The following is a 288,358-nucleotide window of genomic DNA, read 5'->3' as shown; positions in this document are numbered from 1 at the left end:
CACAGGGTTTTTCTGCCTTTAGAGACCATCTACATGTACTACAACCCACAAAAAAACCCACGACAGGAAAGGGAAATCACCCAAAAAGCACAATAGAGCCCCTTTAACATTTTGCTTTGTCGCTTGTTTCCTACAGCAGTTTATTCTTAAGGACTCCAGTTATCAATCTTTGGATGTTAACTATCTCAGTTAGGTGAGTATTAAGGTCCTCAACATGTCTTTGTTTTATTCGGGCTTGAGTGGAAACCTCTTACTTACTAAAATGAGTTTCCCTTGTTTACCAAATCATCTTTAGATATAACAGTTACTATAGTCACGTGGTGGCTTGTGCTTGTGAACGTGTAATGATGGGCTAACTCTTACTTCTGAGCGAAACCTTTAAAAAAAACTCTTGATTTCTCTGTCTTTCACCTTTTGTCTAACCTTTGTTCTAAACCGTTTCTTTTATTGCTTTCACCCCGTGACATGATCACTTAGTTAGAACATTAAAAAATTCATTGCGTTCCATTTGAAAATTGACAGAGGCGGTGTAGTCATAAAGGCTCAGTCACATTGCCTTTATTAGAAGGACGGTGCTAAAAACAAATCTGAGAATCTTCACAAATATCAATTTCTCTTAATGTTGAGAAATGCATTCTGGCTCTCGACCAATAGCATACTGACTTGGGAGGGTCTACATGACAAATGCCTCCCATTGATAAAGTGCCAGCCTGTTGTAAAGCTGCTCTCCTTCAGCCTCTACATTGTGAGCCTTTTGCAAAGGTGAAAAATATATGGTTTGATTTTAAAATCCATGGATCCGCCGAGCTCAGACAAACACAAATGTGTTTCTGAATGTTTCATCTGCTCACTGGCATTAGTGAAGAGCCCAGTGAAAAACATCCAGGCAGCAGCTTCTCTTCAATTTAACCGAGACTTTGACTGACCGTCGCTAAATGTCACCGGCGGCGGCGGGTCATATCAGCTGCTGCTAATTAACGTCAAGTCGGCGACTGAGTGCCAAAATTAAACCTAGCTGTTGTCTGGTGTGTTGCACTTTGCAAACTGGTGTCACAGTGAGGGAAGAAAATTCACTTAAAAGCAACCCGAGTTCAATCGTCTCCAAGACAATGGAGCTCATCTCTCCGGCAGAGTCAATTTCATTCAAATCTTAGTAGTATTGTATATGAACGATAACATTGCACCTGGTCCACTTTGCTGTCCCCTTTATTTGAAGTAAAGCAACATAGAGGATTTAACATAAAACACATGAATAAATAAGAGCGTTAATCAAGATAGTTTGGTTATTGTGAGGAGCAGCCATAGTTCCCGAGGAAAAACAAACAGAAGGGAAAATGAATAAAGGATCCACTTAATTAATTAGTTAATTTATACAGAGGGAAGGAGACGCTTTCTAGTTAGCTTTACCTCCGATGTTGCTCCAAGGTTTTGCTTGATGTTACCCTCAGCTGTAAACCAAGGGGCTAATGTCAGACTTTCCTTGTCAACATAATGTAGGAATTGTTCAAATACAGAAACAGTGTGTTAGTGTAGCTAGCTAGCTCACAGACTGTCACTTCCTGTCATTTGAGACGACACTGAACAGTCAAAACACACGTAATGCATCCTATTTTCATGTATCTGTGGTCCTCTCTTATTCTGTTGCTGCTTTAACACCTGGAATTTCCTACAGGGACCAAATAAATAAACAGAAAAAACTGAAACGTTGACTTTAATTGTCACAAAACTGTATAAGGTTAGCGTTTAAATACAGACAACGCTTCAGTGTTTTCCATGCATCTTATCTTACAACATTGTACTAAGGAGGGTATCCAAACTGGAACACAGCACAGGCCTTCCTCCTCCCCATCATGCAGTCTTTAAAGTGGAGGAAGAGGCTGTAAGTAGCTGAGTTGATTACCGGTACAGTGAAACACTATAAGCGACATCCTGCTGCAGCACACACTGCGTGACTGTAAGAATCATCCTGACAACACCGATACTGGGAACCGTACTCTCACAAACCTGTAAGTACAATCTTCTGTGTGTGTGTGTGTGTGTGTGTGTGTGTGTGTGTGTGTGTGTGCGCGTGCATGGGCTTGCTCCATCCATTAGGAGGGAACATTATTACACCCACGCCACTGACAGCAGAAGTGGACAGTGTGACCAGTTTGGAGCTGGTCACACCGCTGGTTGTCAGGGTGAATTGTTACAACACATGCTGAAGTTCCTCCAAACTGGGTCAGCAAACCAGTGAATCATCGAGCTGCATCTGCCGCCCCCCCCCCACCCCCGACCACCTCCACCACCACCCACATGCTGTTGTTCTAACTCACTGAAGAAATAGCCTCTCTCCTCTGCTCTGTGTCTTTATATATTCATAGATCGTTTGTGGGAAGGCTGTCAGGCTTCTTGTAATATTCGTAATGTGGATGTTCGAGCTAATTCAACGAAGGTTACACCTTACAGTCTAAACACCGACTCATGTGTCTAAACTAAGACTTTGAAGGGGACCTAGGATCCATTCTGTAGTGTGTTATAGAGGTTTGTGTGCATGTCAATGGTCTGCAAAGGCTAACATCCCAAAGTTCTCCTATTATGTTTGATGGAGAGCAGCAAGGAGAAGGAAGTCTTATTTTACCCCTTATTCAAAAAGAAGTTGGACTGTCACCTCTGCCAACACAACATACTTTCACAGTTACACTTCAAACTGTGTAAGTCTTCCTTTTAACTCGTTTTCTCCAACCTGAAGACGTTCAAAGCTATTTCATATTGCTTCTAGCATCCTCTGAATTTAAGACAAATAATGGTTGTATATTTTCTGGTAATATTGTGGGTTTTTCTTTGTACACAGCAAATGAACACTCCATTGGACTCCTTTGTTTACTTCCAGATCATAGTGACATCACTCTGTTACACTTCCATTGGCTAGGATTCAACACAAGCCCGACTGAAACAAAGACATGTTGAGGACCTTAACACTCACCTAACCGAGATAGTTAACTTACAAAGATTAATAACTGGAGTCCCTAAGAATAAACTACTGAAGGAAACAAGCGACAAAGCTCTTTGGGGTTTCGTTCCTGTTATATTGTTTTTGGTGCATGTAAATGGTCTACAAAGGCTAAAATTCCTGTGTTCCCTACAGAGGGGGTTTCTCTCTCACACACTCCCCTCCCAACCTGCCTGAAGCGCCTCCATTTGACTCCTTCCCGAAGATAGTGACATCTCTGTGTAACACTCATGCTTCTATTGTCTAGCGCTCCAACACATTGCAGGTGATAGCCTAACAGGCGGGACATCTCTAAGCGGTTGACCAATCACAACAGAGCTGGCCAGATAACCAATCAGAGCAGACTGGGCTCTGGTTTCAGACGGAGGGTGAAAGAGGAGCTGCAGCACAGGCAGTATGAGAAAAATAAAGAGCTTTCTGAACATTAGAGCGTGGAACAGGAGAGGAGCATATAACGTCCTCTAAACACTTCCTCCCTGAGTGTTTGTGACTCGTGTGTGTGTGTGTGTCAGTCAAATGCATGCTGCCTGTGGGGGGGGGCTCTGCAACAGGTGTGTAATCTAAATAACCCAATCACTGCATAATCACAGCAATTACATGCACACTAAATTATGGTCTGTGTTTAAAATCCTCTGAGCTTGTCGCTTGTTTAGGTATCACTCGTCTCCGTGAAAACACTTAAACTGAAGTCCCTATTTTTACATTTCAGTCAGCATCCCTGCAGTAGAATACGCCGACGGATCCTCAACACATGATGACATTTTAACATTTGGTTGTGGCATGCATGAACAATATGCCCAGTACAGACAGGCTTTTAAGGCAGCAGTATTTAGAAAGTTACCAGGATCCAGAGCAACATAAATGACACATAATCCTAAAGAACCAAACTTTCTGATGTTTCTTTCCTTTCTAAAAGCCTTAGAAACAAATCAAGGCAGCTTATGATAATTAAAATGTGAAAGCCAAAATGTTTATGGAGTGTGAACTGAGATTTTATTCAATATAGCAAAATGTGATTTGTTTTTTAATTCGTCCAAGGATTCATTTTGCCGATTAGACACCTTGAGCTTCGTTATATATTTCCATAATAATAAGCTCCATAATTCTGCTTAATTTAAATGTTCATTTAATTTTAACAACCCATCTTTTACATTTTCATTTTATTAAGCAAGGTACATGTGTTCATGCTGAATGATAACACCTTAAAGGTCTGTAGCTCCTGGAGAACTGTGTGGTTTAAACCGAAGAAAAACCTTCATATTGACTGTTTTATGAACACCTCATAGTTCCAGGGAATACAACACCAGGGTTTTGTCTGAACCGGGTAACAGATTTCCCCCTGTGAAATGTTAAAGTGATGCCAGAAAACAACATTTCTGTTCTTCAAAAACTGTATAAAGACTCCAGAAATATGAAGATGGTGTCAAATAGAGCGTCGGACGGCAGCGACAGCTTTTGTTTGACGGAGCTCCAACGTCACGCTCCCTCATAACACACTGCCTGGCCAAAAAAAAAGGTCACACTCTAATATCCTTTGGACCGCCTTCAGCTTTGATCACGGCACGCATTCGCTGTGGCATCGTTTCCACGAGCTTCTGCAACGTCACTACATTTATTTCTGTCTTGCATTCATTTGTCTCCAAGATCTCGTATCGATGACGGGAGATTCAGACCACTGCGCAAAGCCTTCTCCAGCACATCCCAAAGATTCTCTATCAGGTTCAGGTCTGGACTCTGCGGGGGCCAATCCATGTGTGAAAATGATGTGTCATGCTCCCTGAACCACTCTCTCACAATCTGACCCCGATGGATCCTGGCATTGTCCTCTTGGAACATGCCCGTGCCATCAGGGGAGAAGAAATCCACTGATGGAATAACCTGGTCCTTCAGTTTATTCAGGGAGTCAGCTGACCTCTTTCTTTGGGCACATTGCTGAACCTAGAGCAGACCAACTGCAGCAAACCCCAGATCATAGCACTGCCCCCCACAGGCCTGTGACCTTTTTTATTCCCAGTGTATATTGTCCTAGAAAAACCCCTGCAATACATTACCATTAACAGCCAAATGAGGAGCAGACTTATGGACCCTTAAATTAAAGCAGGGTGCAGATCTACTATACTATTTATTACTGTATTTTAAACCACATTTCCCAAAGCTTGATTTAGTATTTGGTAGACAAATGATTGTTAAAGTTGCGATCAAGTAACATACCCAAGATTTGTACAAGTTTTAGAGTTACTGACGGAGCCTAATGCTCTCCCAGCTGAACCTGACATCCCCATTGGTCATAAAATCATCAGAATTTAACCCTAAATATGTATAATCACATAGGATTTTTGGTATATAACTTGCTTTAATTCATTACATTAATTGCTTCTGCACTGATGGGTTGTTTAAGTCTTTCTCATTTACTTTGTATTTGTTGTTTATAGGTTGTTGTCTCTGTTACTGAGATGTCTTTGTCTTTAGGTTTCTGTGTTCTGTGTTTGAGAACAACTGCCTGAGTCTATGCCGGGTGATTTTTCTTCCCAAACCTATTAAAGTCAGATCAATAACCACATCTCTGCGCTTGGGTTACATGTCTCTTCATTACAGCAAACATGGGCACTGCAGTTCATCTTGAATCCTACACATACCGTCATGGTGCAAACGATACTCACGGGACATCAATGTGTATTCATCCGCAGCTGAAAATAGACCCTAAAAATACACAATATTATCATGTCTGAGGCGTCCAGGCTGGACCTCTGTAACGTCCTTTAGGCTGATTAAATCAATCTAATCTAAATATACAAAGATCCTTAAAAGCTAAAAAAACTGAAACAAATAAAACGTGCCAATATTTTTGAAACTGCAGTGAATTGCATTTTAAAGTTGAGGCTGTGCAGACACGTGTGCACAATGCAGTCAGAGCTGAGCCTGAACACGGCTCATAGTATTCAGAAAAATGACAACATGTTGTTCACATGGTGTGCATTCATGTAATGCATCATGCTTGTGGGGGTGGGGGGATAAAGGGTTTTGTTGATGAGGCCGGTAGCAGAGGGGAAGAGACTGTTCAGGTCCAATACATTTCAACACATCAGCCATATCCTTGCATCCGCACACTGGCTAACAGATCTCTCCATGCTACCTTAAAGTCCACTTTTTATTCTCTGGTGTTTTAATTATATTTCAACTAAATATTATTTCCAAAGCATGCAAATAAAAGTAGGTCTATTTGTTGGAAGATTGTGGTCCTTAAAGAGTCATAGAAATGAAACTAACCTGAACTTGAAATGAAATACAATCTCAAAAAACAACCTGCAATTCTGGAAATAATTACCAAACATTATTTAGCATTGTATTTGAGATTCCCGATGTGTGCGCAATGTACGTATAACTTAGCACGCTTAAAAAAGATCCGCACAATGGCATAGACACCACCTTCTGTTAACAATCCCACAATGCATCTGTCACGTTTCTGCAGTCGCGGGACACTTCAACTGTCAGCCATGTCACCAAATGATAACGAACGCTCACTATTCAGTAAATGGCTGAGAGGCTATCGCACAGGGAGTGAGTCAGTGAAGGAAAGCAGATGGGGAATAATAAGAATGGTGCCAGTTTTATGCATTAACAGAGTTTTGAAGGAGTGAATCTTTGGCAGGTGAAACAGGAAGTGAGTCAGGTAGAGGGATAAAAAGGTTTGTTAATTACACCCGCTCTAAACAGCAGGTCCGTGGGTTAGAGAGCCGCTCCAGTCTGGAGTCCGGTGGCCGGTGACAGATGAACCAGTTAAGGCTAAGTGTGGACCATTGAAGAAAACTCATCTGCAGGGCGGTACATCGCTGACCCTTCTCTTGTTTGAACAGATGAATTTGCTTGCAGGGACTCGAACATTTGTCGCCATTAGTTGTTGTATTTGGCTATACGATCACCAAATGTAAAAGCTGTTCTTAATTATCATTAACAAGCAGGCGATCAATCAGATGAACACTGATGAGTGATTGGTTGTTATGAATTAATGCTCAGGCATCATCAGCAGCCTCCAATCAGCCAGATTAAAGCAGTTCTTTCTCAGGTCTGTTCTACAATCAGATGCTATCCACACGACAATAATATTTGATTGGAAATCCTTCCACAACAATGTCTCAAATGAGGTTTTTCCAATTTGTCAATGCCATTTGGAGGGGTTTGATTTATGCACCTCAATTATTTGGTGAGAGGTGAGTAGCAAGATTCGGATCTGAAAGGTGAAGCCCCTGCGGAAATATATCAACCAGCCTTCATTTTAATATCCAGCAGGAAGCTCCTCTACTGCTTGCAAAACAAATGTCAAATTGTATAGAAGTCTAGGGAAAAAAATACTGTTAATTTATCACCTTAAAAACTGTTTTAGCTTATGGGAACCGACTGTAGCCTCAACGGTATTTCTAATGTCCAGAACAGCTGCTTGCTAAAACATGTCTGATTGTATAGAAGTCTATGAGAAAAATGACCCCTACTTTGAAGTTGATTTATTACCTAAAGAAAAGCTAATGGGAACCGACTGTAGCCTCAATGGTATTTCTAATGTCCAGAAGGGGCGACACCTGCTTGCTAAAACATGTCCGATTGTATAGAAGTCTATGAGAAAATGATACTCCTTCTCAGTGGATTTATTACAGTCGTGCCATCTTCAGCTTGTTGGGACAATTGGTTGGATTAAGTCACTAAAAGGTTTAGTTTAGGAAAGTGAGCCAACGATGACGTACATTAAACCTGCAGTCTCTCTAGTATCCTACTCTACTGCTTGCAAAAATATGTCTGATTATGTAGAAGTCTATGAGAAAAATACCCGTTTTCTCAATAGTTGAGTTTATTCAGTAAACATTGCAGGAACAGACAAAAGCCTCAAATATTTGTCACCATGATTTGTCTTTTTTGGCTATGATGCTGCCAATTTAAAAACTGTCATCCATTTCCATTGAAGAGCATAATAACTGCTGATCAATCACATGAAGCCTCATGTTTATCATTATTAATGCTTAATCATCAGCAGCAGCTTCCAGCAGCCAGATGGTTCTTAAAGCAGCATCTTTTTTGAGATTGTTGAATGTGAAAGCGCCCCTAAACGTGCATTCTCTCTTATATCCAGCAGGGGGCTACTCTGCTGGTTGCAAAACTATGTCTGATTGTGTAGAGGTCTATGACCCTTTATTTTTAGTGGTGTGATTACCCCAGTAAACACTGCAGGAACTGACTGTCTACTCAAACATTTGCCGCCATTAGTTATTGCTTTTTGGCTTTGATCACGCCAATTATCAACCTGTTCTCAATTATCATTGACAAGCATAATACCGGCGATCAATCAAATGAACACTTATGGGTAATCTGTTATCATAATTTAATGCTTAGTCATCATCAGCAGCCTCCAATCAGCCAGATGGTTCTTCAAGCAGCAACCTTTCTTTATTGGGTGTGAAAGGACGAGACTGTGTTTCCTTTTGTTTCCAGCTTCAAGCCATCTGTGTTAATCTGTAAGTACGGGCACAGTTCTACATGGATGGATATTACACTGTCACTGTAAAGGGCACAGGCTTATTTCATTGAATAAATTGCAGGGAGGTGAGGAAGACACCAAACAGATGGTAGCTACAGAGCCCACTGGCCCCCAGAAACACCTGTAGCTGGTTACAGATAGCTATGATTGATCTGGAAAAGAAACAAGTTATTTCTGTGAATCAATAAATCTTCCAACATGGGCTGAATGTGTTGGTGTCTCCGCTGTAAAGTGTGCATTTGGAGGTGTTTGACATGACAATATGTAGATCATAATGTTGTATCACAGCAGCGTGCTTTGTTGTGCAGATGGGAGTCTTTTATCATGTTAATGCTCTTCGTATTGGTGATAGGGGTGGCAGGGTACTCAAGCACTGGGAGAGACCGACATCCGTCACTGCAGCCTCGTTCTTTATCAGATTTTGTGGGCTGAATTAGATTTCAGGACACTTAACCCAAATATCTCAAACTGCTTCTTGTGAGACGTGACTGTAAGCACCTTCCCGTGGTAAACTATGGAAATGTATTTCATATTCAGAATATGTTTTACAGGCTTTACATGCAGGACTTCTTCTCCAGTCACCACTGTCATTAGCTTACATGTCATGTGATTGTAAATAGGCTAGTTATATCACACTCGTGCTCTCGAAAGCATAGATGGGAAGTCTTTAAAAAAATGGGCGCTCTGGTGAGACGTTTGATAAAGCTCTTCATTTTAACCCGGAGGTATAAAAGTGAATGAATGCAACATCTAATCCCTCAGCTTAATCCCAGCCTGAAGAGAGCATCAATATGCTGACAAACTAATGCTGGGCAGAGAGAATTGCTTACGAGAAATATGCATTTGCTTAAATCAGTCTTAACTGTGATGTGAGGTGGCTGCCAGCAGAGATAGACACATGGACGGACAGAGTGACCTGCTTGGGTTAGAAAAAAAAACCTCAAAGTTGCAATAATGGGATTAGAACTGATTCATTCATCAGATTTGTCACATGTTGTATTGGGTTTAGTTCTTCCATTAACCAAAACATGAATTGTGTCCAAACATTAACCATTTCTTTTTGTTAATGCATCACAAATAACGTGTTACTGACCCTCTTAAACAACCACCAGGATAATCACATGTAATTGAAAGGCCTGCCAACACTTTTATCTACACACTGCATGGGCTTTGTTGAATTTGGACCCTTAAACAACATCAAGGTCAGAGGTAAGCAATACCTCTCAGTCTAAGAAGGAAACATGAACTGGCTTCACAATGCATTTTTTCAAATTTCCAGCGGAGCATGATTGCACTGGTAGCAAGAAGAAGTCAAATTGTATAGAAGTCTATGAAAAAATGACCCTACTTCTCCCAATTCTACTTAAAGAGGCCCAATTATGCCTGGGGTTTTCCCTTTCATGTAGGGTGTTATGTAGGTTTGTGTGCATGTAAATGGTCTGCAAATGCTAAGGTTACTCATGATCATGGCTCATGCTGCATCTAAAACACACATACATTCCTGCTTTGAAGACATACTGGGCACTGATGCTGTAAAATAAAACATCTCACTAGACTTAGACTATAAATCTTCAATAACGAGCCGTTTAATGAACATGCTGAATGATTATATTTAAATAGAGTTTCAAATAAAAGGTTAAATAAGAAGCGAGGGAGCGTTTAGTCAGTAGTAAACACATCATTAACCCTTCCACCTCCTCACATGATTCATATATTTGTATATACTGTAAGAAATTAATCAGTTCCTTTAGTTGTAAGAACATCAACAAATGAGAAAGCTATAATTATACAAATCATCCTTCATCTGAGTTCCCCATTGGGTGGTTCAACGGCAAACTGCTTCCACTGTTCCTCATCAGACAGGCAGTAAAGTTTTGAAGTAGAAGTGATTGTTACGTGGCTCCTTGAAGATTAGTAAATTGACTGTTTTTCACAGAAACTGTCATGAATGGGAGCAGTCTGGGGGAAAAAACGCTAAATCAGAGAAACTAGAACCTGTCTGTTCCTAAGAGGGGCCCTGTAGAGACTCGGTGCAAATTAAAAACAGTCTGCCAATTATAAGGGAGTATGCAGAGAAAATATGAAAGAAAACCGTCTGAATCTGGAGAGTGTCGATTTAAAATGAAAATAATGGATCAAGAGGCTTTATGGCTGTTTTCTAAAGGGTCATCTATTGGTTTTCTATTCTGCGCAGGTCCTTCTCCGTTTAAAAAACCCCAAATGAAAGCACAGGGAGTGAAAAACAGGAACGTCATTAACGGCTGAATGTGCTATGTTTACTGCCAGGAGTAATTAACGGTGGCTACATCTGAAAGTTAAAATATTCTGAAACATGCTGGGACTCTTTGATGCCTCCTATGAAGACTGAGCCACACTGACAGAGAGGACCTATAATTCTCTATTCACCGCTCGGCTCCATCAAACAAGACGGAAATTAACCACTTTATTTTGACATTCAAAGCTGCCACTGCTTTACTAAATACTGCTTTGCTGCTAACTTCTGCATTCCTGATTTCCTTTCAAAGCCATTCTTAAAAACACACCGAAACAAAAACAAAACTTCCACCAAATATAGAGATCACATATCCCCGCTGTAGAGGCCTGCAATATTAGGAGCGCGGCACTGTGCACTATAACATAAGGTTTAGGGTGCATCCTCTTGGAATACGGAGACACTTTTTCAACGAAATGTGAAGAAAAAGCAACTCAACCATTTCATTATTTTCCAGAAGCAAAGGTCCTTGGTTTAGCTTCTAAAAAGTCCTTTTATTTGAACAGAAATTGGAGGATGAAACCCTCTTCACATGCTCACAGCACACACAGTGAGATTTCACTTCTGCATTTAACCCATTCTTATACAAGGAGCAGTGAGAGGAGATATTGTACATTACCCGGGAAGCAACTTGGTTGAGGGTGGCTTAGAAGGTGAACTGGAACCTCTTCAAGTACCAGTCCACACTCCATATTTTAGCTCTGTTCGGGGACTTGAACCGGTGACCCTGTGATTCCAATCCCCTACTGACTGAGCCACTGTCAGGAAGCCTGAACATTACACGGCTCCTTGATTCTGATTGGTCAATTTGGACATTCCAGAGGTTGTTGAGTTCAGCCAGAAGCCCGTTGCTAAGGACAACAGACTGTTGCTAATGACAACAGACTGTTGCTAAGGACAACAGACTGGCGCAAAGGAGGATCAAAGGGACTATGTGCAGAGAGAAATCATGGCGCCCGAATCAGATGCATAGCACTTCGCTCATATAAGTGATCGCTTTTGTTTTGAATAAATCTGAATTATTGGTGCAAAGAGACTTTTTAATAAATGAAATTGAGTAAAAAAGGTTTGCTTATGAATTGTTCTGAAGTAGAAGTATAAACTAGACACAAATGTATACACTCAAGTAGAAGTACCTCAAACCTTTAGGTAGTTAAAGTACTCGAGTTGATGTAGTTTCTAACGCTGCTCAGTTATCATTCTCTGACTGAAGCTCAGTTTAAGTGCCCCAAATATCCCACTGTGATCCTTTTGAGTAACAAAGCACTGCTGTTACTGTCATGCTGACGGCCTCTCTGTCAGACTTTTTAATTCTTGTGTTGTTACTTTAATTCCTGTGTTCTTTTCTTTTATCGCTTAATCACTTCTTGCCGTTCCGTCTTTGGCTCTCGAGCTGCTGTTATAATTGAATTTCCCTGGTGACGGATCAATAACGGTTTTATCTTATCTTGTCTATCTTCCCAATTCATCTTCTTTTTCAGAAACTACATTGATCTTGCCGTTTACGACAGGATAACTGCACCACTCCCAGTGAACAGTAACTAAATAACCTGCCTATGATTGTCCCTCTGCAGTAATCTGATAGAGATGAGAAACCTGGTTTCCTGCCACCCACACAGGTAGCGTTCATTATGCTGCTCCGTTACCGTGTGGGTGTGCTCGGACCTAAACCTGTCTAACACATTAGCTTTCTGGAAGAGATACACCTTCATCATGATGTAGTTTATTGACCTCAGATGATTACAGAAGTGCTTCACCTGACTTCAACCTGAGTCCAATCAGCTGAAAACACCTGAGAGAAACAATTATCACAACTCCTTTTCTGCTGGAGAAACCGTCCTACCGTCCTCAAACAACTTCTCCTTAAGCTCAGTGAGAAACGTCTTAGGGTGAAGGAAGATGTGAAGAGACAGCACTGATGTTACTGAGCCTGCTGTGGGGAAACTACCATTTCTCCTAGATTGACCATTAAGAGCACACTGTATTATCATGGTGTTGTTTCATGCTTTATTCATGTGAACAACACATTCCTCATTCCCAAGGTTTGAATAAACAGAGAAAGTGAAGCCCAATGGTTGCTCAACTTCCTGTCCACACACTTGGTATGATTGTATGATGATAGTTTGCTGAATGGAATCAAATGTTATGTAATGCATGACGTGTTAGCTCTACACATCTTTCACTGTGTATAACTGCGTTTCAAACATACATTTAGTAAGTTAGGCTAAAGACTATATGTTTAATGAGCACCATAACTGTCCTGATCTGCGTTGGTTTAGCAGTAAGAGATTTTGGGAAAGCATCATCTCCTCTCCTTTGGTAAAGCTTGTTCCAGTGTTTCCTAAAGGAGTGAACAGAAGAAGCATTAGAGCTCTTTTCCTATCTTTTAGAGAATTCAAACAGCTCTTATCATGGCTGACAGCGGTACTCCTGGGTCATTTAGACACCTTCCCAAGCAGAATGAGAAGCGTTACATTGTTAAATATCTCAGTCACATACAGTACGAGCCTGAGCTCCTCCAGCATTGATAATCCACATCATGATAATATCATTTCATAACCACACACTTTTGTTCAGCTGTGGTGACAGACTTTCTCCACCTCCTTGTTTTCTGAGTGTAATCCAATTGAGAATAAAGACCCAGCTCCAAATAAATAAAGTCAAAGATGCATTTGAATGATTGACTTTCTTATGACTGGCTTCTAAAGAAGTGTACACCGTAATCCTGTAGTAAAAATAACAGCCCTAGTTTTACATATTAAAAGTAATTCCACAGTCCGACTCAAACGGAAATGAAAAAATCCAAATGAGTCAGAGTCTACGGCTGAACAGTAGTGCATTTGTAAGATCTACACACACTGTAAGAAACAACACGTCTCACACCAGACAGCCTGTCCTCTCTCTGCACCGTCTCTCCAAATGTGCCGACACGAGGCTGCAGACTCATAGCACTCACTCAAATGTAGCCAGCTTTATTCACAGATGCAGATTTTGCTTCTCAATGCATGCAAACAAAACATTTAGAAATGTCTGACTAAATTCATCTTGCCTCTAAGCATTCATTGTCCCCCTTCCCCTTATTATTACTGCTCTTATTGTTAGGATTTCATTCATCTGGTTCATATATCAATTAAGCTCAACTGCACCTGTGCAACAAGTCCTGATGTGATATCCGAACAGCATCAGGACATAAAGCATAAATAATCAGAGTTCTGTTCACTGGTCACAGATGGAGGCTTTGCCGAAATGTAATAACTTTATTAACTTCACTTTCTACGAGTGGACTAGTCTGTCGCTCTCAGTGTGACAGAGCGGCGCAGACCGACTGCCAGGCTGCCATATAAACAATGACAAACAGGCGGGAACTGTTGCTGCGCCCACTCCATATCAAGTGAGTTATATGTGACTGCATGTGAACAATACAACTACTGCTTTAAAATACTGCGGCAGTTTACTGCAAATCATCTTGTTATATAGTTTACTGCTGCTGAGAAAATACGGAACAATATCTCCACAGAGGTCGGGTGCTGCGGTGTGAGGAACACTTTGAGTACAAAATAAATCCAGAAACTGCGTCAGAGAAAAGGAATTCAAAGAAATGGGAAACTGTCCGACTGCATGAGCACGTTTGTCTTTTGAACGTCTAACTCAACACATAGTTCACGGGGCCTGTTCTGCTTTTTGTTGTTTTCACTGATACAGGATTTTAGTGCAGGTAAATGGTCAGCAAAGGCTTGAATTCCCTCCCACACGCTCCCCCCACTCTGCCTGAAACGCCTGCATTGAACTCCTTTGTTTACGTCCTGAACATAATGACATTACTGTCTAACACTCGCGCTTCTTTTGGAAAGTGCGCCAACACATTGTATGAGATAGGCTTAAGGGCGGGACATCCCTTAGCGGTTGACCAATCACAACAAAGTCGGCCATTCAGAGCAGACTGGGCTCTGGTTTCAGACAGAGGGTGAAAAGAGGTGCTGCAGCACAGGCAGTATGAGAAAAATAAAGAGACACTACATACTGATATACACCTGAACATCAGCAGGAGAGGACTCTTTAAAGTAGAGACACTACATACTGATATACACCTGAACATCAGCAGGAGAGGACTCTTTAAAGTAGAGACACTACATACTGATATACACCTGAACATCAGCAGGAGAGGACTCTTTAAAGTAGAGACACTACATACTGATATACACCTGAACATCAGCAGGAGAGGACTCTTTAAAGTAGAGACTCTACATACTGATATACACCTGAACATCAGCAGGAGAGGACTCTTTAAAGTAGAGACACTACATACTGATATACACCTGAACATCAGCAGGAGAGGACTCTTTAAAGTAGAGACACTACATACTGATATACACCTGAACATCAGCAGGAGAGGACTCTTTAAAGTAGAGACACTACATACTGATATACACCTGAACATCAGCAGGAGAGGACTCTTTAAAGTAGAGACACTACATACTGATATACACCTGAACATCAGCAGGAGAGGACTCTTTAAAATAGAGACTCTACATACTGATATACACCTGAACATCAGCAGGAGAGGACTCTTTAAAGTAGAGACACTACATACTGATATACACCTGAACATCAGCAGGAGAGGACTCTTTAAAGTAGAGACTCTACATACTGATATACACCTGAACATCAGCAGGAGAGGACTCTTTAAAGTAGAGACTCTACATACTGATATACACCTGAACATCAGCAGGAGAGGACTCTTTAAAGTAGAGACACTACTGATATACACCTGATGATGAGTAGAACAGGGACTCTTTAGGAGTGCTTTTTGCTGCGTCGGCCATTACAAAGTACTGTTTCCCAAAAGCTTCTTATAAAACAACTACTCGCCGTATGGACGGTAAATTATCCGACCGCAAAATGTCTGCATAGGCGCTAACTTGATCCGATTATCTCATTAATATTGAACTGTACCAGCACCTCCAGGCCCAAACATCTCCTCATACGACTCAACTGTGTTTTAGCTTCACAAATGACTTTGTGATTGGACAGAACATGCTGATGTGCATTTTTTCGGAGGATGCTGAATACCATTAGTGGTTTGGTATAGCCAGAGGGGGAAGTGGGGGGGGACTGGTTATTTGCAATAATTACATTAAGAAAGTGATACTGGCTGACTTAAAATGGAATAAACATGAGTGCTTAATGTACCCCGGCATTAGGCTCCCCATCCCCCACTTGCATTGTTCTAAAGAAATTGGGCTTCTGAGAATTCATAATTACTTGTTTTATTCCTGGCCTAGCTTATGAAAGATTTAAATTACGTTTAAGGCATGGTTGTTGCAGAAGTGCTTTTGTACGCCAGCATCTGAGGTACAGAAACGGGTATCTAATGAATGTGCCTTAAAGGGTAACGGATTACAGGATAATCAGGCTACAAAAGAAAGTAACTGTAGTCCCTTTGGATTATCTCTCCTCTGTCAGCTGTTCTGTTCAGTTGGCTAATACTCTAAGTGTGCATCTATACGCCTACTGCCTGAATCTGCTTCGTGGTTTTCACTTTCTTTAGTTAATTTGTTCTCCTTTTAATTCAGCAGGTGAACCTACAGTATGTGTTCATACAATAGTGTGTGTGAGCTTGACTCCAGCGGTGGTACATTTACGTAAGTACGGTACTTAAGCTCAATGTTGTGATACTTTGTGTTTTTACTCCTCTACATGTATGTAATCCCTTTAGTTGCTAGGCAGATTAGGATTAATGATGGTAAATATAATCAGCCCTTAAATCAGACTTTAGTTCACCTGCAGTAAATCCAGCAGCTACCCTGCAGTATACAAAGCCATTCAAACTAGCTGCACCTTTACCAGCTCTGAGAACACTTTAATGATCAATCATTATAAAACATATCAGAGATATTATTCTGAAATGGACCAATCAGACAATGACTACTTTTACTGTCGCTACTTTAAGTACATTTAGAGGAGAGTACTTTCTACTTTCACTGGAGGAACATTTAGAATACTTTCACTGTGACAGAGTATTCCTACACTCTGGTACTTCTACTTTACTCAAGTACAAGACCTGAGTACTTCTACTTTACTCAAGTACAAGATCTGAGTACTTCTACTTTACTCAAGTACAAGACCTGAGTACTTCTACTTTACTCAAGTACAAGATCTGAGTACTTCTACTTTACTCAAGTACAAGACCTGAGTACTTCTACTTTACTCAAGTACAAGATCTGAGTACTTCTACTTTACTCAAGTACAAGACCTGAGTACTTCTACTTTACTCAAGTACAAGATCTGAGTACTTCTACTTTACTCAAGTACAAGATCTGAGTACTTCTACTTTACTCAAGTACAAGACCTGAGTACTTCTACTTTACTCAAGTACAAGACCTGAGTACTTCTACTTTACTCAAGTACAAGATCTGAGTACTTCTACTTTACTCAAGTACAAGACCTGAGTACTTCTACTTTACTCAAGTACAAGATCTGAGTACTTCTACTTTACTCAAGTACAAGATCTGAGTACTTCTACTTTACTCAAGTACAAGACCTGAGTACTTCTACTTTACTCAAGTACAAGATCTGAGTACTTCTACTTTACTCAAGTACAAGATCTGAGTACTTCTACTTTACTCAAGTACAAGATCTGAGTACTTCTACTTTACTCAAGTACAAGACCTGAGTACTTCTACTTTACTCAAGTACAAGACCTGAGTACTTCTACTTTACTCAAGTACAATATCTGAGTACTTCTACTTTACTCAAGAACAAGACCTGAGTACTTCTACTTTACTCAAGAACAAGATCTGAGTACTTCTACTTTACTCAAGAACAAGATCTGAGTACTTCTACTTTTACTCAAGTACAAGACCTGAGTACTTCTACTTTACTCAAGTACAATATCTGAGTACTTCTACTTTTACTCAAGTACAAGATCTGAGTACTTCTACTCAAGTACAAGACCTGAGTACTTCTACTTTACTCCAGTACAAGATCTGAGTACTTCAACTTTTACTCAAGTACAAGATCTGAGTACTTCTACTTTACTCAAGTACAAGACCTGAGTACTTTTACTTTACTCAAGTACAAGATCTGAGTACTTCTACTTTTACTCAAGTACAAGATCTGAGTACTTATACTTTACTCAAGTACAAGATCTGAGTACTTATACTTTTACTCAAGTACAAGATCTGAGTACTTCTACTTTTACTCAAGTACAAGACCTGAGTACTTCTACTTTACTCAAGTACAAGACCTGAGTACTTCTACTTTTACTCAAGTACAAGATCTGAGTACTTCTACTTTTACTTCAGTACAAGATCTGAGTATTTTCCTTCAGCTCAGATTTGATTTCTGCTTCTTTGAAACTTTTTCTTGATCCTAAATATCTTTTCTACGGTCCCTTTGTTCTGTTGTCTCACATAATACAAGATAAAGACATATATTTATTTTCTCTTGTATTTATTGGCATTACATTTTATGTTGAGGTATCAGAGAATACTGGTAACTATTTTCCTACAGGTAGTGATTAAAGAAGAAAACATTTTGAACGTAACCCCCCCCGAGCCCTGTGTCTGAGGTACTTATCACAGAAACTGGTATCTAATGATTGGGGTTGATGGAGACCCGCGGCCACACTGCCAGATTAGTCAGCGTCAAATCTAACATCTAAACTCTGAGCAGACGAGCCGGGCCAGCGAAGCCCTGAGGAGCCCTCTAAAGAGGAGATCGAAGCAACCAAACGACAGAAAATAAATGGCGTGGAAAAAGAAGGGGGCTTATGATACATCTGCAGAGCAGCGGGTCTGCTGGCCCTATGCCTTTTAATATCAGTTTCAATTAGAATGATATTATTGATTTTTCGCGAGAGGCCCTGACAATGCGCCTGCAGTCGGCCCTCAGAGACCGAGGAAGGCGAAGGGACAGAGTGACGCTGGGAGGGAGATAAAGAGGAAGACGGATAGATGGAGAGAATAGGCTGATAGAGCAGGAAGGGGGGGTTGGATAAACGAAAGAGCAGGAGGCAGAAGCATGAGTGAGGGTCTGCTTGCAGAAGTAGAACGGCTCCCCAATCAATTGTGCGTCGGTGGCCCTGCCGTGCGACTGCAGGGGATCCCTCAGCAGGAGCACATAAAGCAGGGGTCGTAATAGGCCAATACATTAGATAAATGGCATTTACTGCTATGGAAACGACTCCGACCTGGCTGGAGGTTGCCCACCGGGCTGGCAGCAGGTTTGTATTTATTATCCTCCCCCTGCTCTTCGCTGTGCAATTTCTCTGGCACCCAACCACCACCACCACCAAGACTTCTCCATCCTTCTTCACCTCCCTTTGTCTCGGTGATCCAATCCAATATCTGTTATCCCGCTGCCTCTTCTTTCCTACAGCCAATTCACGGCGTTGGCGACCGAGCACTTCCTGTCAGTGGGGAAAAAATGGCTGCCTGCAGAGAGCATCAAAGAGGAGGAGCAGTCACGAGGGACGATACTCAATATGTGGTATGGCAATGGCTGACCTAATAATTGTGCCTTTTAGTCATTTGTTTATCTGTCTGTCGGCACAATTGTGAAGAACCTAAGGCTTTTTATTTACCTTTGTGGAAGGGGGGTACTGTAGCTCACTTGAACTGGTGGCCCATATACTGGTGCTTGGACCCTGGTCTGTATCCAGCCCTTAACCGCCATCCCTTCGGTCTCCACATTTCAACCCATCTGTCACTTCAACAAAAGGCACTGATGGCCTGAAAAACATCTTTAGAAAATATGAACTTGGCTTTATATACCCACCAAATCCCCAAAATGTACCCCAAAATCCCAACAACAAACCACTCATTTAAACATTTGAATCCATAATACTCAAAGTTTCCTTTTTGTTCCATCAAGTAGAAGTTTGAATGCATTCACCAATTGTTTAATAAACAGAAAGCAAGGCGGAAAGTGAATCCAAACTCATTTAATACACGCGATACGACTGAAAGGAAACAAACAAATCATCAAATTAAAAACATGCGTCGTAATCGCTGAAAAAAGTTAATTAAAGATATGAAAGGAAATTGTTGTTTCTGATTACGTTTGAAACTACAGTTATGTCACATCCTGCTTTGGGAAACAAAGAGGGGGAAATCTTTCCTCCTCCGTCACTCCTCAATTATTAGCCTTCCACCCCGTACGACAGGCATTTTAATTGGTTCTTGATAAGTTAAGTGCATTTTAAATTAAAGTGCGATGATTGAGGATTCAAGTTGTGAGTCAAGCCTCTCCGAAGCATTGACCTCACTCGGGCGGGGGGGGGGGGTGACGTGTTTTAATAACATATTTAGAGAGATAGATGGTTTTACAGTGAGACCTCTGGAGATGTGACTCTGTGGTGCTTTAGATAAACAGAAGTTTCTCGTCTTTGGGGAAATAAATCATCTGGTAAACAGCCAACAGGTGACTGATCGGATGCTGATTATTGTTACAGATTGGGGGAAATGATGGGCATGAATGCTTACACTCGGCGTTTTTAATATCCGTCGCTGGCTTTGATGTTCCCGGAGTCAGGAACAAGTTGAGAATAAAAAGACGCTCATCTGTGTGTTTCCACTGTGATCCTGACGTCTTAATTTCAGCTTTTACTGAAAAAGATTTCTATTGTGTACCAGAAAACACCTCCTCCTCTCTGCTCAGCGCCCTTTATTTCCCACCGGCGGATGAATAATTAAACCCTTGTTCAAAGGAAAAGGGCGATGGAGACACACAATATTGTCTGTGAATAAGTGCTCACAGACCATTGTCACGTTTCCATCTCCCAGGGGAGCCATTGCAACACAATTAACTGAGCATGAACATCACACCGTCAGAACCGGAGCCCCCCCAACACGACAACTCTGATGCAATAGGGGTGGGGGGGAAAAGACATCGGGGAAGGCTTCGCTTTCAGGTAATAGCTCTTAGCGACGCCTATTCATTAAACAGAGTGTCTGAACAATAGAGCTCTACGTAATGCGTCTGCTTTACACATCCTGCATTATTTATGAACAGCTATATTCAGAATGGGTTAAAATCTTGGAGCTTGTTTTCATACTCGGAGCGTTCAGTGCAGCTCTAAAGAGATGCTGATTAAAAGCTACAATAGCCAACTCCTTCATAGTGAAGTAAAAACGAATAAATAAAACCTATTGTCTTATTGTGATGACTCTGTACCTGTCCGTCACCCAGTGTGTGTGTGTGTGTGTGTGTGTGTGTGTGTGTGTGTGTGTGTGTGTGTACGCAACGGCCCTGCATCGTCCTTTCAGCGTAAAGGTGTCAGTGGGCTGGAAACGAGACACTTAAGTGTTTTAAAGCGGTTCTAAACAACCACAGGGGGACACGGTAATTGTTCAAATGGGGATAACAGCACACACTTTAGGACCATCTTTCCCCTGAGAAATTCATAGAGTTGCATTTAGTTGTTTACAAGAAAGGAGAATGAAGTAGTTGGGTCAAATGTTCACAAATAGCCAAAGCTGGGTGAAGTGGGCCGGCTTTCCTGCTTCTCTATTTCGAAAGTTACTGATATTTTCGGATGCATGATTTCAGACAAATCAAATCTTAACAAACCAACAAGCATTTGGTTGAAGCCAACCAACACCTTTAGCCTCTCTGAGGTCTGAGCCCTTTTCATGTTTGGCTCGCCTGGGTTTTTTGTTGTAGAAATGCTTTTAAAACATGGACCCTGTGCTGCAGAATCAAGTAACATACATGTTTGTTTCATTAGAAGTTAATCTGGGATATCACATGGATGTACAAATAGTTATGAGACCATAAGTGCAAAAGAAGAAGAAGAGGCATGTTTCCAGCTTGCTATCCCATGACGTTATGGTGTCCTAATCCTATGTAGCAGCGGTCTTATCAGCCTTATAAAACTGAGTTTCAGTTCCCCTGCATAAAGGGCTGAACTGGATATATGTCTGCAAGGAAATACAATTTAAAAAATGCAACTTTGAAAATTAAACTGACTTTCAAAGGCACGGAAAAAGCCTCCCTGCCTCTTTGCACATGTAACCTTGCTCTTTGTACACAACAACACGTTCTTACACAATGCCATAAGTCGTAATGTACCCTGAAAGTGAATACAGGAATACATTAACCAGTTTGGTTACCATGGAGAGGAATCACCCGTCGACAGCTGTCCAACTGCCGGCTTGTTGTGCAACTGTGGCTGTGAGGGAGTGCGGTCGTCTTTCCACCAGAAGGTTGTTCGTTCGATCCCAACCCCTGCAGTCAACACGTGGATGTTTCCTTGGGCGAGATACTGAACCTGAGTTGCTCCCGATGGCCAACAGTGTGTGTGTGTGTGTGTGTGTGTGTGTGTGAGTGTTAGCTTCCCTAGAGCAAGTGGTGCTGCTCTGCATGAATGACTCGTAGTATGTGAAGTGCTTTGAGGGGTCGAGAAGGTGTAAAGAAGCATTATTACCCAGAAAAGCTATCCTCACAACTCAGTAACTTGCTGAATCATTGACATCTTTGCAGGCTTGAAAATGATGTGTTGTGTTGACAAATATTGCAGATATTAACAGTTAATTAAGCATTTTGACACATTGACACCATGTTCACTGACTGTAGACATGCTAACATCGTTGCCGCAGGGATAGCCACGTTGATGGGCTGATTGCTCCCCCACATTCAGAGTCAAATATCTCACTTACTATTTATTGGTGCCATTGTGGTATTGGCATTTGTGTGAAATGTGTTCACGTATTACTGGAGTATTGTCTACTCACTGGTTTATTGATCTGCTTCTTGTACATTCTTCCGAATAAAATACATAAACGTTGTGTTCTGTTTTCTTGTTCTTCTCCTTTAGTTGAATGGAGATATATCATATACGCCTCTGATGTAGTTCCTCTCCTGTCACGTTATTTGTTGTATTTGTCTTGAAATGAAATGCAATAAAAACCCCAAATAAAACCTCACAAAGACACTAGCAATGCAGTAGACCCTGTAGGTGTCCTGCTCCAGTAGATCTTCTTTTGATCCATATTTCATTGCCAACACCTGCTCATCTTGAACAGGACAGCAAAGACGTTACATCGAGACTTTAGCACCTTGGCTGCTCTTTGAATTCATGTCTTAAGTTAGCACCCTGTGACTAGCATGACATGTTAGCAGCTCTCTTTGATTTATCCTGATCTCACCTTTTTGCTCAGCAATGCATCCCTCTTTTTATCTCCCTGTGCCGTCTCTATGGACATGGAAACCTTAGAAGGAAAAGCACGTCAGCCCCGAGGCCTCCGCATGTTCTGGAGCTTCAGCGACACCCTGACGCACGTATAGAAATCCGGTCCAACACACACGTTTACTTTCACATATGCAGATTTCCCACACGCACACACACGCACACACACACACACACACACACACACACACACACACACACACACACACACACACACACACACACACACACACACACACACACACACACACACACACACACACACACACACACACACACACACACACACACACACACACACACACACACACAGAGCTGGCATCTATTTCCGTGTTCTCACTGCAGACGGGGATGTGGGAGTGATTACATGAGGTGTGTGTGTATGTGTTGCAGGGGTGATGGTGAGGGTAATCGTCAGCCTGCTGGTAAATCCTGTCCTTTATAACCTCTCACTTCAACCTTTATCATCACCTCTCAGGCTCCTGCTGAGTGTGTGCATGTATGTGTTTTACAGTGTTAATAAAATGTCACACACACTCAGACTTATTGTATTTTCAGAGATAGCAGAAGAAATGACAAAGAGGGAGATAATGTAGACACACACTGGATGTATTCAAGCTTGCACAGCGTTGGAATTGACATTTGAATTACATATATATTATATATATGTAAGCACAAATGCCCTTTATGTTTGAGTGTTGCAGCCTCCTTTAACGTGTATGGTCTGTGAGAGTTAATCACAGACCATACAGAAGTAGTACAAACAAACAATAATGCATGCAAACAGGATCATTGTTTTTGAGCTTGATTCATAAATTGCTGACAGTTTCCAGACAAAATGATTAAACGACATTAACTTTATTGGTGAATACATTCATGAAAAACAAACAGCCAAACCCCGATGATTGGAAGGAGATTGTTTAATGTTGTAAAAGCAAATAACCATAACTCTCAAAGAAGCAGTCTGAAGAAATATAGGTGGTATTTGAAATCAAATAAAACGCCCCGTGACAAATTTACCGTCCATCTCCGGCCCCCTGTATCCTCTTTATACTCATGGACCTTCCTGGGACCGTTTTATTTGTTTCCTTTTACGAGCCAGAGCTGTGTGTGAAGCCCAGGTTGTATTTCAGCACACACACACAACAGATCATGAGGAGATATTTGGCTGATTCTAAAAAAAATTGATTGGAAACACGGACTCCAACATATCCAAACCAGCCCAGTGTTGTGTACCGTTGGAGAGAGTAGCTAGCAGCACTGATTGGTAGCCTGTCTCTCCAAAGCCACTCCCATACAAAATAATCAATACAAACATCAACAACAAACACCACTGTTGTTAGTACTCAGCTTTCGAGCAACAGCTTGTGAAAGACTGGTGACACACTATGTCCGGCTCAGTCAGTACGGGGTTGGACTGGGAATTGTAGGGTCCCCGGTTCAAGACCCCGAACAGACCCAAAAGATGGAGTGTGTACTGATACTTGGAGAGGTCCCATTTCACCTACTGGGCCCTGCCGGTGTGCCCTTGAGCAAGGCACTAGACACAAAAGTAGACAGGCAGGTTGACTTAAAACAGTCCAACGACAGCCGGGATACCAGATTTCTTTCTTGTATTTTCATCAGAGAATTTGCTTTATCAATGTCTGTCAATTTTAGAGAATTTGAACAAATATAACAAAGAAGGTTTTCCCAAAGCACCCCTGCTGCTCTGCCCTCCCCGCAAGTGACGATCACCGCTGTTCGCTAGCTAGCTATCAGTGTTATCGTTTGTGGAAGCAAATCATTACAGGCGTGTATCCAACAGAGAAAAACTACTGTAAACCATGCTGGCCCCGCAACTTCTGTTTCTGCATCCATGTCTGTTGACTTGCGGCATTATGAGTGACACTAATATCAGAATAAGCCTTGTCAATATAGAAGGACGCAACATAAGACACAGCATTACTCTCAGCGACTTTCAGGGCCATCGAGGCGACTGAGCTCCATCTCAGGTTTGATTCCTTCATCAGGTCCCACTTTCCCTGATCCAGAGGAGGTGCTTCAGCTCCTTCTTGATCAATTCTGCCTTTACATTAAACAGTAGATGGCTGATCTGCAGCTGGTGACCCCTTCCACTTGTGTTTGCAGAAACAGCCTTCGACTCTGTATAGTCATGTTTTCCTTGGGTAGCAAAAGTGGTGTGGGTACAATTACATTACACGACAATAAATCCACCTTGAATACAAAACATTTGTTTGTTTTTTATTCACAAAATAAAAATGTCAGACCTTCGGTACACAGCTGCCGCTCACAGCCGGCACAAACACTTAGTGTTCAGGGTCCCAGATTGAGCGGTGGTCTGAAAGCAACATCCCTCTACGGACCTCTGGACTAAATGCACTGATTGAATTGATAAGCAACCGTATTCCCAACTGCAGCGTCAGTAACGAGGCGTTATTAGCATTGCTTGTCTTGTAGAAAAAACACTGTAAACTCACCTCAAGTGTCTCTGCGGTGAAGAAACTGAAAACAACTCAAACCGACGAACAGCCACAAGCAATCAATTCTGAATTAAAGAGTGCAGAGTTCAGAGGGAAAAATCAACAGAGGTAAACTGTATGTCGATATCCAAGTTTCTTAAATAACTTATCCTGTTAGAGACTACAAGGTAGGCTTTAAAACATTGATGTTATGCATGATGATCTACAGAGAAGCTATTACAGGAGGGCAGAAACCCCTTTCAGACACACTTGTTGGTTTCATATCTAAAATAATTACTCTTGCTGACCTAGTTACGTCTGCACTGAATGCCAAACATTAGCATAACGGAGCAGAAGTTTTTGAGTATTGAGAATGTATTGAAGGATAGTCCCTTGAGGTGTAGCATGTCATTATCAAAGGGGGCCTTAAACACATTCAGACAGCTCGCCCCACCCCAGGTGACAGTTCACCTCGACAGAAAAACAATGGTGAGATAATTCAATTTGAATGAAAGGAGGTACGCTCAAACCAAAAGCATATGTGAGATGTGAATATAATCCTGAAGCAGAGGGAAGAGGTGATGGTTTCCAATCAAAAGGAGCTTTGTATTGAAAGGACCTGCGTGCCACAAAGAGAAAGGGATGTTGCATACAGTATGTCTCAGTGGATGTGAAGCTCTAAATGGAACCGAAAGCTTGTTCAGAATAAAAGGGACGACTAATGTGAACACATGTAAAGACAAACCATATCCAATGAAATGGTCTTCTGGATTGAGGCTGCGGCCAATACAGTGATGAGTTCTGTTGGACACCTCAGAACAAATCTAATAGAGTAATGCATAAAGATTGAATCCACAACTCCTTTGAATTAATAAGAGCATCCATTACGTCAGGGGCGTTCAAACTCAAAGAGAGCCAGATTTGAGCTAGCAGCTAATGTCCGTCTGCAGCCTTTAGGAAGGTACACAACAATCAACAAACACTAAACACATTGTCTCATCTCTATCACACAAACAGTTATAAAGAAAGATTAAAGTGGAGGTCAATACAGCAGTACACAGGTCAAATATAATATTACAGTACAATTCAGATTGAAGAACTCAGATTACAGTGTAATTACTGTTGGCAGGACTTCAGCCAGAGCTGAAAGAAGCTCCTCTGGTGGTGTTTCATATTAAATAATGTGTGTTTTCTGAGCAGGGAACATGATAATTACGAGCGCATTAGAGACCTCCTGATTATTTGCTGATTATTATGTCATCAAAATGCAAGCAATTAAGTGTTTAATGCGAAATGACGTGCAACACACTCCAAAAAGATGCACATGCCTTTGATAATGTTTAGTTCTTAAGTACACTTATATAAATGTCCCTTCAAAATGTGGTGCAAAGTTCCTGTCACTCATTATCATTCTAGAAATTGCCTCAGATACATTTGAGCTTCTCTGATCAGTGAAAAGTAGAAGCAATGGCAGAACCACAATAACCATCAGACCACGGCTGTGTTCTGTCAGACAATGAAGATTATGAAATTGATCAGAGAACTTGAAAGGAGATTCAGCAGAAGAACGCCGATCATAAAAGCCTCCATTAGAAATCCTCCGTGATTCACCTTGTGAGAGAAATCATTTCTGCTCTCTCTCCCGTCAGATGCCAAATATTATGATAGCCTTGCAGCTCCGTCTGTAAAGGCCCTGTCATGTGTGAATAAAGTGGTTACCTCACATGTCTGAGTGACAAAAAGCAAACAGATATATAGAAATGTGATGAATTCCATATCTAAAAAGGGGCTTCACAAATAAATAATGAACGCTATGACAGATGCACGGTGCCGTATGTTTCTGACACATCTATATATAATGGAAAATGTGTGACAAAGCCCAGGGTACAAAACTGTCTCAATCATCCATGACACTTTGGATCATCAGATATTCATGATGTATTTATAAAACTCCGTCTCACTTAAAATGATCGACTCCAATGGAAATATATGACTTACTATCCAAATAATTTAGAGGTCAGAGTCAACAACAACTCACAAAGCTGACCGTTAAGAGGGAACACGTTCATTAAGCTTCATAAGAAGACTTAAGGGACTATGATTTTGTATATACTGACTGTTTTGCCTTTATTTATGACTCTTAAGGTGTGCTGATTTTTGTTTGTGTATATATATTTGTATTTTGTATTCCTCAGGATTGTGTTGTCAATAAAGTTGACTTTGACTAGATATAGTTTGTCAATGGAAAGGTAATTATTTCACGGCTCAGTTGAATACTTGATTCTGATTGTTACATTTTCACATTTCAAAGTGTTGTTATTTCCCGCTAACACACCGTTACTAAGGAGAACAGACCGTTGCTAAGGAGAACAGACCATTGCTAAGGAGAACAGACTGTTGCTAAGGAGGATCAAGGTGCTCTCTGCAGTGTTATCCATCAATGATCACCCTGTCTGTGTTCTTCGTCTCATTAATGACCACCTCGCGGAGCATTCTCCCTCTCCTATGTATCTTGTCTTTAGTGGGTTAGTCATTTTAAAAGTCCCCTGTTATGCTTTTGGGGGTTTCCCTTTCCTGTAGTGTGTTATTGATGTGTGTGTGTAATAGGTCTGCAAAAGCTAAAATCCCAAAGTTCAAGCCAGAGGGAGATTCTCTCCCATATCCCTCCCCCTGCCTGACAGCCTCGATTGGATTCCTTTCTTTACTTCCTGGTTCAGTTCCGTATCACACTGACCTCACCGTGACACGGAACTGAATTCTAGCCAATAGCAGTGCGAGCCGCACCGTACAGCCGACCCGAGCATAGGAGCCATGGCGAGGAGAAGCTGCCACTTTCACTGCGAACCAAACCTTTCTTTGTTTTCCATACTTAAGGAAGAAGATGTGGAGAACAAGTGGATGCATTTATTTTTACCACTATTCCCCGGAGCAAAAACCCAAATGATGGATGTGTTCTCGACATTTCACTGAATTGTGGATGTGTTGTGGGAGTTGAGCAGCAAGCACACTGCTTGCCTCGTCAAAGTTGCAAGCAAACGCTATCAACTCTACGCTCCCGAGCTTTCAGGCTGTATGCACACTGACTTCACCTGAACTGTGCAGAAATACGGAGCTGGTTTTTCATCACAACACGGTAACCTCTGAAGCCCAGACACAGCAACTTGTAAGAAACAGCGTCTCAGGGCATGTTAACATTTAACACCCTATTAATGTGGCATACCCACCGAACGGGAAGAGACTCAGCTACCAGACCATACTAACCATTTTTACCAAACTGAAACATAACTCCAACACCAAGCGTCTAAATCAGCACTGAACGGAAACGAGCTGAGGCTACATAGCACCGAGTGAGCAAATTTTCTACTTCATGCTATCTGCACAAACACATCATATGAAACCTGAGATTCCACAGATTCCATCGGTATAAGTCTCATCACTGTATGAACAAAACTCACTGAACTAGCAGCCGAGAAAGAGCAAGAAACCCGCTTCCCTTCACAGAGCCAAAGCTATAAGCAGTCTTTGCTGTTTGAGATCAAAAGTTGTGTTCAACTCCGTGTCACTGAGATGATGACTGATAATCCATCATTATTTATTTGTAATAAACAGGTATGGCACAACAAGCGATGCGATTTTTTCACAGTTTTTTTCAGGGGCGGGACATATTGACAAATCTCAAAGCGGTTAACCAGTCACAGCAGAGTGATTGGTCAACTTTTGCAAAGGTGGGGGCATGGGCAACATCGAAGCATGTAAACGTGTCATAGTGGAGCAACAAAATACATATATGGACCTGAAAAGTAGCATAGAATAGAATCGGAGGATGAAACCCTCTGTATTGTCACATACATGCACACAGCAGAGCACACACAGTGAAATTGGTCCTCTGCACTTAACCCATCCTAGTACTAGGAGCAGTGGGCAGCTATTGTGCAGCGCCCGGGGAGCAATGGGGAGGGGGGATTGGAGGTGTCCGGTGCCTTGCTCAAGGGCACCACAGCAGGGCCTAGGAGGTGAACTGGGACCTCTCCAAGTAGCAGTCCACTTTCCATATTTCAAGTCTGTTCGGGGACCCTACGATTCCCAGTCGAAGCCCCTACTGACTGAGCCACTGCTGGACCTTTAAAAGATAATCATCACTTCTTGTTTTAATTACAGCGTATCAACGATGCTGAGAGTATCATTTGAAGTTTACGTTACGTAATATAGGCCTATGTTGAAATGTTACATGACAACATCCCGAAGTTGCTCTAAAAAACAACTCGGTAGTCTGTCTCCTGGGTGACCTGTGCTTGTTTAACCCCCCCCCCCCCCCCCCCCAGACAATCATTATTTTAAAGGTATAACTTTCCGTAACCGGTGCTTATTCTGCTACGTCACTTACCGAAACACTGAATGGTTTTTCAGAAAACGTACGGCAACATTTTATTTTGCAAAGTCGGCCGCTAAGCTAACGGCGTCTAAAGTTGGGCGTGATGACGTTTGGCACTTGTTAGCTACTGCTGTTTTTGAATTCACCAGTGCGGTATTTACTGACATATTTTTTGTCGTGAAATACAAATCTCTTCAGCCTGTGTTCTTATTTAGCCAAAAAAACATAAAGGCAAAATAAAACAAGGGAACAGGAAGTGCTAAAATGCTGACTCATATCAGGGTTTTAGGACTCATTCCTGAACCACTCTTCTAGACTGTACTTTAACATGTGTAGATGCACTTCTACTGTGCAGTACTGATGATCGTGTACTCAGTGCCTGGCAGTGATGAGTCACTAACTGGACTGAGGGAAAACATTTTTACACGTGCAACAGGTTTAACAACATAGAATCTGTTCCAAAACGAGAGAGGTTGAATGCTAATGGCGGCTGATGTACGTCCGGCCTCCGTTTGCAACATGCTGTAGGCCGATGAATAATTGAAAGCGTGGATGTACAGCCGCACAGTGAAGCACCGGGCTGGCTGTGATGGAGCCTGGCTGAACAAACGCTGAACAGCAGGAGCGTTTTGGCGAGCTGGCAGCTGCTCTGTGATGCCACCTCTCGTCTGGCGGGGACAGATCGCGGTGGAACGAGCCTCATTAGAACAAAACTGCATCCACGCTTCAAAGGCTTCCCCTTTCTTCTTCATACCAGGAGTGGGAGCACCATCTTTGGGATATTTCAGCACCTACTCCATCCCTGACCGACACGTCTCCCGCTCCGATAGCAGGAGGTAAAGTTTTGGGTCATTTTTAGATCTCTGCTGCCGAGGAGCGGAGGCGTGCGCTGATTAATACAGAATTATGATAATGATCTGGAGGATGAGGAAAGGGCAGACGAGGCGTCTTATTATCCGCCCCCCCCATCGCTCAGGTGATGATGGATCCGGGGCGCTGCTGCTCTCTGACTTTGGGAAAGGGACACTGAGAGGCTCTCTCATTTTTGTCAAGTCAGCTGGTCTCAAATCAGAGAGGAATGTTTTTGGTTTCAGTGTTGTTGTTTTTGTTTGGGGGGGGGGGCGATGCCAAAGTCCTATATTTTGCTCAGGGCTGTAAATATCTCAGGGAGGAGACTGTAACCTCATTTTCACCTGACTTCCCCAAAAACACACACACACACACACACACACACACACACACACACACACACACACACACACACACACACACACACACACACACACACACACACACACACACACACACACACACACACACACACACACACTTACGCTTTAATTGAATTCAATTGTTTATCAAACTAGCTGTTTGTTTCACATGATTTTGTAGAGGTCTGTATTAAACTGTAGTGTGTCTTCTTATAGCCTGTGCACTCACAAAGTTGAACCAGAGGGATTTGCTTTCTCTTCACAACAACAGGATTCCCCCCCGTCATGAATTTCCAGGGAAAGCTTTAAAATCTGAAAAATAATTCTGTTTTGGATTTTGTTTAAAATATCGGTACAAAAATGAAGCAACAAAAAGCTTTTCAGTTGAAATTCAACGAGAGGGAACTGCTTTCTTCGCACCATACCAGGATTCCCACGGTTATTAATTCCAGGGAATTTTATACAATTCCCCAAACCAGGAACTAAATCATTTCATCAGAAAAACGTTTGTATTTAAGGTTATGTGGCTACTGTTTAACATCCCACATGTCTAACGTGATGCAAATTACATTTATTGTGTCACTCATTTTAAATGCTATGTGACTGTGAAATCATCACTAGTATCGGGTGACACAAATTGCCGCCAATTATCCAACAGGCAAGCAAAGTTAGCAAGCGCTGGCATTTTGCTAATATGCAAGTGCTTGGGAAGAGAGTGTTTGAGTATGGATGGCTTTTCAACCATAAATTAAATAGATGGTTCAAGCCAAAGGCAAACCATAGACCCAAGGTGGATGTAAAAAAGATAACGTTTGATGTTGGCAGAATTATGAGAAGAGGCTTTGATCAGCCGTGGTAAAAAACTTCAAGACATCCAGCACACCAACTATGCAGATATCGTTACCGCTTCTGACATCACGGTTTAGCTCAGAGACAACTTCGACTGACACTAAACCATCCATTGCTGCATCAAATTATCCCGGTTGAAGAGATGTGGCCATTAAAGACGACCATTATTCTCGTTCACTCACACAGATAAGCTAGGTTTCCCATAGGCCTGACCTGTACCAAACTGTACGTCTAGACTTAGGGTTGGGGCAAGCCCACGGGAAGCCATCTGGACTTTAAAGCAAATGTTCAAAGTGGCCAAACGATGGTACTACAACTTCTGTGTCAGTCCGTTACATCGTTTTGGCCCAGAAATACTTGTCCCCATTGACTTATATTGGGAATGAGACGTCTGTAAAGCCGGTATATATTATTTTTACATAAATCATATCTAAATCAACTACCCAGTACAAACACCCCTTTTTAAAAAGTTGTAAAATGTGCTAAAAGCCATTATTCGTTTGACTGAGGCAAGAATGGAGGATCGGAGGCGGGGCTTAAGCAAAACCAGTGCTCATACTCCCACTGTTAAATTTGCTCTTGAGTCAGGCCATTTCATGCACCACTGAGCAACTTTCATAGGAACTGAAGGGGTCCCGCCTCCAACCCTGTAACCACTTCTCTTTATACATCCACGGTTTGGGATTGGTATGTAGGCATTGGAGTTTAAAGGGAGCACCACTGCCAAGGACATGGTAAAGTAGATGTGGAAATGTTAACGTGATGGAAAAGTTCAGAAAAATCAATGTCAAATATATCCAGCATTCAGTCATTTATATATAACTGTTAATATAAACGTCCTCAACACAGCAGCTTCATACTCCCACTCCTTTCACAGCAGAGAAACACTATAGAACATACTATAGAACATATTATCTCCAGCATTATTCACAGGAAACAAATTGATACTTCCCCCACCATTAAAATCGTTTATGGTACCTTCAAGGATTTTCTATTATAAGCAATTGCAATGTGTTGACGCACTCCTCATTTCCAGATGGAAAGCTGAGGAAAGAAGGGTCAGAAGTCTCCTCTCATGCAACACATTAACAGCAATTTGTCAGATAATTGTTTCCCGCCTTGAGTCCAACCTCTCATGCATTGGGCAGCAGTGGTGAGCAGGAGACATTCAGACCTATCGGCCCAAAGGTTGTTAGTCTCTCTGCACACCCTTGCTTCTCCAAGATTTCCATCATACACCAGCATCCCATCAGCTCGAGCACTAGCTGTGTTTCCCAGAGCAGGGGGCTTACAAATTGGTAAAACATGGGGTTTAAATGTAGTAGTTGTTCAGCAGACGTCTCACTGCTTCGTTTCTTAAAGGCAAACTGGTTATACGGTCAGTTTTTAGAACAGAACAACCTTTACATTTTGGGTGTGTTTTATTACAAATATGAACTGTAAAAATGTTTCACGGCTTTGAAAATATCCTGTATGTGCGAATCAGTCGCATGTCTTAAAGAGAAACATTTGGATTTATGTTAAAACTTTAGTCATTTTAGTGTTTAGTTGATTTTTAACAAACAAATGTGTCTTGGTTTTAAGAATATAAAGCATTCATTCTATTCTTGTATATCATATTCTATCTACGTGTATAGTCTTTTTCTTGCACTTTTATCATTTTTATCTTATTTTGAAAGTGTTTTATTATTTTATGTGTTGTATTGTTGGAGGAGCTCAGGACTTCAGATTTTTATTACCATTTCCACACTGCAGCTAATGTGCATGACCTGGCATTTTTCCGTTACAGCTGCCTGTAAAACAAGACATAGCACATCATTAGAAATAAAAGAGAGTAGAAAACAAACAATAAGGAAATATAAACAACTCAGAAAATAGAAAAAACTGACATCACAAAGTAAAACATTTACAAGTTGACCAGCCATCTGTGTGGCGGGCCAAATTACAGCTAACACAATATAAAAGTAGATGACACATGCAGCAATGGTGAAAACGGAAATGGAAACGGAGCACTTAACGGAAGAGGCAGGCAGTTTATGCTGTGTGTGTTTCCTCGAAAAATACACACAGCACAGACACTCACTAACTTTCTTATGCCCGCCCCTTTCCAGGAAATTACACATCTTTGTTCTCGATGCTACTAGCTTATAATAAATGAACCAAATCACTACGATAGATGGGTCTCTGTCATCTGTCTGCTGACTGTTGAACATTAGGAGAGGAACAGCCTGCTAATCCAGAGATGGTCCTACGGTGGTGGCAAGCATTTGGATAATTTTTGGACAATAAAAACAATATAACTGGACAGTTTGGAATCTCCTCTTTCCAACGTTATAACTCCACATGTGTCTCTGGGTCAATGTGACTGACAGTGAGAAAGCAGGTCACATGCATGTAAGAACGAACATGACTGGAATATTCTCCAAACCAGAATGACCTTTCTCCGTCCCACTCTTTCCACTGTGCACCTTGCTCTTTTCTACATCAAAGTAGTAGCTGTGCTCATCCCAGTGCTGTTTAATGAACATATTTCCAGTCCACCCACCTGCTTATTCAGAGCCGCCCACATCAAAGAACCAGAGGAAGAACCTTGACTTTGCGCTGTGATGAAGGCGAGGCCTCCCGCTCCGTTATTCTGCTCTGCCTCGGGCTTCAGTTCCAGCGTTCGGGAGTTCCTCCGCCTAATGTCCTCCTTCCTCTCAGAAGAGAAGTCCAGAGCCAGACTAACACCGTGTGCTCGGATGTTCACAGGCGTAGTTAATAAAAAAAAAAGTAAAAATCAAAAGTGAGGTTGCATCTGATGCTTCATTAAAACATGTTCTGTTGAGGCATAAGCTTTGCATTTGATTCTTGGAACCTTAAGAACCACAAACAAAAAATACACCCACTCATGTGTTTCTTAAGATTTTCATTTTCTATTACACTCAGAAGCTTAATCTTCATAAACGGAGACTAGTTAACACGGAAAGTGGAGGAAATGCATGGCTTTATAATGGAAAGAGCACCAGGAGGTCTATCTTTATCAACAGAAGTAATTAATTAATCGGGCATGCTAAAACAGAAAGTGAAAGTGCTTTTCCAAGATGGAAAGTAGGTTTACTTCACACAAAAAATAAAAAGAACCAAGGGAAGCGGCAGATGTGTCTGTGCCCCAAGACAGTCTGATGAGAGTTGGAGACATTAACTGAAAAGTGGCTCTGCTGGTCACAAGCTGACTTCACATGCAAATGCATCCGTTAAAAGGGCTCCTTCTGCCCCTAATATCCCATCACGCAGAGATGTGGAAATGACGGATGTCAGAAATGTCATCGGCAGAGTTGAGGCTTTAATAAGTGAAGAGGTGGTGGGAAACTCGTACGTTCCTGCGAAATCTGTCACGCCTAACGCTGACTTCAAAAATAGCAATAGTATTCTGTCTGACTAAAGCGCCATGGGGGCAGATGGTATTTTTCATGAATCACCTTTCCAACATGTTTGCCACCAGCTGGTCCCATGGCACAGACAAAAACACCACAGACACGGTAAGACTAAAAGAAGTACGACTCTTATGAATTACAGAACTTCACAGGACAACTTGTCTGTGATAATCTTTACCAAAGCACAGTGTCATTGCAATACTCCCACTGCCACTGACTCCCCCTCCATGAACTCTTGCATCACATTAATGCAAATATTGCAAGAAACATCGTGTCAATTTAATGCTGTGAAGCCTGCACACCCCTCTGAATATTTTTGCACATTATGTTCAACACTTCCTCTTTTAAATCTGCACAGCTGTCCATTTAAAATGTACAAACAGTCGCTGCAAGAAGCTCAAAATACAATGGAGACCAGGGGGCACTAAAAGGTGATGCACACAGCTGGGATCAGAAGCTCGTTGATGTTCAGGATCATAAAGCCTCTGTGGGCAGAGTGAGTCTGTCTCATAACTGGAAGTGTTTGTCAGTTTATCTGAAGGTTAGCTACGTTAGCTAGTGTAAGAAATAATATCAATATTAGGTGTAACTACCACACTGTCTTATTCTGAAAACGGTTTTACTTTGAAACTATTTATTTTGTAACCGGATGTTGGTTTTAGCCTCAGATAGCATGTAGCTAATATCGAATTGTATATATGGGTAGAGGGAAAAGGAAGCGTGGAGTTACATACCAAACACACCGCCTCTACCTCTCACTCGTTGATGCTGTAAAGATACTATTGCGTGTTTAATAACCGGATAAACCTCAGAAGGATGCATAATAGAATATTGTAGGTCAGAGCTTCATGACTACGCTAACAAGATGGCGATGGTGACGTCATAGGACACGCCCCCGATGACGTCAGCCAATAGAAGAGTCCGGAAAACCCCCATGTGACGACAAGCGGCCAACAGGATCCAGACCCCGCTACCAACCAATGAGAGGACGAGAACGGAGCTCGTCTGGGATGGTTCTATAAAACATGGTATTGTGGAATCCATCTCTGTTTAGTTCCGGACCGCCAGACAGTAACTATTGCTGAGCTCCACTCAGTCAGCGGCCTGTGGACGCGTGTACCGGGCTATTGAGCCACAGCTGTGAAACTTTTGTAAAACCTACTGCTGCATCCTTTTATTAAACACTCCTTTTTAAAACTTATAGGAGGAGCTTCACTTCGTTTTCTTTTAAATCGACTCCTGGACTTCGAGTGAAAGAACATTTCCTACACTAGCTAGCTTACAGCAGATCTGCAGTGACATCAGGAGTCATGTGATCACATTGTTAACAATAAGACAAGAAAACGTTTCAGGTGAGTTTCCAACAACACAGACAGCTGTCCAGCTTTATCATCCTGAGGTTACCGAGCCGAGTCCCAGCTGGGTGCGTCACTTTTTAGTGTCCCCTGATTCCTGTTTGTTTGGAGTTTCTGCGCACGTTTCGTCAAATTGATGGAGGTGTTTCTTAATTTGGCACAATAGTGTTTTTATATTTGCATCGCTTCTGAAACTGTGGCGCATTTATCCTGGGTTAGGGTTAGGGCTGTGGCCGTTGTAGCACGTTTGCACATGTCGGCCACCATACTTTCCATTCTTAATTGGACATATTTCTTACACATAACCAAATGAATTAGTGCAGCTTAAGAAAACAATATCTAGGTTATAATTGTATTATCCTACTGTAACTATAGTAATAACACCCCTGTTCCTATTTTCTTTTCCTGCAGAGACAATAACTTAGCCAAGGACAGGTTGTTCCTATATAAGCAGTCATGCTCTGGTCTGCTAGTAATGCACGAGGAATTCTGGCAAGTGCCTCAGCATAGAGAACATGTGCAGAGAGGAACTGGCAGGGTTACAGATGTGTTAGTTTCTCCCAGGAGCTTCCTCAGTCCGATCACAATGAGAGTAAGTGAAGACCTTCTGTGGCAGAAGGGATGTGCTCCCTCCCACCACTGACAGGAGAAGATGACTCCACACCACCCACTGGATTACACTGTAATGCCCTCTTGGCCATGTTTGTTTATTCACAGTTAGATTATTCTATTTCGGCTGTTTCTCCCGTTGTATTCCTTCTACTTAAAGCTTGGAGAGACTGCTGGGTCTGCAGTGAATTCAATGAAATTACAAACTGCTTAACCTGCTTCCCGCTGCATCTGAACGAAAACCAGAAAGAAATTCTCGTCTTCTGCTAATGATAAATGACTCTATTGCTTATTGTTTTGCCAATGAAAATAAAATAACTGCATATTTATTAAGTGGAAAAAGACACAGGGTTGTTGCTGTTATCATGGATCATGTCTGAAGCGTGTTTTTTTCTGCCGCAGGCAAATGATTTATCCCCTCGGAGCACCCCGAGGGTTATGGGATGTAAGTGAGGGTGGCCGTTTTACATAAAGCCCTCATTTCTTGAGAACCATAAGGTGAGATCAATCTTCCTCCTCACATCACGGGAGTTCTCCTCCAAAGTTGTAGCGATTGAACCCTTCCCCATTAATGGTTTCATGGCAAAGACGTGTAGAGAAAGTATCACTGCATGCAAATTAAATATTGCCTTCGTTTAATGAGAAGATAATAACTCTGATATTTCATCGCCATTCTTCTTGTCTAACCGCCCAAATTGATCCGATGAGCATTCAGTGACAGTCCTCTTTTAATTTGTGTAGGAGCCTCTTAATGTTTGGATTATTCCTCCCACATTACATCTCAGAGGAACTGCATAATCAAGCAAGTCACCGCACACAGTGCAGGCACAACTGCAGCTCCGTTATCACCTCTGAAAACTTGAAACCTGACTCTGGCTTGACACAAATCAGTAGCAAAAAGGTAACTCAGGCCTATTTAATGTCGTATTAACAGCCAGAATGTTTTCCTTGTACAAAACAAAAGCCTGTGTATCCTGTGGTGCCTTGTTAATGAATATGTAGAGACACTACTTTGATTATGGGTTAGATTCTCTGTGCAGCAGGATGAGAAGAGTCACATAGTAAGTGGGAGAGTTATGGACTGCTTCTGGTTCTCTAGTGCTTTTACTACATGCAGTATACATCTGAATGCTCTATAACATTTCCTGCATGGGCTCTTGTGTGAGCGGGGATTGATATCTGTTCTGTCACCTCAAGAAGTCCTAACACCTCGGAGCAAATGTCGGTTCGGCTGTGTTGTAAACGGAAGTGCGTAAAAGGTTAAAAGGCTTTATCATGAAGCAAGTGAACCACTCACAGGACTCGGCTGATGACTCGGTTACTGCTGGGCATTTATGCAAATGTTTTCACAAATGATTTGACTTGTCTTGCATTTAAGTATGGCTTGGACTTGCACTGACGTCAACACAAGGTTCTACGGCGGCTAACGAAGGTGCGTCTCCGGGAGCTGCAGTCCGATCTCCCCTTAGTGAAGCAGGATCCTGGGGAGGGGAAGTTTGCTTATTCTTTGTGGTCTGATAATCACAGATTGATTAAATTCAGCGACCAATGTGGTTTTTATTCCCAAGCTATAGAGCAGACTTGATATTACACTGGAAAACACGCTGCAATAAGAAATGAAGTTGAGTTGTTTTCCGCTTGGAATAAGTAAAGAATGATCTGCCAATAGAACAAGAGAACATTTGCTTGGTACGATGTCTTGAAATAAGATGGGATGTAAATAGCTGGGTAAACTTATTGTTAATTATATTTCATTAGGAAATGTTGTGTTAATGTACAAACAAAGCCAGACATGCTTATTTTGTACTTAGTTGGAGATTTTCCAGTAGAAATGTCAACACTAAAATGTGTTTCATCTGAGACTCAAAATAAGATGTCTTGACTTTTGAAGATACATTGTCTGAAAACAAGACCCTATATCTCACAGCACTGTGTCTTCTTGAGTTATGTCTTATATGCATATTGGTACTTGAGCATTGTCTTCATACATCGATAGCGCGTGCTTAAATCTAAACTGGGTTGGAAAGACGATGGCTATGGCCTTGCCCCATCTTCGTCTGTTGAGTTAGCGTCCATATGTGTTGCATTACGGCCGGTACACACGGTTCCGTTCCGATGAATGGGGTGACGTGAAGCGTTGCCGAACTGCATTGTGGTTCCGTTGCGTCGGAAGTTCAACTTTTCACTGAAGCGCCAGCCAATCAATTCGCGTGTGTGTAAAAATGTCGGGAGAGCCATAGCTCGACTCATTTGCCAAGAAATGGAGGGAAAAATGATAATAACTGTCGGTAGTCACCCTCTTTTGTACGACCACAAACAGGAGGAACCAGGCGTGGAGGAAGGTGGCAGAGACAGTGGGTGAAACTGGAATGCATTCGCCTGTTTGGGGAGTTTATATCCAGTGTACTTCGTTTTAACATCGAATGGCTCCATCCTCATGTCATGTCTAAAAACTGCCAGACAGAAATGCTCCTGAATGTCCTGCATGTGTGAGTAGTGAAAATACCTGAAAGGTTATCTAAGTTATTAGCCAGGAACTTTGTGTGAAAGAGACACGTGTGGCGTTTGTGTACACTCAAACTTTGTAGTCTTTCATCTTAAGTAAATAAAAAGACGGGTATAGCATGAGGTAGGGCTGGTGATCAAAGCTTTGTGCCCTTTAGAGCGTCTCTGTAAAGCAAATGTTTGGCAACCTGAAAGTGTTGCTTGGTTTGAAGTGATATGAGGTTCAAATAACCTCACCGGGGGATGAATTCTCTTTCTGACAAAGCTGCAGCTGACAGGAACTCTGGGGGAAGAGAATCATCGATGTTTCTGTTCCCATTGCAATCAGAGCGTCTAAACGTACCCAGCTGGATTTATACTGGTCAGTCCTCTCCATACAGCTTTGACTTTACACCTAAAAATGATGACGGTTTTTCTAAATTACTACTTGTGTTCTACTAAATGTCACACTATCTTCTCATTATTCCAACTCCTTGCTGAAAGCTCTGACTTTTTTTTCATATTTCTGGACATTTTTCTAAATGTCGACATGCCCGATTATTTTTTCAAAGTGTTCAAAATGTTCCAAGAAATCAGACTTTTTTTTCTAAATGTCGACTTTTAAAAATGTCCCATTATTTTCTCCTTATTCTAACTCCTTCTGCATCTGTCCCTAATCATCGTCTTTTAAACATTCACACCTTTTGTCTCCCAGTCTTAAGTCTCCAAATGTAACCTAGCTTGGTTAGGTTAGATTTGACCATATTTTCCACTTCCTATTGATCTCCTCATTAACATTTACATCTGATGTCTCCACGCTCTGAACAACGTCTAACTATAGTCGCCTTTAGACAGGTGGTGTACGAAAGCACTGGGGCTGGATATTAGCAGCCGGGCTGATAACATCCATCGAGACAGTCACAGTGACCCAGTAAGGACATTGAAGAAAGTCCTCTCTCCACACCCATCAGACGTGCATTAAAGTAGTCTCCAAGTACTTTTCAATAATGGTTGCAAACTGTAGTTGTGAGGTCTCGGTGTGTGAGTCGGCAGTGCAGCCCGAGCCTCACTGAGTCGGCTGCCATACAATCCCCTCCTAATATAATAGAAACCAATTAACTGAGTGGGTGGCTTTACCCAAATCTTGATTTAAAAATGGAGCTTTATTAAAAAGAGTTACAATGTGGCAGCGTGCTTAACCTGACTGGTGGCAGGATATGATAAGGAATGTAATCCCAGAGGCGAGAGCTGATTAGCTTATCCAGTCAGAGTCGGTGCGCAATATAAAAATGGCTGCCGTCTGGGAAAGAAAGATTTCAAGTCAAAAATAATGTATTTTTTGTTTCTGGGGAAAGAAAGACAGACAGATTGCTGCTGAGTCATTATTATTTACTATATGTTACCTTGTTTCTTTTCTAAAAGGAGTGAAAATATGGCTTTCTTTATACTGTATATTCATCACCTGTTTTATGGTTCATGTGTATTTCACTTAAAGTGACTGAGAGGCTAAAGTTTAATGAGGTATCAAGGAGATCAGTTTAAGGATCTATCCATCCATCCATCCATCCATCCATCCATCCATCTATCTATCTGCATGCTTTACTGCGTGGTAGTGAGTCATGTTTAATGTATTATAATCCATAATTCATTCTCTTAGTTGCTATGAAACACGCCCTTGCTGTTTGCGAGTGTTTTATCCTTGCCAGAGCGCCTGGATGTCAATCAAACAGTGCATGTAAAATGTAATGTAAATAGAGCTGTGGTGGCGACCTCCAGCTGGCTTGTTTGACTTGGCTGTGTATTGCAGGTACAGATGTCTTTTACTCCAGCATGCTTCCTGTTTGCCCGCTCCTTGTCAGTGTTTATCTTTGGATTACACCTTGTCTGCATGTCACACTCCAATTGCTGCTACGTCTTCTTGCTGAACAAGCATCTCTCTTGGACGACCACTGCGGTGCAAATGAGGGAAACAGCATCTTTTCATACACAACAGGATTTGTGGGAAAGGTGTTACGGATTTAGGCCCCACTTCTTTTCCCTGGAAATGTAATTGTGTTCCCACAAATTGGCAGTAATACATTAAACCTCTTGCTGCAAATTGAAACGAGTACAATGGAAAAGTATGTTTCGGTTCCTTCAGCAGATTTCTGTTTGGGAAGTGTGCTGGCTTTTACTCGGAGTGGCTGGGCTCTAACCGCCCAGCTCAGTCTCTGTAGGGATTGTTGTTTTCATTTAATTATTCTCCCCTCAAAGTTTGCCTTGTTATTAACCATAAATCCATATTAAGTGCATAAGACCAAAAGGAATGTAGAAAATGAAGTGCAGTTGAAACTTCTGATTCCAAATTTTGACTTTTTGAATGAACTACTATTTGTTAAAAATGTTCCCTAATCATTTTCTTTTAAAAATTCACACTTTTTGTCTCCCGAATTTTTTCCCTTGCTATTTTAAACTTAAGATTTATTTTCAAAATTTCGACCTTTTGGATTTTCTGACTATTTCTTACAAATTATCATTTTTTTCCTGAAAATTCTGCATTTTTTTCAACTTTCTGACTTTTTTTCTAAAGTTCGTTAAAAATGTCCCACTATTTTCTCATCATTCTAACTTGTTTTTCAAAATGTTCACTTTTTAGATAACATTCAAAATTCTGAGTGGATCAGACCTTACCCTTCTCTGCTGCACTGCTCTGCAGGCTAATACTTGAAGGTACAAGCGCCCGCACAGCTGATTCGGGCCTGAGGCAGATTTGTTTGACCCGGCAACACATTCTGACTGGAATATGATTGGATAAAAACTCCTGCATTAACAACCTTACTGGACACAGCGCAACCAAGACACAGAGAAAAGTGTCCCTCCTGCAGCATGGTGGTATCTATCACTGTTGGTTAAGTACTTTCTGAACACACTGTGACATCGAGCCTCTATTGGACTCTAATTTATTAACAAGAAGTCAGGTCACCTCTGAATGACTAAAGTAATGACTTTTTCATTTCCCAGCTGTAATTTCTATGGATTTCCTTCGATCTATTTGGTTCTGGTCAGGGTCATTTTGTTCACATTACCTCACACATAGCCCGCCTGCATTGGATAGTTAATCAGTAACTGATAAAGGCCAAGGTAATGATGGACTCTGACATGAATCAGGGTAATTTCTGCCCCTTCTCGATACTTTCTGATAGAAAATGTCCTAGGATTGTCTGGATAGAGGAGGTGAGACAGAAGAAAACACAACCAAAGATAAAAACGAATTCAAAATTGCACTGGGACCAATAACGGTTCACTTTTTCAGACTGACAGGCCATTACTTGATGAAAAATCCACTTGAAAGAGACTGTAGATGCACATCGATGCACGGGGGGCTAATTGCGGGGAACCATGGTGGAACATTGTTTGACGCCACCTGCTGAGATGTAAGTATAGAGAAGCGTCACACTCCCATCTGCCGAGAGAGAATCAGGTCAACAATTTATTCTGCAACCTGCTAAATTTACCTCCAAGACAGCCCTCCATTCTGAGACATGCCGTGACAGTTCTTTGATCTGGAAGCAAAGGGAACCAATTAAGGTTTGAATGTGGACATTAGTGAAATGATCTCTATTACAAGACACCAATGTTTGCAACAATTAAAGAAGAATATGCTTCACTCTGATAATTAGCACTAAGGGAAAACTCACAGCATGAGGCATGAGGGGTCACTGGCATAATCTAGAAACCTTCAGTTAGATGCAATTTTTCTAAGAAGAAGAAATGAAGCGAGGAGGTTAGACATTTGTTCGTGCTGTTGATGAGTCAATAAAATAACCTCACGTACAGTATGAACTTCATTCCACCCTCAAGCAATACACTGGCAACATGAAGTAAATTAGTGGTGGAGTGGTAGCCAAGGGGGTTAGCGAAGCGATGCTATAAATGCTGAAATCCTCTGATGGAGATGCACATACCTGTAGGCGAAAAGCTCTTTACAAATACTCAACACAATTGCGCTGTTGCCTCAAGCTCATTTGAAGATTCCGGGTATGTTTGGTTGTTAAAAGAATAGATGACATTATAAGTCAATAAAGACTTCAACTTTAATTTACTTGTGTGCACAGGAGGCGATTCAGTGGTGCTTTGTTGTCGAATTGTGTGTTGGACAAAACAGATCATTTCCATTTGAATCACTACAGCTGTGAACACAAACACATTTTAAATGCAGTGATTGTATAACGCTGCCCAAACACTGGTGACTTACATGCAATAGTTGTGCCTAAAATACATCCTGATGGAGGACTGGAGCTGCTGTTTTCACTTTGCAGCTTGTTTAGACAAGGCTGGTCCAAATTGAATGTCCCCTCTATGAAAAAATAACCCCTTATGACAGAATGGGCATGAAGCATTACCATTGGTGGTGAGGAGACTGCAGAGACAACAGAGTTATGGTATTTTTATGCAAAGAGCCCGTATTAAATCTTGTTGGTGCTGAACTACACCTAAACATCCTACACATAACCTGAGGGGATGCATTTTGTTTCTAAGGATCTCCATTAGCTGATGCAGATGCATCTGCTCCTCTTCCTGGGGTCTACCCACAAACATAGCAGAAGAACAGGAAGACATTAACACATTAAAGTAGAACTACATAAATGACATACATTCAAATGTATATATTACCATATCTTGCTGAGTGATGAACTGTGACAAAAGAACAAACATCTTTATGTTTTATAATAAGCACTAAGGGTTGCTCCAGGCCATTTGTGACACATTAGGATCTAATGCGAACAATCGGGAAGTGTTGCTTGTTGGTCTTTTTTCTGAAAAATGATCTGAAAGGCAGTTCTATTCAACAATAGCTCTATTGCTCTGCAAGTTGTTTTAGATGTGCTTAATCTCCCCTCCAAAGATATGTTTATTCCACAGGCGAGTTCATTTGTCGTGACCATCACATTTTGCTATCTGAAGTTACAACAAAGAAACCTTTCTCTACTCGTACAGCCGCAACATTTTTGACTACTTGATTCAAAGGAAGTCTAGAGATTTGTTCTGAAATGGATTTGTAGTAAAAAAATGTTGCTGTAACTCTCTTTATAATTGGTGTAGACACATAGAGTGAAATCATCTGCATACGTAGACTCACTTCTTTCGTTAACATCATGTAAAAGGAACATTTCTACAGATGGGAGAGGAGGGGGCCAAGCAAGGAACCCTGTGGAATCCCAAAGTCAATATGTTATGTCGCACATTCCCAAAATATTTGAGATAATAATAATAATAAATCACATTTATAAAGAGCTTTTCATGGTACTCAAAGACGCTTTACATAGTGCCCTATCAGAACTATGCAAACAGATCATTTATTCATTGATAGTAGGGGTCAACAACACAGGGGTCAAAACAACAACAGAAGAAGGTGGGAGTTAGGTGGTGAAGGCTAGTGTAAAAAGGTGTGTTTTCAGTGCAGATTTGAAAGAAGAGAGGGTTGGGGAGACTTTGAGGCGGGAGGGAAGCGAATTCCATAAGGAGGGGGCAGCAACTGCGAAGGCCCGATCACCCCAGGTCCGGCGCTTTGTCCGGGGGACTTGCAGTAGGTTGGCAAAGACGGACCTGAGGGATCGGGAAGGGGCATGGTGATGGAGAAGGTCAGCAAGGTAGGGGGGGGCGCTAAGTTGTTGAGGGCCTTGTAGGTGGTGAGTAGGATTTTGAAGTTGATTCTGGTGTTTTATTGGAAGCCAATGAAGTTCACGGAGGACAGGTGTGATGTGTTCTCTGGAGCGGGTAGCGGTGAGGAGGCGTGCAGCAGAGTTCTGGACATATTGGAGTTTATTGAGGACGTTGGTGGTGGTGCCGTAGAGAAGACTGTTGCAATAGTCGAGCCTGGATGTAATGAATGAAGAGGTCGATCTGGGTTCGATTAGTTGGGATGAGTTCAGGATGTCAGAGTTTTGGGCAGATTTATAAAGGAGTAGAAATGTAACAATGATTCAGATTAAACGGTTTTATGAGGGATGTACTGACCCGTCTTTAACAGTCCAAACTGTGAGAAGTCAATTCAAACATGTTTCATATTTAGGATTTGGATTATCAGTACTTTCCGAGGGGGGAGCCGCTGACGCCAACGTTGGCTAGCATGCTAGTGTTGACGGATATCAAAATCCCCCTTTGAGTTATTCCTGAAGTATAACAACCCTTATCTCCCCATATGGAACATACAGTAAGACTAGCAATGGAGTAACATTATCAGCAGTTTTCTGTCAAGGTTACCTACGTGGTTTCTCGTTATTGATGGACACAGCCTCACTGACTCACTTTGTGTCTCGTAGGAACAATCCATCCATTGGATCTTTTTATTTTCTAACCTGGAAACAGATATCTTTTCAATATGTCTCCCCTTAGTGTCCTCAAGGGCTTTTATTGTTTGTGCTGCAAAGATCACCAGACCACTTTTCATTTTCCTCAGAGCCTAACCCTAACAACACAAGACACTGCAATTTATTTATTTTGTGCTCCACAGCCAGCCATTGTGGAGGCAGGTTAAAATATGTTGCAGTGTTGCTTCATGGACTTCATTTGTAATCGAGACCTTCTCTCTAAAACGTTTGACTAAATATGTTAACGTGATACTTTTTTTCAGGACACAATAGGACACATTCCTTTCTTACATGCATATTACATTGTGATATCGTTCTCCACTCCAGGTAGAAAGCACATGTCTTTTAAAATAAGGGTGAAAATCTGAAGGAAGCCAGACATCCAAAGTCATTCTTTGAGAGTAGGTATCATATTTGCAAAATGAGTGACATCTCATTTTGCAAAGAGCCTTGAAATTGCTAAGCTGCCCGCACTCACCTGTTTCTCCCGCCGCTCGCTGTGTGTTGAAGTGTAGTGAATGTGACGGAAACCAAATTCCTCCCTCTAGACTTGTCTCCCTAACAGCTCTGAAGTTGCTATCTCACACTGTCTCTGTCTTTGGTGTGACTCTGGTTGTTCTGCCCGCCTTTAGTTCCCAGGAGTGTGTGCACATAATCATAAGTGTATAAGTGCCACTTTTTGCTCTGGCTGGATTGCTCCATCCAAGAAAATACAAATGTAGCTGCTTTTACCAAGCAGGATTTCACAAGAAAAAGCTACTCCATGGTGAGACACATTAGGAAGTAAAACAATAAAGTGCAAATATCTTTTATATTTGTGAAGGAAATGAGAGAAACTGAATATAACAAGACGTCCACACATGCAAAAACATCCCAAACACACTCGTAAATCCTCCTGAAAAGAAAGAGGCCTTTTTTGGTCTTTATAATGCTTCCTCTCATTTCTCCACAGTGCTGTTTGTCCTCTCAGCTGCTTCCCTGGCATCCAGCCTCTGCTCCTCCTGGCCAAGCTAAGCCACAACTGTCCCACATGCCATGTCTGCTGGATGTGTGAACAAAGCTCGGAGGGAGCGAGGCGAAAACGGACCTCTTAAGTGAGTCGGACGCAGTCAGGCGGGACGGCTGAAAATGTCTTCGCCTTTGATTCCCCGGGGGAACAGAGACGGATAACAAATGGAGTCTGACTCCCTTATTTTCTCAAGGTCCTGCGAGTGACCTGCCGTCGCTGCAGTACACGGGCTGCGGCGCCGCTGAGGTTCCCCGCCGAGCTGTCTAGGGGTCTGTCAGCCCCATAGAATTGAAAGGGGCCCCCGCAACCCTCCCTCCTTCCTCATCCACATTCAGCCCAGAGCTCACAGCTCAGCCCACTCAATGGCAGTGCTGACAACTCAGTCGGCCTGCTCACACGGCGATGACCCGGTGAGTAATTGGTCGATAGAAGTCGGCTGGCATCGACTTGTGTGGCGTAGATGAGTCATTGTTTGTTGGGCTTCACTGGCGATACTGCACGCCTTCTACGAGAAGACAATCCTTTGGGATAAAACGGATATTAACAGAGGAGCAAAAATAGCCAATGAATAATTAATGCCACAATAACGGCATACATGCACTCACATTTATCTAATCACCCCGCAGTGGGAATGTGTAGAATATTATCTGTCTGCTGTGCGGCTGCCAACAGGCTCGGCCCATTTGGCTGGGAACTGACGGGGGAGTATGGCTAACGGTTATCGCACCGCTGCATCTAAGCAACTGGATAGCTGAGTCTGGCAGATGAAAACAGGAGATCTGTCTGAGCACAGCAGAGCGGGAGGTCTGGACTCAGCATTGTGTTAATGATCCACGTCCTAAGAGAGACAGGTAGAGGTTCAAACTCATGCAAACATTTACATGATGTATATGCTTATGCAGAAACACACACCCTCCCTGCAGCGTGGTGCAACACACACATCCTGCTCCTTACCTCCACACTGTTTAATGCAAACCAGGTGAGACAGTATGAAAACATCGATGTCAAAACACAACATGGTGTAACATCAGTGTCGTTCTCAAAGACTTGTTGTTGGGAAACCTGGCTGATCATTTGCACAAACTGGATCATGAGGTTTTGGAGATTACGGGAAGAAGAGTTTTTTGTTCTGGTTTCTGTGCTGCCTTACTAGTATACAACAGCAAGGACATTTTTGAAGGATTTCCCCTCTCCTGTAGTGTGGTATATAGGTTTTAGTGCATGTAAACGGTCTGCAAAGGCTACAATCCCTTTGTTCCCTCAAGGTGGAGTATCCCCCTGGACTGAAATGCCTCCATTGGACTCCTTTGTTTACTTCTGGAACATAGTGACATCACTATGGAACATGCCTGCTTCTATTGGCTAGCGCTCCAACACATTGTACGTGACAGGCTAAGGGGCGGGACATCTCTAAGCGGTTGAGCAATCACAACAGAGCCGGCCGAATAACCATCAGAGCAGACTGGGCTCTGGTTTCAGACAGAGGGTGGAAAGAGGAGCCGCAGCACAGGCAGTATGAGAAAAATAAAGAGCTTTCTGAACATTAAAGCAGGAAGACATGAAGCAGTAGAGACACCAAATACTAATGTGAACCTGAGTATGAGCAGAATATGACCCCTTTAAAAGGCTCCCTTAATATAATGAGCATTGACAGCTGAGATTGGGTAAACAACAAGACTTACTCAAACATTTAAATATCATGCACACTGTAGATCTCTCAACTAGCTAAGAAGTGAGTTGGTTTTATTTTGGGCACTTAAAGCATTTAGTTAATGCTGAACTTAAATATGTTCTATTCCAGAGCAAATGGCCAAGGTAAATGCATTGCTAATATTGAACCCACAGAGAAAGGTTACACAGCTCTGCAGTTTTTCTTACTTCTACAGTGTGTTAGCTTCTGTTGGCTCACTTAGTGCTCTCATCAGCACCATTTTCAGAAGCTGTTTTAAGAATAAGAGATGGAAAATCTTCCTGGACAGCACAATACACTATATTGTTCACATTTCGAAGCTTAAAAGCTAGACTTTCACTTCTACCTCCAAGGGTTATTGAGGAGGACGAAAACATGAGTGAAAATTTGACTAAAATTCACCATGGCCAGAAAAATGAGTCCAAATGAATGTTAATGACGGTCAGCAAGCCCCTGGTTTACTAACACAGTTGCCATATCAACGTGAAAGTGAATAAATGCAAGTGTTCTGTTTACAGTTTGAAAAGATTCAAGGTTATGGAATAAAGCAGGTCTTATTAAAATACTGAACAAAAATTAATGCTCGGTTCAAGCACACACCTTTTAAATATTTAAGCAAAAACAATGAAACTCCATCTTCAGAAAAGCATTTCTGTCATTTCACACCTGAATCTGTGTGACATCACTCGTTCCGTTTGTGAGCTCCCACTCTCCGTGCTAGCGGAGTCATTTAGGTGTTAAATAAAACGTCTAATTGCGTCTCGACAGGAAACGGTAGAACGATGCGGGCCTTTTCTTTCATTTTCAAGCCCAAATGATCCAAGCAGGAGACAGAAATGAATACACGGCCTTACGTTCACAAATCCACACCTTGAAAGTGTTTCAGCGGGCTCTTCAGTACAATCACACAGCCAGCGAGCTAATTTTGAGCCATTGAGAAATCACTTTTGATTTGTGTTTTGCTCCACAGTTTCCTCCAGGCAGCAGCGTCGATCCTGCAGAGACAGGAAGAAGAGGGGGGAAATGTTGATTGTGGTTGTCAGTGACACTCAGAGCTCCAGTATATTGGTCCAGTACAAGGAGAGTTGGTCAGATAGATATCAACCCACTCCTCTAAAATAATATTGGGAAGGATTTAACTTGTGTTGCACGCTTGCTGCATTACTGCGACATGTTTCTTCTGCAGTTATTTGTATTATGCATGAGCTATTGTATGGAAAACTGATTCAGTGCATCTCCTTCTGCAGGAATATATGTGAGTCCAATGAAACTGTTTATTCCTCTCTTTGTTCGTTCCAATAACCATTCACCCAGACTATTGAGTATGCAAGATTTAGGATGTCCCAGTACAAAGTAAGTCAAACGCTGTATGCCCAAAAACCCAAGGATGCCCTGCTGCATCTGGATGCATTTTGCAGTGTGCAAGCCAGCGTGCTTTCCCACAATCCTTTGCACACGGAGAATGGGTGAAAATTGAAGATGTTAAGACAAAGAATAACCTCCCAATTGTATGCTTATTTATGCAAATGTGTACACTTTGTAAGGGTAGCAAAGAAAATACTGTAGATTGTTGGGGTGATTGTGTATGCAGCTTATTGGTGGTCAAAACAAAGGATATTTTTAAGGTTGCAGACAAATTGTATTCCAATGGGAACCTTTTGTTTGGACTGTTGATGTTTTGGAATAATGGGCCATCCCCTTTTCAATCCCTTATAATGGAAATAGCCGATGTGCCATTATATTCTGATCGTGGCACGGGGCTAGCCACAACAGCTAGCGTTAGCACTTGGACAAAAAATGCTTTTTTAGAAAACACCTATCAGGAGCTCATTGACTTAAATCTGAAGAGACCATTTCAGGAACCAGTGCGCAAATATTTTGAGCCTTTTCCTGCTTCCCATTTTCCTGCTTCCCCATGGCATTGGTAAGAAACAGCTGTAACGGTGGGCCAAAGCGACATATAAGTTAATTCCCAGTCTTTCATACAAGCATGTTAACAGAGTGATATTTCTGTAGGATTCCCCTTTTGTAAACCTGTTCATTTGTTTCATTCCTCCAAAGCAGTCAGGCAAAAGGCCTGGCAAGAACATTGCCGCTGTCACCATCTCAAACAGAGTGAATGAAGCGATGGTGTCAGGGCTCGGCTAATTTGAAACATCTGAAAAACCTTTGTGCCTTGTTCCAATCGATCAACGCATGTGATGTAATTACATTTCAAATAGCCCCAGGTGATGAATTGAATCCCTATACCTTCCCTGCATATGACCAAACATGATTAATCCATTTTTAATCAGCTGGTGGCAGAGAGGTGTCTTGATGTTTCATTTAACGGAGGCTGACGGCTGAAGCCTTTGTGTGGGGAGTCCTGCTTCCATGTGGAGACCAGAGACAAAGGAGGAGACCGGAGATCTTATGAGACTATTAGCCAGCCTAGAGTCCTATAGCGCGGTGCAGGGATTATGTATTTTTGAAGGCTGACGCGGGAGATAGCATGGCAGGAGCTTCCTCGACAAAAAGACAATGGGGAAATAATTTCAACGTTTATGATGCTTACACCTTTTGTTCAGCAGGATACTCTCCACATATTAACAGCACTTTATGACTATTGAAGTAAGAAGCTAACCTTAGGCTATAAAGGAACTACAGCACGGTCACATGACTTCACGTCACCACCGCTAAGCTAAAGGCGGCTAATGTTGGGCTATAAAGAAACTACAGCACGGTCACATGACTTCAAGTCACCACCGCTAAGCTAAAGGCGGCTAATGTTGGGCTATAAAGAAACTACAGCACGGTCACATGACTTCACGTCACCACCGCTAAGCTAAAGGAGGCTAATGTTGGGCTATAAAGGAACTACAGCACGGTCACATGACTTCACGTCACCACCGCTAAGCTAAAGGCGGCTAATGTTGGGCGTGATGACGTTTTGTCATCTCATTTAGACTCTTGTTAGCAACCGCCATCTTTAAATTCACCAGTGGGATATTTACTGACGTATTTGATGTTGTAAAACAAATATCTCCTCAGACCTTATTACAGGTATTTAACCAAAAACAATTTAAAAGATCCATGACTTCCAGGCGAGGGAACCAGAAATGGTAAAATGCTGACTCATTTCCGGGTATTAGGACTCATTCCTGGAACTGTTGCATACCCCGAAGTGGTATGCTTGTCATATGGGATGCTAACCTGCAAAAAAAAATTGAAATTAGCAAAATTAGCATAATCACCTTTAAGAACAATAGATTTAAAAAATAAATTGACGTTTTTTTTTGTTGTAAAATGCAGCATTTTGTATTTTTGAAATGACTTTACCTTTATATTCCTGAGGTCAGTAAGAATTGAGTGTTGTTTAAGTTAGGCGTAAATCTTTTGTCTTAGGTTTGCATTTATGTGTTTTCATTATGGCAATCCGTAATTACCACTATTAATATAAGTGTTTGTATTAAAGTTGTTGAACCCATTGCTGTGTCACTCAAGAAACACAAGATAACGATATAATCTGTTATTATAACAAAACAAATGGAAAGAAAGTAGAGAAATGTGACTCCTGGTGGGCTAACTTTATTCCAAATCCAAGTTTTAGAGTATAATGATAATGGACACGTTGCTACTTAACATTTCCGGGTTCCCATTCATGGCAAGTAGACTAATAATCTCAGCGTTTGAAAAATAAATGTGACACTTAGCTTCATGTGCGTGGGGACCCTGAGTGCTTATCATAGTGATGGTGTGTTTGCGTAGGTTGATCTTAAAGACTGACCACCTTGGAGCTCCTCTCGGTGACTTCACAGCAGGTGGGCGAAATAACAGTCCAGCTGAGGAGAATGGCTCCTAATTATAGATGACAGACACACACTCCCCCAGAGTCTTCCTCCTCCCAGTGGCCACGAGAGACACATTAAATAAAGCCACCTTTGCCCTCTCCTGTTGTTACTGAGCTAAATGAGGTGTGGTGATGCAAGATGTGGCAACAGGTTCCTTGAGAAATTAAAGGTAAATACAAACAATTAGATATACATTCAAGTCATTATGATGAGTACGACTGTGGAAATAAACAGGAATTAGTTGAGGGTATAAAAGTCCTATGTAGCTTGATGACTACTGTGGATAGGAAGCTCATTTCTTACTTCTTGTATTTGGTTTAGGAAAGTCTGTTGCTTGAAATGAATCTTTAGATGTGTACAGCAGAAGGTTGATTATGACACAAAGACATAAAGAAGCCTAGTTGAACTGCAGTGATAATTAAGTATTGTAATGAAGCTCAGACACGGTTCAACCAGGAAGACCGTCTTTATATCCGGTCATTCACATCTACACTCTCTCAACAGGCAATCAGGGGCGTTCACTCCCCAGCTAAACCTATCACTTTATTCCCACAAGCCAAGCAGAGTCCATCGTCAACGTTTCAAATCTGCTCCCCCGTCCTCATGACAGCTGTAGGTGACTCGACGCAGCCCCTCCTCCACCTCCCGTTCCTCCGAATTCAGGGTTCACGTCAAGCTTAAACCACTCCTCTTCAAGACCTGGATCTCCATCAATCCCTTCACGTCTCCTCCACCTACCACCACCACCAATGTCTAGACCCCAGCGGGGGGTTTTATGGGCTCGGTTTTCCACCTCCAGAATGCTACTTCGGGGTGTAATCGCCAAACACCATTACATTCATGTGTGTGTTCTTGGCAATTATCAAAACCAGTGTCTCCTGATGTAATTAGTGTCCATCCTAGTGATGTGAGCTAAAGTGCAAGATTGAGGTATTCATAGCTCACTTGAGTACACAACAAACTTATATTCTGACAGATATACCTCATGAGATATGATTCAAATTCTGCTGAAAAGTGATTATTTGAGGGAGCAATATTGGTGGCATGTGTAGGGTTCCTTACTCTGGAATAAACGTTGGTTTCTACTGTGGATTAAAAGCTAGTTAGCAGAGCAAGCAGCAGATAAACAAACCATTTAATCCATTTCTCAAACGTATTTGTAATGTTGGGTATGCACACTTTATCTGTGCATCATAATATTTATCGTGAAACATAAACGTGATAAATATCCCGCTTGAATTGCAAGAAGAGGACATATGATCCGATCCTCTGACTGCAGCTGGTTGCACCTCATTGTAACGGTACTCAGTGATATGAATTCACATGAAGAAATAAATATCATCAAAAGCACCGTTTCCATTAGCTGTCACCCGTCTGAAGGGATTACATCCTTCTCCTCTCAGCAGAGGCGGCAGATCTCAGGTCAGGAACACACTCTGTAATGCACCTTGAGTAATTGACTGTAGCATTTTGAATGACAGGAGCTGAACGGATGTGGAAACAAAGGAACCATAGGGGCTGTGTGTGTGTGTGTGTGTGTGTGTGTGTGTGTGTGTGTGTGTGTGTGTGTGTGTGTGTGTGTGTGTGTGTGTGTGTGTGTGTGTGTGTGTGTGTGTGTTTACTGTGGCGTCTGCATCCTCAATTGACCTGGATAAATTCTGGGGGAAAAAAATCCAGTCTCCAATCCAGAAATAAAGACCTTTTTGTCATCATGTCATCATGTCAGTACAATCAGAACCAGAGTCGAGCTAATGATTACTTCAGTGGTGGTTTGGAGGGGTTGTTGTGATGGAAACTTCTGGAGCAATGGGAGGGACTCAGAGAGACACGGGGAGAGCAGGAACTTGATGGCAAAACACTGTTGGATTTATTCGGAGTTACGGCCGGAGAATTGACAAGACATTTACTGTAGACACGAGTTGCCACAGCGGTTGCCAAACCAATTCTGAACATCTCTACTGTTGCTTGAAGTTTTAACTACTGTATAATCAACATGTATCATCAGCGAGACTAAACAAATATGGACCCTGAATCTACCTAAAGCTGTCGTCCATAGAAAAGAATGCGCGTCAGGGAACCTACGTTCCAGAAGAGATGGGCTTCTAGACGTCCCTGAACAATAAACCATTACAGCTTGTGCTCGGTCATAGACTGGCGACTCCAAGGTGCCCAGGCTGCCCCCTCCTTAAGGGAGATAACGGCACCCCAACGCTAAAGACCTATGCCTTGGGAACGCAGACAGAGGAAGGACAAAATGATGAGCTGTCTCAAAGTTTAACTACCTAAGCAAAATATTCCAAACAGTCATTTTTTGTTTGTAGTACACTCAGAAAGCACCCAAGAAAATAAGTTGTTAGAGGACAAAATATAATGTTTATTAAAATAATAAAGACAAGTTTTTACACCAAATTAAATAATATAAAATAAAGTAAGTAACTTCATTCTTTAAACTAAAAGTACTAAGCATAAAAATAGGAACCTGAAAATGAGCAACGGGTTCCTTTACTTCATATATTACCGGCCAGAGGTGGGAGAAGTACTCAGTGCTCGAGTAAAAGTAGAAGTACTCAGATCTTGTACTTGAGTAAAGTAGAAGTACTCAGGTCTTGTACTTGAGTAAAAGTAGAAGTACTCAGAGCTCGAGTAAAAGTAGAAGTACTCAGATCCTGTACTTGAGTAAAGTAGAAGTACTCAGGTCTTGTACTTGAGTAAAGTAGAAGTACTCAGATCTTGTACTTGAGTAAAGTAGAAGTACTCAGATCTTGTACTTGAGTAAAAGTAGAAGTACTCAGAGCTCGAGTAAAAGTAGAAGTACTCAGGTCTTGTACTTGAGTAAAGTAGAAGTACTCAGATCTTGTACTTGAGTAAAAGTAGAAGTACTCAGATCCTGTACTTGAGTAAAGTAGAAGTACTCAGGTCTTGTACTTGAGTAAAGTAGAAGTACTCAGATCTTGTACTTGAGTAAAGTAGAAGTACTCAGGTCTTGTACTTGAGTAAAGTAGAAGTACTCAGGTCTTGTACTTGAGTAAAGTAGAAGTACTCAGGTGTTGTACTTGAGTAAAGTAGAAGTACTCAGGTCTTGTACTTGAGTAAAGTAGAAGTACTCAGGTCTTGTACTTGAGTAAAGTAGAAGTACTCAGGTGTTGTACTTGAGTAAAGTAGAAGTACTCAGGTCTTGTACTTGAGTAAAGTAGAAGTACTCAGGTCTTGTACTTGAGTAAAGTAGAAGTACTCAGATCTTGTACTTGAGTAAAGTAGAAGTACTCAGGTCTTGTACTTGAGTAAAAGTAGAAGTACTCAGGTCTTGTTCTTGAGTAAAGTAGAAGTACTCAGGTCCTGTACTTGAGTAAAGTAGAAGTACTCAGATCTTGTACTTGAGTAAAGTAGAAGTACTCAGGTCTTGTACTTGAGTAAAGTAGAAGTACCAGAGTGTAGGAATACTCTGTCACAGTGAAAGTATTCTAAATGTTCCTCCAGTGAAAGTAGAAAGTACTCTCCTCTAAATGTACTTAAAGTAGCGACAGTAAAAGTAGTCATTGTCTGATTGGTCCATTTCAGAATAATATCTCTGATATGTTTTATAATGATTGATCATTAAAGTGTTCTCAGAGCTGGTAAAGGTGCAGCTAGTTTGAATGGCTTTGTATACTGCAGGGTAGCTGCTGGATTTGAGAAAGAAATCTGCCTTTCAACTAAAAGTATTAAATAAATGTTGTGGAGTAAAAGTACAAGGAAGCAACTCATTGAAATATTCAAGTAAAGTAAAGTACCTCCAAAAATGCACCTAAGTACAGTACTTTAGTAAATGTACTTTGTTGTTTTACACCACTGTTACTGGTTCACTGCTTTGCATTTTCACTAAACCGTATAATGCTGCTACCTCTTTTAATACCTTGGATCTTTACTGATACTGATCTCAAATGCGTTGCCGTGCGTGTCTCATTTTAAATGTGAGACTTTTATCTGCTCTATCCTTATGCTGTAACAATGTCCTCGCTGTGGGACGAATAAAGAACTTCTGATTCAGATTTTTGATGCCTCTTCGAAATCACATTTTTACAGACTCCCTGAAACTGTGCTCTGAATTAAACATTCGTCACTAATCACCCCTCTGCTCTCTCATCTGACACAGCCTGTCCTTCAGAAGCAGAATAAAGATAAAGCTGAATAAATATCAGATGTGCTCCGGGTGGAGAGAGGAGTCATACTTCTTTATGGAAAGCTTCTGAACATGTGCTCTATGTTTGCTCCTCTCTCTTTGTGTGAATTAGTCAGAGGAGATCGATTCGAGGACAACAGGAACTAAACGAATGACGTCTGGGACAAATCACTTGGCCCAAAAGTGAGACGGGAGTGAAAACTTCCATCCCGAGTGTCTCGCCTCCGTGTGCTTACTGATCGAACTTGATGAGTTCCTCCATTAGTCTTGAGCAGTACACAGGAAAAAGCACTCCCTAATCTCTTAAAGCAATAATCTTGATAATGCAATATCTAAATGTACTTCATATCTTAATTGGACATTTGATCTTGACCAGATGGTACTGTGAGGAAGCTAAATGCTCTCCTGTAAACTGCAGGAACACACTTTGTTATTGTTTACTCTGTTGTTATTGCTTTTTGTCACTTTGGAGATCTTTATCGTGATTATCTGAGGAAGCTTTTGCCACACGATGCTTCAAATAACAACCGGACATGAGCTGCCGGACACCGGGAGCGCCTGGTCGTCTTTTGTTAAGAACACAGCTGATCCTCATCAGCAGAACTTTCAATCTATTAATAAGGGAAGATGAAGACTCAGAAGAAAGATGCTTTTGCACATCGGATGCGTTTTTTATAATGTGTAATTAGGCTTTTGTTTTGGTGATACACTCTTTCATACAGAACTCAAATATTCCACAGGTTTTTTTTAGGGATTGGTGTGTTTTAAAAACTTTCAAACGGCAAATAAAGGCCGACGATTATCCACAAATATGACTTCCAGGCTTTACGGATCGAGATATGTTTTTGATTATTCACAGGTCAATTCATTTTTTCAAGCCGATCTTTTTCATACACAACGTAAGCATTAAACGACAAAAAAACTAATATTAAAACATGTCCTTTAAATCACGTACAAAGGTAGAAAGAGATTCACATTTTACAAATCCACTGCATTTATTCTGCATTTATTTGCAGGCCGATATATTTTCTCAAAATGTAGTTTTTGCACACAGTAAGAGCAGAAGTCATTTTCCAGGTCAAAATATTTTTGTTATGAAGACCTTTGCACAAATATTTGAAAGTGGCTTCCACACAATATTTATGTGGTTATAATACTATACACAGAGGATCAACATACAGTCTTTATTTCTCTTTCTCCAATGTAATCCATTTTTTAGGGTGTAGAGATGTGATGAGTAGAGGAGTATTCCCCTATGGAGTATAGACAGTGGTGGTGCTATCGAGATGAAGGAACACATCTGAAGATATGGATGGATGTGATGGAGCGAGCACCTGGTGATGGGAGGAACCCTGGGATCTAGTTGTGATGAAAACCGGAGGGAAGTATCGATTTTGCACTGAAATGAAAACTGACAACAGCAGAGAGAAGAGTTGAAAAGATTGACAGCGGTCATGTGATTGGGGAAAATGAAACAGTGAAGGCTCAGTTCAGTTGTGAGATTGAGTCCAGGAATGAGTACTAAAATCCGGAAATTGGATATATCCAAAATCACATGGAGAAATCCCATTGTCTTTTTGTCGAAGGAGCCAGGTAGATGCTGCCTTCAGGGTCAGCCTACAATAATACATCATCACTGCACCGCTCTATAAATGTCTCCCTGAATGAACCTCGGCTATAGGCTTGATTTGCATGTTGTATATGAGGAATGAAATAAAAACTCACCGATATTTAAGGTTACATGAAAGATTGTTCTTGGCTCCCGTCGTGCAGAACAGAAGAGAGTGTAAGACTGTAATTACCTGCAAGTAATACACAGAAAGCAGTGTGACGCTCACTTCTGCTGAGAGAAAAACACATCACACCGAGGGAAGGCGAGTCTGTGGAGTACACCAGCTTCAAAATGTTGGTTCTGCTTTATTTACTAAATGCTATTGAAACTTCAGGACATTTTTCACTCGGGCTTAGAACAGTGGTATTTCCTGTTAATAGGGCAAATATCTTGGGTTATTCAAATCCTTTCTAATGAAACATTTAAATGATTTGTACCTTCACCTCCTCCTCCTCCTACTCCTTAATACACAGCAGTTTGTTGGCAAACAGTAAAAGCTGGATGCACATCGTATAAAAAACAGCAACACAGATTTGTCTGTAAGAGCTGGAAAGGCATCAGTCCAGAAGTCAGCGGGTCAGAAGCCGAGCCAACAGAGAACACGGATAAAATAATTTTAAGGGTTGTACTTTCTCTGCTCACAGACAGGCAGGGCTTCAGAGGTTCAGGCTCTTTGAAATACCTCAGAACAGTCCAGTAACAATAAGGTGTTGATGCTGAATTAACGAGGCACGTTCAGCTACAACTTTATAAAACATATTTCATTTTAAACACATCTATATATATTCCCACTGTCAAGGTAACAATACAACACACAGAGGTTGTTGTGAATCATTTCTGACTGACTTTACTATACATGCTGTGTCCGTGCTGTGACTCCAGCTAAGCTAATTGTTGTAAAAATGATTACTACTCAACTGAGTTTATTATTGATGCTCTTTTGAAAGGCTTTCATATTATTTAGGTCTGTTAACATCAGCTCTGTTGAGAATTCAAGTGATATTATTCCACTTTTCATGGTAGAAAATTCTTGGGAAGCTAACAACTGATAGCATTTTGTTTGGGACTGAGTCTTAGTCCGTGCTGTGACTCCAGCTATGCTAATCGTTCTAAAGATGACTGCTATTCAACAAGTTTAAATATGTTATGCTCTGTTGAAAAGCATTGACAGCATTTTGCTTCTATGATCTTGAACTCTGTGCAGAATCAAAGTATTATTGTGCTTCTCTCAGTGGAAACAGATTGTTTGAAGAGCTAATAACTGGTAGCACGATGTTGGGCTAAAGTTCCAGATCAGTCCTTGCTGTGAACTGATTTTATTGTTGATGCTCTTTTGAAAAGCATTTATATTATTTAGCTCTGTTAACATCATCTCTGTGCAGAATAGAAGTGCTATTGTACACATTTCTATGCTAGTAGATTCTTGGGACAGCTAACAACTGCTAGCACGATGTTCCGCTAAAGTCTTTGCTGTGATTCCAACTATGCTCATTGTTCTAAAACGATTGCAATTCAAAACATGTAATATTAATGGTCTGTTAAAAAGCATGTTGCACCTATGATCATTTATTGTACTTCTTTCTTTAGATGTAGATTGTTGGAAGAGCTAACAACCGATAGCGCGATGTTCTGCTCAACATTGATTCTTTGGGTCTTTGCACGATGTTCAGATGAACTGTTCTGCTCTGTCGAGATGCATTTACAGTACCTTAGGTCTGTGAACAAGTACTCTGTGCAGGATCTAAGCATTATTCTACTCCTTTCTATAGATGTAGATTGTCGGAAGAGCTTAATAACCGGTTGCAAGATGTTCTGCTAACGTCCTCGCTGTGGTTCTGTATCGTACGCTTGCCTATCGCTCCGGTGTAAAAAAGATCTGAGAGCCTGTCGTCTTTTAAGTTGCTCAGTTTGGAGAGATGGCAGAAGACTCCCTCGACTTAATTAGTCCTCTAGAACTCCATGCTCTATTCATGCAGCCCTTCATCTCCTCCTACACACTTTGAAGGCAGTGCAGTCATGTTGGGTGTTCCTGATTGATTCTAGCGGACCAGCTGAGCCGCTAAAGAACTGAAAGGAGGTAGATGTCACGGTGAAGACACATTTTAAACGAGACGGGCATCGTGCGCCGGTGCTGACGAGCCAACGGAGGATGATAATTGATTGAGCGGGAAAGAAGAAGGAAGTTGGAAGCGAGACGTCAGGCTGCAGATGGTCTGGCCTTCGCAGGGAGAGGGAAGCGCTTTGATGACAGCCGCCGGGATGAGAAAGGTTTTGAAAGGGGAAGTGAAGAAAGTCCGGGAGATCGGCTGATAGCCCCGGAGATTTGAATGGCTAAATAGAACAAGATAGTGATGGATGGCTCTACTCGTTCCCATCTGATCGGAGATGGAGAGCTGTCATGTGCTTGATAAGCGAGTTTTTCCCGAACTTCATCCATGGACAAATAGGATGGGATCAAGCGGCTGAGGAACCAATCACGTTTTGATAGAGCTGTGGGTGACACTTGAAAAGACCTTTCTCCAAGGGCTTTCATATCGGTTTGATTTTCTGAAAGGTGGAACTTCATCTCAGATCAGGTCAGCAGCTCTTTGACAGGTGGCTGTTATTATCAGACCGCCATCTGCCCCCAAAACCTCTCAGACAGAACTTTCAGACAAACTTTAGAGGAGATTAAACGTGTCCACATTTGAGGTTTTTTAAGGGAGCATAAGTACACGCTGTTACATGCCTTGATATGTTAGTGTGTCTCTCTCTACCCCTCTCCCCCTGATCGTCCCCCTACAGGTGAAGCCTCTCCCTCAGGTGTTCCAAACCCTTAATCAGGACCAATCATGGACGGCAGTGGGTGCCAGTGTAGTGTTGTCCAGTCTTGTAAGAAGGTTATTTGATTTTGTCTCCAGTTTGTGTCTCTCCTGTCCACATGTTTGATCATCATTGGACTCCTTTGTTTGCTTCCAGAACATAGTGACATCACTACGAAACACTCACGCTGCTATTGACAAGCGCTCCGACACATTGTACGTGATAGGCTAAGGGGGCAGGACATCTCTAAGCGGTTTACCAATCACAACAGAGCGGGCCAGCTAACCAATCAGAGCAGACTGGGCTCTGGTTTCAGACAGAGGGTGAAAAGAGGAGCTGCAGCACAGGCAGTATGAGAAACATAAAGAGCTTTCTGAACATTAAAGCACGGAGACATGTCCCAGTTACACGTCATGGGTCAAAGTGGGTAGTAACGTCTTAAACCCATGGCAGTTTAGGGTGTGTCACAATAAAGATTGGTGCAAAGCACAGATTGGAAGAACAGCACTATTTGTTAAGTCAAAATATAATTGACAATGTAGTGTTTTGGCACTGTATGGATATTGCAGCATGAGGACTTTTACAGACTATTTTCGGTAATTACTTCCTGCAAAAAGGTGAATCATGTCACAATGTATCGGTCAGAAACAAATGTAAATAGTGTCTGTACACTGACTTCAATTGAGTTCATTAATTTTGTAATTCAACATTTATCTTCCCTGTTGATGTAAATATGTAATATTAATTGTGTTTATGTACATATTTACTGTTCAGGTTGATTTCATTTTCAATTCCTGTGCAATGATTTAAATTACTATGAGTAAAAAACAAACTGGGATTAATTAATGTAATATAAATGAATCCATCAACAACAATCACCTCCCACTGGACAGCTTCGTATAAGGATGTTAAAGGAAATACCTGCTCTATAATTGCAAGTCTGTCTAGTAAAGTATGAATCCCGTAGATGAAGTAAATGATAATCTTTCCAGCAGTCCATTATAATGTTTATACAAATTACAGATAATAGCCCCTTAACTACGTTTTCATCCTGGATTAATGGTCACAACTCGCACAGTACTGATGTAGGACTTCTGTACATATGGTGATTCATGCTTCTGTGTCATCAATGCAATGTCCCTATCGTTTTTTATTCAGACATTTCTTGTTATTATTCTTAGCCTCTTGTGCAGGTTTAGGAAGTAACGCATGACACAACGAGATTACGTAATCAGGGTAACTGTATGAGGTTACTCTAATTATACGAAATAGAGAGACTATGTTATAGGTGGACTGAATGAAATGTCTTTATGGTTTATATAAAGGCGGATTCTTCTTTGATTTAAATCCATGCAATAGGTGGACACCTGATTTCATAAAGACACACACCGTCCATGCTTTTGATGAATGTTTTAAGCTTGAACAGCATTTGTAAACTATTACGGTGACTACATTTTAAGTGTGAAATATCTTGGGAACATTGTTAGGTACACTTCAATAAAAACATCGTATTGTTAATTATTTGGTCTCGTTTTTATTTGCTATGTGTATGATACTGATGTAATCTGAAAGTACAGGAAAAGTAATCAGATGACGATTAATATTCTGATTCCATGTTTTAATTAACCCTCCCACTCCTGCTCTTTTGATGTGCTTCCGTCGAAATGTTGATTCATGCTCCTTTTTTGAACTTAATTCTAAATGTAACGTCCCTATGTCTTTATTTAGATGTGTCTTGTTTCCATTTGTAGCCTCTGTTGATGCTGCTCTGCTCTGTAGCACAGCCATCTCCCACAGAGGGTGCCTGCGGTTTCTGCAGGTGTCAGTATGACTGTAGCCGGTAGGAGGGACTTGATGCTCCAACTTCTCATTTGGTGTCTCTGCTCTCCAGCCAGTCGTCCTGGTCCTGCTTGGAGAGACACGACGGTATCAGCAGCACGGATTCCGGGGGAAGCACCATGCGTCTGCGGCTGAAAGGAGGACCGGAGCCTCGCCTTGTTATGTCCCTTTCTTATTTTTAATTTTTTTTTTTTTCACCAAATCTCTGACGCGCAAGGACACTACAGCATCCATCCCCGGCAGAAACGCTCACATAGAGCCTCCTCTGTACGCACCATCCTCCTCCTTCCTCCCACTCTCCTCCTCTCTCCTCTCTCCTGTTTCTGTTCTAACCCAGAGGACATCGGGACCTCTTCTCCCCCCTTTCTACCCGGAGACATGGATCTATGGTTTCACTCGATCCGGATTTGCTGGTGGAGGGTTTTGTTCCTGATGAGTGTTTTCCAGGACTATCTGAGCTCCATGCTGGACTGCCCGCCGACCTGCAGCTGCTCTCAAACAGAGATCTATTGCAATAAGTCCGACAACGGCAGGTTTTTCCCTTTACTGGCCCTGCAAGATACTGGGAACAATGGGACCAGTGTTGACATAGCAGAGTTATTCAAAAACATCACCACTATGTAAGTAGATGCGGATAATCCGTGCGTTTTTTTTTTAAATCATTAATTGATTATGTGCTTTCTGGGTGTCTACTGCTTCCTCTGCACTTGTTGGCAGATTATTTCTCATCCTGAGACTTTCTGCACTTCTGTCAGTGTGTTTAGTGGCCCTGTTTTCATATGATAACACCATGTATAATAATCGGTGTTGCATGGAGGTTAATGCGCGTATTCCCCCCCCCCCCCCCTGCACAAATCCTGCAAACATTCTCAGACGTGGAGACTTGATCTTGGACCTTTGTGTGGTGGATTTTGTGTGTGTGTGTGTGTGTGTGTGTGTGTGTGTGTGTGTGTGTGTGTGTGTGTGTGTGTGTGTGTGTGTGTGTGTGTGTGTGTGTGTGTGTGTGTGTGTGTGTGTGTGTGTGTCCTCATAAAGTTGCTCCTCTGCAGCGGCTCCGCAGGCCTGAAATGACAGAAGGATGTTGCGGAGAATCCTCACATCAGCCATTCACCCCGTCCCCCGGTCCGCATGCACGGCAACTGCTCCGACAGATTGCGCTAAATGAAACAGAAATAAATGGCGCAGTAAGGTCAACACAGTTGCGTACCCAGCATCCTTTGGGGGGAAGCGATGCGACCCTACAAACTTTATCATGTGCACAAGATGCGTACTGTAGGGAGGAAGGGGGTGGCGTCACTTGTAGCCCCCCTGGACACTTGTGTTTCATACAGCTTCGGATCCATGATTTAAGGCTCTCCAAACCCCTCCTTTAGAAGCAGCCTTAATTTCCATCATCCCTCCTCCTCCTCCTCCTCCCCCTCTTTCTCTCCCTGGCATCGATCCTTCCTGCCAACATCAAAGCTTTCTTTCTTGAAAAGTCAGGGGGAAAAAAAGAGGCCTTAAAATAAGACCTCTGGTGTCTGATTTGCATATAAAGTAAACATCTCGCACTGGAAGGATTTCCCAACACGGCGTCGCCTTACGCCACAAAGGACTTTTCCTCCCATCGGTTTTCGGTATCTCGTTTACCCCTTTTTATCCCTTTTTGAGGCAGACAACAACTTATTCAGTGACACGGTTCATCGCTTCCCCGTGCCACTAGAGGGTAGCCTGGTACCCTTCTATACGGGCTCTTTAAACGACAACACTGGAGTCATTTATGGGAGTGTTTTATCAGGGTTTTTAGTCAAATCAGGCGCCGGAATAAGCATCAGTTCAAAGCTCAGCCACACAAGAGGCAGATGATGGTAAGCAGATGAAAGGTCAGAGGTGACAGTGCCATATCAGTGATTAGCCTGACCCTTCGCTGACCCTAGGATGAAGATTCCTCCTTTGTTAAATCCTCCCAGCCATTTATCCTGTCTCTCAGCCGGAATTAAACTCCCTCCTGCAAAATGCCCAAATGTAATAAGCACAAAGCCACTCATTGATTGCCTTTTTGTCTTTGAGAAACCCCTGATGCATTGACCCAGGAATAATTGTGCGTTTTATGGCCCCTCGCCAAGCAGGCCACTTGTTTCCTTGCTGCTCAGCATGGACGGCAACCTCCACCCACCGGTAGCTCAATGACAGCTTATCAGAGACAAAGCTCCCAATGTCACATCAGCTTACACATCTGAGGGACATGCATTCAAAACACACTCACACATGCATCGTCTCTCAGTTAAATATGCATGTTTTGCTCATTATGTAATTGCTTCACAATAGCTACAACTCACAGCTCATCTATAAATACAAACGTGCTAATTTTCGACATTAATGAACTAAATAAACGCTTGGTGATTTATTCATTATCTGGACAGAAAAACATGCCTTTGAAACACAAAAAGCAGTAACCATAGTAATACTGAGCAGCCAGTGATGGAGGCCAGTACAAATTGTCCTCTCTTTGTGAGGTGTTAGATGCGAGAGGTTTGCTAACGGGAGGTCTGCTTGCTCATCACAGGGGGAAACAGGGAGAGATGGGTACAATTTATGGAGATGGGAAACTGTGGGACGATTGGCCAGCCAAAGAAAAACTGCCAAGTCCAGATAATAGTTTTCCAGTTCTCTCGCATTAGAGATTCATCACAAGAGGCATCGCTGTTTGAAGTGGATAAGATAAGGCCTTGCTGTGATACTCTTTTCTGGGGTTTTTTCTTCTGAGAGCAGCTGAAGCGTTTGACAGGTTTGTGTAAGCGCAGCTCTGACTGCAGGTGCGCCTTTCTCTGCAGAAACCAATCAGAGAGTCCACCTCCGGCGATGACGTCTGGCCTCATTTTTTATAAGGAGAGGCTACAGAATCAGACCAACCATCACTGTAGCTTCAACTAAACACCGTCTGCCTTCCTCGTCTACTTTGCTCTTAAGCGCATCCTATAATTGCACAAGTGTTCACCAACATGTTTGCATTCAGTGGCAATCTGAATGGGAGCTATCCATTTGAGAGAGTGACTTAAAGGCACATCTTTGATGAGGTAATTAGGAGTATAGTCAATTAAAACTGTGCTTTTGAATGGTCATGTGAGAATAAAATGGTCGTATAATCTACTGTCAATTTAATATGAATCCTACAGGAACTCAAGTACTCATTAACTTAGGAAATGAAACCAATTTCATCTAAAATTAGAATATCTTAACACAAATGATTTACGAGATTTTGGTTAAAAATAATGTGGATTTTAGTGATAATACGGATTGAATATGCCGATTATCATGGAAGAGTTCATATTTATATTCAGATATGGGAAAAGATAGTTCCTTTTTGATGTTGCACTATTGCTAAAGGATAATGGCACGACTTAAATACCTATAACAGTTTTATGGTTTGTCAGTTATATTTAAAGACCCCCTCTAGACATGCCTTAAAACCTATTAAAACACTGCTTTGAATAATAATTTGCCCCGTGTTTAATTAAGGTTAGCAGCCTATAGGAAGAGGATATAGGATATGGACTTCGGCATTAAACCAACGGAGGTGAGGTTGTGCTCTGAGGTCTGAAACAAGCAGTGGAGTAGTAACGCTATGAAATATTGAGATCCAGGGTCGATGGGTGGACTTTTAAAAGTGAAATGCTCGATGCACACTGCTGTCACCAGAGAGACAGCTTAGTTTGGCTTATTTTCTGTCTTCAGTGAAGCGTCAAAGCTCTAAAGACCCCGATGAAGTGTGTTGTAATATAACAACGGACAGCAATAGACCATTTTCTATAAATAACCCCCAATAACCCTTTGGTGAACACTGAGAATTGTCACCCATTGACGACATAAATGAGGGAAAACCGTGTCCAACTGCTCAGATATCTGACCTCATTTAAACCCATAGCATCCCAACACCTCACAAGTTCAACAGATGTCTTTTAAACACCCTGTCATGAAGAAATGCTGAGATTAGGAGGCAATGAAATGAAAAAGTGTACTTCCAACATCCCTTAAGGCAAAGGACATCTGAATCCCTGTTCCCTTTGGTATATGGTGATGCCACTTGTGTGTATCTTATAATGTCTAATATTTAATTTGGCTTCGACAGTCATTGCAAGATTCTGCTCTCTTCGAATGTTAAAATCAGATGTCCTCTATGTGCCTTTGAAACAGCAATACTCTTCCTTAGTTTTCTGTCTGCGTCTTTAATGCCAACTCTTCCTTCAATCAAAGAGATTTATGTGGACTTGTAAAAATGCCATCTGTTTATCTGCAAACAAACTGAGACTTCCACGCTGTGAAATGGTTCGGCGTTTATCTACTTTGCCAAATGCGGCTTGAAATTTATCGTTTGATCTCTTTAAAATCTTGATTATCCAGTCAATGAGATCTTGTGTCTTCTAATTTCCCAGGATTTAAGCTATCCTTTAAAACGCATCACAATGTTATCGTGATTAATCTCTCGGCTTCTGAAGGTGTCAACTTGAAATAACGTGAAAGTCACACTCTGGAATCGAAGTTACAACGTGTTTTATTCCCGTCACATTGAACCAAAGGCAATCTTAAAAGGATAAAAAGGAGTAGTCTCCCGTGGAAAATGAACAGGAAAGAAGCTCAAATGTAATATGCCATAGGATGGGATCATGAGGTAGGGGGTGATCTAACAGGACAGGGACTGTGAGAAAAAGCAAATCAAAGCTGTCACATCCATCCATCCATCCAAAGCTGCTTATTTCACCAGGCTTCACTTTCTTCAACTGCCTCCAACTCTGGCTGGATGCCAGTCACTCAAAAAAAAAAAGTTGTTGCAGAAGTTTTTCCTCTTTCTTTTCGTTTTCTACGTTTTAAAAAAAGCTCAGGCTCGCTCGAAAGTATCGATCTGTGGACACCTTCAAGTGCACATTCTATATGAAACCTGCCAGTTAGCTGAGGCTGCCAAAGAAACCTGTTTTACACAGGAATGTTTTCCAAGGTCCGCTTATAGGTCACTTGTGGAGGCTGCAAGTGTCCCCCGGTTCAGACGCTCAGCATCACTGCATTTATAGATCCAGCCTTTTTTTCTCAAAACTACAGCCCACATAATGTGTGACTGAGGCAACGTATCTGCTATATAATTCTTGCGTAAGTGTTCTGAATGGAAAGATACCAGCACACTTTTCTGTCATTTATATCTCTCCATTCAGTCTTTGCCTAGTAGACCCAACAACACAACACATGTTATTTTGAACATTAGGATTGTGTAATTATAGGAGCACTTAGTCTGTAGGAGCTACGAAATAGCTGGAACTCGTTTGGATTCCATCATCAGGCTTCAATTTAGTTAGCAGATGGCTCTATCTGGAGCTACAGAAGACTGTCCAACCTCTGCTTCAACTTCTGCAGGCTGTATGTAGACTAGACGTGTAAAACCACCATTGAAAGCCTGGATGTAGTTTAAGTCAAGCTTAAAGATTGGATGCAAAAAATTTCCTATGAAATGTGTATGTGTTGGGCCCACTGCACGAACGTAGTCAGTGATCTGTGAATCTCCTTTTGGTTTGTGGTCTTCAGGTTTGAACCCCCTTTGTTTGGTGTTTTGTCCTTTGGGATTTTGTTTTATGGAGCTATAATTAATCCGATTTGGATGAAGGGGTAGATCTTTGGATAAGAGAGCCCAGGTACTGTTAGCATGACAAAGTGTGTGTTGTAGCGACTCGTCAACCGCAATGTGCGTTTCCGTAAAGCGTGCCCTGCTTTATCCTCTATTTTACTATCAATGGGACCATCATTTACCAGACCAACAGCATGCTAAAGGAGACCAAAGACTTAAAACTACAGAACTGGACCATAGAGTCATCAGTAACCTTTTTACTGAGGTGAGGATTTAAGTGAGAAGTAAGTTCATTTTCTCATAGACTTCTATACAACTAGACTTCCTTCTGAAACCACCTGCCCCCTGCTGGATATGATAAATAATGCAGGTTTAAGGCACTTACTCTTTGACCTTACTTTTTATTCCTGTAAGTTGTCACTTGCTTGGGATCCTCTTGAGCATGCATCACATTAATGCTACGTTTGGTGGTAAAATAAAGGTGCTGGATACTCGTAGGTGGAGAGAAAGGTGTCCTAACTCCAAAATATGCAACAGCAGTTATTATTATTTTAGTTATTCATTGGTAATAACCTTTGTGCAGGCTAAACTGTATGAGTTTCAGATATTCTCATTATTATCTTTTGCTAAAACGACCGACAATCAAGTAAACGTAGGGTCATTGGTAGGGTAATGTTTTTCATAGACTTCTATCTAAATTGACTTTTTTGAACCATTGGAGTCGCCCCCTGCTGGATATCACAGAGATGCAGGTTCAAGGTACTTCTGCATTGGCTTCACTTAAATCATGAAAGATTGTTTGTTATTTAAAGGGTCATTTTCTCATAGACCTCTATATAAATAGCCTTTGATCAACCACTGGATATGAGAGAGAGTGCGGGTTGAAGGTACTTCATTAAAAGGTTCATCTCTTCAGATACTTCCAAACCAATGATCTGGGTTTGTTGTAGCTGGAGAAATGTGTGGTGTAGCTCCTCAATACGTGACAAACACAGATCCTTTTAGGACATTTTATCATCTGGTTTGATGGCTATGACCTACAGGTTGTATGGCTTTCTGATATTCTGTTTAACATCACTTGATCTGATGTTTATCTGGGATGTTAACTGGGTGTATAGAGTGGTGTGTGCCTCCACCGTTATGCACATCACACACCTTGATTCCGACTGAAACTCCTTCCTTTCACCGCCTCACTGCTAGTTTATGTATTTATTTCCCCTCCTCCTCCTCAGTGCTGCTCTTCATCCATGTCTTTGTTCTTCTCTCTGCAGTGTGACATTTGGAAGTCTGGCTTTCTGAGGCCCAGCTCACATGTTTTCCGTTTGTAGTCTTGATTTATTTTTCCTTGTCACCGTGAGATATCTCTCAGTCGTTTACATGTTCTTAGTTTTTTTAGGGGTGAGATGTTTTTACAAGCCTGCTGGGGTTTTCTTTTTTTGGTATCTGCAGTTTTTCGCCTGTTTTAGTATCTTTTGAAGGCACAAATTATTCATACCTAAACCTCACTTACCCTCTGCTCATGAGGAGCTTTATGCCTGTCGGACACCAGCCTCGGATATCTGCTTTGTGTCTAAACACATCCAAAACAAGAAATCACACTCTGTTAGGTCTATTGCAATACTGCTGCACATGATAGGAAGTCTTTAGGAAGAGGTTAATGCACTGACTTTTCAATGTGGTGTTCTGAATGTTAAAGGCCATCTAAACAGAAATGTGAAAGACCTAAAAAATGACTTGAATAAGTTAAAAATGGCCAGGAATTTCACGACAACTTCCGGTAGCTAGCAGCTTTTGATTCTCTGTGCATTGGCTGCTTTGTGTTTGTACCAAGATAAAGTATGAGGTATGTTTCTAACTCTAAGCCTGTACATTTAACAACACTTCTATAGATGTATAGTGGAAGAAAATGACTTCTGTTCTTATTTGGAGCTTTACAAAAGAAATTGAATGAATATCCAGAGAGTTGCAAAGATTTTGCTATTTTGGTTTGTGCCAATCTGCTTACTCAGCCACCAAGATAATATACAAATTGGAAATCAGAATTCAGTCTAGTGTAGCGGAAGTTCTTGGTAATGCAAAATAGATAAATCTCATTCAAAATTGCCTTAGGTACACTAAACAACTCAAAATTTAAATAAAATGACTGGGTAACGGAGAGTAAAATTATAATAATATGTCATTTGTCAGGCGTACATTTAAATGAGCTTGGATTTTTGGTTTCCAACTGAGACACAAACGAGTTGTCCACCGACACAACCTGGAAACCATCACATCCCCCTCTAACTATGATGTAGTTTCAATGTATAGGTTAAGCTAATTTTAGGAGTCCAGGTTTGCTGTGCAACAAGGAGGACAGTTTTGAAGTATCCCATTGCAGTTTTATGAGGGAGCTTTTCAGATGCATTCATTAATTATTGGCTTGTCTGAGCATGACTTTGAGATGAAGCGCTTTTTTCTTACGGGGTTTGGGGAGCTTTTGACGACCTTCAAAGCCAAAGATTGCGTTTCCTCGGGTGTCATCAACACGAACATCGTCTAACCACCCAGGACGGAGTTGCTAACACACGTCCTGCAGTTCGCTTTTACCGTGCAGCCGCCCCCCCCCCCCCGCGCCGCCTCTGCTCACCCTAAGGCGGTGCAGGACGGTCTCCTCCGTTATAAGCATATCATCAAGTTTGCATGAGCCTGTCTTTGTGGAAAGTAGGTCAAGGCTGCCATCCGAGAATTAGGAGGAGAGAGCGGTGGTTTCGTTCTGATGCTCTGCATGCAGGGATGCGGTGAGAAGTCCCGGCCATGTGACTAACCCAGCTTCTCCCACGCCCCCACCGCCTCAACTCACACATCTGCAGGCAGCCCTCGAGCCTTAAAAGATGCATACTAATGAAGCACCCCCACCCACCCTCTAACAATCAAAAGACGCATTGAGGATCGCGGGGTGAAAAATATGAAGGCTCTGCTGTTTCACCCAGGATTAGAAAAACCCTTTAAAGCTCTGCTGCGGCATTCTGGGGGCTTTCTGTTGACATTTAGTTGAGCTGCTGCTTTTATACAGCAGATTATGAGTCACTGCCGCTACTGTAGGCAACAGTTTATCATGTGATATTTGGGAGATGGAAGGGAGCAGAAACAATCCATGCATCCACTTATTTAAACCCAATTTGTTTTATCGTGGTGTGAATAAAAAAACAAACTGGTGCATAATCCATGAATTTACATCTGTTTTACATGCACGTTTTATTATGGTGTGCTGTGTGATTGCTCACTAGGCCAATCATCAAGAACCTGCAGGTGATGAGCAGTGAGACAGATTAACTGAAGGTGTATTACAGTAAATCCTGTTCAACATGATATCTGCAGGCTCACTGAAATCAGCTTTATTCCTTCTCCTGCGTTCTCCTGCTTAATGTTTAATGGCGGTGGCTTGATGTATTTCCCCCATCTTCCCGCGGCTCATCTCCCACACACCATTAATTTCCTCAGAGATAACTTCTTCCCAGGTGAGGAAAGTGCCTTCTGACCTCCACGGTGTCCATCGCCTCCCTCCACACATCACACGACACAAAACGTCCTCCTTTCTCTCACGGCCGCTAATAAAGCTCCTGCTTAGAATTCATGTGGGATGTTTTGTGTCTTCGAAAACCATCAATCATCATGTTTTGTAAAGTAGGAGGAGTCGCTTCTCTGTCCTCCGTGTCCGTGATGACTGGCAGAGCTGTGGGAGTAATGCGGCTCTCTGAATTCTCCCTGAGCTCCAGCCATGTTCTCCTACATGGAGTGGATCTTGATTGATGCTATTTAACGTCATTCTCTCCCCTCTTTTGTTTGGAAAGAAACTGCTTATTACTTAAGTGCTTCAGTGCATCAACACTCCATTGTTCCGTGTTATTTTCAGCATAAAAACTTCACTTCATCATGTCTCAGTGTCACCTCAGATGGCTGTGGTTTCATGATCCCTTTGGGGGATTGTAAATTAGGAAATGCCTTTAATCTTTCTCTAATATCCAGCAGGGGGCGACTTCTCTGGTTGCAAAAAGATTGTGTAGAAGTCTATGAGAAAATTACCATCAAAACCTCAGTAAACATTTTCATGATACGTTTATGGTCTCAATTGCTTCTTTCACGTCTATTTTCAAAACAGCATGATCAGTTCTTTGGTAAATCAAGCTTCCATTTAGAGTAAAATAGCAGGGAATGCTCTCAAGGGTGCTCTCCTTGTTTTCGTTCCACAACCTAAACCCTTAAGGCCATGGTTATTTAGTTACAGAACAATACACTTGCACAAACCTCTTCAATAATCAGTAGCAAAAGGAAGTCTGAATGTGTAGAGGTCTATGAGAAAATGTCCTAACTTCTTACTTCATCAGTAAACATTTTCCTAAGCGTTTTTTGGCCTCTTCTCCTGTAAAGCATGTTCATTCTTCGTGTGTCTTCACTTCATGAATGTAAATAATGTATTCATCCCATTAAGCATTTAGTTGTCGTTATCACTATCCTGTTGAGTCATTTCTGGGTCTATGAAAACAAGATGGCTATGGACAAAATGCCAGACGGTTCTTGTTATTTCTGCTTTTTCTTTAATAATTCTTAATGCCATGGTGTGTTAAGTGCTGAACCAGAACAGCACATTTCCACAAAGCCTCAATAAGTTGTTTCCAGTTAGTCGTGCAATGCATTATCCGGAGAGAGCAGCCCCTTTTTTGTCCATCAGCTTTCCATCTGTGCAAATGATTGAGATCTATATGAGGCCATATGTGTGCTGATGTTTGGGCGGTAAACACATGAATTAATGGCTTTCCGATGCTGGCTGTTTTACTTTGACCACCAACATCATCAGCTGTCAGGACAGGATAAGGCATCGCAGCACACCCTGTTCCTTCATATATATATATATGTTGGCCCTGAGCAGCCTCTATTTATTGATCACCTCAGATGCACTGATATCTGTATTTGCTCTGGTCTGCAGACTATTGGTGCATTTTGCACTACATCAAAACATTATGGACCTGGCAGGCAATTCAGCTATACTCACCGATCATTCTCGGGGAGGCGAGGACTGGCGGTGGCAATAATCGAGAGCACCAGGAGGCTTTTTAAGACCTCGAAAGGGCTTTGTGTGGAGGCAGATGAGAACACATTAAAAGTAAATGGTCCACTGAGACTCAACTCTCCTTCTGACTGGCTCCCTGTTGGTGCAATGACCTTGCTACTCCAGTCAGACTAACTCAGTCACTCTCCATCTCTTTAAGAAGTACCACACATCACCCTCCTTCATGCTAAATCCTCCTTTAATATGCTCTCGCCTTGAAGTTAATAAAATCAATTGGCCTTATTTCTTTTATTCCATTTCCACTATTTGAACCCTACATACGTTCAACAGCTCCCAAACTTTTTAAAAGCATCTATTTATACTCATGTAAAAGCAGCAAAAGTTGTAAAAAATACTTTCGTAACAGAAATTCATGCAGTTACAATCCGTCTTAAGTAGAAAACAATATACTTTAGTACAAGTACTCATTATTTGTAATGACTCATTCAGAATCATTTAAATTCAATGACTGGATTTTGATTATTGATGCAATAATGTGTTAATCACAGATAGTTAAGGTGGAGCTAATTGTAATTACTTATTACCTATACTGCTGCTGGATATCTCAACCCATAATTATATGTCAATGGATGTATCCTCATGACCGTGCTGTAGTTCCTTTATAGCCCAACATTAGCCGCCTTTAGCTTAGCGGTGGTGACGTGAAGTCATGTGACCGTGCTGTAGTTCCTTTATAGCCCAACATTAGCCGCCTTTAGCTTAGCGGTGGTGACGTGAAGTCATGTGACCGTGCTGTAGTTCCTTTATAGCCCAACATTAGCCGCCTTTAGCTTGGCGGTGGTGACGTGAAGTCATGTGACCGTGCTGTAGTTCCTTTATAGCCCAACATTAGCCACCTTTAGCTTAGCGGTGGTGACGTGAAGTCATGTGACCGTGCTGTAGTTCCTTTATAGCCCAACATTAGCCGCCTTTAGCTTAGCGGTGGAGACGTGAAGTCATGTGACCGTGCTGTAGTTCCTTTATAGCCCAACATTAGCCTCCTTTAGCTTAGCGGTGGTGACTTGAAGTCATGTGACTGGCTGTAGTTCCTTTATAGCCCAACATTAGCCGCCTTTAGCTTAGCGGTGGTGACTTGAAGTCATGTGACCGTGCTGTAGTTCCTTTATAGCCCAACATTAGCCGCCTTTAGCTTAGCGGTGGTGACGTGAAGTCATGTGACCGTGCTGTAGTTCCTTTATAGCCCAACATTAGCCGCCTTTAGCTTAGCGGTGGTGACTTGAAGTCATGTGACCGTGCTGTAGTTCCTTTATAGCCCAACATTAGCCGCCTTTAGCTTAGCGGTGGAGACGTGAAGTCATGTGACCGTGCTGTAGTTCCTTTATAGCCCAACATTAGCCGCCTTTAGCTTAGCGGTGGTGACGTGAAGTCATGTGACCGTGCTGTAGTTCCTTTATAGCCCAACATTAGCCGCCTTTAGCTTAGCGGTGGTGACTTGAAGTCATGTGACCGTGCTGTAGTTCCTTTATAGCCCAACATTAGCCGCCTTTAGCTTAGCGGTGGTGACGTGAAGTCATGTGACCGTGCTGTAGTTCCTTTATAGCCCAACATTAGCCGCCTTTAGCTTAGCGGTGGTGACTTGAAGTCATGTGACCGTGCTGTAGTTCCTTTATAGCCCAACATTAGCCGCCTTTAGCTTAGCGGTGGTGACGTGAAGTCAATGGTACCGTGCTGTAGTTCCTTTATAGCCTAGCTTTAGCTTTTTACTTTGACCTAAACTTGTAAGTATCATAAACCTTTGTTTGACATGGAGATTATTTTTCTACATTCTTTAATCCAATGGAGAATTCCCATTGCTTTTTCCCAAGGGAACCAGGGAGATCCAAGCTTCTTAGCCGTCCTTTAAAAGTGCATCATCACTGGACTACAATTAAAAACAGACGTTAGATAGCAGATGAAAACTGTGACTGTGGCAGAAATATCTTGCTAGAAAAACAATGTCTTGCAAGCTTACTTTGTCTCCTTGCTAAATTTGACATGTTTGTCTGCAGATGAGGATAAACTAGCTTGAGCTCTGAGCAATTTGAGTTGTTTTGAATGACTCAGGTTCTCAGCTGCATCATTTTTGATGTGTTAAACATTACAAACACTGAATGGGGGAAGAAAGCAAGGAGTGTTGTGGCTCTGAAATTTGCACTTTGTTATTTCCTGAATTTAATGTTAGAGTTCTGGGAATTACAGTTATTTGGTTTCATACCAGATATATGAAGTGAATTGGGCGAGTGAGCATTGCATTGTTGATGCCGCTGAATGGGCACATTGTGCTCGCTGCCGCCATGACTCAGACGTTCTTTAGGGATGAGAGAGGCTGTGAAAGCAGAGGCTTCAACATAAGGATGTTTGTCGGAAATGCTAGAATGAATTAGCCGGCCTTTTGTGGGATTAATAATAGGGGACATTTGTATTAACAGCAGATATTCTGATTATACCACATGCAGTTTAAAGACTATCAAAACATGTTTTTAGCATTCATTTGCGTTCTATTGAATTTGTTTTTGAGAAATATTGATATTCATTACTCACTCTTTCTTACAGGCATCTGCATCGTTCAGATTGTAATATACTGTAGTTTGGGAACTATCCTGAGCACTTCAGTACCATGTTCAAGTCATTTCCTTTAGTGTCTCTCCTGGGACATGTCTCCATGCTTTAATGTTCAAAAAGCTCTTTATGTCTCTCATACTGCCTGTGCTGCAGCACCTCTTTTCCCCCTCCGTCTGAAACCAGAGCCCAGTTTGCTGTTTTGGTTCGCTGGCCGGCTCTGTTGTGATTGGTCAACCTGCGTAGAGATGTCCCGCCCCTTAGCTTATCACGTACGATGTGTTGGCGCGCTAGCCAATCGAAGCACGAGTGTTATGCCGTGAAGTCACTATTCTTCAGAAGTAAACAAGAGATTTGAACCTTTTCAGACCATTCACAGGCACTGAAACCCCATAAAGCAGAATAGGGCCTCTTTAAACATGACTAGATATCTATTCATCGGATGTGTTGTACCAGCCTTTTCCTTTTCCATATTTACACAAATACTAATCACATTTTATTTCTTATTTTTTTGTATTATTGTACTGTTTTATTATGTGTTTAGTAATACTATTGATTTCATGTCATATTTTGTTTATTAACTAACTGTATTTTCTCATACAACCAGAATTTTAACATAATTTATGCAGATGCTTCAAATAAGCCCAGTGGGTTTCCTTCCTCTTTTTGCACTTTATATTATTTGAAAAAGGAAACTTTGAACTACAAACACACACCATGACTTTGAAATGCCTTCTGTATCTTCATTAACAATCCCGAATCACAAACAGACAAACATTTGACAAACGTTGACCTTAAAGCAGCCGGAATCAGGACACAGGAGATTTCAGCAAGTTTCATCATCCCTCATTTCATGCACTTCATGAAACACCCGCGTTGGTTCATAATTTATTCATCACATGAGCTCTCCACGTGACATGAGTCAAAGTCAACAATACAAACGGCACTTATTACCAACAGGGCCGATCATCAGACTAATTGTGGCTAAATTAGCCTCCGTGAGGAAATGTGCTTCCTGGGTGTTTGACAGACTTTGATGGAGAGGCCGGCCTGTCAGCCTCAGGAAGAGACCGGCTTTGGCAGCTGTCTACATCTGACACTGTCAACTGTTGAGGCTTCTTATTTCCAGAGGAAGCCATCACCTGTCAAGCATCACTAATGTGTTTATTGTTACTGGAAAGATCAACTCGTTGCCCTCGGGGTATTTCAGACAGGATCAGAAAGTTCACTGCATTGTTTCAGAGCCTTAGCATAACTTTTCCCAAGTAATTATTCCACTTTCACCACAGTTTAATAGGTGTACTATCTATGAGACAATTGGCCCCTGTGCAGGAACCCCCACCCCTCATACTGTAAAAGCAAGACTCCAGATTGATACTTGATAGAAGGGGTTGTTTTGTGGTTGTTTTGCATCTCTCTGTAGTTGTTTTGGGTCTCTTTATAAACTTTTCACATCTCTTTGTGGAAATGTGGGGTTTATGTGCTGTTGTTTGCTTCTTTCTGCAACAAGTGTGCGTCTCTTTGCTGCTGTTGTGCTTCCCTTAGAAGGTTTTTTGTTGTCTCTTTGTTACTTTAGTGTCTCTTTACATCTATTTGCATTTCCGTGTGTCTTTGTACTCTTTGTGCATCTCTTTGTGGTAGCGTTGTGTCTACTTGCAGCTGATTTTCATTGTCTTTTAAGTTGTCTTGTGTCTCTTTTGTACTAAGTTTGCATTTGTTTACAGTTGTAATACAACTCTCTGGAGCTATGTTGAGCCTATTAGTGTCCATATACTTACATTGGGTTACTTTTAAGTAATATTGGATGTCTTTGTAGTGGTTTTTGCACATCTTTTGTTGTCTTTGAGTTGTTTTATGTCTTTTTTGTTGTCACTTTACCTCTCTTTGGAGTTGGTTTAGATTTCTTGAACGGTTTTATTTTGATCACTTGAGCTCCTGGGTTTTTGTCCAGCAGGCCTTTTCCAGTAATGCCAACAAGAGAAAGTGTATAATCTTATCACTCATAATATGTCCAGTATCATTTGTAAAACAAGCCCTGAGATATGACGGCCAAATGCCAGCCTTTATGTCTTCTGACGGCTGTGTCCTCAGGATACCCCGTTTGCCTCTCACGCGCCTTCATTTTCATAAAACACTGAGTGTGTACGACAGAGAGAGTGTGTATGGGCGTGTGTTTGCCTGAGAGAAGTAGTTACTTAAATGGAAGCAGAGAGAAAACAATCAAATATTCAACAACCTTGAGCTATATCCCTCCTCAGCTCCATCTCTCCTTCTGGAGGTAATTGGCTGACAGTGTATACTTTTTGTAAGAACTGTGAGGGTTTAGATGTTGTTGCATTTCACATCTAAGGCAGGAAACAAGGAGGCGAATTTGGTAGGAATTTAACAAGGGACTTTCCTTTCCTCTTGTGTTTCACAAAAAAGTTGATGTTTATTGATTTACCCGGAGAGATAGATTTCATTCCTTGTGTTTTGTGTTGTAATGAAAGGATTATTCTGCCAAACACTGAAACCCTGGGGTCAAATGCACATCTTTTTCAAGTGTTATTAAGCTCGAACCTTCATCACATGTCTCTGCCCATGATTGTTAAAACTGTTTCAAGAAATCTGATCCTATGGTTTGCCGGACACACCTGAAAAAACAATACATTAAGACCACTTTATGATTTTTGTAAAGTAAAAAGCTAATGTTGGGCTATAAAGGAACTACAGCACGGTCACATGACTTCACGTCAACACCGCTAAGCTAAAGGCGGCTAATGTTGGGCTATAAAGAAACTACAGCACGGTCACATGACTTCACGTCAACACCGCTAAGCTAGAGGAGGCTAATGTTGGGCTATAAAGAAACTACAGCACGGTCACATGACTTCACGTCACCACCGCTAAGCTAAAGGCGGCTAATGTTGGGCTATAAAGGAACTACAGCACGGTCACATGACTTCACGTCACCACCGCTAAGCTAAAGGCGGCTAATGTTGGGCTATAAAGAACTACAGCACGGTCACATGACTTCACGTCACCACCGCTACGCTAGAGGCGGCTAATGTTGGGCTATAAAGGAACTACAGCACGGTCACATGACTTCACGTCACCACCGCTAAGCTAAAGGCGGCTAATGTTGGGCTATAAAGGAACTACAGCACGGTCACATGACTTCACGTCACCACCGCTAAGCTAAAGGTGGCTAATGTTGGGCTATAAAGGAACTACAGCACGGTCACATGACTTCACGTCACCACCGCTAAGCTAAAGGAGGCTAATGTTGGGCTATAAAGGAACTACAGCACGGTCACATGACTTCAGCTCACCACCGCTAAGCTAAAGGAGGCTAATGTTGGGCGTGATGACGTTTAGTCGTCTCATTTAGACACCTGTTAGCAACCACCATTTGTAAATTCACCAGTCCTGGTTTTTGATGTTGTAGAATAAAAGTCTTAGCTTGTGTTAACCACAGAACTTATTTCCGGATAACAACATTAAAAAAAACATTAACTTCCAAACAAGGGAACAGGAAGTGATCAAATGTCGAGTCATTTCTGGTTTTAGGACTCATTCCTGCACCAATCTATGAGCTTCTGCTGAATCAGTGTTTGACCCTTCCTTTTTATTTCAGATTTTACATCAAACTGAAAATCTTTCTACGTTGTTTTTTCTGCCTGGATTTTCTTATCCTTGTACTTTTTCTGAGTGAAAACTCTCACTCTCCGAATCAGCCCTCCTGAGGTGCACTTTTCTTCTTACATTCATGTGTGTTTTAATCGTAGAAGTAAAAGGAAAAATTGTACACAATGAAAGCATCCTGCTGGTTAATCAGTCGGCGGTAAACCGTAGCTTGTCGGCTGAATGATTTAATACATTTAGGAGAATGATCATGTACATGTTATATGAATTGTTAAATACACATATTTGCAGTCTACTTATAACACAGTCCTTCAAGTATTCAGCAAGTGAAGCTTAGATTTGACCCTAATCTTAATCATCACGATGAAGAGAAATCAAAGAAATAAATTAAAGACAGACATCATACATACGTCGCTTTTTTGACTCCCCCCAAAAACAGGACACCTTCCCTCCCTGTTAAAGGGTGTCTGTGTTCTTGCAGAAAATAGCATTTTGACACCTGGCTAAATATCACGGCGGCTGAATCTAATTCCTGCTGTGAGCCTCGTTGCTTTGATGCACGTGTAAATTCCTTCTGTCAGAGCCCTCTGTCAACATGGAAATGCTAATTTATCCAGAGTTCTAATTAGCACAAAGACTCAGGTGGAGAAGTGTCGCACACATGGTTCAACCTAACCTTTTGCTTTGATTTCCCTCAAGTCTTTTTGTCTGATTCTCACAGAAAAACCACTAAGTTTGCCCCTGGCTCTGAAGCCTCATCACTGTATGTCATTATGGATTGTGTCTCAATGCTTTAAGTTAATATTATTCAGTGTTTTTATACATATACAGCTTTTATTGTGGGGTTAAAGTATCTCTAGTTTCTTGTGATCTTCGTGTCCATTCTATGAGTTATCGACTTTTCAAGGTTCCTTTTTTCTGCCAGATAACATCCTCCTTTAGACCGTCTTCTTTTGCTCACCTTAATTTGGTTTTAAAAAGAAATGATGATTAAGAAAAGCCATGAGAGCATAACGTAGGGTAAAGTTGCAGCACAAAGCACCTTGATGACTGATATCCTGCAGAGGAAACGGGGGGAAAAGTATAAAACCTGCAAGCTTTTTTTATCCATCATCCGTAAAGATCCTGAGGCAAACAAAAACAGTTCGACACATTTATATGACAATAAATGTCCTTGTTAAGGTTTATATTGAGATAAAAAGGGATTATTGTCCCTTAAAAGTATCTCAAAGCTGTACTTAAGAACATTTCTGAGTTGTAAATCTACTTGGTTTGCAATACTGGCTCTTTAGATGTAAACTCTCGAACAAATGCATACTTTTCCGGAGAGTAGTAGCCGCTGTAATGCAGTATTTCTCTGCATCTGTTCACACTGAGTCTGACTCAGCGCTGACCTGCGGGTCAAACAGCACCACAAAATGTCCTACAGCAGATGTCCAGTCCACACCTGCAGCTGGTGAAAAGTCTCAGATTCCTAGCACATCTTATTACTGTAATTCTATGCCGTTGGTAGAGCTTTTATCCTCAGTGTCGGTGTAAAATCATTTACTGTGTCGCTGCACAGAGCTTAACTTTAAACTGGCAGGAAGATCCTAACTTCTGTACGTTGAGATGTGTTCCTCTGAAATAAACCACAAATCTCCGGCTGACAGTGTCATCAAAATGTTGAAATTTACACTTAATGATAGCTCTGCGTTTTCTGCCAGATTCCAGCTCGCTGTTGATTCCAGTTAATGTTGTCTGACTGCACGCCGCTGCAGGGCACGCACTCGTTTCTGTGCTCAGCTCTTTCTTGCAAAGCGAGGGGGAGAAATTATTATGATATATTAATGAGTCAAAGTCTCTCCTCTGGGATGCCAGGAAAGCTTTGTGCTGTAGGAACAAAACATAACAATATTATGGAAAAATAAGATGATTTAGCATTAATTCTCTGTGATGTCTCATTTGAGTTCTTAGTCTCTCGTGTCATTTTAGCACTTTTATGCAATAGAGTTGCTAAATTATTAGAGCCACTTTAATATTTTAGGCATTTAGCGCTAGCCTTATGCTGAGAAAGGTTGTATTTGTATTTGACTCACTTAGTTTGTCCGTACATGTATCATGTTCACGGTTAAAACTATGGTTTGGTTAAATAAAGACATCGTAACATGCTTTATGATATCCATAGAAGAGGATCAGGGTCAAAATGTGAACCTTTTTGGAGATCTAACTATGGACAATCTTGATTTGAATCTCAGAATTCAGAGATGTTCAGAAAAATAAAAAATAAAAAAGTATTTTTTTAAAAACAAAAACATCAATTTTTAGATTTTTTCAGAATTCTGAGATTAAAATCAGATTTCTGAGAAATGCTCAAGATTCAGGAAGAAACAAATGTTTAGGTTCTAAAGAAATAAATGAATATATTTTCTAATTTTGCTTTCTGAAAATCTCTGAGATAAAAAAACAAATCGGATGACGTGTCTTTAATCGTCCTCTGAGTTACCCTTTAAGTCACAAAGCAAGTGCATAAAGTAAAGCATATTTAAAAACTAATAATGAATTAATAACAGAATTATTAAACTATTAAAATGAAAAAAACACGTGTGTAAATATTAATTAAAAACAAGCATATATCAAACAATGTTATCCAGTCCACAGACGTTACAGAGACACAGTTATAACCAGGTAACGCTCAGACCTTCTGAGATAAACGTACACTAATGAACGGGGGAGTGAGAAGATCTTTAGAGTCGGTTTTCACTGAACTCTGGAAAGGAGACAGACTTATTTCTGACCAGAAAGCTGAGATGGAGTGCACCCGAGTGTGTCTCCGCCTAAAGCCGGTCATTACCTTTTTCCTGATCTGATGGGACGACGAGGATAAGGGAAGTGGAGATCATAGCTTTTAAATCGCTGAAAAGTCCAGGATTTAAATCAAAGCATCACACTTTGGACTTTCAGTTTACAGACATGTATTTTAATTATAATATTCATATATATATACTTTAAAGAGTCCTCTCCTGCTGATGTTCAGGTGTATATCAGTATGTAGATTCTCTACTTTAAAGAGTCCTCTCCTGCTGATGTTCAGGTGTATATCAGTATGTAGTGTCTCTACTTTAAAGAGTCCTCTCCTGCTGATGTTCAGGTGTATATCAGTATGTATTATCTCTACTTTAAAGAGTCCTCTCCTGCTGATGTTCAGGTGTATATCAGTATGTAGTGTCTCTACTTTAAAGAGTCCTCTCCTGCTGATGTTCAGGTGTATATCAGTATGTAGAGTCTCTACTTTAAAGAGTCCTCTCCTGCTGATGTTCAGGTGTATATCAGTATGCAGTGTCTCTACTTTAAAGAGTCCTCTCCTGCTGATGTTCAGGTGAATATCAGTATGTAGTGTCTCTACTTTAAAGAGTCCTCTCCTGCTGATGTTCAGGTGTATATCAGTATGCAGTGTCTCTACTTTAAAGAGTCCTCTCCTGCTGATGTTCAGGTGAATATCAGTATGTAGTGTCTCTACTTTAAAGAGTCCTCTCCTGCTGATGTTCAGGTGTATATCAGTATGTAGTGTCTCTACTTTAAAGAGTCCTCTCCTGCTGATGTTCAGGTGTATATCAGTATGTAGAGTCTCTACTTTAAAGAGTCCTCTCCTGCTGATGTTCAGGTGTATATCAGTATGTAGTGTCTCTACTTTAAAGAGTCCTCTCCTCCTGATGTTCAGGTGTATATCAGTATGCAGTGTCTCTACTTTAAAGAGTCCTCTCCTGCTGATGTTCAGGTGTATATCAGTATGTAGTGTCTCTACTTTAAAGAGTCCTCTCCTGCTGATGTTCAGGTGTATATCAGTATGTAGAGTCTCTACTTTAAAGAGTCCTCTCCTGCTGATGTTCAGGTGTATATCAGTATGTAGAGTCTCTACTTTAAAGAGTCCTCTCCTGCTGATGTTCAGGTGTATATCAGTATGTAGTGTCTCTACTTTAAAGAGTCCTCTCCTGCTGATGTTCAGGTGTATATCAGTATGTAGTGTCTCTACTTTAAAGAGTCCTCTCCTGCTGATGTTCAGGTGTATATCAGTATGTAGTGTCTCTACTTTAAAGAGTCCTCTCCTGCTGATGTTCAGGTGTATACCAGTAGAGTCTCTACTTTAAAGAGTCCTCTCCTGCTGATGTTCAGGTGTATATCAGTATGTAGTGTCTCTACTTTAAAGAGTCCTCTCCTCCTGATGTTCAGGTGTATATCAGTATGCAGTGTCTCTACTTTAAAGAGTCCTCTCCTGCTGATGTTCAGGTGTATATCAGTATGCAGTGTCTCTACTTTAAAGAGTCCTCTCCTGCTGATGTTCAGGTGTATACCAGTAGAGTCTCTACTTTAAAGAGTCCTCTCCTGCTGATGTTCAGGTGTATATCAGTATGTAGAGTCTCTACTTTAAAGAGTCCTCTCCTGCTGATGTTCAGGTGTATATCAGTATGTAGTGTCTCTACTTTAAAGAGTCCTCTCCTGCTGATGTTCAGGTGTATATCAGTATGTAGTGTCTCTACTTTAAAGAGTCCTCTCCTGCTGATGTTCAGGTGTATACCAGTAGAGTCTCTACTTTAAAGAGTCCTCTCCTGCTGATGTTCAGGTGTATATCAGTATGTAGTGTCTCTCCTGCAAGATGTTTTGCCATAAAAAGTGTTACTTGAACTAAATGTCCTATCACAAAGCAATTGATAAGTGCTTGTACACAGCTCTGATAATGGAGACGTGAAGCGCTTACAGAGCAGATTATCGATCTGTCTGTCGCGTCCTGCCGCTCTGAAAAGATCACACAGGTTATCAGCACACGTCCGCTGACACTTCACTCCCCGAACCCCTCACTTATATTTCAATCCAAGTCCGAACTCCAAACTTCTCCTGGGCACAACGACAGGCGACACTTTGAGAGGGACTTTTTTTTTAAAATAGAGCATGAGCCCGGATAGTCAAATCAATCTGGTCACGGCGGAGGAAAGGGAGTGCTTCATTACCGGCAGCTCTGAGATCAGCTCCCTGATATCGCTGTGATCCGCTCCTCTTTTCTTACCTAATTGAATTCTCCAGGAGAGATGCCCCTCAGCTGCAGATTTATCATATCCTGAAATTGGAGACCAGCCCCATGAAGGACATGTGCTGAGCATTTAATCCACCCCTCGTGCTGTAAACCGAGCCGCCTGGACGCTGCCAGGACCGGGGATGGGGGGTTACTTCAGAAATGGATTCTGTTACGATTACTAATTACCTGGACAGTAGCCATTGTGAAAAGGTTCCTTTAGTCTGGTTGTTTAGTACAGGTCCCCAGCACATAAACACTGCCAAATGCTAATTTGTGTATGTTGCGCAATTAGCAAAATTAGCATCAATTGCATTAATTAAAATGTACGTAAATAATAGTCAAAAAAAATAATAGAGCGGCTTTGGGGATTATCGGGGAGTTCATTTCTGACATTTAAAAGATAGACAATGGGAAAGCGGCCATATTTGTAGTCTCTTTCTGGCTGATTTTGACTGCCATGAGTACTGTGGCAACAATTGGATATAGAGAGCACAAGATGGACATATGGGGTTACCTCTACTGTGGACAATTCTTATTCAAACCCAGATGATCCAGAGTCCAATAAATCATCAACATTTTCACAAAATGAATCAACAATCAGCCCAAAACGACTACAAAAATGGCCACTATCTGCCATCTTTCTCCCTGAAAATGTCAGAAATGGATTCAGCTTCAAATGTCAAACTACATTTCATGGGCAATGTTTTTTTGCAGTCTCATCACGTCTGACGGCCAAATCAGACGTGATGAGACTTCAAGGCTAAAGTCTTCTTTTATTTAATGATGTTATTTTGAAAAAATTCATGTCTGCACTCGATGTTTGAAAGGATGTTGCCAGATGAAAAAGAATTGAACCATTTCTTTGTCAAGTGTTTAAGGTCTTATAGTGTTATCCTTATTTGATTAATGACTTGTGCTGATGGCATTAATGAGGTTTAACTTTGTGCATCTCAGGTGAAGTTACAGAGGGATCCAAAAGACATTTAACTAGAAGGGTAACTAATTACTGAAAAAACACTACTGCATTAAGCAGCCCAGCAAGTAATACATCCATAAATATGCTTACTGTATCGAGGGCAACAATTACTTTGCTATTCTCTATTCAATTATTACTAATATTAAACGTGTCGCAGGTCCAAATGGCCACTTGGGTTACCAGAAACAGTCCCCCAGTTGTTCATTTTCTCTTGTGCTTTCTCAAAGTCTACAATTCTTTGAGCACGTTGAACATTTTGAACAAATTATCCTAATGCAAAGTGGTGAGGACAATATTGGTCATTTCCAACGTCTCCAGTACAAATCACGTCTATGGTAATGTGGACTAGCTACCCCAACACTGTTTGTACTCTGCGAGCCTGGCCATGATTTGTCCCCCCCTGTGGACTACTGTCCTTCAGAGAGGCTTTTTATTCAGCCTTCAGATGAACAGGAGCAGCAGCAGGAGGTGCTCGCGTCAGATCTCAAATATGCTGCCTGTCATGTACAGTATGACTAACATTAACAACAGATGGCGTCGTAATCTGTAATCAAAGCCTCTTAAATTCAGCTCACTGCACAATATGTCTCTCTCTACCTCAAATCTTTTTTTTTTATACTTCCAACTCTCCTTGTCTACGGACTCTCTCGGTCGTGTTAATGAAAGGTTTTGACACGGAAGATAAGATAACCGGGAGGATTGTTTTTCACTGGATCAGGAAGCCGGTTGAATGAAGGACGGGGTGTCTCGTTAACATGAAGATCGAGTGTGGATAATTAGCTGAATCATAAAGTGGAGGCAGTTGTGGGGGATAGCTGCACACAGTGGAAATCTGCATGGGGGGTGTTGAAACTGTCGAGGATCATGTCACAGTGGCAGATCACATGACTCACACAATTAGGAGCTCACTCTCGTCTGTTGAGAAGTGTTGCATTCAGATCCCTGGCCTCTCTTAGTCCAATCCTGTTATTTTACCTGCCTCATTGTTTGCTTCTGTATCCTGTCTTATATGATCCAATTATATATCGTATAACATCCTTTCCTTTCCTATTCAAAGCCTACTTATGCAAATGTATCCTATCCAATCTCATATCTTATTCATCGACCTCAATCCCAGTTTTGTCACATGCAAAGGCACCAATTATTGGAGGTTTTCAAGTAACAACATCTAAACCCATCTGAAAGTATCGTGACTTGGTTTGAAGACAAATAAAGTAAGCTCAGGTCATGTAGGAGCGGAGGATGGATGAATGGGACCAAAAAATACTGCACTCTGGACCCAGAAATCTGATGGTTGTGTCCCGTCTGAAACCAAACAGCAACAAGGAGTTACTTTATGTCATTTCTGTAACTTATTTTAAAACAAATCAAGATATATTACCAAACCTGACCAACTCTGTGTACTTCTGTACTTACACTTGCCGTTTTGAGTTCATAAGTGCATCCCAATGTAAAGACCATTACTGTAGTTGTGCAATCATAGCGGTCAACGTTAGCTGGATACGTAAGAGAAGTTGCAGGACCAGCACTACAAACAAATGTGGCACATGTGGGTTTATTTCAGTCTAACAAACCCTATTTGTGCCGTTAATATGCTACATTTTTAGGGCTGATTGGGCGGTCTGTAATGATTTGGTACCACAAACGCTAACATTGCTAGCTAGCTATCATCTGCAATCGTCACATCCTGCGAAGGCACAGCAGTCGGGTTGCGATCTGAGACAATGCTACTCGGTCAAAATTAACCAACTACTATATGCAAGTGTTCACAGTGTACGACATGGCAGTGTCTCCTAAAACAGAATTGCAAATAGGACAGTGGTAGTAGTACTGTGAACGATAACGTTGCTAGCCTAGAGAGCTACCAGCGGCAGTTAGCACTTCCTGGATTCCTAGCAGCCATGTGGGATTGGAGACAGCGATACAATGTACAGCATGGCAGCGTACCGAACACAGAATTAGAATTAAGAAAGTGGTAATACTGCAAGCTATGACGTTGCTAGCTAGCTTACGCCGACAATCGTCACTTTTCCGGTGAAGGAACGGCAGCCATGTGAGATTTGAGCTACGTGGTAAAATATCAGGTACACAACATGCCATTGTACTAAGGGAAGTGTCCACATTTAGACATATCACAAGGGTTTTCATGCAAATTGACAATGTTAACCCTGTGTATACTGCTGTAGGAGGGTCATAGTTGGATAAAGGTTAACCCCCTGCAGCTGTTAAGGTTGGTCAACAGCTATAGAGACTAAAACTCTTTCTTGGATTAGGTTGAGACATGTTCATATGTGGCTTTTTTTAAATATGGGGGTCTATATGTAAATAGAGCTGCTTTTGGAGCCAGTCTAGTTTGGCCGTTACGTCAATCCTTTTATTGCAGTACCATATTATATCCTGTTGTATTATCCATATATTATTCTATGTTATCTCCTACACTATTCTCCCATTTCCCCTTACCGTACAATGCCTTCCATAATATATTCAGGGATATAACCATATAGGATACTTTCATAGACGAGATAATCTCTGGTGAGCGCAGAAAAACCTTGAGTTTGAACGACATCCAATATCCCCCCGTGTATCCTTCCAATAATTATGCAGGTTTCCAGATGGGATGTATTTTAAGTATACAGCATGTCTTCGTGCTTAAGGTCTTCCACATTTGCATGCAGCGTGGCACTCCGGGCAGAGATCCAGAGCTATACGACCACTTATTTGATTAAACATTATCATGCTCAGCAGGACAGAGTGGAGCTGTGACTGCTGACAGCAGCACAAAGCTGGTGAATCATGCTAACGTTTGTCTTGCTAGTGAATGGATGAATCTGCTCTTCATCATGCAGTGTCACGTGCAATCACCTTGAACTTAATAAAACCAGCTGTGATCAGGATCATGGTGTTTGTTTTGTGAGTTTAAAATCCTTACTATCATCATATAGATCTGATTTATTCCTATGATTTTACATTTCCTCATTTATTTCCGTCTATTTATCAATGCCTCTACTCTTTTCAGCTTCCCTTGAAACGAGCATTGATTTATATCCGGTTCTTTGGTTAGACAGACAGACCCTGAAAAGGAAAAACTATATTATTTTGACTCACGTCTTCTCAAGTAATGCTATATAACTCACCAATCAATCCCAAAATCTTCAGTTTGAAAGCTGAATGAACTGCAGAAATTGTACAATAACTCAAAAACTGTTGCGACACGTCATTGTCACATAATCAATATTTAACTAAAGGCTTCATGAGTACATTGTGGTAATAAAAAGCAATGCAAGTTCATTTATACGGCACAATTCAACACGATGGCAATTCAAAAAGCAGACATGAAAAGCCTTAACAGTGCAACAGAAACACATCACTGTATGAGATTTAAATACACTTCAAAACATTCATCCATCAAAAGAAATCTCATCAGCAAACTGCATTTGTTCAGCTCCTTTTGACTTTTTCTTTTCGGTTTTAGAGCCGACAACTTTACCGTTTGGCTTCATTATGTTTGTAGACACAGTATTAATACCGTTTTGATAATCCCACTGCACTTAGTGCACTGTGCACAGACAACATGATCAACAACACGGATGCACAGCGGAGTTTTTAATGACCAGATATTTCCCTCAGGAGTTGTTGACCAAAACGTTCCAAAACAAGAATAAATATTTGGGCCAAAATGTACTCAGTGTACGCAGCTGGAGAAACTTCATAACAGCTTTATCCCAAATGTTCATTGGCTTTAGACATGGGTACTAGTCATCCCCTTGGGGATGGGGGCGGCAGTGGCTCAGTAAGTAGGGACTTGGTATTGGGACCGAATGGTCGCCGGTTCACGTCTCGATCGGACCAAAAAAAATATGGAGTGAGCTGGTAGCTGGAGAGGTGCCAGTTCTCCTCCTACTCCCACTGCCGAGGTGCCCTAACCTCTATCTGCTCCCTTGGCGTCGGGTACCTGGCTGCCTCTCTGCGCTGCCACCTCTCCTCTGCATGTGGTTGCATGTGCATGTATTTCCTCTGTGTGTTTAATGTGTGTCAACACAACAGAGTAGAGAAAGCAATTTCCCTGTAAGGGATTAATAAAGTATGTCTTCTTCTTCTTCTTCGTCCAATATTTCTCATAAACAATAATAATAAATATGGTATTTGTCCAACAAGAGGCCTAAACTGTCTCCATAACTCAAAACTTACCTTCGTTTTTTGGACATCTTTCAACTCTTACCTTAATGATAACACATTTAACACCAGTATTCCCTTAGGCAATCAGATATAACTTAAACAAATGTGAACTAAAAGTTTAAGTCAATCAATAAAGGCTTAGATCAGAGACTGCAGACCCTAATTGGCTCAAATACAACATTTTCTCCTCCATTAAAACAATCCCTTCGCAATGTGCTAGGTATGTTTTTCAATGTAGTATGAGTCACTCACTGTACAGGCATTACTTCGCTTTCAAATGTTCAGTTTCTAACCATTAAAGCCTTTAATTGTGTGATGATTACTGTGTTGACGTAGTGCTAACTTAAAAAGTGTTGTCCATCGATGCTCTGAGCTGTTTGTGTTGACACCATAGGCCGAAAAATCAATGAAGTTGTTGTCTTCTCTGAATATTTAAACGCACATCTTTGAATTTTCGATGACTCACGATCAGCCCAGGCGTTACATCTATCTCAAAATGGCCTGTAATTAAGATTCAGAGGCTCTAATGGACAAATGACTGCTGTGTTGACGCACTCGGCTGATTTCCCGGCACAGATGGAGGTGCCGTGTTGAAAGTGACATCCGTCGGTGCAGATCTGAGCCGCTGCTGAGTAACTCTGGAGCTGGGCTGAATCCGGAGAGGATCATACCCTCATGACACTTGGCAAAATGGCTCACTAATTATAGTCATTTTCATTTTGGGCCGAAAGGCTTGCGCTTAGTCATGTGCGAAGTGTTGATACCTTTCAAGGCACGGCCCGATGCTCCCACGACGTTTAGCCGTGCCAAATCTCTGCTGCGTATTTGGCTGAGCCCGAAAACCCTGACACTCAGAGGCTTAGGGAGGTTTCCCACCCAGGCCCTGGATTGGAAAAAACCTGTGACACAGAACAGTCGGGGGCCAGCCGTAGGAAAAGCATCCTGGCCAGGAATATTAGAGGTGCTAAAACAGTCTGAGCTGATGGCACACTGGCAGGACTTCAGAGCTGCGGCAAGTGAAGTGAAAACTGAAATCATCACTCCGCACCGAGCGGCACAGAGTTCAGATGTAGAGGCAGGATAAAATAACTCACTCCCAAGAGTTTCTGATATGAATAATTAAGAATCAGGGCATCGTGGTTCGGTATGTTCACACAATGGAGTCAAGATACTGATGTAAAGTTGATGCATGCACACACACTGTCAAATTTTAACATTATGAAAAGAGAACAGCAGTGAAATAGAGCTTTTCAACATGCAATCTTACATAAATCCTGCAGTTCAGGGCCTTTTAAACAGCAATAGCCCCTCCCCACTACCTGTAACAATAGGAGAAACAATGGTCACATCAAGAATGACAGAAAGAATGTATAGATATCAAATATCATTAAAAAAACAACACACGTGCATGTGATTGCAACCCCATGTCCTGTTACTTGTAGTGAGACAGTGAGCCTTTAGCATGGCTATAACAATACAAATGTGCATGTTACAAATATATAAACCAAACCTCTTACACTAATACAGACCCACAAACAATTCTGAGGACACAAAACATATAGGTGGAGAGGCACAGAGTAAACGCACAAGTCTCAAGTCATTCTTTTGGCGAGTGGAGTGACTTCTTCCCCCCAAGATGCTTCTCGCTTAGCTGCAGAAACCAGTGTCTGTAAAGGGGAAATGTGTTAGTGTCTTTAGCTAACATCAGCCCCTAGGCAATAACCAATCAGAACCAGTCCCAGCACAAAATACAAATATGAGCCTGAACATGAACAGATTAGGTCTGCTTTAAAATTCCAACAGAATAAATATGAACCCAAGCTAAACATAGAGTAAGACAGGTATAAAATACAAGATTGAAATGTTGATTGCAGTGTAAGATATGAGCATTAGAGCATCGTTACGTCAAACCCTTCAGCCCGGTGGTCCAAGTCAAAGTCACAATGACATTTTCACACCATAGTTTTGTTAATATGGACTGGAGAGCGCCCAAATCATGTCCACGTCCTCTGAGACCGACTCTTAGTAGAAGCAACTGTTTGGCAGATCGGTCCATACTTCCAGCCAATCCCTCCCCTAGAGAACCGGTCCCTGGGAAACCTCTGATAACTAAAGCGATCAATTGAAATTTCATTCCTGCTATTTTTTCATTTCGCTTTGTACCGAACTGTACTCTCTCTCTCTCTCTCTCTCTCTCTCTCTCTCTCTCTCTCTCTCTCTCTCTCTCTCTCTACCCTACCTCCGTTTATCTGTCCCCATGGATTTTCAGATGCTCAGGCCTCACTGCTGAATCCATCGTTTCTTTGCAGGGGAATCATTTTTAATGTAGCTGTAATTTGGTCAATTTTGCCTGTCACTTTAATATCGATATCATGCTCTCCAGTTCACAGTCTCTGCTGTTAATGGAATTGAGACAAATCGTCACAATTTGCCCAGTTCTCATATGTTTCCACCAAAAGTGTGGTCGGAGAAGAGCAGTTTGTCTCCATGATGCTTCGATCTGCCAGAAGGAACACTGAGTCAAATGCTAATGTATTTACCAGAGGAGGACATGGGTGTAGCGCTAGTGTTTAACCCTGGGAGGAAATACAAAATAAGAGAGACGTTAAAGATTCCTATCCCCACTTTCAACTCTGTATTGTTTAGCCTACACATCCCGTAAAGTGTATTAGTTTTTTCTCAACAACCCAGTTTTCACGGCATTTGTGAAATCAGAAATCCTTTATTCGTCCTACGATGGGGAAAGATACAGCTCAGATATAAGGTAAAAGGAGAATGAGTATACTTGTGTTTTAAATTAAAAAGGTAAGCAGACGTTAATACAAATTATAACCAAATACGCAAATAGTCACAGTCAGTTGATCCGTGCACAAACAAAGTCAGGATTCTTGAAGGAGTCAGAAGTCTGGAAGAACATCGGACTGCTGGAAAAAAAGTTTGAATTCTGAAAAAAATCACCTTCTGGAAAAAGTCAGATAACAAAAATAATTAAATTAAATATAAATTAAATAAAAAATCTGAATTACGAAAAAACATCCAAACTGAAAAAAACAAGAAGTCAGAATAAAAGTCAGAAATCTGGAAGAAAATCTGATTTCTCAGAAAATGATCTTAGATTAGAAAATGATGAAAACTGGAACAAATGCTAAATTCAAAAAATAATAATAAATCAGAACTCTGGAAATAAAACCTGAAAGTCAGATTTATTGTTTCTAAGCATTTTGAGATTAAAGTCAGAATTGTTTTCCGTAATATTTAACCACAATTATCCTAGTTTTTCATCCTATTTCTTAACCTTAATTGTATTATGGCTGTTTTGTTGCCAACAGTCAGATTAAGAGTCCCTTTTCTCCCCTAATTGAATCTTTAAACTGCGAACACTTCTAAAGTCAACACGAAGACACATTAAAACTTTTGATTGTGTTATTCTATCAGTAGATGGACAGGACTTCATTCACCTACTGCTGTCAGACTTTGTGTTTGTTTCAACGCCACCGAGGCTCTCTGGAAAAATAAAGGTGGGAAACAGTACGGTACACACACCCCAGTTGGTTTTGTATATTAACACAGCTATCAGACTCTGACCAACAGATGGAAGGCGGATAACATTTCGCAGCCTCATACATTAAGTAGGAAGCCTGTACATCTGCCTGCCAGTGCGTGTGATTGCATTTGCATAGAGGTAAGAGGCGTGGGTTTGTCTCAGGGAGAAACCCAAATGCTTGATTTCTATTTACAAGCTTTGAATGACAAATGCCCCTTATGATTGCTTCAGATGGTGGGGGGTGGGGGGTGGGGGGGGGGTTACAATGCAGCTTGCAAACCCCTTTATGAGGCAAGCAGAAGAAAAAAACCAAACAAACAACAACAGGTTATCTGATTGATGTGAGGCGTGCGCTTTAATCTAGCCGAGTGCTACTTCACCAGCGCATCCCCACTCTGAAGTGTTTGGGATGCCGCAACGAAAACAGAGAGGGAGGCAGCATGTAGATCAATATCCCCAGAAACACCAGAGACATTCTATTTTATTAAACATTTTCCCATTAAGGCGCTGGTGCGAGCGTTGTAGATCATCCCAACAAAGTCGTAAATCACAGACAGACGGGGGTATTGGAAACAATGGGCAGAATCAAAGCGGATTACCGAGAAACAGAGGAAGATATTCGGTGTTTGTGCTCCTGGGAGCCTCATGGATCTTGTTTTTCACAGTGTATTGCTTTATGTTACATCTGAGGGATTGGGTTATCGTCAAATTCATATCATGTTTATCCAACTACAACATATATCTTCATGTTACCTGCATGGTTCACTCGCAAATTACCCATTTCTGATCGTATTCAAGCCAAACTGAAGTCACAATCTCCTATGAAACCCCTTCCTGAAGTCCTCCTCAAACAGCACTGATCAATTAGTTAAAACAACATTAAATTAACAGACTATGTGTCATGTGAAAGTGGATGGATGTCCGCCTTGATGGGACCATTTGCATCCTCCATCTTGACTTTGGGTTTGATCTCTACTTGACTCGTGAAGTTTTGTGTCATGCAATTTTGTTATGATGCTCTCCCGCTGTTTGCTAAACGAGCAGTGGTTGGAGTAAAGTTCATAAAGTGCCCTGCTGAAGTAAAACATACAGAAGCTCATAAATTATCAGACGATTTAAAGCTTCTCTGATCATTTATTTAAACTACAAAGTGGATTAAACAATTAGAGACACACCAAATCGTGCCAGGTGGGGAGAGGGAGACTCCACTTTATCAGAATCCACAGACACGTATTATTACCATCGGTCTTGCAGCTTTACAAACCGTTCAAGCGTCTTTTAGCTCATTGTTTTGGCTTAAAAACAATGCGTTTAAAGTCCTACTTTTGCTTGAAAATCTTCCATTTCTCTTAACTCGTAACTTTGCTTATCGTGCATTATCTCTTCAGGGACTTGGAGGAGTGGGACAAAGCAAGGATTGGCTTCCTCCTCTTTAAAATGCTGCTTTCCTGCTGCTCTGGTGTTTATTTGTATCACTAATACACTTCCATACATCTATATAGCCGTTTCCAAAGAGCACAATCATTCCTCACTTACTTATAATGGGGTAATTGCCTTCAAACTATCGAGCATTATACTTTTTAATGAATATGATAGCCAGAATAATGTTCATTAAGGGTAACAGTAATACAATACAATTGGAAAATGTATGAGATTTATTTTTGTTATTGCATAATTCGCCTCTAACTTTGTTTAAAGTGCAAGTTCTCTTTACTTCCAGTGCAGTTCCTCAGTTGGTGTTAACACAGAAATAGTCTAAATTAGGAAATGAAAGCAAAAAGAATCCATGTTTTTCCTGGAAAGTCCTCCTATATTTCTAATAAGTTGACAATAGTTCTTCTTTAATTCATCAAACTCACATTTTCTGTCTTTTTGAGCAAATGTATCACACTCCTTAGTGTTTGGAGCATTGAGGGAGAACTGATATCCTCGACTTTGTGTTGTTTTCACCTATAAAGATATGAAAACCTCTTCGTTTTCTGGTGCTCATAAACTCACAGGGCTCAGAGCAGGACGGCAGGTAGGGCTCAGTGCGGGGCCCGGGGCCGCTCTGACACAACAGATGGCCGTTGCTGGGATGGAGTCTGTTCCTGTTTGGTTGCAGGGTGTTCTCCTGAAGCGCCGAAGCACCCCGTCACCCAGTTCAGATTGTATTTTGTTGGAGGCCAGTTTCTAAAGCAGATGGGAGGTTGATTTCATAGTCTTGTATCTTGGAGAGCGAGCTGGTAGATCTGCCGGTACAGTTTGTTCTGAGAGTGCTTCCTTTGTGCTTACCAACCATTAATCAGTTGCTGTCGAGATGAATTCATTTAGAGAGGAAACTGAATTCATGAAACGCTGATCAGGGACAAATCAGAGGCAGAAAAAAGCAAGACTTTCATCCTACTGGTCTTAACCAGAACCAGAATGGAAATGTGTCTGTTTTCTGAAATCTCCTTTGTTTGTATTTAAAGAGGACGAATTCTGCTCATTTTCAGTTTATATTCATATGTAGTGTCTCTCCTGGGACATGTCTCCATGCTGTAATGTTCAGAATGCTCTTTATTTTTCTCATACTGCCTGTGCTGCAGCACCTCTTTTCACCCTCTGTCTGAAACCAGAGCCCAGTCTGCTCTGAGGGTCTTTTTCTGTTGTTCCCTTTAGTGTTTACTTCCTGTCTGTCTTCTTCTGCTGTTCCCTTTAGTGTTTACTTCCTGTCTGTCTTCTTCTGCTGTTCCCTTTAGTTGTTACTTCCTGCCTGTCTCCTTTTGTTGTTCCCTTTAGTGTTTACTTCCTGCCTGTCTCCTTTTGTTGTTCCCTTTAGTGTTTACTTCCTGCCTGTCTCCTTTTGTTGTTCCCTTTAGTGTTTACTTCCTGCCTGTCTCCTTTTGTTGTTCCCTTTAGTGTTTACTTCCTGTCTGTCTTCTTCTGCTGTTCCCTTTAGTGTTTACTTCCTGTCTGTCTTCTTCTGCTGTTCCCTTTAGTGTTTACTTCCTGTCTGTCTCCTTTTGTTGTTCCATTTATTGTTTACTTCCTGTCTGAATTCTTCTACTCTTCCCCTCAGTGTTGACTTCCTTTCTGTCTTCTTCTTCTGTATCATTTCAGAATTGACAAGTCTCTTACAGTCCATGCAAAAACAACAGTTGTTTCTAAGAAAGAAACCAAATGTTATTCTCCCTTTGGTTTGGTATTCATCAGGACAAAGCCTCATCTGTCTAACTCATTGTAAGACATGAGAGTGTTTCTACTTGAAATGTGAAATGTGAGCATCTCCATTGCTTTTAGAAATATGTTGATTTTTATTTTCCCTAAGATTGTATTCGTGCATCCACCGAGGACGTGGGAATAAAGGCGCCGGGATTGAATGGCCCTGTATCACCATAGCATCTTTGTTATTCATATCCAGCTTTTCACAGCAGCCTAATCCACATGCATATTCAACGTGCCGCGGACAATCAGAGGTTCAGAGCCGACAACATGCTCGGGTCCGCGGGGAGGTTGTTCCCTGCTTCCTCTCCGCTGTTTGTTGACAGCAGCTCCGTGGGAAAATAGGGATAGTGCTAAATTTTATCACAGAGCATGAAGCGCCGCTGCAAATGAAAACATTGTGTGCTCACATAAATTATATAAATGTATTTTTGTATCACAATATTGCATCAGTTTCTCACACGGGTATACAATGCTGTGGAAATTATGTTGCCAGAGCGTCACATTGCCTGGAGTGTTTCATCACTCTGATGCCATATTCCTCTTAAAAGGCTGTCATTGAGGTCAGTCAGGGCATCGAGTCAGCCTCAACATATGGAAAGCTTCAGTGCTCATGAGCTCTCCTGATACGTTATAAGAGAGTTCCAATGTACCATTAATATTTGTGACTCTGGACATATGTTGGTTTACGCTTGCCTTAACATGCTATCTTTTATACATCCAAACGAACGTATCACTAACACTTCGATTGACAAAACAGATTTGAGAACCAATATTCGAGGAGAAATACGATTTTGGCCATTTAATTTGTGATTTTGGATAAAAAACTTGATTGAAATGATTCTAAACATGCAATATTTTCGATACAAACAGGGTACCCAAGTTCTGTACATAAGTACAATTATGAGGTACTTGTATTGTACTAGTATTTCCATTTTATGCTACTCTGTACTTCTACTCCACTACAGTTCAGAGGTAAATGGTGTACTTCTACTCCACTACATGTATGTAATACCTTTAGTTGCTAGGCAGATTAGGATGAATGATGGTAAATATAATCTCCCTTAAATCAGACTTTAGTTCACCTGCAGTAAATCCAGCAGCTACCCTGCAGTATACAAAGCCATTCAAACTAGCTGCACCTTTACCAGCTCTGAGAACACTTTAATGATCAATCATTATAAAACATATCAGAGATATTATTCTGAAATGGACCAATCAGACAATGACTACTTTTACTGTCGCTACTTTAAGTACATTTAGAGGAGAGTACTTTCTACTTTCACTGGAGGAACATTTAGAATACTTTTACTGTGACAGAGTATTCCTACACTCTGGTACTTCTACTTTACTCAAGTACAAGATCTGAGTACTTCTACTTTACTCAAGAACAAGATCTGAGTACTTCTACTTTACTCAAGAACAAGATCTGAGTACTTCTACTTTACTTAAGTACAAGATCTGAGTACTTCTACTTTACTTAAGTACAAGATCTGAGTACTTCTACTTTACTTAAGTACAAGATCTGAGTACTTCTACTTTACTCAAGTACAAGATCTGAGTACTTCTACTTTACTCAAGTACAAGATCTGAGTACTTCTACTTTACTCAAGTACAAGATCTGAGTACTTCTACTTTACTCAAGAACAAGATCTGAGTACTTCTACTTTACTTAAGTACAAGATCTGAGTACTTCTACTTTACTCAAGTACAAGACCTGAGTACTTCTACTTTACTCAAGTACAAGATCTGAGTACTTCTACTTTACTCAAGTACAAGACCTGAGTACTTCTACTTTACTCAAGAACAAGATCTGAGTACTTCTACTTTACTCAAGTACAAGACCTGAGTACTTCTACTTTACTCAAGTACAAGACCTGAGTACTTCTACTTTACTCAAGTACAATATCTGAGTACTTCTACTTTACTCAAGTACAAGACCTGAGTACTTCTACTTTACTCAAGAACAAGAGCTGAGTACTTCTATATTACTCAAGAACAAGACCTGAGTACTTCTACTTTTACTCGAGTACAACATCTGAGTACTTCTACTTTACTCAAGTACAAGATCTGAGTACTTCTGCTTTACCCAAGTACAAGACCTGAGTACTTCTACTTTACTCAAGAACAAGATCTGAGTACTTCTACTTTACTCAAGTACAAGATCTGAGTACTTCTACTTTACTCAAGTACAAGATCTGAGTACTTCTACTTTACTCAAGTACAAGACCTGAGTACTTCTACTTTACTCAAGTACAAGATCTGAGTACTTCTACTTTACTCAAGTACAAGATCTGAGTACTTCTACTTTACTCAAGTACAAGATCTGAGTACTTCTACTTTACTCAAGAACAATATCTGAGTACTTCTACTTTACTCAAGTACAAGACCTGAGTACTTCTACTTTACTCAAGTAGAAGATCTGAGTACTTCTCCCACCTCTGTGTACAAATACACATATCATTTGCATTTGCCTGAAAGGTGACACAAAAGGCCTTTAAAGTTGATACTGCTCCCCCTGGTGTGTACTTATCCAATCGATAACAAACCAGGTTGATTACTTTCACCTCTCTCTCCCTTTTGACTCGCCCCAAAAACTGCAAAACTCCCTTTTATTGAAACTTCTATAGAAACTCTTCAAATGCTAAATATCTCCCCTCTTTCATCCCAACATCAAGATGTGTCAATGTGGGGCAGGAAGTCGCTGACTCTGTGCTGAGGAGCTGGAAATAAGCTGTCTGGATATTTAATGATTGAGGATTGTTATTGCATTAGAGACTAAGTCAATTAAAGAATACGTGTTTTATTTATTTAGCCAACTTTTTGACCTTTTTTCTAATCGTTTCTATAATTCAAAGTACAGTTTGTTCAGTGTTGTTCTTTTTCCGGTCACTCATGTCTGCAGTTCTAATTGGATGGTTGCACCTGGATTCTGCCTTTTGGTTGCCATATAGTGGCATGGTATTTTTTCCATGATAAAGGCTCTTTATTTTAAGTGCTGATCCATTAAGTCAGCACATGTTGCTTTAGTGCTTTTTCATATTTATTTTTTTCTGCGGACTTTATCTGAACCCTGATCAGCTGATGAGCATTACATGACCTGTGAGAGAGAGAGAGAGAGAGAGAGAGAGAGAGAGAGAGAGAGAGAGAGAGAGAGAGAGAGAGAGAGAGAGAGAGAGAGAGAGAGAGAGAGAGAGAGAGAGAGAGAGACTGTGAGGACTACTGACTGTCTCGCTGTTGTTGCGTATCAGTAAGTCAGTTGTGATTGGTCAACCAGTTAGAGATGTCCCGCCCCTTAGCGCTAGCCACTATAAACTATTTAGAGGCCTTGTCCACACGGACCCGGTAGTTTCTGACACCGGAGTTTTGTTCAAATTAATTCTCCGTTCACACGAGTGGTTTAAAAGAATGATGTAATATACATGTAGTACACATACCAAAGCAATAGGTGGTGATGTATGTTGAAATGGTAAGGCAATTTCAACCAATCACAGTGTAGTTAATAAGCGTGGAAATGCAGTAGCAACAATGGCAGCAACAATGGCAGCAACAATGGCAGCAACACCACACAATTTCGTGTGGACAGACACTGAGGTGGAGCTGCTCCTCAACGTAACCATTGAATGTAAAGTCACGAAAATGTCTGAAAGTGTCGACTGGGAAACCTGGGAGCCACTGGGCATGACATCCTAATATAGCCGACAGCATACCAATAAATAGCATCAACTCTCTCACCTCTGCCATTTGTATCACTCTGTTGTGCTCGTGACAACTCTGCCGTGAACGATGGAAATAATCGCGGTTGTCATGTCCACACGCAACTGCTGAAACCCCGGTTAGCTAAAAATCCGCCTGTTGACCCCGGGTACAAAGAATCACGGTTGCAGTGTTCCAAAAACACGGCTGCGTGTGGACGGACCATTCAACCGTGATGATTAGTTCACGGTTGCACAAACTACCGGTTCTGTGTGGACAAGGCCAGAGTCTATTCTCCAGAGTTTGATATCTTATCGGGGTGTCACATTTCAACCAACAAGCAACTTCATTTCTGGAAATGTGTTTGGTTCAGTTATGACAAGTCAAGCAAGGTCTGAAATGAAGGTTTTTCCTCGTTCAGCAAGTGTTCAACAAGATTTCAAAAGTGACAAACACTTAGTGGTACCAGTCAGTGGAAAGATGGAATAAATCATGTAACCATAATCCCTAGAAATAGCTTTTTGAAATAGTTCATTTAATGTCAGAAAAACCTATCCGTCATGGTGGCAGGCTTCCTGATATTTTCCACACTTCACAGCCCACATTTACTCTGTGTTTGGCAGGTGGCAGGTGCTAATTACATTCCCTTTATGCAAGCAAATGTGGATCAGAGCGGCGGTAAACTAGCCTGAAAGCAGAGCGGCGGGGGGAGCTGAATCTGTTTTTAAAAATAAAGCAAACAAATCCAATATAAAAACAGCCTCCGTCACCTGTTCACCTGCACACAACTGACTCAGTTTGCACTTAGGAGGTCCCAAACCATTTGGCAAACGCAAGCTCAATTTCCTGTGCCTCAGCTCGCAGCTCCATCTGAACGGCTGGTACTCTGGATATTGCCATCATTTCAAGACTCATTTACCTGAAAAACATCCTGAAACAGCATCACTCATGTTCCCTTACTGCTAACTGCTCCCACCTGCCAGCCTTAAAAAAAAAATTGGCACCTCCAGTAGCCAACAACAAAGTCATGCACGGCGGGGTTTCAGCGGCTCTGGTTACATTTGGCAGACCTGTGTCCCGCTCCCCCGACAACAACAGGTGACGCACCCTGCAGCGCGGAGCTCAAACGGACAGAATGTCCCTGAAGCTGCCTCCTCATCGCTGTACACCAGATGCACTAGAGCCAAAAGATACGCTACAGGAGCGACTTTGCCAAAACCAATTTCACAAATGTTATTTTCCTGCTGTTGTCGTAAAATACAAACTGCTATCTGATCGCAGAACTCAAACCGAGCGATGGAGTGTAAGCGCAACGCAAATGTGAGGCTCAGGCTGCAGGAGCGCTTGGGTTTCCATGGGCACAGGTTGGGAGGGTTACTTTTACAGGGAGGTTATTAGTATCCTTATCTGAGTATCAAAAATATCAATAAATAATCAGTTTAGAAGAAGATAGTGGGACATTTTTTAAAGAAAAAAAGTCAGAATTTTTGGGAAAAAATCTGAATCTTTTGAAAATGTTGATAATTTTGAAAAAATAATCAGAGGTTCTGAGATATATCAATAATTTATATTTATACAAATCCTAATAATGTTATTAATTTCTCTGACTGTTGGATAACTTCACTATCAAATTAATTGTTGAATGTTTCACTTTATTAGAGATCAGGATACAAAGTAAGATCCGTCTTCTACAGTTACGTAAAAACACATCATCACATTACTGTGACGTCCATAAATGTGGGGATTACAGCAGGATTGCAATCCATTTGAACCATAAACATGTTCATCATTATGGCTTCTAGTTTTAAAAAAGGCTTTCACTGTGTGCATTATTTACCATGTACTGTGTGTGCTAAACTAAAACGGAGCCTTTTCTGTCAGCTCAGATTTCATCCCTGCTTATTTAAACTGTATGTGCTCAAGTGTTTCATAGTTGGTGTATTTAGGCTGAATGAGCTTCATGAAAGGCAACTTTTCCTATCAATATAATCCTTAATATCTTGGTTTGTTCTTTTCTAAAGTCACATTGTTCACCTGTAATGAAACACATGAGCTAACACACACTGTTTTATGAACGTTCAGGTTCTGAATTAAATCCAGAAGAAATGAACCACAGAAAGTGAAAACCATAAAGCACATTCAGGCAGTAGGCGTATAGATTCACACTCATTCACAAGTATTGTCTGCAGAACAGCCCAGCTTACAGAGAAGATCCACTCAGAATTATGAAAAAGTGAGAATTTTAGAAGAAATAGTTTGAAAAAGTCAAGATTTCGAGAAAAAAACCTGAATTTTGGGAATAAAGGAAATTGAGAATTTTGAAGAAATAGTCAGAATTTGATAAAATGAGTCAACAATTTAAGAAAAAAGTGCAAAATTGAGGAAAAGTTAGGTTTTTTTCGGGGGTGGGGGAGTGAGGTTTTTGTAAAAGTAGTCGGAAATTTGAAAAGTTTAATTTCAGTAAAAAAACCTGAAATTTGAAAAAGTCAAAATATGGAAAAAATTCAGAATTTTGAGAAAAAGTACAAACTTTGAAAATCTAAAGGAAATAAACTTTGGAGACAAAAAGTGCAAAAGAACATGATTAGGGCCACCTGAAAAACAGATCTCATAAAGCAGACTCAGGCAGTAGGCGTATAGATCCAACCGTCCAGTATTAGCCTACAGAACAGAGCAGCTGACAGAGGAGAGCCACATCTGATCCTCTGAACACCAGATGATCTGTTTTAGTTTTTCCTGTGACACCTGCTAATAATCCACAGTTAGTAGAATTGAGGAGTAATCTGATTTTGTTTTAATGTAACTGTACCTTTGCTTTTGGTTTCCTGATTACGTAATCCTGCTATCTGCTCCTCCCTGACCCTGTATGCATGTATTTGCATTTGCTGCCATTCAAACCACATCTGTATGTATAACACTGACTGCTGCGCTCATGGTATTAATTTGAAACGTGACATTTAGGATGAAATCCCTCCAGCGTTATATTTCCAAAACAAAGCAATCTACTCACTGCTACATCTCCGCATTTCCCCGGCTTAATTGAAACTGTGTGTGTTGCCTATTCCATTTCCAAAATACAACAAACAAATCAGTTACAAAATGTTCATTGTCCTGGAGCTAATTTGAAGGCGCCAGCTTCCCCCCTTCTGGTCTTTTTATCCCCGGCACATAGAAAGAAGTTTTCTCTGGGAGTCTGGTGATAGTGTTGGAGAAAGTATCTGCAGTATTTATTTGGTCCCCCTCACATAGATTAAGCTTCACAAGCCGCCTCATGGCAATTAAATCTATCAGAGGGCGGCAGAGAGCGCTCTGTCAGAACTGCTTCAATAATTGCAATTTAAATGAATGTGGATTCAGAGGCGTTGGAACACACGGCTGCTGGGACCGACTTTCTCCCGCCTTAATTCCTTGGTTTGTTTTCCTTCCTCTCATTGCTGTTCCTCTCTGTTTGCAGACACATAGAGAACTGGACGGGCCTGCAGACTCTGAGAGATGTCGATATGGAGCTGTACACCGGCCTGCAGAGACTGTGAGTGTGGGCGCTGTTATCTGGGGGGGGATTTGGGGACACCTATGATTGAGACACTTCACTGTACCGCTGTTAAATCCCTGTTTTGCATCTGGTTTCCTGCCTGTTCACCAGGGTTGGGAGCATTAGCTTAAACATCAGTTCCTTTAAATTAAATTCAACCTAATCCAAGTATCACATTATAAACGTAATGTACTTATCAATTTACGTTACTTTTGGATTGCCTAAATATCAAATTGAATGCGAAACAATACAAGAGAAAGGAATGATCAATAAGCATTCAGATTAAAAGCAAACACTGTGAAAGATGTTCACTACGTACGGTGGCCTACAGGTGCAAACGCGTTCAAAAGGTCCCAAAATATGCAAATATAGAATCATTTTCACCAACATTCACAGCGTTTTCTAAAAGCGCTGCTGACTCAGAGAACTCGTTGACGTACGGGGAAAACAAAGTTGGCAAACTGTCACTGTGACTAGAAACCTACCTAAAAATTGAAGTTATATTGTCTTATTTTAACGGAGTGATCGCACTCTTCCTTCCAATGTTTTTGCAGATCTGCTGTAAGCTAGCTAGCTAACGTAGCTAACCAAGTCCTTTTAAATATACTGCCAAAAAACAAAAAGGGACTTTTGCATCATTTTTGAAACTACAACACGTGTTTGTACCTGACAGCCGCCAAATGAAAGCAGCCTTAATGAAAACCCCAAAACGTAATTCAGTAATTATTCTAAACCCTCGTCCTGCCTGCTCGAAGGGTGTACTCCTGGCAGTGATTCAGCACTGAGCACACGTGGGCTGCAGCGGTTTAATGTCCGATACTTCTCCCGATGTGACACGATCCGTGCTAATTCTCAGACGAGATGACAAGGTGTTAGTCAGGGTGTGTAGAGAGGGGAGGAAGAAGGAGCAAAGGGTGTGTTCCTGATCCTTACGCAAGCTGATGTTCAAACAGGCTTTTAATTTTCAACATCCCATCCGCTTGCTCAGCCACTGATCAAATAATGCTAAAAAGCAGAAGGGGAAATTGAATTAGGGGTCCCTCTGCGCTGTGATTTCTTTTATTCTCATCTTTTTGTAGCAATGCTACGCTCCTTCCCTGCTACCATACACTACATCCTTTACATTCCTCTCACTCCTCCCTCCGTCGCCCTCCTCCTGACCTCTTTCTCCTCCTAATTCCTCTGTCTCTTTGCCGAGAACCGCATTCTCCTTTGCCCTCCAAAGTCGGAGCTGGCCTCTCCTCTGATCCCCTTGATCCCTCATCAGGGAGGCCAAGTGCAATATCTCCAACCACTGAATTAGCATTTTTCTCATTACCGCCTTCTCTCTCCTGCTGCATCGTCTGGGGAGGAAGGCCCCTCCCCTGGAGGCCGTTGCCTTGCGGGGCTGTGGGCAGCGCTGAGGGACGAGTGGGAACAAGTCACTCCAGGACATCACCTCATTTCCCATTTTTACCTCAGTCATTTGTATTTAAATCACATGAAAAGGGATGCGATAAGTCATTCAAATAAACATTGAATTATTCAAACGGTAATATAACGGTACAATACATCCAGAATAAGAAGTCCATTGTTATATTAAAAAGTTGAAGGCCGTGTTTTAATGATCCTTTCCAGCCTTTTAAAGGTCCCCTATTAAGCAAAATGCCATTTCTGCTGTCTTTTATACGTAAACATGTGTCCCCGGTGTGTAAGGAGACTCACAAAGTGTCAGAAAGTACAACACTCTCTCTTTTCCTCCTTACCCACATCTCTAAAAATGGGGGTAAAACGAGTTGATCCAGATTTGCTGCAGATATGACGTCATATCCGAAATGTGGGCTGGCTTTACGTTGAATCCCCTCCGCAGCACCTCTGTGTGTCTGTGCAGGATGTCTGCAGGAGGGACTGAGAGTTGTTGTTTATATAATATAATGTCTCTGTTCTAGAGGTGAACTCTGAGAAGGGTTTCAGAAATAATGCTGGATGTGGTTTGGAACATAATATGGGGTTTAATCACGGCAGCGTTTAGCTGAGTTTCTCTGTTATAAACAGATCGTGACGCTGCAAAGGGGCGCGGCCAGCTTCAGGTCAAAGGGAGGTTGGCCTGCTTCAGCTCCAAGGGGGCGTGGCCAGCTTCAGCTCCAAAGGGGCGTGGCCAGCTTCAGCTCCAAGGGGGCGTGGCCAGCTTCAGCTCCAAAGGGGCGTGGCCAGCTTCAGCTCCAAAGGGGCTTGGCCAGCTTCAGCGCAGCTCAAATTTAAAGCGACAGTCACAGAATCAGCACTTCAGGAACAGGGCTGAGATAGAGGGGGAGGAGGCATGCTACAATGGGGGATCTGTTTGGTATTTGAGCAAAACGCTTCACAGACGAGTTTTGTACAGATGCTGCTTAATATATCTATTTTATTGTTCAAATATAGCATAATAGGAGACCTTAAGAGGACCCCCAGTGGTGCCTCTTGGGGATGTGTATCTTCATGACGAAATCACAAATGCATACATTAATAAAGATCAAAATTCCTACTATCGTCTGACTCCCCAGTGTTGAGATGTAGATGTAGATAACATACTAACTATGTGCTGCTGTAGTGGGTATATTAAGAAGAGCTTATCCAAGGTGTGATTTTTACTGATAGGTTATTAAATGTATATTAAGTCTCATCTCAACCAAGGGCTGGTGATGCCGATGATCGGAAAGTAAAATCTGACCTGATTTTGATTGAGGACACACTCAGTGAAACGTGGCTATAATTTAGAAGCCAATAACCGTATCAGCACGAACAACTCACGTGCAAATCTCTGAATAAATATGCGGTATTTACACCAATATGAAGTGTGAGATTACTGAGCTACAAAACGGATTTAATGGAGACGGGCGGCAGAGTTCTGTTTATTGAGGAGTGTGGAGGGTGTACCAGAGAGGATGCTGTTGCAGTAGTCTAGTCTGGATGAGATGAAGGCATGGAGGAGGAGAGTGGTGGGCGCAGACAGGATGTATTATTGACAATCAATGTGTTGCTAGTGCTCTTTTACTGTCTTGGTTTGGCTTTGGAAACGTATTTAAGACCTCACATTCAATGCAGCGAGCATCAAATCACTGCTAAAGGAGACGATGGTGTTCAATACAATAGTCATTACTGCCCTGAGGATAATAACCAAAGCTCAACAATCATCCTGTAATTTCTGTGCAGTGAAATAATAGTTATTGTTGGTAATATTCTGAGGAACACACTGAAGCTTTCTGGGGACCAAAGGAAGCCTCACCCTCAGAGCCCCACTTTGGAGGCTTTCGGGTGATGTAACGCGCCCAAAGGAAGGTAATTGGCACCAACAGCTGGGTATAATCAGCCCGGTACAGTGTCGATGACTTCTCTTAGAGACATCTGTGATTACACGATTAGAAGTCATTACCATTGTGGCCCAGAACAGAGGTTCCTGAACTGGGTCGCTGGGAATTGCAAGGAGGATTCCAAGGCGTCCCGAACCAAAATGAGGATTAGTTTAATTTCACACTTATTTCCCTCCGTACGAGTTAGCACAATGCGTCAGAGTGCGTGCGCTAATCGGAGGTTTCGCTCGCCTCACAAAGAAGTTCACAGATCTTTCATCATACAGTGGTGCATATTCAATTTTCATTTCAGTGCCAGCTCAGCAGGGTGCAGATCGAGGTTGACATCATTTGAATAGACATGGACTTGTTACAGTGGATAAAATATGTAAATGAGACTTGAAACGCACTTTTTCCATGCATACTAATCTGGGTTTTTTGCAGTTTTATTCAAATGCCAAAACACGGCAGGAGATTTTCATATCTGGATTATTTTTTGATACAGAAACATACATATTTTATTGTATTGTATACATTTCCGTCTTAAATGTAGCGTATTTTTGTTCTACTGTCAGTGGTTTCACTTGCTTTATCATCCTACCATACATTAGTGCATACTAAATTGCAGAGTAGAGATGGACTGGTGTCAGTGGACTGCTGCAGAAGACATAGTAATATGTCAAAGTGTCTTGAAATGAACCTTAAGGCATTCATTTTGTGTTTGAAAACCCACTTTAAAAATTCGGAGGTTTTTGATACCTGGATTATTTTTTGTATATTATTTATTTTTAGATGTTATTGTATTTTATATTATTTCTTAAGATATGTGAAGTAAAAACCATTTTATATCATGCTTCTTTTTTATAATTATGTCATGAGGTTTCACTCGCTCACAAATCTGTATCATACATGGTTCATATTTAATTGGAGAAGACATGGACGTGTTACGGTGCAGGCTTAAAGTTGTAAAATGCACTTTGAAACCATCATTTTGTTCATTAAAAACTGCTTTTTTGTGTTTTCTTCTAATGTCAAAACATTCTTACTCTTGAAAATCACAAACAATGAAACAAAAGGTTAAACAAATGTCCACACAAAAACAAGCGAGGGAAGAAAAAGATGGGGGACACCAAAAGTGGCCTTGATGCATGATGAGCAAAACACTGTGCATGTGTGTGCCCACGCTCAGAAGAAAATAAATGCCTTTGTTCAGTTGCTTTTTTCACAGCTTCATCTGTATTTTTTCCATTTCAGAACTATCATGAATTGCAACCTGAGGACGATCCAGCCGCGAGCGTTCACTCAGAACCCACACCTACGCTACATGTGAGTAAATATTCTATCTCTGACAGCCATGTTTGCCGAGCCTTCAAAAGATTTGTTATGATCTGTAACGCCTGACAGCTTGTAGCATATGGCTGCAGATGAGTTAGTGTTAAGCAGAAGATGATGCAGTTGATAGAGACTGGCTTCGGGGGGAACTGTGGCACTGCCATTACTGTCACAATAGCCTGCACATCTTAAATGAGACATCCATTATTTGCCTCGGATAATTGGATTCCTATCGGCCCCGGTCGGTTGTGCTTGGGTAGAGCATCATGCCAAAGACGCAGTTCCATTTAGACCGCACTTCCCAAATGGACAATTTGTCCAGGAGGCCGGGCATCAGAGAGCTGTGCGGAGAGCAGGGTAATTTCTTTAACAAAGGCTGATGTGTCACCGTATGACAGGCTGTTATTCCTCAATTCTCTTCGAGTAAACACGGTGGGGGACTCAAGTCACACTCCTTTACCTGAACACATTGCCATTTGCAATTTCCAGTTGTCAGTCGAGAGGCAGTTTGGTCTTTTCGCTGCTGCCGATCACTGCTTTTAGACCTGCATCTGTGCACCCTAAAGTGTGTGTGTGTGTGTGTGTGTGTGTGTGTGTGTGTGTGTGTGTGTGTGTGTGTGTGTGTGTGTGTGTGTGTGTGTGTGCGTGCTTGCGTGTGTGTGTGTGTGTGTGTGTGTGCGTGCTTGCGTGTGTGTGTGTGGGTGGGAGTCAAGAAGGTGGATGCTCAAGTTAAGTATTGGACAGATGAGATTACAAGATGATTGTTTGCCGTGGGTGTGTGTGTGTGGGTGTGTGTGTGTGTGTGTGTGTGTGTGTGTGTGTGTGTGTGTGTGTGTGGGTGTGTGTGTGTGTGTGTGTGTGTGTGGGTGTGTGTGTGTGTGTACACTTCTGCAAAGTAAGGTACCTTTTGCTTAAGTCTTTATCTTGTTAGGTGATTGGTTGAGCTAATTAAGCTCATCAACATTTAATGGAAGTTATTTACTCCCCCCTCTCTTCCCTTTAATTGTCTCTCTCCAGAAGATGGATTTACTAACTCGAGACTAAACAAACGAGAAATGATTTTAACCTTCTCACCTATCCCTCCCCATCACTGAAAATAATTGCTGTGCAGCGGTCGAGACTTAGAAGTAGAATGTAAAGAGGTATAAACAAATGAAGGGAGGGAGTCATGATGCTTTATCCACATTGTTCTCACCTGTGAGTTTAGGGATTACTTTATATTAATACTCGGCTTGATTGAATACTCAATTCTAATTGGTCTATTTGGTAAAATCGGAGGTCCGTAAACAGACTGTTGCTAAGGAGGCATAAGGACCAATGCGCAGTTACAGCAATCCTCAGAAAGAAGTCCAAGGATCAGCCTTGGACGACAAACATTCATTTTCTTCAACAGAAACACTAAAGGGAACAGCAGAAGAAGACAGACAGGAAGTAAACACTAAAGGGAACAACAGCAGAAGAAGACAGACAGGAAGTTAACACTAAAGGGAACAGCAGAAGAAGACAGACAGGAAGTAAACACTAAAGGGAACAGCAGAAGAAGACAGACAGGAAGGAAACACTAAAGGGAACAGCAGAAGGAGACAGACAGGAAGTAAACACTAAAGGGAACAGCAGAAGAAGACAGACAGGAAGTAAACATTAAAGGGAACAGCGAAGAAGACAGACAGGAAGTAAACACTAAAGGGAACAGCAGAAGAAGACAGACAGGAAGTAAACACTAAAGGGAACAGCAGAAGGAGACAGACAGGAAGGAAAAACTAAAGGGAACAGCAGAAGGAGACAGACAGGACGTAAACACTAAAGGGAACAGCAGAAGAAGACAGACAGGAAGTAAACACTAAAGGGAACAGCAGAAGAAGACAGACAGGAAGTAAACACTAAAGGGAACAGCAGAAGGAGACAGACAGGAAGGAAAAACTAAAGGGAACAGCAGAAGAAGACAGACAGGAAGTAAACACTAAAGGGAACAGCAGAAGAAGACAGACAGGAAGTAAACACTAAAGGGAACAGCAGAAGAAGACAGACAGGAAGTAAACACTAAAGGGAACAGCAGAAGAAGACAGACAGGAAGTAAACACTAAAGGGAACAGCAGAAGAAGACAGACAGGAAGTAAACACTAAAGGGAACAGCAGAAGAAGACAGACAGGAAGTAAACACTAAAGGGAACTTCAGAAGAAGACAGACAGATAGTAAACACTAAAGGGAACAGCAGAAGAAGACAGACAGGTAGTAAACACTAAAGGGAACAGCAGAAGAAGACAGACAGGAAGTTAACACTAAAGGGAACATCAAAAGAAGACAGACAGATCGTAAACACTAAAGGGAACAGCAGAAGAAGACAGACAGATGGTAAACACTAAAGGGAACAACAGAAGAAGACAGACAGGAAGTAAACACTAAAGGGAATATCAGAAGAAGACAGACAGGAAGTAAACACTAAAGGGAACATCAGAAGAAGACAGACAGGAAGTAAACACTAAAGGGAACAGCAGAAGAAGACAGACAGATGGTAAACACTAAAGGGAACAGCAGAACAAGACAGACAGATGGTAAACACTAAAGGGAATATCAGAAGAAGACAGACAGGAAGTAAACACTAAAGGGAACATCAGAAGAAGACAGACAGGAAGTAAACACTAAAGGGAACAGCAGAAGAAGACAGACAGATGGTAAACACTAAAGGGAACAGCAGAAGAAGACAGACAGGAAGTAAACACTAAAGGGAACAGCAGAAGAAGACAGACAGGAAGTAAACACTAAAGGGAACAGCAGAAGAAGACAGACAGGAAGTAAACACTAAAGGGAACATGTCAATTAGTAGACACTTTTGTCCAGAGCGACTTACATGCACTTAAAAGGAGCAATTTGGCGTTAAGTATCTTGCCAAAGGACACTTGATTTGTTGACTATTTGACTCTAATCCCCCCCAAGCTCCAGCAGCCCCACATTATAAAGCAAACCATTAAAGCCAGACCTTAAGGGTTAATGTGAGCTTTCCCTCCCCTTTGTTAAATCTCACACTATGTAAAATCCTCTTTAGATCCAGTCGGACAAACATGATAAATGCTGTTCTCCAAATAGAAAAGATAAATGAAGTTCACTTCTCCCACACGGACCCCCCCCCAGACGGTCTGTGACAGGCTCGTTTTGTGGTCTCATTAATGCAGATGGACTGTTGCTAGGTGACACGGAGGATGATGATGTCAAGTAAGATTAATTATTGTGCCTAAGCTTAGCCTCAGAAGGCCGACCTCATTGATGTCTGTGTCAGACGGTCCGCTCGGCAATCAAACGCTCAACTGGTCGCTCTTTGTGAGGGGAAATGAAACGTCTCTGTGAGGCCGAGATATTCAAAAACAGACGGATACAGTACACCTCATGACTGCAATAACACCAGCCACACACATCGTGCTCTCAGTCTTCCATGAATTACATCAGATAAGATTAGACACTCTTTATTGATCCTGAATTGGGAACTTGTTTTGTCAGAGCGGCATTTTAACAAGGCATTGCACGAAAAAAAAACAACAGTAAAAGTCTTCATAAACAGGAGATACACACCGCCCGGCCAAAAAAAAGGTCACTGGCCTGTGGGGGGGCAGTGCTATGATCTGGGGTTGCTGCAGCTGGTCTGGTCTAGGTTCAGCAATGTGCCCAAAGAATGAGGTCAGCTGACTCCCTGAATAAACTGAAGGACCAGGTTATTCCATCAGTGGATTTCTTCTCCCCTGATGGCACGGGCATGTTCCAAGAGGACAATGCCAGGATCCATCGGGCTCAGATTGTGAAAGAGTGGTTCAGGGAGCATGAGACATCATTTTCACACATGGATTGGCCCCCGCAGAGTCCAGACCTGAACCTGATTGAGAATCTTTGGGATGTGCTGGAGAAGACTTGGCGCAGTGGTCCTAATCTCCCGTCATCGATACGAGATCTTGGAGAAAAATGAATGCAAGACAGAAATAAATGTAGTGACGTTGCAGAAGCTCGTGGAAACGATGCCACAGCGAATGCGTGCCGTGATCAAAGCTGAAGGCGGTCCAACGAAATATTAGAGTGTGTGAAGTATTTTAATCAGTGAAACCAATACTTGTACAAATACTCCGTTACAAGTAAGTCCTGCATTCAAAATATAGATGAATAGACTTAGATGACAGATTTAAAACATGTTGAATGACTGGATTATGATTCTGTATGCATTCATGTGTTCATCACAGCTGGTAAAGGTGGAACTTTTTGTATTACTGCTGGATATTTAACCTGTATTTATATATCAATCTTTATTAATTGTTTGGTTTATGTTTTATCAGATTAGCTCCACTACTCTAATAAATGTAGTGGTGTAAACGTGCAATATTAGCTTCTTAAATGAACTTCTCTTACTATAAAGTAGAATAAAATGAAAAGATACTCAGAATGGTACTTAAGTAAAAGCTATAGTACATCTACGTCACTTCAATCTAACAATGTAAATGTCTAAAGAGTTTGAATAGCTCGGATAAAATCTTGAACACATTATAGAAGACCAACCCTAATGCTAAAAATATAAACACAGGATATTATAAACACTGTACAAGTAATGTAGGGTGTGAGGAAGACCAGGCCGGTATGATCAGTACTGACACACCTTGACTTGACGATTGTCCAATGATAGGTTTGCAGCTGTCATGTTTAGGCGGCGGTGTGAAGGACTGTAATTATATTGAATGATATAAATCAGCTTCCGCTCCACCAAAGGAAATACCAGCCGCTCTGGAGATCGTGATGACTGTTTATGGTCGGTAAAGTGCATCATTCCCCTGATTACTTAAACATCAACGCTCTTCTGTTCGAGCTAATGGGACACCTGCGCTGTCTGTGAAGCTGTCAGGTCATCTGAACTCCAAAAAACAAAAGCGATTAAAGCCTTCACATTAATTATTCAGACACAGAACGATGTGTAAAACACAATAAGGCGCTGACAGATGTCACGACGAACAAACTGTCGCACAGTGCAGCTCTCCCAGCCCGCATGAAAACACCTGCCGGGTTCGTGAACTCGGCTATATTTAATATTTGTTGTACCCTTATTTATTTTCCACGCAGCTCTTGACAAAGCATCACTGCAGTACTTAGGAAGTGACCTCTGTGGGGGTGCTTCATTTTATTAGAGCCCAAAATAAAGCTAATTACAGTATCCTGAGGGAGTGCTTTGTTGTGATCAGCAGGATGTTGGTGCATGAGGAGTTTGCTGTCAATATGTTCAATAATGTTGCTCGTGTGTTCTTGAGCAACACTTTGAAGTGCTCATTTTCAACATGAGAGCATCAGCTCAATGACACAAAGGTAAATATACATTGTGCAAGTCGAAGCAAAGCTCGCTCAACCATTTAATCTGTGTAACGTGCACTCGTGGTGCAAATATTTGAGCAGCACTTTGAATAAATGTGCCTGCAAGATGCATACAGGAAATGCATATTTACTGATGCTTTTCAGGGGAGGGATTTACTATGAGTGTTACAAGCTGAGAAACAAAGACCATAGTGACTACAAACAGCCAGGAACCAGAGTTAGAAAGTCTAGTTTGTGTCACTAATGTACCATATGGCATCTTCACAAACCATGGCACGTTTGGCTAGTCCTAATCAGAGTGAAATGGATACTTTTGGGTCAGGAAAAGTGAAGCCAAATTAAACAAATCCATTTTACTGATGGGAGAATATGGAGGAACAGGGTCGTGGATGCAAGTCTTTCTTATTGGTTACAAATGTGGCGTCAGTAAACAAGGAAAACAACAAGCACACAGTCAGTCCTCTCCCACTCCTTTAAACTGGTATTTTACCTGCGTCCATCTCCACAAATGCCCCATGAGTCATTCTGACTGCAATCAAACCCCACTTTGGTTCACTTGGACGCTGCTTGAAAGAGTCTCTGAGTAGTTGGTCAAAACAGTCAGCTTTTAAAAGCATCCATAAATCAACAAATACAGAAGAGTTTAAATAGTTAGAAAAGGTGTTTATTCTCTTCTTTTTGCCAAGAGTGTTTCAGAGGATCATCAGCACTCTTGTGTGTCTGAAAAATATGAAGTGACAACAGACCTGTAGACGTAGCATAGCATCGAGACCTCTAGGTAAAGAAAACGGCTCGGTCGTAGGTATAGTAATTTACAATTTACATAAAACCAGAACACCATTAAATCACATAAATAATGTACTGTAGTAAAGAGCAGCAACTAAACACATTATGAAACAAATAGAAAGGAAGAAAACATTTAAAAAACGAATTATTTCAGTAAATAATGGATTTGAGACTGGTTGAGTGGGTAATACTATCCAAGTGTATACGTTCAGCTCACATCTTATACCTTACATAAAGTGCACAAAGATGTATAATGCTCTTAATAAGTGAAACCTTTTGAAGTGTTAATACAGTTCCTTAGTTAATGTTCCAGTCGTACTATACAGTATCTATATTTTCCTCCAAGGCCCTGAAGTTATTCACTTTTTCTCCCTGGAGCTTGTCGAGACATATCTGCTGTTGCAGCTCCTTCAGACACTCGAAAATGTCTATTTCCCGCCTCTACAGGGTGAGGAGAAATGCAAAACTTCTTCTTCGTCAGGCAATTTTAAAACAAACCTGTCGGGCTTCTGTCTTTAAATAGAGTCACTCATCAAGTAAACATATTACCGTGTTTGTCTCAGCGGCGCCAGTGACTCAGCGGCAAATCCCATCTCAACAATTGTTGTGGCTGGAGAAACTGATAAAGCCGCCTCGAACCTCTTAAGGACCATAAGGGGACATTATAGGAACAATCAGTAATGTTTTGCACGGTCTTTGCAGAAAGTGACTGCACACACACAAGTCCACACAAACATCCACGGCTGCTGCGATGCCAAGCTGTCTTGTCTGAATTTCATTTCATGCGTGTCCAACCTCTGCTCCCTCGACTACGACCAATATGTAACATCAAACTTTGTTCAGTTTCCTTTGCACATTTGTAGGAGAACATACAGCTAGCAGACATCAAGGAACACTGTTCCCCTTGGTAGTTTGGCTTCCTCATTTCACACACCACAAATAAATAAAATAAACAGCACTGCTTTCTAGAAATAGCTCTTTGTTATCTGCAGACTCCAGCATCGTGGGAACAGGGCGGTTAAAGAGGAGTAAACAGTTTTCCCGTGTTATCGGTTCTATTTTCTGCTATTACATTCAACAAAAGGAGACTGTAATGCTACTCGTGGACTCCATGGATACTTTCTAATGAGATATTTTGAGTTCATAGAGAACCAATAGAGTGCCACGGGATTGAAGTGAGCATTTTGACCACTTTCCCATTATCTCGCCTTGAAGTCAATGGGTTTTTGGACTGAAAATGAGTAATGTGGGTAACAAAACCGTACGATATTAAAACCTTTTGTTCTGCAATATGAAATATGGCATTAATCCCCAACTTGTGAACTTTACAACAAGTGGAAGCTAACTGGTGATAGCTAAATGGCTCAAGAACTTGAAGTCATGTGGTGTTATATTTTCTCCTTCAAAGTTCATTTGTGACCAGAAAGGTAGCTCTAAATGACTAAGTATCATAAATGGAGGATGCCTGGGCCAGGTGAGGTGTTTAGACACGCATACTTATCTAATTTTAGGCGTAATTGAGGCGGTGTGAGATCTCATTAATGTGGTACTTTGTCATTTTTTGATTAAAAGTAATAGTTGTGTTTTCCCACCCACCATTAAGTGGGCTTTAGCTTTCCTGACATGACAGGAAAATAAAGCCCATGCTACTAAATCACAATGCTGCTCGTCAGGGTCATTAAGTAGACATTAACAAATGGCTTTTAGTCACTTAACAAATACATATTTATTACTGTTGACTTAGATAAGTCTGTTAAATGATCGGCTCGCTTCCCAGGAGCTGCTTAACAACCAAACCGAGAACAGAGGAGAGTGATTCTCTCAAATGTTATACCCTTTAAAGTGTCCTGGATGCTTCTTCCGATATTAAGTACTGCGAGATCCATTGTCGTTTTCATTGCGTCATAAATCGAATCACTCTGTAGCATCTGATGTGAGCTTCACTCCAACATGCTCAGTGTGATGGTGGAGATAAAAAAGACAAAAGCAACATCTCTTCAGATGAAAGTAATTGTATGAAAGCATTAACCTAATTAAATGTTCTTTGAGATCATACACACACACACACACACACACACACACACACACACACACACACACACACACTTACACTGCACATACTTCATGCCCTCCATGGCAATAATCCCGGTGAAGGAAATCGTCCCGTGTATTGCGACGGTGGAAATGTATTTTGCAGGATTTAATTGTGTTGTCTCTGCATGGAGATGGGACTGGACTTGGTTAGCTTCATTATGATTAAATCATTATTGTTATTGCTCATTGTGCCCGCTCCGTCTCGGTCTCTCCACGCTCGTTACAGGCGTCTGAGTTGTGGGATGACCTTGTGTCGCTCGGTCAGGCAGACAGAGGAGGCGTGCCAGTGAGAAATGGCCGCACGTTGCAGGAGTTTGCAGCAGCACTTTGAAATGCAGCACTGTCCCATAGGCTTTAGGTAAGGACATGCATCCACAAACAACTTTCCTGGGAAAACTCTATTTGTTCTTGACCGTTGATCTTTAAAAAAGGCTAATTCACTTTTCTAAAATTTCTGAGTGGTAAAGAAACAAGTCCTGAAAAATGTGTCAGCATTTTAGCACTTCCTGTTCGCTTCTCTGGAACAAAATGTTTTTTGTAAATGTGTTTTTGGTTGGTGGCCTGAGATAAGTTCTGTGGTTAACCGAGCTAAAGAGATTTTTACTCAACGACATAAAATGCTCCACTGTGTAAATGACGTGAAGTCATGTGACCGTGCTGTAGTTCCTTTATAGCCCAACATTAGCCACCTTTAGCTTAGCGGTGGTGACGTGAAGTTATGTGACCGTGCTGTAGTTTCTTTATAGCCCAACATTAGCCACCTTTAGCTTAGCGGTGGTGAGGTGAAGTCATGTGACCGTGCTGTAGTTCCTTTATAGCCCAACATTAGCCGCCTTTAGCTTAGCGGTGGTGACGTGAAGTCATGTGACCGTGCTGTAGTTCCTTTATAGCCCAACATTAGCCTCTTTTAGCTTAGCGGTGGTGACGTGAAGTCATGTGACCGTGCTGTAGTTCCTTTATAGCCCAACATAAGCCGCCTTTAGCTTAGCGGTGGTGACGTGAAGTTACGTGACCGTGCTGTAGTTCCTTTATAGCCCAACATTAGCCACCTTTAGCTAACTTCCTGATCAGTTTACACAATTACATCATCATAGCATCACTATTTATGGAAACAGTACATCTAAAGATATGAGAGACAGTAAGAGTTAAGTTTTGGAAATAGGCTACCCCCTGAGATTTGGAGTCATGTCTGACCAAAGAAGTCTTGTGGGTGTATTTTTGCCTTTTGCCCGGAGCCAGGTGTTTTTGTTAAAATACCCGGCTGCTCCATATCTAGCACAAAGAGATGAAAGTCGTGTCTATCCTCTTATCTAATACAAGCCCCTGCAAAAAATAAAAGAAGCATATTTCATCAAAAATAAGACGTTTGTGCGAGATGAGACAAGGTGACTTCTACCTAACACTTAAAGTCAATAGAGGACAGATATCGAGGAGAAACAATCACTTCCTGTTCGGCTGATTCCTTTGATCCGGCCATGTGTTCTTGATCTGCTGCTATGACATTCATTTCACACACACATTTATCCTGCACTCAAAGTACCAGGTGGAAATGAAGTCAATCAACAAAGGCGCCACTACAAGGTCTTGAATTTCTAACTAACCTCAGCCGGGTCCAGCCTTCTGTTTGATGCTACTGGCCGGCTGGGCATCGTGCGCCTTGCTCGTCCCCGCCTGTGTCAGATTAAAGGTCAGCGTCTGGGCGGTGAGGCAACCCTTTCCCTTTAGTCCAGCGCAGCCGAGGGAAAGGCCCAATAAATCTGGAGGGAACGTTGTCACCGAGGAGCCGGAAAGGTCAGTCCCCACGGGGAGAAGGAAGTGGAGACTCTCTCTCTCATTAAGTCTTCCCGGCTACGTGTTTTATTTTTATTTTTTTCCTCCTAAATGTCACTTTCATACTCGGGTCAACTAGCTTGAGTCCACCTTTAATTACAAGTCTGATTATTCTCTGTTTACCTTGTCAGGGCTTTTTAATCTCCCTGGCTTTTCTTCAGCAATCCATCGAAATAGACCTTCTTTTCTCCCTCCCAGTCAATGTCTTTTTGATAGAGTTACCTCTTCAGGTAGCCTGTTCACTTCAGATGGTTGGCTGATGTGAGATGAAACGGTTATCCAGGTGACACCTGCAGTCTCTGTAGTGTTGCGTCTGGCGCTTCCTCACGCACATAAAAATAGAGCTGTGATCTCAAAGGTGCCAATGAATGCTAAACCCTGATACACTGTCTGTGTCAAGCATCTCACACTCACATTCTAGGCAGGGAGCTGACACTCCATCCCAGAGAAAGCAGGAATGATTCACTGTAGAGCTGGAGGTCATCTCCACCAAACAAAGTGCTGTCTCTGATCGTTCTCCGTTAAAGGGACTGAAATTGCGATCTTTTCGACTCCTGATGCTACGCTGACTTGTGAAGACAGGTCAATTGTCAAGTGTGTTTTAAATGATTCCTTTTACCTTGTCTCAAAGGCAATAAATCCATCTGAAAAAGTGTTACTAATACAGTGACCCTTCACTATTGCAGTTGGCAATAGTCCTGCTCCTGGAAAAATGAACTGTTACCATTTTGGAGATTTGCCATTTTAAAACCCAGACAAACTGGAACTATTTCAGATGTGTTTTCCTATAACTTACGCAATACTTCTCTAGGGATGCACAGGTGATTTGAGGAGCTACAACCTCCTTTGATTCCTTTTACTTGGTCTAAAAGGCTAGAAATCAATCCAAAAATATTACATATAACACCATGACCATTCAAACTTACACAGTAAACTAGAATCAGAATCAGAATACCTTCATTCCTCCCACAGAGGGGAATTTTTTACAGTCAGAAATGAGCCAAAGACAGCTTAATAATACTCAGCATGCATTCAAAAATATTAAAGATTAAACCAAAACAAACAAGGTAACAACAGTCCTGTTCCTAGAAAGTTTGGGAGGACTTAAGGAGAAGGATTACCCCGTTACTTCCACTCTGCTATGATTCATTATTCTTGATCTCATTGTCAAGAAATCTGAAAGAACTGTTAATAAACCCATATCTCTCACTGTTGTTGAGAAAAGGGAACTGTAGCCGCTTTGAAACCAGTAAAAACATGTGAAATTTTAATGAGACAGATGCTAATTTAACCTACAACTTGCTATGATTCCTTTTAATTTGTCCAAAAGCAATCTGTACAAATACTGTTACTAACACTAGGACCCTTCTGTTGACAAGGTGGAACAAGTTACCAAGAAAAGTGAACCGTCCTGCAGATTTGCCATTTTTAAACCGTTGGAAATTGGAAAGGGAAGTAATGAGACAGATTTCCCTGCAATCTAAAACCTGCTATGATTCATTTAATTGTTATGAAAGGCCAGAAATCTATCCAGAAAAATACTCTGAATACTCCGTGATCCTTTCCTTTTGGTAGCTAGACAAGGTGGCAATAGCCCTGTCCTGAGAAAAGATACCATTACCATTTTGGAGATGTTGAAACCCAGACAAAATGGTGAAATTTGCGAGACAGATCTTCCCGTTTTAGCTTTTGTTCAGACTTTATTTAACAGCATATATGAAGCAGGCTGCTGTCGGGAAACAGCATCCATGCTAAGCTCATCTTTGCTGGAAAAAATACAGATTCTCTTGTTAGAAAAAGCAAAACAAAACTTGTGACAGCTTCAGATCTGCACCTGCAATTACCGGAGCTGTCTGGATCCGTCACTGGGGATCTTTGAGAGTTTATTTTCATTTACAATGTATGCCTGTGGATGTGCACAAAGCCGCCGTGTGTCAGCTTATGATGAAACACCTTTTAGGTTACACATGTACAGCTTTTCAAAGCCAAATCTGAGTTTAATTTCAGCTGTTTGAAACTGTGATCCTTGTTTTGATCCATATCACACATTAAGTTGTCTCTGGAAACAGAATCTATCAATGTGATTCATCGAAACCATTAAAGGAAATGTTAGGGAACAGGAGAAGCGTCTACTGTATCTCTCCCAAGAGGAATATCTATGTTTGGATTCCAGAAATGATAGCAATACAGATTACATTAAGACAGCGATTCAGCCAATAGTTCTCTTCCAAGAGTTTCAGTTTGTTGTGTTGAAAGTAAACAAACCAACTACAGGATTTTATGAAGGAAGATCATTTGATTTGAGATACTACATCCTAAATACTTATAAGGCGCGACTGTAAGGGGCGACTGTAAGGGGCGACTGTAAAGGGCGGCTGTGAGGGGCGGCTGTAAGGTTCGACTGTAAGGGGCAGCTGTAAGGGGCAGCTGTAAGGGGCGGCTATAAGGGGCGGCTGTAAGGTTCGACTGTAAGGGGCGGTTGTAAGGGGCGGCTGTAAGGGGCGGCTGTAAGGAACGGCTGTAAGGAACGGCTTTAAGGGGCGGCTGTAAGGGGTGGCTGTAAGGTTCGACTGTAAGGGGCGAGCGGGCGACTGTAAGGGGCGACTGTAAAGGGCGGCTGTGAGGGGCGGCTGTAAGGTTCGACTGTAAGGGGCAGCTGTAAGGGGCAGCTGTAAGGGGCGGCTATAAGGGGCGGCTGTAAGGTTCGACTGTAAGGGGCGGTTGTAAGGGGCGGCTGTAAGGGGCGGCTGTAAGGAACGGCTGTAAGGAACGGCTTTAAGGGGCGGCTGTAAGGGGTGGCTGTAAGGTTCGACTGTAAGGGGCGGCTGTAAGGGGCAGCTGTAAGGGGCGGCTGTAAGGTTCGACTGTAAGGGGCAGCTGTAAGGAACGGCTTTAAGGGGCAGCTGTAAGGGGCGGCTGTAAGGTTCGACTGTAAGGGGCGGCTGTAAGGGGCAGCTGTAAGGGGCAGCTGTAAGGGGCAGCTGTAAGGGGCAGCAGCTGTAAGGGGCAGCTGTAAGGGGCGGCTGTAAGGGGCGGCTGTAAGGGGCGGCTGTGGCTGCCAGGGAGTCTTTCAGAAGGTTATGAGTGTGTGTGTGTGTGGTGTGTGTGTGTGTGTGTGTGTGTGTGTGTGTGTGTGTGTGTGTGTGTGTGTGTGTGTGTGTGTGTGTTAGCTCCCCTAGAGCAAGTGGTGCTGCTCTGCATGCATGAGGTTTGAATGGTGTGAATGCCTTGTAGTATGTAAAGGGTTTTGAAGACCTGAAAAAGAGCTATACAACTGCAGTCTGTTTACCGTTTATGAATCTGTTGGCTTTCTGCAATCTGTTCAGATATAAAACACCTTTATGAGGCCGTATGTAACTATTTATGCAAATATATTCGGGAACCAAGAGTGTTTTCCCTGATTTATAGGTGAAATACGGTGGAGCTTGGATCGGTCTCTTCGTTACTTCATTATATTCATTACAAATGTGTGTATGAGAGATGTCCCGCCCCTTAGCCCAACACGTACAATGTGTTGGAGCCTCTGCAGACCGTTTATAAGCACAGAAACCTGGAGAACACACTACAGGAAAGGGAAAACAACAAACAGCACAATAGGGCCTCTTTAGCGAGAACCTAAAGGCCAAAAAATCGGATAATAAAGCTTTAAAATCTCCAAATGGATTACAGGACTGATGTGTGAGGGCATTCTCTGTTTTGGTGTAATAAGGGCACAGTAACTGAATTAGTTCTGCCAGCATTAGTGCACAAATCTAAGGTTAAGTCTTCCGGTCTGTTTGCTGTAGAGGAGTTTGTTTGGAAGCTGCACCAGAACAGATTTATATTATTTAGCGCTGCAGTGGAGGATGACTTCCTCCTACACACAGGCTGCAACCCTTTGGAGACCCACACTGTTCATGCCAACGGGCCTTCGTTAACATCAGATAATACGTACAGTATGCATTATTAAGCGCAGCGGGTGCATGGTGCGGGCGCCAGATGAGTTGCGTTGCAGTATCAGCCCTTGAATCCACAGAGATCACACTCACACTCCTGCCCACTCGGCTCTGTGTGGTTGTGTTCCTGCTTCTCTGAGTGTGTTAAATTGAACATTAGATTGTGTAGTAGACCGCCCCCGCCATTTAAAAAAAGAAAGAACCTCCCCACCCACAATGCACCACGTGGAATCACTCTTCAGCGAGGTAAACGGACCATTGAACGTGCTGCCAGCCACTGTGTTGCTACACTGGCTGAACCACACTGGTGTTTGATCATGCAGATTGCTTCGTTTTCCAGGATCTTTTCCAATATCGAAGAAAAGTGAGTTTTTTAATGTAAAAACAAAAACAACAAAAAAACCTGCAGTGAAAAACACATTAACGGTGGCAGCAGCACCGGGCACAGAGCAGCGAGGGTTATTTCCCAAATGGGGAAGTTTGGTGGAGCAAACAAGCAGTTCTAATTGAATCAGCGCTTTCATACATTTATACCGAGTGCTAATTTACATTCCATCTTCATGCTCGGGCGCGTGGACGACTAATCTCCCCGTAAACACAAACACGCGGGCTTGCCACCCTCTGATTGTCGTGTCATGGAGCATGCTATCTGCAGAGAGGGACGCTCCGCTGCTCCGACTATCTGCTGCGACTTGACCACCGGGACACTCACTGGTAGTGAATGGAAAGCATCAGTCCATGCTGCTGGTCTATAGTGGCTGCACATATCTGTAGAATGAGCTCTGTTGCCAGGAGAGATTGTACAGCGCTTAGATAGAGCGATGCTGAGGGAGTACGACAAGCTGCCATGTGTCTCGTTCTGTCAAACAGGATGGCTCCACAGACCTGCCAGAGACTGGTTTCTTGCACAGACTTTCTTCCTATTTTACTTGTTTACTCTTAGACTACAAATAGGCAGTTTACATAATCACCGTGAAGGATCTCTCACCTTAGAAGCTTGAGCTTTTTGGACCTTGACATCTTACGTTTTTGGTTTAAAGTAGAGTCAAGATGTTTTTTGGTTGAATATGTTCACAATTAACTATCAAGAACTCAAAACCAGACTTAGAAATGGTTAATAAAATACATTTGGACAATAACAAGAGTGGCTAACACAGCGGCACCAACCAGGGCTTACAATTTGATCAAAATCAAGATGTGGACTAATGCAATACTTAAATAGCAGGAAGCACAATATTTGCTAAAGGCTAAATATGTGTTAAAATATCATTTTTTGATAGCATGTTGTGGAGCTGCAGAGTTTTACTGGCCTTTAAATGTTGTTCTACACCCGTAACAAGCTAATTAGTTAGATAAAAGTCCCACCATGATCCTTTTAATAGATTTGTCAATGATACTGAGAATTATGATGCTACATTTTTCGTCAATCAGATCATATTTTCAATGTTTCTTCTGTCAAAATTAGGTTTCATTCAAATTCATGCAGCCTTTTGTTCCAACCTGACAGTCACAAGCTAACAATGCCACAGAGCATCACTGATTCATCATCAATTTACTCCTAATGGAGTCAGAATGTACTAAATGAACGTTATACTATAAAGAAGGAGACTTAATTCAGCCCAAACATTCGTTGTCAAGATGCTCACTGAGGAAATGAATCAAGTGAGAAGTAGGCGTATTTTCACATAGACTTCTATACAACGGACTACTTTTTGCAACCAGTGGAGTCGCCCCCTGCTGGCCATCATCTGCACTGCTTTTACACGGAGAGGACGCTGTCTGTGTTCACAGCTCTCCTGTTGGGGTGTTGGGGTTGTGCTCCCCTGCAGGACTTATCAGGATTTAGCAATCAACTTTTTTCCAGCCAACTGACGACAAAGGAAACTGGCTGATAACAGAGTTTTGTTCTTAAATACACCACCAGGAATAAAATGCTCTAACAGCTCTCACAATCTGATCGTACGCCGTCTGCTCCTCGACTTAATGACTGAGTGTTAAATAAAGACATTTATTTATCTCAGAAGTTGTTTAACCGAGCACGAGATAAATATGTTTTCCTCGTGACACAAGGGAAATTAAGCAGAACGGAGAGCTCCAACGATAAGAAGGTTTCACTCTGTTTGTGAAGAGGTAACTATTTACCAAAGGGTGTTAATGTGAGTTTGGACATCTTATTTAGGAGACTCGGCCATCAGTTCTACAACTCAACGAATGCAACATTGCCATAAAGAGTTGAACTTTTTTGGACAATAAGGTTTTCCATTTCCTGTAATATGTTAAATATGTTTTAGTGCATGTAAACGGTCTGCAAAGGCTAAAATCCCACACCCTCCCCCCCGCCTGAAACGCTTTCATTGGACTCCTTTGTTTACTTCCTGACTGACATCACTATGGAACACTCCTGCTTCTATTGGCTAGCGCTCCAACACATTGCAGGTGATAGGCTAAGGGGCGGGACATCTCAAAGCAGGTTGACCAATCACAACAGAGCCGGCCAGCTAACCAATCAGAGCAGACTGGGGCTCTGGTTTCAGACAGAGGGTGAAAAGAGGTGCTGCAGCACAGGCAGTATGAGAAAAATAAAGAGCTTTCTAAACATTAAAGCATGGAGACATGTCCCAGGAGAGACACTACAGGAATATGATCCTGGAAATGAGCAGAGCAGTGGAGTGATTTTCCGGTAATATTTTCACCCGTTTCTCTTATTGTCTCTTCCAAAATGGTTTGGGTAACCTGGGTATAAAAAACCTGAATGATATGTGTTGTTCTGCACTGCCTGACTACATCCCAATCTCAGTAGTGTTACCAAAACGTGCAAAAATAAAGCTGTAAACTTAGAAAAATGTACCAACGCCTGAGAAAATGTTACCCACCGTCCAATCAACATACTTCCCTTGTTTCCAAAGATCAAAAGTTGTTGGTATCATTATCTCAAAATATCAAGTGTTGTTTCCCTGAGATATCGGCCTAGCATTTAGTTTATGAAATCTCAAATTAATTACGTCATTATCTAAGACGTTTTTCTGATCCCGAGAGGATTATCCAGTTATCTCTGGAAACCTACATTTGTGATTTTGAGACATGAACAATAATAAATGTGGATCTCTGTAAGGACCAAAGGGCAGCAGACTTTTTTGGGAGTATTAAAGTGGTCCCAAATCACTCAAGGCAACCTAAAACTCAATTACTAGATGGAGTCAGATGTGTGTGTGTGTGTGTGTGTGTGTGTGTGTGTGTGTGTGTGTGTGTGTGTGTGTGTTTGTCGCCCAGGGTTTCTTAAGGTTCTTAATTGCTTTTCTTGCTTCGCTCAGTCAACGTCCCGGCAAATTGATGTTGGAGTGATGCCTGGCTGTGTAACGCTCCGGCCTTTCAATGCCATGCGTCACAATGCATTATCAGTGTGTTGTGATCATCATACATTTTATAATAATGCATTAACATATTAAGAAGCACTGTCCTCTGCTGCAGACACAACATCAGACTTTTGGTCAAAGAGGAAGACTTGACAGACCACACTTTCTTCCTTTTCACTATTCATTTTGACAGACTCCCCCGGCGTTCCAGCCATTTACTTGTAGACTTCAAACAGGGAGTGGACGTACTCACTGTGATGTCCAATTGGCGTGGGAACTATGTTTGTAAAGCTTTGACTTTGCCATCTTGGTTTAAATGGAGTCAGCAGTGACAGGAAAGGTTGTCATGGACTGTCTCAAACTGCGTACTGCTGTACTTAGATTTGTCTTTTAGAGAGCATAAGTACGCTGGACGACAAATGCAAACCCCAAACACTTCCACTTCTCAAAGTTCACTTAAAATCCTCACTATTTCCACAAAAAATCTCACTTTTCAATATTCACATTTTTCTCTCAGTGTTGATCTATCTTCCAAATGTTGTCGTTATTAGAGTTCCGACTATTTTTCTAAATCTCACTTTTTTCCCCCAAAAATCTGACGTTTTTCTAAATTTCGACTTTTTTTATAACAGACTATTTCTTCAAATTCTCAATTCCCCTTATTTCTTAACATTCAGATTTCTTTCTCAAAATTCAGACTTTTTTCTAAGAGAGAAAGCATTACAATTTCAGGGTAAAAAACACCACAAACACATGCAAATGGGCAACCATCTTCAGCAACTTGACAAAACACACACATTGTTTCGAAACATTCACCAGCTAGAACCAACAGGAACATTGTTTACTGAAAGTGCTGCAAAAACTGAGGATGCAGATACAAAATGCTGCAAAAAGCTCAAAACGCCCTTGAGGTTTGGCGGTTGTAAAGTCCAACTGTCGCTGTGGTTAGAAACTTATCTGCTTATTTGAACTATGTCATTTGCCTGTGCAAGGGATGAGTTTCTTGCAGCGTTTTGTAGATGCAGTCCTTAGTAAACCCTCCACATGTTTCTTCCATTTCGTGAAGATGTCTCTCCATTTACATTTTGCACATTTGTGTTTCTATATTTTCATTGGTTTTAAAAGTGCAGAGCTTAACTCTTAATGCAAGTGTTCGGTGTAGAGCGTTTGCCCCGTTCATCAGTGGGTCTGTCCCAATGGCACAATGTCAGCCGTGAACATTTAAACTACCTACCACTATACAGGTACATGGACACAATATTCAGCTTTGATTTAAGATCTTAGAGTCAGTGAGAGGAAATTCCAGACAGAGGAAAGGTGGACAGACAGAGAATCAGGCTCAAACCGAGGCTGAAAATTGGAAATTGGAGGGTAAAGAAGACGGACAGAAAGAGACATTAAGGAATAGAAACAGCGAGACGTCAGCTGCAGTGGATAATGACGGGGAGAAAGAGCAGGAGACAGATAAATTAGCCATGAAAGCGCCGCTAAGAGAGAAGGAGGCCTTCACCTCGAGAGGCGGAGAGTATCCGGGCTGCACAGCGGCCATCTCTACATCCATAATCACAGCGTCTAACGGAGCCTAATGCTTTATGACGGCTATGCTGGTCCTCAGACGGTGGTGGGTGGTTGCGGGTCGCGGCGAGCCACGGGAATAATGGCTTCAGTTAATCTGCAGTACAGGACATTCAGTCTCCGGGGACGCCATGTCAGCTCGGCGTGACTGGATCGATCGCTCCTGAAACACTGAGCTCCCTCAAGTTCAAACCTCCCACTGAACAGTTCGCAGCATCCCGACGTCACTTTTGATTTCCCCGACCGAATGATTGTGCTCTCTGCTCTGTACCTGCGCTGACAGAGCGGCTAAAAATAGTCCCTTTCATCTTGGTGAGGGATCGGTTTTAGGCGCTGTGCTGGGGCGCTCCGTCCTCTTGGCTGAGGCGCTGGAGTGCTTTCAAGTCGGGGAGCAGGGGTCGATCATGCAGCGCCATCCTGCTCCACTCTCAGTGTTAACTAACGGTGTGTCTGTCAGAGCCGGAGACTAAAAGCCCAAATCCCAGTGGTCAGATGAGGCTCTCTGATTCCTGGGGCTACACTTCCCCCCCACCCTCCTCCTCCTCCTCCTCCTCCTCCTCCTCCTCCTCCTCCTCCTCCTCCTCCTCACATCACTCGCCACTCACTCTGCAACCTGTGAACTGACAGACAGTTGTCTGGCGAGGGCCTGACATTCGGTGTACACAGCGCCAAGCTCCCCGACACAGGCGCTGTCAATCAAACGACACTGGCGAGGAACCCTCAGATGTGTTTGGACAAGAGGATGAGGATTTCAGCCGAGCAGATTGCTATTTACTGTGCCACGGGGGGAGGGAGGGGGGGGAGTCTTTTCTACCCAGGCCTGTGGCTCTGCAGCCTGGCCTCTGGATGGAGCATCCGGCCTCTCGTGCACCGCCGCTGTGCAATGCTGTGGCAGTCAGGATTTGGGAGAAACGGATTACATGTAACGGGATAATCAGGATACAAAAAGCTGTATTCCCTTACAGTTACATATATCATCAGATTACAGATACACTTATAATAGTTGAGGATTACTAGCAGGATTAGACTGAACAACTAAACAGAGCATCTAGTGTTTGCGGTGAGGGATCAGATGATGATCTGCTCTGTCAGCTGCTCTGTTCTGTAGGCTGTGAACCTATACGCCTACTGCCTGAATCTGCTTTATCAGATCTCAACTTTGCCCCAAATCACTTTGTTTTAGTTTTGACTTTCTTTTCAAAGTTGGGACTTTTTTCCTCAAATTTCCGACTACTTTTTTGAAATCTCAAATATTTGCATATTTGCAATCTGTCTTTTTCTCTCAAAACTCTGACTTTTCAAGTGTTTGACTTTTTTAAATTCCCAATTTATTCATTTATTTTCGAACTTTTCTTTCAAAATTCTCACTTTTTGTATAAAATTCGGCCTAAATCTGCTCCATGGTTTTCTCTTTCTTTGGCTCATTAGCTTTTGAACTCAGCAGGTGAACCTATATGTTCATAAAATAGTGTGTGTGAGCTTAACTGTGTGTATTAAACTGAAACAGAGTATTTTCTGTCTGCCTTTTTCAGACTTCTTCTCTAAGGTCACATTGTTCTGTTGTCTCGTAAACCGCTTGATATTGAGTTAATCCACAACACATGGACGTTACATTTTCTCTCAGGTAACTAATTAAACATTTTAAAAGTAACCCTCCATCTCTTCACTGATTCCCCTGACAGAGACAGATTGTGGAGACTGACTTTGATAATGTGGAAAAGGAAATAAGCTTTACCTCTGTGTATCCAGCAGGCCGATAAGACGGCTGCTCGGAGAGGCAGTGTGTTTCTGTCTCTGCACTTTCACAGAATCACAGATTAAATCAATAACAGATTGCAAAGGGGGGGAGGCATAAATGTTCCTCCCAAATATAATCAAGAAGAATTGCAATTTACTGAAAGTATTTATCATTTTACGACTTAATTGTTTTAAAAGTCAGAATCGTGAGTGTGATTTTCAAAATGCCAGAGCAGCGATTTTAATTATAACCTGCGTAATAATGTCTTAACAAGCGGCTGCGCTCCACTCTTATTTTCATTTACTAGAATGATAACTGTCTCTGACACATTTACGCAGCTATATTTAATTGAAATGAACTAAGCGATAAGGCAAAAGAACAAAGAGGACTGTTTACTGGTTGTTATTCCTCTGCTGATCAGCGACTCCTCCATTTACTCTCAGACAGAAACGGTTTCATGACACAGAAAAACACTCTGTGTGATTTAGATTTTAGAGTCGTTGCTGCTAAAACAAGAACCTTCTTCTTCTTCCAGTCATCAATAACTGGAATGTGACACAAATATCTTTCATAAACAAATGAACTGGAACTTTAAAATGTCACCTTTGTGATTGAATAGTTTAAAGAGGACATATTCTCCCCCTTTTCAGCGTCCTATTAGTATGTAGTGTCTCTCCTGGGACATGTCTCCATGCTTTAATGTTCAGAAAGCTCTTTATGTTTCTCATACTTGCTGAGCCTCTTTTCACCCTCTGTCTGAAACCAGAGCCCAGTCTGCTCTGATTGGTTAGCTGGCCGTTCTCTGTTGTGATTGGTCAACAGCTTAGAGATGTCCCGCCCCTTTAGCCTGTCACGTACAATGTGTTGGAGCGCTAGCCAATAGAAGCAGGAGTGTTCCAGTCAAATGGAGGCGTTTCAAGCGAGGGGGGGAGAGTGTGAGAGGGGATTTTGATTGACATGCACACAAACCTTTATAAGACACTGCAGGAAAGGGAAAACCCCAAAATGCAAAATGTGGACTCTTTAAAAAGACCTTAAGTACTCTGACTTGTATATTATTTCTATACATGTGGGCTAAATTCATCAGTTATTCTATAGAAAAAAGCAGGTTCTCTAACTTAGTGGTTTAAAAAAAGATGCCTGAAAGAAATAATCACAATTAATTTACAATATTTGGTCAGAAAAATGTCATTTCTAATATGAAATATGCAACAACACACTTTAATATGTCCTCTTAAAGTGTGTTTTACCACTTTGTATATTATGACAACATATAAGAATGCGATCAAATGAAGCGCGCCCTCCGTGCCGGTTCAGCGTGTACGGATTACTGTGACTTCACATGAGATGGTTTACAGTCTAGAAGTGTATCGATCTTCAAAATTGCCGGCTCCTTTCACAGGAAGAAAAATATAATAAAGAAAGTGTCTGATTTGGCCGCTGCGGAGAAAAGAGAGGCGGCTGCAGCGAGTGATCATTTTCAGAGGTGCTAACTCGCCCTTACTCTCCAAACGTCTGAAAGAGTGAAGTGATGTTAGCAATCACAGCTTAAGACTCGCTGAACCCTTTGATAATCAGCAGAGCATTCTCTCACACACACACACACACACACACACACACACACACACACACACACACACACACACACACACACACACACACACACACACACACACACACACACACACACACACACACACACGCAGCACATTCTGCCTTCATCATCACTGTCCACATCACAGCTCTTTAATTACACCAGTGCTTCTTTGTCTTTAATCCCTCTCTCAGTGCGTTCAGACTGGGACTGTGCAATATGGAGTATTTTATTCATCACATAAGAAAGAATACTTCGATATCAATATTGTGACGGTAGTGTTACTATTGATGCTTTCACAATGAGATGTTTTATAGGTAAGGTAATCATCCGTGCAGCAAATGGCATCACTTTACTGTTGTGTAGTTTTTAATACCAGGAAAAAACAGCTATTGTGCCAAATTAATATTGCAAAATCCTAAATCTAAAACAATATGTAGTCCCATGTTACGTAACAATACACAGGGTAAGAGAGAGGTTATATTAAGGCCTTATTAAGGCAATTAAATCGAAATACATGCTCCACAAAAGCTGCAACTTGTGACAGAATCAGAATCAGAAACAGAAGGTAAACAGGAACTGGTCTTGATGTTTTTGATGCATACATACACATAAAACAAAACACTGATAACAAAGAAACACAATTTTAAGAAAAGTATTGCAATATTTACATCGAATATGGTTCAAATATATAAAATGTGCAATGTGCAGTACTTGGATGAACAGGATGTTGTTTATATTGTGTGCATTAATGTGATGCATGATGTGGCCGAGGCTCAGTGGGGGGTCCCGGGCCTTGTTGATGAGGCCGGTAGTGGACGGAAGAAACAGTTCAGGAGGCGAGAGGTTTGCTTTGTGACCACAATATCTTCAAGAGTAAAAATAAGCCTTAAATGCTTTAAAAAAAGGGGTTTTCTAACAAGCAAACAGTAACAAACATGGTGATTGATCCAAAATCACGTGTATAGAGATATTTCCAACAGCCCAATAAAAGGACTCTTTATTTACAGATCACTTTTAAGAATCCGAGCTTCACAAACATATAAAAATGAAATAAAAACTGTTAAAAATCACGATTTAGACGAGAAAACATGTTGGATTTTTGCATTTATTTAACAGTTTTCAACTCTGAGTATATCTTTTCTTTGGCATCAACGCCCCCCCCCCCCCCCACACACACACACACACACTTCACACACACTGCTCCATCTTTGTTCAGCTCTTGATTTCTGACCAAGTTTTCCAGGTGCAGATTTAATGCAAACCATTCGGCTCTGGCTGTAATTCAATCTGTTCTGCTAATGACTCAATTATATCTGAGGAAGTTAAAAAAGGCGGCCGCGCTTTAATCAAGTCATGTCAGCGCCGAGTGGAACATTGGCAAACCCGTCCTTGGCTTTCGCGATGGGTTCACTGGTGTTCCTGTGATAATACACACACACACACACACACACACACACACACACACACTTCCTCCTGCACAGCTGGAGGCCACTTCTCCCGTGCTCTTTCCACTAATCCTATAGATGCTCAACATGTTAATCCATATTACTATTCATTTTACTTTCTTCTGCTTGATACCAGGCAGCCTCTGTAATGGCTTACACTCCCCACAGGAAACCCCCCCATAAAAAACCAACACAGCTTGATATAAGTGGAGCAGTAGGTCACTTTGAGGCCACTGGTATTGGATATTTTTTAATTGGCTGTTTAAAACATTGCCCAATACGCGATAAACTTGGTTCTGTAATGCTAGCGCCATGACTCCATGGCTCTGACTGGTTGTTACTTCACCTCTTGGTATTGACATACATATCTCAACAATTACTGGAGGTATGGTATGTTGTTGTGGTTTAGAGGATGTAAATAAAGGAGTTTTTGGTTCAAGAGAGACGTACGGAAATGGAAAAACTGAGCATACTAGCAGGAACCCTTAGATGATGAACATTAGCATTAGCAAAGCACTGTTGTGTCTTAGCGTGGCTCTAAACTGTTGATATTGTTTCCTCTTTGTTATTGCATCTCAAATCTTTTGTATGAGGGATGAATCTGCCTGGCAAAGAAAGGAGACATTTGCAGAGGCCAGGAGACATATCTGGTACATGTTAGTGTGAGCTGTCTTTCAATTATGATGGAGAACATCTGAAGTCCAGTGAGGATGAGAACACTGACTGAAACTTGTGCTCGTTCAATGAAGAGAAATAGAAAGCATGTACACTATATAGACAAAAGTATTGGGACACCTACAGGAGCATTTATGACGTCCCATTCAAAATTCTCAGGCATTAATATGAAGTACGCCCCCTGTTATGGAGGCTATGTTTAGTCTGGTTAGAAATTGTTAGAAGCCACTGTGGTGCATCTGATCAAAATGCAGGATATGATGTACTGTCCAAAGTGGAGGTTTTGCCAAGTTGAGTTGATGGATGGAATGAATACAGGTTGGTATTGAAGTAGATGTATTTTGTTGGTGTGTGTGTGTGTCTGTTTCGCTGTGTGTGGGTAATATGTGGATATATGTGTGGTTAGGTATGCATATGTTTGTGTGTGGTTCTGCAAAGAAATAAATACAACAGAGATCCTTAGTTATCACACTCATAGGCATCTCTCAATACAGGGTAACCTCACATTAATAGTGGGCTAGCTATTCTTCTGCAGTTTCTAACATTACTCTCTCACACATACACATTGCACTTCTTCCTACATAACAATTCACTCCACACATTCCAACTGCTAAACATCAAAGGCTATACTTAATGTAATTCGGTAACTAACAATGACTATGTTCATGTTTAGAATGTAACCGCGAGAGCGTTGCCGTAATAAAATATACTGACAGGTATCTGAACGCACATGATAAAACTATCATTAAACAGTAATGTCCATGTCTTAACACGCTCCGCATCTCCAGCCCACTGATTGGCTACACGAGTGAAGCCATAAGGGGTGCATGCGCTGACTGAATGACCCAGCAGCAGGGAAGGGGCTTCACGTGCACAATCACGAACACGAACCATCAGTCCTTCGCAACACCCCCCTTAGCAGCTGTAACAGTTTCCACTGTTCTGGGAAGGCTTTCTAACAGATGTTGGAGTGTGTCTGTGGGAATCTTTGCCCATTCGTCCAGAAGAGCATTTGTGAGGTCAGACCCCGATGTTGGACGAGAGGGCCCGGCCCGCAATCTCCGTTCTAGTTCATCCCAAAGGGGTTCAGTGGGGTTGAGGTCAGGGCTCTGTGCGGGCCAGTCCAGTTCTCCACACCAAACTCATCCAGCCATGCCTTTATGGACCTTGCTTTGTGCACTGGGTCATGCTGGAACAGGAAAGGGTTGGAAGAGCAGACTGCATGGCTAGGTGTTTGATGTTATACACCTGTGGCAATGGGACTGAATGAAACACCAGAATTCAATGATTAAGTGTCCCGATACTTTTCTATATAATGGATATAAATACATATTTAAACTACAAAAAATAAACTAACAGCAAAACATGGGCACCAGTATCGCATTCGGTGTCGACCATATCGTTACTCTCATCCTTGGCTGGGGTTTTTGTCATGGATGCCTTCCTAGTTCTTATATTGAGGTCTCTCTACATGAACTTTCCTCTGTTTTCTTTTCATTACAAGTCATAGACATCACATTTAGTGGCACAGACACAAGACTGAATTACCCCTAATAGGATGTTTGGCAGATCCACTGACCTCGGGGCTGCTGGGAGGCGGGGCTTCCTCTTCCGTCTTCACAGGGTCTCGATCTGCCGACAAGCTCACGCCTCCCGCGGGGCGATGGGAATTAAGATCTGGCATCCATTGCCGGGTGGAGGTGGCTTCCTGCTGCCTGAGACTCGCAGGGTTTGCCCGGCTTGACGCCAGCCACGTCACCGCTGCCAGTTTAACAGCACCATCTGCTCCTCCTGCTCCTCCCGTGCCTCCTCCCACTCACCCAGCCTCGTCAAAACAAGTCAAGATGGCGGCCCCAGGTGGCTGCGTGTGACAGCTCCGGCTGAGGGGATGCTGGGAGAGGCAGAGAGCTGCTGTGCGGTAGTGGCAATCATCCAGGCAGGCTCAGACTGGTGATGCACCGCGGATCCACCTCAACACCTCCTCAGCTGTGAGGCGGAGGAACCTGGTTGCTGATTTCAAGTTGATCAGCTGTGAGGGGCTGACAGAGGGGCTGCTCTCTGCAACATGAGGCCTGCCGCCGTCTGATTCCTGTTTTGCATTTCGCTCCAAATCTGATTCCGTGGAAAAATGTTCAACGGCCTTCGATCTTGCAGTATAGGAGGGTAGGAATATCACATTTAATTCCGCCATTTTGTAATTTAGGGTTAGTAGGCAAAGTGAGAATTGAGAAACAAGTACATGATTTAATAGCTGGTAGATTATTTACACTGTGTTATCATTTGTGCTTTTTGTATATTTCTTAAATATCAGATGGTTAATGAACTGAATTAGTGAAATATATTAATTTGATAATATTGGACTGAATTTAAATCAAATATATACCTATAGAAATATGTACTTTTAACACCATGTAAACAACATTGTGCTTTTACTGCTTCATGTAGGTTACATTGCTAATAATAGCCTGGAAATAATTATAATAGAGCATAATAACGCTAACGTTAGCCTAGCCATGATGCTAACGAGTGCTACAAACTGTAACATAGGGATAACACAGGGACCATTTACATGCACACAAACATATAGAACACACTACAGGGAGAGGGGAAACCCGAAAATGCGTAATAGGAGCTCTTGAGTAAAAGAATCTCAAGTATACCAGGAGTAGCCATGATGCTAACCAGTGCTACAAACGAGACATGTCAAAGATTAGAGGCACCTGGCTATATTTTCCTGTTCTCCTATATTATTTCCATCAATATTTGACCTAGTGATCATTTTTGGAATGAGAAATCCACCTTTTACATTTAGAATATCGGTTCAGTTATATGAGTTTACAGGAGTTAGAGACCAGGGTTCACTTCCTTTCAGGATAGGAAGTAGAGTTGGGAGGGCTCGGCCATATTTGGCCTGTGGATGAGTTTTGTCTCATGTCCTACACGTTGTTCTCCATGTTTCTCTTTCTCTGTCTTTTGCACTTTGCCTGAGGTGGACAAGAGTGTTCAGTTGTTTTTGGGAAAGATGATTTAAATTATAGAGCATTCAAAGGTTGTGCATAAGACATGAAACGTGGAACTGTACTCAGAGCCTGAGAAAGGATAACAATGGTGCAAGAAATTATGAAGGTTTTTAATGTAAAACAAAATGTGTAATATTCCCAATCAAACCTTATTAGGCAATAATAAAGATAATAATAATAATGATGATAATGATAATAATAATAATGATAATAATAAAGATAATAATAAAGATAATAATAATAATAATAATGATAATGATAATAATAATAATAATAATAATAAAGATAATAATAATAATAATAATAATGATAATAATAAAGATAATAATAATAATAATAATAATAATAATAATAATAATGATAATAATAATAATAATAATAATAAAGATAATGATAATAATAATAATAATAATAATAATAATAATAAAGATAATAATAATAATAATAATAATAATAATAATAATAATGATAATAATAAAGATAATAATAATAATAATAATAATAATAATAATGATAATAATAATAATAATAATGATAATAATAATAATAATAATAATAATAATAATAATAATAATAAAGAAAGGAATATTATTGATAATAATGATAATTAAATAGGAATAATATTGATAGTAATAATCATATTCATATTGTTATTAGTAATAATAAAATAAAGAACGGAACATTATTGATAATAATAAAGATAAAGATAATAATAATAATAATAATAATAATAATAATAATAATAATAATAATAATAATAATAATAATAAGATAATAATAATAATAATAATAAAGAAAGGAATATTATTGATAATAATAAAGATAAAGATAATATGATAATAATAAGATAATGATAATAATAATAATAATAATAATAATAAAGATAAAGATAATAATAATAATAATAATAATAATAATAATAATAAAGATAAAGATAATAATGATAATAAAGAAAGGAATATTATTGATAATAATGATAATTAAATAGGAATAATGTTGATAGTAATAATCATATTCATATTGCTATTAATGAGGATATTAATGTATGATATAAGGCTTTTTTCATAACAAGACATTCACCTCAATGTGCTTTACATAAATCAAATGCAATGGATGCAAACTGTAAGGAAATTAATCGTGAGCCAAATCAAATGAAAAGGTTTCAAACTGTCCTTCAAAAATGATCTATATTGTAATTTCATATTTCAGCTTTGAGTCTGCACGAACCTGGGCGAGGAGGTGACAGGTGTGAGATGAAAGGGTTGAATTGGTTCCCATAATGCTGCATTGACTAACAGGTGATGTCGTCATCGTCTACTCTCTTCATCTTTGCTCCCGTGGCGCTCAGGAGGAGTGTTAACCCGGCGCACCTGAGTCGCTTTGATGAGCCCCTTCTTTAAACCCCCGCTCATTACCACCGGCGCTGAAGAGACGCCACTTCAGCCGGAGCAGACCTCGATGTGCGTCTCACGGCGAGGCGATGCTGTTATCGTTGCAGCGGTGCGCCGTGATGAAAGGATAAATGGATCCTCCGGGTTAATGGAGGGAGGCGGCCCGGCCTGCAGCGAGCTGAGTGGAGCCAGCTGGACTCCGGCTGGGAGGAACCCGGGTTTTCATGTTCCGAACGGCGCCCTGCTCATTTCTGCGAGTGATTTGGATGTCACCTGCTCAGGGTTATGTATGTGAGACACCAGGTCCGTCCACCTGAATTCATCATTGTCATTCAGATCACGGCGCGCCCCCCCCCCCCCACCAGCTGTGCAGATGTTAGACATGACAACTCTGACAAACAGCTGCTGCTCACTGAATCTCTGCTTATATTCACTGAGGATAAAGAAGCACACACTGTCCCTCGCAGAATAAATTGTCTCGCTGCAGAGAGGAGGATCTGATGGCATTAATAACAGCCGGTTGTCCTTTATTTCTTCCTTTAGGATGTAACTAGACTACTAAATACATTTATATTCTGCTATCATGAGAAATCATCAGCATTTGTCTTTATATTATTAGCAGAATATTATATCAAATTGACTCTTGCCTGTGGAATACTAGTCATTTTGAAGCAGCTCCTTCTGCACATGTTTGGATTCGTGTGGTTATGTTTTTGGACAGACTCCCAAAAGTTCTGCGTCACTTTTAATAATTTACAATTTTAATGTATAGAATAACTCCTCGTGTGTTTGCTGCTACTGCACATTAGATCATGCAGACACTGTATGACTCCTCTGGGACTCCCAACAATTGGAAACTGCAGTAAAAACCTGCCAGACTTCTATAAATACTGTAATTAACATTCACAAAATGATGACGCAAAGAAGATGCGTTTGCTGAGCGCCTTAGCATTGAGCGTATGAATGCAGTTACTCCATTTTAAAGTTTTATTTAAATGCTTTATTTTACAGAAAAGACACATTTGCATTCTTTAATCCACTTTCACATTATAAAAGCAATGACACAAAGTCAGATTAGCTCATTTTTACCATTTTCTTTATCAGATTTGCTTTCTTTTCAGGTACGGCAGGCTGCTAATGATGCTAACAGTCACGTTAAGGCTTTCTTTCAGTAAGATAAAGTCATATTTACTGATATAGTGATTGATTTCGGGAAATTTTGGGGTATCCTTACTTTTCTTTTATTGCCATGATCATGTGAAATTGGAGAATACACATTCCTGTTCTATAACACAAAGTAAAACATATCGAAAAGTCCAATTTTGACATAATTATTTTCATGTTTTCTTTATTTTAGAGATATTATGGGCTCCTATTAATGCTATGAGTCACCGTAAATGCTCTTTTATATATGTTTAATTAAATGTTTAATTCAGATTTGTCTTTTATGACCATAAACTGTTCAAAATACAGCTTTTTTCCATATAAAAGACACAATTCTGTTCTAGAAATCATATTTATGTAGTAAAACCAATGGCAAAATGTCAGATTAACTCTATTTTGACAAGTTTTATATCATGTTTTCTTTATTATAGAGATATTATGGCTGCTTTTAGTGCTATGAGTCACCATAACGCCTTGTTATTTATATTTAAATAATATTTTGACTCCCTGATTTTTCTTCTACGGCCATAATCAGTTCTAAATGCTTCTTTTTATAACAAAATATTGCTTTTTTCCACAGAAAATAGACAATTCTGTCGTATAATTCATATTTATATAGTAAAAACAACATCAAAAGGTCAGATTAACTCGATGCTGACACAGTTGTCGGCATGTTTGCTTGGAAATAAAGGCAAAATAGTCGATGCCAGTCATTTTTTATGTACGCCTCTCCTGTATTACCTCAGCTGTCCTGAGCTCCCCCCTCACACATGTTTATGTCAGCAGTATCTCAAGGGTGCGTGTGGCAGGCCATCTCTTAAAGATAACAACACATTATGTGGAGGTAAATCTTCATTCCTCATACCCTTACCTGCATCTCCATAAATTTGCATCGTTGCTGAGTGTCCTTGAGGCCGTTGTGGTGGAGCCGCCAAGGAGAAACCGCTGTAAGATGCAATTCTTCTTTTCTCTATCCTCTTAATGAAACAGGAAGTGGAGACGGTTCTCATTTCATGCATCAGGTTGTTGAAATACACGAAGGCGGGTCCATGGCTGTCTGGCTCTTGCATGTGCCGTTAGCAAGCTGCATGGCCATCATGAAGGAAGTGAGCAGAAGCTTTCACAAGAGACCTATAAGCTTCTGCCGTCACTACAGAAACGATGCATACTTGAAGACTTTTATGAATGAGTCACATCTTATTTACTATATAATCTGACTGTCTCTCAAAGGCAGCAAATCAGTGTTTTGTCTCTGAGAACCACCTCAGGAAATCGATGAAAAAATCATATCAGTCACTGTTTCCGTTAGCTGGTATTTACCAGACGTTCAGCAGGAGTAAACAGCAGACGTCCGGCCAACTGAAATCTCTGTTCATATTGTCTTGTACAAACAATTAGACTTTCACCTTTAAAAGTGTATTAATAATAATGTGAATGAACGGGTCGGCACCAGCCACAAGCAAGCAACGAGACTCCACTGCTGTGAGCCGCCATGGCCCACCAAATAACAATTCAGGACTTATTCTTACCTAACCCTATATTTGCTGTTCCCAAAAGGGGCCGTACGCATGCTGCCTTCAAATCCGTTGCTTTCAATGTAGACGCTTTTGGTTCAGCTCAACCAGGGCACTACATGTGTGCAGAGGGTAGAAAGTAGTTCAACTTCTGAGACAGAACAAACACCTCAGCAAAGACAGGCGGTGCATAGGAAAGTGGTGCATAGGAAGGTTACTGTAATACCTGTACAACAAATGGAATTGGTTTGGTAAAAAAGTTTTAACATAGGGTCTCTCAAACATGGTTCCATGCAAACTGTGATTGCACTACATGTGTATATGAAGCGCCCGGGTGACGGGACATTTACTAATGTTCCCGTTGTGCCGATTCTTGCTGCAGAGAATCAGTTTTCTCACCTTCGAAATGAGCCACAACAAGCCGGCGTCTTAGGCTGTACTCGAGAAGGAAATGGAGACAGATGAAACATCTAGCTGATCTCTGGAAGATATGGGAGATATAATAAATGGAGTAAGATTAAAAGGAACTTTCCTTCTGGAGACCTTGTTGTTATTGTGGATGATTCGGCTCCCAGAGACTCCTGGCTGCTGTTGGGGTTTGCGTGTCTGTACGTTTTTCTCTTGACTAATTAACCAGACCCACTAATTGACCTATCGGAAGCTATTGAGTGTATGCAAGTTTACCGTCAGGCTCGGATCCACCTGGATCGGCAAGGTCTTACCTCTACTACCTCTGAGGAAACCAGGTTCAATTAACTGCTGTGTTATCCCGAAGGATTCTGGTGAGGGGGGGGGCCCTACCTAAGTGTGAGTGTGGCACTCTTACCTTAAAGCAGGAGAGGACAGCGCAAAGTTCTTTGAGGTTTGGATGGTTCTATTTGAAGAAATGACCCACAGTTTTACAGGAGTTTTACCTTCTGTAGTTAACAGACCTTACACTCCTTCATGTCAGCTTACCAACCAGTGTACGTTTAGTAGATGAGTATAGAGCTTTGTGGATTTTACTAAATTATATTTGATTGTATTCACTTTCATGTTAATTATATAACCCACTATGGAAACCTCATCAGGATGGATTCTAAAGACCCAGGAAGTAAAGGGATAGTCCGAAGTGTTATAACAGAGGCCTGTCAACACACTCTGTTTGCTCCTGGAAACTGGAGATTACTTGGAACTGGAAATCAGATTATGCTGGAATATTTCCCATCATCGCCCCGTCATGTTTACTGGCACATCTGGACGCTGACTTGAGTTCTTCCTGTGTTTTAGTTACTGGTTTCCACACTAAGCAATATGGTCACATGATGCACACTGAAAGGCTGAGCTACATGTCAGGAGTAGAAGTAAAGCTTCCTTTCAAATGAAGGACATGTTCTCCAATACCACAAAGTGTTGGCAACTTCGTGGCACTTTGGAAGCATTTCTGATAGACACCACTGAGCACAAGCCTCACTAGTTGACGGCTGTCGTTCATTATGTAGCAGAGTAATAACATAACCAGACACAGAGTTGCTGTTAGCGTATTGATGGTGTGCAGAAAATCACAAAATGAACATTAATGCTCACAGGCTTGGATGTCCAATTCACAAAAGATCACATTTTTCAATGCGACAGACTCCATAAGAGCGGATCGTCTATAAACAGCTGCTGGATTTCAGAGTCTGGGTGTCATTTGTAAAGATGTGGAGCCTCCTGCCATCGATTAATACATATTTCCTGTCTTTCAGAGAGAAATATTGTCAGTTTTATTCTACTTCAGTTTTCCGACTGCTGAACGAACTGATTACTTCAGATTTCACATTCAACATTATGTAGAGTATCGCTAAAATTAGCTCAAGTGCCGCAGCTAAGTGCTACCAAGACACTAATGCACAGATGGGGCCGTTTTCCTGCATTACAGTACATTTATATACTATTCATTTATGTATGCAGTAACACCATTGGTCTTCTGGTCCCTGACTTCAGTGCAGAGTTATCTTAACTGTTATTGGATAAATTGCGATGACATTTTGTGCAGACATTCATGTCCCCCTCAGGAGGAGTTGGAATCACTTTGGTATTGCCCTCCTTTTTCATCCAGCACCATTTGTCCAATACTTTATTTTATGGCCAAATACCATATATTCTCAAGACATGGCCAACGACCTCAGCTGTACTTAAGAAAAAAAGAAGCTAATTAGCTAGAGCTGGCCGGCTAACATGCTAACCGGTTAACATTGACACTGTGTTAGCGTGCCCACATGAGCCCACATTATAGCCTCACAAAGCTGCTAGCATACCTGAGACTTTAGTTGCTAACAGCTCCCCTTTTGGGAACAAATAGGCCTCCTCAAGACACAGCCATGAGCCTCATCTGTTGTGTTAAGTGCTACAACATCTTGGTATGATAACTTAGCATTGATACTGTGTTAGCATGCTTACAGTAGCAAACAGCTTTCTGCTCATCAGCACAGCCTCACAGAGCTGCTAGCTGCCTTTAGATTATTAGCTGCTTCACATCATCGCTGATCCAACAAGGGTATACTTGATAGGTTTAGTGCACGCACACATTTAAATGTAAATATGTTGTTTTTGTATTGTTCTACAGCTCTAGACATTGTGTGCAAGAGTTATTCCAACACCACTGAGGGTAAATGTGTACAAAATTAGTTTTTTGCCAGCCAGTTCTCCCGGGGAAGTGTATGACGAGTGCAGCGGGTCCGCAGTAAAACCTGGCATTTTTACAATAGTTCACCTTGCAGCTTTTGACAGCAGCACATGATTCCCCTGCTCCACATCCAGGTTGTAAGAGCTTTGATTGCACAAGCCTCGAGTGCTCTCAGGAGTTATGTCCCTGTGTTTGCAGCTCCTGTGGCGGGTTATTGGTGGGGACAAACAAGCATTGTGGCAAAGACAGACACAAGGCTCAGGCCTGTGGCTCGGTAGAAATGCTTTAATTAACGGAAACAATGCCCTCCAGTTCTTTGGACTGTGGAATTATAAATGGGCACAGCAGAAGCTGCGCTGTGGTCTGGCTGTCAGGATTTGGATTCAGGTGAATGAATGCCTTAGACCACCTCTCTGAAACCTCCGGATTATGACTCAAACACACTAGAGAGTCCTGCTTTGGGGGAAAGGTGCCACAGACACAGTCATCTTCAGTGTCTTGGACCCAATAACTCAAATGTTCTGCTCTTGAATTCCTCATTACCTCTGCCCTCTCCCAGTATGGATGTGTTTCTATGTAGCAGCATATAGAATGTATTGACTGTGATCATGCTGTGTGGACTGGCTTGCCCCGATGGAAAAAAAAACACTCGGAGAAACAAGGCCGGAAACAAGGCTGCAAATGTTTTTCGCAGCCATGTGAAGGAAAAACACTCCTGGGTGTCTTTATTGGTGTTTTTAATCAACTCTAACATTTTATCGATTCCAGCAAGAGGCATTTCATAAAGCAGCAGGCCAGAACAGGTTGGCAGAGTGTACCTAGAGCTGAACGAGCAGCAAACTTCTCTCTGTGGGAACCAGGAGGCCAGGCACACTGTCATAAAAACTCCACTGCAGCCCTTCGACTCCTAGAAAATAGACTTTGCATTTTGTGTAAAGATATGCATGTCTATAAATAGCAAACACAGTCTGAATTAAAGCGGAAAAGGTTCAATTCCACCTGTGGCGATGCCGGTGTCAGTTCTGCTCGGCTTGTCTCTCGAGACAGACAAATTCCACTGCATTGCTCAGTGTATAATAACGTCTCCATCCCTATCTGGATAAAATAATCAGAATCGTGGCTTTAAGGCTTGTTTCTCCTGCTTCCTGGAACATTGACTCACGTCTCTCCTCTACAATCAGCAGCGTAGACGGATGACTGTGCACAATATTGCCTTGCATTAATTACACCGACACACTGAGAGCGATTTTCCTGGGATATATTTCAGTTACTAATGCCTCAACCATAATAGTGCTAACCTGCCTTCATGGCTCAGTGAGCTCTAATGTAAGGCGCCTCTCCTGCTGGCTCATATCCCCCTTTTTTATTTGACTATACATCTTACTTCACCTTCACAGAAATAGAGCAAAAAAGCAGTTTAGAGATTAGAATCTGCCAAACAATGTCGCCACACAGAGACTAATTCACCTGCGTTATTATACACTGATAGCAGGTTTCATGAAAAGACAGGATTAAGCACTTAAATAATCACAGCTGTTACTGCAATGAGAGTGAAGAGATATTATGGGCTGTTATTAGAGCCGAGTCACCATCATGCCTTGTTTACAGGAGATAGAACTTCTATTCTCAAATAGGGATTCATTTGGAGAGCATTCAGTGATCCTCAACGTTTCTATCACCATCATCAGGACAACATATATCTAAACTAGCGACAGATGCATTAGTTTAAACTCTACTTTGAGTTAGTGTAGTTAACTGTAAGCTCCATCTGCTTAACTGTTTAGTGCAAATGGAAAGTGTTAGCATGTGTAGCGACTGCAGAACAAACCAAGTCACTGAGAGGCTGAGAGGTCGGGCCTGGCTCCCTTTGTGTCAGATGCGGAAAAATGAATGCAAACATCCAAAAATGCATTGAATAAAAAGCTTACTTCAATTAAGATATCAATTTCTGATAACTTGCACATATAAACTGTCTGAATAATCCAGCTGTGAAAAGGCTACGGACAACAAAAATGACCACGACCCTCTCACCCTCTCACCCTCTCTTCCACACACACCTCACACACACATCACACAGGTGAACAGGTGATTATATTGCGTACAGTGTGAGTGCCGCCCATAACCATGTGACCCAACTGATCCAACCAATCAAAAACCTTTTTAAATCCTACTCCAGAAATCCCCACTCTGACATTCGTGGCTCTTACAGCATGCTAAAGGTGTTCTGCATTGATCAGCAGGCAAAACATACACATTTATTGATGCATTGTTAAATATATTTGACACATGTCCCCAAATTGACGTTTGAAAAAAACCTGTTTGCTTACAAAAGAAAAGAAAATCCTCAATAAAAAACATCATTTCAAAATGAATTAAAAAGTAAGATATGAATGTCTTAATGTAAACCTAAAAAAGACACAGATTTAAAACGAATTACATTAATTACTACATTAAGATACCGTGAAGAGCCCATCTTCCTCCCAATATAGATAAGTCCCCATCACTTCCCTGTAATAATCAGCGTGTTAACGTCACGATTTAAACTGTCAGCCTTTATGTCAAGAAACCCAGCTTTAAACATTCCTGCCGTTGACTCTAAATGTTGAAATACACAAGATCCTTCTTGCAGCGGTCAGTACAACCACCACCACCCCTGGTAAACCCTCACACACACACACACACACACACACACACACACACACACACACACACACACACACACACACATAACTACAGAGACTTCTCCTGTTGTGCAATGTTACTTATGTGCATTATATATACTCACACCTTTAATACTTTCACATGGCTGCTATATCGCTAAACTCTTATCTTTTAGTATTTTTATGGATGTTTCTTGACTGATAATAAGCTATCTTTGGCTCTTTACTTGCTTTAACAAATGTACATTTCCCCTCTGTGGGACAAATACAAGGTATTCTGATTCTGAAGGTGAACTATAGGGCTTTTCTGCACAAAGCAGCTGGAAATAGAATAAATTGAACAAAATATTCCTGTTTATCCTGAGGGTTTATGTATTGTCTCCATATGCCCCGGTTCGACCATGAAACAGCAGGCTGCGCCGTTTATCATCCAAAGCCATAATTATACTTTTGACAAACAGTGGGACTCATTGACGCGGCGGAGGGTTGTGTACCTCGCACGCGGACGCTTTGATAGTCGTTGCATGTTGTTTAACCCGGGTGGATGCGGAGGAGGAATAATCAGGTTTAAAAGCAGATGAGAGGAATTCTGATGCGCGATTAGCAACGACACATGCACACACACACATGCCCAACCAGAGGGTTTCTCTGAGATTAAAGAATGGACTATTTTTATCCCCTTCTCCCCAGAGCGAACCTCACCTATCCTTGATGCAGATTTGCAACAAATCATTTTCCCGGTTATAATGAAGTGGTGGCCGTTTGAAGTTTCTCCTCTGCAAAATTAAATCCATATGCTACCTCAAACCTAATTTATGGATCTCATTTCCCCTTCTTTACTCTTTGTATCTCCAGGTGTTATGAGGGGATTATAACACATTCACTCTGATTCCTTTATCAATGAAGCGTCGTCTTACTGACACACATCCATCAGTGGGATCCATTTACGCTTTTAAATGTTAGATTTCCACTGTCCGTTGCTCACAGTAATGATGCTATTTTTAATTGTCTTCCACATCTTGGCACCGATACATCATTACCTCATTGATTTTGAGACATTTGGGTAATGACTGGAAACAAATGAGACAATCGCCGAGACGCCCGTCAGCTTCTGCAGCTGACATCACCAGAAGAGATAGTGCCAGAGATCTTAAATACAAACAGATCAAACATCTGAACAAAGGACCATGCAAACAGCTGACCCTCTTTGATAGAACACTGTGGGGGTTATTTTACTTTAGTGTCTTTACTCGACTACATAGCAGGTTTTCATTTGGGCTGTTTTTCTTTACATTTGGATAGGAAGTAGTAGAGTAAGGGGAGTGTTGTAATGAAAGGTTCCTAGCTGAACTGGGGTTGCAGTTCATTTAATAAGTAGTGCCTAAATGCATTGTGGATCCACTCAAGTCCTATCGGGACCTTTGTACAGTCTTTGGTTGGGCTGCACATAGGATGTTTCTATAGTATTCAGGGTTTTGCTCCCTCAAACCAAAATGCAGATGTTAAAGTGCTGCCAGGAAACAATCCCTCTGTTGGTCAGAAAGGGTTTAATGAATCCAGAGATATGAAGATGGGGTCAGATGTCTGGTCAGACGGCAGAGACAGCTCACGGAGAATAAATAGGGGATGGATGTCCGGTGGGTCTGCGGGGGACGAGTGGCAGGCAGCAGGCTGACACTGAGACTGAGATTTCTGATCCTTTCTTTTACTCTCTTTTTTCTGGAGAGGAAGTAAAGGAACCGGAACTCTGGATTTGTTTGTTGTTTGAGGTGCAATATATGACTCAGCAGCTTTAAGACGTGAAGACACTATTATTTTCAGCTTTGATCTAATGCAGGATTTTCACCTGAAAGTGGGCGGGGCTTACATTTTGGCGGGAAGTGACATTAGCGCCTCATGCTATATTTCACTAGAACAAAACTGGATATTTATGTCTCAATGCAATTTCAGGAAATAGTGGGACTTATTTTCCTAACTTTAGCTGTGCCTCTTCTTTATTGAAAGGCACTTGCATCAAAGAAGTTACCATTCATTTCTCAGAGTTATTACTACTATCTTCAATCAGATTAGGTTGAAAAGACTGCTCTTGAAATCAGTAATATCCCCATCTAACAATACATGAACCTCAAGAGACCCTTATTACATTAAATGGTAACACTCAGCAATCAGCACTAAGGTTTAGGCCAGCAGAGCCCAGCAAATTGATGTTGTAGTTGATGATATAAAAGGGAAATATTCCAAGAAAGGGGATGTTAGGATGTACAGTAGAGATATGGAGGACTTTTATCTTGATCTGCAGAACTAGTTTATTAGTAGGGAGTGGTGGGGCTTTGGGAGAGGACCGCTATAAACAGTTAGACTGCTTAAAGGCTTGCCCTTTTGTAGCTGGCGGTACATCAAGGACCAGATAAAGAAAGAGACATGGGGTCTGCAGGACACATTTAGTGGTCTTGACAAACGTTAATCCGATCGACCGAAGTACACTTTTACAGATTCCAGCTGAAGAAAGCAAGCAGGGGTTTTAAGTGACCCTGTAGCATCAGTTTTTTGAGCTTAGACCAGGGGTGCCCAAACTGTGGGGCTCAGCAACTTCAAAAAGTACAATGGAATGCGGCCCACGCTTGAAACTTGTGCTTGTCTTATATTGTCCTTCTTAAATAAACATGTGTGTGTTAATAGCCCAATGTCAAATCCACTCTCGTTGAAAACAAGTCTTAGTTGATGAGCAAAAGCCCAATAAGTTATTTAAATAGACCCTTCATATTTCCCCTTATTATCAGCAATCTGAGGCTTCTGTTTTAAGCACTGAGCTGAAACTAAATAAATGAAGCCCTATGGAGAGCTGGATTTTTTTCTTAACACAAATTCAAGTATCAACCATAATGTACCTACATGTGATTGAAGTTATAACTTAACCTATGAGGCAATATACCTCACCTCTACTGTGGTGAGTGGCCCAGCCCTTCCTAGGTCTTTCTGTATGTGGCCCAAACGTTTGGACACCCCTGGCCATGGACTGAAGAAACTGACTGAAGAACTTACAGACTTTTCAGTGCATCCTTTTCCGATCGTTGTAGTTATCTCAAAAATATACTGGAATTTCCGGACTATAAGCCGCTACTTTTTGCACAAGCTTTGAACCCTGCGTCTTATAGTCCGGTGCGGTTTATAGTCCGGTGCGGCTTTCCTATGGATTTTCCATGATTTAAGAGGTTTTGTTTTGGTTTGTTCCGCTGTTGTACGGCACTACTTTGCCTGGCGGAAGGGCATGTGATCAGACACACAGTCACGGGGGAAAAGAGTGGTATGTTGGTCACATGTCCGTCCGCCAGGCAAAGTAGTGCCGTACGAATTAGCCCGAAAAAGAGACTAGATTAGCAAGAGCAAGACGAGTACCGTAATTTCCGGACTATAAGCCGCTACTTTTTGCACAAGCTTTGAACCCTGCGGCTTATAGTCCGGTGCGGCTAATGTAGAACAAAACAGGATTCCCCCTAATTTGAGATGTGCGGCTAATATTCAGGTGCGCCTTGTAGTCCGGAAAATACGGTATTTGTGTGATCACGATAATAGTAGTTTTTAATATACTTCCTAGCTTTTGCTCGTTATAAGCATACAGTCTCTTTTCAATTGAACTTACGTAGCTTTTCATAGTTTGTAGGTTTACTGGCGCAAGATTAACTCGACTACTTGACACTGGATTACAAACAGCTGTCTCCTGCATGGAAGTCCAGTGTTTGTCTGACCGATCCATCCTCCCCTACCACCGACCTTTTGGGTCTTAATGGATGATCTCGACATCTGATAACGCTGCAGGTGGGTTTCAATTATAGATGGCTTCATTTCAGATGAAGAATGCCACCGACCAGTTGGAAGTGAGATTCCCAGACAAGCACGTCTCTCCACTAGTAGATTAAATGAGGTACATTTCAGGACCTGCCACGATATGTATTTCCTCCCTTTGTCATTTATATTTAAATGTGAATTTAGTTCTGCTGAGATCTAATGTGAGGTGGCAGACCCCGGTTTCTATCTCCAAAGAACGAGGTGTCCTGAGACGGAGAGGATATTTAAAATGAGGTGTTTTTTTGTTTGTTTCGAGTGACGGAGGGATATGCATTTCAGCCTGTACTCTATCACGTTGTGCATTCAGGCAGGGTGCATTGGGCGGGATGAAAAGCATAAAATAAGCTCCGAGTATTATCACTTGGACACAGGCAAGACGGCATGGGGGTGCATGTGTAGGCTCGTGCAGATCTTATTAGCAGCTTATACTTGCATTCTTCACCGTGGAGCATTAGATGTGTGACCTAGGGCAGGGTCAGGCTGCTGCTGAGCTCATCCTCTGCAAATGAGAGGAAGTATTTATTCTGGGAATACCTTCAGTTTGCCGGCTTTGATGTTTGAAGCACCGGATCAACATAATACATAGAGAGGCTGCAGGATAATACATATGCTGACATTCAATCTGCTTTAAAAGCGAGTGTTCGCAGGTAAAGACGGATATTTGTCTGTAACAACAAAAGCCTGAACTTGACTGCAGGCTGAGTCACCGCCTGTTTGTATTTCCAGGGGATTTTATGTATTTTATGTAACGTGGTAATTACCCTTTTAAGTCGTCCAAAAAGCACAATGTTCTCTGAATCGTACACTTCCTGTTTGAGACAAGAGATGGCCCCAGATCAAAGGACTCCAACCTTTTATATTATTAATGCAACATCACTTCATAAACTGCACGTGGCTGCTGAAGACAAGCTCCTTTTTTTATGAAATGTCAGCTGCTCCCCTCTAAGAAAAACAACTTTACCTTAAGACTGACCTTCAGGAGTTTAAAAAAAGGTGTGTTTTCGCAGAGACATTTAAAAAAGCTGCAAAAAAAAGGGGAAGCAATTAGTTCCTGTTGCTCTTCCTGCAGGAATGAATACTTATTTATTTGGTATGCTTTCTAACGACGCTAGCTACCATTGGCTGGACTCTGAATGTAGTGCGTGCAGGTTTCAACATGTCCCCGTAAACCCATCTTTTGTCCTCCGTTGTTAAACAAAAGTGTCGCTCTCTTCACGATACAGGTTGTTTCTTGGAGATAATCTTGTAGCCTCCCTCTTCTGTTACACTGTGAGAACTACACCAACAAACAACACATATACATTAGCATAGTGTGCGACACGTACAGGTATTAAAGAAAGTAGGACTTGAAACAAATACTGAATTGGCAGCTTGTCGTGAAAGGAGATGAATTGAATGTTGAAAGTTCTTCTCTGATAACTTAATATCCGTGCTGCTGCAGAGCTTCAATAAAGACGTCTACCCACGTCAATAAAACACGCAGTGCCAGTACATGAAGACACAACAGCAAACACTTGCAGTCATTGGGAGTTATCTGTCTGCACCGTACCATCTTTGAACCATTTCATGAAATAAATATTATGTATTCATTGAATTATATTGAAGGTATTCTTCTTAAATAAGGCAACTTTGTTATGTCAAAAAGTACCTGGTTAGGTTTGGAAAAAGATCATGGTAACACAGGGACACAAGAACATGCTGACTGCAGTGGGACTCAAACCGACTCTCCCCTGACCTGAAGATGAGTGCACTATCCCACTGCACCACAGCCTCTCGATGTACAGCTACCCAAAGGTCTCTTCTCGGTTGACTCGTGTTTCCACCTGGGACACCTGTGTCTTCAGAGCATTGTTTTGGGGTTTAGTTTTTTTTTTTGTATTCTTAAGATTGACATTTGAGTCAAATTTGAAAAGGTGTGTTATGCAGAGACATTTAAAAACGCTGTAAAAATCATCCGAGACAAAAGGGAAGCAATTAGTTCCTGTAGCTGCAGCAAATATGAGCGCCTCGCCCTCCGCCTGACAGATGACAACTAGATTTCACGACGTCCGTGCTGCTGATCCGCTGCGACACCTCGCTCAGTGGCTGTCTGCTTCTCCTCTGCCTGGTCCTGAATGTCAATCTGCAGTACTACCTTCCCCTACACCCCAACGAACATACACACTCATACAGTAGCTACCAGTGATGCTGCACTAATTAGCCAACCCTCTGGAGTAGCCGAGCCCTCCCCGTGGCATCTGTGCCAAACAGAATTATTAAAGAAGCAGGAGGAGGAGTCGCACCTCCTCTGCAGAGGAGCAAACACACTGGATCCGTTTAGCATTCACTCCGTCGCCCTCTGGCTAGGGAGCCGGCGTCGTCATCAATATTAACAACTAGATACATCCGTCGCCATATTTTCCAACCCCAAACTAATACAAATTTCATGTGAATCACGTAATTATAATTCTGTATTCAAATGAGCTCGGTCTGGAGATGATGTGCAGGGGCGCGGGGGCTGAGGAGTGTGTTTTAGTCGATGTAAATAAAGAATTCTGGCATAGGTCGGCCAAACAAGACATTTTATAGCATCAAATTAGACCATTTTTAACCACAATTTAGTCACAGATAATTAGAAATATTCTGTATCCTGTGTGTGTGTGTGTGTGTGTGTGTGTGTGTGTGTGTGTGTGTGTGTGTGTGTGTGTGTGTGTGTGTGTGTGTGTGTGTGTGTGTGTGTGTGTGTGTGTGTGTGTGTGTGTGTGTGTGTGTGTGTGTGTGTGTGCTAAACGTCCTTCCATGCAGGCCTAGAGCTGCTAAATAAATTCATTATCTCCACCGCTAATTTTTAAATTCAATAATCGATGCCCCCGCCTCCTCTTCCTCGCCCCCCTGTCTGTCGGCATTCGCTCGGCTTTGATGGCTCATTTGCTGATTTGTTTATATATTTATTAATTAATTTACCCCCCCCCCCCCTCAATCCAATTTTAGCTGACATTTCTTGTCGAGATGCGAGGGATGACCTTTGAGAACAGAACGCTTCCTGCCGGAGACGTGAAGGAGGTCTCACTCTGCTCTGAAAAAACTCTCCTCTTCTCTTATCTGTATGCAGTGAAGCAAAGGTGTTAAACGCATTTACATCTCTCACTTATTTGTCTCATCTCAATTGCTTAAAACAAGTACTCCTAACTAACGCATATTTGACTCGTAACTGAAAATCTCTTTCTGGATTAACTCACATCTGATTCAAACATGAATGAAAAGGAAGAGGTATAGATATTCTGCAGAGTCCGATGAGAGTTTGAAACTACTTCCATGTTTGTAAAGTGGAACCAATCTCCTCATCTCACTCTCGGCAAGAAGAGGAGTGATCTTATCTCCTAAAAAGGTCAAACTGTTGCTGTGAATACATCCAAATGGTGCATCAAGCTCCCGCTGATAACAGGACTGCAGATTTTCTACATACCTGGAAGACACACCTGTTGCCACTGCACCTTCACCCAAAGAAAAGATAAAGATACTCCTCATTTCTGCAAGAAGCGCTCGTAAAGGTCTGGCTTTTCGGAAGCTAATGCAGTAGGACTTAAAATGATTGGACGTATTGAAAGCTAACGTATACCTGCAGGGTCTTCAAGGTTAATTGCACCTGTGTGGACTTTAATGCATCCAGGAGACTTAATTCATCACGTTGTTTTTTGTTGTGTCTCGGGTGACTCTGGTTAGCTGGACGTCTAATATAAAAACTGTGTGGTAACGTTTCTGAATGGAGGGCATGCAGGTTCATGAAGTCCTAATCATTTCCCAGAAACATCATCATTTCCATCCCATACTCACCAAACTGTACCGGGTTAGGGTCAGAAAGAGCGTGAGATTATGCTGAAATAACCATAGACTTTTTTCGGTTGACTTTTCCTTTCTCCTGGGACACGAAATGTTGTCTTCTGGGGTCTTTCACAAGTTCAGAGAGGGTTTAGTTTTTTGTTATTCGCTCTTCTTCAGGAATAGTCCAACTTGCTTCTGTGCCGTTATGAATCATACTTTTTATAAGACGTAAAATCATGTGAGTCTGGAGAGTCTGGGGTCTACTGAATGTATACTATGAGTTATTTCTCTCATACTGCCTGTGCTTTTCCCCCTCTGTCTGAAACCAGAGCCCAGTCTGCTCTGATTGGTTAGCTCTGTTGTGATTGGTCAACCGCTTAGAGATGTCCCGCCCCTTTAACCTGTCACTTACAATGTGTTGGAGCGCTAGCCAATAGAAGCGCGAGTGTTACATAATGATGTCGCTGTGTTCAGAAAGTTAACAAAAGAGTCAAATGGAGGCGTTTCAGGGAGTGTGTGGGCTTTGAGCCTTTGCAGACCGTTGACATGCACTAAAATCTGTAGAACACAGTTCAGGGAAGCATGACAGCGCCTCTTTAATACCTGTTATTTGGCGTGTGTCTATTTAGAGATCCAGGGTCTGCATTGAGTGTATTTATGTCTTTGTGATCTGAGCGTCCTGCTCTACAACCCATAATGAGCTGCCGTCTGCTCACACACCTCTCTCTCTCTCTCTCCCTCTCTCTCTCTCTCTCTCTCTCTCTCTCTCTCTCTCTCTCCCTCTCCCTCTCTCTCTCCGTGTTTAATGTATTCTCTCGGTATTACACACTACCTTTGGGAACACAGGTTTCCTTTGGGAGGTGATATTTCCTGCAGCATCTTCTTCACATGTTCTCACATGCACACACACACACACACACACACACACAGGTGAAATGTCTGCTTAAACCATAATAACAAACCCACCCACACACACACACACACACACACACACACACACACACACTGTATTCAGAGCGGTGCTGCATTTGCACAAGCACACACACATTTCAAAGTGACAATATTTAACCAGTGTGTGATGCTTACTTTTACCCATGTGTCTGTGTGTGTGTGTGTGTGCGTGTGCGTGTGTGTGTGTGTGTGTGTGTGTGTGTGTGTGTTTGCGTAGGAAAGGGTAATTGTGCGTTTGCATACAGTACGTGATATCACAGGAAACGAGGAAGACATGCAACAGCCTCATCTCCCTGTTTCCATGGCGATGCTTCTGGTTAACAGGAGCATCTAATAGGTCTTCCATACAAATTAACCTGCCACAGAGTAGAGAGGACTTTAACAGATACAATATCAATCAGAAGTGTAAAGGAACTAAGTACATTTACCGAGTACATGAAGTACAAATGTGAGCTACTTTGTACTTTTACTCCACTACATTCATTTAGTTGCTAGGCAGATTAGGATTAATGATGGTAAATATAATCCCCCTTAAATCAGACTTTAGTTCACCTGCAGTAAATCCAGCAGCTACCCTGCAGTATACAAAGCCATTCAAACTAGCTGCAGCTTTACCAGCTCTGAGAACACTTTAATGATCAATCATTATAAAACATATCAGAGATATTATTCTGAAATGGACCAATCAAACAATGACTACTTTTACTGTCGCTACTTTAAGTACATTTAGAGGAGAGTACTTTCTACTTTCACTGGAGGAACATTTAGAATACTTTTACTGAGACACAGTATTCCTACACTCTGGTACTTCTACTTTACTCAAGTACAAGACCTGAGTACTTCTACTTTACTCAAGTACAAGAGATGAGTACTTCTACTTTACTCAAGTACAAGACCTGAGTACTTCTACTTTACTCAAGTACAAGAGATGAGTACTTCTACTTTACTCAAGTACAAGACCTGAGTACTTCTACTTTACTCAAGTACAAGAGATGAGTACTTCTACTTTACTCAAGTACAAGACCTGAGTACTTCTACTTTACTCAAGTACAAGAGATGAGTACTTCTACTTTACTCAAGTACAAGATCTGAGTACTTCTACTTTACTCAAGTACAAGACCTGAGTACTTCTACTTTACTCAAGTACAAGACCTGAGTACTTCTACTTTACTCAAGTACAAGACCTGAGTACTTCTACTTTACTCAAGTACAAGACCTGAGTACTTCTACTTTACTCAAGTACAAGATCTGAGTACTTCTACTTTTACTCAAGTACAAGACCTGAGTACTTCTACTTTAACTCAAGTACAAGATGTGAGTACTTGTACTTTTACTCAAGTACAAGATCTGTGTACTTCTACTTTACTCAAGTACAAGATCTGTGTACTTCTACTTTACTCAAGTACAAGACCTGAGTACTTCTACTTTACTCAAGTACAAGATCTGAGTACTTCTACTTTACTCAAGTACAAGATCTGAGTACTTCTACTTTTACTCAAGTACAAGACCTGAGTACTTCTACTTTAACTCAAGTACAAGATGTGAGTACTTGTACTTTTACTCAAGTACAAGATCTGTGTACTTCTACTTTACTCAAGTACAAGATCTGAGTACTTCTACTTTAACTCAAGAACAAGACCTGAGTACTTCTACTTTTACTCAAGTACAAGACCTGAGTACTTCTACTTGAGTGAGGAGTGATATCAGGAGTGTTTCCCGAGGATTCAGATAAAGCGTGCTCTTAATAAAGCAGATCAGATGGTAGCTGGGTTTCTGCGCTCGATATGTTTCAAACATCCCTCCTCTGATGAAACCGTTACTCCTTCATGTCTCGTGTTTTTACAGTAAATCTGAGAGTTGGATTTGATGGTTTATTTCTGCGTTCCAGCTCTCACGGAGATGCTGTGTTTCTTAATAGCCGTATGAACAGACTTCTGATGCTCATATTTAAACTGATTCTGAAGATCTTCTGGATATTTGCTATTGAGTTTAGTGGCTTCCTGAGCCCGAGGGGTTCCTTAAGTCAATGGAATTATCTGACTTGAGAGCGGTCAACTTTCTTTTATTGAGTTGTCTGAACCCCGAAGCTGCACACAGAGAGCCTGTTTCCGCCTCTTTGTCAATAATACTTAGCTTTATTTTAAAACATAATTGCTTTTCCGTGTTTTACTTTTTATTTAACTGCGATTTAGTTGATCCCACTTATACATTAGCACCGAGTTTCTGTAGATCTAAACACTCAGTGAAGTAGAAGTTGGGACAAGGAAATCTTAAAGAGACTGGAGAATGAATTTAAGTTCAAAAGCAAGAGATAAAACGTCAAATAACCCACAGAAAGATTTGCTAATTGGGTTTCTGAATCCTAAGGACATCAAAACTGGTGCAAAACAGAAGAGACATGACATCAAGCGAGGGACATCAAATAAGTCACATAAAATAACTTTCCTCTGTTTTTCTTTCCTCTGCAGAAACTTGTCAAAGAACCCGCTCAGCACTCTGTCGTGGCAGCTCTTCCAGCACCTGCAAATCTCCGAGCTGTAAGTCTTTTGTTTGCATTTTATAAGAGCCATTTATCAATGCAAATGGTCCTCTCTGCATGCCATTGTAATCCCTCTTCTTTGTTGTACAAAGTGCGCTAATTTGTCGGAGCACGTGTAAGAGCCTGAACCTATAGGCGGTGTATTGACTCTGTGATCTTAGAAGCCATTTGTTGACTTAATTAAAGGAAGGAAAGCGTAATGGTGTGGTGTGAGGAGCGAGGCTAACCCCATTTCCTTGTTTGTTATGAATATTTTAAGCGATCATTGTGTTTATGAAATGCTCTTTCACCACCACATTGGGATGTCTCCTCGCTCGGTAATTTTCCCATCATTACGTCCATGATTTCGCCCCGTGGCTTCAAAAAGCTGAGTTGTAGCGGGATGTGATACAACACTATTTGTAGCAGGCGTCCTTGTTCTGCTATTTTCAGAGGTAGAAGCAGGGCAGGTCCTCTGAGAGCCGGCACAATGCTGATATGGGGTAGTCCTGCTGTGGCGCACTGCAGAGAAAGGGAAAGCCCTGCACGCACTGACACTACTTTTGCATTTTTGACATTTGGCATTCAGAACTTATCCCTCGACCCGGCGATACCACTGAACGCTCATTCTTACTCGTCCCGTGTAGGAAGCGATTCCCAGCAGACCTCATACTGCTTCTTCGCAAGAGTCCTCTCACTGTAAGCTCTCATCACAGATGGGTGAATGAATCCCTCATTGTGCCTGTTATGGGGTTGTGAATTTCATTCTTCACTCAATGGAAGAAGTCCTGTACTTTGTCCTACCAGCTGTCCAATTCTCTCTGCAGAAGTCCTGTAGCTTCTCTTCTGCTGAAGTGTCGACGCTTTGCATGCATCAGTGTGTAGTTCATTGACTAAACAGACAATTAACAGGAGTCCATCATGTATTTGTGCCAGATTTAGCCATAGAAGCTCATTTTGATCTGCAGTCCCTGGCAGGTTGATGGCTTTGGAAGAAGATAAACAAGATCATCTTATGAGAACAATTACAGCACATAGGGGCAATTACAGCACTGTAATACAAAGCAATCAACACATATCAGATATACATGGACAAACAAGCACGTATAAAAGCTAATAGGTGCAGAAAAATAATGATATAACCCCTGCTCCAGTTTATGAAAACATGTTTGACTGTCCAGTAGTAATGTTTTACAGATTTAGAGAAAGATTTGAGGGATTCGATGTTCCTTAGATCTGAGGGTATAGTCTTCCAGGTATAGGAAAAAGCTGACTGCCCAAAAGTAGTTTATCTAGAATCCCCTCACAGTGCAAAAATACTCCATTACTAGCTTTCCTACTTATCCTTAAAGGTGTACTAAACTACTCCAAGCGGCATCTTTGAGGACTTAGGTCTTTAAGGAAGTCCCAAACCCTGCAGTTCCTCCGACGGCCACTTGGCTCCAAAAGCGAGTCATTCCCTCCATGTGCAAATATTGAGTCGTTCATAAGTCATGCACAGGGTTAGGGTGAGGGTTGGCGTCAGATGTCGCTAGTCTGGAGTTAGTTGGTGTCGTCACTGGCCAATCTCTCTCAGTTTGAGGGCTGTTTGGAAACCTACAGGTGACTTTACAGACTCCATGTTGAATACAGATTGGATTACGCCAAGAACCGCAATGGAAATAACTAATTGGACCTTCTTCCTTCTCGTTCTTTGTACTTCTTCGTGCATTGGTACATCACCAAAAAATGTGTGTTTTAAGTAAGTAAGGAAACGTAGAAAAACATGTCGAACCCTAACCCCTATGCACTCTTACCTCTTACCTGTTATATGCCCGCATGAACACACTTTTTTTCTGCCAAAGTCGACAAACTTATTTGATATAAAACCTTCCCGTATGTTCTGTTTACCTCTGTGATTGACTCACTGGTCTGAAGCGTGCCAGGTCCAATTAGAAAAAGGTAATGGCTCGTACTTCCTCGCACCAATTCAGCCACGTGTAAATCAGCCGGCGGGTTGTTTATTTTCTGTCGATCAAACGAATCCCCATGAAGCCCCGATAAAGCCAATTATTTTTTGTGTATTTAACTCCTAATAAACAACAACTTAATATGGCTTTTCTAATATTGGATTATTGATTCATGAGGTTTACTCGGCATATTGATGATGTGACTGGTGAAGATGGAGTCATTTCTACACAGATTTTACTTTTTAATTGGGGTTAGGATTAAGGTGTGCAAATATTAGATATATAGAGCAGCTGTGTATACTTTAAACTAGAACATCAGAGTCACTGAACAGTGTTGGGTTAACAGAGAAATGACCTCACATTCCTCGATAGACTACATCTCGTGCAACAAACCAAAATAAGTAGCCGAGCTGAACTGAATCACCATCACGGCTCACAGAGTTTGCACCGATGTGCAATCCCATTCTTCTCGAGCAACCATTTTAGAAGCGCTCAAATGGTGTCTTTGTTGTTCTACATGGAGAGCAGGGCCCGGGCGACGCGTCCCCGTGAATGCTGATGAGGAGAGAGGCTGTATGTCTATTCCATTCGGCGTGTTTGGCTAAGAGGTGTCAGTCGGAGTGGCATGGTGGCACAGACGTGGGCCGAGGTGTCGAGCCGTGTGGAATCAGAGCGTCGCTAATAGGAAATGAGTCACTCTATCACGGACCCTGACATCATTACTCTGTTCACTCACACCCCAACCACGTTTCCCTGGTAAGTGCCAATCATTCAATCGGGCCAAATGAAGCGGGCTCACCGGGCGGCTATTGCCTTTAATTATTAGAATAATGCACAATGCAGTATCAGCGATGAGTGCCAACCCCGCGCCGCTGAACCGCACTGATAGTATGCAAATAGAGGTAGATCAAACCGGCTGAAATAATTTCCGTTTTGTGTGACGAAAGGAGAGCGTGGCCCTTTGCCATGACGCTGTCGCTCCACCGTGTTATCTCCCTCACTCTGGGCGCTGTTATTCTAATTGTGTTTCGTGTTTTTTAACAATGAAAGACGACCAATTTCCAAAGTGACCTGAAATGAATAGGAAATGAAGAAGGTGTTCTTTTCAAAAGGCTGCTAAAGCCCTTCAGACGCATTAAAATGATAATGTTTTTGGTGGATTAACTCGTTGTATATTTCATGGTTTTATTGCACTGCTGCTCCCAAAATTGCCGAAACAACCTTCGTGAGCAAAATGATCATAAATGAAATGAAATGAATGAAGTATATGAAGTGCACTCAGTGGGACGTATGCATTAAAAGAGAATTTGTTCATATCAAAGTATAGAAATCAGCATTAAACATCCTGTAGTTTCATCAAAGCATTGTGATTGGAGTGAGTTTGTAATTAAACGCTACATTTACTGCTTTTAAGTGCGACTTCACACACAATAAAACACGTTTTACTCAATAAAAAAAGAGTGTGTACCCATTCAACAATCATTGAATCAGCTGTTTTATCACAAAGGCAGGACTTGTCTGCTAACCTCAAACAGCCACAGTCCAGAGCTCCCTCACTTTTTCGTACCTTGTTCCACAATTAAAATCCAACTTGGAAACGAAAGTCGACCTGTGACGAGGGAGAAAAAAGTCCTTCTTATCAGTCAATGTAAATTAAGTCTGTTTTATCTAATCAGGCTCTCCTTATCGTGCCTCGTGAAGTATAACTCCCAAACAGTTGCCTTGTTTTGCAGATTGGTTGCGCAGATATTTCACACTCCCTGCAATATCTTAATATCAGTGACAATGAAAATGCTATCAGAGAAATCTCAAAAGTCTTTTGTGGCTCCTGTGAAAAGGCCCCCAACATCACATTGAAGCCGCACAATGGCCGTCTGCTGCACGCTGCCTCTGGATGAGACTCAGATAATCGGCTCTGCCTCTTTGTTTGCGTGCCCTTTAGCCAAAGGACCAGAGCCACTGCAGTGTGTCGCTCAGCCAATCAGGAGCCTGGAACTGCAGCTTGATGCTCGAACCAGCCGCTGTGGTGTCCTCTGTGATATTATTGGAAATGATTTTCCTCTTCAAGGAAGCTCATTCTGTTTGGTCCCACAAAGAGAGGGAAATACTTCCTCCTTATTTAGAGACCGCAGCCTGAGGCGATGTGCATCCCCCAACCCCTTCATTCCGTTAGCGCCGCTTTAATCCTGAGCAGGGGCCGACGCAAAGTCAAACATTCACGCCTCCCAGAGCAGAATGAATTCCTGCTTTTGAATATGGATGAAATGTAACCAGATCAAACCTGTAATCTTCTGCTATGACTGCCAGTGGATTAGGATGAATTAAACATTACACTTTCCAAAGGGCTGCATGACAGGTAAATCACTGGACTTTAACCTTCATTTTATTAGGGTCCAATTGCACTGAGGGCAAAGTCTTTACTGAAATTACATGACATTTACACCAACCCTTCAAAAGCACCAAAGGCTGGCTTGCAAGAGAGGCAAAGATAGTGCTAACATGTTATATGCATGAGAGGAGGTTGGATTGCGGGCATCACCTTACATCCCTGACTGCAGGGTAGGACGTATCTAACCAAAATGTATTAATTTAGGACAAACCCCTTGAGATGATCCCTCTCGTTTTCTCTGCGGTATTAACATATGGTACAAAGAGAAGGTTGAGGGGTTCGATCTCAGGCAGTGCAGTCAAGATACTGAACCCTGAGTTGCGCCCGATGGTGTGTCTGAGCGTGTGTGAGTTTAAGCCTCCCTAGAGCGAGTGGTGCAGCTCTGCATGAATGAGGTGTGAGTGGGTGAATGACTTGGAGTATGTAAAGCGCTTTGAGGGGTCGAGGAAACCTGATAAAGAGATATATAAGAATAGTCCATTTATCATTTACAAGCCTACTACAATCACAGCAGGAAAATGTAAGATACACATTTGGAAATATCCACTTTGTGACCACAGAGAGGCCATAAACACCTTCCCAGCAATAAAGGAATAAATACAAATGTATTTTTTGTAATTCATCAATAGCATGTACAGTTAGCACCAAAAACAGAAAAGCGTTTTTAAATCATTTATAAAGAGTTAAGCGTTAGGATGTTTGGTGGGAAATGATCCCACCTGAAGACGCTTTGGACTTATGTTTTTTGACCCATCCATCAACCTACGAGTTGAATTTGATGCGCTTTATACTTTCTGGTGTACCCATGATGTGTACTACATACAAACCACAGCATGTGAAGTTACAAACAGTGTTTAGAAAAGCTCTTTTTTGTCTGAAATGAATTTAAAAATTGGAAAATGGATCATTTGAAGGTATTTCGTCACAAATATGCATAATAAATAAATAAGATTTCTAGACAGAAATGTGCATACTATCAAACCAATGTACAATTTAAACCACTGTATAGAATACTGTGGTATCTTACTGCAGTGTAATTACTAAACTGCACTATATATATGACATTTTCTAGATGCATCTTTCATCCAACAGGGTTAAAAGTGTCCCTCCTGAAATCTTTGGCTCTGAAGAAAAATTGCCTGAATCTTCGGCTCACTTTGTCCATTTTCCCCACCTGGAGCCCCTCTGACCTGACCTGGGTGTCCCCTCTCCTCCGCATGATTGCAGTGCAGGTGGTGTTGTCGATAAGCCACAGTCAGGTCTGGCTCTTCAGACCAAATAAAAAATAAATCCTTCAGAGACGCTGACTGTCCGAGTGGCTGTGAGTGGCTCACAGGAAAAAGCAATGATGGGACTAAACAGGGATTTACTTATTTGCAGCATTCTGCTTTTATCCATGACAGAAGCAGAAGATTCAGCGTGAGAATGATGGAGTGCGTCCAGCCACAAACAGGAGTGTGGTGAAGCAATGATACACACTTAGTACGGCGTGGTAGAAAGCAGCACATTTAGCAGGATCAGTGGAAAACGCTTATGTTGTAAAAGCTCTCGCTGACGAGGAGAGTGTTACATCTGACATCGGCTGAGTCACCTCTCGGCTTTCGCCGCGTTTATTCCCCCTGATTGATTTATTCTTTTTGCAAAACCTCTAATCTCTTCAACCCCCTGCTGTACACTAAAATAAATTGACATATCTGACAGACGAGGAGCAACTGTGATGTAGGAAACGTGCAGGAAAAGCTGACACCAGTACATGGGAACATCTGCTTATTCAGCCTATGAATGGATGTCCGACCGTCAATCAACCGCTTCAAGACTGGAGAATCTGATGGCATGACAGCTAGATTATATCTTTCCCCCCTCTATTATAATAATGACTACGGGCCTCAATGTTTGATTGACAAGTGATCTATGGGAAGCGTTGCTCAGAAAAACCACAGCAATGAGTGCTGTGCATCAAAGATGGAGACAAACAATAGAGTGATATGATTAAAACCAAAGCAACACAATACAAATCCATATACCATGTCATTTAATGTTACTGTGGCCTCTTCTCTCCTCTATTACAGCAAACAGCTTACAGTTTACACTTGACAATGATAACGGCTGCAGAAGCATTCTCAATTTACAACTTAAGAAGAAAAAATTAGGTTTAAAATTCCAGTCAAAGACCTTCAATTTTGTCACTTGCTCGTTCAATCAGCTCGAGGTAGCTAGCGTATGCTAAGATTCAAACTCTGCAAATTGCTTTACCTCCTGCTGACTTTTTGCGATGGATGGATGGATGGATGGATGGATGGATGGATGGATGGATGGATAGATGGATAGATGGATGGATGGATGGATGGATGGATAGATGGATGGATGGATGGATGGATGGATAGAGGGTCATTAAAGGTGCAGGCTTAATACATGATATGATGCTTAAAGGCTAGCTAACTAGCGTAGGCTAACGTTTAAACTCTGCTAATTGGTTGATTACATCACCTGCTGACATCTAAGGTTTCCAGTTGTTATTGTATAAACACAAATCCTGTAAACGAGTCTTTAAATGTGAACTTGATGGCTGGAAACAAAATATAATTCCTAAAGTCTGACGCTAAAACTAGATATCCCAAGGAGAAAGGCAGCTATTCTTTATCCTTGTGATTAAAGCTAGCTGTATTAAGCACGCTGATTCAGTCTTATTTATATACCTTGCAGACAAGTTTGACTTCACCCAAAAAGCATGCTTTATCGTGTAACCTACAACCATTGTTCGTCCATTTTGGGGATTGGAACAAATCCAAGTATACATAAATAATGAATGTCTGAGTAGTGTGTGTGTTTTTGTGTTGCTGCAATAACTCCTTTTGAATCAACGTGTCTGTTTCCAGTTTCCTCACAAGACCAACATAAATCTATGCAGTGTTTTTATATTAAACTTGAGGGGAAACAATATAGCGCTGTCAGCAGGTGTACTTATAGTGAGGGTTGAATGCATTACCTTCTAGATTTACTGTATTAGAGTTAAAGTAACTAACAGTGTGGTGAGCAGAGCATCTAAAGAGCACACTTCAGCTGAATCACAATAAACCCAAGCATCCGAGGAAATGCTCCCCAGATCAGCAGCTCTGTTGTGAATAAAGCGATTTATTAAACACACAGGATTTAAAAACCTCAAATGATTCCTGACAACAGTATGAGGAGAGCAAGCAGTGCATTCAAGCTGAGATCAAAGCGCCGAGCAACAATGCGTTATATAGCTTATCGCCTCCTGTGATCCACGGCTCCTCAACCTGAGCACCTGTGTGTACATTTCCCAGAAAAACAGCCTCCGGTGGTGATCATTACGTCTCCTCTGGAGGAGCGGAGGGGATCGTTAGCCGGCTTCACGGAAACATCACGCTGTTAGCTTTCTGTATCGGGGGGTCACGCTGCTGTTTGCTTTTGTTCTTTTCAAAGTCTAATGTGCCCTCCTCTGGACATTTATCAACGTCCAGCTGTCAGTTTCAGGTCTTGAGTCTGTCTTATTTACTTGTATGGATGGTGGAGAGGTGACATCACGAACACGTTACTGTACAGCAACGTTTCTGTACGATAAAGAAACTGGTGCCGGTCAACGTGTTCAATGTCCTGGACAAATGGAAGAAATTCTGGTCAGATATTAGGCCTATTTGTGGTCATTAGCCTACTGAGAATAAACACAATTTATAGGGAGGTAAGAGAAAGAATAACTGCAGTAAATAAGTACATTTTGTTGAAGAGCCTATTGTAACTCGAAAATAACTTCCCCCAGCTTTAAGCCAAGGGTTTAGTCTAAACCGGGTAACAGGGTCTCTGCTCCCTCTTACTCTCAGCATGCGCCCTCAAACCAAAATGCAGATTCTCCCTGTAAAATGTTAAAGTGATGCCAGAAAACAATCTCTCTGTTGGTCAGAAAGGGTTTAATGAGTCCAGAGATATGGAGATGGGGTCAGATGTCTGGTCAGACGGCAGAGACAGCTTACGGAGAATAAATAGGGGATGGATGTCCGGTGGGTCTGCCGGGGGACGAGTGGCAGGCAGCAGGCTGACACTGAGACTGAGATTTCTGATCCTTTCCTTTACTCTCCTTTTTTCTGGAGAGGAAGTAAAGAAACTCTGGATTTATTCATTGTTTGAGGTCCAATATATGACTCAGCAGCTTCAAGACATGAAGACACTGTTATTTTCCACTTCGATCTAATGCAGGATTCACCTGAAAGTGAGCGGGGCCTAATTTTGGTGGGCCGGGATGTTTGCGCCTCATGCTGTATTCTTTTAGAGAAACCCCTGCTGGAGAGATTTAAATTGAACAGATTTTTCCGGTTAAAGTCCAACACCAGCTAACGTAAACCCAGCTGCACATTATTGGCTGGTGTTTGAAATGTTGCAGCCTTCTTCTCATTTAAATTGACCCCCCTTTCCTGCCTGTTTGCAGCTGCATGTTGGCCCTGAACAGTTCCTCTGCCCAGAGGAATAGTGTAATATACGGAGGTGGTGGTTCTTATTAACAATTAACATAATTACAGTATAAAGGGGGGGCCGCCTGCCGCCCTGCTCTGCTGAGCTTTGATCCCTTGTGGTTCAACTTGCTCAGCGTTTAGTGCTTTAACGCATCGGCATGTAGAAAACCACCTGTCTGTGATGTGAGCTCCTCTGTGCTGCAGCAAATACCGTCCAGGTTTTATAAAACACATTAGGATTGGAGCCCTGTGGGATATTTAGTTTCTACCTGCAATAAATTGGTATTTAAACTGGTAAACTGGGGGCTAGGTCAATGGTTTTTGAGTAGCAGTCTGTTATACAAATGTATTTAGTATATCCTTCTACTGTATATGTACATATTAGCTGTTTGTTTTACAGTATTCGTACCTCATGTGCAATGGCTTGTGAACATGCTGCTGTTAAGAAATAACTTCCCACTTTGGGATCAATAATGTATGCCTCCATTTTTAAAACGCAATGTACTGTATTTCCAAAATAAGTTTAAAAGAATCATATTTGTATTGCAACTTTGGTATAGTACGTAGTTTTGTAGTCAAGACCACCTTAACTGAGACAAAGTCATGACCAAGACCAGAGTGTACCAAGAACAAGTCAAGAGCTTAAGAGAGCGAGACCAAGTCAAGACCAAGGCAGGCGGAGACCAAGTCAAGACAACCTTAACTGCGACCAAGTTATGACCAAGACTGGGGTGTACCAAGACCAAGACAAGACCTTAAGAGGGTGAGACCAAGTCAAGACCGAGACCAAGGCAGAGTGAGACCAAGTCAAGACCGAGACCGCAGTGTACCAAGAACAAGACGAGACCAAGACTTTAAGAGGTCGAGACCAAGGGAGGCCAAGTCTGAGTCATGACCAAGACCAAGACAAGACCTTAAGAGGGCGAGACCAAGTCAAAACCGAGACCAAGGCAGAGCGAGACCAAGTCAAGACCGAGACCAAGGAAGAGCAAGACCAAGACGAGACCAAGACCTTAAGAGGTCGAGACCGAGTAAAGACTAAGACCGCAGTGTACCAAGACCAAGATGAGACCAATAATTTAAGAGGTCAAAACCAAGACCAAGGCAGGCCAAGTCTGAGTCAAGACCAAGACCAAGACTTTAAGAGGGCAAGACCTAGTGAAGACCGAGACCAAGGCAGGGCGAGACCAAGTCAAGACCAAGACCAAGACTTTAAGAGGGCAAGACCTAGTCAAGACCGAGACCAAGGCAGGGCGAGACCAAGTCAAGACCAAAACCAAGACTTAGCCGTGGTTTTGACTGGTCTTGACAAATAATCTCAAGTCCTATAGGTCAGAGACAGAGTACACATGCAGTCCGAGAGGCCAAGAGACCGTCTAATAGTGTGTACTGGACTTGGAAACCATTCCGACCTTCATTTGTTGGACTATAAGAGTTAATACCTTGAGTCACTGATTCCAGAGTATTTTCCCAAAAACATTTCCTGGAAAAAGACTATTTACTCTGTCTCTTTTTCCATCTATTAATCATCAGATAACAAAGAGAGTTATTGTACCTAGAACTGTGGACAGTACACAGTGTCTTGGATACCTCAAAGCAGATCAATGGAAATGGTCTGTGTGTTCTGCTTTTGTTGTCTTTTGAATATCTCCCATTTGTCCATCAAAGATCGAAGAGAAAAAGGGTTTTGTTGCTCGATAAATAATCAGTGTTTACAACAAATTGCAGCGGTTGAAGACACAATGAAGCTGTGCACCTTTAGATGTTATCTCGTTGTGTTTTCCTTCAGAAAGCAATGAAAATAAACACATAAAGATAACATGTGCAATTATTTTGAGTAAGTTAAGACTTTGATCACTAGTTTTTCATGGCATAACAGGGAGAACATATTCCAACAATGACTGCAAATAGACGGCAGCATTTATCATGATTTAAAACATAATAAGCTGGAATTAAAGGGGACATGATGGATATATTTGGTGTATCTCTTCCTTTATCTCACTATATAAAGTGAATCTGCAGTGACTACAGTATCAGATCCACTGAACACCTGCACATAATAAGCCAGATCCACCTGCGGAAATCTATTCTCATTACTTCATATAGCGTGGCGGACATACCACATTCATTATTCATGCTTTTTCTGCAAACTCTTGCTGACCTCTGTCAAGGACATCTGGACAGGCATTCATCTTGACAAAATTGGCCAATCACAGCTTCTAAATTGGACATATGCAAAAACGCAGAGGTGGCGTATGTGGAATAATTCGACCCTCCCTGTGCACACGGCTGGGAGAGTGATATGTATGCACGGCGGGCCTAATGATACCTGCCTGCCTCTTACACAGCCGCAGACTGATGGCCCGGGCTCTGCGTTGACCTCCGACCTTCTCACATTTGAATGGCCTTCATTGTTTTTCATCAGCTCTGTTTATCTGAATAAATCAAACCATATTGGAAGCTATGTGACTGTCATACATGCCAGGGTATTATGGGTAAGCAGTGTACTGATTTGTGTTGTTATTGGCTCTTTTTTTGCCAATTTGGCACAATTGTATTTATCGTGGATAATGCTACTGATTAAAAGTTGGTTTTCCTGCAGATGGAGATTCTAATTGCTTCCTTTTTTCCTTTTGCTAATAGAGAAGTTAGTGTACAGCATCCACTGAAGTTCATGTCGCCTCGTAAAGGACTAGATTTGAGGTGTCTTTGTGATTTCCCCAGCTAATCAGCAACATTTTTCCAAATCAATACCTTAAACCGTTCCAATAATACCACAAAGACACCTAGACCGTGGAAAAATACAAAACACATATCAGATTTTCAGCTACTTTCTGAACCATCCAGGTCCGCTTTCTCTCCACAGAGTCAGAACTAAACATGGTGAAGCAGCGTTTAGTTATTATATCTGGAAGAAAATACCACAAACCTACCTCTTTTTAAAATCCAGGCTGAAAATGTTTATTTTTGCCGCTGCTTAAGATTTAATCAAATGCACATCATACACTAGACTGTGTGTGTGTTATAAAGAGTGTGTACGACCTGTTTGGAGCCTGTTCATAACATTGGATTTAACAATGCTTCACCAGAATACTTCCATTTGAGCATTTGTTGGAGGTCTGAGAAGAAAAATGTATTTGTTGTAGGTTTATTATAGACGTTGATGCTTCACCTGTTGGATGAGAGGACTATCTCAAAATGCAAAACACCCAAAAGAGCTTTTTCTCAGTTTTGTCAACAGCTTTCAGTTTATTTCACAGACCCTTCAGACCCTCTCTCTCTTCATCATGACCTTCTAATGCTGCATGCACAACCTTTTTGGAGTTTTGCTGTAAAGTGGTGCAGTGATGGTGTATTTACAGCACGGCTAAGCTAAAGGCGGCTAATGTTGGGCTATAAAGGAACTACAGCACGGTCACATGACTTCACGTCACCACCGCTAAGCTAAAGGTGGCTAATGTTGGGCTATAAAGGAACTACAGCACGGTCACATGACTTCACGTCACCACCTCTAAGCTAAAGGTGGCTAATGTTGGGCTATAAAGGAACTACAGCACGGTCACATGACTTTACATCACCAACGCTAAGCTAAAGGCGGCTAATGTTGGGCTATAAAGGAACTACAGCACGGTCACATGACGTCACGTCACCACTGCTAAGCTAAAGGTGGCTAATTGTGGGCTATAAAGGAACTACAGCACAGGTCACATGACTTCACATCACCACCGCTAAGCTAAAGGCGGCTAATGTTGGGCTATAAAGGAACTACAGCACGGTCACATGACTTCACGTCACCACCACTAAGTTAAAAGAGGCTAATGTTTCGTTTATGGCGCTTAAGGGTCTCATTTAGACACTTGTTAGCAACCGTTGATTTTAAATTCACCAGTGGCGTATTTACTTGTATGTCGTAGAATAACAATCTCTTTAGCTTTTGTTAACCACAGGCCTTATTTGTATCTTTAGTCCTCTATGCATGCTTCTTAATTAATATAATCTATCTGTGGCTCTTTACTTTTACTGTAACAATGTACATTTCCCATTCGTGGGCGAATAAAAGGTATTTTAATTCTGAGAAATAATGCAATATTACGCCAGATATTTCTATGACATAAACACAGATTTTGCGTTACATCCCTACTGGTTTTATCTCTTGATTTATTGTGTTGTTGTTCCTGATCGTGTTTGCAGGCGCCTGGAAAGCGTGGTGTTTGACTGCGGCTGCGACATCCGCTGGATCCAGCTGTGGCAGCAGAGAGGAGACGCCGGGCTCCACACACAGCAGCTGTACTGCAGGAACGGAGCCTCCAAGATACGCCTGCACAACATGTACATCCACAACTGTGGTAAGAGCAGGAGGAGGAGGAAGAGCAGGAGGAGGAGGAGAGAGTAGGAAGGAGAAGGAGAGAGGGGGAAGGAGAAGGAGAGAGGGTGTGATCTGCATTTAAAAAAGCTGGGAAAAGAGAAAGGAAGGAAGGGAACAAAGTAGATGGGCTTACGAGAGCAGACAGGAAAAGCATGAGATGGAAGGAAGGGGTTAAAGGTGGAATAGAAGAAAGAGGAAGAGGAGGAGGGAAAGGAGGAAGGGGAGGTGGAGGGGGAGGCAGAAGAGGAGGAGGTGTGACCGAGTTCAGAGGGTGAATCTGATGCGTTGACTCTGACAGAGGCTGTAGACTCTGCGGTATAATCTCCTGCTGGTGACTCATCCCTGTGACATCTAATATTTGCAGGAGTGTGTGTGTGTGTGTGTGTGTGTGTGTGTGTGTGTGTGTGTGTGTGTGTGTGTGTGTGTGTGTGTGTGTGTGTGTGTGTGTGTGTGTGTGTGTATGTGTCCTTTGTACTCATTCTGTTACATTAATGGAAAGTGATTAATTGATTTGGTGTGTAGACACAGGCGGCGACAGGCACGTGTGTGTGTGTGTGTGTGTGTGTGTGTGTGTGTGTGTGTGTGTGTGTGTGTGTGTGTGTGTGTGTGTGTGTGTGTGTGTGTGTGTGTGTGTGTGTGTGTGTGTGTGTGTGTGTGTGTGTGTGTGTGTGTGTGTGTGTGTGTGTGTGTGTGTGTGTGTGTGTGTGTGTGCGTTAACATGAGCTTCCACTGTGTGTATGGTGTGTATTTATACACAGCAGTGACATATGTCATACAAGTACATTTACTCAATCATTTTTATGCCACTTGAATATTGACCCGCTGCTTTACTCGTCTACATCTGGATTAAATATTGTACTTTTTACTCCACCACAATTATTTCCCACTTGTAGTTGCAAGTACGTTTCTATATAAATAACATGATGTATAAATATATATGTATACTATATATCACACACGGCATCTATACATTACTCCACACTCCACAAAATGCGTATCGATTATCGTATGAATATTATTATATGAATATTGACAGACCGTATTCTTAAAAGTATACTTTCTACTTTTTGTATTCTTTATTTATCCCAATTTTGCTTATTTCTTATTCATAAACTACATCTCAGAATTTAATATTGTAATTATTACTCCATTATATTGATTAGTGGGTAATAACATTTGTATGTACTACTACTCACAAAGTACACAGAGTATGTAATTAGAGATCAACAAAGGAAGTGAAAAAGCTCTTGTTGTTGTTTTGGTTATAAACTAAACATTATAATATTCTATAAAAAATGCAACACCTTTAAAGAACCATGATGCAAAATTAGTACTTTTAATTTTGAAGTGTATTTTGTTGATACTTCTGTAACATTTTGAGCTCAGGGCTTCCTCTTCCTCTCTCGTTATGACTACTTCATCCTAAATAGAGGAGTTCTTCTTCCCTCTGTCTGTGTGTTAACATGCACTGTGTGTGTGTGTGTGTGTGTGTGTGTGTATGTGTGTGTGTTTTTCAGACCTGCCAGAGATCAGTGTGAGCCACAGCAGTGTGTTGGTGATGGAGGGAGACAACGTGACGGTGAGCTGCAACGGATCCGGAGCGCCACTGCCCGAAGTGGACTGGACCGTCAGCGAGCTGCACTCCATCAACACACACCTGGTATGACACACACACACACACACACACACCCACACATAAAACGCATCTGTGAATTCACTGCTATCAGTTGGTTTTTATGGCTAAGCTACAAAATAACTGAGTGAGTGGCAGTTGTTGAAAATGATGCCAAAATAACCTTTTATGAGACAAACATGTCTTTCTAATTTCAACGATTAGCACATTTTAAAATACTAAAGTAGAGTAAATGTTCTTTATATTTAACTACTGCACACACTCAGTGGAAATACGCTTCAACTGTGCTCCACTGTTGACAGAGCAAAGAGACTGGACACACACACACACACACACACACACACACACACACACACACAAGGGAAGCTCATGTTAACACACACGCCTGTCGCCGCCTGTGTCTACATACTTTCACACCAAATCAATTAATCACTTTTCATTAATGTAACAGAATGAGGACAAAGGAAACACACACACACACACACACACACACACACACACACACACACACACACACACACACACACACACACAAATCCTATCTGTTAGCTTTTATGGCGTAGCTACAAAATAACTGAATGAGTGGCAGTTAATAGAAATGAAACCAAAATAACCTTTTATGTAAGAATTAGCAATTAGCACCATCTGAGCACGACACTTACAGTATGTCATCAAAAGTCAATTAAAGCTTCCTCATATGTGACGAACGGGGGATTTTCGCTCTGATTAGCGGCGCAGATAAAATAAAAACTTCTTTTGGGAGACTGACAATCCTGGGATGAACCCACAGTGGAGGGGGGGCCGGGTACGTCTCAGCCACAAGAGCAGCAGAGACAAACAGCACAGAACAGCAGGGTCTGAACAATGTCTCATCTGTGCGGCGCTGACTTTACAGAAGAAAGTCACCTCCGCCTCGGGCTGCGTGTTTGAGGAGAGACGAATACTGTATCTCAGCGGGACGAGTAAAGGGAGGACTGAAGGAAAGAGGGGAAGCATTGTGTCTTTGGGAGAAAACTTGGTTGCATTCATGCTAAAGTGTACCATTCTAATAAAGCTGGATCCCTGCAGTGGAGACGTCCCACAGGGTCAGGTTATCTATTTGGATTAGATTACCTTGATTTATTTTGCAGATAAATGACAAGTGATCCATTCTGAAACACACAGACAACATAGAGATCTCTAAAAAAGTAACAGAGGGTTAATAAATGCATCAATTAATAGTCATTAGCATCTTAGCCTCTGTGTGACACTGCTACAACCACAGGTGTGTGCTCACTTTGTCATTAATCCACATTACGAAAGCACTAAATGTCAAACCCACAAAACTCCTGCTGCATTTCTAATAAAGCTCCATCCCTGCAGTGGATACATCTACTCACCTTACTCTCAAGATTCAAAGGCTTTATTGTCAAATTGCGATATCTGCATTGAAGTTGTTGGCAGTAAAATTCAGAAGTCCCGGGCTCTTCTGACAAATATAATCAAGACAAAAACAGAAAGAAAAAAAAGTGTGCAAGAAAATAGTGACATTCCCATGGGTTTGTCATGTAATTGGACTAGTTTCACATGTCATTTCTTAGCATTCACATGTAATATCATGGCTTCATGATGTAATCCCATGGGTTCCACATGGGGATATACATGGGCTTCACAAAGAAAATGTGTCTACGCTGTAAACGGTCCAATCTACGCCCAGATAATCTCCATTCGGATGGATGCAAAGACATAAAAGTTGGCAAAAACCTATCTTTACCAACCCATGAGCAGCCTTTACTCAAAGAGATGTGTAAATAAAAGTGCACGTAAAGACGCAGCAACAAAACGATTCACATGTACATCAGAATGAGATGGTTATATTATTGGTCATTGGATTAGTTCTCCCACCAGAGATATTGCTATATATGCTCTTTATCCCTCACAATGACTCTATTTCCTCCCTCTGTGTCTCGCTCCTCCGTCTCCAGTCCAACGTGTACTGGCCGAACATCCACTCCATCAACCTGACTCTGTTCAACATCAGCCGGGACGACAACAACTTCCAGCTGACGTGCATCGCAGAGAACGTGGTGGGGATGACCAACTCCTCCATCCAGCTCAACGTACAATGTGAGTGGCATCTGTACCCTGATTTAGTCTGAGCAAACGGGGGTATGTGGGGGGGGCACATGGTGGACACATGGCTCTGGTAATGACACAGGTACACTACAGGTGGATAGACTACCTGCTTCTTACTCAGTGTACTTTATTGCCTTAAAAGTGAGGACACGATTTTCCCAACATGAATATTTTTTGGTTTCAAAAGTAATGATTTTACATTAAATAAGAAAATAGGAAAATTAGGAAAATTGTGTGTATTTTAAATATATATATAGAGTTTTTAAATTACCAGTAAAAAAATGAACAAAATCAACAATCACACTGCCAATGTTTGCATATATGGGCGTGCTAACACCTTTTCAAGGCCTTATGTGTTTACTGAAGTCTTAAAGTCTACCTCTAAATGATGACAGCATGGTGTTTACCCTGTCATAATTCAAGGAACTTCATTAGCATGCTAAGATCATTTTATTTAGTAATAAACACACAGGGATGCTGGGGTTAATGGGAATGTTAATAGCTGAGCAAATAAAACCAAAGTACTGAAGCAATGTAAATGTAGACGTAATGACGGTGTGTTTTATGACAGTTCAAGGAGAACCTGAATACATTCATAGCAATTCATCTGAGAAATCTCTCTAAATGCTGTGTAAAAAAATCACCTTATTTTGGTTTTGACCAGGCAGAATAATATTGACTCCGTTGTCATGTTGTTTGCTGTTGATTTAACGTGTGGTCAGTGCGGATTAACCCGGGGATAAATGCAGTGTGAACATCTGTACTGACTGAAAACCTCCATCCATCATCACATCCGGCACCACAGCATCTGTAACGTCTCAATTAACGGCCATTTTTCTGAATTACATCTCATAGCAACCATCCTTAAATGTAAACCAGATGGTCTTCCTTAATGTTTGCAGCAAAGCGTTTTCATATGTAAAGTCATTTTGTAGAAGACAGTGGATTTGCAGCTGTTCTAATTAGCATTTTGGGTTCAATAAATGGAAGGTAAAGGCGGTATATCGATTAAATAGCTTGAGTCTTAAATCCCCTAAAATGACCTCAAATCGAAAACAATTTGCCGCATTAATACATATTTGGATTGTTATGTAAATGTGGGTCGATTTGGGTGAATGGAGATATTATTAATTGGTGTTTTTCCGCTCGCTTCTGTCTTCAAAAAGTTCTGTAACATGATGACGATGATTAACTGTGAACATATCTGTCCGACAGCAGTGACCAAACGTGTAATAATGTATTAAAGAGTCCTTTTTTAGAACGAGTCTGGAGGAAGCTAGAAGGCAACAACGCTGGCTTTCTATTGCACAAGACATGCGAGCTTTGATGGGCTGATGTTGTCGACTGAGACGCATCTTGTATTAATGACACTGACAGCGTGAGAGAATAATTTATAACGGGGTGGAAAAAATATCCTTTATCAAGTCGAACAGCCAAACTATGCAGGTGCATTTAAAATGCAATGAGGTGTGGCAAAGTTACAAACCTAATGAAATTGATGTAGCCAATTAGCAGGAATATACCCTGCAGCCCACATGAAAGCGAAGCCTTGATCTGAGCGAAAAGGCAGTGGGGGGGGGGGGGGCTATGGTAAAGCAATGATTTGGTAACCATCTGAATCTTCCTCTTAATATCCAGACCATAATTGACACTGTAGACTATATGTTCTGTTGGATACCCCATGGATCGGCCTTAGGGGGCCGACATGTGACAGACTCTGTTCAAAGCCAATATTTTATTAAAAGGTGCCTGACTTTTTCCTCTTCGTAGCAAGCATGCTGTTGTAGAGCACAATCTATTATGGGGTGTTTGCAATGCATCACGCTGCAGGACAGGGGGAATTTGTCACCAATTCAAACACTCCGTACCGAAGCAGGGCAGCTAAAGACCGTGCTGAAATGACAGATTGACTTTGCAACATCTAGTCTTCGGGGCCTTCCTCTTCTACACGGACACTCTACGGATGTACGTCTCCAGGCATTTTCTTCCATTCTGTTGACACTCTCTGCTGGTGCTGCAAATTAACTTATTAATTTTTCACCACATGCTCCGATGGTAATTACATTTCCTCCCCTGCGCAGCCTATTGTCTCTGGAAATGTCATAAAATAGCTTAAACTGCTGCTCTGATTAGGCAGTAATGTGATTGACAGCGAAATTACCAGCCGTCAAGTAACATTCCCTGCATTCGAAGAGGACTTTCCTTTTTTAGCGTAGCTGTAATTAAACACAATGCAAATTCTGCTGACCCATTGTTCTGCTGCTGCCGGGAACAAAGCCGCTCTACAGCATTGTGGACTCACATAGCTTCACATCTTGTTCTTTAGTCCTACTGTAAAAACGTACGGTAGCACTGTACAACAGAAATGATGGACAGGGGGACACCGTTTTTCCTAATTGGACACCTCATCCTCTGAGGCTTCATCCCAAATAATAATTCCATCCCTCCTGAAGTCAGTGTACACTGTCGTGAATCCACAAATGTTAACCGTTTATTTATTCCAAAAAGCATACGATATTAAATAAGTGGGGTTATAATTACATATCTTGGGGTTATAATTACATATCATAAAAGCTCGTTTTTGAACGTCAGACACGTCATGATACCCTGTTTATATTTACAAATGTATCAGTAAAAACATCCCCAAGTCTCTCACCAAAAATGTCATTCAGCTTTACACGATTACCTTTGAACACACAAACATTTGATTTCACATTTATTCCTAATAAAGCTAAAACGCATCATAAAGTAATTCAAAGCAACTACTGTTAGCATTAGCTGTTAGCTCCATTTAGCCGAGAGGCCATTTTGATGCTAACTGCTAATATTACTAGCTGTCTCGCATCTTGTAAAATTGGGTGGGTCCAAAGCCCCAGGAAGTGCTCCGGACCCTGAGGAAAATATTGGTAGTGGCCAAACAGCGGGTACTACAACTTCCGTATCAGTCCGTGACGTCACCCGGTGCAGGAAGGCTTTTTCCCATTGACCTACATTGGGAAACAGACGTCTGTAAATAGTTTTTACAATACATAACGTACCCAGTATGAACCCTTTATAGCCCTTATTAAAACCATTAGGTCCTTAAAGTTGTAAAATGCTCTAAAAGCTGAATCCAGATTTATTTGCTCTCTCCATTCATTCTAATGAGCTTAAGGGGAAACTCCAACATGCTCTAAGCTCTCGACAGCCAGGCATGATGGGTAATTTGTGACGTTTTGATCTCGAGAATCTCAGGCCATTTTGTCTCCATGCGTCAATGAGCAGCTCTCATAGGAATGAACGAGACCCCATTTCCAACGCTGTATCCAGTTCTTATTACCATGGTGGGTCCCCAGGTTGTTGGAGAGTTTTGGGGTTTTAACATAGAAGTTATGTTTGTCACATGCTAACTGTTAGCCTCAAGCTCTGCCCTAATTCAAGGGTCAACCACAACGCTTTGTCAACCAGCTGTCTGTTTATTATGGGCTAAAATCTTTTGGTTCAACTCATAAGGAATATGTGGCGGTGTCTGTCCCATACTCTCCTGTCAACACCAGCCACATTACCCTAATGGAACATTGTCTTTACATAAACAACCAGAGTTAGAGTTAGATAAATTTGCACAAAAAGCTATTGTATTGATCAAAGGCATCTAGTTATCAAAGCTTGTCATCCTTATAAGCACCAGGAGGACACCATGTTGTTACACAGCAGTATGTAGCGCAGTAATGACTCTGTATTGTATTGACTGAGACTTGGGTGACAGCCACGCTGAGGGGAAAATGGATCAGTCCCTAACTGTCCATCAAGAAGAGAATTTCGTTTATTTCCTCGTTCTTCTCTCTCGCTGTCTTTTTGTTGCTCAGCCATATACCGCCCTCATGCCAATCGTCTCCGTCCTCGCTCGTTCTTTTCCCATCATCTCTATCTAGTCTCTTTCTTCCCGCTCGCACAATCACAGCTCGACAAACGCCCTCACACTAGCGGGTGCACACACACACACACACACACACACACACACACACACACACACACACACACACACACACACACACACACACACACACACACACACACACTTGCCTCAGCCTTTAGTGCAATTTAATGACTTTTTAGTCACTATAGTCTAGCAGGAACAATTTCACCAAAGTCATTTATGAAACCACAGCTTCCATCTTTACACCGGACTATATCTTGGTTTGAAAACATGAGCTACACATTGTACCACAATTTACTACACTGTAAAGCAGGATTTGGTCATGTAAATAGAGGGTAGTCTTACAGTTAGGATGGCTTTGAACTGGTTCATGCAGTTGTCCCAGCACGTCAGATTTATTTCAGTTTTGAACTCCCAGGCTGGATTACCAATTGGTCAAATTGGGCCATTGGGGCGAATGCCCGGTGCTCATGGACACCAGGAACTAAAAAAAGGCTTTAAAGGATGTCAAAACTGTGGTCAAAACGTTGAACAATATCAGCGAAGACACACACTGCATTATAACCCAAATGATTTGGCCTGGTCGGACCCCATCTCCTTATTTACTACATTGATTGCCATTATTTTTTGTAAAGACATTCTTGGTCACTAGAGGATGAAGCATACATACTTTCTGGTTTACCTGACTCTTTCTTTGGCACCAAAGTTTTTCCTTATTTAGCAAATATCTGAACATCCTGACCAAATTTGCCCTACACCAGACGAGGAACCCTCCAGGCTTTAGATATCCTGACTGTTATCCAGCTTTGAAGGCGACTTTTGTGGCTTTGATTGAAGTTTCATCACAGGTATTGGATGGATTGCATTTAAACCAGCTTCAAATATTCATTTCCTCCTCTTTGTAAGAGCCAACAAGGTCAGAAATTGTATACTGTTTCTCATTTAATGGGAAATGTGAAGCTTGGAGGCTACAAACAAAAGGTTTTCCTTATGTATGTGTGAATAAAATCAGGCCTAACAATACACGTTTCCCCTGGGGCCTCCAGACCATACATCTTCTTTATTCATTGCCTGTTTTCTTCAAATAATTGGACTTCTTAATTGATTAATGACCTAACTACACTCAGCCCTATTTCCTGATTCAAATGATAATTAGAAAACATGTATAGCACATGTTATATAACACATTGCATGAAACTGCAGGGGGGTTTTCCTTAGGGAAGCTGGAGGATTGTCTGAATAACAACACCTGATCTAGCGAATATAAACAGGATATCTCTCGCATGCCTATAGAAATTGCAGCCTAACCAGAGAGGGGACATGTAGAGCAGATACACAGCAAGTCTGTCAGGTAATACTGCCTGCCAAATATTTCCTTTTGATGATGTAGCTGCAAAAGTGAGTCATTGCACAGACAAATCAGTGGATGAATTGTTTATGAAATGTATCTGATGGTATTAAAGGGATAAATCGCCTTTCAGCTTAGCGGCGTTGTAGATTCAGAGGTGTGCTGCTGCACGTCAGCAAAGAGAGCCTCTGTGCTGTTGAAGAGATTCCTTCTGTCTCGAGCAAGAGCGGCCCCTCTTTACTGTTTGCTTCCCTCACTGTCTCATGTACTGCGGCAATATGTAAAACAAAGTCAAAGGCTCATTGCCACTCCCAGGCAAGAAACCTGCTTTCTAAATGCCATGCTCCCCAGAACAAATCTGAGTAGCTTTGAGTTAGTCCGCTGCTGCTTTTTTTGTTGCTCTTTAGGACAGGTTTTAATCAGCCAAAGGGTTGTGAGACTTTCTCAATATTCAAAGGTCTTTGCTATACTTCAACTTACATTAAAACACCAAACATCTGAGGGGTAATGTACCATTTCTGTAGTCCAAGAAATGCTCATTCTGCCCTTTGCCTCATGCTGTGAAGCTATAGGTCCAGTTACAGATGTGGTTCCTTTTCCCCCTGCAGTTCCTCCAGCCATCGTGAGACTGGCAGAGCCGGAGCAGCGCCACGATACCTGCATCGAGTTCACGGTTCGGGGATACCCACATCCCAAGCTGCGCTGGTTCTACAAGAGAAAGGAGATTGTGGAGAACGAGTACATCCGCACTGAGCTGGACTTCTACCAGGACTATCTGGAGGGTTGTCTGACCTTCAAGAACCCGACGCACCTCAACAATGGAAACTACACTCTTGAAGCCAGCAACCCTTTGGGAACGGTCACCAAGACAGTGTATGGTCACTTCCTCATGGCCCCAGAAATAGAGGGTGAGTGGATCATTTCTTCCCAGTAGCTGTTTCTAACTGGGGCCTGTTTTGATGAGTTATGCACTGATGTCCCCGTCATCACAACTGAGAGTAAGATGTCACTTATACAAGGGTTATTAACATATCTGTCACTGCTGGTACATCTCTTTCAGTCTTCTGGAATTACATTCAAAGGAGTAGAAGAATCTCTGCCAAGTAGCTGAGTCCCACCAGAGCTAGCATGGCCCACTTTTTGAAACACACATCATTATTAGAACAAGTCTTTAACTAGTTGAATTTCTTGTTTAAGCAACCTGTTTTATGAATTGCAGGTTCTGTCCTTGGTGGAAGAAACCATTGGGAGCTTTTAGTTTTTATTAAAACTCTGCTCCAAGGGGGCAGGTTGTGGAAGTGATCCCTGCCGGCTGGATTGCGGCCAGGGTTCATCCACAGTTCAGCCAGGTAGATTGTTCGCTTGCAGTTCATTCTGAGGGCACAGGGAGGGGAAATCAACCCACAAAGACTGGCAAATTTCTCCCCATGGTCAATATCCCAAGGTTAATACCTTGTGTCAATTTCTTGGCAAAGCGTGACTTTCCTTGTCTTCTCTTTTGCAGACGTAGTGGAAATAGGTGAGTGCTTCTGTTCTGGAATTCAATCCTCTTATCATTTGGTTTTGCTCTTTTTCTACCTGTTTGTTTGTTGTAAGCATGCACACACACACACACACACACACACACACACACACACACACACACACACACACACACACACACACACACACACACACACACACACACACACACACACACACACACACACACACACACACTACAAATACTGTTGGATGTTCACTGCTGAGATGGTAACCATGGAGAAATTTGTTCACTTTGTGTTGCAGCCCAAAAAAACGTCTTTGAGAATCTGTACCTTTATAGAGATACCTGTTGATCATAGCATTTTTACTGAATGCTATTTATATTCCATGCTCAACGGCGTCCCAAGTTGTTGAGAGAGGGGGGCGTGGTTAGGGTTAGCGGCGTTAGTCCTTCACCTACCCTGCTTGGATGGTACTGCATCTCTGCTCCCAGGGTCTTACAGTTCTCCAGCCCAAAGAAAGTCTCAGCAATGTTTGTGTCAAGTCGTCCATATGGAGGCTGTGGCTCAGTGGGCTAGTGCGTTGGTACTCGTACCAGGGGAGCACAAGTTAAATCCCCACTGCAGTCAGCATGTGGTTGTGTCCCTGGGCAAGACACTTCACCCCAAGTTGCTGCTGTGGGGATTCCGTAGTCGCTTTGGACAAAAGTGTCTACCATATAGGTCTACTCCCAAAACAAACCCTCAAAATTGTCGACAGTTTTCCTCACAGTGGATGACTGGACGTGTAACCATTCACACTGAATTTGAAACATCCATCTGCCTTTGTTCTTTTGCAATCTGAGACAGACTCTGGGAACAAACAGCTGACCCCGCCTGGATCACCCCTGATCGTCAAGAGACTCAAAGCTGGCAATCTCAGAGTCAATAAAACTGATCTGTAAAGCACGGGGGCTTAGGGCTTCCAAAACCCACCAGACACTGGCTTTTATTTTATGGGGGGGATATTTGTTGGTTCAGATGATGCTTCAGTGATGCCCTGCTTCACCCTCATCAGTTCTACACACTCTCTTAGTGAGGTGACCTGAACCACCTGCAGTCGGCTGGCTGGGAACTGGAGCTGGGCTTTGATGCTTGGATCACACCCCTCGCTAAGTCCTTCTCGGTTAGCTGATGTTGGTGTAGTTATGGTGACGGGTTTACCACTTGACACACTTGGCTGAATGTTGCGTCACCTCAAGCTACATGTGTCTGGGTAACACGTTGCACTTGAACGCAACGCAATTTATACAAAAACAACAGCTAACTAGCATATACGTTCTGCGTCTGCATTAGCCAGCAGGGCATGACGGTCTTTGGCGGTCTTTGGCGGACTGTGGCGGTCTTTGGCGGTCTTTGGCGGACTGTGGCGGTCGTCTTTCAATCAGAAGGTTAGGGGTTTAATCCCAGTTCCTGCAGTCTAGCTCTAGTCGACATGTTGAGCAAGATACTCAACCCCAAGTGTGGCACGTTGCGCTGGATGAATGGGGTGTGAATGATGACTTGTCCTGTAGAGAGCTTTGAGGGGTCGTAAAGACTGGATAAAGCGCTCCAATATTACAGTCCATGTATCCATCGTCACCTGTTTATCAAAATCTGATCAGAGGATTATTATAAAGTAGAAGAGCCGTTTTGTGCCATCACATTTGAATTGCATCCTCAATTCCCCGATTCTCTTTCAGATGAACAGCCTCATCACGGGGAATACTCGTTAAAAATGGTCAATGTCAACAGGCTTGTCTCATCCTCATCATCTGGTACATTATCACGTTAAGTAATAAATAAGTGGCCCTATATTTGATGTTACTTGAGCAAATGTACTTACTTAACACCACTTCAATCATGCAAATGATGTGGTATACGTGCCCAGGAAATTCTCTTTCTTTAACTCAGCTTGCATAATACTAGCCTCTCACTAATCAGCCTTGGTGAAAACAAGCTAGTTTCGAAGCCTGTTGGCTGTTGATGTGTCACTGCTGGTGAAGCAGAAGTCAAATTGCTGGAAAGATGCCACGTCCCCGCTCTTTCTGCATGGTAAATCTCCTGTGTGTGATGTGTGGTTTGGCCTCAGGCTGTTGTGGCAGACTCACATTTGACGACTTAAACTAAGTGGGCTGTTTTGATCCCTGACCTTCACTGCCGTCTTCTTCCATCTCCATATGTGGCCATTCTTTCTAATCAGCCACTGATTATAATATGGCGAACTAGCCGGGGATGGAGACGGATGGATGGACGGGGACTGTGCAGCGGGCATCGGGTTTATTTATTTCCCCAGACATGTACACGCACAGCTTGTGAGCGAGGCAGGTGAGGAAGAGGTGTTCAGTGAGAAACATTAAGGCGGAGGTGTGTGAGGGAGTTCAGCCGGAGAGGGGAGAGTGACAGGCTGACTGATACTAATACTGCTGAGGGGAGAGGAGTGCAGAGGGAGGGATGAAGGCTGCGAGGGAGGGACAGAGCCATGGTAGTTAGAGCCCACACACTCACACACTTTAGTGTACTTTGTGTGTCTGAGCCAGTGGCAGCCAGTCTACCATGTGGCCATTAATTTGCCCACAATTACTCTCTGATGTCCTGGCTGCAGGCCCCAGACTGGAGTTTCCCTGACACCAGTTCATTTCGTTTCATGGCTCTGTCCTCTCCTCCTTACACTCCTCAGACCTCAGTTGGCCAAAACGCTTTTTCGTAGCTTCACATTAATTAATGCATTTAACGTGAGGAATTGCTGTTACTACAGTAGAGATCTGCAACCATGGTCCAACTTCTGTCTGAAAATGTTGGTTGTATTACTTTGGAATGTGGCCGTCCAATTTCACTTGATTGAACATGTTCTGCTCTTGTCTGTTTGAGCTTCCTTCCTGCTTTTTTGTATAACTGTATAATTCTAACACCTTATTTGAATTACTCCCTGTCTTTGTGAATGTGAAAGCACACGCATGCATTTGTGCACATATCTCAATGTCTTTCCTGTTACTTTTGTTCTTGAGTCAGGGTAACACTGTGGGGAGACTATTTCATGCTTTATTAGGAACCTTCTGACAGGTGTCAGACTAAGGTGTTCCGTTAATGCCGTCCAGGCTTGTAAATAAACCCCTTTAATCAGCTTCTACGCGTAAAAATGCACAGTTCATCAACATTTTATCACATTGTCTCAAGCCTTACGCCAATCTCCTTCCTCGAGGGAGGGCGACTTCTCTCCACATCCAGAGATACAACATTTATTAACTACTCAGAAAAACATCAGGGGCGACTGCTCCTATTTTCAAGAGTTTATGAGAGGAAGGACACAGGAGTATGGAAATCACAACGGAACATTTTAGACTAGCAAGGACATTTGGCTTTGTGCAGAAACTGAAAATATATCCAGAGACTTCTGCACGGCCGGATATAGGACATTGGATGACCCTACATCCCGAGTTCTGAAATGATTCAAAATGCATGTTCATGAGGATTAAGTCCAGGTGAGGAGGCAACATGGGCGCCACAATAGCCATTTTGCATTTTAGAGTTCAAGTTGTTTATTCTAGGGCTGAACAAATGATATCAAAAACAATATTTTAAATAACTTTAAAGGTGCAATACTTGTTTGAGGTTTGATAGGTATTAAAATACCATAATAACATGACATGTTTTTGAGCTGCAGAGATTCAAATGTGATAATCCAACACCACATTGATGCAGCACAAATGCCCTAGCTTGCATTGTGAATAAAAGTAGAAAAAGGTGCATTATTTAATTCATTTCATGGGTCCTTCTCGGCCAAAGCTACACCCTCCTACCAAGTTTCATGAACATCAGACAAACCATTTCACTGTTATCCTGCTAACAAACAAAGCATAGGTGCAGAGGTAATCCTAAAGGCTACACACTGTGATTCTTACACCCATACATTGTGAGAAAAGGTGCATAAACGGCTTATACACTGGATTAGTCGACTGGAAAAACTCCTTGTTCCGGTCCAGAGAAAACACTCAGTGTGAAATAGCATTTTACTACAAATTCACTGTAAATAAGTGTGGGGATAAACCACACCGCCACAGCCATTAGAGGTTTGTTCTCAGCCGCTGATGCGTTGTGTGTCTTTGTGTTGCAGTTGATACGCCGCCTCCAGGTAATTTGGGCCGACCAGATGAAGACACATTTGGGGTGAGTCCTCTTCATAATGATGTTGATGAAGCAGCTGCTAAAGACGTTGCCCCCAGACTCTGCGTTGCAACAGGAATCTGCACAGCGCTGTATTTGTCTGAGCATCCTCGTGGGGGTTTGTTCGACCTGCAGCGCCGAGGCACAGGGACTACAACACCATGTAACCAAGTCTTATGTGTCGACGTTAACGATGCTGATGATGGCGATAATGCAGTGTGTGCTGCGAGGGATTCTGTACAGTTTCTGGAACCAACAGTCATGTATTCCACTGTAGTTCAGCAGAAACAGAAGTATAGTTAATGGGCTTTTTAATGGCATTTTGACTTGATTAATATCACTGATAATGGCCTGTTGTAAGCAGCTTACAGTAGAACATGATTAAATTAACCGTTTGCACTGCAGTTGTGATTTTGGTCTTTTAAGTGTGAAGGAAATTATTCGAGCAATAAACTGAGCAACACAAAGCAGCTGCTGGAGACTGAAACCTGTTGTCTTACAATACTGAAGGTTTAAAGAGGACATATAATACTCATTAGTATTTAGTGCCTCGACTGGGACATGTCTCCATGCTTTAATGTTCAAAAAGCTCTTTATGTTTCTCATACTGCCTGTGCTGCAGCTCCTCTTTCACCCTCTGTCTGAAACCAGAGCCCAGTCTGCTATGAATGGACGGCTCTGTCAACCCCTTAGAGATTTCCCGCCCCTTAGCCAATCGCGTGCAATGTGCTGGAGTAAACAAAGGGCAAACACAGGGATCTTTGCCTTTGCGGAACCTTTAAATGCACTACAATCTATATTACACCCTAAAGGAAAGGAAAACACCTCAATGATAGGGCCTTTAATTGAAGCTTGATCAAGGAGGATTGAGGATGACAAAACACAGATATGTCCCAACACTGCCCCCACAGTCACTTCTGAAGCCCAGCTTTTCCTATACTTGTCCTGCACAGGCTCTGCAGTAAGCTTCTTTATCTGGAGATGAGTCGATTTGATGGAATTTTTGTCCGAAAAATCTTGTATCATGACCACATGTAGCATGACAGTGTATCTCGTCTGGCTTCATCTCAGTGGCTTTGCATGGCAGAGTGCAATGGGCCAGTCTTATCCGCTATGGGCGGACAGTTCTCATGTCTGTGTTTTGCAGATACAGTATGAGGACATTTTTAGGTTTGAATGTTTTTAAATTAATGCAAAGACTGAAGATAGGGGAAAGTACATCTCTCAATACAGCCCCATGCAAACCACTGATATTCATTGGACTTTTTAACACTACATCAAAATTAGAATGGTAGTTAATGTTGACGTATAACTGTCGTCTATATGTTCATTATTCACTAAGAAATAAGATCTGTTACTGGTTGCAATGATGGTGATGAGCCCGGCTTAAAAACAGCGCTTTGATTTCCACACTGACAGTAAGTCTGTCTGCAGAGGAGCATCACATTTAAATTCCCTCAACTGGAACACATCGCAGCTTAGACAGGTGTTGGACTTTTTTTCCTTCCAGACTGCTGTAATCTAGGAGAAAGCAGTCGTCATAATCTTGAGGATTAAACTCTGATTTGCAGTGTTTAAGGTGATCAGAAGTCTGGAGAGGATTATGATGTGAACACAGTGTGACTCAGCGTTTCCCTTTCTCTCAGGTTTCCATCGCCGTGGGTTTGGCGGGCTTCGCTTGTGTCCTCCTCCTCGTCCTTTTTGTTCTCATCAACAAATACGGCCGGCGCTCCAAATTCGGTATGAAAGGTAAGTCTATACACCAATAGTCAGACAGGCAGACAGACAGGCAGACAGACAGGCAGACAGACAGGCAGACAGTTATCTTTGGGTTTTCTACTTTCTGCCGGTTGCATCATAGTGCAGAATCCATTCCCCCAGCTAATCTTCTCCTCAAAAACCTTTGTTCATGTGAGAATGTACACATGCAGTACTTCTTACGGCATGTTTTCAGAACTACTTCACTTCTGTCATATCCCCAAGAGAGAAGAAGCCTTTCCCCCCTTGGTAGGGTCTATTAATGGTCCTGCAGATTGTTGCACTGGAGTTCTGTGTTCCTGCATGTTGTTAAGTCCTGCTAGAGGCCACACATTTGCAGACATGCACGCATATAGACAGCTGGATCAATACTAAAGGGCAGTGTGCATGCAAATGAGGCCTACATACTGTACATACTCTCTCACACTTTCACCGTGTCAGCAATGTGAAGGAATCCCGAATTAATTAGCGGACTCTGCGCTGTCGATCACACTGAGAAATTCAATAGGATTAACATGGCTTTTGTGCGTGCTGAGCTTTCATTTTGTGTCAACTCCAGGTTTTTGCTTGTGTGTCTGGCGTTGGCGTGGTGGATCAGGCAAAAGGCGCCGTGGTGTTGATCTAGGAACAGAGAGAGAGAAGAAAGGACAGGACGGCAGTGGCTCAGGTCCTGTGGTTCATGATCAAGTGTTTGCCCACCCAGCTGCAGCTCTTATCAGTTGGCAGGCAGAGTAGTGGACATTTGCTTGTGTTTGGTGGTGTTTGTGTGTGTGCATTTCTCACAAGCGCACATACCCCTTCTGTCCCGTTTACAACAAGGTGCATGGGTTCCTCTGATCCTACCACATACTTCTCCTTTCAGTTTCTTTTCAGTTCCTCTTCAGTCTCACTTAGTCCACATAACACGCCACTGTGACCCAACACCACAAACTACGCATGTCTCTCATTTCATACCGTAGGCACGGTGTGAAGCAGCATTAGCCTCTGCCATCCCTTAATTAACTACTTTACAGGATTAGCGTTTGTATTTCACCTCGGTAAAGAACTCTGTGTGATTATTTAGGGCCAGGAAATTATTCCATTGGCTCTAATGAAGGAAGAGGGTTATAGTTAATGAGACTTTACAGACGTGTTTGTCATGTCATGGGAAGTCATGAATTTAAGCTGTGCTAACAAACCGCTTCGACACACGGAAACCAAAGCCTCCGACCCTGATGGAAATAAAAGCTAATACATGTGAAATGTTGAGAAACAGAGATCATACGAGGGAAAGAACAACAAGACATGAAGGCAGTACGAGCATTTGTGTGTGCATACGGTCTAGGAGAAAGGATTTAATTGGTGCCACAGCTGCTTGCTAATGATGCATAGGCTAACATTCATATTCCTTTTTATTTTAACCACCGTTTTAGTGCGTTTTACACACAACAAATTGGTTGGATCTCTTTTCAAACCAACCAAAACCATTTAAACACACGGAACACTTTGTAAACTTCATTTCCAGAATCTGTGTTGAATATCCGCCTTCATTTTACATCTGCTTTCTTTAAAAAGCAAAAAGTAATAACCTGTTAATCATAAAGTAGCCCTAAAAGCCTGCTATTGTACTTTAAATGGGACAATGCTGATGATGATGCTGTAGTGAAAACGACTCAAATCTAGTGATTAAAACCAGATCATCATCAGGGAAATGTGGAGAAGGTGGTATCATTTTTTCATAGACTTCTAAACAACCAGGATTCATTTGCTCGAGTGCCATCTGATAGAAAACACGTTCAGGCAATCTTAATTGGACATGAAGCAATCAAGACGATTAATGAATCAGGCCTTTTTGTAAATTAGTAATAAATATTGTCAGGATAATTTTTCGTAGACTTTTAGACAACAAAGCTTGTTTTGCAACAGGTCGGTGTTATATGAAGCATGTATTCTGATTCTGCCCTGTTTTACAGTACTTTGCCGTACAATTAGCTTCCTGTTTCTTTCATAAAATCGTTCACTCCATATTTGTTTGGGATTTGAACCGGCAACGCTCCCGAGCTAAATCCCTACGGACCGAGCTATGAACATCGTGCTGTATTAGTCTTTCTCAGAAGACTAGTGATTGATGCACTTGGTGTCATATGGTCAAGGCGATCTTAATGGGACAACAAGCAATCAAGGCAATGCATTCATCAGGAAGATGTTATAAATCAGTGATAAATAATGTGAGGGGTACGCGTCATTTTCTCATAGACTTCTAGACAAAGGGGCTTTTTCTTGCAACAGGTCACTATTGTGTGTTATGCGCAGGTCAGTGTGATATGGAGCATGTATTCTGATGTTCTGCCCTGTTTTACGGTACCGTACAATTAGCTTCCTGTTCCTTCTGCAAAATCCCTTCTCAGGTAAATCAGGTATAGGTGCACACCCGCACATGCATTATAGAGCAATGCCAGAGCCAGGAGGAGTCTGAAGGGAACTGGCACCCTTTCCAGTTACTTTACTCAGTATTTGTTTGGGATTTGAACCGGTGAACCCTCGTGTCACAAAGCCAAAACCCTACAGCATGTATGGAGCAATGAAAATCATGCTGTATTAGTCAAGTGATTGAGACCATAAAGTCATACTTAAAATGTTGACCTATGAAGTTAATCAGGTGAGAAGTAGGGTCTTTTTCTCCTAGACTTCTAGGAAAACAAGCCGTTTTTGTAACTGTTGGAGTACCATTTCACACAGCAATGATCAATGCATCATTTTGTGGCAGCACTGAGGGCGCTGCATGTTTTAATGCCTAGAACACGCAGCGCTTCTGGAGGATTTTCTTTCAGTCTTACCCAAAGTGTGCTTCAGATGCAGTTTCAGTTCTCTCTAAGCATGAGCGCTGCAGAGCATGATTCATCTCTCTGATAGCAAGGTCCAAAGTTCTCTTGGTCACTGTAGGGCGTCTTTACTAAAAATTGCATTGCATGGATATTTCACCCGCCGTTCTCCAGCAACGCTCGCTGCGTCTTGTGATATGTTAAGATCTCCCGCTTTGCTCAAGGGCACCTCAACATTTTCTGTCAGGAGACCGAGCAGCATATTTCATCCTCTTTTCTCCTCCTCGACTCAGATCATTTTTTCTGCCCTGAGTCATTTGAGTTCAGCTGCCTTGTTCAAGGTAACAACTGGTTTCATGAATTACTGTGATGGTGCAGTGGGGGAAATGGGTATGTTGAAGGTTGAGCCATTACCACTGTGGATTTCTTTCCGGCTTTTACATTTAAGGTCATTGTTAAGTGGAGCATGTAATGTGTTCCTGCCATGTTCTGTGTTTTTCTTGGCACACTTATAGCATATGTCGTCATGCAATTTATAGAAAAAAAGGCTTGGAAATCAGAAGTGGTGAATTAAATAATCAAATGGGTTCAACTTCAATTTAAAAGCAGGAATACTATGTTGTTAAATGACTCTGTTACAAGTAAACATCTTCAAAATGCTATAGAGTTAAAGTACAAACGTAGCGGCTTGAACATATACTTAGCTACCCAAAGTAAAAGCGCTTTTGTCCAAACCAGGTAACAGGGTACTTATTTTCCCCGTAACATGTTAAAGTGCTGCCAGGAAACAATATCTCTGTGGGTCAGAAAGGGTTTAATGAGTCCAGAGATAGGAGATGGTGTCAGGTGTCTGGTCAGACGGCAGAGACAGCTCACGGAGAATAAATAGGGGATGGATGTCCGGTGGGTCTGCGGGGGACATCCTTTCTTTCACTCTCCTTTTTTCTGGAAAGGAAGTAAATAAAGCAGAGCTCTGGATTTATGTGTTGTTTGAGGTGCGATATATGACTCAGCAGCTTCAATCTCATGCAGGATTTTCACTGGAAAGTGGGCGGGGCTTAATTTTGCCAGGAAGTGACGTTAGCGCCTCATGCTATATTTTTCTAGAAAACAACCCTGGTGCGTAACGACCCACTTCCTGTTGTCCAAATTTCACCCATTTCTACATCAAAATGTTCTCAAAATAAGGTGTTATTTCATCTTAGACCCACACAAGTAACATAAATGGTTTCATATATTCACAAGAAAAGACTAATGATCACTGCTATCATTAAATTATATGTGTTGTATATAAATGTAGGGTCTCTGGTGTCATAAGGGGCTGATGTTACACAGTTGGCGGGAACATAACCCACAGGTTAAACTACAGCGTTATGATCATTTTACATCGATGTTTGTTTTCAGCTAATAATCTAAAACTGTTAAAAAAAACAAGCTGTCTTTGGATTGGAGTAAAAAGTACAAGACTGGCTTCCAAATTGTAGACGTATAAATGAGCATAAATACAAAGTTAAAGGACATCAAAATAGTACATCAACAAAACTCTTGGGTTAATACTTCATCGCTTTAAAGGACTGAATATCAGTGCTGTTGGTTCCCTGGCCTGTGGATACTGTACACACTGGAGCTCAAATAGAGATGCTGAGTGACTGAAGGGGAAACACACTCAACAAGAGGTGATGTCAGCCTGGACTCTTATAGGACCTCACGCTGTTCTGTACAAAAGCTCGATTTGTCCACTGGTGTGTGTGTGTGTGTGTGTGTGTGTGATATCCCCTCCCTCTCTTGTTCTGGAGAATCAGCTGGAAGGGCCTGAAGAAGTCATTACCTTTGAATGGAGCCATAATGGATTTTCGCTCCACTAAATCACTGTGGCTCTTTTGGCTGTTTGAGTTTGATCACCGACCGTTTCTGGGCATCCAATAAAAACGCTTTTTTGTTGTTCTTTCTTTATGTTGCTGGAGGGTGTGTGTGTGTGTGTGTGTCATTCAATTGATTTGCTAGCATCTTAAGGCCCCGCGCCCGGTCCGTCCCCCGGCTGCGTTTACGGCGCTGACTCGGTTTATGTGTCTGTAATTGTGGTTTTATGAAAGATACTTGTACCTGTCTGCATGTGTTGGATACGTGGGCAGTAGATTACCTGTTACTCTGATCAATATTCTGTACCTTTCAGCTAAATCTTTTTGCCGTCCAAGCAGCAGACACATTGTGATTCACACCGCTGGGTTTTGAAGTGACTTTCACACGGATTTTTGTCAGCAGGGAATCAATAATGCTTCTCTAGAAAAAGACACTCAGCATGTCAGTAATAAGTATCACGCTCCCCCTGTCATCTTGTATTATGTTCTGGTGGAAAATTGCCCCACCCCTGCTGCTGTAAGTGCTGCAAACATACAACCAGATATATATCATTTGGACACCTTTTAAAATCCCCTGAAAGCAGAGATCCAGTTCAGACGTATCCATATATTTTGTGTTAATAATTATAAGGTGTGTTTTTTCAGTAGTTTCTGTAGACCTGAAGAAACAGCAAACCTTACAGACCCCATCAGGACTTAAGTGAGATGTTAGGCAAACTAAAATAGTTCTTGGGAAGCGCAGGCCAATGGAGCATTTACAATTATTATATATACTCTTACAATCTGTCATCATAGCAACACCCTGATGTAAAGTTGGAATTACAAACATGTTGAACTGACTCTGAGGGTCCCATCAGGGCTCGGGAATCCATGCCACATTTTGCTGCATTCTGGGTAATTCTGGGGCTCTTCCACACTGGTTGTTAGCAGCTGCTGTGTGTTTATGAAGGGATCAGATGATACTGGAACATGTAAACAGAGGTATCATGACAGCAGGCAGTGAAAGAGGAATGAAACCATTATAGCTCCATAGTTACGGGGAAGTTATGCAGCCTTTAAAGAAATGGTCTGGCTAATAACTATCACAACCTGCGTTGACCTTTGTTTTGGCGCATTCTGGCCGTCGCAATCTTATTTTCCCAATTGTGGCACGGGAGGGTGCATAACTAACACTAACATGTTTTAAACAACTTTCCCGAACTAAAAATACTTCTAGGGTTTAAAGTTAAAGAAACACACTAAACAAAACCCCAAATATGAGCAGCATGTGTCATTCGGGAGTGGAAATAATGCCTATTTTACACTAATTGAGACCATAATTTACAAAATGAACACCATGCTCTACGAAAGAACACTTTAAACTACAGATCGAGACCCTAAACTCAGCTGTGAAATATGTACTGTGGTTATAAATCGAGTGGGACGTAGGGACATTTTCTCATAGACTTCCATACAACTGGACTTGTTTGGCAACCAGTGGGGTGCCATTTGATTCAACGCAGGCTCCTGGACGTAAACCTGTAGTATGTGAGTTGTAGAGGTTGTATATGGAGGCTTTAATAACCTGAGACACTTCCCCTGTTTCTGTTCTTTATGCTAAGCTAACTGACTGCTTCCCTGCAGACATGACGTGGTTATCTTCTCATCTAAGTTTTGGCAAAAATACCCAACACACGTTTACACGCCGGCTGGCCTCAGACGCACTGCACTGTAAGGCCAGTGTAACTTCCACATGAGTCTTTGAAATGCGCCCCTTAGTCTTTAACCCTATTAAACACCGTGAGGCTGAAAGTGCTGACAGCAGCAAATGACTTGACTCATAAATGCTGAGTCACCATAAAGCGCAGTCAGAGGAAGGCTACCTGTGAGTCAAGGTGAGCAGACGCTGTTCTCGTTTAATCATCTCCAGCCACTTAGTTAAAGCCGTTACTGCGAGCACACAGGTCGGGTTCTGTCTCACTGACCGCCGGAGCGTATGGTGACAAATGAAAAGTCCAGTCTGATATAATTACTCTGTTTTAATCCTGACGCAGTTCAGGATTTTAGTAGGGCCTTCATTACTAACGTACTACTGCTCACACCACCAGGTTTGACACATGCAGCTAAACGTGTAAGTAATTCACACACACACACACACACACACACAGCATAACGTTACCCTGAGGCGGTGTGCTAGCCTCTGTGATCCAGGCGTGTGTGTCAGGGCGGCTTACCCTCCTCTCCGCTACATTACCTGAACCAGGCCTGGGGATGATGAGCCCACACACACACTCACACTGATCACACACACACACACACACACAAACTCACTCTCTGCAGTATTTACCGCATCACTGCCTCGCTTGGCCTCCAGTGGCGGGATCGAGCTCTGGCCCTGAGCAGCGAGACATGTCGGTCTGCAGACAGACGGGCGATGAGTCTGAATAAATGTCAGCCTAACTTCAGCCCAAAATATTTCACTGAGATGTGATTTAAATACTCTGTTCCTCATTAGACTGGTAATGGATAGTCATTGCATGCAGTGGCAGAACATATCAAAGTACAGGTAAAACTATATTTAATATCTTCATTTTCTACTTCTGCTCTACGTACATTGTTAGGGCTTGAATTGCCAAATTACATGAAGTAAAACTCAAATGATCTCCGACCAAAACCAGATTTTAAATGTATCATCTGATTGAAATACTAAATATGAATAAGAATCAGATTTTATGGCAAATCAAATCACTTACTATTTAAAGGTCTGATATTATGCTATATCTAAACAATATGCTGTAGGGCAGTGTCTGTACAAAACACGTCTGTGAAGCGTTTTGCTCAAAATACCAAACAGATCCCCCATTGTAGCATGCCTCATACCCCTCTATCTCAGCCCTGTTCCTTAAGTGCTGATTCTGTGACTGTCGCTTCAAATTTGAGCTGCGCTGAAGTTGGCCACGCCCCTTTGTAGCTGAAGCTGGCCACGCCCCCTTTGTAGCTGAAGCTGGCCACGCCCCTTTGTAGCTGAAGCTGGCCACGCCCCTTTGTAGCTGAAGCTGGCCGCGGCCCTTTGTAGCTGAAGCTGGCCACGCCCCCTTTGTAGCTGAAGCTGGCCGCGGCCCTTTGTAGCTGAAGCTGGCCGCGCCCCTTTGGAGCTGAAGCTGGCCGCGCCCCTTTGGAGCTGAAGCTGGCCGTGCCCCTTTGGAGCTGAAGCTGGCCGTGCCCCTTTGTAGCTGAAGCTGGCCGCGGCCCTTTGGAGCTGAAGCTGGCCACGCCCCTTTGGAGCTGAAGCTGGCTACGCCCCTTTGTAGCTGAAGCTGGCCGTGCCCCTTTGGAGCTGAAGCTGGCCACGCCCCTTTGCAGCGTCACGACCTCTCTGTCTGAAGAGAGAAGTTTCTAAAGGAGAAACTCAGCTAAACGCTGCCGTGATTAAACCCCATATTATGTTCCAAACCACATCCAGCATTATTTCTGAAACCCTTCTCAGAGTTTACCACTAGAACAGAGACATTATATTATATACAACAACTCTCAGTCCCTCCTGCAGACATCCTGCTGAACACACACACACACACACACACACACACACACACACACACACAGAGGTGCTGCGGAGGGGAATCAGCTCGCGACTGTATATGGGGGACGATAGGTTGGGACGTGTCACGTGGGCGGGCCGTTGCCAGGAGTTCAACATAAAGCATTTCTGATATGACGTCATATCGGCAGCAAATCTGGATCAGCTCGTTTGTACCCCCGTTTTAGAGATGTGGGTAAGGAGGAAAACAGAGAGGGTTGTATTGTCGGACACTTTGCGAGTCTCCTTACACACCGGGGACACATGTTTACGTATAATAGGGGACCTTTAATTTATCTTGAAGCGATCTAGATGTATAAGATAAATAAACTCACTGATGTATTTAATCTCCAAATCAGCAAACATGGCTTCTTTTATTAGATTCTCTTTTGGTTTGTAGTTTCTTTAATTATCAACATTTATTTCCAAATAAGGAAACATTTCAACAGTGTGTTTTTATTCCACTATATACATTTCCAGGTATAGGGAACTTTAAATACCACATATTTTCATTAGAAATAAATGTATAGTTACTATTATAGCGCGCTCAATAACGCTCTATAGTGCATTCATATTCTATATTCTGCTGTCTTTATTAATACAAGCTCTGAAGTTGATCAATAACTGGAATACATCCGTCATATAATATGCGTTTATTATGCCATACATTATTTTGCACTTTATTGCTTCTTTTTAAACGTTTGGTTATTGATGCTAATTCAGAATCGGACATCACAATAAATACTAAATCCTCCCCGAAGGAAATTGGTTTTCATGAGAAAAACTCAAGATAAATTCAATGTTTTATTTACTGTAAGTAGTGGGAATGTGCTGTAAAAGATAGAGAAGATATTCTAACGTAAGACTAAAAGTGAAATATCCAATACGAGATGAAAAGGGCATGTCATTACTTGAGTGCATTACTCCAGGTGAGTGTAATCCACAATTATTTCCTATTAGCAAACATATTTGATGTGGTAATCCTATTATACAGTTGTTGTGATGACAAACAGCACGGTTAAAAAACGGCGAGCATATTTATCAGTTATTCTGAGCAAAAGAACAACAACAACAAAATCCTGTAAATCCACACAGAGGGCAGGGGAGGGCTCACACATTAGCACTCTCACTAATCGTGTGCAGATGGAGGATTTAGATGTGTGAAACTACATTTTTTGGCTTTCCTCTTTCAGACCTTATTTCCATTGATTCACTGGCTTCATGATTAATGGTAATAACATTTGAAAAGTGTTCTTTTCTGGGATGAAAAACATCAGCTGATCACAAAGCTTCGTGCACAAATGTGTTTACCCTTCCCCTCGGTTGCTACACTACCAGCCATCCTAACTGGCTGTAATTCATTCTCTTGAACACATGCGACAGATGGGGACTGCCAAGAAAACAGCAAAAGGCACACCGGGGGAAAGTGGTTCCCGTTATATCTCGTCCCAGAGTCCATCTTCCATCACGTCTGTCGTCATATTGTGTTGTTTTTCAGACTATATCTGCGGCCGTGCCACGGATAGCCGGCCGCTTTTAGTGGACGTTAAAAGGATTTGAATTCTGCCTGCCTGCAACCTCTCAGCCGCAGCATTATCCCACATAGCTGTTTCTGCACCTTCTATGGAAAAGTGAAAATAAAAAAGCCCTGTTTATTATTTATCTCGGCTAAAAGTTGCATGAGAGCCTCCCCTGCGCTGTGGACAGGGTATAGAGTGCAGGGTGGCCTGGGGATGCAGCTGTGGGTATGCTGTTCTTGGTACAAATAGGATTGCTATTTTTTGTTATATTTTATTTCGGACTGTCAGCACGGCTAACAGCTGAGTGCCCTCTGTCCTCGTGGTGTCTCTCTGCAGAGCGGCACAGCGCCACACGTTGTAAAGTAACTCGGTGGAGTGGTTCTCCTCGATGCACTTTGACTGGGTGTTAGCAAGCTTCTTCCCTTTCAGGTCTATCAATAGTTCAGAAGATGGTCGAAGGGTTTTTCTGAGTTGAAGAATAGCTCAATATAGCCGAACATCTTTCGAAAGTCAGCTTATGGCACAATGTAGGAGTGGAAGTCACTTCTACCGCAGGCTTCTCTAAACCGCTGCAGCAATTTGGATCCATCCCCGGGAGGAAAAACATCCTTCCTGCTTCTTTTTTTAAGAGCTAGCAGTCAGAGAGACATTTGTCTGATAATGAATACACGAGTAGTTACACTGTAAACCATTTATTGACAGCTGTTTCTCCGTAGAGCTGAACAATAAGGCCCATAAAAATGCATCAGGGACAACTTCAATTAGTATTGATCAGGAAAACCGCTGCTCCAAAGTGCTTTTCTTTTTTCCATTGTGGCATTAATCTGGAATGGAGAAACACGTCAATCCAGTTCATAAATGTTGTGAGACTGAGCACAAGGCTCTATTGGTTTTTAAGATTTACACTTTCAAAAGAAAACAAACTATTATTTGGAGAGGGGAAACGTTGAGTAATGCTGGCGTTTCTTTGATCTCGTTATTAAACAATGTGTACTAAATAAACCAACGACTTGACTCACAACGTTGATTAAAAAGGAGGTTATTGATCAAAAACTGGTTGTATTGCATGTTCCCTTTACTGTTTCCTTCCTGTCTGTCTTCTTCTGTTGTTCCCTTTAGTGTTTCCTTCCTGTCTGTCTTCTTCTGCTCTTCCCTTTGGTGTTTACTTCCTGTCTGTCTTCTTCTGCTGTTCCCTTTAGTGTTTCCTTCATGTCTGTCTTCTTCTGCTGTTCCCTTTAGTCTTTCCTTCATGTCTCTTCTTCTGCTGTTCCCTTTAGTGTTTACTTCCTGTCTCTCTTCTTCTGCTGTTCCCTTTAGTGTTTCCTTCCTGTCTCTCTTCTTCTGCTGTTCCCTTTGGTGTTTACTTCCTGTCTGTCTTCTTCTGCTGTTCCCTTTAGTGTTTACTTCCTGTCTGTCTTCTTCTGCTGTTCTCTTTGGTGTTTACTTCCTGTCTGTCTTCTTCTGCTGTTCCCTTTAGTGTTTACTTCCTGCCTGTCTCCTTCTGCTGTTCCCTTTAGTGTTTACTTCCTGTCTGTCTCCTTCTGCTGTTCCCTTTAGTCTTTCCTTCATGTCTCTCTTCTTTTGCTGTTCCCTTTAGTCTTTCCTTCCTGTCTGTCTCCTTCTGCTGTTCCCTTTAGTGTTTACCTCCTGTCTCTCTTATTCTGCTGTTCCCTTTAGTCTTTCCTTCCTGTCTGTCTCCTTCTGCTGTTCCCTTTAGTGTTTACTTCCTGTCTCTCTTATTCTGCTGTTCCCTTTAGTGTTTACTTCCTGTCTGTCTCCTTCTGCTGTTCCCTTTAGTGTTTACCTCCTGTCTCTCTTATTCTGCTGTTCCCTTTAGTGTTTACCTCCTGATGTTAAATGTACTGGACTTCTTTGCCAATTAACAATGGCCTGTTCTCTTTAGCAACAGACTGTTAGCAAAAATGAACAACCTCTGGAATGTTCAAAATGATCAGAATCAAGTATTCAAACATAAAAAATAGCAGCAGCACAATTGTGTACTTTCTGTTGCCCATATGTTCTTCGTGGACCTGGCTTGTCTTGAATACCCGTTGGCAAACAAGGGGAGACTTTGTGTAATTAACTCTCTGCCTGAGTCCTGAATTGTAACACCTTCACCACGTAAATCCCATCATTTCTTTCAAGTCGGCTTACCTTGCCTTTTCTGCGAGAGGCTAGAGATTCTCTATTGGCTCCATAAGTAATCATAAACACATTTATGTGCTGCGTTGAACTTCCATTCAACCTCCCAACCATACAGTATATTCCCCATCCTGGAGGACTCTGCTAATGATTATTGCGCTCATATTTTCTGCAATTTACAGAAGGCCCTCCAATGGACTCATGGCGTACAGTGCTGATGAGTTTCCTCACAGTTAATGAACATTAAGGGACTCAGTCTGAGTCGACAGCCTTCGTGGAGTCCAGCGGACTCAGCTCGGACAGCCCTCCTCATAATAATGCAATATTTCACTGACTGCTCCCTGAAGGCCTCACGGTGTCAGCAGGAGGCGTTCAAAGTGCTGCCCTTGTTGTTTCCATTAAATCAAAGGATGCTCAAGCCCTGATGTGGCTAGCAAATATATAGTGTTTAAGGCTAATTGTACAAGGTTCCTTTGAGGCAAGATTTCTTTTTAAATCAACTTTAAAATAACCACAATTTAAGAAAAAGTGAATCACTTACAGTTTAAGGACATTTTGGCAACATCTTTTGAGTGTTATGCTTCTGCTACCTTGATCGTTAGTTGGAGAGTACTTTGATTTCAACCTCAGGCTTTTTTTAATATGTGGAAACCAATATATCCCTGTATCATCTGTACTTCAAATGTAATTTAAGGCCACTCAATTCCATCGCTTGACACACGGTGTCAGCAGGGGGCGTACAAAAGTGCTGACCTTGTTATTCTCATTAAAATAAAACATATCCAAGCCCCTTCAGAAGACCCTTAGGGTTCAGGACAGTTTTGCTCAAATGTGTTATTGTAACAGAAACAATCATTTAACTTTTCTTGAGTGTTTTTGTTCTGATCTGTATTACTTTCATCGGTAGGGGCTTGGACCGGGAATCGAAGGGTTGCCGGTTCAAGACCCCGAACAGACCTAATATATGAAGTGTGGTACTGGTACTTGGAGGGGTCCCAGTACATTATAATTCTGGGGCGACTGTGGCTGCGAGGGAGTGCGATTGTCTTTCAACCAGCAGGTTGTGGGTTCGATCCCAGCCCCTGAAGTCAACATGTCGATGTATCCTCAGGCGAGATACTGGACCCTGAGTTGCTCCTGATGGCCGTGGAATGGGTGAATGACTCGTAGTATGTAATGCGCTTGGAGGGGTATTTAAATGTGATATATAAGCCCTCTGTTGTTGCCACTGAAACACATAAACGAAGGACTACGGGAAGATGGAGACTAGATATAGTTGTGTGAGCAGCTGCAGGCCTTTAGAGACGCTCGGCTGATAGAGACAGTGACCTGTAGTGTAAGAGTACTTGTAGAAACAGTCTTTCTAAAGAAGTGAAGTGGAGTCAAAAACCTCCCACCCCTTGTTCCCCTGCGGAAAACTTCGGCATGGCTCCAGTTTGGATTTCCTAATTTGTTGAGGGTGTTGCTTCGCTCAGGAGAGGATCAGAGGAGAGAGGATCAGAGGTGATTCTCTGGGTCTGAGGTGAGAATCCAGACTAATTAAAAGAGAGATAAAAAAAAGAGAGAGAGGCTGCACTCTACGGTGTTTAACCCCCCGCTGTAGTGTGTTAATTCAGTGTGAGATTGAGCCACCGGGCCGGCAAACTGCTCAGGTTATGTAAGAGCCAAATATAGGGGGCAGCATGCTCACTCCTACGCTGGAGAGGAGTGAGATCCTTCACACTGACGGAGACAGAACTCCAGCTACTGTACGCACATTAATCCTAAATCAATGGGGATGTGACGGTCATAATGCCAGGGTTCTGTATGTATAAAAGGGTGTATTTTACTGCAGATATCCAAATATTATCACGTATGAATGCTGCGTGTCTTGGTCGTATGTTGTCCATTCTGAATGTTTTGATGGCACTTCAAAAGGAGTAGCTCTTCTTTTCTCATTGTACTTGCGTAATGACAATAAATTAGTTCAATCTAATCTAATCTGATCTAATCTAATCTAATCTAATCTAATATCGGTGTGTTTGGTTTAAAAGTAATATTTTCTGTATGTCGTATGACTCTAGAGTTGCTAAACATGCTTATCGTAGGCGTCTTTATGTATGATAAAGTAATGCTCTATAAATAAAATGCATCCTATGTCTTTAATTATGCAGTGCCTCTACGTAGAGACGCACTTTAATTAAAAGTGACAGCATCCCATTCAGCTTTAATGTGTTCCACAACGACAACATTGTCAAAATATATATATCTCAAACGGAGAATCATTTACAATCTATCATGTAATATATATAACTCCACTTTATGCTATATGTAATAATATAAATTGTGTGATGCGGTTTTGGACCGTTTTAAAGGGAACCGCAGTGCAGTTGGATTGGAGGGAGAACATAATCCCAGCAAATGGCAGGAAGTGAACCAAAACGCAGGGATTATGGGCTGCATGCACAGGCATGTGTTGAGGTGGTATCAGGACTGACTGCTGCAGGGGGTCCCAAGGTTTTCCTATTCAGAATGAGAGTACTTTATTTACCTCTGGCAGGAAATCAATGTTGTGACTGATGCCTGATTTAAGGAAAAGATGATATAACATAAAATAAGAAATATCAACCAAATAAATCAAAATAAATTAGAACAATGGAATTAAATTCAATAAAAACTAATAATAAAACAAAAAGTATGAGTAAGAATTAGTAGTGTAGAATCAAAAGAGGACATTGTACATAAATTATAACAGTAACATTCATACACAGTGTTCTTAAATAATGAATACATAAATAAATTACAGTATGTGTTCCTTATTTGTAAATAAATAATTATTTATAGATTCTTTCTTAATTATTTATGTATAATTAAATGGTATTAATAATGTCTTTAATGCTCAAAACAAATGATTTCTCTAAAGGTAGTGGTGTACAGTAATAATTAATGTGAGTGTTGCACAATAGCCCCATTTCTCACAATTAACAACATGTCTGGACCTGTTGTTTCTTACACACCGCGTTTTGTAAGTGCTTTACTGTGAATTTGAACCACTATTATTAGGCCTTAAAAGACTTAAATGAAACACACTGTTTTTAAATAGTCGTGCCCTTTAATGTTAGTAACATCTTGTAGCTCAGTGCACCTGAATGCATCATGATGCTTCGGTTAAATATGGACCTGTCTCTCCTTCCCATCTCCCTGTATTCCCACCAGGTTGACATTCCCATCAGCCCCTCCCCAGTATGCATTAACGTACCTCTGGGATCAGGAGACTGTGTTGTAGACGGAGAACGAGCCTCCATCCTTCAAAATGATGGTTAAAGTTTGAGCTCCAGGGAGTAATTGTTGTGTAATCACAACTGGGGTATTAATTATTCATCGAAGCTAACACAAAGTGAATCTCATTGAATCCCCTTCTGCTTGCGTCGTCTCCGTATGTCTTTCTATCATCCGATCTCCTCTCTCTTTTCCACACTAATGGAGTTAGCGAGCACAGAGGATAAAACAATTAAAACTAAATTCATTTGAATGAATTAAGGAGCAGGGAGCTGCAGTCGCTGACACTTCTGAGGCAAGACGAATTATCCTGCATGGCTGCTTTACTAGCATTTTACAGTGGCCCTGTCCCACCTCATTAGCTTGTGTATTAACCCGTGACAAAGCGTTGTTAGTACACAGTAATGCAAAAGAGATGGGAGGGAACAATACGTGAGGAAGGAAATGGTTAGCGCTCATGGATGTTTAAAGAGAGCTGGATTCAGCGTAGGAGGCGGGGCCCCGTTCACTCAAGATGCTCAGTGGTGGACTCTCGAGAACAAAATGCCCTGATCTTCCCTGGATCTCTTCTAGATCTTCGTAGGTGTTCCCTAGATCTTTCCTGGGCACATCCTTGATCTTAACGAACTATTCTCTGGATCGATTTTTGGTGATCTTTCCTTTATCTTCTCTAGATCTTCCTTAAGTATTCCGTAGGCCTTCCCTATACCCTCCTGGATCTTCCTTATATCTTCCCAGGATTGTCCTTGAAACTTTCCCTACATCTGCCCTGGATCTTCCCTACATGTTCACTACGTCTTCTCTTTATCTTTCCTGTATTTTCTCTGGATCTTGCCTATATATTCGCTACATTTTCACTAGGTCTTCCCTATATCTTTCCTGGATCTTCCTTATATCTTCCCAGGATTGTCCCTGAAACTTTCCCTACATCTGCCCTGGATCTTCCCTACATTTTCACTAGGTCTTCTCTTTATCTTTCCTGGATATTTTTCTGGATCTCCCCTAGATTTCTCCTGGGTCTTCCCTCAAAGATTTATTTATTTTCTAGACGATTAAACGGAGTGTGTCGTGTAATTCATAGTTTTACATTTAAAAAAGTGTCGGATAACTCGTCTTACTTTTTTAAAGTTTTGAATTCCTGGCACGTTGATTTAACTGAAAGAGATCAGTTGACTTATAGACGTCTGATTTCAGTCAATTGGAGAAATAATTTTTGGTCCAAATTGACGTCTTAGACCAACACCAATGTTTGGACTCAGCTCACCTCCTGGGGTCTTGTTAGCGCTCTGCTTTATTGTTTCTCCTTCTGATGGACTTACCTGAAAGGTGAATCCCTCCATGCATTTCCTCATATCTCCCAGTGAGCATCAACTGGAGATGCCGCCTGGCTCACGGAAAGACTTCAGAGGCGGTTAAGGCAATGCCAGGGCCATCTGTGCTGCTCTAAGCGGGTGTGAAATGAAGATGGAGAGTGTGTCACGCCGCCATGAGAGGTCATTACCGGCTCGTCAAAGTCACAAAATTATGTCAATTTTACAGGTCACGGTCTCGTGGGTCACCAGATTCTTTATCCCCTCGGTCCCGGTGACACCGGTAATGAATCCAGAAGTGTCTGGAGTTCAAATATGCATCAGGAGGGGTGACACTGAGGAACAGCGGCTGAATTGGTGTCGCCGGAGATGATTAGACGCAGCCAGATGGCAGCAGGATGTTTGTTCTAGTGCTCCAAGTCAACCATCTCTCTCTCTCCGCTGGCAGATTGTCACTTTATGTGTTTATATGCGGAGGAATGACTGGGTGTTGTTCATTGATAGACTGCCTGGGATCTGAGAGGTCTGCCCTGTGTGGCCCTGCTGACTTCTCTTAAGCAAGGCACCGACCTTACTCTTACTGTAAGAAAGCATGTGTCGTTATGCAGATTACACAGGGATTGAAACTCGGGAAACAAAAAGTTACATTGAGTGGTTTTTAAGGAAGGGTGAACATCACTTTCTCCTCTAAGATTCTAAATCCATCATAACGTCCAGAAATCAATTTAAAAACGGTGTTCTCCATATGAAGTAAGATACTGCAGGACAGTGATCTTGCACACCAGGTCAAATTTAAATCAGTCTTTGTGTATTTCATAAAAAGTCGTAGGAGTTTATAGCTTGAACAACATGCAGCTTGCTTAGTCCTACCTTTTTGAATGTGTTTGTACGTAGTTTAGCATAAATAAATGAAACGTTTTGTCTTAGTTTGTTAGCATTATTGCTCCTGTATGAACCTTCCCTGGATCTTTGGCGATCTTTCCTGAATCCATTCCAGAGTTGACCAAGTGCTTTACATCAATACATATGTAAAAATAGAAAAGGAGCATAAATACAATAAACTAAACCGATAGGACAAACAGAAACTAATGTCAAAGCATGAGACAATAACTAATTAGAAAACCCCAATGAAGGAAAACATAGACTGATGGTTGTTGTACGTGGTCTGCAAAAGCACGAGAGAACGAGGGAGCTTCCTTACATTTTCCCTATTGCTTTGTTGGATCTTTTCTGGATCTTAGGTCTCCCCTCAAGGTTTACATTTGGTAAAATTATTAAAATCAATTCAAATAACTATAGCTGTATACACACTTTGCTCAGATTGCATGTCATAACTTGCCACACTCTTTTATTACTGCACAACGGACCGGTGTGGATCTTTAAATTAGCGCATGGAAAAATCTATTTTGATAGCTGATCGTGAACCCAATGATGGAAAAATACTCACATCCCCTAAAAGTGTGGGGAGTCCTGTTCAAGGTACCAGTCAGATGATGAAATGTGCTCAGTTTGAGCAACAGATTAATGGTTAATGACATTTAAAGGTTAATCTCCCACCAACACACTGCAGTCAGACCACAGAGAGGACTACAGCGAGCCGTCAGCACTCGGGTCCTCCACTCTCTCTCAGCAGAGCGACTGCACTCTGATTTTATGCAAACACACAACCAGTGGAGGCTTCAGTTCAGGTGCAATCTCATTTCCATCGAGTCATTTCCGCCCGATATGATTAAAAAGGAGTTGCTCAGAAAGAGGTGTTATGTCTTCATGCAAAGTCGACTTTTAAGAAGAGACAAACAGTACATTTACCTCATACAGCTTTGAGGTACTTGTACTTTACTTGAGTATTGCTACTTCTACCCCACTACATGTATTTAATCCCTTTAGTTGCTAGGCAGATTAAGATGAATGATGGTAAATATAATCAGCCTTAAATCAGACTGTAGTTCACCTGCAGTAAATCCAGCAGCTACCCTGCAGTATACAAAGCCATTCAAACTGGCTGCACCTTTACCAGCTCTGAGAACACTTTAATGATCAATCATTATAAAACATATCAGAGATATTATTCTGAAATGGACCAATCAGACAATGACTACTTTTACTGTCGCTACTTTAAGTACATTTAGAGGAGAGTACTTTCTACTTTCACTGGAGGAACATTTAGAATACTTTCACTGTGACAGAGTATTCCTACACTCTGGTACTTCTACTTTACTCAAGTACAAGATCTGAGTACTTCTACTTTACTCAAGTACAAGACCTGAGTACTTCTACTTTACTCAAGTACAAGATCTGAGTACTTCTACTTTACTCAAGTACAAGATCTGAGTACTTCTACTTTACTCAAGTACAAGACCTGAGTACTTCTACTTTACTCAAGTACAAGACCTGAGTACTTCTACTTTACTCAAGTACAAGACCTGAGTACTTCTACTTTACTCAAGTACAAGACCTGAGTACTTCTACTTTACTCAAGTACAAGATCTGAGTACTTCTACTTTACTCAAGTACAAGACCTGAGTACTTCTACTTTACTCAAGTACAAGATTTTGAAGTTCTTGGATATAAATATACAAAATTCCACTGTACTTTATTGAAAACGCTTTATTTTGTGCAGGTTTTAAGCCACAAATTAAATTCCTAAAGCATTTTATGTATAATTCACTCCTTAGTTGGTGTATTTCTATTGGTTCTGTTATAGTGTTACTGTATAACTGAACTCCCAGTAGATATCCAAACAGAAAACATCATCAACAGATAGAGATTTCACGTGTTAATTATTCTGTATTGTATCATAAGTGTTGTATTTTCAGCCAATGTCGTACGAACTGTTGTACTAGAACAGCTGGAGAAGACAGAGCTTCATCTCTATACAATGGATTCATTTATTCTATATACTAGGCAAAGATTAACTGCTTTTTCGTGCATCTGGATTTATAAAGGTCATAGAAACAGTTCTGCTTAAAATGGATTCACATTCCTTAACTTCCCTGCTTTCAAAAGAGAGCAGAGATATGAGCGTAGCCTCCTGGTTCTTTGCAGATGTTATTCTATGCGTGTTTATCCTAAGGCAAGGCGTGGGAGGTCATAACATAAGTACTGTAACTTATGAGCGCCAGAGTTCATATAGTTTACAGTATTCGACTTAAACTTTTGTGGAGGAGAGTGAGTCATCCGCGCTGTAGAAGCATCATCTGACATCCATCCATCCTTATGTCTCCGCCTGACGTCAATGCTCGAGAGTTATCTCTGGAATCCCACAAGCTAAAACCCACTTGTGCTTTTGCCGCAGGTTTTGTACTTGCATTGCTTTATATTTTTGCAGAACTGAAACCTTGACCTCTTGTGAACGTTTGCCTCCGTTAGTCGCGCTCGCTCAGCAGTCATTCTTTATTAGAAAAAGATTCCTGGAGGAGTTTCCGCCTATCTGGGCCGTTTACGGTGCTTTATAAAACCCCTCTGAAAAAAAGAGGAGCTGTAATTTTGCTTTGTAGCTGCAATATTGCGATACTGCTAGTCTTTATTTGTGCGTCTGGGCTTCATGGCAGCTAACTGGCAGGCAGATAAACTCCATGTGGCCCAGGGGAGCGTGGTGATGATGAGCTAAACAAACAGGCTAACAGGCTAGCGCTACGGAGTGTGCTGAACGCAGCATGTTCTGCATGTACGGGGAGGAAAGAGACAGGCGGTAGGGGATGGAGGAGGGTATAAATGGAGGTAGCAGGAGGAGGTGTTCGGGGAGATCCACAGGCTGGCTCAGCTGTGTTTTAGCTAATGGGGGAACTGGATCCTCTCCTGACGCTCCTCTGTGACTCCTCTGTTCAATTGCTCTCGCCCAGCTGAGGTTCTCTAAAACTGATCTCCCCTCCGTCCTGAGAGAAGGAATGTTGGACATGGATTTAATATCTTAATAATCAAGACTACAGTAAAGGACTGTGGATGTAAATTTGCTTTTGCTATTTCTAGTTCAACACACAGCGCATCAACCCTATAATTAAGAACTACTTATATGGAATAGGAGGAAAGCGTGTTGTAGGCGTACTTCCTTGCAAACACAGAACGTTAAAGGAGTATTTCACCTGCCTAACCCTCAGCTATACCAATTAGCTTTACAATGCACACATTTTCTGTTCATTTTATTCAACATTTTGAACCAGTGATAAAGAGCTAATAGATCATCCAATCAGTGGAAACAGATCGTTACGACTCAGGCCTTACACTACAAAAACTCCCAATGTTGCCAAGGATATTTGTGTAATATCTAGTCAAAATATCTCTCTGCACTGCAATATAAGACCTACTAACTTAAGAGGTAACCATGCAGTGAGATACAGGGTCGTGTTTTTAGACGGAGCATCTCAGAGAAAGTGTTTATTTTTACATTCTTTCACAAATCATCAACTAACAGCAGATAAACAGGAACCTTTTGAGTATTTCTGGCTGATTTTCTAACAAGACATTTCCTGATTCTGTTCAAATGTAGCTCAAAATAAGTTTTCCCAGCTACTTACAAGATGTCATTTATCTAAATATCCCATCTTATTTCAATACATCCTACCGAGCACATTTGCACTTGTTCTATCGGCAGATTTCTGTACGTATTACAAACGAAAACACCTTGTTTTAGTTGTTGTGCTTTGGAACAACATTTTTTCCAGTGTAGCTTTGTGTACGATATTTGGAAGAAGCTAAGTATAAAAAGAATCTGTGTCGAATATCGGATAACACATCTAAAACGATTGGGTTGAAATCCATGTGATGACTTCATTTCTATGTGGGGAAGGTTGATCGATTAGCTGGTGAAGGGTTTTGAAGTGTATGCAGATATTGATTTAGAAATGGCCCCAAACTATGGGGAAGTTATCTGCATGTGAGGAAGTGCAGTCTGTGATTTCAAGAATCAGGCAGGAACCATCCAGGGTAAATAGAATAATACAAGTATACTATCAAGAGATATTCAAGAAAACTAGCTGAACTTTAAACACAACCATGAATGAGGTTTCAGACTTTAGATTTAGAAGATGTTAAACTCTCTCTTAGCTTTACACATAATACATGTATCATGGGAATCCCATCAGTCAGTGGACGGACATACACATGCACAAGGAAAAGATCATCTATTTAAGGTTACTTGGACATGTGTTATAGGAATGTACTACCGTTCAAAAGATGTATGTTGAAGTGTTACTTGACATTTGTGGCTTTGCAAAGGTTGCATTCAGCCTGACTGTGTTGAAAAGTGTATGTGGTAAGGTTGCCTTATGGCCGACATAATAAGTGGGGATTTATTCCTAAAAATATCCTTTATTTTGGTGCAAATGGAGGGACCAATGTGCCCAACCGTAGCTGAACTGGACCCTCCGATAATAGAATTAATATAACTCTCAACCTTTGTAAGCAACATGTCTTGAGGATGATTTGATCCTCTTTTTTCCAGATTGTTTATTCTGTATTTAAATAAATGCAAGGTTTTCCTCCCGCAACCTTTATAGCCGCCATTTACATATTTTTCTAAGAAATTAGATAGTACAGTTCAGATATTGTCGTTGTAAGTTGTATTTATAGAGAAAAATCAGCAGAGGGATGGAAAAAAAAACAGACTGTAGATTACTCACGAGACGATGCACTGTGAATATTACATCATACCATATGCATGATGTGCAAAACTGCCCTTTCATTCACATCAGGTCTGCACGTTGTTACATATGTATAGCTTTGGAGATGCATTTTGCTTTGTGTGTGTGTGTGTGTGTGTGTGTGTTTCTTGATTTAATACCACCTCCAGGGACTGAGCTCTGATTTAAGAGCGTCTTCATGGTGACCAGGGCAATCGGCACTTTCTGGGTCATGTGAGAGCTGGCACCACTTAAATTAATGTATCAGCCCCTCCCACCCCCTACACACACACACACACACACACACACACACACACACACACACACACACACACACACACACACACACACACACACACACACAGTGAGTGCAGAGGTGTCCACACAAAAAGAAAGTGAGACAGTGTGTGTGTGTGTGTGTGTGTGTGTGTGTGTTTGTGTGTCCAGTCTCTTTGCTCTGTCAACAGTGGAGCACAGTTGAAGCGTATTTCCACTGAGAGAGGGGCAGCAATATGTTTAGGAGCAGAGCTGCAGCCCAGATAAGATCCACGCTCCTGCAGCCCACAATCAGATCCTGCCGCTGTGCCAGAGGGCGGAATCCAATTTCCTCCACACTGCGAAAAAGAGAGAGCAAAACAAGAAAAGCGAAAACATGTTTTTTCTTAATCAATGATTAATGCTTCTGCAGCAGATGACTATTTATCTCCTGCATATTCTAGTAAGGACAGAGTGTTGTGGCTAATATATTATGTGTGTGTTTTGGCAGAGTTATTGTGTGATAAGGCCCGGCACGTCGTTAACACGGGGCTTTTGTCTCCGTCTGGCCTTCTTCCACCAGGCCGTGTTTGCCTTCTCGCAACATGACATTTGGAGCGCAAATTGTCTGGCCTTTCAGGAGGCTGAACCGTCTCGCTCATGCTGACAGGACAGACAAAACAGTCTCTCAGATAGCTGCTCCATCCTCAATTATTAGACTCCTCTGAACTGAATATCTTCCCGGGCTGTGCATGCCTCCTGTCATCTGCTGGAGATAAGCTGAGGGCTCCACGCCGCTGATGGTCTGCTGCTGGACGATGAGGACTTGCTCATAGGTCTGCAGGAGACCATCGAACCCAATTATTAGGACTGACTGACCATTTTCTTTACATCACATCCAAACCGAGACCCCGGGAGGAGCGCTGGATGTTGACGCAAATGTTGGTAGTGGCCAAACGGCGGTACTACAGTTACGTTCTAGTCTGTGACCTCACTGGACCCAAAAACATTTTTCCCATTGGCTTAAATTGGGCACCGTATTTTATTTTTAGCTAAATCAACTACCGAGTACAAACACTTTTAGTGTAATTAAGAAATGAGGTCCAAAAGATGTTAAGTCAAAGTGATTTCTTTTGTCTCTCCATTCATTTGACTGGACCTTGGAGAGGATTGGAGGTGGGGCTTAAGGGGAACATGCTCTCATGCCAAGAAACGGGTGCTTTTTGTCTCGAGAGTCAGTCCATTTTCGTTTCATGCGCCACTGAGGAACGTTTATAGGAATGAACAGGGTCTCTGTGTCCAGCTCACTTTAGATCCAAACAGTGATTGTCCAATCATACAGTAGCCATCGGGCCCACTCTACTGTGGGGTTGCAGCCAGGTAACCCTCAACAGAAACACGGCTGTTTGCTTTTCTGACTCCAAAGTGTTGGCACCTATAAAGTAGAGCCTATTCGAAACAGATGCACCAACCCTTACAATGGTTTGGTTATTTGAAGTGCATGAATCTGCATTCTTCTTCTTGATGTTGTTTGGTTTATTTGTATATGGTTTATTGCACTTATTGTAAGTGGCTTTGAATAAAGTGTCAGCTAAATGAAATCTTATGTCATATAGTCATAGCAGGTCGATCCCCCAGGAGGAGCTTTGTTGTAAATGCCCACTCTTTTTCTCTCCCTGAGGTTTATAACATGTGTCCTCGTTAATTGTGAGGACTCTTTGGAGTTGTTCCTTGTTGGAATGGAGGGTTTGTATGCTGTACACACTGTAAAGCCCCCTGAGCGCTATCAGGCTGTATAAATGCATACTGATAGATCTTTTTAAATCACATGGTCCTAAAAGTTGTAGTAATCGATTAAACCAATTTTCATTCCTGGTTTTGAGAGCGGCTGGAAGAGGAACCTTTTATTGGTCATTTCATACTCAGTTTGCAAATCATTATGGCTTTATGCTCCACTGAGCAACTTTTTAGGAATGATCAGGCCCTGCCTCAAACTTTCTTCATATATATTCATGCAGCAGCCTGCCTCTAAATGTTAAAGCATGGTGCTTGAGGAGATTTGGCTAACACTTTCCAGTTGTAATTTCCCTGTATATGTGTCCATGCAAGAACAGAAAGCTTCACAGGCATAACATCTCCAACTAAAGGGGGGTAAGGGGCTCTGCAAAACTGTCCTGTGTATTTGTGATAAATACAGTTGAGGGGGATTAGCATGCTGTGGTTAGAGAGGTTTCAGATGAACTCCCTCAGCTGTTCAGGCTTTCTCTTTTGTGCATACGTGGCCACAGATGTGTTTCATACAAACTCCCCCAACCAGCTTGTGAGCAAACAATTCCCTGCAACTCACAAATGCAGATGATGCACAAAGAGCCAAAACAAACTGGGAGTCCTATCTTGAGGACGCAGCCAAAGTGCATGAGTAGTACATGCATACTTGCAGCGTGGCGAGGCGGCGCTACAGAAACACCATCTGTATGTAATCCTGGGGTTTATTAGCATGTAGAGCTACTGTATTTCTCAGCTATAGCCGGCTCCTCTGAGTCTTAATCCTTCCTCCGCCTGTTGTGTTTTTGCTCCACTGGGGACCAATCGTGCCAATTCCACTCATCGAGCTTGATAATTAGTGACAATTGTAAAAAGTAATTTACAAACTCAAGCGATGCCATTGAGCCAATGGTGCCAATTAACTGGAGATGCTAATGTGGGCAGAAACGCGGAAAAAGCAGCATCCGACCTCCATTACAGTGTGTGGGGTGCACTGTGTCCCCATGCTGCAGTTTATTCCCACAATTCGAAGTATAAGCATTGTGACCAGGGCAACAGCAGTTTAATTCACATCTCGGGCTATCAGCTGAGGCTCTTTATTCACAGTCTCTCCAGCAGCAGAGCGTCAGCAACTCAGCTAACGCTCTCTGGGAAAAGTACATTTGTCTTTCCAGCTGAAATTAAAAGTGTGTGTACACTATCACAGCTGACTGTTGTGATAGACCTCACCATAAATTGTTTTTGGAGTCAGATCAGGTCATTACTACGGGAGCTTTTGGGTTGAAGTGTTAAGTGAGATAATTAACGGTGGAAAAATATGCATTCCTCAGGTTATTTCCTGCTAATAATGACAGAAAAATGTCAAGAACTGCAACAGGATGCATGCACGATGAGCGCAATGTAGGCAATATCAACTTCAGACTCCGACTTATTGCTGTTAAGGACCTATTGACCCTCAGAGGTGCTTCACATGTGTCCAGCAAGGCCATGAATCAGAATCAGATCAGAAATAGAAATCCTTTACTAGTCCCACTGCGGAGAAAAGTACCTTTATTGCACCAAAAGTTGCATGGCAGGTAAAAGAGAAGGCATGCAATAACACAGAATAAGCTCAGTTATACTGTAAGTATACAGAAGAAGAATAAAGTAGGGCATTACACATCCATGGCTAAAAAAGGATGATCAGCAACTTCCTAACTTCAGACATGTGTAATGCAAGGTGTTGAGACATTACATCCGTTATGATGAATGAGGGTGATGGTGATTATTGCACACTGTTTCAGGGAAAGTGCACATTTCTGTTTATTGCTCAAGATCTCAACCAAGCGAAAACCGTTGCTCTTCAATACTCATTTAAATAAAGTGGACTTAGCGTGGTTGATAGCATCCTAATCAGTGCAGCTACGTGCATCGTTTAGGTTTGTCCCCCATTCGAGTCCAGTCTAAATTATCTGTACAATAGTTGGATGGATTGCCATAAAATGTGGTACAGCCATTCCTCTTTCTCCTTGGTTGACCCGTAACAACTTTTCCATTGCCATCCTAAAGTCACTGTTTGACTTTGTGCAATACTTTAGCTTTATGTCTGAAAACTAATGAAGTTTCTCATCATTTTGACTTTGTGTTGAGTGCTAATAAAGGAAACGTTCTCATGCTAAACTAAAACATACGTCATGGTACTGTAACAAGTGGGAACCCTTAGCTGTTCTTTGATTTAGCTCTTTAACGTCAGACAGGAGCAATTTGGAGTTAACATCTTGCCCAAGGACTCTTCAACATATTGATTGGGCTGGGGATCAAATAATTTACCCTCTGATTGGTCATCACACATTTATCCCCTCAGCCCTTTAGCTGTGTATTTTATCATAGCATACCCTTCCATTTTAGGCGTTGAAAACAGCAGCAGGTTACTGTAAAGCCTTTCTTTTGCTTTGAGTAATTGGCGAATATTGAACTTTTTCCCACATCCGAGTATTCCCTCCCTCTGCCCCTGTGAGTTTCTGAAGGATCTGCCAAGCTTCTAATTACCACTGGGTGTAATTCTGAGGATACTCCACTTTCCATTTCACAAATCAAGACATCTACAAGCCTTCTGGCGTGTGGGAACATACTCTTCAGATAACGTGGACAGATTAAACTTTGTTCTATTTGTGTTTCCGAGAGGCTGGTTATTTGAAGTCAAGGCCCGGCTGTCTCATGAGCGCTGTAATTGTTACTCGGTTCAATGCTTCCAGCTTTCTTAAAGAAGAATCAGTAATGTAACTAATCCAGAGATAGCAGTGGGGGAGCCGAGCTAGTTAATGGTACAATTTGCCCTTTGTAGAAACCCCCCCCCCCCCCCCCCTCCCATTTTCTGTGGGATTAGAAACCGTCAGGAGCTGTATTCCCATTCTGTCAGTCACAGCCACTTTGCCTCACATGCCTCAGACTCTATCAGTGTAAACAGAAGAGGGGAAGCAGTGTTTGGTGTTTTCTCCTGTCTAAAAAAAACGCCTTTTGGTGTCTCTTTGATCGCAGGCACTGGAATAGTAATTGCTATCACTTTACGAAGCAAAATGACAAGCGCTGCGAACAGCTTAGCAATGCAAACACAAAAGAGGAGCGAGAGCACGATGCGGTTCTCTCAGAGTGCGCAGGTCCTGATCTTGGATCCTGAGATTGTTTACCTGGAAGATAAACTTTCATTTACATATACATTCTTTTAGAGAGGCAATCCACAGCCCACGTTGTGTCTCTTTTGGTGGAGTTACTGCTGGGTTTCTTCTGCAGCATTTTAAAATTAGAGCCATGGGCAACTCTCAGCTGCCCCTTGAAGAAACATGCAACTTTAAGGATTCAAATCCCTTTACAGCACTGTATACTGTAATATCCTAAAAAGATACTGCAGTTAGTTTCATGCTCAATCCTACGTTGGGTCCATGCTTTGCAACTACAGTTGATTCAGAACATTTAATTGGAATGTAATCTACTTCGCACATGGACTAGTGCTGTATGCAAACCGCAGTAACTCCAAAATATGTGAATGAAGTATTTTGGAGCTGCGGGGAAGTCCTACACACAGACTGTGAATAAAAACAATCATTTACATTTCCTTTGCAGTTATAGTAGGACTAATATTTAAAAAAGGAGCTACTCTCCAATATTAGAAATGAAATATTGAGAACTAAAACTGATTTAAAAAAAGGAAAAATAAATATAAATAATATAATAAAAGCATATTACATAATTTAAATAATCAAAGTGTGCCTTTGTATATAAATTGGTCTAAGAATAAACCGTGAACAAATTGAAATGATTTTAAATGCAGAAAATATGATATCTTTGCAAATGTTTCGTTCAATGTGTAAATAAAGCTGTGTGTTGATTGTATGGTAACTCATCATTGCAATTAGTTGAGTAGCCCTTGTTGAGAGCTAGGCATGCTGGGAGTTGTAGTCTGACTGTAAAGCAGCGATGGCGGGATGCTTGGTATTCCAACGTTATTCAGAAGGAGAGGGAGAACTGGACGGCCCCTCTTCCGTCTGTAAAGCTGGGGAAGAGGATAAGCCTCTGGTGTTATTCACCGGCTCCCTCTGACATCTTCTGTTGATGTTTATTTAAATGGCATTCAGATCTGTGTGGAAATCGTCCCGTTGTGAATCCCTGGCAGGGCACAAAACAGCTGGGCTCTGGAAGGCAGACAGAAAGGGATAGAGAGGGAGGAATATTTCTGAAGAGGACAGAGAGAGGAGATAAAGAAACTTGAGGGTTTTATGTAAAGGAAGGGATTTGTGCCAAATGTTTTTTTGTGTAATGAGACGCCCCAATTCTGCTCTTTGAAATGCTGTTACCTGGAGCTGGAAAATGAAAATCTCTCCTCTCGCCCGTCCCCCGTGGATCCGTCTGTTCTCGGCTTACACCGTCCTCTCATTTCACAAAAACACTGGAGCTCGGTATTTTTGGTCCGATTTATCGCCAGGCCGGTCGGACTCATTTCTGAGCTCCTGCTGGGAGATTGCTCTTTCTTCCAGGACATTCTGGCACAGAGCGTTAATAATGTTGCTTTTCTTTAATGGTACTCACAAACACAGCCATCGACCTGATTGTCTATCAGCAGAAATGTCGAGCTTATTCTCCCGCAGACTGAGTGTGTTTTGCAGGTTTCTTTGGACTTGCTCATACAACACGGTTCCCTGGGCGTGATGAGCATCGTTTGACAGTCTCAGCATCCAAGCCCATTCACCGCCGGCTCCATCACTTTATTGCCTTTCGCTGATGGCAGCACTTTGAAGTGTTTGCTAAGCGAGTGCAGGGGGTGGGGGGGTGGGGGGGCAGGGGAAAGTTTAATTGGCTGCATTAGTTGGTTTGCTTCTTCTTTCTTTGTACCCCCTAGTCACAATGAGCCGGATTAGTCGACCTACATTTGAGTTTTACTCCCCCCCATCTTGATTCAGTGCTACTATTCTTCCTCAAGTCGTGTTTTAGTTGCTTTGAAGAATCCCCGTTCATCTCCACCAGCTCCTGGCGGGGGGGTTTGGAAGGATGCTTAATGATGTATTTTGGTAAAATATCTAGTCACCTGTCAGAAAGACGTAGTCAGTAACGCAATGGGAGTATCACAATGTAGCCTGACTACTACTTTTGAGAGAAGCTGCAGGTTTTTTGCTGCTCTGAATTTGTATCTTCACGGTTTATTTCACTTGTTTTAAGTCCCTTTGGATAAAGCGTCAGCAAAATGCAATGTACTGTAGTTATTGAAGGCAGAACATGTCCTTTGTAATATCCTAACCTTGGCTTTCCAATAACAACACTTCCCAAGAAACATTTTAACACAAAATGCAATAATCCTCATGCTGTTTTCCAGATTACACCCTCATTATACCCATGTAGCAGTGTTTTTAGCACCTTTAATACACTGCTATTACCCATGGAACACCAATATCACCCCATAATACACCGTTATTACACCCATTTTAGACATGGACACTGTGTATTTTGTAAGACTACTGACCAATTGGAGAAAAAGGACCCATGATAACTAGGATACATGTAGAAACAAAGTCAGAAATGTGAAAGAAGTTTAGCATTTTTTTTAGAAAACTGATCATTTTGAAGAAATTGTTGGAAATTTAAAAAAAGTCCAAATTTTGAAAAAAAAGTGATGATTTTGAATTGATTTTAAAAAGTCGAAATTCCTGAAAAAAGTCAGAAATGTGAAAAAATTGATAATTTTGAAGAAATATTCAAGCATTTTAAAAAGTCGAAATTTTGGAAAAAAGGCCGAATTTTAAAAACAACATCAAAAGGATTCAGGCAGAAGGCGTACAGACTCACACTGAAAGCATTAACCTACAGAACAACACGCCTCACAGAGAAGAGTAACATCTGATCCACAGAATTTAGAAAAAGTATTTTATCTAAAGCGAGAGAATTTAGAAAAAGAAATATGAATTATGGAAAAAGTCCAAATTTGAAAAGATTGTCGGAAATGAAAAGTGAGATTTTGAAGAAAAATATCAGAACTTTAGAAAAAAAGTCAGAAATGTTGAGAAAAAAAAGAGAATTATGAAAAGACAAATTTTAGGAATCTTTAAAATATATATTAAACATAATCCCGTTTCCCCCCAAATCTGCTCCTCCAAAATGAGTGTAAGGGTGTTTGTGTTAAAACTGGATCAGACAACGAGACGTCTTTAAGTCCACAGTCTCTGCGTTCCCGCGGACCACAGGGAAAGTTAAATTTAGCATCTTCATCCCTATGCACATGACACTGATTGACAGCCCGCTGTAGGTAACGACGTGCTCTGTGTCTGTCGCCCACAGCGGTCGCCCTTTGAGAAGTTCTCGTGTTTGTTTGTTTGTTTGAAATGCCTATACGCTCTTGTACATCCAGCCTGGCGTCTCCTGCAGGATGTTTGGCTGCTTGAAGCTTCCATGTGGAGAAAGACAAATCAATCATCTTAAGGGCTTGAGTTTTTTGTTAGGGGAACAATCTGTTGAGGGCGCCACAGTTACATTTTTTGGGCTTTCTTTTTTGGAAAGCACTTTTGAGCGCCTGTAAGTCCTAAAAAAAACCCTAGTATTATTTTCAATTGAATGGCTTTTCAGTCTTTTTTTTGGAAAGCTTTCATGAGACCTGCTCTGTAAATTAAAAGGGCGATGTAACACGTTTCTAAAGCTGGCCTTTGGATGCTAATGAAACAGCAAAATATTAAAACTGCATTTTAATCAGTTTCCATCCAGTTTATTTTCAAACCAATTTAAAGAATAATAAAAGATCACATTTTAATTAATACTTCACTTAATCCTCCTAAATGCACTTTGTCCCCCATGCTTTATCACCATGCTGAACTCTGCATGGTGCTGTAAAGAGGTAAATGATGCTCTGCATTTCCAGGTGTATATCAGTATGTAGTGTCTCTACTTTAAAGAGTCCTCTCCTGCTGATGTTCAGGTATATATCAGTATGTAGTGTCTCTACTTTAAAGAGTCCTCTCCTGCTGATGTTCAGGTGTATATCAGTATGTAGTGTCTCTACTTTAAAGAGTCCTCTCCTGCTGATGTTCAGGTGTATATCAGTATGTAGTCTCTCTACTTTAAAGAGTCCTCTCCTGCTGATGTTCAGGTGTATATCAGTATGTAGTGTCTCTACTTTAAAGAGTCCTCTCCTGCTGATGTTCAGGTGTATATCAGTATGTAGCGTCTCTACTTTAAAGAGTCCTCTCCTGCTGATGTTCAGGTGTATATCAGTATGTAGTGTCTCTACTTTAAAGAGTCCTCTCCTGCTGATGTTCAGGTGTATATCAGTATGTAGTCTCTCTACTTTAAAGAGTCCTCTCCTGCTGATGTTCAGGTGTATATCAGTATGTAGTGTCTCTACTTTGAAGAGTCCTCTCCTGCTGATGTTCAGGTGTATATCAGTATGTAGAGTCTCTACTTTAAAGAGTCCTCTCCTGCTGATGTTCAGGTGTATATCAGTATGTAGTGTCTCTACTTTAAAGAGTCCTCTCCTGCTGATGTTCAGGTGTATATCAGTGTGTAGTGTCTCTCCTGGGACATGTCTCCATGCTTTAATGTTCAGAATGCTCTTTATTTTTCTCATACTGCCTGTGCTGCAGCACCTCTTTTCACCCTCTGTCTGAAACCAGAGCCCAGTCTGCTCTGACTGGTTTTCTGGCCGGTCAATCGCCTAGAGATGTAAAAGCCCCAGAGAGCACAATAGGGCCTCTTTTAAAATACGTTTCCTGAGAGCACTCTATCCACGCTACATATTATATTTAAAGCATAGCGTGATATTGAACACTTACCCGAAGCAACGAGCCTCATGAGGAGATGTCCTCCTTTCTCCGGGCGCAGCAGCACTGTGTAAAGGTTCAGATGAAGGGAGGTTGATGTTACAGCCAACCTTGGCTATGCGCCCTGCATGGCTGCCCCTGTAAGCCATCAGTCTGCTGGAAGTCTGACTGAAATATTAAAGAGCCTGTCTGCTGTACAGACCCACCGCGGAGCAGCCAGAGTGCACATACTGTATGTAGTATACAGTATGTATGTAACGGATGGAGACGAGCGCCAAAGGCTATTCTCATTTTAATTGACACGCATTTCACCATCAGTCCTTTGATATATGTTTCAATCCATCCATACATCCATTGAGTGTCTGTAGTAAATCATATGTGTTGCTGATAACAGATTGAGGGTATAAATACATCCTATTATTATGGAAGTGATGTCCTTGCAGCGGTAGAAAGAAGATGGAAGTCACCTCGCCCTGCTGTAGATCACCTTACAGCACAGCAGACTCCATCAGTGCCAGCTTTCATTTACATCAGGCAGGTACATGCCTGCAGGTTGACAGACCAGCAGCGTCGCTCTGCAGAGCTCCAGGCCCAGGTTCACCTCGGGAGCTGAGACCCAGCTGCACCGACAGGACACATCAGGATCGTTATCACACGTGTTCAATCGGAAAACCGTGTGTGTTCGTCGCGCTAAACAGTGTATTATACTCAATGAATAGAGTCAGGTTTGCATTGGAAAGTTAACCATTTGATCAAATCTGTCATCTCATCTCTTCTCTTCTTTGAAAACAATTTATTGTTATGCATCATGGTCCTTCTCCAATAAATACATACCTTTACTGTATTAGCATAGTAAGCTAGCTTTAGCATGTACCCATGAAGTTGGTTCAAGTCATTAGCTGCCTATTTATACACAACACTGATGTGAACACAGACACCACCTATTGTTTATGGTAAACAAGGCTTAAACAATTCCACAACTCTAACTAATAAAGTTGTGCCAATGTCCTAAATACAGTCAGGTTGTGTGATAGGAAGATAGCAATGGGAAATCAGCCATTAGTGTAAACCTAGCATAAATCAACTCTTCTCTGTTTTCGATTATTGGTTTGTTTTTGCATGATCCTAGTTCAAAATCACAGCAAAAAAGAACCGTAAATGTTGGTGTGCTGTTTCAATTAGCAAAGTAAGCTAGCTTTAGCATACCGATGAAGTTGGTTCAAGTCTTTAGCTTCATAATTGTACAACACATACATAAAGCTACTCCTTGTTCAGAAAAGCCATAATACCCATACAAACAACAACCTTAAATCACAGTTTGCTGATAACATTAGCATAGTTAGCGGACTAGCACACTCCTGGAGTTGATTCAGTTCATTTAATACTTAATTATACATGACTTTATGAATGACAGCTTGGTTTTTATGATACTGTTATTGGGTAAGGTCTAAAGAACTAGCATATCTAAGGAGTAAAACATGTTGGTCACTTCTCTCTTCACCATGCTCTTCAGTCAAGCAGAGGAGGAGGGCCTGCAGCAAAGTTATATTAACACATTTCAAGAATGCCCACCAACTGTGTTAATCACGAGCAGATTCTTATACAACTTGTGATTTAATTGCAATGCCAACACCATCAACGTCATCCCAGGAAGCAGCGTCTCCGTTATGCAGCGAAGCGAAAAAGGAAGGAGGTTATGATTAGACACAAGACTGTGAAGGTTGATTTGCGTTCATGTGCCTTGGTTAGATGTGTAATTAGCATGAACCCCTGCCACACACACACACACACACACACACACACACACACACACACACACACACACACACACACACACACACACACACACACACACACACACACACACACACCATCATTTGTAGACATTGAGTCGCTGTCTTCCACTACACACCAAAAAGGGAACATTCTGCACACCTCGTTCTGCTGTTTGTTGGGATATCAGACAGCCAGTATACCAGCAGAAAAAGCCACGATCTGGAGCAATGTTTTGATGCCAACAGGACGATGCATTCTTCCGTGCCATTCTAGGAAAGAGCTCTTCCAAAGACTGGATGATGACTGGAATAATTTAAAGACGTGTGCACGCAGATCTTCTTTGCAGGTCTTTTACAACGGCCTTGCGCTCGTGTTCTTGGAGATGTCCGATGTCTTAATGTGAACCACTCCTTGCGGGTTTTGTTCTGGAGAGCTTGGTTATCACTCTTACCGTCAGTATATCAACAAAAACTGAGCTGGTTTGATATGTTCCACCTCAGTTGAAACTCCCAATCAGATGCAAAATCAACAGCAGACCTATTAGATGTGTAAGGTTGGTCCACGTTCACCTCCTCCATCTTTAGCCTGGTCTCTGTTGCATGCTCTTCAGATGGCGCTTTTTTCTGGTTTTTCCATTCATCTTGCTCAGTGGCCTCTTGGAAACCTTTTGATGCTGATGAGACATTCTCTCGAATCCCAAAGCGATGTAAGACATTGAACAAAGCAAATTCTCCTCCAAACGATATAGAACAATCACCAGCATCCCCGATCCTAACCTCCTCTGCAGAGTAAATGCAGTCGAGTGAAGGCTGCAACACTGCTCTGAAATGTACACGTAAAAGGAAAGTGAAGACGTGCACAGCAGTGTTTCTCTCCTGGGGGGCCCAATGCTGCAGTGTAGACCAACACAAATCAAAGAAGACCCTTCTGTGTTTAATGTAGTCTGTTAATAAGTCACTGTTTATCCTGTGCACTTTGATGAGTAGAAATACTCAATGGAAGCACAAGTACCTCTTACTTGTACTTGAGTAAATGTACTTTACACCTCCCTCTTTTCCCCTCAAGATTCCCAATGAATGTGTTTGGTTGGGAACTCTCCAATGGAGGAAGTTGTGAAAGAACTGAGAAGGAAAAGACCCCTAGGGACGAGAGACAAGAAAGAGGACGGGGAAAAGGCAGTGACAGAAAGATACAACAAAAAGAGATGTGGGAGTCTTTTAAAAACTAGCTTTAAAGTTCTGATGAAACAGCAGCTACTTGAGTTTAACATGCCACTAGAGGAGTGCAGGTTTCAACAACAGCCATGCTTGTTGTTTCCTAATCATCACTGGTATGATTGCCAGTATTTCCACTCAGCTCTGCAACATGTTCCACATCCTCCCAGCAAAGGCCATTGAGTGGATGTAAAGTAATCTGAGAATTGTGGAGGCAAAACAAAGGAGAGTGAGTGCAAAAGAGACGAGAGCAGAAAGGAGAACATTGACATCTGATTGATTGATATCCCAGAGTGGCTTACTGATTAGATTGTGTGTGAGTGTGTGTGTGTGTTTGTGTGTAACTGAGACTGAATGAATGCTTAAGGAAATTGGACCCGAATGCACCAAAGTGCAGAAAACGTGGTTAACAATGACCCTAATGTGCTGCCTCCAATTCATTGTGAGCCCTCACACAGCGCTCTGTTACCTTTACCAGCTGGGGAAACATTTGATTAAAAATAAATCAGCTTTCCACCGGTGTGTTTTAAACGGCCGTTGCCTCGTTCGCTTTAGCGTTACAAAAGTCTAACACCTCCCTCCTGAACAAAGGGCTTTTTATCCAGGCAAAGCTCCTGATTAAGCATCTTCGCAACAACAGTGGATGTTTGCTGCAATCATTTGTATTGATACACTATGTGTGGTTTCTAAAGGATGAACCCTAATGACTTAAATGATGAATGGCATTTTCTGTAACATTTAACACGTGTTTATCCCAAATATCAATCCTACGGGATGAGCCAAATCTTCAGATTTTGAACTAGCTTATTTTTGTTCCGTGGTTTTCTTGAAGATGCATCCTAATGACGGGGGATCACTACCTGTATCATGTTCTCAAAGCCACCATGAGGTAGAGCTAAGTGATAATGGGATATGTATCTTAGTAATGAGTCGTATTCATGGTATACAATGTCAAACTATATATCTAGTATTATGTGTCATTGAATATACCATAACAGTGCAGTACGTCAGAGTACAGTGTTTGTGCTTCTGGAAGAATTTCAGCAACCATTACTTTTGACCGGAATTAATCATCCGGTAAAATTCCAACTTACTTACCAATTAGTGCTTTTGTTTTCTGAATAAAATAAAGATTCCCATCAGCTGTACTTTGTGTCAAGTAGCTAGCAAGCTAATACACATTACTAAAGAAAGCAACCCTGGTGAACATTAAAATCAACCTGGATCAACATGATCTGAAATATCTTGACACACCTTTTGATGGATTGACAATCATTTCAATACAGGCCTTTGAGTTCCCCAAATGAGCTTTACATTTTGGGTTTTGAAAGATAGATAGATAGAATCGGAGGATGAAACCCTCTATTTGTCACATACATGCACACAGCAGAGCACACACAGTGAAATGTGTCCTCTGCATTTGACCCATCCTACTACTAGGAGCAGTGGGCAGCTATCGTGCAGCGCCCGGGGAGCAATGGGGAGGGGGGATTGGAGGTGTCCGGTGCCTTGCTCAAGGACACCACAGCAGGGCCTAGGAGGTGAACTGGGACCTCTCCAAGTAGCAGTCCACTTTCCATATTTCAAGTCTGTTCGGGGACTTGAACCGGCGACCCTACGATTCCCAGTCCAAGCCCCTACTGACTGAGCCACTGCTGGACGGAATGGATATAAAATAAATAGATTTCCACGACATTTAGTAAATCATCAAGGTCCAAGCTAATTATTTAAAGTGCTAATTAGCAAGTCTGAGTATGCAAAATTACTTTCTAAACATCAGCATGTTACCATCGTTGTTGAGAGCTGGTTTGACTGCTGATGTTAGCATTTAGCTCAAAGCCCTGCTGTGACTTAGCTTCACGCAGCCGCTAGCATAGACCCTTGTTGTCCTGCAGTGACGCATACATTAGGTTAAAGCAAGGGGTACTCTGTCCCTAATGTCCAATTATATATCTGCAGTCAAACTGCTTTAGGTCTTTGGATGCCAGCCCCTTTTTGTACTCAGCTTCACTGTTCGTTGTGCAGCCTGTGAAAACATATTCTTCTCTCAGGAGCACAATGTCTGTCTGGCTACTGAGCCCGTTATAAATATTTATGGATAGGGAATCATTCAGGTTCAATTCTGCCTTTTGATTTCAATTTGATTTCTGCTAAGTCAACCCCTTGCCAAATATTTTCAGCATATTTTACTGGATTCTCTCACATTGAAGGAACACTTCCTCAGACCCTCTGACCGATGGTTTACCTCTCTGCTGACCCTGAGCGCCACTGAACCACTTGTTCCATCCCGGGGGAATCGTGCGACACATTAGCATGCAGAGGCTTCCCCCCGCCGCACTGATGTGCAGATCATCAAGCCGTTCTCAGGCTGCGGCGGCTGAAAGGGGCTCTCCTTCATGATTTACACGCAAACTCTGCCAGATGCTCGACGCCGGGGAATCGTTTCATATTCTTACGCCATGACATGAAATATAGCCGTCAAGTGTGCGGCTGCTGCTGTGCATAATGTTTGTGGTGCATGTGTGTGTGTGTGTGTGTGTGTGTGTGTGTGTGTGTGTGTGTGTGTGTGTGTATGCATTGACTTTAGTGCTGACTTTATGATGCAAACCAGTTTCCGTAACAATGCCGCCACAAGCTATTCATTTGGCCCGTTCTGATTACATTTCAGAAGGAATGAAACCCCGACAGAGCGGAGACTCGCACGGCTGTGAATATATTTTCAGATTGCTGTTTATTTTGTTTTCAATTTGTGCTCAGGCGCATAACAGGAAATAAAGTGTAGGTCCCACTTTTGGTTAGGATCCTGACTCTGTCATAATCATAAATCAAGGAGCAGAACTGGGGCCGGATGGCAGATCGGATTATGTCATTTTCCATCACTTTTCAGACTTGTGTAAAATGACTGTCTTCAGGGAGCTTACGGAGTAATGTGTTGTCAGAGATATAAAAGCTGATAGGGCGCTGTGAGCACAAAGTCAGAATAACAATCTCTCTGCTCTGTCTTATTGTCATGGTGAGCATCAGACTGTAATGGTTTAGTGCTGTGTCATTGCAGATCTCCACGGTGTAGACGATTCATTTTAGAGGACGGACAAATGGCTTCAGATGCAATGACGGAGAGGTTTACAGCAGATTTTCAAATGCACGTTTATTTCTGTCTCGTCTCGGCCGTCCTTCCCTTCAGTCCTCACCATTGTTTATATCACAATAAAGAGGGAGCACATTGAGCCGCGTGGGGCGACTGTAAATTGTCGATAGGACCATAAATATCAGCTGTCCACCGCTCAATATTTGTCACAGTTGGTGTGTGGGGAGGATGCAGCGGGCAGTCCTGTGGTGCTTCAGAAGCTTTCGGGATACTTTGAGCCTCACATGGTCACAGTGAGGTGGGGGGGGCGGGGCTGAGGGAGCAGGTCATTTGTCTGAAGGACTGCACGCCTTCTTTAGTGCAGCGTGGGGAGCTGTGCACGCCGCCTCAAGGCTTGTTCACACCCTGCTGACATTTGGCAAATAACTGGTCTTCAGGCTCGGGGAGTAACGGGTTACAATTAACTGGATACGTAATCTGAACGATGGGACTACAGTTACATTTGTAAAAAAGGGGTTTGATTTGATGGATTTCAATGCTAAAGTACATGTTAAAATGTTGATAAACTGCAGTATGTGTGTCTTTATTGGTGCCTGGAAATAATTATTACACATTTTTTATCCTATTTTTGTTGGTTTCTTATTTTGACTTGTTCTGTTGCCTGCCATGGGTTCATGATAGCATCAGTAATACTTGTGATTTCAGTTCAAGTGTTTATTTTGGAGGGTTAATGTTAAGATGCTACAAAAGACAATGGTGCAAGAATGAGTCTTAAAACCCAGAGATGACTGGGCATTTTCTGACTTTTTGGAATAAGGTCTGCGGTTAACTCAAGCTGAAGAGATTTTAACGTTTTCTTCTACATCATTAAATAAGTCAGTAAATATCCCACTGGTGAATCTGTAAACAGCAGTTGCTAACAAATGTCAAAACGACATCACATTAGACTCCTTTAGCTTAGCGGTGGTGAGGTGAAGTCATGTGACCGTGCTGTAGTTCCTTTATAGCCCAACATTAGCCTCCTTTAGTTTAGCGGTGGTGAGGTGAAGTCATGTGACCGTGCTGTAGTTCCTTTATAGCCCAACATTAGCCTCCTTTAGCTTAGCGGTGGAGACGTGAAGTCATGTGACCGTGCTGTAGTTCCTTTATAGCCCAACATTAGCCGCCTTTAGCTTAGCGGTGGTGAGGTGAAGTCATGTGACCGTGCTGTAGTTCCTTTATAGCCCAACATTAGCCTCCTTTAGCTTAGCGGTGGTGACGTGAAGTCATGTGACCGTGCTGTAGTTCCTTTATAGCCCAACATTAGCCGCCTTTAGCTTAGCGGTGGTGAGGTGAAGTCATGTGACCGTGCTGTAGTTCCTTTATAGCCCAACATTAGCCTCCTTTAGCTTAGCGGTGGTGACGTGAAGTCATGTGACCGTGCTGTAGCTCCTTTATAGCCCAACATTAGCCGCCTTTAGCTTAGCGGTGGTGAGGTGAAGTCATGTGACCGTGCTGTAGTTCCTTTATAGCCCAACATTAGCCTCCTTTAGTTTAGCGGTGGTGAGGTGAAGTCATGTGACCGTGCTGTAGTTCCTTTATAGCCCAACATTAGCCTCCTTTAGCTTAGCGGTGGAGACGTGAAGTCATGTGACCGTGCTGTAGTTCCTTTATAGCCCAACATTAGCCGCCTTTAGCTTAGCGGTGGTGAGGTGAAGTCATGTGACCGTGCTGTAGTTCCTTTATAGCCCAACATTAGCCTCCTTTAGCTTAGCGGTGGTGACGTGAAGTCATGTGACCGTGCTGTAGTTCCTTTATAGCCCAACATTAGCCGCCTTTACCTCATAAATTGGTGTTAGATTATCCTTCTAAACAAAACGTGCGAGTATCATACATGTTTGTTGACAAAATAGCTTTATTTTGTCATTACATTGAAACCCAATGAAAAATATTGCATTGCTTTTTGTCAAAGTTTTATGAAATACCATCTCTGATAGATTTGTGAACAAGCTTAAAGTATTTTGACGGATGGTTCATATTATTCACCTTTTTTCCATAAACATGTTTGCCTTCATTTCACTGTTTTCTACGCTTCCCACGTATGAACCTAATTTGTTTCAAATCCATCGTTAACTAGAACCGTGGCCTTGTCGCAGTAACTTATCCTTCCAGTGTTCTCTTGTTCATTTTACATGTCCTCAAGTTAATTCCAGTCCTAATTAACTACCTTTGAAATGAATCTGTGTGATAATTACCACAAGGAGGTGGAGCGGAAGCAATCACACTCTGCACAATTTATTCCCTACCACAGGGAAAACCCTGCCTAGTCACCCGCTGGCTTCTCTTTTTTGTCCTGAAAATCACCTTCAGCAGTCAGTGTAGAGGCAGAGAGACTCAACCTATCAGGTGGTCCCTCTGATCAAAAACACCCCTGCTGAGTTTTAGTCAGAGTGGTATTTTTGAAAGAATAATTATTACGATAACAAAACACAAGATGCAACAAATCAACTGCACAGGAAAACCAGAGGCAGCTGTAAATAATGACTCCTGCAGCAGAGAATGGGGAGGAATAATGAGTGAATGAAATACAAATAACACCTCATCTCACCAATGAGGAGAGTAGTGCCTAAAGGACCCATATTGTCATTTGATACATTGAAACGTCAAAAAATAGACCCGTTTAATATATTACTAAGCACTTGTTAAAGGGGCCTATTCAGTTATTTGGGGGTTTGTCTTCCCTGTGTTTAAGTGCATGTTAATGGTCTGCAAAGGCTAAATTCCCAAAGAGTTTGTAACATCACTATGTAACACTTCTATTCGCTAGTGCTGCAGCACATCGTATGTGATAGGCTAAGGGGCAGGACATTTCTGAGCAGTTGATCAATCAAAACAGAGTGGGGCCAGGTAACCAATCAGAGCAGACTGGGCTTTGGTTTCAGACAGAGGGTGAAAAGAGGTAAAACAGACAATATGAGAAAAATAAAGAGCTTTTTGAACATTAAAGCATGGAGACATGTCCCAGGAGAGACACTACATACTGATATACACCTGAACATCAGCAGGAGAGGACTCTTTAAAGTAGAGACACTACATACTGATATACACCTGAACATCAGCAGGAGAGGACTCTTTAAAGTAGAGACTCTACATACTGATATACACCTGAACATCAGCAGGAGAGGACTCTTTAAAGTAGAGACTCTACATACTGATATACACCTGAACATCAGCAGGAGAGGGCTCTTTAAAGTAGAGATGCTACATACTGATATAAACCTGAACATCAGCAGGAGAGGACTCTTTAAAGTAGAGACTCTACATACTGATATACACCTGAACATCAGCAGGAGAGGACTCTTTAAAGTAGAGACACTACATACTGATATACACCTGAACATCAGCAGGAGAGGACTCTTTAAAGTAGAGATGCTACATACTGATATAAACCTGAACATCAGCAGGAGAGGACTCTTTAAAGTAGAGACTCTACATACTGATATACACCTGAACATCAGCAGGAGAGGACTCTTTAAAGTAGAGACACTACATACTGATATACACCTGAACATCAGCAGGAGAGGACTCTTTAAAGTACAGACACTACATACTGATATACACCTGAACATCAGCAGGAGAGGACTCTTTAAAGTAGAGACACTACATACTGATATACACCTGAACATCAGCAGGAGGGGACTCTTTAAAGTAGAGACACTACATACTGATATACACCTGAACATCAGCAGGAGAGGACTCTTTAAAGTAGAGACACTACATACTGATATACACCTGAACATCAGCAGGAGAGGACTCTTTAAAGTAGAGACGCTACATACTGATATACACCTGAACATCAGCAGGAGAGGACTCTTTAAAGTAGAGACACTACATACTGATATACACCTGAACATCAGCAGGAGAGGACTCTTTAAAGTAGAGACACTACATACTGATTTACACCTGAACATCAGCAGGAGAGGACTCTTTAAAGTAGAGACTCTACATACTGATATACACCTGAACATCAGCAGGAGAGGACTCTTTATAGTAGAGACACTACATACTGATATACACCTGAACATCAGCAGGAGAGGACTCTTTAAAGTAGAGACACTACATACTGATATACACCTGAACATCAGCAGGAGAGGACTCTTTATAGTAGAGACACTACATACTGACATACACCTGAACATCAGCAGGAGAGGACTCTTTAAAGCAGAGACTCTACATACTGATATACACCTGAACATCAGCAGGAGAGGACTCTTTAAAGCAGAGACACAATAAATAAATTACCTGAAATAAAAGTTAGTAATGCTTTCGGACAATAGTATTCTGCAAGTTCATTCTGGATCAAAGCCCACCAGGACAGGAAGATTGGTTTCTTAGGTCTTTAAAGGGGGGGGGGTTAAATGAGTTATGCAGTGTTCAGGATTAATGGGACTTCCTGAGGTTACTGACATGGCGCAGACACCAACAAAAACACACTTGCAATTAAAAAGGATTAAGAAAAACCAACAGCTCCCTCTTGTACCCGACCTGAAGCCCACTGAATGTGATGAATTAAATACTGCTTCCTTTCCAAATCAAAATGTTTAAAAGGCTAGTAAGCAGTGTGTGTGTGTGGGTGTGTGTTTAAGGGAGACATTAAAACATTTTCTATCACAATTGCAGTTCTTTTTTAAAACTGCATCCATAAAAAGGTTAGTTTGATTATGCAAACAAGGTGTCAAAGCGCAGAGATAGAGTTGGCTTTTGTCTGAAAGGTGGCCGGTTCACAGGTTTGCTCACTCTTTTAATCCATCACAGAGGCGGCGTCCACAGATGGACCCGCTGCTGGCCGAGCACTTTGATAACACCTTAATGAATGAGTCCATTTTAAAACCCAGGAGGCGCCTCTGTCTCTGCTCCTGTAGAGTAAATTAGATTGACTTCTAAACTCAGAGAAACAGATGATGCGAGTGTCACACTTGATCCATTGATTTGGCTGTATTAGCTAATGCACCTGTGAGCAGCACCTTGCATAAACACAGAGCCTTTGCTGCAGCGCCACGGGCCCGCAGGATGTTCGAACACTGAGTAATGCTCGTGTCTCGTGGAAAATGATGGAGGCAGTTCATCTGCAGAGAGGTTTTGCCCAGAGAAAAGTAGCAGCAGGATGTGAATGTGAGAAATGCATTGGCTGGCAGAGCACTGAAGGATGAATGAAGTTGAACTAATCCTCAGAACGACACCGCACGATTTTATATCTACGGTAAATATTAGACCTGTATCAGCAGCCAATTAGCTTAGCTCAGCGTAAAGGTTGGAAATAGGAGGAAACAGATGGTTTATTCGCTTCATACTAAATTCTCACACTTCAGAAAGTTTTATAGGTGGGTGGGGGAGATCATAAACTGAATTTAATGTCCTTTTATTAAGGTTTAAGGACATGAAAAGTGTGAATAATGACATTAATATTGATGGACAGGGTGCATAATTTCTTTGGTGCTTCACAGTTATTCACACAGAAAATATATTACAACTTAAATTATAATGGAGTGTAATATCAAAGACACACAGACACTGCTTTACGAGTCATTTTAAGGCAAATACCTAGAATTACTCAGCTTTTGTTTATGGCCCCAACATATCTGCACTGTATGATTTAGTGGTTAGTTTTTAGGTGCAGAAATCTAAGGTTTCAAGTCATTTAATTAGAATTTTGTACTACATTTCTGGCCAGAACAATTGTATTGAAACTATAACAATGCTACACCTTTCTAACATGAGACTGCTATCAATTGTATCATCTAAATATTGACAAGAAGCGACAAATCCCTTTAAAGTTCAACTGTAATTTGGGAATTACCAGCTTTACATTATACAACAAGTTGAAGTTTGCATTAAATACAGACAAATGGACTTGCATCACAATCCATTGATGTTATTTATTCACCACTCCTCTCACATCATGGGACTTGAGAAACCTTGAGGAATAGAAAAGTCACGAGTTAAAAAACCATCCAGTCTTTAGTCACAGTCTGAATTAGACCCAGAGGCAAATCGTAGTGCATGGCGAAATGTACCTTCTGTATGAACCATATTACTCCTGAAAAAAGTTGTGAAAAAGAAGAGAGATGAAAAGAACGGAAAAATAGCAGAAACTTGGCTCATTTCATTTTCCCATTTCACCTGAATAAATCAGAGTTGGTTTAATAGAGAGGAACTTTGCTCTCAGATAGACGTTTCGGAGGGGAAATGTCCACTTCCTGTTCCAATTCCATCTGTGCAGAGGCAACGTCTCGGAAGATAAAAAACCTTTTCCGAGGCCGATGGGCCTTTTCATCACTCAGGTAACATAAATGCAATTTTTTTGGGATGCTCTGAAGTCAAGAAGTCCAATTTCCCCTTCACTTCTCCCATAAACTTCATCTCCCAAAGAATCAAGAGGGAGCTTTTTAGTGTAGTTTCAAGTTCGGGGGGTTTGGAGGGACGCCAGGCGCTCCCCGAAGACTCATCGATCTGCCACTGAAGTCTGACCAGATGAGGTTTCATAACATCTCATTGTATTAAAGAGCTGGGAATAATACCAGAATCTTCTCTCTTTTCAGTAGTTCAGTAAGATTGAATTCATTATAACTTTCTATGCAATGATTTTACATTCTGTTAGACTTATTGATTATCATCTTTGTATTTATGGAGAGCATAAGACTTTGAATTCAAGATGGCAAAAGTGTCCCCAGTAAAGAAATGAAAAAGAGAGGAAGAGAAGGGAAAGGTTTAAAGACAGAGCGCAAGAAGAAGACAGACATGAAGGAAACACTAAAGGGAACAGCAGAAGAAGACAGACAGGAAGTAAACACTAAAGGGAACAGCAGAAGAAGAATGACAGGAAGTAAACACTAAAGGGAACAGCAGAAGAAGAGAGACAGGAAGTAAACACTAAAGGGAACAGCAGAAGAAGACAGACAGGAAGTAAACACTAAAGGGAACAGCAGAAGAAGACAGACAGGAAGTAAACACTAAAGGGAACAGCAGAAGAAGAGTGACAGGAAGTAAACACTAAAGGGAACAGCAGAAGAAGAGAGACAGGAAGGAAACACTAAAGGAACAGCAGAAGGAGACAGACAGGAAGTAAACACTAAAGGGAACAGCAGAAAGAGAATGACAGGAAGTAAACACTAAAGGGAACAGCAGAAGAAGACAGACAGGAAGTAAACACTAAAGGGAACAGCAGAAGAAGAGTGACAGGAAGTAAACACTAAAGGGAACAGCAGAAGAGACAGACAGGCAGTAAACACTAAAGGGAACAGCAGAAGAAGAATGAAAGGAAGTAAACACTAAAGGAACAGCAGAAGAAGACAGACAGGAAGTAAACACTAAAGGTAACAGCAGAAGAAGACAGACAGGAAGTAAACACTAAAAGTAACAGCAGAAGAAGACAGACAGGAAGTAAACACTAAAGGGAACAGCAGAAGAAGAACGGCAGGCAGTAAACACTAAAGGGAACAGCAGAAGGAGACAGAAAGGAAGTAAACACTAAAGGGAACAGCAGAAGGAGACAGAAAGGAAGTAAACACTAAAGGGAGCAGCAGAAGGAGACAGACAGGAAGTAAACACTAAAGGGAACAGCAGAAGAAGACAGACAGGAAGTAAACACTAAAGGGAACAGCAGAAGAAGAACGGCAGGCAGTAAACACTAAAGGAAACAGCAGAAGAAGAGAGACAGGAAGGAAACACTAAAGGGAACAGCAGAAGGAGACAGACAGGAAGTAAACACTAAAGGGAACAGCAGAAGGAGACAGACAGGAAGTAAACACTAAAGGGAACAGCAGAAGGAGACAGACAGGAAGTAAACACTAAAGGGAACATGGTATGGACTCTGGCAGTATATAAAGGCTGGTTAATGTGAACAGACTTGAACACTTACACAGAACATCGATCAGTGCTGCCGTCATTTTAGGTTAATTGCTGTCACCGGAGTTCCAGCCGTTGCTAGGCAGAAGAGCAAAATACATAATAACCAATCAGTCAGCTTGTTGGTTTATTTAGGGCTATAAGCTTCACATCATTAATGGCTGACTCGCTGCAAAGTATCCCTTACTCACCGTTGGCCTGTGGTCCGCGTTTCGAGTTGTTTAAAGTATTGACATTTCTCTGCTGGTCCCATTTATTGTGTCATACAACACTTTCCTGTCAGCCACGCTACTTTGCTTTTTTTCAATTAAAATTCAAAAAAGGACCCCGACATGATTTACTGTCAGCCGTGATGTGATCCAGTTTCCTGTTCTGTCACCGCTGTGTCCAGAGAACTACACAACTCTGACAAGTGCAATCTTCTGAGGACAAAAATGGCAAGTGGATATAAAGTCAAGAGCCGACTCAGTGGAGCTGTGACAGACAATCTGTTTACCCACAAAGTCGAGTCCCTGGTTCACCTTGACAGCACAGTAAATAGCAATCAAGACCCAGTCATATCAAATTATAGACCCTGAGCTGCAGGGAGGTAGGGTGCGATGAAGTGACACACGTGAGCATCAATTTATTTACAAGGCTTGCTCGTACGGTGGGTTTTTATAGCAGAGTACTCACTTTATTGCAGAGTTGTGCACAGCAGAGAAACAAGTCATCATTGAGTGACTACCTAGACGTTTTTTTCTGAGCAAATTGGCAAAACCTCAAGATCTGCGCAAGACTTAAACATCCCAATGCCTTTGCACAATTGGCTCTTTCAAATACGTCCAACAACCATTAGAATATACTTCCAGCTGAGCTTCAAACGTGCACAGATTTTTTTACCATGCTTCCAAAAAATGGCAATTGAGCGACCAGCCTGGTCCACATTAATCTGACTATTGAATTTCCAAACTGTCACAGGTATTTATTCGCCTCAATTGAGTAGTTTCAGCCTCAATGAGAAGGATGTTGCTCAACAAACACATCGACTTTGTGTCTCTTTAATCCAACTACATCTGCTGTAATGCCTGGCAGTATTTTCCATATCTTGCTACTTAATTTGAGTTCATAAGGGTAGGATCTGATAGCGACTTGAAGACACTTTTTTCTGCATGCACCCTCACTACTCCCTCTTCACATTTACAGCACGGTAACTGCCACTGCTGTAACTGATGTTCACGAGCCTGTGGCGGAAAGCACAAAACAAACCACCCCCACCTCCCCTTCACTCACCCTTATGTCACTTGATTAAGCTCACTATTAGTTAAAGCTCTCCTCCAGTCATTCAAACATGTTATTATGAATAATGCCTGGCGTGTTTATTCCGCAAGCCTAATTAACTTATTAAAAATTATCAAAATTAAATCATCTTTTTCTACTTCATTGGAATATTCAGAATCTATGAATATGGGAAATATTTTCTGTTGAATTGTCGGACATATTATATGCTTGCTATTGCACAGGAAAGTTCACATTCTACTTTCCACATCACTTGTTAGATGTGCACTGGAGCTTAATGGGCATCGTTACCTTGTTTTATTCATAATGCGATGCCTGAACGTACACATCGAGCAAAGAGAAACCTGTCCTGCTTCAGCTGATGAAAGTGGAAACAGCATGTTGTGTTGCACATACATTATTCTGCACACTGAGTCATACACATCACAGTGAACGTGAGCAGTAATTGAGAAAGGAAACACTTTTTCTGTTATTAAATGGAGGGACACTTCCATGTAGTGTTGTTAAAAACATCAAAGCATCGTAACGTGTCAAAACCAACTATTTAAAAACGTCTTCATCACTAAACGTTTGCACTGCGGACACATGAGTCACAGCTGTGATATGCATGGTATATGATCTTCAATAAAAATCTAAGATGTATCCGAAAAATTCTTCTATACTTTCTTTGATGTGCTGAAAGCGCCGTGTCTGCAAACAAACAAATACAAATAAATAAGAAATCTAAACTAATGCCTTTAATGAATAATTGAATGCCTTTGATATATCAGTTCCAAATATCGATGCTTTTAAAAGTATCCGATTGGGATAAATGTAGTATATTAAGACAACACTGCATCGCTGATAGCATGATATCTCATAGAACAGTGTTACATCACAATAGCTCAGTATTTGGTGTCTGAGTCCCTCAATAACCCGTCCCTCTCATCTTCTTCTTCTTCCTCCAGGCCCAGTGGCTGTGATCAGTGGCGAGGAAGACTCGGCCAGCCCTCTTCATCATGTCAACCATGGGATTATTACCCCCTGTACTCTGGACGCCGGTCCTGATGCCGTCGTTATAGGAATGACTCGTATTCCCGTGGTGGAGAACCCGCAGTACTTCAGGCACGGACACAACTGCAACAAGCCGAGCACCCGTGAGTAACGCTTCTGCTGGTGGTCGTGGCGGGGTTGATTTGATTGGGATACATAGCAATCATCTGATCGGAGAGGGAGAGGTATCAAACCCATTATAGTTTGTCTAAACTGTTGCATCCCCATTGTTTGTCTTTACAATGAGAAGTGCCGCAGCCCTCGGGGCAGGAAGCATCATTTAGTGTCATCTGCAGTCAGTGTGATCATACGCTGTTAGCATCTGCTGGCTCCGTTCCAGGCTCTTTATATGGGAGCTATTTAGACAAAAAGCAAAGCCTTCTGTATAGCAGACACCCCTCCCTTCTCGTCTTCCACTATGTCTCTGCTTCCCCACGGGGCTCATGTTCCAGGTTTGGGAAAGACAAGACCACTTTATGGCCTAATTACTCACAATTACATCGACTGCTCAAGAGAATCAGCAGAAAACAACTGTGCCAGCAGCCAGCCGCAGCCCGGCGCCTGCTGCTTCCTCTCCTCACAATACCAGTCGCACCAACCGGATTTACTCAGGGAAAACACACTCCTGCTGTCTGACTGGCAGCGGGGCGACTTTAAACTATCCTGAACCCTTTTAGCTCGGATCTCCATGGCTTGGCTCCGTCTCAAACTGGCCGTTGGTCAGGCTGAGGTTGACTTCTGGGTTCAAAGCAAATGAGAAGGAAGGAAATCCCATTTAGAGGTGATAAATAAATGACGGCTCTTATGTTTTATGAATTGCATGAATTGTTAATGGCTACCCGGTGACTGATTTATAACGCCTCATGCCTTTGCACAGGAGATCTGATTGCCAGCTAATGAATAAATGACAGTGAGCACAAATGAAACTTTTCTACAGATTACCGTGCGACCAGACCACGGCTGTGCACCAGCAGTGACGTATACAGAATGTTCAGTGCTTCATCCCTCCTCGTTTTCTTTGAGACTTCATTTTGCATAGAAAAAGGAAATGAACCTTGAATTCATCACAAGGTCATAATGGCCACTGCCTTCTGCCGGCGGCTGGAGAAACAAAATGGCTCCGAACGGCTTCTGCTTCTGCCTCTGCCGATCATTCACTGAATATGAATGTATTCTTTCCCCTCAGGACACACACACACACTCACACACACACACACACACACACACACACACACACACTCACACACTCACACAGACGAGGAAAGGAAATGTCTGTATGTATCTACAACTTGTGTGTAGGTGTGTGACGGAGAGGATGAATCAGTGCTTCGGGGATGTAGGCGGGATCGTTAGCGTGGTTTGTAGGTAGAATGAATCCGCAGATTCCTCACTTCACTGTTCTTTACCTTCTCGACGGTTTGATAATTGTCTTCCGTAAGCGGTCTCTCGGGGGCCCCTTGGGTTCCCCGTTGTGCTGCGGGCCGTACTCAGCCTCACTGTCTTCGCAGCTCGGATACAGTATGGCGGCTTTATTGATGCTCGGCCACCAATCCATAATGTATTCATTCATCTACTTGAAAGGCTTTTATCCAGGAGAAGAGCCCACACACACACACACACACACACACACACACACACACACACACATCACTGTAATTCTATCTCTGTCTCTTACACATTATTTATTTCCTTACCACTCAGCTTTAACTCAACCATCACAACTAAATGCCTGACCCTAATTCAGACATCATTGTTAACTAAACCTTGGTTCAACAATCAGTCTGAAGCAAGTTAGGTTTTGTGCATTTTGATAGGGAGGATGAGATGGAACGGTTGGTAACTGCTTCCATAAAAACAACTCTAACTTTGTAAAGACACGTGTTTTCTTTTCCTGGCCTCTTACCTTTAAATCAACCATCACAGCTTAATGCTTAACCCCAACCCCTAACCCAAACCTTATCCTATCCTGAACTTAAAAACAAGTCATAACCGTCACACATGACTTTGAAGAATTTGAAGGAAACATCCTCACTGTATTGTTGCTGCAAGCACAGGAACAATACACACGTTTCTAGTTCAAGCCTATAATCCAACAGAGTTCACACACATTTAATAATAAAGCCCCTCACACTTACCTCCAGCATCACAACTGAATGTGCAACCCTAACCCTAATCCACATCCTCGTCTCATTAGAAATACCTCAAACTGGCCTTTAAAGAAGTGAAGACTGGCCGATATGTCCTCACTGTCGACTGTCCTCCTTTTCATGTTGAAAGTACAGGAAGAAGAGGTCCACACACACATCCAAAGTCCCCAACTATAACCCAACAGGGTTCACACTAGACCTATTCAATGTGAACAAACTCACATTTATTCTTACTTGAGTCAATCAGGAGTCGCAGTCCACAACCAGAACCACTGTCCTGTGTAATTCATAGTGTTCCTGGCTGTGGGACAATAACAGCGAGGATGAGGAGGTGGAGGAACACTCTGCTTTATGCTATCTTTATACCGTCATCAACGTTACTTCCTAGCCTCTTACCCTTAAATACCTAGACCCTAACCCTAACCTGAACCTTTAGACAAGTCTTCCACCAGATCTGCACAAAGAGATGACTGGCCAATGGCTCTCACTGTTCACTAAAGGTCCTTATATTGCAGCAAGTAAAGGAACAATACACACATGAAATCCCAGTTCAACAGTAGTCAGACTAGAAATGATGGTACCACTTTAAAATAAGACTACCCTTATGAAGGATTCATATTCATAATTAGGTTTTAATAAACACTTTATTAACCATTAGAACCATTTATAAACTAGCTCTAACATAGTTTTCATACATCAACACAGGCTCACTATTTGGCAAGATGACTAAGCCTTATATTGGCTACCTAGCTTACCTCCTCTCCTTCATCAGCCAGCATCCTTGGTATCTGTTGTTCACTGAGTTGAGGATGCTGGCTGATGAAGATGAGGATGTAAGCTAACTAGCCAATATAAGGCTTAGCAGTACAGATACAAGTGGGCTCACTATTTGGCAAATAACTGGTCACAGTGGCCCTGTTTATCTCTTGTGTTATAAAAGCTCATTAATGATTTAGAAAGTGTTCACAACCTAATTAATAAATGAATTACACTCTATTCCTAAACCCTTTATAAGGGTAGTCTTATTGTAAAGTGGTACCGAAAATATAAATGTGAACACACTCACATTTCCTCTCACCAATGTCCATCAGCAGCCTTTAGTCCAGAACCACCACCATTCTCCTGCGTAATTCATAGTGTGCTTTGGAAACTAGCTCTCACAATAACAGTGAGGATGAATAAGTAGCTACTTTTCTACTACCTTTGTGAGCACCGTCAGGGAAGGTATTTATTCCCTAGCCTCTTAACCTTACCACAAGCATCACGACAAAAGACCTAAAACTAACCTGAACCCAAAACTAACCTGAACCTTAGTATAACCTGAACCCTAACCTGAACCCTAACCTGAACCTAAATATAACCTGAACCTTAGTATAACCTGAACCCTAACCTGAACCCTAACCTGAACCTAAATATAACCTGAACCTTAGTATAACCTGAACCTTAGTATAACCTGAACCCAAAACTAACCTGAACCTTAGTATAACCTGAACCTTAGTACAACCTGAACCTTAGTATAACCTGAACCTTAGTATAACCTGAACCTTAGTATAACCTGAACCCTAACCTGAACCTTAGTATAACCTGAACCCTAACCTGAACCCTAACCTGAACCTTAGTATAACCTGAAGCTTAGTATAACCTGAACCTTAGTATAACCTGAACCCTAACCTGAACCCTAACCTGAACCTTAGTATAACCTGAACCTTAGTATAACCTGAACCCTAACCTGAACCTTAGTATAACCTGAACCTTAGTATAACCTGAACCCTAACCTGAACCTTAGTATAACCTGAACCTTAGTATAACCTAAACCTTAGTATAACTTGAACCTTAGTATAACCTGAACCTTAGTATAACCTGAACCTTAGTATAACCTGAACCTTAGTGTAACCTGAACCTTAGTATAACCTGAACCTTAGTATAACCTGAACCTTAGTATAACCTGAACCTTAGTATAACCTGAACCTTAGTATAACCTGAACCCTAACCTGAACCCTAACCTAAACCTTAGTATAACCTGAACCTTAGTATAACTTGAACCTTAGTATAACCTGAACCTTAGTATAACCTGAACCTTAGTATAACCTGAACCTTAGTATAACCTGAACCTTAGTATAACCTGAACCTTAGTATAACCTGAACCTTAGTATAACCTGAACCTTAGTATAACCTGAACCTTAGTATAACCTGAACCTTAGTATAACCTGAACCTTAGTATAACCTGAACCTTAGTATAACCTAAACCTTAGTATAACCTGAACCTTAGTATAACCTGAACCTTAGTATAACTTGAACCTTAGTATAACCTGAACCTTAGTATAACCTGAACCTTAGTATAACCTGAACCTTAGTATAACCTGAACCTTAGTATAACCTGAACCTTGAAACAGGCCTTAAACCTAAAAAAAAGGCCTTTGAAGAAGCAAAGACTGATCCAAAATGTTCTCACTATCTCTGTTCACACGTGCCACACACCAACATTTCCTCTTACCTACGTCCATCAGGAGTCCATGTCCACTACTGTCCTGCGTAATTCATAGTGTTCATGGCTGTCGGGCTTTGTGCATTTTTAAACCACTCTCACAATAACAGTGAGGAGGATCAGGAGGAAAAGTCTGTTGCTGCTGCTGTGCTGGCTCCTGTTAAAACAGCTGCTTGTGATGGGAAATCGCCCGCTGCAGAGCTCACACCACTGATTCCAGTTTGCCTTTCCAGATGTATTATTCAGTGTTTGAACCAGAAGTTAGGACTGGCAAATACATACTGTATTTACACAGCATATATATGTGGCTGTTGGAGAAAAGACAGCCTGAGCTGTAAGGCTGCAGCACATCAAAGGGTGTTGTCATTCCCACGTTGCAGGGAAAATAAATCTAACCATCTGGAGTTGCCCTCTCGTTGAACTGGGAACCTGTATATGTGCGGTTGTAAACCCAGCCTGAGAAATTGTGAGAGAAACATTAGCGTTGTGATGCTGTTTTAGAAACATGCAGTGCAGACATTTGATTCGTTCATCTTCCGGATGAACTCCTGGCCTCTTCTTTAGTCGCGGTAAACAGGCGAGCTGTGACCGATTAGGACGTTTGTTGAGATCAGCTCTTTTTTTTTACTCCTCTGGTCAGACTGAGAAAGACCAATCCTGGGGAAATAGAGCCGCGTCAGGGAGATAAAGGCAGAAAAGGCAAAGGACAATTCTTTAGCCTAATGACAGATCTATATCTAGCTGAATCCGCTGTCTCCCAGCAAGTGGCTTAGTTTTATCACTCAGCTTGCTATTTTAATTACGGATTTGTCACATCCCGCTGGCCAAAATTAGACAATAGCTTTTGATGTTGGAGTCTAGAACTCAGCCTTTGATTATATCCATGTTATTAGGGGATGCAGCTCGGGCTAACCCCCTCTCCGTCCCTGTAACGGAAACATAACCACGCTCGAGGTGATGGTGTTGAAGATTAAAATGTTTTCCTGCAGAGACATGGAGGGATTTATTTGACAGCTTGAAAGCTGAGCAAACGTATGTAAATGTAGAGCTGATTGATTGAAAGGCGGTTGTGATGAGCGGAGGCTAGGATTCTATAATTGATGGTTTGAAACAGAACAGCCCCACAGGCTAGCCAGTTGTGACTTCAAACAACTTTAATTTGTAGCTCAGAGAGTCCAAGATGAGTTCCTGTTCAGCTCGGCTCAGAGCCATGTAAAGTAGACATTTCTCGGTAGAAAGAGCTCTAAAAAGATGCTTGCTGAAGCCAGGTGTAATCCTGTGAAAACCATAGCCAGATGGACTGAATCCACATTCAAATTCACTGAAAATCCTGTCAGACTGAAAAAGTGCAAATGCAAGTGCCTTTCCCAGTCCAAATACAGTGCAGTGAGCAGTTTAAATGAAATTAATTAACGAGTAAATTAAAATGTTGAATTGGATTGCAAACCTTTTGCAAGCGAGAGTAGAGTGGTGGCAATGTGATGCAAACAAGCTCGAGTCAATTAAAATACCAAACCGTTTCTCCACATGTGCTGGCTCCGAAGACGAGTATTATGAGAGCATGTGTTGAGAACAAAATCACTTTCTGTGTTAGCATTGACACCGGACCAAAGCACTGCCAATTAAAGTTGGACAGTAATGTAAAACATTCTCACAAGTGTCGACAGGTCGGCGCGAAAATGAATTCCCATCACCGGAGACCAGGCGTCAGATTTGTATTTAGCAGCAGATCCAACCAAAATGACATGATGTACTTAGGAAACACGTTTTATATTATATCTGTTGGGACTGCAGCTTCTCTCAGATGTCAAATATAGCTATTTAGTGTTTGTAGTCACTTTAAAGCAGCTCCCCTGAGCAGCAAGTGTGAAGGACTTAGTGCTTAAGTGTACTTAATGCTTAAACTTTAATCCAGCAATAACACCGAGGTGGAGCTCAGGGAGAAGTCTTTGTCAAAAGGAAATCAATATACATTTTCTATCTCCAAATATAAGTGTTGCACTAGAGAGGCTCTTAGTGCTTATTATTAATTGTATGAATGAGAAATTATGGAATAAATGATCATTTTATTTGTTTCATAATGTCTGCAGTGCATATTTGTGAGCGTTCGGGCTCACACCTGATGGAAGGACCACTCGGTACGTTGAAACACAATGAAATCTGTATTACGGAACAGTACTTTCGCAACGGTACTGGCGGTTAGTGGCTCTCGTTCTGCGGGCGAGGGGAAAACAGTCCTCACTCAGGCCCCCGTCTACTGCCACCTGAGCAGAACCAGGTTACGACCATGACTTCAATCAGTGCCTGATTACCTGATCCCGATCAGCTGTCTGGCCTCCGGCTGAGCCACTCCTACCACTCCAGCAGCCGGTGCCCTAACCACACCCCTAAGCACAATATTGAAGTAACAGATATTAGTGAGAAGCTTCTTCACTTTAATAAATGAAGTTATTATTTTAGTTTTTAAAAATCTGAAAAACCTTCATCAGCAATAAACATGTAAACATCTTTCCCTATTCTTTAGGAATAACATGCAATATAAATCTTGCAAGCACTGATGCACAAACAAATGGCTCTGGAAAAACCTTGCATAAGTAAAAGCCCCTTTAATACATATTGTATAGGGTGAAATGCATAACCCATATACGACATTACATAAAACGTCCCCTGTCGATCAGGTCATTTATGACTGTATTCACAGTTGTGTGAAATAATCAACTTAAAGATAAGACATTTATATAAGGCTAACTGTTGGTGAATTCAGGATAAATATGTACCTTTTAAGTGAGATAAACATCTTAATGTGTCATTTGGATTCTTTCTTGCTAGTAGTCGAGAGAATTAATATTATTAATAATAAATTAGATCTGAAAACTGACCCGTGCATGAACAAGCCTTATGTTTAGTGTCTCGCTTTAATACGGAACACTTTGGGACAAATAGTTTGACCCTACGCCAAAAGAAAAAGGTTCCTTGTCTTTGATTCCAGACATAAAGACCATGTTTGCTGGTTTGGTTGTTAAAGCTTAGTCATACTGAAGGTGGTTCTCTTGTGGGTTTTTACACAAGTAGTGTTCAAAGAGGCATCGGAGACAGAATTATAGCCAGCTGTCGGAGGAGAGACCCAACGAGAGGCAGCAGTAGGTGGAAGGTTGTTCATGTAACACGCTTCACACAACCATGGCAACAATCACAGAGCCCCCGTTTGAGACGACGAGTACTAACTATTGAACTCCCTGTGGTGTGCTTTTTGTAGGAACGCTCAACAGCTACAAGGGTTACAGCAAAAAAACAAGCCTTTTGATTTCTGTGTAAATCCAAATGGCTGTAAAATCTCAGAGGAGGGTAGAAACTTTTGACATGGTGTCAGTATAAAAGTGCTGTTTAATCCCAAACAACATTGCTATACCAAGCAGAAAATGGCCGCGTGGTTATCGTAGGAATTGTACGCACAACGCTGGGCGTAGCATATCTCCATATTTAGTCTGTAAACTCAAAACAGTCTTGCACACTTTGGGATATTGGATTATCCAGCTCAACAATGAGGCATTAGATGCTATTGCCAACCAGATGTGCTCATTGAGAACGTAAACAAAGGAGGGGGAAGAGACCAGGCCTAAGCTAAGGCTAACTCCCCATTAGCTGTCCCTCACAGCATCATTCGACTGGCGGACTCTAATCTCATAAAATGCAATGTTTTATGAAAGCTGACCAATTGGAAGCGGTGTCTTGTTTGTTCATTTGTGTGAAATTAAAATATAAAACGTCAGAGTGATATATGTTGGGCTGATGCAGGAAAGGAGAAATCAGCGGGACGTCCTCGTCTTTTAGTAACGGCGCTCCTCTCAACGTCTCAATGTCAAAGCATCCACCCTGCAAGAAGACATGTTGTCAATGACCAGGAGGGACACATCGATCGACCCACCATGCACACTCAGGGAAGCTGTCAGGCAGAAAAATACTCTCACACACACACACACACACACACACACACACACACACACACACACACACACACACACACACACACACACACACATACACACACCTGTGAGGCAGAAACACTCGCATGAATGCACCAAGTTGGCAGGTGGATGCAGAAAAACACAGCACACACAAACCGAGACACACTGAAACTGGGGGAAGTTGGCAGGTAGTTGTGGTCACACATACACACCCACCCACCCCCCCCACACACACACACACACACACACACACACACACACACACACACACACACACATAGAGACAGGTAAAGAACAAAGCCCTCCAAACATCTGTGCTCCCCGAGCAGCCTGACCTGACTAGCTGAGTGAGATTTGGTCCTGTTGTCTCTCGGTCTCCGGGGGAGGGGGGGGGGGGGAGGAGTGTTTCAGGCCTCAGGTGAGCCGGGACAAATGAATGATGCCGAGCTGCGGGAAGGAGATTTAATCTCAGTGCTCTTCAGCGTGCGACTCTTGAGTAAATAGGCTGCGGGATGCTGCCGGAGTCCGCATGCAGAGGGAACTGAAGGTTAAAGTAACTCGTCCTCCCCACTGTCGACTTAGACACGCTCCATTATAGCTGCTCCGTTTTCATCAGTGGGGAGGAACAGGGCGGTCAGTGGCTTATTTAGAAGCTTAATAAATACAGAAAGAGGGAACTTTTATTTCCAGGAAAAGGAAGAGCTGGAAACTGTTTTAAACCGGGGGGTTAAAAGGTTTGTCGATGATGCATTGTGGTCCCCTCCTTGATTTTCCTTCATTGTCTTTCTGCAGTCGTGCAAACATTATGGTACTGTTTATGGTCAATCCCCATGCAGAAAAAAAGGAATCGTTTCTCCTAAGACAAAGCTGGGACGATAGTATGCTGTATGTCACGCAACAGTCACTCTGAATTAAGAGGAGACGGTATTGTATTACAGCAAAACTGATTTTACACATCAAAGTGTGCTAAGTAAGGCAGTATTACTACGGTTATGATATGAGTTATTCAAGCCTTTTGTGACCCCAGAGGGAGCTGTGCAAAATGAAATGCATTGCCATAAGTAGTGACATGTTATGTGAGTGTTAGTTGGGTCTTAAGAGTATTTGAAAAAGTCTGGGGAACAAAGAAAGTGAGGTTACTTCAAGCTAACGGTAGGAAGTTACATTAGCTGCTACATACATTGTCAAATTATGAGAGCTGCATTCGTGGCAAGACCCAGATTTCTACCATCAAGAAACAATTGCATTTCCATCCTAAAAGGAATACATTGTTCATTGTGAGTCGGCCGATGTTTAAGAACTGCAATGAATGTTATTTTGAAATGACTGTCATTACTTTAAACAAAAAGATTACAATAAAACCACCTGTTCCCCCGGGCATCAAATGAAGATACACATTTGAATTCTCCTCTGAAAGCTGTTGCCAATATGCACATGTAGGAGTCTTGCAGTCTCATTAGTTTGCAAAGATTTGAGAAAAAAAGTTTCATTTTGTCCGATTTCTCCGGTCTGAATGTGGTCATTCTGTCAGGCTCCACTGCTTGCAATATACAACAAACTTGTAGTTAATGAATTAAGATATTATAATATGCAATTTCAAGATAAAACACATACTTTAAAGTCTAAAATACTTCAAACTGTAAAGGTAAATGTGGGCCAGAGCTACATTTCAAGTATCCGACGGTTTAGGGTTTTTTCCGAGCTTTAAAGCCACCCAGTATTTAATGATGTGCAGGTGAACACATTGTCGTGTACTCGAACTGGAGCAGATGCAGGGTTTTAAATCATGGCCTGTATTTCAGTGGCATTTCAATAACTATATTTCTCAACGTGTGACAGGTTTTACAACATCTCACAGTCCTATTTCGTGGGACTAAATAGTATGAAATCATAAATCACAGTGGTGCCGGTTAGAAAGTGAGACGCCACCACAGGAGCAGCAGGTTGTTTACGTCCCCCCCTCGACGAGGGTTCAACTATATGTTGATCCTCTAGGTGCAATCACTGATGGATAGGGTGTTTCTATCCAAACATCAGTCAAACTCTTACAGCACGATATATCCCGTTGTCATCTAGAGTCTCTTTTTTAAATACAGTCTCCCAGTGCGTTGGAAAAATGTCCAAATCTGGTGACAAGGTCTCTAAACTGGCAGCGAGTTTCAATTCATCTGTCAGCCTCCTACAATTACAACATCTTGGTTTTCTGTCTACATCTGTCCGCAATGCCTCAAAAAGAATTAAATGTCTTTTGCAAACAAAGAGTTCATCATGCATCGATTGAAGTCAGACTTCTCTTCGTGATTGGTCAGGAAACATGTCAGACGGCTTAGCATAAACACAAAGGTTGAAGTAAAGATATTGTGACGGATAAGATGTTATTAAAGCAAACGCAGCACAAACAATTTGCAGTGCTTCGTCTTTATGATATCGCCTGCACAATAAAAGTTAAGAAAACAATCATACTGATGAGGAAACGTTGAGGAAACGATGTTATTATACTCTGGCGTTGTGCAGCTAAACCCATTTCCAAACCTCCATCGGATGATTAATGAGCGCCATCGTTTACATTTTTGGCTTTTCAACAAATATCTCATCCAGAGAGGCTTAATGATGGGTGCAACACTACTGTGAGCTTCAATACCTGGATCATCAGCATGACTTGCAGGCTGTAAAAAAAGGACAATCCTTCAATGATCATGACTGATGGATTGCACAGAAAATAACTCAAATAAGAGATGATTCATATCGCTTGAAGGGGGCTGCAATAGTGGAAAGGTAAAGATTGCATTCAGGGTGATTTTAAACCTGTAATGAATTGAGAACAACATATCCACCCATGTATCAGCTGAGAAAGTGTCAGAGACATTTGGACACAGTCAAAACACGTCTTGAATTAGAATAAGTGTATCGACTTAAGGATGATTTCTCTCCGCGCTTGTAGAGCAGAGTTTTAGCGGATGACGTTTTGACAGCAGCGATATGCGAGTGTCCCTGGTGGAGCTTCTCACCCGGCAAACTGGCTGCCAGTTTCTGCAGGCACTCGTGTTCTGATTTACTTTATAACTGGGACATGTCTTCATATTTAACACCGGCTCCAGAAATGCTGTGAAAGATATAGCGTCTGACAGGAACACCAGAGGAGCAGGTGACACTTTTTATGAACCACCTTCTCCGCGTGTTCACAAGCAGATGGCGTGCGGTGATTCAGGAGGAACGACTGGAAAGAAAAACCCAAGATAAACGGTCAGACTGAAGCACAATCTGTGTCTCTGATTGAGGGAATATTTCTGAGAAGTCACGTCAAACACTGTGAGGAATAAATGAAGCCACCAAGTTATTATCTCTCACTGCAAGTTGAATAACAAGATCAGGCGGTAAAGGAGGCAAATGAATGAACGGGAACATAGTGGTTCAGTAACCAATCACACCTCGGATACAGTATGCATTTATATTATTGACTTTAAGCCCCTACCCCTGAACAGCAGTCATGTAACCACTGCTTAGCAACCACAACAAGGCAGTGCAGCTTGTCAGGCTTTTCTCAACATGCCGAAGCCGTGTGCACGAGGCTGTATAGAGATGCTCTCCGTAGATAAATAGTTTGGACGGTGCTTTCTGTTTCTAGCTTGCTCTAAAACCAAAAACACAAGAGCAACAGTGTTGGGAATCTATTAAACTGTCTTATGTCTTATTAAAGTTTGTGTTTGGGAGCCATTTAGCAGCTTAATGTTGGAGCGGTGTGCATGAGCCTGTATACAACCATATTTACAACATCTGGAGGGTTTAGTCAGTAGTTTGTGTTGTTTAACCTCCTCCAAAAGTGTAGGGAATCTATTTAACTGTATCCGTCTGCTCCCGTGTAAGTTGCAAACGTCAGCTTTAGGTTTTCCAACTTACAGCCTTATTTAACCAATGTTTAGTAGCCATTCTTGGATGCTAGTATGTCTTAATGAGGGCTAACATTAGCAGCTCATTAGCATGTTGGAGCGGTTAGCACAGGGCTGTGAGAGATACAGCGCAACATAAATCCAAAACTAAAAACACAGGAGCAAAAGTAACTGATGTCTTTAAACGGTTTGTCAGCTGCAGATGTTTGCATTTCTGGCTAACTCGCTTTGGACATACAAACTAACCGCACGATACATCCAAGGCTCTCAGTGTTTCAGACTACCTTTAGTGGTGGATTACAGGTTCCATGTGTAGTTTCTCTCCACCATATGCACACCATTCCTGGATGCTACTATATGAAAGTGTAGGCAAGCAATAGCAGATATTACAGCTCAATTAGATCTAATGAAGTTTACTCTCCATCGATCCTTTCCAAAGTCGATTCCTCTGTTAGCGTTACTTTGGTTTGTATTTAAAACCACAACACAAACTGTAAAGCATAGGCCTTGATCAAACCTTTATCTTGTACAATGATAGAGACTAAGCTCAACTGTCTAGCATTTTTTATTTGCCTCCTACGGTCTCTAGAGGTTGGTGTTAAGTTGTTGTATTTCGTTATAGCAGTAATCTAATGATAGCCTTATAAGCTAGCAACCAAAGCTAACATAATCTGCCAGGGACAATTTGCATCTCTACAAACAACATTCACAGTTAGGTTAGAAATAATTGTGCCGGTAGAATAGTTACTCAGTACGCCTGTTTACTATTGGGTAAGAGAGCTGCAGGAACAGATTGACGATGCAGAGCTGCAGGAACAGATTCACGATGCAGAGCTGCAGGAACAGATTCACGATGCAGAGCTGCAGGAACAGATTCACGATGCAGAGCTGCAGGAACAGATTCACGATGCAGAACTGCAGGAACAGATTCACGATGCAGAGCTGCAGGAACAGATTCACGATGCAGAGCTGCAGGAACAGATTCACGATGCAGAGCTGCAGGAACAGATTCACGATGCAGAACTGCAGGAACAGATTCACGATGCAGAGCTGCAGGAACAGATTCACGATGCAGAACTGCAGGAACAGATTCACGATGCAGAGCTGCAGGAACAGATTCACGATGCAGAACTGCAGGAACAGATTCACGATGCAGAGCTGCAGGAACAGATTCACGATGCAGAACTGCAGGAACAGATTCACGATGCAGAGCTGCAGGAACAGATTCACGATGCAGAGCTGCAGGAACAGATTCACGATGCAGAGCTGCAGGAACAGATTCACGATGCAGAACTGCAGGAACAGATTCAGGATGCAGAGCTGCAGGAACAGATTCACGATGCAGAACTGCAGGCTCACAAAACAGAGCTGCAGGCTCAGACAAAAGAAAAGAGAAACACACGAGTGCGCTCAGGCCAAAGCACCAGAAGGTAACTTTCTCTGTCGGTCTGCTGTGCTGGTTGAACCCCGAGAAGTTAAGAGAGTCGTGGCAGAGTGTTGAAGATCTGCAGCCTCTGTCCTCTGTGGAATCGCCGGCTTTTAGAAAGCTTGTCAGCCAAATCCCCGTTAACACACCAATGAGAACGTGAGCTAACGCTGCCTTAGAGACTCGATCATATCCAGCAGGTCACAGGGCCGTGCAGAGGCTCCACTGACATGTTGTTAATGACACGCAGAGGCGTCATGGTACCGGTATCGTATATTATTCAGCCCACTTAAACGGAGCAGGAGTTTAATTTCAGCATACTGCCATAGATAGCTTTAATTAATGAGCTGCAGTAAAGTACATGTTAGCATTTAAAGCCAAACTTTAGAGGTTATTCTGGTGAAAGTAACTCAGAGTAACGCAAAAGTAGTGTAACTTATTACTTTCAAAAGACAGTAATAAGTATCATGTACTGTATTACATTTTGGAAGTAACTTGCCCATCACTGCAAATAAGTAGCCGCATTTTTCTACCTCTGCTATTTCAAGGAGTTCATCTACCACCAGTACGATGTTTACTGTGCAACGCAACAACAGGAAGGCGTTGGGAGAAGCTAAAGCAGCTACGATCGGCCTCAGTTTCAGGGTGCCTCTCCCTGATGTCTGCTGACGACAGCAGATGCAACAGCTCCTCAACTCTCGCCGCAGGCACTTCAGTTATTCCTCAGTAGGCTTTAAGTAGTCTTGTGTACTCAGTGACATATTGTATATAATACATATAGGCTACAACCAACACACAGAGAGTGGATAAAGATCTTGAAAGTGTACTTATCTACCAAGGACATATTGGACTGGGTGACATACTTGGCAACTGACGGCAAGATGATATAGGGAATGGAAAAAAGTATGCACTGAGCCTCAGCAGCGTCGTAATCTACACGTCTATATTAAACGCCTGCTCCTACAGCTAAGGAAATACACTTCTTGTGTGCATGATTTCATTTTTCCAAGGGCAGTCGATTGCATGTTATTATTGAGTACACAATACAAATGCAGAAGTGAGCCTTGGATTGGTAATGTCACAGTCAAACCCGACAATCAAACTAAAAGAAGCATAAATTAAGTATAAATTCAGACCTCAACCACCTCGCTCCCCCCCCCCCACCTCTCTGACCTCATCAAACGACACGTCCCCGACCCGTAGCCTCAGGTCTGCTGTAACCTACGGCAGCCAATCAGAACCAAGCTCTGGATGTGGGGTGATAGGGTCCCTCCCCAGTCACCTCCCATCTGCCAACACCCTATCTTCTTTCAAAACTCACCTTTTCAGCCTTACCTTCAACTCCTAATCCTCCGACCCCTCGCCCCTAGCTTAGCATCTTTTTATTGTTGTTATTGCTTTTAACGTGCTGTGACAACCAGCCCAAACTCTATGTAAATAACACGTATTGTCATTGTTAACTATCTTAAATTATGGTTTTTTCTCATGGTGACCCATTTATGCAGTGGATCCTGGTACACCTGTGCAGAAAATGTCACGCTTTGATGTATTTAATCGAAAATGTGTCCACAAGCTCGTCATAATCAGACCCGGGGCGTAAAAACATAATAAAGTGAGTTTTCTAAATTGGTTGCATTGCCCTTTCTGCATTGAGTAATTATTGTTAAACAAATACTGGACACTGATTGCCCGCAATGTAATTTAATTCCACAGTAAATCACATTTCTAACTCACGATTTAATTGAATATTCAACATGTTTGTTTTGGCTCTTCACCTACAGATCTGCTTCGTGTTGCCGGGCATTAAACATGCTTGTTAATTTCATGCATATTTTAAAGCAGCTTCTGTCTGGCGTCTAACCTCGTGGTGTTCTGCAGTTCCGTCGCGCCTCCCATATTTATCTCGATGTTTTGTTTGGAAGCCGTGTTTAAATATAGAATATGTGTACACACTTTGATAGAAGCAGTGTTACTCTCAAGGCAAACCCTACAAGCTGTCATGGTTTATTCAGCAGTTTGGTTTAGGAGCCAACAACTCCTACACTTTCACAAGTCTTTCACACTGAGCCTTGCAGGTATCAGGGGCCAAACTCTTACCCCTGATATTTACCACCTCCACCTACTTTCTGTCTTATCATTCCTCCTCTGTTTATGCCTTTTTTTACTCGCCGTGCCTCTTACTTTTATGAGCGTAGTGCATTTGCAAGATTTGTGTTCGGCTAATCCGTAGCAATATTAGCTTCATTGCTGTAACAACACAAGTGGAAACGTGTTACAGCGGCCTAAACCAGTAAAGATTAGGAAGTACTTGCTGTAGTTTAAGAAACAATACAACGATAAAAAACACAACTGTGCCAAAACACATGCAAAGGAGTATCGTCACCAACTGGATGAAACATGACATGTTCTTTTACATTACAAAGCTTTTAGCTGACACTGTTATCCCAAGTGACTTACAGTAAACCCTAAAGATTCCAACTAAGCACAACAAGAACAGTGCTGACATAATTACTATGGACGAGCAGTATCCCAATAAGTGCTGGTGCATAAGTTAAACTCTTGGGTGTGAATGATATGTAGACTCTCCGCTGTCCTGATATCTCGTTGCACCGTTTGGGAGCCAGGATAGCGAAGGACACAACATAAACGAAACGCTGCAAGAAGCTCAAAACGAAATGGAAACTAGAGATGGATTTCATGATTCTTTTCGGGGATTCAGTTCGCGTCGGTCAGCTCGCCGAGAAGAATCGTTCGTTCAGTCGCGTTTCCGGTACAACGTCATTCAGCGGGGAATCATGGAATGCACGGCTCTCAGCTCCTCGTTCGCAAACGATCGTGGAAACAGTCAACACAGCAGCGTGGTTCAAGGCAAATACATAGCTGCAACTTCATGATTATGTGTGCTTTTAGACAACACACCAGTGGCTAATGTGTGTATCCACCTTGACCTTTATTGAAGGTAAACACTAACAGAGCAGACTACGGCTTGATCAGTGAATGTATTGTCTTACTTTTGTTTTTGTTCTCTCTCAGAGAGGGCTACTAAATAAAGAAATAACGACTCGATGTGCCGACAGACATGTTTCAAAGCTTGGCAGAAAGATTATATTGATGAAAAGGTTTCAAGTCCCCATTGAGCCCAGGCTAGCGCTACTGAGTAACTGACTGACTGAACGAGAACGACTAGAGAGGAATAAATGAGAAGCATTCCTCTCTCTCATTGGCTAAAACTCAACGAGGGCGTCCTAGACTCAACAGACAATAGCATACGATTGGCCCAGCGACTAGTCCGTGGGAGAACGAACGAAAAAACAAAGGAGAGGAAGGTGAATCGAGGAATCAGGTCAGTTCGTTCGTTTCAAAGAGTTTTTCGGTCGAACTGAGTCGTTGGCGAACGATCCACCTCTAATGGAAACCAGGGGAAGCTTAAGGCGATGCACACAGTGTTGCTGACGTTCAGGATTATAAAGCTGTCGGCGCAGTTAGCCTTTGTTTTGTCAGTATATTTGAAAGGATTTGGGATAGCTAGTTTAGCAAGTGAGCTTACAGCAGTTCTGCGATAAAGTCGGAAGGAGTCATGTGATCACATTGTTAAAAAAATAAACTTATGTAAGGTACGTTTCCAGAGACAGCTGTCCACCTTTATAACCCTGAAGGTCACCCAGCGCTCCGGTCCCAGCTGTGCGCGTCACTTTTTAGTGTCCCCTGGTTTCCTTTGTGCAGCGTATTGAATGTTGCTCCTGTTTCCCAAAATAAAAAGACTCCTTAAATAATCCTTTATAGTAACTAACTGGAATTAGAATAGAACAGAGACGTACAGAAGACTTCTTTTTCTCACCATGCTGAGCTCGACTTTTATTCGCCTGACATATTTATCAGAAGGAGACACTTTTTATAATTCTGTCCTCATTAGAAAATGTCCCCCTGTGTTGCTTCAATGCCGACCGTAAACCCGGCTCTGCAGGTCCGGTGTCATCCCGCAGTTTATTTGTGCTTTGGAGATTTAAAACCATTTGAACTCTAATGGTCCCAGTATTCTCTCATAAGAGGCTTCAAAGCTGAATAAATAAAAATGTGACTTTTTGATGGAATGAACTTTTTGCTGCATCACCCTGAAAGAATAATAAAGACATTCAAATATTAATGAGGTTCTTTTAATTCACCATTAGCGTACATCACCATGTGAACACATTTAATTGTGTACTGTATCTTTAGAAACGTTAATTCAAAATAGTAAATATGAAATGCTTCTCTTTTCTGGTTGCATTTAGTGATATCCCAGCATTTACAGATAATAATATTCATGTTTCTGTTCAAACATAGCATCATGTCTGCCTGTTTTCTCTACTTGTGTTCAATATCTTTGGAAAGGGTTTTAAAGAATGCTCTTTTTCTCCCTCCTGCCCCCTCTTCTCTCCCCCTGCCTGTCTGCGGTTTAGTGGTCCAGCATATAAAGCGCAGAGACATCATCCTGAAGAGGGAGTTGGGTGAGGGAGCGTTCGGGAAAGTCTTCTTGGCAGAGTGTTACAACCTCTGCCCCACCAAGGACAAGATGCTGGTGGCTGTCAAGGTAGGTTTTTCTCAGCGCGCTCGGGTTATGAACGGCAGGAGAAAAGGGAATTGTTTGACATTTTCCGACAACACACTTACTCACTTTCTATCGGAGAGAGAAAGATCCCTGCTGTAGGAAGACTGAAAACCAGCCTTTGCAGAATGGAACAAAAGAAGCAGTGTCCTTGTCATGGACAACAATCCCACAATGCAATGCGGCTCATTTTTATAGACTTTAAACGTTTAGTTGACTAGTTAGTCTTTTCACCCTCTGTCTGAAACCGGAGCCTGCAGAGTGTGCTCTGATTGGTTAGCTGGTCGACTCTGTTGTGATTGGTCAACCGCTTAAAGGTGTCCCACCCCTTAGCCTGCAATGTAATAAAAGAGCGAGTGTTACGTAGTGATGTCACTCTGTTCAGGAAGTAAACAAACAAGTCCAAGGGAGGCGTTTCAGGCGGGCGGGGGTGAGAGAAACTTCCTCTGGAGCAAATACTAGACACATTTGAGCCTTTGCAGACCATTAGCATGCACTAAAACAAAGTACAGGAAAGGGAAAATCCCAAAGGAGCAGAAAAGGGCCTCTTTAATGCAACTGAAGCAGCTACAGACTCATTGAATCTGCAGCTTATTGTGACGAGTGTTGGCACACGTTAAATAGATATTGCTTTGTGACTCCTTTGAGTGTTTTTATGACGCTACAACAAAGAATATACCCCAAAAAGGATAATCGTGCCTATCACTTGCTTGTCTCAGCATTCAAGGATGAACCAGCCTCCTCTACAGTGTCCTGTTTGTGCAGTTTCCTCCGAACGTGTTGCTGAAAGAAGCTCTCTGAATACACGTTAAGGTCAACAGAAGGAAAACTCACGGCAGTGCTTGGCCTCGATTTATTGAAGTGGAGCACTTGAAGGTATTGTTTTGGAGGGATGCCCAGACACAAGACACATTTCCTTAGGAGTGCGGTTTGATTTGGTAATAGGATTTTATTGCCATTTTACCGACTGTGCCGTACATCTCAACCTTCCACAGCACATGTGAGTAAATGCATTCCCATCCCAGGGTGTGTGCATGTGTAATAATGTCAGGACTCCAGGAGATCAAGAGAGGCGGCTCGCTGTGTATTCTCCAAGTGTCAAGAGTCTTTTTTTCCCTCCAATAGCGGCTGCAGTAAGCCATGTTATTTGATTTTTCCTTCGTCTCTGATACCGTCACCTTCAGCTGACATCCCATCAAGATTTGATTTTCTTATGAATACTCCACTTCACAGGAGTTCAAGGCAGTCCTTTCTTGATCCATCTACCAATCAGATCAATTCTGTTGTGTAAAGTTGTTCCATCGTGCTCTCTAAAAGCCATGCACTGGATTATTAGGTGGATAAAATGCACAGCCACGTACCGTATGCCGTATTGCTAAACAACACAGACGACACTCTTCAATCACAACAGAGTTTCATGGCTTTGTTGATGAACATAAGTAACGGTGTGGACTCAATGCCACGTTTACCCTGGACTATCAGGTGAACCCCATAATCACACTGTCTTTCCTTTCCTTTTCCCATGGAGTCCATCTGTTGAGGATAAAGGACTGCTGGCAGTGACAAAAGGCAACAGATGATTAGGAATACAGAAATTGTTCCAGACAACAGGACTATGACTGCAGCTGAAAAGCCTTTTCTCTCGAACATGGTATCTAAGTGGCAGCCATGATAAGAGCTGTAGAAATTCCCTAAGTGCTAAGTTAAGGGACTTCAATGCTTCCTTTCTTATCTCTCTTAGCATAGTGTACACTGGACCCGCCTTATTGAAAAGACAGGAGATAATGCTGACCCGCCATTCATCAACGTTTAAAGCGACTCACCATTCAACCGTCAATAGAATCCACGTCTATTTTTCACACATTCAATTCAATTGAGGATCCTTTTCAAGAGGTTTGGAAAGAAATGCTTTATTGAATTCAACAGCATTGAATTTATCACTCAAAAAAGTCCCGTAGAAAACAGAAATCCTCCATCCATTGAGGTCTGTGCAGTAGAAGTACTCAGGTCTTGTACTTCAGTAAAGTAGAAGTACTCAGGTCTTGTACTTGAGTAAAGTAGAAGTACTCAGATCTTCTACTTGAGTAAAGTAGAAGTACTCAGATCTTGTACTTGAGTAAAGTAGAAGTACTCAGGTCTTGTACTTGAGTAAAGTAGAAGTACTCAGATCTTCTCCTTGAGTAAAGTAGAAGTACTCAGATCTTGTACTTGAGTAAAGTAGAAGTACTCAGATCTTGTACTTGAGTAAAGTAGAAGTACTCAGGTCTTGTACTTGAGTAAAGTAGAAGTACTCAGATCTTGTACTTGAGTAAAGTAGAAGTACTCAGATCTTGTACTTGAGTAAAGTAGAAGTACTCAGATATTGTACTTGAGTAAAAGTAGAAGTACTCAGATCTTGTTCTTGAGTAAAGTAGAAGTACTCAGGTCTTGTACTTGAGTAAAGTAGAAGTACTCAGATCTTGTACTTGAGTAAAGTAGAAGTACTCAGATATTGTACTTGAGTAAAGTAGAAGTACTCAGATCTTGTACTTGAGTAAAGTAGAAGTACTCAGATATTGTACTTGAGTAAAGTAGAAGTACTCAGATCTTGTACTTGAGTAAAGTAGAAGTACTCAGGTCTTGTACTTGAGTAAAGTAGAAGTACTCAGATCTTGTACTTGAGTAAAGTAGAAGTACTCAGATCTTGTACTTGAGTAAAGTAGAAGTACCAGAGTGTAGGAATACTCTGTCTCAGTAAAAGTATTCTAAATGTTCCTCCAGTGAAAGTAGAAAGTACTCTCCTCTAAATGTACTTAAAGTAGCGACAGTAAAAGTAGTCATTGTCTGATTGGTCCATTTCAGAATAATATCTCTGATATGTTTTATAATGGTTGATCATTAAAGTGTTCTCAGAGCTGGTAAAGGTGCAGCTAGTTTGAATGGCTTTGTATACTGCAGGGTAGCTGCTGGATTTACTGCAGGTGAACTACAGTCTGATTTAAGGGAGATTATATTTACCATCATTAATCCTAATCTGCCTAGCAACTAAAGGGATTAAATACATGTAGTGGAATAAAAGTACACATAAGCAAAACATGGAAAAACTCAAGTACCTGAAAATTGTACTTAAGTACAGTTATTGAGGTAATGTACTTAGTCGTGCTGATCTTTATGAGGTAAAGTTTAGTGTGTTAAAGAGGATTGGTAGGTCATGAGTTGAGTGAAATGCCAACAGCATGGTGCTGGTAGAAGACACTTTGTTGGTAGGACTCGTCCCCTCAGAAGCATGAATGTACATATTTGGTAACACAGTCCATGTAAAGTCTGGAAAGTGGTGGACTTACCAAACTACAGTGATGTCAAGACTATAGAGCTACTCCTCTCGCACGGCCATAAATTCAAGGACAAATTGGGTGAACTGAATGGATGATTAAAACAGAGGAGCTGTAATTGGATTATAGAGTGCAACTGACATTGCAGTAAAACTTAGGGGCCAGACACCGGATGTGCCCAAAGAAGAAGCTTTCAGGAAGAAAAGGCGGAAACAAAGACTTGGTTTTTCTATGCTCTCAAAGTTTGGGTTCTCTTTGGAACAGATTAGAAATGATATGGTGCGTTCCAGTGTCCATTGGCAATTTGTACGGTGAAAAATGTCAAGGAAGCTGCCCTAAAATAGCCGTCAAATCTTGTTTTGCTTCAAGAATGAACAGCCAACATACCGTATTACAATTTAACTGATCAGGAATTATATGTAGTTTTATACCTGGCTTCAATAAACAATTGAAGGCCGTAATGGATATATTGCATTCTGCAGACTTGTCCCAAACAGCCATTGTTATGTTGTCCTTTTTGAAGGCCCATAGCTGACTTATATTCTTCCTTTCAGACACTGAAGGATCCCAACCTGTCGGCGAGAAAGGACTTCCAGAGGGAGGCGGAGCTGCTGACCAACCTGCAGCACGACCACATCGTTAAGTTCTACGGAGTGTGTGTAGACGGAGACCCTCTCATCATGGTGTTCGAGTACATGAAGCACGGAGACCTCAACAAATTCCTCAGGTCGGTTCTCACTGAAGGTTGAGTCAGGTTTAACCTTAATGTACAGAGCTGCTGCCGCCTGAGCAAGCTGGAGCTTAATCATAAGAACAGACAGGAAGACGTAAAGAAGGTGGAAGCATAATGCAGTGCAGGTGTGTGTGTGTGTGTGTGTGTGTGTGTGTGTGTGTGTGTGTGTGTGTGTGTGTGTGTGTGTGTGTGTGTGTGTGTGTGTGTGTGTGTGTGTGTGTATGTGTATGTGTGTGTGTGTGTGTATGTGTTACTTTAGCTCGAAGCCTTTTCACTCTTTTGACTTTCAATATCCACCAATTTATTGACCGTAATTCAAAGTTAAACTGGATATTTTTTAGCTTTGGAAAGGAGATTGCGCTGCAGAACGGTTTCACATCAAACATGCCATCTTTAGGAGTTACCTTGTTCAGATTGAGTCCTCTAACTCCAAATTAGCAAAGATTTGGATAGATTATTTCACCCCTTAGTCACCAAAGATGAAATTGGACCAGTTTTTCAAATGCCACATTTCTTCGAACCATCCTGGAACTAAAACATATATTTTAGAAATCAACAATAAATAAACCAATTTGTTTTAAGAAACATGTTCCTCATATATAAGTTTACTTAGCTATACTCATTGCGTTTCCCAAGCTTTAGAACATGCCCACTTAGGAACCAGGAAGACATTTCTTTAGTTGAAGAACTTTGATAAGAACTTCAGAAAGGGTCAAAGAAAAGGTTTTGTCACATTGCTGCAGCCATGGATCTTCACAGCTCTGCAGGTTAGCAGACACTGAGTGCTTTTGTTCCGTTCTGTTCCGTAATGTCAGACCGTACCGAGGGAAGTGACCTCTGATAAGCTCCAACAAAAGCGACACGACGCCCGTACAGCGAGCGCTTTGGTATCGGGAAGTGAAAGTCGGTGTTCACAGGAGGAGTCTGGGATAGAAGTGTGTTTTATCAAGAGCGTTGACAGCAGCTGTGCAAATGTGTGTGTGTGTGTGTGTGTGTGTGTGTGTGTGTGTGTGTGTGTGTGTGGTTTATCTTGTTTTTGAAGTTTGAGCAAGTTGAAAAGATGACGTGTTACTATTGAGCTCCAGTGTGTGTGTGTGTGTGAGGATTCAAGAGCGTGTGAAGACTTTCTGTTGGGAAATCATTCCTGAAATGAAAGGCAATGTCGCGAATGATGAAATTCTTTCATGCAAGGTGCAAGACGTGGCTGATTTTCGGTCTATTGGTCCTGTTGGTCACATTTAACAAATGATATGTGCGGGGAATCAGTGGGAATGGAAAAGAGGATCTGATGGGTCCAGAATAACCTTCACATACAGTGGGGCAAAAAAGTATTTAGTCAGCCACCAATTGTGCAAGTTCTCCCATTTAAAAAGATGAGAGAGGCCTGTAATTTTCATCATAGGTATACCTCAACTATGAGAGACAAAATGAGGAAAAAAAAATCCAGGAAATCACATTGTAGGATTTTTAAGGAATTAATTGTAAATTCCTCGGTAAAATAAGTATTTGGTCACCTACAAACAAGCAAGATTTCTGGCTCTCACAGACCTGTAACTTCTTCTTTAAGAGGCTCCTCTGTCCTCCACTCGTTACCTGTATTAATGGCACCTTTTTGAACTCGTTATCAGTATAAAAGACACCTGTCCACAACCTCAAACAGTCATACTCCAAACTCCACTATGGCCAAGACCAAAGAGCTGTCAAAGGAGACCAGAGACAAAATTGTAGACCTGCACCAGGCTGGGAAAACTGAATCTGCAATAGGTAAGCAGCTTGGTGTGAAGAAATCAACTGTGGGAGCAATTATTAGAAAATGGAAGACATACAAGACCACTGCTAATCTCCCTCGATCTGGGGCTCCACGCAAGATCTCACCCCGTGGGGTCAAAATGATCACAAGAACGGTGAGCAAAAATCCCAGAACCACACGGGGGGACCTAGTGAATGACCTGCAGAGAGCTGGGACCAAAGTAACAGAGGCTACCATCAGTAACACACTACGCCGCCAGGGACTTACATCCTGCAGTTCCAGACGTGTCCCCCTGCTTAAGCCAGTACATGTCCAGGCCCGTCTGAAGTTTGCTAGAGGGCATTTGGATGATCCAGAAGAGGATTGGGAGAATGTCATATGGTCAGATGAAACCAAAATAGAACTTTTTGGTAAAAACTCAACTCGTCGTGTTTGGAGGAGAAAGAATGCAGAGTTGCCTCCAAAGAACACCATACCTACTGTGAAGCATGGGGGTGGAAACATCATGCTTTGGGGCTGTTTTTCTGCAAAGGGACCAGGACGACTGATCCGTGTAAAGGAAAGAATGAATGGGGCCATGTATCGTGAGATTTTGAGTGAAAACCTCCTTCCATCAGCAAGGGCACTGAAGATGAAGCGTGGCTGGGTCTTTCAGCATGACAATGATCCCAAACACACCGCCAGGGCAACGAAGGAGTGGCTTCGTAAGAAGCATTTCAAGGTCCTGGAGTGGCCTAGCAGTCTCCAGATCTCAACCCCATAGAAAATCTTTGGAGGGAGTTGAAAGTCCGTGTTGCCCAGCGACAGCCCCAAAACATCACTGCTTTAGAGGAGATCTGCATGGAGGAATGGGCCAAAATACCAGCAACAGTGTGTGAAAACCTTGTGAAGACTTACAGAAAACGTTTGACCTCTGTCGTTGCCAACAAAGGGTATATAACAAAGTATTGAGATGAACTTTTGTTATTGACCAAATACTTATTTTCCACAATCATTTGAAAATAAATTCATTAAAAATCCTACAATGTGATTTCCTGGATTTTTTTTTCTCATTCTGTCTCTCATAGTTGAGGTATACCTATGATGAAAATTACAGGCCTCTCTCATCTTTTTAAATGGGAGAACTTGCACAATTGGTGGCTGACTAAATACTTTTTTGCCCCACTGTAAATGGAGGATGACCTGCAGAGCCACTACTGGATATGCAACCTAAGGAAGAGTGCTGCTAGGGTTGGGAGGGTTCCTTTATGTGGGTCGGAATAAATGGCTGTATTAAAGCCAGAACAAATGAACCAAAGAAAGTGAAAACCATTAAGCAGATTCAGGCAGTAGGCGTATAGATTCACACTTCAAGTATGAGCCTACAGAACAGAACAGCTGACAGAGGAGAGAGGCATCTGATTCACTCAGAATTTTGAAAAAGTATTTAGAATTATGAAAAAAGTGAGGATATTGTTTTTTAAAAAATGGCGGGAATTAAAACAAGTCAGAATTTTGAGGAAAAAGTCGGAATTTTGAGGAAAATAATCTGATTTTTAGGAATGAGGGAAATTGACAATTTTGAAAAAATAGTCAGAAATTCAAAAAAGTCGAAATATCGAGAAAAAAATCTGAAGTTTGAAACAAAATCAAAAGGGAAAAAAATCAGGAGACAAGAAGTGTGAATTGTTTAAAGGTGATTTGGGCCACATGAAGAAGGACTTACGATCTGATAAAGCAGATTCAGGCAGTAGGCGGACAGATCCACACTTCAAGTGTTAGCCTACAGAACAGGACAGCTGACAGAGGAGAGAGGCATCTGATTATTTAACAACTGTAAGGGAATACAGTTTCCTTTTTCCTGTATCTTCATCACCGTTACGTGTTATCTGTTACTTTCCAAGCCTGCTGAGCCGGATCACACACATGCTAAAAGTCAAGAACAGTGAGTCGCTGCAGAAACCAGAGATAAACAGAGAGACAGCCTGAGAGAGATTTTCCCTGCATGGCTCCTCGTCTGTATTCGAGAAGTGACGAGTAGGTGAGAGCAGCAGGAGCTTCTCCCAGGAAATGAGTTCTCGATGAGAGCTTTGCACCCATAGTCAACTTCTTCTGGCAATTATGTGACTAAAAGTACCCTCTGTAAGCCTGAGTTGAAGTTAGGAATACATAAGGCATGTAAAACAGCCCTGAAATAAATGAAAACATTGCCATGAAAACCTCTAACAGCCTCTCTTTGTAATGCTAACTCTCCATAGCTTTACAAATGCAACAGAATAAAGGTTTATTATCACTTTGAAATAGGCTTTGGGGGATTTAAGAAAGGGTGAGAGAGGTCACAGTCTGACATGTGGTAAAGGTTCTCCCATTCAGGATTTAAAAGTGGGAGTAAAGCTTTCAGAGAATGTAGTAACACTAGAATCTGTTCACAAATGGACCGTTTAATTCATGAGTAATACGATGCATCACCAAGGGGCCCGATTATGTTCATGTTCAGGTGTGTATCAGTATGTAGCGTCTCTACTTTAAAGAGTCCTCTCCTGCTGATGTTCAGGTGTATATCAGTATGTAGTGTCTCTACTTTAAAGAGTCCTCTCCTGCTGATGTTCAGGTGTATATCAGTGTGTAGTGTCTCTACTTTAAAGAGTCCTCTCCTGCTGATGTTCAGGTGTATATCAGTGTGTAGAGTCTCTACTTTAAAGAGTCCTCTCCTGCTGATGTTCAGGTGTATATCAGTATGTAGTGTCTCTACTTTAAAGAGTCCTCTCCTGCTGATGTTCAGGTGTATATCAGTATGTAGTGTCTCTACTTTAAAGAGTCCTCTCCTGCTGATGTTCAGGTGTATATCAGTATGTAGTGTCTCTGCTTTAAAGAGTCCTCTCCTGCTGATGTTCAGGTGTATATCAGTATGTAGAGTCTCTACTTTAAAGAGTCCTCTCCTGCTGATGTTCAGGTGTATATCAGTATGTAGAGTCTCTACTTTAAAGAGTCCTCTCCTGCTGATGTTCAGGTGTATATCAGTATGTAGTGTCTCTACTTTAAAGAGTCCTCTCCTGCTGATGTTCAGGTGTATATCAGTATGTAGTGTCTCTACTTTAAAGAGTCCTCTCCTGCTGATGTTCAGGTGTATATCAGTATGTAGAGTCTCTACTTTAAAGAGTCCTCTCCTGCTGATGTTCAGGTGTATATCAGTGTGTAGAGTCTCTACTTTAAAGAGTCCTCTCCTGCTGATGATCAGGTGTATATCAGTATGTAGTGTCTCTACTTTAAAGAGTCCTCTCCTGCTGATGTTCAGGTGTATATCAGTATGTAGTGTCTCTACTTTAAAGAGTCCTCTCCTGCTGATGTTCAGGTGTATATCAGTATGTAGTGTCTCTACTTTAAAGAGTCCTCTCCTGCTGATGTTCAGGTGTATATCAGTATGTAGTGTCTCTGCTTTAAAGAGTCCTCTCCTGCTGATGTTCAGGTGTATATCAGTATGTAGTGTCTCTACTTTAAAGAGTCCTCTCCTGCTGATGTTCAGGTGTATATCAGTATGTAGCGTCTCTACTTTAAAGAGTCCTCTCCTGCTGATGTTCAGGTGTATATCAGTATGTAGTGTCTCTACTTTAAAGAGTCCTCTCCTGCTGATGTTCAGGTGTATATCAGTATGTAGTGTCTCTACTTTAAAGAGTCCTCTCCTGCTGATGTTCAGGTGTATATCAGTATGTAGTGTCTCTACTTTAAAGAGTCCTCTCCTGCTGATGTTCAGGTGTATATCAGTATGTAGTGTCTCTTTATGTTTCTCATACTGTCTGTGCTGCAGCTCCTCTTTTCACCCTCTGTCTGAAACCAGAGCCCAGTCTGCTCTGATTGGTTAGCTGGCGGCTCTGTTGTGATGGATCGACCGCTAAGAGATGTCGATAGCCAATAGAAGTGCAAGTGTAACACAGTGATGTCACTATATGTTAGTAAATAAAGGATTTCAAAGGAGGCGTTTCAGGGAGGGATGCCCTCTCCCACGTTTCTCTTTGATGCTAATGTGTCTAAAACGGCACAGCTTTCCAAGTGGAGTTCTAAAGTTCTGCACATATTTGATTTCATTATTTGGGTTATAATGTTACTTAATTCATTTAGGATCAACGGCGTAATCGAGTTCAAAGTAATTGAATCAAATTAAAAACCTTATTCCTCTTACTGTGTCACTGAATGCTTCACACACAAAGCAAAGTGTAGCCGTATACTTGGCAATAAACCAGAGTCTGTTTCCCAGTCCTGCAAATATAACCCCAGAGACCTCATCAGTGTCAGTCCATCAAATCAATCGGTTTTTGGTTTTGTATCCCAGAGCCCACGGTCCAGACGCCATGATCTGGTGGACGGCCAGCCGCTGCAGTCCAACGGGGAGCTGGGTCTGTCTCAGATGCTGCACATCGCTACGCAGATCGCCTCGGGCATGGTGTACCTGGGCTCCCAGCACTTTGTCCACAGAGACCTGGCAACACGCAACTGCCTGGTGGGCAACGGCCTGCTGGTGAAGATCGGAGACTTCGGCATGTCCAGGGATATCTACAGCAGCGACTACTACAGGGTAAGAGTTACTTATTCATGACGGTTATTTGCCTTCAAAATACTCCAGGCTTCTCAGTGTTCAGACAGGGTGATGAAATGAAAAGAAAAGTGTTGTTTTGCTATTGTTTGAATCAGTTTTCCAAAGTTGCATTGCCTTAAAACCGTTGTTCAAATGGGACCAATGCTTCTTTTTGGTCCGTCTAAGTACCTGTTGGTCTTCATTAAGCCTCTCCCTGTACACACTTTACATAAGGGTCATTAGCATTTTAACAGCTCAGGATAACAAAAACATCCTAAAAGTTCAAGTATTTATATCCATTCTTACTGTTTTGCTCCCTTTGGTTCTTCAATAATGTTTGGCTTCTTAGTTTCTAGACATTTGTTAGCAGTGGTAAGTAGGCTGCAATACAAACCGTAACATTATGGATTTCGCAGTATGGACCTCCAAAATCACAGAAAAAGCAACATTTGATGAAGTATAAATATATGAAAAGGTCCTTTATCCAGTTTTGGTAAAATCCCACCATGGGGATGCCGGATAACCCCCCCTTTCAATTCAAATGAAGGCAATCTGGCTCCAAAAATATCCTTAATCAAACAAATCCGACCCTGATCATCTATGTATCACCTTTTGTTCAGCAAATCTCATCACAAAATCAAAATGATCACAGTAAGTTGCTTTTTCCACAATCGTGCATCCCTAGTGATTAGTAGTGACACTTCCTATTCTTTTCTCCTGGGACTTAAAAGCGCTCCCCCCCCCCCCCCAGTGCAGCCGTCACGGTCCTTCGAGGATGTTCAGGGGGAGTTAGTAGAGGAGATGATCCAGCTGAGCCCCCAGTCTGATGCTCAGAGTCTTGTTTGCATATCTTCAGCTTCATGTCCTCTCTGCTGTTTAACACGATTAGGAACTCTGCAGAGCAGGGGGGGGGGGGGCAGCGGAGGGGTTTATGTTGCTGAGTGGATGAGTGGATGATGTGGAGGGATGCATCGAACAGCCCGGTGATGTGAAATGACTTTAGGTGCGTCTGATTTTGTTTTCCCAGCGTGGCAGCTGGGCCAGTGCGGACCGTGCTGGGGGCAACGCCAGCAGTTATGAAGCACTTGCCTGCTGGGTGAGCAGCTCTAAATAATTTGTAAAGAAGTTGGAGGATGTCTGTAGAGTTTGGGACAATATCCTCCGTGCACACCATCTGTGTGTTCAGTGTGTGTTATTAAATCTGTTCGCCCTGTGGAGAGACAAGTGTCAGGTGTTTAGTTAGGACAGAAAAAGGCCAGGTTTGATTAAAATTGGTCGTGCATAATTCCAATCTCTTATTACAGCAGAGCAGAATAGGGAGGCTCTTAGGACCAAACTCTATATATCTTAACAACAGTATCAGCTTTAATTAGGTCAAATAAAACAGAACTTATTTGTTGTGACAGTTACTCCAATTTAGAATATAATAAAACGTTTATACAGTTCCATTAAAACGGTTCTCTAAGAAGGTGAACTAAAAGTTGTTTTATACAAACATAAGAAGATAGAGTGAAACAAAGCAATAAAAATAATTTGAAAAATAAAGATAAGTATATAAAACATAGGGAGTTGAAAAAAAGATCAATAGTTAACGTTAAACTGTACGACAAAAAGGTGGAGTCAAATTGAAAGTATTTGTGAGAGTTACTACATTTTAGAATTAAAAAACAAATAATCTCCAATAAAAGTTAATCATTTAAAAAAATACATACAGTTGAATACAAACCTAAAAACACTAAATAAAAAAGAAAAATATTTGTTTTTAAGTAAAATAAATAATAATCAATAAAGTAAAAATGTGTATTAAAAATATTTATTTTAAAAATATTGTTTTATTAAAATATAAAATAAAATATATAAAAAATTCATATATTTTTAAATAATAATTTTACTGTAAAGTAAAAACGTGCACATTAGACAATATAACAAAAATAATATTAGTAATAATAAGATATAAATGCTTAAGTGCAAAGTTAAGGGTTTGTTTGTCTTCTAACGGTGGAATTATATTACATTTGTATATTTCATAAATAAATCCAAGAGCTGCTTCAGAACTGAATTAAATTGTGTGTTCATGTGAAGCTATTTAAATGAGGGAATATCAAAGAGGTCCCTCATGCTGTGACATGAATTAACAGCGTTTTCATTTTGCAGCCACTTTCTGAAATGTGATATTAGAGCTTTATTGCTGGTTTAGCATCAAGGGTTTACAACAACAGCGCTCACAGTCCCGGAGACTCATTATGAGCTCTGTGTGCAGGACAGGAAGCGGAGGTTCAGACGCTGGCGGCTTCACGTCGGCCAGCTCTGACTGAAACCAGCGCAGATCGGATGCTTCTCAGCTTGCATGAAGGGTGTTGCAGCATCCAGCCCCCTCGTTAGTGTGCATGCATTGACTTTCTTTCTGTGTGTTTCATTCAACTTATTCAACATTAATATGTAGAGTCAGGTCAGTCAGAAAGCCCTGCGGTTGAGTTATCCAAATACATCGTTTAACATCCAATTATAAAGCTACATAACACATAAACTCACTACAGGAAACACCCAAAAGACCCCAAAAAGCATACAGGGGCCCTTTTAAACAAAGTCATATATATGGGCTTAAATAATAATACAATTCCAGATAATACAAAAGTAAACAAGGAATTATAACAGAATTACATCAGAATACCATTTTATATTTACTATCTTGTCTGAAGGTCATCCTCATAATATCAACATTTCCCAGTTGTCTTTGAAACTCTGTGTGGTGCTCATTGTCGGAGCCTCATATGCACGTTTACAGAGATATGTGTCTATATTTCTGACTTTATTTTAGATGAAATATTAGAAAACCAATGAGCAATTAAGTTGAGGTAAACATCCTAGATATGGTACGGGTCTGACCCCTGCTCATGAAGGTATTCTGACATTTGCAGGGCTAAAACCTCCTCCTCTCTGCAGACACGTTACTGTTTCCTTCTCCTCAACGCTCTCAAACGCAGCTTACAAAAGAGTCCGGACAGTTTTCAAATTCTGAGGAATCTGGGAACTATTTAAGTAGAAAAACACTTCTTCAGTCTAAGAGACATATCTCTACGTTTTAACAGGACTTTCTTTGTGTAATTTGACCTTTTTATCCCTTCTTACACTTGTGTCTATCTAAATATTACTAAATCTTGCTATGGCATTAAAGCATATCTGATTTGTGAGTCAGTAAACACTTTTCATATTGGGGGAAATTGACAGAATGGCCCAAAAAAACAAACATCACCAGCCATTTTTTGAGCCCACTCAAGCATTTTAATGACCATTGCACATGAATTGCATACGTAACTCCAAGTCCTTACAATATAACCTCCACATACTGTGTGTGTGTTTATTGTGGTGGTCCATCTAATTGTCTCTAAAGTCTCCGTCACAGCTAATTGAGCCAGCAGGTTCTCCTCCTTATAGGTTAAATGCTTCACCAGTTTGCTCTTGTCTGAACAGTTATAAGCTTCTTTCTTTGCAAAATGTAAACACAACATGTTAGCGGTGCAACGAGCTGCTGTGTTATGCAACCAGATACATCTTAAAAACAACTACAGAGAGGGAAAGTTTTGCCAGTGAAATCATTGATTGAATAATGAACTGATCCTACACGGGCTGCAGTGAGGAAGGATCCGGATGTTGGATTGTGCAGAAACCAGGAGAGTGTTTGTCGGAGAAAAAGACCAGTGTCGGTTTGAATTTAGTCTGGCAAGTGTGTGTGTGTGTGTGTGTGTGTGTGTGTGTGTGTGTGTGTGTGTGTGTGTGTGTGTGTGTGTGTGTGTGTGTGTGTGTGTGTGTGTGTGTGTGTGTGTGTGTGTGTGTGTGTGTGTGTGTGTGTGTGTGTGTGTGTGTGTGTGTGTGTGTGTAGCTGCTGTTGGTGCGCTGTGATAGCATCACTGCCCGCCCACACAGAGGAATATTGACAGAGCCCACAGATAAGGAGCTCCTAACAGTTTTGGACGCTTTCCCTGTGTTGAGTGATTATAAATAGCAGCGCCCTGCCAAGAACACAATCCTCCCCGTCGCCGACTCGTCCTATTGACGCTCGTTGAATCCCGAGACACTCCGCAGCAGGGGGGAACATCTCCAGAAAGAAATGTATATTGTCCTAAATCACACCCATCTGTCATATCCTCCCGCTCCTCCCGCTCTGAAAGCGCTTTGTGTGGTTTTCAAACGAGACACCTGCAGAACATGGAGGCCCACGGCAGCACGGCGCCGGCTCCGTAGCTGTGTTATAGCAGCGCCTCACATTATTTAGGTAATGTTCTCCTGACTTCAGAGGGTGCAGCTCTGAATTATGCATGCTCAGGAAGGTGTACATGACAGTGAATGCTCAAAAGGTGCCTATGCATTAAAGTAGGACAAACATTCTGACAGAAATGTTGCAGGAACATCGTCTAAGGGACAAACTGAAGAGCTCATGCCATTCGATCACGGTCTGACTGATGTTTATTAACCCTCATGCCAGAAACGCTTTATAGTACAGCAGGTTATGGTATGTAAAGCTCTTTCACTTAACCTCAAAGGGCCCCCACACATCATATACTCGGGTCGTTACTCCATGTTCAGATTTTTGATGAAGGAGACGTTTAGTTACCACCGCCTCTTTCCAATCTTCATGTTCTTCAGCCAACGTGACGTCTCATGTCTACGGAAGAGGATTCAGGATTAGATCAAACCAAAAGTGATTTTCTTTTTCAAGTTTTTAGAATTAAGTCAGAAGTAAGAAAAACAAAAGTCTGAATTTTGACTTTTTTCTCAGAATTTTGCCATTTTTTTGGGAATTCAGATTTTTTTTTCCTCTAAATTCAGAATTTTTCTCATAATTTTAGATGTTTTTATTAACATTTTGAATTTTGTTCTCTGGATTCTGATTCTGACTTTAATCTCAGAAGTCAATGTCACCGGTAAATCAAAAATAAGTCACTTTTGGTTGAATCTCCAAAACTGCTTCACTTGTGGCCCTAATCCTCTTCTGTACATGTTTAATCACTGAAGCACACGGCCTTCGAAAACGCCGTTGTGTCACAGTAATTACTAAACTGTGAGACCATCTCCGATTGACGATGTATATACTAATTATTTATAAAATAGAGCCGGTTCCACATGTGACAGTTTTAACCGCAGAGCTAAAATATATAAAGTGGAAACACTGCACAGACCTTAAGCTCTGGCTAACGTTTGCCTAAAGCTAAGTAAACAATACATTTCTCATTTCACCAAAGACTGATGACAGGAGAGATGGGATTGGTTGTTGGTCCTCACCTGACACCTGGATGTGAACACTCCAGAAAATGTGGCATGTGTTTCCCGCCTTATGCGTACTGCAGACTTCTCCTCATAAAGGAAGTGCCAGAGCTACACCCTGATGCTGTCAATCAGCAGCGCTCCTTAAACATCATTATAAGTTATCTTATTTTCTCACAGTGTAATGACAGCTTTCTTTCAATTGAATGTCTTCTTTACTGCAGCGCGGCACAATACGCATTGCAAGAAATATGACGGCTCTTGACAGCTAATTTCCGTCCGTCATTTTCCCTACAACACCCAGTGACATTTGTACGATATTAATTAGCAATGTTGAATCGAGGGTCTGAGAGAGCCGCTCCCATGGTGGTGACATGGCACTTTAATTTGTGTAAGAATCCAATTCCTGGTGTCGTGAAGTAAACGTCTGTTAGAAATGTGTCTGAAAGCTGCAGGTATGTGTAAGTTATGAGCAGGGATATATATTTTCCTGGCAGAGGAGGAGATGAGGAGGCTTTGCTTTATTTTTTTTTGCTGGAGAATATTAAAACTTCTGCAGACTTTCCTCCGGGGACTTGCTCACAGCCTGAGTGTTTTCATTTAGCAGTGGCAGTGTTTTGTTCTCCAGTCCAATGAGTAACACTGTCTGAATGTAAAGGAGGGTGTTTAAAACGGAGAGTCCAGCCACCCTTTGTTAGGAAACAACAATTACAGCGTTGGGCTTGGAAAACAAAAATAGTTTTAAAGCCAGATTTTTAAATCAGACTAATGGCTATCAAACTCTAACAATGTTCTGATCTAATGACTCAGTTTCAAGGACTTTGTGTTCTTTGTGCCTCTGCCAGCAAGCCTCTGCCTACCTGCTCTGCTTTGCTTTGAAGAAAAATGGTCCCCAGGTTTCTTCGGTTTCCAGGATCAAACAGACATTCCTCTGCTGCATTATTTATCAAGCACAAGCTCCTCAAAACTGTATGCGGCTCGGTGCTAATGAGTACACAGGCCATATTTATTACTGCTGCATGAAGGCAGGAACAACTCTGTTGTGCCTCTCTCCTTGGGCCATGTTTTTTTCCTCTTAGTCTAGCACTCCTGTCTTATATAATCACCAAGTTATTGAGTCATAAATCCAAGGAATAAAGGAGGGGCTGCTGTTTTTCTCAGAGGGAAGTCTGGTTTCAGGTTGCAGGAATACTAGTTCAACACTCAGAAAATATGCTCGGTTACGGTCTGGGCTGTAGCTCTATGAGGAGATCCGTGTTGCATGTTGTTTGTTTAATCCTAAGTGTGAAACTTTGTCATTTTGAGTATGCTACCTTCCTAACGTTAGTATTTAACCCAAGTGATACTGTGCCACAGAGAGGTGGCCTCACTGTTAGCCCCCCACTCAGTCGAACGATGCACTAAGAGAAAATAGATGTCAAAACTGCGTTCTTCATTTCTGAGTTTTAGAGTTCACTCAAACAAATCCTTGATTTTCAAAAATATCTAACTTGTTTGGCCATATTACAGACAAAGGTTCAAACTAATAAATACCTTTACTCAGGTAGTCAGGTGAAACCACATGAACAAAGCTCTTTATTTAACCACCTCCACATAAGACACAGCTGGGGAGGGGAGGTGACACAATGAGCCAATCAGACACAGGACGGAAAACAGGTCAAGAAGAAAATACAGTTCAAAGTAAATCAGGAAGATATACACACACAAAACTAAAACCATGTCAATCATACGGAGACCAACAGGTGCAAAAACTGCAGTTCCAGAAACAATATAAAAGTGAAAACACAAATTTAAACACGCAGGTTAAGAAACATCCTCACCAGATTAACTAAACATGCACAGCATTCAGAAAACAACAACTCCACCAAAAATCTACATAAACCAACCTTTGCAAGAAGCTCACAACACAACGGAGACCAGGGGACACTAAAAAGTGGTGCACACAGCTGGGACCGGAGCGCTTGGGTAGTTTCAGTATCATAAAGCTGGACAACTGCCTCTGTGGGCCGAGTGAGTCTGTCTCATAACTGGAAGTGTTTGTCAGTATATCTGAAGGTTAGCTACGTTAGCTGGCTAGCTCACAGCAGATCTGCAGTAAAATGAATTTCCTGTTCATGTGATTCAGAATGTCTGGAGTTCTTTTAAGGACACAGCTTGAGTCTTGTTTTTCAGTTAGCACTAAATCTATCCCACGTAAAAGGCACTCTGATACATTGGTTGTGATTCTAACAGCATCACAGGCCAGAGTTAATATTCAAAGTGTCGGTTGGAAGCCACAGCGACACTAAGGAGCCACCCATCTTCATATTTAATTGCTCCAGTTGGACCTGAGAGATAAATACTGGAAATATGTGAATGTGGAAATTGCATAGTAGCAACAGTGAGTGTGTTTTTGAAATCCTTCAGAAACTTTCACCCCCCACTGGCGTGCTGCGGCCAGAGTAGATACCACTTTATCTCCACTTGCAGCAGCGCAGCAGGTAGAACCCTAATGGACATCATAGCCTCTAAAAGTGAACTTCTGTTCGCTGCTGTTTGAGCGGGGAGAGCAGAGATAGCGGCGTGGTTAGAGCAGGGAAAGGGAGAGTGTGTGTCGATGGTTATCTAGGCCCTTTAAGATGTCTAGGTCCTCCCAGTGCTCCCTGCAGGCCACAGAGCGCCCATCTCAGAGCCCAACTGGGCCAGTAATCTATCCCCCTGCCATGCTGCTGTGCTCTCCACGCCGTTAATCCAATCACTCCCCTGCCACGGTGGGACAGGCAGAGCACTAATCCAGTTTACACAGCAACAAAAAAGCCCCAGACTCATTCCTCACTCCCCGCAGAGCATGCCGGCGTCTCCATGTGACATTGAGTGAGAAAGATGAGGATAATTACTGGGGCAATTATTTTATTTTTATTATGTCTTTCCCCCCATGTTCCAAGCTAATTGCCATGGCCTTGTGACAAAAACCCAAGGTGATAGCATACAATCATTTGGGAAGCAGAGAGTCAGCCAGTTTTAAAGCCCTTCGCCACAGCGGCAGCGGTGGAATCATTAGTATGCATCTGATGAGGTTTAGCCTTGCGTGCAATGGGCTGGGTGGACCTCAGATAAGTCATTTAGACTAACAGGAACTTAATTAATTTTGTTTAATCTTTGTAAAGCTCCACAGGGGGACAGATTGGTATACAGCCCCTCGCCTGCTCCTCTACTTCAATTTCAGCCCACCCTGCTCGGCTCGGAGCAGAGGTTTTACACAACAGGGGCGATATTGGCTTAATGTTGTGTACAATACTAAAACATGTCATGTCTAATGAGACCAGGTGGAGTACAAGTCAGTGTTCATTGGGCCATTATCTTGCAGTGGAACCCCGGGAAATTAGCGTGTGGGTTAAGAAGGGAATCAATCAGCACGGTCTCCGGGAAAGACTTGGTCTCTCAGAAAGCTGAGGTAATAAACCGGACAAAATATGGCGATCAGACCTGCCAAACGCAATGAAACTCAATCCTTTCTGTCTCTGGAACTACAGTGCTTGGCTCATCATCATGTACTGGTTGGTGTAGCACTGGACCACCTTTCTTTTGCAGTGTACAATCCTGAGAGGATAACCAGCATTACAGGAGGTATACACGGGTAGCACATGCAACTGCATCCGTGCATGCAGCCAGTTGCTCCTTCTAGATTTGTACTATTTTCAACTTTCTGATTTGACCCTACTTACTTCTCTTAGGACCCTATCAGGCTGTTAAATCTCTAAACTGTCATGTAGAGATGTTTAGTTCACGTTTTCCTTCGTTGATTTGGCACTGTTGTGCAGCAACCCCATTGCCACCTTGTTTACACCAGGAAAAAAGCTAGTCGAGCTAAAGCTGGCTAGCATTGGTGTTTGAGATAACAGCTATCCCCAGTATACATGTCTCCCCCCTCTCATCATGCGCAACATAAGATCACTGGCTAATCAAATTGACGAGCTAACAGCGTTAGCAAGGAGTCAGACAGAGTATCTGTAGTGTAGTTTAATGTGCTTTACGGAAACATGGCTGCTCCAGGATATATCTGATGACAACGTCTCCTTTGATGACTGTGTAGTACGACAAGGGTTGCACCGAGAGCTTGACCATGTCTTCAGCATGAGCCCTGAGTCTTTAGATGATCCCTGTGCCGTGGAGGACGTCCTGCCTCAGGTGCAATCAGCCACGGGCAAACATAAATTGTTGAAGACTGCAGTGCTGAGGTAGCACGATGTTGAAGATAAAGGAAAGGGAAACCATCCCCACCGTCACAAAATTCACTCTTTAACGGGCAATAAATTCTGTTGGTGTTCTAGACCTAAAGAAAGGGCACCTTACCAGAACATCTCTCAGATTGATGTTTACTGTAATGACAGTTTTATCTGTGCTAGCACTGAAGAAAAACACCAACAGCTTCGATTCGAGGTGGTGGAGCTTCATACTAGTTTGGTCTGTGAGTGGGGGGGGAGGGAACATTTGGAGGGAAAGGATGGTTCTCTCTTTGATATTCTGCAAATGCTTCACATGCCTTTGGGCAAGTTTTAGTGAAGCTGTGACTGGAGGACTTTGGGGAAAACGACACAAAAGTCCCTTCCTCACATTACAACGCTGAGATACACTTTGTTGAGGAGAGCCCTGAGTGGGATTAGTAGAAACCTGATGTTGTATCAATGTGAAGCAGGGTTGAGCTGAAATGTATTGTGCAACCATTAGCCAATAACCAACCATGGTAACCAACACCCCCCCCCCCCCCCCCATGTGAATCTCCTTCTACAGCCCCATTGTGTTTTTTTAACCAATCCCTTCACAGAGGGGCGTGGCCAGCAGCAGCTCATTAGCATTTAAAGCTACAGAATCAGCACTTTAGTAACAGGGCTGAAACAGAGGGGTTTATGGGATGCTTACAATGATCTGTTTGGTATGTCAGCCAATCAGAGACATGTCCTGCATATATCTGAGACCTGTAATATACAGGGGAGCTTTTAAGATAAATGAGAGGTAATAAGAAGGTTGAACACAGTGTGCTGAGAAGTGAAAGGAATAATGTATCTGTTATAACAAATATGACCTCAAACTCCTCTTATTTATACCTAAGTTTGAAGATGTTTTTCCTGAATCCAACTTGTTCTAAGTAAAGAAAGAGTCAAAGGTGTGCAATCACTGTTTTTATAGATTGTTTTTAAGTGAGGGGGTAAGGAACGAAATGATGGCCTCCATTTGTTTTGCTGAAATGCTCTTAAGAGCTGAGGTTTGACTGTGGAGGTTAATGGAGTGTGCCACTGATTCACAGTCAGCATATACTGTAGGTATTGTTCTACAAAACCGTCTCTAATAGTTTTCTTGACCTCCAGGCCGTGTGTACAAATATCGATGTGTGCTAAATGTGAGAAAAGGCCTTATCTTACTTTCATTACAAAGTACACAGTGTTCTTTAAGAGACTAGTGAACAAGGGGTTGCGAGAAAAAGCGCCAAGGTCCAATATGGCCTGAGGTAGTATCAGTGTAGCTTTAATATCAGAGGGATACAACAACCTTGAAGTCATAACAAGCCTCACTAACCATGATGGTGCTCTTCTGCTCGACAAGGTCTCAGTTTAACAGTTATTTAAAGCTCTTTGTTTTTTGGACACTTAAAGTGACTCTTGTAAAAGTCACGGCCCTAGTTGTTGCTTCGACTGTTGTTCCATATAAGTGTGAACAAGTGTTTGTAACTTCTACATAGCTAGGCAAGGCTGATGTTAGCTTGCACATTTGCTGCAACCCCTTCAGCTAAATTCAAAAGTACAAGCGGTACAGCAATAAGATATGAGCAACATATCTGACCTGACAATACACAAGGATGATTAACAATGACGTCACGAGGGGAAGACCATTTTAAAAATGACTTTTCGTGAAAGGTATTGTCGGCTACATCACCAACTAACATTGGCTAGATTAGCAAAATGGGAAACGTCTCACTGATTTCAAGCTATGTCTCTGTACGAAATCGGAAACACATAAGTCATGCTACAGTAACTTCCTGTTTACACCCTTAATTGCTTTAGGCAACGAATTTACACATTTACAATTCAAAGCATTTCTAATGAGACTGCATTTCAAAAGTTGTAAGTGTACACAAAAGTGGCTTTTTGGTTCATACCCCAGTTAGAGTCATGTTTGGGTGCAAGGTAGGTAGAGCACAGAAACAGAAAGTCCAGTCATCCTGCCTCAATGTTTCGTTTGTGCTCTCCAAAGTGTCTGCCAATCCCCTTACCACTTATCTCAACTCACGTTTGGTAACACATCCAGATGCTTTTTACAGTGACTGTAATGGTTGACATTTATCTGGGCTGTTTGTCTTGTAAATGTGAGAGTCATCTGCATAACAATGGTATTATATTTAGTTTATCGTCAAGATGTGAGCTACTGGAAGGGTATACATGTTGAATACAGAGGGGCCAAGAAGAGACCCTTGGGGGACTCCTCTTTTTCATGACTGTTCATTTTAGATTTGAGCACCAAAGAAGAAAAACACTTTTCTTGGAGATATTATTTGAAATAGAACGGCTGTGCCAGAGAATCCAACGCCATTTTCTGATCCGTCTAGTAACTGTCAACTATATCAAACCCGGGAATATGAAACAGCAGTATTAAGATCAAGACTTACCATGGTTGGTTTTAAATAGATGTCCTTTACTACCTTCATAAGAGTTGTGTCAGTGCTATGACTGTTTGTAACTCAGAGCTTAGAAAAACATTGACTAATCAATTGATGTACAAGTAACTGGTGCAACCCAATGCAGGACTTTAGAGAAGGTTATAAATAGAGGACAAATAAAGGCAGACAAACAGAGTCAACGTACTCAGCAACAAATTCGATGAAGTGTACAAACTAGAGGACGTTCTGTATAAACGTGCAGGAAGAAGCAACCTTTTGGCAGAATGACAAATCTCTTTAAAACATCCGGAAGAGTCATGAGCTGCGTGGAGCTGACACGCAGAGATTGTGTTTGACTTTCAAAGGAGATGTGCACTGAGCGCGCTGCAGAACCAGGAGGTAATTAGCAAGACTTGAGATGATTTTATTCCTGTTTTCTCTATCCTTAAAATGCCACACAATGCTCACAGCTGAAGGCACACAGATGTTGGAGCTGGTAAATGGAGTTGGGAGAAGTGCATATTATAATTAAATGAATGTGATTTTGCAGTAAGCCAGAGGTACAGAGCGTAGGAACCATGTGAGGGCGAATGCAGCGAGAGGTTGTCCTAATGATGAGTATGTTTGACTGTGTTTTAGATTTTGTTTGTCTTTGAGCTCAGAATATGTGCAGCTCAGGAGCTGAAATGGCTGCATGGATTTAGGATTGGATCTTTGGATCAGTGAGTTCACGAATGGATGAGTGGTTGTGATGATGGATGGATGATACATGATTGTTTGATAGGCGGCAGGAGGAGCACTTCCACAGACTTAAAGATAACCTCCAAAAAAACTCAAAAATCCATCTTATTGTTATCATGATTCAAACGGGGAGATACAACATGACATCAAATAAGACAATGACATAAAAAATCACCAAGGGAAGAAGTGATGGGGCAACAAAGTCCATACAATGAGGAGATCATGTACTGCAGTTGGGTTGGATAATACGTGTTTGCTTGAATTATTAATTGTATCAGTTATCTTTTTCTCAAAAGGGTAAGAAATTAGCTTTTTTTTGGTTGGTTGGCTGGTTGGTTGGTTGCTTGTTTGCTTGGTTGGTTGGTCAGTCGGTCGGTCGGTCGGTTGATTGGTAGGTAGCTTGTTTGGTTGGTTGGTTGGTTGGTTGGTTGGTTGGTTGGTTGGCTGGTTGGTTGCTTGGTTGCTTGGTTGGTTGGTTGGTTGGTTGGCTGGTTGGTTGCTTGGTTGCTTGGTTGCTTGGTTGCTTGGTTGCTTGGTTGGTTGGTTGGCTGGTTGGTTGCTTGGTTGCTTGGTTGCTTGGTTGCTTGGTTGCTTGGTTGCTTGGTTGGTTGGTTGATTGGTAGGTAGCTTGTTTGGTTGGTTGGTTGGTTGGTTGGCTGGTTGGTTGCTTGGTTGCTTGGTTGGCTGGTTGGTTGCTTGGTCGGTCGGTCGGTCGGTTGGTTGATTGGTAGGTAGCTTGTTTGGTTGGTTGCTTGGTTGGTTGCTTGGTTGGTTGGCTCCACCACCCATTATTGATATTGTTGTGAGGCGTGCATCAAACAACGTGCTTTAGGATCTAGCTGTATCTGTTTATTTAACAGTCTAATCTCAGAACACAATGATATTGAGTTAAAGGTAGAACTGTCCCAAATCCTTTCTTTGAATGGTTTTGGACTGTACACATTGAAAAGCACATAAGATCCTATTAAATCAACTGTAGTCTGTAAGAAATGTTGCATTTAGTCTCACATGGTTTATTTCTTTGCATTCAATGAAAGGTTTCCTGCTTCTCATCACTAAGACAGGAATTCAAAACCTCCCTCAAGATTTCATACTTTTGATTTTGGGCTCGGTTATCAAACAGTTGATCATAAATATAGTGTATAACTTTCTTCCTTAGAGAGGAATCTTTCAATAGTATATTTTTCAAGTGATTAATATACAAACCACTCCAATATATTGGATGATTGAAAAGTGCCAACCATAGAAGAGATTTGGTGTTAGGAGAGATAATCACTCTTGGTTTTGAAACCCTTTCAGAAACATCTGAAAAACATGCACTAGCAGAATAATATACAATGGTTGCCAAAAAAAGTATTGATTTACTTTTCCCAAATTGCCAACACGCCTGATTTTGAAGTTGTTATGCTCTTAGGATTGAAAGAAACCACAGCAGTAGTTCAGCATGCTGTTACAGCTGTAGCTAAAGTGAGATCTGTCGATGGTGTACTCTGACGCCTGAGCTCCACAATCATCAAATAATAATGTCCAAGGATTCTGAACTTCCCTCTTATTCCCACATCACTCTTGTCCACCTCATTAAAACCCTGTCACCGACATGAATGGAAAATAGATTTTAAAACAATGCCTGCTAATGGAAGCTGAGAGCGAGCATGATTAATGAACGATTGTTGGATCGATTAATATCCAGCCTTAGAGGATTTACAGCACGCAGACTTCATTTCATGTGTTGCTGGTTTGGAGACAGCCATACTTCCCCCTCTCTGTTGGTACCTTACTTAATAATGCATGAGGTTTACGTATCCCTATGCAGAGTTCAAACATGTTAGCATCCACATCTTAACTATGAGCAGGCATGCAGCAGTTTTCTTTACATTGGGGTTTATTTCAAAACCCTGATTAGACCACATTCAATTCCCCGCTTTGAGGCTTCGATCCCCCGTTCAATGATTCTGCACAGAACAGATTGCAGATTGCTGTTTTCCATCAAGAACAAAGGGGTGGTTTTAATACAATAAACTATGGAATTGCACACACTGTAATAGATACAGAGCAGGTGGCAGATAAGTCAGCATTTACCTGTTTTGCCTCAGTGTCAACACACAGCTGCACTTCACACATTCATGAGATGTTAAGCCCGTCGTATTGGTTACATGCGAGGACAGTTAATCCCCCGGCGCCTGGGAGCGGTGTTGATGACTGGATTTTCTAATCTGTGCTTTCAGCCACAACATTTCGTATGTAATAAGGATCCCCTGTCTTTGCCTCTCCTCAGGTTGGAGGACACACCATGCTACCTATCCGCTGGATGCCCCCAGAGAGCATCATGTACAGGAAGTTCTCCACGGAAAGCGACGTCTGGAGCTTTGGAGTCATCTTGTGGGAGATCTTCACCTATGGGAAGCAGCCTTGGTTTCAGCTGGGCAACAATGAGGTAAAAGAAGCATTTATATAAACGTTGACACTGGATTTAGCATCCCGGTTGTTCCCTCATCAAAAAGCCACTGGGATATTTCCATTGGATTCTCATAGTACAGAAAAAGACTCCTTTACGGTTATGTTAATGCTCACCTCAGGCTACAAAATGACTACATCATGCTCATATGAGATCACCACCGCTAAGCTAAAGGTGGCGGATTTTTGGGCCGTGATGGCGTTTGGTTGTCTCCTTTAGACGCTTGTTAGCAACCGCCATTTCTAGGACACATAAGACTACCAAGATATCCACCTGTGGGGTATTTACTGATGTATTTCATGTCAAAAAGGGTAAATTTAGTGTTCAACATGAGCATCTCTTCAGCTTGTGTTAATCACAGACCTTAGTTCAGGCTTATTTCCAAAAACACATTCAAAAAAGGATTGTCTTCCAGGCAAGGGAACAGGAAGTGGTAAAACGCTGACTCATATTGGGTTGAGGACTCATTTCTGCAGCACTCAATTGGATTTAAATGAACACTGCCATTCTCCATCTTAATCTACTGCCTCGTGTTCCTTTTCTCTCTCTGAGACCGGCGCTGGTCCAACGAGGTGATAAATGAATGCCGCTCTGCCACCAGACAAGATGCCACGTTACATAACACCCATGATGAGTTTGTTTTTTCATTGGAGGCTCTGCTTGGAATCAATAACGTTCAATTAGGTTTACTCTTGTAAAGCGGGGCATATTGAGAAAATTAAATTGACCTAAAATAATAACCTGGCATGCATCGAACTCATAAGTATTCCAGTTCAAACATCAATAAGTTCTTGGGCCCGACACAAATCGGTATTTCCATATTCCTGCGCTTCTGCAGCTGAAAGATTTCTGAGACACTGTAAATGAAACACTCAGCTGATTAAACTGCACCGCCGAAAACCTTCTTCGGGACGCAATGAGATGAGCACGGCGTTACAGTGTGTCAGAGCCCCAAGAGTGAAACTCCACAATCTGTTTCTGTTGTAATTCTGTCTTCAGGTGCCGTTAGATTGGAATATTGTACTTATTATTCAGTTATTCAGATGTGTCCAACACATTACACTATAATACATTACAGAAACAATTAGGACTGGGTATAGGTGACAATGATGAATTAACTCTGTGTTTCAAACACGCCTTATCCTCCGCTGTCGGCTTCACTGCTTCTCTGTAAAGACATTTGAAACTTCCAAGCTGCCAACTAACCAATGCAATTTATTTCATCTACAAACAGCTCAAAAGTGCAATCTAAGACAGAATGGAGATTGGACGCCCCGATAAACTCTCTGAAGCTTGAGAATATGGTTTCAGACATGATACAGAAAGTATGTATAACTCATTTAAAGAACTGGAGAGACACTATCCAAATACCCTGAATCTGATATAATCCTAAGTACATGTTTTTATAACCTTGGTTTAAAATAGGAAAGATATCATACACACAGACAGATTACAAAGGAAAGTATTGGTTAAATGAAACACATTTCAGGGTAAAGGTAACTTGTTTGGAAGTCATCAGCCATTTGAATCTGTGTTCAAACCCACAGCAGTTGGTTTCAAATTCTATAGGTTTTCAAATCTAACAAATATCACGAGAAGAAGTGCTGACATATTCTCTTCAAACAGGCCTCCGCAATGGTGGTGCATTGGTTACATTTATAACGATACAGGCTGAACATGTGGGTTTTCAGTTTGCAATGGAAGATGTGTAGACTTCCAGCTTTCCTGATATCATTGAGGAGCTTGTTCCACCATTTTGGAGCCAGGATAGCAAACAGGCGTGTCTTTTTTGAGGGTTACCTGAGTCCACTTCAAAGTGACGGAGTAGCAAGCTAAAGCAGAGCGAATTCCACGTGTTGGAGTGTATGGTTTGAACATGTCCTGGATGTAGGAAGGACCAGATCCCTTCACAGCACCAGTACCAGTGTCTGGAAGCGTATTCTGCTGCAGAGTTCTGTCTGAATCTGGGGCGGGGGGCGGGATGGGTAATACATAAAGCACAGGACATTTGACTGAATAGTGCAGCCATAATAAACATTGTTTTTTATATTTCACACGGGGTAAACTAGATTTAAGTAAGCTGATAGAGAAGGAGATACTGCCAGGCGGTGAGAAACAGGATAATGTTAACCGCCCTGGAGCTGAACTAGATGATAAAATGTGGAAAGATATACTCCATGTGAACATTTTGCAGAAATAATGGTGCTACAGTACCAGAGGTCGAGGATGAACTAGTCTCCAAGTTTTCATATTCAGCAGCAGCCCTCCTGCCTCGCTCTCCGTGCAGCTGATCCTCCCTCCCTGCAGCTGAGACTCCCGCTGCTTATCTGTGCAGCGAGTTGCTTGTTAACTGGAGTAGTACTGCATTTATCACGAGCAATATGATCCCACTAGGGATCACAGAACTATAGGGGGACGAAATATACTCTTTGCTTTCACTGCCCCCCACTTCTCTGTTACAAACCATTGCTGTGTCCAAAGCCAAAAGCGACTGTGTATAGCATAGAAACAGGATGAGAGTGGAATGGACCTGTTCGCAGTGATTAGACTGGTACCAGATAAAATGGGGAGGGTTGTTAGCTGTCAATTAGCGAGGTAGCTTGTCTTTCCCATGTGTTAGCCCCATCGCTAGTGGTCCTATCTTCTATAATCAGTCTAGTAATAAAGCATGGTGGAGTTAGCAAGACAGCTAGCCAACCTTCGGACAGCACGCTAGTTAGGTAGCCTTCTATGTTAATCACTAATATTCCCAAATTGAGAACATTCGTTACGGGTCATGTGAACAGCATGTTATTCTCTGTGTAGGTTTTTAACACGACACCTGAGATATGCAGAGGTTGTTTAGTTTTCAGGAGCATTCTTTGGTATACGATGCATTCAGAATATAAGTCTTGAGGTTGTGAGCAGTTTGCTAAACCTCTTGCTGGTTTAAAGCTCTGTGTGTCAGACACGATTAGCCCACAGTTTGCAACACAAGGGTAAAACATAGTCTACATTTATGGTCAACAGGTTTCTAGATATGCCAAATTATTGCAATGCCCCTGAGCGATCCTGTGTTTTGAATGGTTAAACTCAGTGTGCATGTAAACATAGAATGAGTGGAATGAGTTTTCATTAGCTATGTTAACCGCTCAAAAGGAATATTGTCTTTTTGGAGAAAAGGTAAAACCACAATATCGGTGCTAATAAAAGAAGCCGTTCATGTTTATTCAGAGGATAATTACCTCACATCTGTTTCGGCGGAGGCTGTTGCCATGACCACTGCAGCCTTTTACTACTTGTGATTGTGTTCTGGGAATTGTGCAAAGAGAGGCTCCATATGTCTCTGCAGGAAGTGAGGCTCTGTCCCCTCTGTCTGAGTCTCAAGGCTGTCTGTCGGTGACAAGACGAGGTGCAACAGGTGGAACAATAAACCTGGGTTTTCCCTCTCGGTTGTTGCAGTTCTCTGTCATTGCAGGTGTTGCTGACCCTCTTGAGTAATAACCACACAGAAGTGATGTTTATTTAAGCACAGATTGGGTGTGTTGTACATTCTTTCCAGATAATTAGGCTTCAGAAGCAGCAGCATGAAATTGCATGACACCATGTCTTACAGGACTTCCTATTTACCTCTGTTTCTAATTAGACTACGTCTCATAACCCGAAAACTAACCTAATGTTTGATGTGGTTTCAGCAATGCTTAAAGTAAAAACAACTACCAAAAACCATATTTTGTGAAGTTTTCCAGTGCAGCGCCATCATGACACACACAAAGATCCCTATCTATTCTATTAGGCGACAGTGGCTTGGAATTGGCACACAAATAAAGTCAAATTGTCACAGCTGAGTGAGTCATCAGGCTAATTAGAGCTCAAGTCCAACAGAGAGATGATCAATCCCCCTGTTATCCACACCTCCAACATCCACCCCCGCACATATTCAGACTGTTGTTATTTTGTGGCGCAGAGATCTTGGTTCCCCTTTAATATTGGACACCTTTAAGAGTGAATGCATACTGTTTATTCTTTCATCTCAGTTTCATTAGTTCAAACCTCAAAGGACAGTCTGCTCAGTGTCAGTGGTTTCTCATTATGGGCGAACCGAAGCAATCAGTCAGTGAAAATGGTTTGTCTCACTCCACTGCCCTGTGTCCTCCGCAGGTTATTGAGTGCATAACCCAGGGTCGGGTTCTGGATCGGCCACGGATTTGTCCCAAGGAGGTGTACGACATCATGCTGGGCTGCTGGCAGAGGGAACCGCAGCAGCGACTGAACATTAAGGACATTCAGAAGGTCCTGTTCGCCATGGGGAAAGCCACGCCGGTGTACCTGGACATCCTGGGCTAGCAGCGGCCGGACATGAAAGAACGACTCACGAATCCAGGAATAACCAAACCAACCTACTCCACTGTCGAACAACACCTACAATGTTTGGGAAGGACTTAAGTGCCTGCAACACTTTTGGATATAGTGGATAAAACATATTCAAAAAACACGCACTTTTACATTTTGTTTACTTCCGTATAAGATGTACAGGTTTGAAGAAGAATTCTCTTTTCTTTTTTTCCCGAAAAACTGCAAAAATACACAAAAATGGAGATGGGAATAAAGTGGACTGGCAAAAGGAACAAGGCCACAGTTTGATTATATTACGGAGAGGACACACATCAGAGTTACAATCTATCCTGGGTTTGGTTTTATGAATATATATAGAAATATTACATATATTTTATATTTATTTCTTTTTGTCAGGGTGTTGAAGGGGTCCGCCAATGGTGTTGCATTAAGGGCTCGGCCCAAGACGTCACCGACAAACTATTGGGCGATTGGACGATGGCAGCCTTACTTGCACTCTGGTTGGCTGGCTTTGACGTTCCAATGGGAACTCTGCGAATGTGGAATAACACTGGATGGTTGAAAAAATCAAAAAGGAGCGCTCTGTAGAGGACCTACCCAATCAGACAACCGACAAATCTATTTTAATTTAAAAATAATGTACATATTGTAAAATTCTATGTGTCAAAATTATGTTAACTTATTTTTTTCGGGTGTTATTTTGGTTCTTTTTCTGACTGTGATCTGGGTGGCTAAAGTATAAAGCTATGGTATTTGTTTTCATCGTAACCTAGAGGGGATTTCTCTTGGGATGCACCTGTGTCAGTGCTGGTAAATTGTCCTTTGTGGTTAAGCTGAAGGGCAGTTTGAAAAGGCAGCTGACTGCGAATCACAGAGACTCTGAGCCATCGACACGACACTTTTCCAAAGAGGTGACGAAGCCTCTTGATCACCTCCCAGTTCATATGCTTTTTATGGAAAGAATAATGTGTTGAAAAGTAAAATCCTACACCACATCCTTCAAACACATCACACGCTTTGAGAAACTGTTCTGTCACTTTTAGGCGTTTTGGTGTGAAACTGCTTTTCCACGCTCAAGAAAACCTTTGTTGTAATGGAAAATGAACAAAGACTTGTTCCCTTTCTTGCTGAGAGTTTGATAAGATCCATACCACAGTTGTATCAGTGTGATATTAAGCTCAGGAGATGGTTAGCTTAGCATCAAGACTGAAAAAAGGGAGTTAGCTAAGAATTTGCATGCCTGTCTTTATCCATAGGTAACAAAAACAACCTACCTGTAAAAGGAATGTCATCGTTACGTCTTCCTCCGGACGCAAATGACATCCTTACCTGAAGCTAAGCAAAGCTAAGCTAATCTTATGCTTAGCTAACCAGTTGCTTTAGGTAGCCTTATATTTACAGACACAAGAGGTGGTATCAATCTTCCAGTCTAACTCTCGGCAAGAACACAGGTGAGCTCCTTTCCCCAAATCTCATTACAAACATTTGAGGTTAATACCAAGACGATCCCGTCACTTCACAAGAGAGAGAAGAAACACAGTGGCTGCTTAACTTGATAAAACAAAGACAAACATGCAGTTTTTATGATCCTGTGTGCTTTCCCGTCAGCTGTACCAGACTTACGGTCAATTATTCTTCCTTGAACTCGTGGCCTTTGCATGATTAGCAGAGAAGTGGTTTGACACCCTCCTGTTGCTTTGATAACATCTCTTCTGTTAAAGCCAGAGAGGAGCCACTGAAGCAGCTACATGGTACATCAAAAATACTAATCACTGAAGTGGATCAGCTAACCGTGTGGTTCTGCCCTCTCCATCTCTTTTCCTTTTTTTGGGGGGGGGGGGATTATTAAATTGAACTGAAGAGTTTTGTTCCAAAATGTGGCCAAAAAAGAGAACCTCCAAAAAGAAACAAACTTAAACCAAATGAAATTACTTTAAATGACTCGTTCGTAATTAAGTGCTCAGATCGAGTTCATTTTTGCAGAGTGGATTCTGTAGATTCCTCAGACACTGAATGATAAACCTCAGGCAACGATTTTCCTTTATGTTGTATCTGGATATTTAGTAGCGCTTTGGAGGGAAACTCTTCACATCTCTTCCTAGTTATCCTGATATGACTCCTCACAGTTTGTCACAGTGTTGTCTCCCCTCCCCTCGGGACGTTGTTCATCATTAATGACCATTCAGTTACTTTGAGTACTTCTACATGGCAGGCGGGATCAGATCCAACGAGTTACCCAAAGCATCGAGTTTTTGTGATTTCTCTCGTGGTAAAGACAAACGCTTAAAGACATTACGACACAGACCGTGAGCCTTTGCAGGGTATTGTAATCCTTTCATGGTGAGTTGAATATTGTTTAAAACGTTCTTTTGTTTTTTCTTTTCTTGGATGAACTAACTGAACACTTTTTGAAGCAAAGTTGGCATATTACCATGTACACATGTTACAGAATATAAAAATGTGGTATAACAACTGCAGTATATAACATACTGGTATTCCATGATAGATCTTTGTATTAATGTGACTCTCTTAAGAAAATGTCTTCAAACAATCAGACGATCTCCTTTTCCATTTTGTCCTGTCTTATAAAGATGTGTAAATTTGACTAAATCTCGTCTGCATCGAAATCTCTCTCAAAGCTGAATGCCGTGCGTTCAGTGAATGATCTGTGTTACCTGCTGTTTGTTCAAAGTGATGGAGAGCGCCTTTAGATGAAAGGCTGTGGTTCCAAGGGTGGGACAGGTCATCCTATAATCACAGGGTCAGCGGTTTTATCCTTGGCTTCTACTCTCCGCATATCGAAGTGTCCTCGAGAAAGATGGACAGCCTAATCAATACCTGTCTACACAAGTTTCTGTTGGAGTTTTTTAAATTGTAGTTGCTGTTAGACGTCAGATCTGCACGATATTGAAAAAAGACCCCACCAGGGATCACAGAGCTAGAAGAGAAGGGATATTTGTAGTGCTATATTAACACAGGAATTGTTTGCCACACGACATCAAGGTTTACCTGCTGTTGTGCAACGACATGCTTTCTTAAGGCAAATTATTTCCATATTGCCCATCCACTCAAAATTCCCAACCATTTGGCAGTCCCAGTGGCCTGACATTTGGCATGGAGGTCAAATGTGTTGGTACAAAGGTGTGTGTATGTTTTCATGCCAATTGGCAAAAATAGGGTAGGCACAATGAGTGACCTATGAGAAAAAGAATCCCTTGAAAATGAACAGTTTGTCGTCTTGTTGGAGCAGTTGATGAAATCTCACAACTCCCCCAAAAGCCTATTTTTTAACTCATGACCCTTCAGTTTATTGGTACTTCACATATAAGCCAAGACCACCACAAAAACATGCATTACTTTCTATCTCAAAGTCGGACATTTGCCGTACGGGGTCAAGAGTTGCTCTGTGTGAATGCATGCACTTACAGTGTGTTCTTGCAGCTATTGCAAAATTGCGATTGTTTTTTAGAAAAGCTGTCAGACAAATGTTAAGATCTGATTGGATTTCTGACAAAAAGCACTCCTTGTAGTAATCCTCCTGAAGAAAGAAAAAAGAGCCAAAAAACCACTTTGGATTTGAAGAGAAGGAACTTCTTTGAGGTGATATTTTACAACTCTTGAAAGTTTTCACAACAATTAGATCCGCTGTGTCATCATCACTCGCCAGCCAAACAGTATAATTAGCACACTGCTACTCGATAATTGTCCTGGAAAAGGGCAGCTTCATGTCCTTGATTGGCCCGCTCGTTGCACTGTCAGAGGAGGTTAGACTCTGCAGCAGCAAAGGTCGACTGTATCACCTCTTTGCTTTGGGACCCAGCATTTTATTTAAAGGCCGTTGTTAGGCCATCTCTTCTCCTCCGATGCAGTGGTCTTGCTTAAGGAACACCTGCTCCTCAAAATAAATACAAACTGTTGCATGTCCTCCCATCTGACCTGCCAAAAGAATTACCCTCCAGTTCAGTAGTAAAATATATTCCGGGAACGGATCAAGCTGTGTCTAATGTGCTAAGCAGAGGATCAACTGCTCAGAGCCGTATGATGTGTCTTTCTAGAGGAGAAAGAACATGCTGTTTGACTACCCGAGTTGTTTAGAATAAAAATGTCTTTGCAGTCAGCCGACAGCATGGAGGCAGACAGAGTCCCCAGCAGGAATCCAACCTGAGACGTTGCAGTAAAATAGTGTTAACTTTTAGGGACGAGAATGAATGGAAAGTGTCATTACCACGCATCAAATCACACCATAAAAGGGAAAACACTCAATTAAAACGTTCATCACGTATCAAGGTTGCATACCTAAATAAAATGCTGGTTGAAAATGTGTTATATATGGAATTAATGCTCTCTATAAGCTCTCTATACAGCCATTCTTAACCCATTCAGAGTTACTTAACTAAAACTTAAGGGCATAATCTTAAAACTAGGGACAAATTTGGGAGCAAAAGTCCGACAGTGCAGGAAAAGAAACACATGTCAGCGTCATCTTTGCCTCGTACTCCCAGGCTTTGTTTTGGCGAGTGTCCACACATTAGAAGAGAACCCATTTCATTATTGCCCTCTCACAAACACCACGGGAAAATGGAGACACAGACGCCGCCGAGGGATTTGAGGTCAGTGAGCAGTGTGTTATGATGGTGGTACCTTAATTGTTTATTGATTTGCAATTACACTGCGTTTTCTGTGTTTAGCTTTGTGTGTGTGTGTGTGTGTGTGTGTGTGTGTGTGTGTGTGTGTGTGTGTGTGTGTGTGTGTGTGTGTGTGTGTGTGTGTGTGTGTGTGTGTGTGTGTGTGTGTGTGTGTGTGTGTGTGGTTTGGCAGCGGGTGTCTCAAATGTCCAGCATCAACATTAGCGTGCTCTGACCGCAGCCTGTAACATCAGCTGAGAAATGATTACAGGGGAGGAGAAATGTCAACAAGGGCCAAGTGTTTCAACTAAAAGGCACGTTTCACACTATTGTACCTTAAATGTTAATTACTGCAGATGGAAACCATCACTATGTCATCCCAGTTCTCAAATATTGTATGTTAGACGAGCAATGGAGCGTCATAAAAGCTAATTAAACAAAGTGCATTAGTGGGAAAAACACGCAGTGCAAAAGAATATCACGTCAAGAAAAAACTTCGCAAAGTTTTAAATAAACGAATAGATGACGTAAAAACAGCCGTCCTTAAAACGGAAAATATGGACGTTCTGCATGTCTTGCAAAACTTACCTAATGCATACAGTGTGTCTGTTTTGAATTTGCTGACCTGGCAGATAATATTGCAATTTGTAGTTTTTGGGGGACCGCAGATTAAGGAAAGATAATTTAGCTTCATTTTGATTTATGTTATATAAAAAAGTGCTGACATTCGGAAAAGTACTTCCCTTTTTCAAAGAGAGGCGTTTATTTTTTAAGATTTCTAAAAGATGCCTGGGTCCAAATGCAGTACTACTGAGCAGACCTCTCCTTCAGAGGGTTAGCGTGCAAACAGAAGTAAAACAAAGGATTATCTGATTTTATTTAAGGCAGTGTTCTTTACAACTTACCAAAGAACAGCTGATCCATGGACATTGACTTTTGATAGAGCTGCTCTGTTGGTACAATGGTGCATTCAGGCTGAACGTCAACCGTGCTCATCTGTTGGGAAATGCAGTGACTGAATCCACCCAGACTTTGAGTGCAAATGTATAAATGCATTGTATAAGCTACAAGAACAGGATAAGTCTGCTAGCTTACTTAGCATTGGCTAATGGTGTTGGTGTTAGCATGTTGTAGCTACACATGGAGAAAACCTGACCAGCAAACAGCCCTTTCT

The 288,358-nt window shown here is 41.8% G+C and overlaps 1 protein-coding gene across 1 annotated transcript; it reads left to right on the top strand.

Annotated features, from left to right (window-relative positions):
• The first annotated feature begins 63,132 nt into the window (after positions 1–63,132).
• ntrk3b (neurotrophic tyrosine kinase, receptor, type 3b) lies at positions 63,133–285,110 on the top strand. The gene is given in 18 exon segments (XM_063880534.1): positions 63,133–63,647; positions 103,969–104,043; positions 108,609–108,680; positions 156,512–156,580; positions 169,557–169,711; positions 171,249–171,391; positions 173,329–173,470; positions 179,352–179,651; positions 180,248–180,262; positions 184,360–184,412; positions 186,056–186,158; positions 234,213–234,401; positions 252,647–252,777; positions 256,658–256,830; positions 262,893–262,912; positions 262,915–263,135; positions 278,045–278,203; positions 282,365–285,110. Coding segments are annotated over 18 exon segments (2,448 nt in total). The 5' UTR covers positions 63,133–63,405; the 3' UTR covers positions 282,551–285,110.
• Positions 285,111–288,358: the final 3,248 nt, after the last annotated feature.

The sequence above is a fragment of the Eleginops maclovinus genome, chromosome 4 (assembly GCF_036324505.1).
Source record: "Eleginops maclovinus isolate JMC-PN-2008 ecotype Puerto Natales chromosome 4, JC_Emac_rtc_rv5, whole genome shotgun sequence".
NCBI classification, from domain to species: Eukaryota; Metazoa; Chordata; class Actinopteri; order Perciformes; family Eleginopidae; genus Eleginops; species Eleginops maclovinus.
This window is presented reverse-complemented; position numbering and strand designations above follow the sequence as displayed.